This window comes from Mustela lutreola, chromosome X (genome assembly GCF_030435805.1).
Source record: "Mustela lutreola isolate mMusLut2 chromosome X, mMusLut2.pri, whole genome shotgun sequence".
Lineage (NCBI taxonomy): Eukaryota > Metazoa > Chordata > Mammalia > Carnivora > Mustelidae > Mustela > Mustela lutreola.
In genome coordinates, this window is record NC_081308.1 from 6,061,651 (window position 1) to 6,293,392 (window position 231,742).

Here is a 231,742-nt window from a genome sequence, read left to right on the forward strand (position 1 = left end):
GATATTTTATGTGGAAAACCCAAAAGACTCCACTCCAAATCTGCTAGAACTCATACAGGAATTCAGTAAAGTGTCAAGATATAAAATCAATGCACAGAAGTCAGTTGCATTTCTATACACCAACAGCAAGACAGAAGAAGGAGAAATTAAGGAGTCAATCTCATTTACAATTGCACCCCAAACCATAAGATACTTAGGAATAAACCTAGCCAAAAAGGCAAAGAATCTGTACTCAGAAAATTATAAAGTACTCATGCAAGAAATTGAGGAAGACACAAAGAAATGGAAAAATGTTCCATACTCATGGATTGGAAAAACAAATATTGTGAAAATGTCTATGCTACCTTAAGCAATCTACACATTTAATGCAATCCCTATCAAAATACCATCCTTTTTTTTTTTTTTTTTCAAATAAGTGGAACAAATAATTCTAAAATTTATATGGAACCAGAAAAGACCCAGAATAGCCAGAGGAACGTTGAAAAAGAAAGCCAAAGTTGGTAGCATCACAATTCCAGACTTTAAGCTCTATTACAAAGCTGTCGTCATCAAGACAGTATGGTACTGGCACAAAGACAGACACATAGATCATTGGAACAGAATAGAGAGCCCAGAAATAGACCCTCAACTCTACGGTCAGCTAACCTTCAACAAAGCAGGAAAGGATGTTCAATGGAAAAAAGACAGTCTCTTCAACAAATGATGTTGGGAAAATTGGACAGCCACATGCAGAAGAATGAAACTGGAATGTTCCCTTACACCACACACAAAAATAGACTCAAATGGAGACAGGAATCCATAAAAATCCTTGAGGAGAACACAGGCAGCAACCTCTTCAACCACAGCTGCAGCAACTTCTTCCTAGAAACATCACCAAATTTAGGGGAAGCAAGGGCAAAAATGACTTTATCAAGATCAAAAGCTTTTGCACAGCAAAGGAAACAGTCAACAAAACCAAAAGACAACTTAAAGAATTGGAGAAAATATTCACAAATGACATATCAGATAAAGGGCTAGTATCCAAAATATATAAAGAACTTATCAAACTTGATACTCAAAACCACAAATAACCCAATCAAAAAATGGGCAGAGGACATGCAGACATTTCTGCAAAGAAGACATCCAGATGGCCAACAGACACATGAAGAAATGCTGAACATTCCTCCACATCAGGGAAATACAAATCGAAACCACGATGAGAAACCACCTCACACCAGTCAGAATGGCTAAAATTAACCAATCAGGAAATGACAGATGTTGGCGCGGATGCAGAGAAAGGGGGACCCACCTACGCTGTTGGTGGGAATGCAAGCTGGTGCGGCCACTCTGGAAAACAACATGGAGGTTCCTCAAAAAGTTGAAAATAGAGCTACCCTACGACATAGCAGTCACACTACTGGGTATTTACCCTAAAGATACAAATGTAGAGATCTGAAGGGGCACGTGCACCCGAATGTTTATAGCAGCAATGTCCACCATAGCCAAACTATGGAAAGAACCTAGATGTCCATCAACACATGAATGGATAAAGAAGAGATGGTTCATATATACAATGGAATACTATGCAGCCAGCAAAAGAAATGGCATCTGGACATTTGCAACGATGTGGATGGAACTAGAGGGTATTACGCTGAGCGAAATAAATCAATCAGAGAAAGACAATTATCATATGATGTCCCTGATATGAGGAATTTGAGAGGCAGGGTGGGGCACTTGGGGGGTAGAGAAGATAAAAATGAAACAAGATGGGATCGGGAGGGAGACAAGCCATAAGAGACTCTCAATCTCACAAAACAAACGGAGGGTTGGTGGGGGGAGGGGGAGATGGGGTGGCTGGGTGATGGACATTGGGGAGGGTATGTGCTATGGTGAGTGCTGTGAAGTGTGTAAGCCTGATGATTCACAGACCTGTGCCCCTGGGGCAAGTAATACATTGTATGTTCATTTAAAAAATTAATAAACAATATTACTATCAAAATGCTCTGCTCCATCCCCCCAAACCTCACCCCATCCCACTCACCCACAAAGCAACAACTTTCCACTCTTACCTATTTCTTCTGTGACTTACCTGCATATTTCTAAAAAATAAGCATGTACTGTTATTTTTTCATTACTTCATTTTAGTCATTTTGTCCACTTCGATTATGGTGGCTGAGGATTTGGCTGGCTAATGCTCCAGTTAAACTCCTCCGTGTCCCTTCAATCTAGAGATTATGATTATTGTTTAGAGTCTTTACATTAGGGCTTCCTACATTCTCTGTAAGCAATAGCCACATTTCCTTTCTTGTACAACTCTGAACACGTTCTGGAATTAGTAACTGTCCTGTGCCATTGCTTGGTTTTGTAGGGTCATATGCCGATTGTTTCCACCTGTGTGCCAGCGTCTGCTGGAGCTTCTGCCAAGTGTTTGGGCTCACGGAGACACCTCACCCACCCCATCTCACCACCCAGAGCGCACCTGTGCCCACCCTGCCCCCTCCTCCTTCCGAAGACGCTGGTTTGATCTTGAAACGGTCACATAGCTATGATCCTGAAACGACCCTCCCACCCCATAACCTCTCTCCAGGCTGCATCTCATCTATCCCTGGTTTGCTGCTTTGCTTTTTGCAAGACATTTTCCTGGAGCTTCCCAGGAGAGCCATGCCAGGTACCTATTTTTCATCTCCACATGATTAGTAATTTGCTTATTCAGTCCTCTTTGTTCTACCTGAGTGAGAGCTGCCTGTCCCTCAGATTGCCCTTCCCTCTGCGCTTGCTCTCTGCTTCAGCCCTCTGAGGGAAACTTGGCTTGCCCTTGGTCTCTGGCTCTTGGGTGGTGACCTGTTCTCTGCAGAAACTTTCAGCTCAGCGCTGTCGACTACAAAGAGGACATGAGCCCCTGAGTTGGTTTTCCAAGAGCCAGTATTGGAAAGTAAAAAGCAGAATGAATTTTAAGAATGTGATTTATTTAGTCCAATATTTTAAAATGAAATCATTTCACCCTGTAATCGATATAAGAATGATCGATGAGCTGTTTCAGCTTGACCGCGTCTCTCTGAATTTTGGTGTGCATTTTACACTCCCAGCATGCCTTGTGATTCCATTCTCTGGGCTCTGCTCTCTGTCCTTCCAGAAGCCTTCTGGAGCCATGCTTCCGTACGCCATTGATGCTACACTGTTCTGCTAACAATGTAGATCCTACAGTCAGTCCCTTGGCTGCTTCACGTCACGGTTGTTCTGGAACCCTACATGCCTAGTCACTTGGGAACATTCAAGACCTTCGCACTCAAGCATTTGGGTGGAGAAGATAGTGTTTTTGGATACAGAGCTGGCCAAACTTTCTGGTGGGTGACCATCGCAAGGCCGGTCAGGTCAGTGCCTCGGGATTTCTCCTGCTCTATGGCCTGTGATCTCTAACGTGTTCTTGGAATCCTCGAGGACTCTGTAAAACGTTTTCAACCTTTCCTGGGAATGAACCAGCAGTTCTTGGAAGGAATGACTTCAGCCTTACTAGGTAATAGGAACCCAGGTGTACAGCCAGCAGAGGGCAAGACCCTGCCCACTGGGCTCTCGGGACCGGAAGAGAGGCAGGGAGGGACGAATACAGGACACTTCTCTTCTTTTTCCCGTGTGGTTGGGACATCTAGGACGCCAGGTGCCCCCTGCTCATGCCCACCCTCCCTCCCTCCCTCCTTCTAGCTTCTTCTCTCCCTGCCCTCTCCTCCTTTCCCTGCCTCTCCCCGGGTCCCCATGGCAGACAAGACCCAGAGGTCCCCACCATATGGAAGTAGAATATAATCCTTTTATGCTTGCTTAGGTGGCCAGATTCTTAACCTGTGTCTGTCATCCTAAAACAGATTGGAGCACGTCTCCTAATTTGTCAGACGTCCACATACCGCTTACTATCAGCATGCCACTGTCCTAAACCCTTCTACAGATATGACCTCATTTAATCCTAACAACCCCTGATGAAGGTACTGTTTCTATCTCCCTTTTACAGACTGAGGCCCAGGGAGGGTCAGTATGTACCACACAGTGTGTCCCCAGGCAGTGGCTCCAAACTCCATGCTCCCAGCCATGGGTGGTGGCTCCCTGTCTCCATGGGGTTCCTGCACAATTCAGTGGAGAATAGGAAATGTTTGGGTGTCTTGCCATGAAATGGTCTACTCTGCAGAGTGGGCTTACATCCAGAGCCAAGCCTGAGCTCAGAGCAAGTTCTCCGTTCTAAATGCTTCCTGAACTTCCATCCTTAAGCTGAGACCTCTGCCTATCATCCGCGTAGAGTTCCCTCACTCTGCCAGGACCCCAGTTGTTGGGAAAGCCAGCTGAAGACCAGTGGACCTAGCCAGCTGTCTACTAGTACCTTTGCATCAGGAAATCAGCTAAATTTTTGTCCATACTGATTTTCAACTGTGAACATGTGTTCTACTTTTTCCTCTCTACCTTATTCAACTTTCCTGCTTCCAGAGTTTTCAACGTGTTGGTGAATTTCAAATCCCTCATACGTGTCTCGCTAGGAACCAGCAAGCTCATAATTAGTAAGATCTAATGAATTTGGACAGCACTAATTTGCATTCCATGATGATTTGGACAGAAGCTGGGTGGGAGCGAACTTCAGTCCATGAGGAAAAGGCTGGCTAATCATTTTCATGGTGCAAACATTGCAGGGACCAGATAAATAAATTTTTCAGGTCGTGGAGCTATGACGACTATTTACACACATGTAAATAGCACGTGCCGTGTGCTGTGTGCTGTCTCACGCATGTAGTGATATCACATCTTTAGTGTTTAAGGCTGTCAGTTTTATTACATTATTGGGTAATACAAGTGCCCTCTTGTTTTATTTATTTATTGGTTTGCTCTTTAATTTTTCATTTTTTATTTATGTATTTGTTTTCCGCTTTGTTGTAACATTTGGGTTTGCTCTGTCTCCCGAGCCTCTTGGAGCCCACCTGGACCTGAGAATGGGCACGTACATTTCCATGTCCTAGGCATCTCGCATATCAGTTCTGGGATGCTGCATTCTTTACCTAATAACCAATCCTAGGTGGAGAGACAAGTGAAGGAGAGGAAAGGTTTTCTGAATCAAGTGCTGTGAATTTCCTCAAGAGATCCTAAACTTGAGGGGCACCTGGATGGCTCAGTCATTGGGCGTCTGCCTTCAGCTCTGGTCCTGGTCTAAGGGTCCTGGATCGAGCCCCGCCTTGGGCTCCCTTCTCAGCGAGGAGTCTCCGTCTCCTTACTCCCCCCTGCTTGTATGTCCTCTCTCACTGTGTCTCTTTCTGTCAAATAAATAAGTAAAATCTTTAAAAAAAAAGAAATATTCCAAAGTTGGAGACAGAGACATTGGAGATGAAGCCTGCTGGTTCTGGAGACAATGAAGGACCAGGGGTATATATTCTAGCCTGAGAAAAAGAACTGCACTTTGTGACTCTCTATGTGAACTCTGACAAGCAAGCGTGCATGCTGGCGACACTGAAATTACCTTCGAGTTCATTATCAGGAAGTGAATGAATACAGGAAGGTAGCTTTTGAGTTTTAATGTGATTTTTCAATAACGGTCTGGGAGTAATTAATTCAGGACAAGTGTTTTTAAAAGCCTATTAAAATATAGCCCTGGTAAATTAATTGGCACGGGTTCTTCTGAATTCCCCTTTTAACAAAACTAATAAATTATTTTCCATGCATTTAATAAATATTAGATAACTAGAAATTGAGTTTTCCCTATTGTAGTGCTGATATTTTTAGCGGGCATTGAAAAAAAAATGTGACATTGGCTCTTCCAGACATACTCCCGGATTTCTGACTTGGTAATTAACAACTAACTTCACTGGGTTCTTTTCCCCTCAAGCTCCCCAAAAGTGCCCCATGAATTATGAATTATTCTCATTTGTTCATTAAAGCAAGCCCTCAAAGGACATCTTTAAGATGACAATTTATTAACCTAATCCAGGTTATTCTGTGTTCTTGACTACAACAAAAGTGTAATTGTTTTAAAATATTTTAAATTCAGAACTTTCCTGTGAATTCATAGCCACCTCCCAAATAATCTGAGTCATTGCCATTTTACCCTGCCTTCCGAACTATCCTTTTTCAAAGGGCACAGACAAGCAGGAGCCTGATGGGTCCTCTCCCCTATCCTAAGGATACGACCCTTGGGGTTGGACCCATCTCCCTTGGCTCCGATCCTGGAGCAGCCCGGCATGCAGGACAGAAGCTCCTCCATCACCATTAGCGGCGTGACTGTGTGAGTAAATCCACTCACAGAAAGCACTTTGCTACTCGAGTTTCGTACTACCCGGGCAGGCAGCAAACGATCTCTTGTCGGTCTTCACAATTTAAAGGTCACCCGTTGGCTCTAGGATCCGAAATCTATTATTCAGGGATACAGCTAAATATCTCACAGTGCGAAGGGCGGCCCCCACCACCAAGATCCACCCAGCCCAGAAGGCCAGTAGGATTGAGACTAAGAAACCCTAACTCAACGCAAAAAGGGATCCAGAGAGACTTTTGAGCACTTCTCTGTGGGGGACACATTTTGGGGACAAGCTTGAGGAGCCTGCCCCCAAGCCATGTCCATAATTGTATAAATGAGCCCAGTGTGAGGAACCCTGTGTTTCCTGCCCAGATGGCCCCTGTTAATGCTGTTTTTTTGTTTTGCTTTGTTTTTTGTTTATTTAATTGTAGTAGCAAACAACGCGGCACAGATGGATCTTAAAGATGTAGGTAAAAGTTGTCAGAAAGTTCTGGAATTCGAGAGTCTCCTTGATTGGGCAGGGATGTTCGAGCAGAGAACTTATGGTTTTGAGCCAGCAGACTCCAGAATAAGGAGATGTTAGCCCCGGAGAAAAGCAAGTGCTCCAGAAAGGAACAGAGGACAGCTAGAGAGTGAATCTCTGTGCCAACTCTGAAAGTTGGCTGGTCAGAGTAGACCTTCAGTATAGGTGAACCCGCCACGAGAAGGGTGACTTACGGTTGACTCCGGGAAAGCTTGGCTTCTCAGGTGACATCTGCCGAAAGATAGGACCAGGCAAGTCAGAGGAAATGTTTGATCCGTTACATAATTTGCAGTTCCGAATTATTTTGTTTGTTTTGACTGCACGAACTGCTTCTCTAAATGGATGTTGGGTTTCTGTGGGCGGCTCGGTTGACCTCTCCCTGGTCTTCCTTGTGCGTTTAATATTTGCTTAGTTATTTTATGGATTGACTTCAGGTGGTTGGACGTAAGACACCAAATGTCAGCTGAGCATTCTTACACACCCAGCCTGCCTTCCGACACTGCCTTTTGGAAGTGATTTGCTTGGATTGCAAAATGTATTTTCCCACGAGACGAGTGTCCTAAAACAGTGGGCTGTCCCAGGCCAGACAAAGGAAGCCCCTCGTGGCCACACTCTACTGAAGTCATGGTGATCGTTTGGAGCTCGATCCCCCGTCTCAGGGCTTTCCTGGAGAAATGCTTATGGTGGGTGAGCCAGTGGGGAATTTCAGATCTACGTGTACCCCGATTCTGTATCGGTGAGACAGAGGGCCGGGGAGCGAGGAATCCCTTAATGAACAACAGAAGCTTCACTCTCCTGGTGGCCACCGGGTTCCAGATAAGGTGTGAGCCGTGGGAATGGGAAGGCAGCATTCAGAGGTCTGGAAACTGTGAACTGGGATGGGCACTTTACATGATGAGTTAGCTTGGGAGACAGGACCCCTGGGAGAAAGACAAGCTTGAGTGGAGGGACAGGATGAGTGTCGTGGGTAGAATGAAGACCCCCCGCAAAGACGTCCGCCTCGTAATCAGCAGAATCTGGAGCCTGTGACTTTTTATGTGGCAGAAACGGAGGGGTAAGTCTGGAGACTGCGGAGGTGATCCTGGATTATCTGGGGCAGCTTGATAGCATCATGAGGGTCTTTCTAAGAAGGAGACGGGACGGTCCGAGGAGGAGAAGGAGGTTTGGAGATGGAAGCCACAGTCAGAGTCACAAGGTCGTCTGCTGGCTGGGAGTATGGAAGGAGCCCAGGAACGCAGGTGTCCCTAGAAGCGGGAGGAGGCACAAAAATGAGTTCTCTTACAGAACCCCAAGGAGGGCCCAGCCCTATGGACCCATCACAGACCTCTGAGCTCCAGAGCTGTAAGGGAATAACACGGTGTTGTTTCAAGCCATGTGGATAATTATCTCCAGCAGCTGCAGGGACCAGCAGCGGATAGCGGGGAAGGTTGGGCAGGGAGTGGCAGGGGGAGGTCAAGGGCATTCTTCCCTCTCGTCCCCTCCCGTCCCTTTCTGTCCCCCTGCCCTCTGCGCTGCTGCAAAACCTCAAAGGACGCACACCCAAGAGAGGAGGCCTCTCTCTCTTCCCGCCAGCCTCCCCCGAGCACCGGGTCCCCTCCTGGTAGCTTTGACCACGGCCCTCGGAACCTGCCACTGATCTCACTGCACACTTTTTTTAATGTTTTTTATTTTGGTGAAATTTACACAACCTACAGTTAGCCACTTGGACTGTTTTTCAGCACAGTTTAGTGGCATCAAGGGCGTTCACACGGTTGTGCAAACATTGGCAATCTCCATCTCTAGAATGTCTGGGCCCGTGCGAACTGAAATTGCAAACCGGGCAGCTCTCAGTCCCCATCTCCTCCTCCCCCGGCTCCTGGTTACCTCGAATGGATCTTGGGTCCCGCAACGGGAGAGTCCGTCCAAGTGGGGTCGTGCCCCGCCTCTCCTCTTCCGACTGGCTAATCTCACTCGGCGTAGGACTTCCCCGGTCCAAGCATGTGGTAGCCACGTCGGTCCCCGTTTAGGGCAGATAACCGTCCGTCATGTGGATGGACCACGCTTGTGTATTGGTTCCGTGTCTGGTGACGGTCACTCGGGCTGCTTTGGGATCCCTTTGGCTCTTGCGAAAGACGTGGTAATAAACATTGGGGAACGACCAGCTCTCTGGGTTCCTGCTTTCAGCTCTTGGCGGTGTAGACCCAGAAGCTGAATTATCGGATCAAAGGAAGTCTGTTTTCTTTCTCGAGGAACCACCACGCCGTCTGCCTCGGGGGCTGCCCCGTGTCACACCCCATCGGCGATGTGGCGGCGTTTCTCTGTGTCTTCTGCCTAGACTTGTTGTTTCCTATTTGCTTGTTTGCGTGTCTGATTACATCCATCCTAGTGAGCAGCGGGCACAGCACTCACTCTTGATAGAAGAACACAGCGCTGGGGCGGCCGGAGGGCTGAGTTAAGCATCCAAGTCTTGGTTTCGGGTCAAGTCGTGATCTCACGGTCGTGAGATCGAGCTCCACGTCGGGCTCTGTGCTCCACAAGGAGTCTGCTGGCCATTCTGTCTCTCCCACTGCCCTTCCCTGCCATAAATGAATAAAATCTTGAAAGTTTAAAGAAAATTTTTTTCTCTTTTTTTTTTTTTTTAAGATTTTATTGTTATTTATTTGACAGACAGAGATCACAAGTAGGCAGAGAGGCAGGCAGAGGGAGAGAGAGGAGGAAGCAGGCTCCCCGCTGAGCAGAGAGCCCGATGTGGGACTCGATCTCAGGACCCTGAGATCATGACCCGAGCCGAAGGCAGCGGCTTAACCCACTGAGCCACCCAGGTGCCCCAAAGAAAATTTTTTTCTTAAAAAAGAAAATCACTGCTGGATGGGTAAACCAGGCCAGGGAGGAGCACGGGAACCAGTGAAGGGGAACACAGGTATCCAGCGGGGAGGTCTTCCCCGCTCGCAGAACGGGCAGGCGAGGGAAGGTAACACCGGCACAGGTGGCCCTTCCTCGGTAACAAACAAACCAGCCTCGTGCTGACGCCCACCGTCCCTCCTGCTAGAACACAGCAGCCTGGCTTACACCCGTCATCGACACCCTGTGTACGGACATTAGAAAAGGCATCCGTGCATCTCCTCTTTATGGAGACCTTCGCCGAGCAAGAGAACTCGGGGTTTTCCGTTCAGCTGGGGTCAACTGTGAACCCCAGTGTCCGAGCACCATCGTAGGCACCGCCCCACGGACTTGCGGTATTGTCCCCCCGAACTCGATGTGTTTGTGACTGGGGAGTTGTGACGTGCAGGTGCAGAATCAAGAGGCCGTCCCACAACCACCCAAGAGAGGTCCTGTCCCGGCAACACCATTTCTGAAGGAACATTCAAGAGGAAAAATGGGGGGGGGAGCTGGGCGCCGCTGCCTGTCAGACACGGCCACGCACGACGGGGGCCGCTGAGGACGGGCGCCCCGTGGTCTCTTTCCTTTGTGGCCATAACAGACGATTAAATGAAACACCATTTTATGTCTTTAAGAGATACAACTAGAGGAAAATCAACAGGACTTGGATGTTTTCACAGTTATCTTTATTTTCATTGCGGTAGAAGAAAAAGTTAAAAAAAAAAAAGCACATCCCATCAAACGGACCGTCTTACTCATTTTTAACTGTCTAGTTCCGTAAGGTGAGGGCTGTTCCCTTGGCTGTGAAACAGATCTCCAGGAGGTTTTTGTCTTGCAAAAGTAACTTTATACCAAGAAACAACTCCCTTTCACTCCTCCCCTGATCCCTGCTAACCACGGTTCTATTTCTTGGTTCTATACCTTCGGGTGTTTTATATACCTTCTAGACGTGGAGTCTTGTAGTATTTGCCTTTTTGTGAGCGGGTCATGCCCTAGAACTTAAGGTTAAACCACACTGTAGCATGTGACAGAATGTCCTTATCTTCTAAGGCTGAAATAATACTCCCCTGTGTGTACTAACCCCATTTCTTTCATCCGTGGAGAGGCATCTGGGTTGTTTCCCCGCCTTTTGGGCTATTATGAATAATTCTGCTATGAGCTTAGGTGTGTAAATATCTCTTCGAGACCCTGCTTTCAATTCTTTTGAATTGGGATTGCTAGATTGGCCCAGAATTCTCTCTTCGGACTACCGCGCAACAAAATGGATAGTACAAAGACCAACTGACAAATTGTATTTGTACAGCAGGGACAGCGCATTAGAGGAAAAATTTTCTAGCTCCCTGTGTGCCTCATTTACAGTTTTTATGAGAGCTATTTTTTTTTTTAACTTATTATGGAAGAACACATACAGGAAAGCACAAAAACCTTAAGTGTACCGCTCGATGAATTTTCTTAAACGGAAGGCACTTGTGCCACCCACGTTCGTGATGAGGAAAAAGACCTTCCCAGACCCAGGAAGGACTTTTAGCAACCTCCCCAAGGGGAAACGCTGTCCGGAGCTCTTAGCCTCAACGAGCCTTTTCAGTGCTCGAACATCCTAGAGGCAGAAAAGAATTAAAAAGGAAAAAAGAAAGAAAGAGGGCAAGAAGAGAGAGAGAGAAGACGGACAGAACAAAAGAGAAGAAAGAAAGGCAGGAAGAAGGTAGGAATAGGAAGAAAGGCAGGGACAGAAGGAGACAGAAGGCAGGCCAGCCCGCTGGCCTGGTTGTACAGATCGACCCTTCCCCTTAGCTCTGTCACGTTAGGCCACATTTAACAGCTGGGACTCAGCATTTGATGGCCACAGTGGACATTGCCCCACCCCAGTGCCCAACCACCCCTCAGCTCAGTGCTGCTGCGGAGGCCATAGCCTGATTGCCGGATTTTATCACAACTAAGAGGAAGGCATGTTAACCTGGGGGTGAGTGTCAGAGAGTTTCAGGGTCCGTCCCCTGTCTGTCACTCAGTCTCGTCTACTCTGCGAAGCTTCTCTGGGATTTTGCAGGGCCGAAAGGAAGGAGGAGAGCCAGGTCCTCGAGGGCCGGCTTCCTGCCCGGCAGAGAAAGCAGAGAGCGGGCGATTGAACGCGGTGTGAAAAGAGCGTCTCCCCGGCGCTAGCGAGTCTTTGTGGCACCAGGTGGGCCTTTAATTTTCACGTTTATATTTAGCACAACTTCTGAAAGTCTCGTTAAGGGAGGCGTGGAATCATTCCCCGACCAGAGGCGAGTGTGAAGCAGAGAGACGTTCTTGCGAAGCTCCGGAAATAGGAAGGGAGCGGGCCCACCTGCAGAGCCAGTAATCATCCCTCACGGGTCCAGGACACGCTGTGACTCTCCTGCCTGCTCACTTTCTCTCTTGCACACTGCCCAGAGCTCTAACAAAGCCTCCTGTTCCCCTCCAAAGGGAGAACAACTTCCCCGATGTGTGGCATTTTGTGGGAGATCACATTTCAGTCCACGATCATAGGGCTTACCAATAATCCCGATATTAACAGGAATTAACAGAACTAAAAATAATATTGCCTCCGGTAACCAAGTGAGTTTCGTTGGAAAAAAGAAAATCTCCTTTTCCTCATTTAAAGATAATCCAACTGAGGCTCCAAGTGGCTTGCTGACTTTTCTACCATCGCCCAGTTGGTAAGAAGCAGTGCGTGATCTTAAACCAATAGATCTTGGTGTCACTAACGTTAAAACGAGTAATTGCACCAAGAGTTGGTGAGGATGTGGAGGAACCGAACATTCTCTCCCTGCTGTTGGAATGTCAGCTGGTACCACCACTTTGTGATTTCTTTTGTTTTTTTTTTTTTTTTTAAACAAAGTTTGCTTCTTAAAAAGTTCAACATATACCTACCAGATGGGAGGCAGCTATTCTAGCTCTGGGTTTTAATCCAAGAGAAGTGAAAACATAAGCCCATACAAAAACTTGTAAATAATAAATACTCAGAGCATCTTTATTGGTAATAGGCCCAAACTGTGAACAACCCATCAATATTGGACTCAAATGTCCATCAACGAATGAATGGACAAAGAAGCCACAGTACATACACAGAGTAATACTACAAGGAAATAAAAGGAATGAAGTATTTTTTTCAAGCTTTATTTACTTAACTAATCTCTACCCCTCAGTACACTGAGCAGCATGGATGAATCTCAGATTTACTATGCTGACAGAAGGACAGAAGTCAGATAAAAAAGAATATACATTGCATACTCCATTTCTAGAGACTCTAAAAAACGGGACAGAAAGCCGTTCAGTCGTTCCCTGGGAGTAAAAGAATGCGGAGACGCCTGAGGAAGGACATACAAGGGACAGGGGGAAAGTCTTGAGGGTAACGGTTATTGTGATAAGCAAAATAATGCCCCTCTCACCAACAATGTCCCCGTCCCAAGTCCCAGAACCCGTGAGTATGTCAGTCTACATGGCCGATGGGAAATGTGGTTGCCCACGGAATTCTGGATGCTGGGATTATCTGATTTTAAGATAGGGAAATTTTTATCCTGATTATCTGAGTGGACCCAGTATCAAGACGACCGTCCTCAAAGGCAGAAGAGGGAAGTGGAAGAGCCCCGAGTCGGAGAAGGAGATGCCACTATGGAGATACAGCATCACAGGCTTTGAAGATGGCGCACGCGGCTGCAAGCCAAGGAATGGGGGCAGCCTCTGGCAGGTGGGAGAGGCACGGAAATGGATGCGCTCTGAAGCCCCAGAAAGGACCACAGCTTTGGTGGCACCTTGATTCTTAGCCCGGTGCAAATGACGTAACGTTTCTGACCTCCACAACTGTAAGATACTAAATCTGTGTTGTTTTAAGCCACTAGGTTGGTCGTGCTTTGAAATCGCAGCCAGAGAAAACACGTGCGGCCATGTTCATTATTTCGAGCATGGTGGTGACTTCGCGAGCTGTGGAAACACCAGATGTCGGTTTGCTCTGTTTATATGTCAGTGATACCTCAATAAAGCCGTTTCAAAGAAAGCTTCTTACAAAATGGATCTCGACTGTGGTTCTTCTTTCCATGCTGACACAGCCGCTGAGCACGCAGGAGAATCACCCACGTTGATGGAGTTTATTTTGAACATTGTGCACAGCTCCTTTCAGTCAAGAGCTCTGCTAATGCTCATACCTCTTAGGTATTATAAGCTTGTCCAACATTTCTGATCGCGGATTACTTATGAGAATTTCTCATTGTTCTAACTTGTGAATAACATCGGTACCCGACGGAAATTCTCTCTCCTTTGGTATTAAGATAACTAAGTTATCAGATTGCATCAGAAACCGAGCTGGGGATTGTCGTCAAGGTTCTAACCGAAACCAGGGATGATTACCGACCCTAAAACTCTAAGGACACGGCTAGGAGAAAGAGGAGGTCTCTACCGTCAAAGAATGATTTCTGTGTGTGCTCCTGCTCTGGTGGGCGTGCTTCGTTGCAGAAAAGTGGTGATGGGTTTATAATCGTGAGCTTGGACTACAAGCTTTGAATTAAGAGTCAAGATGGTACGCAGATTCTCACGTGCACTTGGGTGGGATTTGGTGCTGGTGTGTCAGCCCAAGCCCCTGCAGGAAACAGAGGGCATGCACAGAAGTGCCAATGGAAGAGTTAAATGAAGGGGGTCAAGGGAATCCAGAGGGAAGCTGGAGGGGGAGAGGGCTGGGGGGGGTGGGAAATTGCATTTTGCTTCTCAATTAACCATTTCTCCCAGCCCATGTCTTATGCTTCTGTAGGTGGATCGCACTCCCTGCCCTTTTGATCCTGGGCTTTATTAAATGACTTAGCTTTGGCCAATGGAATGTGAGCAGATGTGGCGTACACCATATCTAAACAGAAACTTTAGAGGCACTGGTGTGGTTGACACACACTTGGGCGTCTGCCCTTGGCCTTGAGGAGAACAGGCTCCAGATAGGATCTGGCTCCAGGTATGGCGAGACGTGTGGAGCTGAGCCAAGTCTAGCTCGGCAGAGCTCAGCAGGGCCAAAGCCGACGTGCACAGCTTGCGTGCGTTGTGAGCAAGGAAGGGTTGCTGAAGCAGCAACAGAGAAAGCTCACAAAATCTTCTTCCCTTGATTGCGTGTGTGAGCTGTGAATATGAGATGCAGTGCTGGGGACTAGGTAACTACTTAGTTGACTTTGAGTCAATCAAAAGGGAGATATCGTGGGTGGGCCTGGTCTAGTCAGGTGAACTTTATGAAAGGTGGGCCTGACCTAATCAGATGACCTTGATAAAAGTGGAGAGACTCTCCTGCTGGACTCAAAGACAAAGCAAACAGCTGCTTGTGAACTGCCTCTGAAAAAGACTATTCTGCAGTTGAGGGCCTCAGTCATCCTGATTACAGGCTGGTAAGACCCTGACCTGAGGATCCAATTATTGCCATGCCCAGACTCCTGTCCCAGGAAATTATGAGCTCACAAATATGTGTTGTTCGAAGCCTCTAAATTTGGGGTAATTCGTGACACAGCAGTGGCAAGACAATTCACCATAGACTATACATCCTTAGTACTGCACTATATTGTACATTTTTTTGAAGGTGCTGGGATGAACAGAACAAAGGCGTCCCATTACCTTTGTAGTGTACCCCTGCCACTTCAGTGAAGAGGAGAGAAATCAGGCACATTCCTTGCACAAGGTCTTTTATGATCCCTTTCCCACATAGCTGGGGGCTGTTTTTTTCTGACACGGACAACAGCCATCCTAAGCCCTTCACTTGCCTGGATTTAAACCCCAGGTTTCCAGCAGGTCCACTGTCTTCCCCAGGAAGGGAGGCTGGCCAGGACGCATTCCCAAACCTCTCTGCAGGCCCCCATTGGAGCACTCAGTGTAGTAGGAGGGTGGCTATGTCCTTCCCTGCGCTTCCCACTCTTCCAGGCAGGAATCACGTCTGCAGTCTTCAGGTGTTTCCAAGCATATCACCAAATGAGCCCTTGCGATCCCCCAAATGTTGGCTAAAGGCCTGAGCTGGTCATCCCATTCCAACACTGAGTTACCCCAGCACAGTGTTCCTGAAGCGTGTTCCTCGGAACAGAATCTGCACCTGCTGAAAACTTGTTCGAAATCGTTCTTGCGTCTGACCTGCTGAATGAGAAACTCAAGGGTGAGGGCCCAGCCATCTGGGGTTGACAAGTTGTCCCAGAGGTTCTTCTTGCTTCCAAGCTGGAGAAGCTCTGCCCTGGCCTGATGTTTTATATTTTCAGGGAATCGGCCCCTTCATCATTCCCAGGTCCCTGACCCCCCCTCCCCATGTTTCTGTAGCTGTTTTATTTTGGATTTGGCGCTCAAGTCCTCACAGTCAGGTCATTGATACTGTGTGTGCTCACATTCTTGCAGACTTTCGTGGAATCATCTTCCATTTGCTGAGCAGTTACTGGGAGTTAAACATGGTGCAGAATGCAGAGGCTATCTTCCTCTCAAACTGGCCCCAGGAAGAGAGGCAGCATCAACCCCATGTTTCAGAGGCAGAATCTGGAACACAGCCCTTACCAGGAGCTCGGGCACCACATCCCCACCAGTCGCCAGTGGGGCCGGTCTTGAAATTCAAAGTCAGGGTGTGTCGCTTTAAAATCAGCACTTATCATCCCAGGCTATCTAGTCTCAGAGCCCTTGACTCAGACTTTTAAAAAGCACCACCTGTTCCTTGCCTCCAGATACCTGGCCCCAGAAAGCAGCCTGCAGCAGTGCCGGTGGTGGAGGTCAGGAGGGCACCGTCTGCGACCAGCCCCTTCCCGAGACATCGTGGCATCGGTTAACATGCGACACGTTTGTCCTACAAATGAATGGGCCGAGCTTATTGTGTTTTTCCAGAGGGAACGAGCAGCTCTTTCCGGAACAGAGCCGACCATGCCAACGGCACACAAAGCTCTTCCTCGGAGCTGTGGACGTGGTGTGTGCGAAAGGCCCTCTGCCTCGCCCCCGGGCTCCGAGCTCCCTGCCTCCTCCAGCTATCCCTGCAAGCAGCTCACACTGCTGCCTTCACGCCATCGTGTTCCCCCCACTGGCCTCCCCCTTCCCCGGGGTTTCCACGGACCCTTCCCTTCTACTTCTGGCCGCCACAGCATGTGAGTACGCACCGTCCATCTCTCCATCTCTGACGCTGGATGTGGCACCATGATTACATTTCGGGGTTCTCTTTTTTTAAAGATTTGATTTGTTTGAGAGAGACAGAGACAGTGACAGAGATCGTGAAAGAGAGCGCCCAGGTGGGAAGGAGAAGCAGGCTCCCTCCTGAGCAGGAAGCCGGACGTGGGGCTCGAACCCAGGACCCTGGGACCATGACCCGAGCCAAAAGCAGGTGCTCAACGGACGGACCCACCCAGGTGCCCCATATTTTGGGGTTCTAAAGCAAAGCCCCAGACAACCACTGGCCATTTCCTTTCCTGCCTTCTGGTCCTCTTTGGCCTGTGCTAAGCACCACCACCTAGTACCTACGCAGAGTGAAAACTGGGGGGAAGTGGATTAAGTCACTGGCGCCCACCTTTCTTCCTCTTCTGAGGTTCTCACCTCAGTGATTGCTTCCTTTGGGGCCTTCCAACGTACCATGTTCAGGGCTCACCCGAGAAAAGAGAGTAAAGCCGTAAGTCATTGTCGTATTGGTCACATTTGTCATTGGCACAAGTGGGTGAAGCGTCTGCTTTCGGCTCAGGTCATGGTCCCAGGGTCCTGGGATCGAGTCCTGCCTCAGGCTCCCTGCTCAGCAAGGAGTCTGCGTCTCCTTCTGCCCCTTCCCCCTGCTTGTGAGCTCTCCCTCTCTCTCTCGAATAAATAAAATCGTCAAAAAACATTCATAACATAAAATGTGCTGTTTTAATCATTTTATTTTTATTTTTTTTAAAGCTTTTATTTATTTATTTGACAGAGAGAGATCACAAGCAGGCAGAGAGGCAGGCAGACAGAGAGGAGGAAGCAGGCTCCCTGCTGAGCAGAGAGCCCGATGCAGGACTTGATCCCAGGATCCTGAGATCATGACCTGAGCCGAAGGCAGTGGCTTTACCCATTGAGCCACCCAGGCACCCAGTTTTAATCATTTTAAAGAGCACACTTTCCTGGCATTAATTGTGTCTTCTGTCACTATCCCTTTCCAGAACTTTGTCATTATTCCCAAGAAAGTTTCTGTTCTCATTAAGTAATAAGTGTCCATCCCTCGACTTTCTGTTTCCATGAGTTTATTTTTTCTAGGTACCTCCTAGGAAGAGTCACGTGGTATTTGCTCTTTTCTGTCTGTATCATATTATTCATATTATTTTTTGAACCAGGAAGACAATGTTAGGTGTAGGAACAAAGAGTGGATTGTGGTAAATGGAATTGGTAAATGGCCAGGGACATTAAGTTCTTTTTTTTTTTTTTTTTAATTTTAATTTTTACGTATTTATTTATTTGAGACCCAGAGAGTGTGAGAGAGGAGAGGAACAGAGGGGAAGGGAGAGGGGCAAGCAGGCTTTGCACGGAGCGCGGAGACGGATGGGGCTCTAGCCCAGGACCTCGAGATCGTGACCTGAGCCGAAACCCAGAGGCAGACACCCAACTGCCCGAGCCACCCAGACACCCCTATAGAAATACAATAAAAGCTTAGTACTGCAGAGGTGTGAACAGCAAGCAGTGGGCATCTTGGGGGCCATCCTACTGTCTGTCCGACGGGGGCCATCCTACTGTCTGTCCGACAGGGTACAAGCAATGAGGGCATTTTGCTCCTCTTCTGTTGGCCTCAGTTGGACTGAATTCACTCACCAAACCTGAGACGCGGATAGTCAGACCTGTCACCCAACACCCTATGGTGTTTTCCGAGAGCTTGTGATTAAGACTATAATGGAACTAGGACGCCTGGCCGGCTCCCTCTGGAGAGCCTGGGACTCTTACACTTGGGGTCACGAGTTGGAGCCCCATGTTGGCTGTAGAGATTACATCAATAAATGGATACATATATATTTTTAGGGCGCCTGGGTGGCTCAGTGGGTTAAGCCTCTGCCTTTGGCTCAGGTCATGATCCCAGGGGCGTGGAATCGAGCCCTGCATCAGGCTCTCTGCTCGGCAGGGAGCCTGCTTCCTCCTCTCTCTCTCCTCCTGCGTCTCTGCCTGCTTGTGATGTCTCTCTCTGTTAAATAAATAAATAAAATCTTAAAAAAAAATTTATTTAAAAAAATAGATACATGTATTTTTTTAAAAGCCTGCAATGACACAAGATTGAGGAAAAGATTGGTTTCAAGTATTACTCAGTCATACTCCTCCACCTGCAAATTTCAGCCCCAAAATAACTCAGGGGAAAAAAAAAATTCTGGCTTATTTACATTTGCTCTCTATTTTTAATGGCCTTTCTGTTTAAGATATTTAATATCTTCTGAAGCCCTATTAGAGTTCATGGATATTGTATTTATTTTTGTAGCTATTTTGGTCCTCGCAGAGAACTTTTTGTTTTCATCCGAGCTTTTAGGGAAGGTGAAGCAGGTCAAGTTGTCTGCTGCTTTGACAACGGGCTGTACGGGGTTCTTAATAAAATCGTGCTAAATTCAGATCTCATCATGTGTCTCTTTTTATGTGGCTCAATTTTTCCATTACTTGAAGTTCCCAAACGCTAATAAACCCTAATGTACTATTTTTGGTGGGAGCGAATGCATTATGCTTTTCAGGGCTGATGTTTTTATATAACTAGAAAACGTTCCGGAAGAGAGGAAAAACCACCCTTGGAGGGCGCACATCAATTGTTTTTTTGTTGTTGTGGTTGTCATTTTTTTCCCCTGTTGATCTAGGGCTGTTGAAGCAGAGACGCAGAGAGAAAGGTATATGCAGGCGAGGGAAAAATACACCTACGGGTTCTGCCCGCTTCTACCGTTGGCCTTCTGGGCTACGGGTTCTTTTCAAACCTGCTCCTTTTACACTCCCTAAGCATCCGTTTTCAAAGGGGTCTCATGAGAAGGACGTGTCTGCAAGACAGCAGAGCGATTCCGTAAGCCTCGGTAAAGATGCTGCCACAGAGTCATCGGAAATCATAAGCCCTCATTAAAACCCCGAGTGCAGGTAAAACTAAGGTACGGCGAGGGGCACCTGGGTGGCTCAGTTGTGCCTTTGGCCCAGGTCATGATCTCAGGTTCCCGGGATCGAGCCCCACATTGGGCTCCCTGCTCAGCGGGAAGCCTGCTTCTCCCTCTCCCACTCCCTCTGCTTCTGTTCTTCTCTTGTTTTGTCTCTCTATGTCAAATAAATAAATAAAATCTTTAAAAATAAAAAACAAACACCAACTAAGGTATGGCGAGGAAAATCAAAAGCGCGAGCAAACTTCCGTGGGAGCATTGAGTTAGACGGAGAATGCGGGCCTTCTCTAGAAAAGTTCCTCGTCCTGATGCGGCAGGTGCACAAAGGGGAAAATACACTTGGTGTTACTGCGTCTTCAGGGTCCCTCCCCTCCCCTTCCTCGCCACGCCCCTGCCCTGCGCCCTCTTCCTCTTGTCCCCTACACCAGGTATTTCTGTGACATGTTACTTTATTCTTTTTCAAGCAGCCTCTGGCACCAAGATGTAGCGTTTTAAGAGCTGACTATCAGATTACTCATCTTTCCTTCTTGAATGTTTTCTACTTCTACCCTTCACTGTAGAGGAAAAAGAAGTACAAACTGTATCTCTTCTCCTTGGTCTCGTCCAGCAGGATCCTTGCCAACAGGGGACCTGTATTTCTGGGACCAGGACAACCAGGAGGCACTCGCAGCTTTCAGCGTGCTACAAATGACGCGAACGTCGCTGATCTTTCTTCTTTTTAGGGCAGCTGATTTTATTTACCATTCCTGTTAAGGAAAAAAAATAACAGTTCTGGAGCAGCGAGTACCGGGGTTTCACTCCGGGTGGCTCCGGGGACGGAGGTGGCAGATGTCCGCTGGGATCTGAGCACACCCACGCAAGGATGGGTATCTGTGCTGGGTCTCACGGCACACGTGATTCTCTTTGCAATCTCGCTACGGCCGAAATGAAAGGGGAGGCCAAACACCGAGGGGGAGGGCTTTCTGTGTTTCTTCTGCCGTTTAGTAGGGAAATCGCTTTGGCTTAATTTTTTCAATGTTAAATAAGTTTGATTTTGAAAAACAAAAAAAGAAAACGTTACATTTTAGTAACCCTAATGACACTTCTTCCTTACCTTTTTTTTTTTTTTTTTCTTTTTTTGGGTTAAGATGAAATTCACATAATTTTTCTTTGATTTGTCTCTGGCTTCTCTCGCTCGGCACGCTTCTGAGGCTCGTCCCCATTGCCGCGTGTCTCGGTAATTCACGACGTTTATTTTAAATGACAATAATTTAAGATAAAAAAAAATAACACTTTGAAACGCACGTCGGACACTTATTTATTGAGCACCCACTGTGTACGCTCGTGCACTGCACTGTGGTCAGCATGCTGTGCAAGTTCCTCTTCGCCCTGCAACACGCCAGCCCGGGTTGGGACAAAAGTAAATGAGTGTCTCCCCACCCACACCACAGGCTCTGACACAAAACGAGTACAGCTGTGTCCCCAAGGCAGCCCAATTCTTGTGACTCCCAGACGGTCATCTTTGGAGAATTTGTTCGCCCTCCCTTTCTTGAGAGCAATGTCCATTTTCCCTGAGACGACAGACATCATTTTATTTTATTTTTCTCAGACATCATTTTAAAACTGTCACTTGAAGTCATGATATGTCAGGAACAGAAGGGAGAGCCCTTGTGAGCGTCACGAAGCAGCGTCAGCCCTCGGGAACCCTCCACACTGGCCGGGGACAGAGGACACACGGGCAAAATGGAAACAGCAGCTCTGAGCGAAGGCGGGTAAGCTGGCCCCCGCCAGGGAGGGCGGCCTGTCGGGCTCGCGGCTGGGAAAAGTCCGAACCGTGGCCATCTGACCCAACACTAGCCTTGCAGGAACAGTCAGACTCCGCGGAAGGTGGGGCTCGGAGAATTCCGGATGATGACCTCGAAGCCGAAGGGAAGATCTGAGCCAAGACGTGGCTGCAACACAAGGCAGATGCCCTTTTGTTCAGAGTCAAATATTGGTTTGGAAATGAGCAACATTGGTGTGAAAACGGAGCAAAAGAAAAGCAATCCCTTCTCTTTATTTCCTGCAACCTCCCACAGCCACCGTCTGATTTCCAGCCTGCTCCGACTTGGGAGGCAGTGACCCCAGATGACAACTGAAAGGTCTTTCTGCATCCAAGGAAGCATGACCTGGCTTCTGCCATGGCTCCCAAGGAATTTCCCATCATGCCTCTCTGCCTATCCTGCAGAGCAGGCCGTTGTGGCTCTCCTAACAGGTCTCATGCTTGGATGCTTTGCTCCCAGAGGTTCCTTCTTTCCTCCACACGCCCCTGTGCCAAGCTCTTCTCCACTTTTCCAGACCCGTCCCTCCAAGTCACAGGTGGAGGAGGTCTCTCCTTTTATATTCCCATCAAGTGTATCTTACTGTTGGAACAGTGGTTCAGTCCAAGAAAACATAGCCACCCTGTCCAACGACGGGCGTCGCAGATGCTGCCCGAGCCTCGTGGACCTTCCAACTCAGCCGGAGGGCCCAAGACGTCAAGTGAAAACCTCAGTCGGTATCCAAGGCGGAGAACGGCAAGTTAGCGCCCGCTGGCAGAGCCCCTCAGAGTTCCAGGGAGTTGGAGGAGGTGGAAATCTGTCTGAAAAGCAGACAAGGAATGAAGGAGGCAGAGGAAGCAGGAGGTCATGACGGAGCAGTAGGAAAATGAAGACAGGCTACAATTAAAGCCCGAGGAGAGCATGGGCGCAGGCGATTAAGAGACACGTGCGAGAGTCCGGAGGTGGGTAATGAGGTCCGGGGGTGGGGGGCAGGGACTGAAAGGAGAGGCCAGCGGGTCGACTGGCCAGAAAGGCAGAAGGACGGAAGGCACCGCTGGACACGATTTGCTGGGGGTCGCGGGGAGAAGTGGCGGCAGATGGTTAGGATGCAGTCTGAGTGACTGGGAGATTGTGCTCTGACAGAAATTCCGAAATGGGGACAGCGTTTCCTCATTGGGTAAAGGGCATCATGAGGGCCAGATCTTTACTTGGAGCCGATGGCTACAGCCCCAAGTCCCTCAAGGCTGACTCACCCTCCTTGGGCGCTGGGGAAGATGACAGCAATGTGACACACGCAAGCTTTATGGCCTTTTGCTAGGCATGAAGCCTGACATCTGTCACATTTGTTTATGGAATGCTTAGTTCTTGGTGTCCCTGGAGACTAAAGCGTGTACATCACCACACACCCCAGATGTTACACGTTTCTGTGAACAGGTTAAATAATGCATTAGCCTCCACCAGACAGCTCCCAGCAGTCAAACCATGAGCTCCCTCCCACGAACTCTCGTTCCGGCAGCTCTGCACAGCGAGAACCCCATTGCTGGACCTGCTGGGCTTCTCACGAGGGTCCCCAGTGTCTCGGGATGTCCTCCTCCTGCAGCCACGACACAGGGTCAAAGGTGCGAGCGCTGAAATCCACGCCCTCCAACACCACAGCCAGAAAGGATTTCTTTGCTTTTTGTTCTTGGGGGAAAGGTGGGGCCTGGGTCCTTCCTGGTAGACAGTGAACAGAAACCAAGCCATCCCGGATGGAACCTTCCAGAACACCAGCCAACCGATTCAACCAGGCTGGAGGGAAAACAACGCAGAGAAAATTTTATGTTATACTACAGATTTGTGTCTATATTGATTTCTTTCTTTCTTTCTTTTTTAGGACAGCACTGTAATAGGGATTGTTTAATTGGCCAGCTTCAGTGTTTCGGTGCACATAATTTTCTCAATTATCCGAAATCCAGAATGTCATAAAGTCACACAGAAGATGAGCCTTTAAAGGAAGTCAGGAGGAAGACAAACCATGAGACTCTTAATCTCACAAAACAAACTGCGGGGTTGGGGTTGGGGTTAGGAAGAAGATGGTTGGGATATGGACATTGGGGAGGGTATGTGCTATGGTGAGTGCTGTGAAGTGTGTAAACCTGGCGATTCACAGACCTGTACCGCTGGGGCTAATAGTACATTCTATGTTAATAAAAATAATTAATAAAAAAATGTTCATAGGAAAAAGGGGGGGGGGGAGAAAAGCCTTTAAAAACTAGGTTTTTAAAAAATTTTATTTCAGTATTTGTGCATTTCACTGAATGGAATTATAAGTAGAGCAATTTCAAAAAGTAAGGAATACAGCATGTGAGCTCTTGGAACACCCACTAGGTAAACTCAGAAACTAGGACAATAGATGAATTCTTTTTTTTTTTTTTTTAGGAAAATAGATGAATTCTTACGGGATAATCACCCTTCCCTCACATATACAGTCACTCGTTTCTACCATTTGTTACAACTTTTAGTAGAGGTAAGTCTGTCTTCTACTAGAGGATAAGTTTCCAGAAGGGAGGGCTGTGCCGTACTGTTTTGTTTTGTTCTCCTGGGGTGCATAAAGTGAACTCAGTAAATGTCGGTCTGAACCGAATTAAATTTACTGAGTTTCTGTTTTCAGTTTTGTTTATTTTTGCCAGACGCATGCCCGCTGCTCAGAAGGTTACAACTGCATGAAGTGAAGTTAATGTCTTAAAGCATCCAGATCCAGCAAGGAAATGCCATTGGAAAGGAGAAGTTGGGCGTTCTTTTTCATCCAAGTTTCGGTTTTCAATGATTTTCGTATAAACATCCCTTGAGAAAAACTTTACCTGCCTTTTAAATGTATTTATCCCACTGGTGTTTGCAAAGTATTTTGTGGGGCAGATAAAAACATACACCTTCATGCCTGTCACTCCATTCCTGTGGTCTTGTAGATGCCACTTCTGGAGTCTGAGCCAGGGTTCCGGCAACGCTGTTGGCGTCACACCGACCAAAGGGACGGCTCAAAAAAATCTAAGGTGTTTAAATCTGAATGATTTCTAGAGGTTGTAGCAGAAAGATCCCCTGTCGAAGAAGGGGGAGGAGAAGGAGGAAAAGAGGAAGAAGGAGAAAAAAATCCTCATCTTGTCCACTTGCGTTGACTCTGACAAAATCTCATTTCGAGGGGAAGTACAAATCAGCACGTGTACATTTTTTTTTTTTTTTTTTAAGTAGGTTCCACACTTCCCTTAGGGCTGGAGCTCACGATGTCCACCCGGGTCCCGAGGCCAGGGCTCTGTCCACGGAACCAGCCAGGCGCCCCTGTCCAGGTGGGTCTGCGAGCGACACGAATGTTGCCTCTCGGGTCTCCCGCCGTGTTCCCAGTGGCCGGTTATCGTCGGGACTGTTGTTCGTGCTGTTAGTGTTATGTCCTCAAAGGGCACCCGGAGCTCGGAGCTCAGAGGGCACGGAGGGACTCGCTTGGCCCGCCCTGCTCTGCCAGGTGTCTGGACGGCGTTGGCTGTGGGCCTGTGTAAAACACCAAACCCGGATCCCGCACAGCCCAGGGATGCTCGACTGTGTGTGCCCAGCTCGAAGGAAGCACGGGGCCACCCGGCTCCACAGGAAGCCCTGGAAACTGTGCCCGGGCGATGGAATGTGACCTGGGCGGCTTAAGACCTCGCGTGGCTCCCGCAGCACGCCGGGCGGTGCTGAGGTCCGGGGCCTGCCCGGCCGCAGGAGTCCACGATCACGGATGACTCGGGCACACACACCGGGACCAGGGGTTCAAGGGCACCCAGCAGCCACTGCAGCCTGAACTGGCCTCGGGCGCTTCTCAGGGTGCCGCCTTGGAATTCCTTTGCCCTTTCTGTCCATGTGCAAATCTTCTCTTTCTCTCCTTCCCTGAATGGGGGAAGACAGACGGCATGGAACTGTGAGTTCACTCGCTTGGCTGTTGCAGCCTGTTTAGTGTCTGTTCCCATCGGTCGTTTCTCAGCTCCCGCTGTTGAGTCCGTAGCCTCTGGTCCCCCCAGGCTTGGTGTTTTTCCAGGGCTGAAAGGCAGGCGTGGGTTTGTAGGGCACTGGCTCCCTGTCCCCATCAGCCGAGCCTTCTTGCAGGACGCCTGTGGCGGCGGGGAGGGTTGGTGCCCTGTTTCTGCACGTGTCCTGTGCTCGGCCCAGGGACCACGCAGGGGAGAAAGGCTGAAGGAAACAGAAAGACGGCGACAGGGCGACAGCTCTGTGGGCCGTTTCTCAGGTCCCTGAAGATGCTACAGGGGCCAGTTCCCAGCAGTGGGGGGTGGGGGACAGGGGCCACTATCCAGCCAGTGGAGTGCCCCCGAGGCCGCTCCCCAAGCAGACAGTCCCTCCCCCGCCAGCAGCACTGCTCCCTGCTGGACACTATTTCTGGAGGCCCTACTGCCCGTCCCCCAGAGACCCGCCGTCCCCCAGCCCCTGCGTCCCGGCCATCCGGTTGTGCCCAGGTACCTGCACGGTCTGGCCCGTGGGAACTCCTGCGGCCAGTCCAGAGGGAGCACAGGGGCTGGCTCCAGGCCCTGCAATCCCGCGGTCCTGTGCGCCGTGGCGGTCAGCTGGGGACCGCCAGCTGACACACATTCCAGCTTGGGAAGGAAGTTCTAGGCTGCCCCGGATGGCTCTCAACTCCGTGTGCAGAAGTGCACACGTTTGATGCAGAGTAGTTGTTACAAGCCAGATAGAGAGGCCTTAGGGGCGACGTTCCTGAGGGAGAGGGAGACAAAGGAGGAGAGAGAGAGAGAGGAGCCGCCCAGTGGGACCCTGTCCGTGGCCCCTACCCCGCTCGGAGCTCACGTGTGCACCCTGCGGTTTCCCTCCGTCCGCCGAAGGAGAGAAGCTGTTGGCCTGTCTCCCGGAACGGCACACGCAGCCCGTTTCCTCCCTGTCAACCATTACCTCGGCTCGGACGACGGTCAGGCCCGGAACAGGTGACGTTGGCCCAAGCCTGCCTCGAGCTCCCGGAGTCTCACCACCTCACAGCACCGATGGGAGCCGGGGCCATCCAGGGCAGAGACCCGGGTCCCCTCGGGCAGCGAGGGCAACGCTTCACGCCTGAGAATGTGCCACTCTGCTAACGTGTAGCTGTGTCGGGACTGCTCGGGACACCGGCCATGGTGGAATCAACTGTTTCCTCACTCAGGGGCCCTTCTCCGGGGGGACAGGACGGGTGTGCCAGGAGGGCAGGCCCGGGGGACCATCCTCAGGAGCCTTGCTGGCGTCTGTCCTGCCCAGTACCGAAGGGTAGTGATGGGACAAATCCAAGCCTGTGCTGTGGACTGTGGCCTGCAAAGGGGACCTAGGGGCCGAGGCACTCAGGCGGCTGGACGGCCTGGCCGTGTGCTGAGCAGCGGCGGAGAGGAGGCCACTTCCCTGCACAGGCTCTCGGGGCCCACCCTCCACCCTGCAGGACTCCCTCCTGCCGTCCAGGGGAGAGTGCAGGCCACACAGCCCTTCACCCCCACGCCGGAGGCTGGGGAGTTGGAGGGAGCAGCCCCAGGACAGCCTCTGGGCTATGACCTTACCCGACTCGGGGGACGTGACTGGCTGCAGGCCACATGGCTCCCAGGAGCAGAGCAGGGACCTGGCCGTCAAGGGCCCACGGGGAAGCCAGGTCGTAAAGCCCACGTGAGGTCCGCTCTGAGGGAGGCAGAGGGGCTCGTGAGGGAAACTGGAAGTCCTTCTGAGGTCGTCTACGCTGCACACGAGGTGGCCTTGGAGGAGAGAGGGGGAGGCCCAGGGCACGGGGCTGTCCGTTCATCTCCCTGTGGGAACTGGGTCCCAGTCTCCACCATGTGTCGTGTCCCCTCCGAGAGGATCACAGCCTCCGCCAGGTTTCCGAGAGGTCGTCTGCTCTGTGGGACCCACCCTGTGGAAGGTGTCCCACGCCGGCCTGTTGGAGACTTCGTTCCAGGAGAGCGCGTCACCGGAGCCCAGTCTTATCACGGCGTTTGCTCCGCAGACGGCCTGCGGACAATTTGGGCACGCTGGGAGCCCACGAGCTCGAGATTTCTTGGTTGGTTTCATTTCCCAACAAGAGTGGAGCCACACATGACAGGTGAGATCAGATCCCGGAGCTTAACTACCCTTGCAAATGTGCCACAGGTCTGCGCGGGGCGATGTTAGGCCCCCGGCCACGGTGTTGACAGCCCTGCCAGCTTGCGGGTGTTTCCACGGGAGAGACCTGTGGGTCATTCCTGCCAAGACACGGTTGGACCAAAATGCACCACAGAAACAAGGCGTGCGCTCTGTTCCGCCTGCGCTCTCTTTTCCAGTCACACGGGGGTGGGCGCTGAGGACGCATGCGCGGCTTCATCGTCGTGAGGACAGGAAGCAACACGGGAGGTCCCACAACCACCACGGGTGGGGTAGAGGGCAGCGGTGCCCCTGGTGGCATCTAGCATCCGCTGTAGACAGCTCTGGTCATCGCAAGGGCTGGAGGGACACTACGGGTCCCCTACGATGCACGGAATGGATCCACACCCCAAAACACAAGCCTGCCCTAGCTGACGGTGGTGTGGGGGGCAAGAGGAGAACGGTGGTGTGGAGCACAGGGAGCTCCAGTCCAAGTCAGAGCTGTGCCTTCCTCATTTCTAAATGCCCTTTTGGGGGATGAGGGGCTCCCAATTAGGGCAATTTTGTCTGCCGCCGCTGGGGACACCGCTCCATGAATACAGACATTCTGCGGGAAGGGGACAGCACTGGTGTGTAGCGGCGAGGGGCTGGGGGAGCTGCTCAGCACCCTACAAGGCACAGGGGCACCCCATCAACAAAGAATGACCTCCAAACCACAGCAATGCCGACACAGAGGGACCCCACAACTCCACTATTCCAAGTGAGGTCAGTGGCCGGCAGCGTCAAGGATGTCTTGGAGCTGGAGAGAAACGAGACTTCGGGCCTAGCCCTAGCTGCGGCCGCTTGACAAGGTCTCCCCGACGGCTAGGGGTGTGTGGGGTCGGGACGTGACGCTCTGAGATACTGAAGGGAGGGTCTCACACACCTCACCTGTTGTGGGGTCCTGGGGTGGGGGGCAAGGCTTCCTCCCAAGACATGACAAGGCCACCTGCAGCACGAAAAGAAACTTTGAGGTTCCCTTCCGATCCTTCCTGCCTGATGCCTCGGTCACTCCCCACCTTGCCGAACATCTGCCTCTCACGTTTCTTTGTTTGTCAGCTTTGGGGGCTGGTGTTTAGCAGCCCTACTGATGTATAATTCACAGACCGTGAAATTCATCCTTTTAAAGTCGGCCGTCCGGCGGGTTTTGATACTTTGTCGGGCTGTGCCCCCCGTCACCCGGCCGCAGGACGTTTTTCTCATTTCCAAAGGACACCCGGTTCCCGGGGCAGTCAGTCCACGTCCCCTCCTGCCCCGGCCCCGGCCAGCACTAATCTGCTTTCTGTCTCTGCGGATCTGCCCGGATCTCTGGGGCATTCCGTCTCGACAGGCTGGATCGTGTTCCCCCGAGAGTCACCCATGGAAGGCCACCTTCTCAGCACCCCAGGATGGGACCGAGTGTGAACGCAGGCTCTTTAATGTGGAGATTAACGTGCGATGGGGTCCGTAGGGTGGGCTCCGATCCCACAGGGCTGGTGTCCTCGTGAGAACGCGGGATTAAGCCAGAGACAGAGACGAGCGCGGACAGACGACCCCGTGAGCGCACGGGGAGGAGGAGGAGGCGTCTCCTCGCCAAGGAGGGAGGCCTCCAGAGGAACCAGCCCTGCTGACCCCGTGAATTTGAATTCCAGCGTCCCCAGAATCCTCTCTGGTTGAGTCGCGGGGTCTGTGGGGCTTTGTTCCCAGAGCGTCGCAGACTAATCCGCGGTATAAATGGAATCCTGCAGCTTGTGGCTTCTCGGGTCCGCCTTCCCTCCCTTTCTGTCCAGCTCTACCCGTCCGCCATCACCTTTCTCCCCCGCCCCATCCTTCTCGCTCTTGGGGTCTCCGCACTCCCCATCTTTGGGAAAGCTCCAGCTCTTGGCCGCTGCTGCCAACCAGTCCTAACGGTCACTCACGTCAAAGCCGTAGGGAAAACCTCGACTACTGTGGAGGCAGAACCGAGACGCTAAGTAGATTTCTGAGATGTAAGATTACATCTGATCCGAGCCCAGGGTCTCAGGAATGTAAGTCATGGCCCTCGGGATCTCGTTGACTGACCACGTTCACGGGTTAGCGGTGAAGATTATTCCTTTCCAGTTCTTCTTATAAAAGATATATAAAATGGTATTTTCACCCACAATGTTTTGGATTATATTCAAGGCATATCATAAGCACGTTCATGCAATTTACTGTTGCAAGTAAAGAAGCACGTTCCTTGGTTCATAGCAGCTATAGGGCTTGCGATCCTGTGTGTCTGTAACTGGCAAATTTGAGGTAATTCTTGGATCTGGATACAGCAGTCTGGATTCACCCTGAGAAAAACTAACAGAGGATATGTGCCAAGAGCTTTATTCCAAGGAACTGGCTTGTGCCATGGTGGGGGCTGGGCGTGCCTGAAATTAGGAGGGGTGGGCTGGAATTCTCTCAGAAACTCACTGAAATTGCTGTGTCCCAGGAGAAATTTCTTCTTTATCAGGGAGACCTCAGCCCTGCTCTGAAGGCCTCTTACCTGATTGCATGAGGCCCACCCAGATTCCCCAGGATGATTGCCCCTGCTTTAAGTCAACTGATTAGGAACCTCAATCACATCCACAGCAACGTTTAGATTAGTGCTTCTAATGGGCCGAATGGTGTCCCCTTTAAAAAATCCTAACTAACTCCTGGTGCCTGTGAAAGCGACTATTTGGAAAGAGGGTCTTTGCCGATGGAGTCAAGTTAAGGCAAGGTGGCTCTAGGGCAAATCTTAAATCCAGTGACTGGTGTCCTTTTAGGAAAAAGAGACAGAGATTTGGACACACACACACACACACACACACAAGGAAGTAGAAGTCCATGTGAAGATAGAGGTATAATCTTAGAGATTATATAAGGTTGTTATAACCAGGGTTTGCTGGTCACCACCAGTAGCTATAAGAAGTAAAGAAGGATTCTTGGGGCACCTGGGTGACTCAGTTGCTTGAGTTTCCAACTCTTGATCTCGGCTCTGGTCTTGATCTCATGGTTGTGAGTTTGAGCCCCACCTTGGGCTTGATGCTGGGTGTGGAGCCTAATTTAAGAAAAAAAAGGAAGGAAGGATTCTGCCCAGAACCATCCATGGGAATGCCTTCCTCCTGACATCTCGATTTCAGACTTCTGGCCTCCAGAACTGTGAGAAAGTGAAGTTGTGTTGTTTGAAGTGCCATCCACCCCGCCCCCCAAGTTGGTGGTACTTTGTACTTTCTGGCAGCCCTAGAAACCAGACACAGTGTTAGAGTTATTTACTGGTCTCATCAAGAGACTATGGTGGGTGTCTTCCTGTCCCATCTCTCCATCCCAACCCTCTTCTCCTCCACTCATACTTGAGTTAGTAGAAAAGACCGTGCGAACAAATGAACAAAAGAACTCAAGCATGTTGGCCCAGGAAAGGCAGACATGGAGAGGGAAGGGGAGGGGCCTGTATCCCAACAGAAGCTTGAGAGCCCTGAGTGGTCAGGAGCAAGGAGGGAGAGAAACGGACCCTCAGGAAACACAGTCGGCGAAGGAGCCAGGAGCAAACAGGAGACAGGGCTGGGACAGCATGGGCCTGGGAGCTGAAGCCCCCTGTGTGAGGAGAGGCTCTCCCACTCTCCCAGGGACCCGCTTTCCTGGTTCCTGCCCAAGACCCACTCTCTGCTCTTGGCAACGCTTCTCGAGGGACGTCGTTTTCAGTTTCTTACACGTGGAATCGTGTGTATGTGTTGATCCAGAAACGTTTTACCTTGAGAGCGAATTCTCCCAAGTCAACTGAACGCTTTCTAACTTGTTTCAGCAAACATTTAGATTTTAGACTACTTTTAGAGTTTCAGACAGTTAGGGCTGAGAGTTCTGTTTACCCGCCGTCCAGTCTCCCCTACTGAGAACACCTCAAAGCCCCACGGGTACACGTGTCACAACTCACTGGTCAGCCATGCTCCAATGCTACCGATCAGACTCGAGACTCGAGCTGGATGTCCCCACTGTGTCCCCGAGTGTCCTTTATCTGTCCTAGGTCCCACCCAGGATACCACATTGCATTGACTCACCGAGACTTAGGCTCCTCTGGGCTGTGAGAGGCTGTCTCCCTTCCTTGTTTCCAATGACAGTTTTGAGGAATGTGGGTCAGCTATTTTTTTTAAAAGATTTTATTTATTTATTTGACAGAGACAGTGCGAGAGCATGAGCAGGGGGAGGGGAAGAAGGAGAGAGAGAGAAGCAGACTCTCTGCTGAGCAAGGAGCCCCATGCGGGACTCGGACCCAGGACCCTGGGACCATGACCTGAGCCGAAGGTAGATGCTTAACCCACTGAGCCACCCAGGTGCCCCAGGTTTTTGGACATTCTTAAGTTTTTATTTACATTTCAGCACACACATAATGTTCCGATAAACATTAGGATATCTTAAAACTAGAACCATACATGTTCTTGTGATAGCTGACACGCTTATCGTTGTCCTTCTTGTATGAAACTACAGAAGGCTAGGGGAGGGGCGGCCATCATTTCATATTCTTAGCTCGTATATGAAATCTTTCCATTTTAGACTTTTACCATTCTGGGTAGAACTTTAATATCTAAAAATTCAAACCACCTTGGGATTATCGACTCATTTCAAAAAGCTATTTTAGTCATCCAAGGGGAGCTGTGCAAAGTCAAACTACCCTTTGGGGAGCATACTTTTTGTTCCCCCATTCCAGAAAGCATCCCTTACTTCTGTGCTCTCAGCCACTGCTCAGACTTCCTGGGAAAACCTCTGTCTGGTCAAGTCAGGCCCCCACCTGGGCGACTGACGGCCACGTGCTGGGGTGGCCTTCCGTGAGTGGGGGGGGGGGGTGTATGGGGGATTATGGAAACGTGACTCATTCTCATTGTTATCTCAAAAGCACATTAAAATGATCTCTCCCTTCCTCACTCCCTTAGGGACATTTTAAGAATTTTACCTGACAGATTTCTGGTCTTACCAAGTGGCGGTGATGTGGTCAAAAGAACAACAAACAAAAAGACATCCTTTACGCAGGCAGGCACGGCAGAAAACAGCCCTGGGGTGTAATTTCTTCGAGTTATACAGTGTTTTCCTCCAACCTTCTAGGTTTCCTTCCTTCCTTCTTTCCTTTCTTTAATATTTTATTTATTCTCTTGAAATAGAGAAACAGAGAGAGAAAGAGAGCTCTAGGGCAGGGTGAGGAACAGAGGGAGAAGCAGACTCCATGCTGAGCAGAGAGCCAGATGTGGGACTTGACCCCACAACCCTGAGATCATGACCTGCGCCAAAGGCAGACGCCTAACTGACTGAGCCACCCAAGGTGACTGTCTGCCTGCCTTCCTTTCTTTTTTTTTTTTTTGTTTTTGAGGTTAATTTTATTGAGGCATAATTTACATACAATAAAGTCTACCCTTCCAAGTACAGTTGTATGAGTTTGGACCAACACTTACTGTGATGTAACCTGCACCGAAATCAAGACTTAGGACAACTTGGCTACCCGCTCCTGCCCCCTCTCCCCAGATTGCCCCCCTGGCCCTCTATAGTCAATGTCTCTCCTGATGTCCACCCCTGGAAACCATTTTCTCTGGAAAGCCATTCTAGAACGCCATATCCTGTAAATGGAATCATGGAGAAAGCTGGGCTTTGAGACACTGGTTCTTCCACTTAGCGATCGGCGTCGGCCACGCAGGGGCCTGAAGCTGGGTCCTCGTTAGGGCTCATTACCGCCTCGCCTAGGGAAACACCTAGTTCTCTTATCCCTTCCTCTGTCAAAGGACAGCTGGGTTGTTTCCAGGTTCTGGCAACTCTGAGAAAGCTATTTGCGTACCGATTTTTTGTCTGAACTCAAGTTTTCCTTTCTCTTGGGTTTATGATGAGGATGGGCTTTCCGGGGCCTATAGGCGTTTGACACACGTCTGATCTTATCAGGTGGCTGATCATTTTGTAAAAACAACATCAAAAAGGCTTTGTGACAAAGGGGGGGGGGAGCGGAATGCAGGGGGGTACGGGGGTGGGGGATGCGGGGAGGCAAACGTTCCTCCTCTGTGTGGCTTCACCTGTGCCTTTCTCGAAGCTGCTGGATTTTCTTTGTCAGTGTGGCCTCGTGCTTCGCTTTGTGGGAGACGAGCTTTGGGCGGCAACTATTTATAAAACCAGCCTCTTCTTCTGCTTGTTCTCTCCAGCCAGTTTTAAACACTCAAGGCACACGTGGAAACAAAGGGAGAGGAAGAAAAAGCACGTCACTTCTTATAAGGAAATATGCTTACCAAAGGATGAGAAGAGGAGGAGTGGCCTTTGGAGAATTATCATCTCCTGCTGTTTTGTAGCCGTGAGGGCTGGGTGTTATCTGGGCCGAACTGGAACTCTCGCCGGTGCTGGGCACTTGGAGTCCGTCTGGGCTGTGTGTTCTGTTCGTGTGTTCTGCGGGTTGCTGGGTGGGCGGGCTGTGAAATGATTCACTGACTGACAGGCAACAAGAATTTGCGTCCGAAAGACCATGCGTGGGGCGCCTGGGGGGCTCGGGTGGTGAAGCGACTGCCTTTGGCTCTGGTCATGATCCCAGGGTCCTGGGGATCCAGCCCCCTGCTGGGCTCGCGGCTCAATGGAGAGTCTGCTTCCCTTTCTCCCTGTGTTCCTGCTTGTGTTCCCTCTTGCGCTGTCTCTCTCTGTCAAATAAATAAATAAAATCTTGGGGGGCATATAAAAGGACCTTGCCAAGGAGAGATCATGATGGCTGATGGAAGTTGGCCCAATCTAATCCCTGGAAATTGGAACAGGAAGGCAAGAGAACAGCAGGTGGGAATTATGCGAAGTGTGTCCCATGCCAGGGAATGTGGGCTCTGGCCATTGAATGTCCCCAGGGCCTGCGGGAGAACCCCAGCCCTGCCAGCACCTTGATACTAGTTAGCCCTGTGGTTCCCACCTCCAGAAAGGTCAGATAATAACGTTGCTTTGCAGCCACTGGGCGTGTGTGGATTTGCTGCAGCAGCGATAGGAAACCCGTACACCTACTAACCTGAGACTCAACCTGCTACCTCTGTAAAATGGGTATCTTCATAATTGTATCTCCCCCCACCATTTCATAGGTTGTGAGGATGATGGGTGAGGTCATCTTGAAAATGTTTAGAAAACTGAGAAAACTCTGTGAGGTAGGGGAGAATGTAGATTTCCATAGTCTCGGTGCTCCCTTTGCGCACCATTGTGTGCGCCTATCAGGATGCGATTAATTTTGCTGAGTCTTTCTGATGATCTTTCCTCTCCCCAAGTACGTTGCTGTGCCCTAGCTGTACGCCTTTTTGCTCTTCCAGAATCCATCAACATCCACCAACAGGATGAGTCTGCTTCCTAAAGACAATCTGTGCTTTTTTTCTACTATCATTGTCTTCCTCCTTTTTCTTAAATATGAGAAAAAGTGCCTTTTTTTTTTGTGGACCCCAGCACAAGGCTTGAACCCATGACCCTGAGATCAAGACCTGAGCCAAAATCAAGAGTCAATGTTTAACCAACTGAGCCACCCAGATGCCCCCCCCAAGAAGGGGCTTCTTAATTTAACTTAATCTGAAAGACTTTTTGGGGAAAAAAAAAAAAAAAGCACCCTAATGAAGATAAAAAAATTTTGTAGGAAAAGTTAACAAGTTATGTGAAGAACGTTGAGTCACTCAGTCTCTCAGAAACAAGGGTCGGCAAACTTTCCGGAGCCTGCCAGAGAATACACGTTATATATGTTTTGTGGGCCATAAGGTATGATATGTATCAGCCACGGATTCTGCATTCATGCACCAGAAGCAGTAAAGGTATTTTCGTGGGTATTTTTGTGTTGCAATGGAACTTTACTGATGGGCACTGAAATTCAAATTTCAGATAATTTTCACATGTCACCAAGTATCAGTCTTCTATTGATTCTCAACCCCCCCCCCCCCCACCAGTCTTTTAAAAGTGTATCTATAGGGGCACCCGGGTGGCTCAGTGGGTTAAGTGACTGCCTTTGGCTCAGGTCATGATTCCAGCATCGTAGAATCGAGCCCAGCATGCCTCCGGCTTTCTGCTCAGCGGGGAGCTGGCTTCTCCCTCTCCCTCTGCCTGCTCTCCTCCCTACTTGTGCTGCATTTTTATTTGTCAAATAAATGAATAAAATCATACAAAAAAAGATTTTAAAAAATGTATCCTTAGCTTGTGGGTTGTACGGACACAGGTATAGGAGCCCTTGTCGGCGCGTTCCTGTCCTAGAAGAGATGCTCCATTAAGGTAGGGAGTTTAATCTGTGATCCCTCGTTCCCAGGGCTCGGCACCGTAGGCCTGCCAGGTTCAGATCCCCTCTCTGTCTTATCTTTTGATATTTTTGTTCATCAGGGAGGGTGCTGTGGTTTTTTGGTTTTGTTTGTTTTGCATTAATCGTGAGTTTTAGAATTGGCGTTATAATAGTAATCAACCTGAGTATGGTTTTGGTGTTCCCTTAAACTCACCTCACCTTAATGTCACAGTCCAGGTCCCATGGGAGGGGTCCGTGGTGGGGACGGCGGCATGAATGAGTCCTCGGGTGGCAGGGTCAGAGAGGAGCAAGGAATCCGGCTTCCCCTTCCTTCCCGGGCAGCAAGACTGCCCAGAGAGCTTTCAGGAGGTCTATGTACATACACGGGTAGAAACTCTGCCGCTTCAGGATCCCTAATCACTGACTGAAATTCAGCGTTTCAGACAACTCGGAATATCTATATTCCTCTCGGGTGAATGACGGGAACATTAACAGTATTTTTAATTTGTTGCCAATTTGTCAACGAGAAAAGTCTGGTCTATTTTTAGAGCAGGTTACAGTTGAAGCACATTTGGTTGATACGTATCGCTATTTTGAAATGACAGAAGTTATTAGAGCTACTTCTAGAGCTCGCTGTTGGAAGGATTGAGAAGGAGGCACTTGTATTACGATATGAGAATTCTAAAATATATTTGATAACTATATTCTGACATAATTGGGTTTCTTTGGAATCCTGTGTATTCTTTTATGTGTTTTTTGCGTTTAGAAAGAAGAGTCACTGAATTAAGGTCTAAGGCATAGAAATGGTTCTGATTCTGAAACCGCCCTGATTCTTCAGGGTCAGTCCTCTCCTCTTAATATTGGAGGTAAAAATCCCTGCCCTCCAATATTGCTGGGAGGGTCAGATCTGGTACCCTGCAGAAATACTCCATACCAAATGCAATTGTTCTCAGAACTCAAATGATGTGAACTGAATGTGACATTCCAAATGGAAAGAAAGAAAGCGAGCAAGAAAGCAACGACTCACATGCATTCGTCTGCTCTAGCCAGCATAAGAAAGCACCACGGCCTGGGTAGTTTAAATAGAATTTTATTTTCTCACAATCCTGGGATGCTGGAAGTTCAATACCAAGGTGTCGGCTGGGGTGATTTCTCCTGGGGTCTCTCTCCTCGACGTCCTCACATTGTCCTTCTTCTGTGCGTGTCTATGTCATAACAACTTTTCTTATAAGGACACCAGTCATGGTGGATAACAGCCTACCCTAATGACTGCATTTAATGAATTTACCACTTTGAAGGCTGTGTCTCCAAATATAGTCACATTCCAAGGGACTGGGGCCTACGGCTTCCTTTTATGATTTTGGGGGGAGGGTAGAGAGCACAATATCCTATCATCGTCATATTATCATATGATCAGTCACTTATCATCGCATTAACAAAAGCACTGGTGCCGATCCAGGTCGAGGAGAACCAAGGGGGCTGTCCTCACAACCACGGCACGTGAGGACCTCTTCGTCCTGTCGTGTTTAATTCTCCAAGTAACATCTCATGGGCAACCGCCAGCTACCTCCAGCTCCTTGCACAGTCTGTTTCCAGTCTCTCTAAGGAAGATTGGAGGCAAAGCCCCAGAGCAAAGAAAGGCTTGATGTCCACAGAGTGAAGTGGGAAGACACACAGGCCCCCTGCTCGGTTCATAAGGAAAGATCCCAGTGGGCACTCACCGAAAGCTGAGACGTGCTCTGGGAACGTCAAAGAAGGATCCTTGCCCACACCAGCCGGTCAGCCTGGAGAATCACAGGGCTCCCTGAGTGGGCCACTCATGGAAACAAATACCGGCCTTCGTGTTTGGAATCTCTGAAGGTCAGACGAGCCCAGGGGAAATTAGATAGTGGAGTCCATGAAAACCGGACAGTAAATCTCATGAGAAGTTTGATACCTCTTCCTACTCCTTTTTTTTACCCCAAAAGAATGGGCTTTTTTTTTTTTTTTTTTTTAAAAGAACAGTTTTAAATCTAGAAAACATTTTAGCATATAGTACAGAATTATCTGCCTTTCACAGATAATTTCCAGTTTCCAGTGCTAACATCTTTCCTAAGTGTGGTGCATGTGTTACAATTAATGAATCAATACCGATAAAATCCAGAGTTTAGGTTAGAGTTCACTGCTGTGCGTGCAGTTCCAAGTGTTTGGACAATGAAAAAAGTCTGCATCCGCTGTTACAGGACCATTTGGAATAATGTCATTGCCCTGAAAATGCCCTATGCTTCCTCTGTCCATCACTTGTCTCTCCTGTCCACAACTCGTGGCTTCCACCGAACTTTTTTTATTTTGGCCCTTTCTAGAGTATAACAGGGTTGGAAGCATGTAGCAGATAGGCTTTTCAGATTAGCTTTTTTCCCTTAGTGATATGCATTTAAAGTTCCTCCCTGTCTTTTCAGGGCTTGCTAGCTCATTTCTTTTCATGGCTCAATGATATTCTGTCGTATGGAAGGGCCACATTTTCTCCATTCACCTACTGAAGGGCACAACTTGGCGGCTTTCTGTGTTTGGCCATTTTGAGTAAAGCTACGATAAACATGACCGTATGGGTTTTGTGTAGACATGTTTTCAGCTTAGTTGGGTAAATACCTAGGAGCACAATTGCTGGGTTATATGGTAAGAGTAGGTCTAGCATTTGGAAAATGCTGTCTTCCTAAGTGGCCATACGATTTTGTATTCCATGGGCTAGGTATGAAAGTTCCTGTTGCTGGGGATCCTGGTAGCATTTGGTGGGGGGCTGAGGTGGGGGGGAGAGGGGCCATTTTAATAGGTGTGAGATGGTGTTTTGTTTTATTTATTTTTTAAAGGTTATTTATTTAAGTAATCTCCATGCCCAATGTGGGGGCTCAAACTCATAACCCTGAGATCAAGAGTCACACACTCCTCCCAGGGAGCCAGCCAGGTGCCCTGTGTATTTTGTTCTAATGTGCAATTTCCTAGTGATAGACGATGTTCAGCATATTTTCATATGCTTCTTTGCCGCTTGTATATCTCTTTGGTGAGCTATTTCTAGATCTTTTGCCCATTTTAAAATATGGTTGTTTTCTTATTGAGTTTTAAAAGTTCTTTGTATATTTTGGACACAATCCTTTATCAGATATGGATTTTGCAAATATTTTCTCCCAGTCTGTGGCTTCTTTTCATTCTCCTAATGGTGGCTTTTGCAGATCAGGTGTTTTTAATTTTGATGAAGTTCAACTTAACATTTTTTTTTTTTTTCTTTAATGGATCATGCTTTGGGTGTTCTATCTTAAAAACTCACTGCTAAACCTGAGGTCATTTAGATTTTCTCCTGTGTTCCTTCTAGAAGTTTTATAGTTTTGCCTTTTACCTTTAGACCTATGATTCATTTTGAGTCATTTTTTATGAAAAGCATAAGGTGTATAGCTAGATTCTTATTTTTTGCATATGGAGGTCCAGTTTTTCGAGAACCATTTGTTAAAAGGCATTAAAATGCCTTTGCTCCTTTCCTCAAATTAGTTGAGTATATTTGCATGGGTTCCTTCTGCCTTTTAATTAAAAATTTGGCTACTATTTAGGGGGAAATACTGATAGCACTCACTGCAAGCAGACTCTTGTCAAGTCCCTCCAGTCAGCAACCAAAAAATAATTGTTTGGCATATAGAGCTGGTGCCTTGGATAGGGGCGGAAATCATTGCTGCTCACTCTCCATATTAACCTTTACTCCTTTCACAGTGCTCCTTTCCTGCTCTGCTTTATTTCCTGTTTTCCCCCACCTTATAGGACACACGTTTGAGAAATCTGCAAAACACATGCGATGAAACCGTCTCATGTAACCCCCTCTCTACCAGCCACCTAGCATTTCCGAGAAAGAGGAATTTCAGCGACATCACGATAAACGTAGGCGGTCTATTTTGCTGTCTGGGGTCTTACAAAGTCCCTTAGGGTTCCTAGGATAAGCTCTGTTCCTGACTTGCAAGAAGACCTTCGGGATTGTAGGGACGTTACCAAAGAGACAGGATGGATTCTGAGCTCCCTTGCAATGTTCGTTACCGAAGGCCAGCTGTAAAAATTGGTCACAACCGTCCTAGTTTGGAGTGAGGATTTCCACCAGTTTCCTATACTTTAAATGACTGGCACCTGCCAAGTAATCAAAACATACAAAGAGGCCTTTCCCGCAAGTTCAGCTAGGCATTTCCAAGCAGCTAACGACAGGCAGGGCCGGCGAGGCAGAGGGCCAGTTCGGCTGCGCGGCTACTCGAGAGTGTGCGGTAGCCGAGGGCCGCGTCCCCGTAAAGCCGTGAGCTGTAATGATGTCAACTTGTTATTTACTTTCCAAATCTGAATGACTGAGCAAGGCGAAAGGAGAATCAATCAACCACAATGTGACCCTACAGGCGGAAAAAACGCAGCGCTCCCACCAGCAGGCGGTGGGGGAGGGGAAGCACGTGTAACCGGGGCAGGGTTGCATCATGAGCTCGCTCGGGCTCTCGATTGCACCCTCGGTTTTTCGATTGCATGTAATACCTCAGCATCAGTCCGCACAAGCCCAGGGAGCCGGGGAGCAACGAAGGGCAGGCTCAAGGGAAGGCCCCCCCACGTCCTTTTGGGGACCCTTGAATGGCAACTGATACATATTAAGACACAATCTATTCTGCTGATTCACAATTATGGAGACAGTGTAAGTGTGTATTTTTTATTGATGTGCTCTAATAATGGTGTAGCAACAGTCGTTTTTACATCAGTGACGTTTTACTGCAATATTTTTAGGTCCGCCTTTTTGAGGGAGGACCAGCCCCTTAAAAACTCACCTCGGGACCCCCCCCCAACAACCTGAACAACAAATGGTCTAGTGTCCCAGGAAGGAGCAAGTGAGGTTACAGTTTAAAATGCTGAGTGTACTGGACTCTGCGCGCAAAGCTCATTATACACCAAAGGGAGGGGCAAAGTTATCTTAAAATATTCAACAAAGCAGACGCTGAAGTGCTGGGTGGTGGGCGCGGTGTCTGTTTAATTGAATTAAGACCGCGAGTGGTGGGCCGGGGTCTCCAAACTCGGGAGGAGGACGAAGCTCCGGGGACTTTGGTGTGCCAGGGCCAAGCCAAATAAGCCATTGCAACATAAAACCCTTTGCAAAGCCTGTGGGTGGAGTGGGGGGTCGGGCGTGGAGAGGCCCGAGGGCCCAGGTACCCCTAACTCCAGAGGCCCAGACCCCTCCTCTAAGGAGCTCCTGGCCTCTACTTATGTGTGCCCGAGTTTTTCTCCCCAAGCGTTTCTGGTTCTTTCCGGGAGGTGTTTTGCAAAGGTCGAGGCTCCGCCTGAGTCCCCACTTTTTTGGGAGGGGGGGGGAAGAGGCCTTTGGGGTGTCCTCTGAGCAGCCCATTTTGAGACAGATGCACCCTCGGGCAGCTTGCAGGGGGTTGTTAGGGCCGCCGAGGAGCTTCTTTTTTGAGGTGGAGGAGGGTAACACTCTAGCTGTGGTTCGGGTTCACCTCCCCCCACTGGAAACCGCGGGGGTGGTGGCCCGGGTTCCTGTCCCCTCTTGGCAGTGGGGGGAAAGGCAGAGTTTGGGAATGGGACTGCGTGGGGGTAGGCCCGCGTTCACTGCATCCCCCTTGGAGGCCACGGGGAAAGGGAGAGGTCCGAGTTCCCCCCCACCCACGCTAGGGTGGGGGCCAGGGGAGAGCGCGGGGTGAAGGGCTGAGTAGGGTCGCAGATTCCCCCACCGTGGGGTAGGGTAGGGGCTGGATTGGGACTCCGGGCCTCCCCAGAAGCCGTGGGGGGTGCGGATTCTCACCCCTTCCTTCGCCATGGGGGGAGGGGCAGGCCTAGCGTCCCCTCCCCCGGCCGTGGGGGAGGGGCAGGATTAGGACGCGGGGCCCCCCCCCCAGGACGCAGGGGCGGGGCCAAGTGGACTCGGGTTCCCCTCCCCCGGCCGTGGGGGAGGGGACGGGTTGGGGGTTGGGGAGCGCTTCCCCCCCCCCACCCCGGCCGTTGGGGAGGGGCCGGCCCGGGCGGCGGCGGCGGCGGCCCCCCTGGAAGTCCTCCCGGCCGGGGTCGGCGCGCTGGCGGCCGCTCCCCCCCACCCCCCACCCGGAGGTCACTGCCCGTGCCGGTCCCTCCCGCCGTCCCGCCCTCTCCCGCCGCCGCCGCCGCCGCCGCTCCCGCCCCAGCCCCCCCCACTCTCCGCTCTCGGGAGCGAGGAGCCGCCAGCGCCCCCGCCCCGCCGCCGCCGCCGCAGCGCCCTCGGCCGCCATTCGGCACCCGAAACTTTCCAGCGCCCGCGCCTCTCGGGGACTCGCGGCGGCGGCGGGGCGGGGGCGGCCCGGGGGCGGCGCGCGGCTGCTCCGGGGCGCCGGGCCCTCCTCGGCCGCGGCACGGCCCGGGCTCGGCGACGGCCGGCGGCGGGGAGGCTCGGAGCGCGGCGGCGCCGCCACAAGTTGCGCTGCGGGCGGCGAGGTGAGTGCGCGGGGCTCCGGCGGCCGGGCGCGGGGCGGGGGGCGCAAACTTCTCCGGCGGGGTTGGGGGGCGGCGGGCGGGCGGCGCGGGGCGGCCGCCGCGGCTCTGGAGGGACGGGTCCCCAAGTGCGCCCGGGCTTCGGGCCGGGGTGCGGCGCGCTCCCTGCAGGCTGAACAATACCCCGCTGCGGCCGCTCCCCAAAGTGCCGGCGCGCCGGGGGCGGGGGCGGGGGGGCGGCGTGGGGAGGGGGCGGCGGCCGGTAAGTTTGGGGGAGCGCCCGGCCCGGCCCCCGGGGTCCCTTTGTCTGCCGGTTCTGGGGCCGGCGGGGCGGACCTGCGCCGCCGCGGGATCCCCCCCGTGGGGGAGGGGCGCCCATTCATCCCCGGGCGCCCGGGACCGGGTGGCAGCGCGGCCGCGCGCGGCGCAGTGAGGGGCGGGCGAGGCGGCGCGGCGCGGCCCGGCGGCTGCTCCGTTTCCGAGACGCGGAAACTGTCAAGGAAGTCCGGGGCTCCCGGCCGGAGCGAGGGCACCCGGCTGAGGGCGACATCCGCGCGCGCGGGCGCGTTTGTGTGTGTGTGTGTGTGTGTGTGTGTGCGCGCGCGCGCGCGTGGGGCGGGGGTGGGGGGCGCCCCTGGCGAGGCGGGGTCTGCCGAGCTTGGCCTGGACAGGGTGCAGACCTGTTGCTCCTAGGGCTCGGGGGACGGGTGCCCCCAGGTCGGTGTCGTGGGCTGTGCTCCCCAGGGGGCACCGTCCCTGCGTGGGGGGGGGGCGATGCCGGGACCGCCGTGGGGTGCGCCTTTGGGTGTGGGTGCCCGCCTGCTGTATGACAGTTTGGGGTCGCTAGAGACCCGCCCGCGCGGGGGTAGGGCCTGGGCTTCACGTGCGCCGCCCGAGCGCGCGGTCAGGCCTCGGCCCCGGCTCGCTGCACCGCCTGGCCTTCCCCGAGCCAAGTGCGCTGGAAATTCCACAAAGTTAGAGGCGGAGGCGGGTTTCTCGTACTCCCCCCTAGTCGGGGATGTCGTGGGGCAGAAGCCCTAAAGACCCAGAATCCCACCGTCTGCTGCTCCGGCAGCCGCTTCTGGTTGGCACGGTCCCATGGGGCTCGACCCGACTTCTGGCTGTTTTTCTCTCCCGACGCGCCGCCCCAGTCCCCGGTGTAACCTGGAAGGGGAGGGGCGGGACTCCGGATGGGAGGGGGAGGGGTCGGGGCGAGGGGAGCGCCCTGCGAAGGTCCCCGGCGGCGGCTTCCGGGTGGCAGTCGGCTCTCCCCGATTTTATAAAAAGTTTCCAACTTGTCATTCCTAGAGAAGAGGCGATGAGCGGGGCCGGAATGCTGAGTATGGCACAGGAAGACATTAAGATGACACTTTTATTTTAGAGGATCCTAGTGGTTCAGATGGGCTGCAGATTCTGCAGAAAACTACCCAGCCGGATGACTAATCCGGGGATAAAAGTTGAAGTTCGTTATTTGACCCACTTATTAAAACGGGTCTTAAGGGGATTCCAGTCCTTAAGTGAACACACACCTGGGGGACAAAACCCGAGATTTTTAGGTATTTTACTGGGCGGCATGCACTTGGGGACAAAGTAGTATTCGCTGGATCCTCTGGGGCTGGCTTTTCCTTTTGCTTGTGTGCAGGGCTTCATCAGTCCGCCAGTTACCCACACCCAGGTTTCCTCACCCTTCCTGAGTGTTTGAATGTTTTAATGGGCTGAGTAGGGATGGAGCGGCTCTCAGGTCCTGGTTGGTCTTAATCTGACCTTCACCCGGAGGAGGCATCAGGAGTTTCCAGGAACCCACTGTCGGGAGGGGGACCAGTGGTTCTGCAAAGAGGTGGACAGAGCCCTTGAATCCAACTTTGTCTTGACACTTACTGCTTGGCTGGAAACCCAACTTTTGTCCCCATTTGGCCTAAAACGGTGAAGGGCCTGCTGCTGACCTTGAAGGCCTGTAGCTTTTCTGAGCATCATTTCTGTGTATGTAAAACTAAAAAAAGGGAATTGAAATCGTGGTCCTCACTGTGTATGGTGCAGACAGAAAGAATGTGTAAGTTTTCCTAAAACGGTAAAGCGGCCTGTACATGTTAGTTTTGCTGTTCCACAAATCGAATAATTGTCTTTACGCTCTTTGAGTGCCGTGCACTTAATGCTGCGTGCGTAGCGATTATTATTTTTATTCTGCGGAGAGAACACTGACTTGTGAACGCAGGGCGGAGAGAGGATTGTCTGATTCCCGAAGCCCAGCTCTTACGCTGGCTGTTCCTGTTTTTATGTCTGCCTGGCATGAGTTTTCACGTTTGGACAGCTAAAGCTCTCCAGATGACATACACACATTCACAAACGGGGATCTGCGGTGAAATCCGTGAACAGCTACAGACATAGCTGCACGGAATCAAGAGGCTTTGACCACGGTGGAGAAATGGCTTTCATAACTTCGTTGTCCGGTAGGGTAACCACCGGCCACATGTGAACATGGAGATTCAAGTTAATTAAAACTCTGTAAAATTAACGGTATTTTCAGTTTCTGAAGCCGTAATTTACGTACTTAGTGGCCACAGTATTAATTAGCGCAGTCTACACGGAAAGTTAGGTGAGAGGGTGCAGCTTTGTAGTTACTGCAACGAAATCTTAATAATTACTGTACTTTTGTGGGGGGAGAGGAGAAGCTATACAAGTTTGAATTAATTCACAGGTAAACTTAGCAAAAACAAAAAGGACCCATTTCCGCAGGTGATTGACCCAGGAAAGTGATTTCAGCGAATGGGTTCCTTTTTTTTTTTTTTTTTTTTCCTTCCTCTTATGTAGGCTCCAATGTTCAGGCCCGGATGTGGGGCTTGAACTCACGACTCTGAGATCAAAAGTTGCGGGCTCTACTGACGGAGCCAGCCCGCCTCAAGTGAATGATTCTTAACTTGCAGTTGAGAGCTGTGGTTTTGGATTGGGGTGCTTTGGATCAGTTTTGAATTAGAAAACCAGGACTCCGGGCCAGAGCCCTTCCCTGAGCCAGTAGCCCTGGGGGAGTGGGGTTGGAATCTCTGTATTGGTTTCCCCTTTGGAAAAAAGACATAGTTGTTGGCTGGTCCCCAAGATGCCGACCTAAGGAGAGTGTGGTAAGCATCTCCTGGGCTTGGGGAGCCCACGCTGTTAGTCTTGGGGAGGCCCTGTGTGGGTGATGGCAGGCGAGGCCCTGCCGTATGTATTGTAACCTTCGCTTACCGTGGATGCCGCGGGGCTGTCAGCACCCCCGCCCCCGTGAAGTTTGAGTCTTGAGTCTTGAGGTCAGAATCTTCCAAATTAAAAAGGCTGATAGGAAATCTTTCCAACAAAGTGAGCTTCCACAATTCTCAAAGTATATATATATATATATTTTTAATGGCTGAGTGCTATAGCTGTTTCCTGGACTCCAGTTCCTGAGTCAGGGTGTTCTTTTTACTACTTAGTTGATGTGTCCTTTTCACAGTTCTTTGTATTTTTTACAGTAATGGGTTAGAAATTTTATTTGTAAATGAGGGTTGGGACCCAGTTTGGGGGGGGGACTCAATTTGGTGGGTATCCGAGTGGTGACTTCAGATGACCTTTCTGCCCTCTGTCCTCACTCACTGGTGCTTCCTCAGGGCTCTGCTGTGACGGTCAGCGTTGGGCTGCAAGTATTTATTAAATATCAAAGTTCTCCCCCATTATTTCCCAGAGAAGGGAGAGGGGCCTCTGCCAAGGGAGGCCGGGCCTGGAAAAGCCGCCCCGATTTCCCGGCCCTGCACCCGTGGCTCTGCCAGGTCTAGCTCCCAGCCAGCCTAGGTGACAGTCACAGAGTCTCTGTGTCCAACATGATGCTGTCTCAGCTGTGGTTTCCTGATACCTTGCATTTGTGCCCCCCGCAATAATGTGCTACATCCAATAAGATAATGTTTCACTCTTAAAAACATTGAAAAAATAGTTTCCATGAGGAAGCAAGACTAGAGTCATTTTGTAAACACTTCTTGTTTTTAAACTTGGAACGATAATCCCCTCCCCCGCAACTGTTTTTTGAGGATGAAGGCAGTAAAGGGCCTCCTGAGCAGAGACTGGGACGTGCGCTTCCCCCGGGGTCTGGCCCTCCATGGCCCTCCCCCTCCTTATCCTTTCCACGGGGCCTGACCACACCGACTGCGTTGGCCAGATTGGCACAGTGAGACCCAGCAAAGCCAGAATAAGAGCTGGATGTGGGAATGGCCTTGCCAAGTCAACATGTTTACTCGGTCGAGAGGGTCTGAGAAAACGCATTGCAGACCTCAAGGGAAAAAGCGCTGTCACTAAGGAATTCGCTCCCCGGGTGGCTTCTGGACCCGGGTGCAGGGAACTTGACTAAAGATGGTCCTGTGCCCTCTGGGCATGTTTGCTCCCGTGTGGCTCTGAAATCCTTGTGGACAACCTGCCACGTGATCGAAGACTGTAAACGTGAGCTGAAAGCCAGTGAAATTGGGCACATGGAAGGGGAAGACGCTGGAGGAGAGGTTTCAATCTTGCTGAGAAACTGGGTGCCGTGGCAGGGGGCACTGGAGCTGGAGATGGGGCTGGCGCTTGGCTTCCAAAGAAAGGGGACGTCTTCAGAGTCGAGGACAAGGGAGATGGTGGTTTATGGCCGTTGCGCTTGGAGTAGTAAACTCCAGAATCTGGCGGTCGGCTAAACGTTCTCAGTGGGGGCGTTTTTGCCCACTACCTTCAAGGAAATATCTAGAAACATTGTCCAGGGTCCCAGCATGGGGGAGGGGAACGGTGGTGCTCCTGGCATCCTGGGGGTCTGTGGATGCTGCCAGATAGCCTGCATTGCAAAGGACAGTCCCCACTGCAAAGAATGATCTGGAGCCAAATGCCAGGGCTGCCCGGGGCGGGGGTTGGGGGGGGGGAGGGAACCAACCCTGAATTCAACACTATGTATACGACCGGGTGTGGGACAGAGGCTGGGGGGAGGTGGGTGCCAAGCCAAAGCTCTGTGCCGAGTTCTGTGTTCTCCTGGGACACCCGTGCTTTTCGGGAGTCTGTTAGGACGCAAGTCACATCACATCGCTGGTGGAGATAGGACGCGTCTGATCCCGCAGGAAGGGCGGGAAAGAGAGCAGGCGTGAAGGGGCTTGGGGAAGGAATAGAACAAGGACAACAGGTGTTGGGGGGTCGGCTATTAGTTGCCTGACCTCCCCCTCAACCCAAGTAGTTCAGAGTCCGCAGATGCCAGTGCACCTGGAAAGCTGTTCTCCGACTTGCCCCTCTTTGTTGTATGGATGTGTCACATGCCGGCTCGGTCCTACTTTTGGTCATGTGAGGGGGTCCTTCTTGGGCTCCTGGTGGCCATGGGGCAGATGACGCAGCTGTGGGGGAAGGTGGTTTTGTGGGCAGCTTGCTGTGCCCTGATGCATCTTTGGGCAGATCAATGTCTTTCTCTGTCATTCATTTTCTCATTGAAAGAAAACAGAATTCCTTTCTGGGCCTCGGAAGGAGGGAGGGCTGTTAAGCTCGGAGCCCCGCATGCTGGTGCCTTCCTACACGCTGAGGTTGGGGATTTGGGTGTGCAAGTGCGGTGATGACGGTCAGGACGGTCTCCCGAACTTGCTGCCTTCCCTTCCTTACCTCCCCACCGCCCTCAAGTTCAGTTTCAGGGCCGGTTTGTAGACATGCATGCATGGGTATAATTTTCCGAATTAGTGTATGAGAAGATGCACTGTCATCTCTTCCAGTGTACAGTTTTATGAGTGTGCACACGCATAGATTTGTGTAACCAGCACCAAAATGGGGATACAGAACGAGTCCATCACCGCAAAGGCCTCCTCCATGGGCACCCCCTCTGCGCCGCCCCCCCCCCCCCCCCCCCCGTCAGCTCTGCCCTCCAGGTTCTCATAATTGCATTTCAGCTCAGCCTCACATGCCTTTAGGGGAACCCCTCCACCCTCCCAGAACCCTCCTCTGTGTTTCTCTCTGATGACATGTGAACTTGACCCTTGCACACTTGAGCTTGTGTGTTTGCCTCGGAACAGCAGGGTTTGCACGGTGGGTGTTGTCGGAAGGAAGGAGAAGAAAACCTTGCTCTTCTTAATAGACTTTGTAAGGAGCCGTAGAGAAAGGAGGTCAGGTGTCCTGTTGGGGCTGCGAAAGAGGGCTTTTTTACGCCAGGTGATTCTCGCTGCCGAATGAGTCGAAATGGGATGTTTTCTGATGCACTTGCAGAGAAATGTTTCCCGAATCTTACCGCGCTACTCCCTGAGAGACATTTACAACGTGAGATGTATCAGGTTGTGAAGTCCTGTCTTTGGTTTCAAAAACAGGACCCACACGTACGGGTATCACAGTCTTGCCGGTGGGGCGATACCACCAACGAAAGGTATGCACTTGTGTTTGCGTTACTTTGTTGGAGGGAAAAGTGAATTCCTGGGTCTGTGTTTCCATCTAATTGTTGGCCTGCATTTTACTTGGGACCATCATTTCACTTTTTGTGATCTCGTAGGAAATGGCATCTTTTCCAGAAGAATTGACTTGGTGTTTTGGCTTTTTGCTACCGTGGTGCTGCCCTGGGTGGGCCCCAGCTTGTGTGTGGTCCTTGAAAATCTGGGTGCGTCTGCCCGAGTCAGAGGGTAGGTGAGCGAATATCGAGGCTTTTCCGCTCTCTTACTTGAGGATTTTCATTTCCAAAGGGGTTGCTGCTTAATTGTAGGGTCGGCATTTTTGGCCAGTGAAAAATTTAGGGAAACTGGTGGTTATTTTTACCGCATGCGTGGACCGCCACTTGACCCACTGTTAGATAGGGCAATAATGCGATATGTGACTTGATCCGTTGATTCCTTGCATGTTGTGCTTAAACGCAAACACAAAACACTCACAGTCGAGCAATTCCGAAGGTATTTCCGGGTGTTCAGGGCCTCATGATCATTTCTATGAGTACCGGAGTTTCCCGGGCTCAAGAGAGCCTGCGTGGTAGGCGAACACGTCCCAGTGTTTACTCTTGGGACAGCATTTTCTGAATTCCTCGGACGTTCTGGTTTTTGTTTTTTTACTTCCCCTACCTGGGTGGATGTTGCCTGGAGGCTTAAAAGAAAAGGAGAGTTTTCTTCACTTGCTTCCCCAGAACCTAGAACCTGTGACCCTAACTAGCCAGCACAGAGCCCATGCACTTTCTGGAATGCTTGTCACCAGCCCCCAGCAGAATGCAGACCTTCCCACTTTCTAAGAAACCGAAAACTTTGAAGTCCACTGAGAACGAGGTCCCCGCCGTCACCCATGTTGGAGTGCACTGGGGAGGGCACTGTTCCCTTCTCAGAGCGTGATTCCTTCCTGGGATCAGCCTGCTTGCCCGTCCTCATCGGGCCTCAGGGCCCTGGCACGGGAGCCGATGTTGAGTTCGGAGATCCCAACAGGTGGAGGAGACGACCCAACGAAGCTTCCTGTCCGTGGTGCTGTTTTTGTTCTTAGGTCAGAAATAACGAATGCTTTAATACAGTGAGACCGTGTAAGTCATCCTGACTGGGAGAACGATTCAGACAAGGTCAGCTTCTGTGTTCTAGTTATCCTTGTGGTTCTGACATCTGTTTGAAGATGAGAAATGGGAGAGCAGAGCAGCGGTCTGTCACCGACCGCGTGTCAATCGGTTGCACCAGCAGACACACCTAATGCCTGCCATCTGTAAAGTTCTGTGTGGCTGCAAAATAATGATGATGATAATAATACTAATAAAAGTTCCAGGTGGTTGTGGAGTTGTAGGTTGTGTTTGATAAAAACAGCTGAGCTGAAATTTGAGGTCTCTACCATTTGGTTCATTTGGGGAACGGATTAAACGTGGGTCCCTGCCGGAGGTTCTCTTTCCAGCACAGCCCTTGTCAGTCACGTAGTGTCCCACCCCGCTTCAGTCCCAGCCCTGGGTTGGTAAAATTCAAGTATTCACAATTACCGACTTGCGAGCAGTGATTGCCACTTCCTGGCCCTGGCAGATCAGTCTGGGAGACATGGTTTGGTTTAACTTTTAACTCGGTTATGAAAAAGATATCGCATTAGATTTGTATTTCTAAGAATGCACGGGTGACCCTTTGCCGGTTTCAACCGTTTCCAGGGATGCTGAAATGCTTTAAAAAGCCTCACCAGAAGAAGCAATGTACTAGGTATACCCAGCTCAGAAGTGGGTGAAAATAAGAATTAATGATCTCAACGTGTCCAGGGCATGGCAGAAATTATTGTAGACCAGATGAGAACAAGGCAGGAGGCCCTTGGAAATTAGAGTTGCCTTATAAATTTCATGGGACTCTCGGATACATTTCATGGCCTTCTCAGTACATTTCCTTTAAACCGATAGACTCCGCATTTTGGGCTTGGGCAGGGGGAACCAGAGGTGCCCGGTGTCAGGTTTTAATTCCCAGACTGGTCTCCCAGGGCCATACCGTGTCCTCTTGCAGGAGCACAGCGAGGTTTGTTAGAGCGAGGGAAGAAAGGCAAACTGTCCGCCTACTCTGTGTCTCATTCTGTTTTTGTGGTTTGTGAAAAATGCCTGTAATGTTTGTCGAGGGTTGTGTTTAGTTAGTAAATAAATGACCTGGGTTGGGGGCACGGGCTCGAAACTTCTTCACTGATGAGGGTATGCAACGAAAAGACGTTCAGACGTCACCGAATGGGTCCCCGGAGGTAGCAGGAAGAGGGGGGCAGTTTTGAAATCTGTGAATGCACGTGGGACAGGGATGTGCTCCCCTTTCCCCTGGCTTCAGCTGCCAGCGCCTGCGTATGTCTGTGCGTGCTGATCTACTGGGTTTTGTGAGTTTGAAAAGCGGAAAAAGTACTGGCGGTGCAGAAGCTGAGGCCAGTCGCTGTGTTTCAGGTGCGTGATGAGGTTTTGGAACGCTGCTGTGCTTGTCACGCCTTTCGTGACACGGCAGTGTTTTCATAATCACTTAATTCTGTTCATAAATCAGCCACTTTCATTGATGGTTGCCCTCAGGGCTCCTGAGGAACAGACTGATGGAAGCGATTCAGAGTTCACAAGACAAGCAGTGGGAGAGGGTGCGCGAATGGGACGGGTGTGGACGTCTTTGCCTTACTTCAGTCTGGCTGTTCATTTGTTGGGTCTTTTTCCATAGACCTGTTTCAGTGGTCATGGATGCTTTTAAATACATTAAAAACAAAACAAAACGATTTCACAGTAGAGTTTTTCTGTTTTGTTTTCAGAGAGGATTACTCAGGACGTCTGGGGGGCTCGGTCAGTTAAGCCCCACTGTTGGTCTCAGTCTCCGGGTGGTGGGCTTAAAGGCCCCCGCTGGGTTCCACCCTGGATGGGGAACCCACTTAGAGCTAAATAAATAGAATAAAGAGAAAACTCAGTCTGTGCTCTATTTGTTACTGGTATTCCAGAGAGCAAATAAATAGAAAAATGAAATCCATGATTCAGACCACACTGTGGTCTGCGGAGGTGTGGATGGGTACTGACCTCCACAAATGGGAGGTCTTTTGTCTGAGCTCATCTGCTGAGAATGGCTCCAGGTTTGGTTTTCGTGAGACTCGGTGTCCGCTGCGGGTCTTTCCAGGATTTCCACGGCAGTCTGTTTGTTTGTTTAACTTGAAATGATTGATCAGTTAGCTTCGGTTTTTCTCTGTCATTTTTTCAGTGTTCACATCAATTTTTCCCTTTGTGAGTATTGAATTTGCAGTGTTAACTTTGTATGTAAAACAAAGCCCAGAGATTTGCAAGTGAATTCAGAGGCCTGTAGGTGAACAATCCTTGTTCCCTTCTGGTGCCCACAGGACACCTAGTGCCAAACGTCATTAACGCGTCTGGAGGTAAACAGACATTCATTTGTCTGTTGGTGAATGGAAATATTTATCTCCTACTTGAAAAGAAAAATTGGTTTCCTTCATGGCAATACAAGACAGCTACTGTAAAGAGGAGAAACAGGAAGAATATACTTTTTTTAATTGTCGTGTCATGAACCTTTGTCTCTCCTTTCCAGAGATCAATATGTGTGGGTTTCAGTAGTGGATGAGTTAGAATTTGCATTTCTGGGAATGCACTTGATCTGCCCCTCCCCTGCCCCTTTAAGAAGGAAGAGAAGTTACAGCAGGTCATGTCCTTTCAGCCAAATGCCTCTGGCTGGGTCCAGATCATGACCTCATATTGCAACTCGGTCAGGCAGACACCTGTGAATCACTTCAGTCCTGAACCGGGATCCTCTTCTATTTTTGCTTTTGGGTGAAACACTAATAATTATTCATTTGATTATTTGCCTGCCAAAATTACCCAGCGATGTGTCTCGGAAAATAGCCCTAAAAGGAGACACTTCTTAGAAGCCCGCACAAAAGTCGAATCTATTCCCTAAATGCGTCCCTTAGGGAGTAGTCAACGTGCAGATGTCTGTGTATAATTTCTGAGAATGGGAGGCGTACGTAGGTGTTTCAAGCAGGAGTGCCGTGAAACAAGGCCAGTGCTGGAAGCTATCTGAACGTGAAATTTTTGAGTATGCTAATCTTTGAAAGAGAATCTGGAAACAAATTACTTTATAGCTTTGTTGAAGTACCGTTTACATAATTTGTATCAGAGGAGGCAGTTCCTTTTCCTTAGGAAGATTGGGCTCTTAAAATTAGCTATCTTCATTTTTCCACAGAAATAAAAAAAAAATCAATTGTGGTTCAAATCATTGTATGTGAAGCTTTGTAATTAGAAATTTGATGTTAGCAAAATTCTATAACCTTGGTTAATTACATTCGTATACTCAAACTAAATGTAGAATAAGATTAGCTCATGGAAATATTTCATTTTTATCTCCGGCAGTACAGTGAACATTCGTGTAATAGTTCCTAGTTTCGTTTTGTAATTTTTTTTTTTTTTTAATTATCCTGGACATGTTTTCCGGAAAGTTACTTGAAATGCGGCTGTGTGTTTTTATTTCCCAGTTCTTGTTTGACCTTAAAATGGCACACAGAATAAGCTGTCCTTTGTGAATTTTGATTTTCTTCATGGCCTCTGTGTTCCGTGCCTGGCTCAATGCAGGGACAGGCGAGGGGTCCCATTTTTTTGGCCTGATGTTTGCCTTCGGGGAAGTTTGGGGGAGACTGGCTATCTCAGAGCCCATGTTCAGCCTCGCCTGTTTCCTGTCATGCTTGCTTTTCCAGTGAATGTTCTGTCTTTGGACAAGTGTGTTTTTTGGTGTGGGTTTCCGATGGCCCTGACGTCTGGTGGCGTGGAATTTCTCCGTTCACACCACTGGGTTGGGCAGTTGGCAGGGTTTCGCCTTATTTAGTTCGCGGGATTGAGTTGGACACATTGTAGACTCAGGTGGGTTGCCTCGAGCTATGGTTACTCTGTTTGGCTTGGGTCGCCTCCGGTGTTTGCTTTGCCTTTGAATTTGTCGCAGATGCCCGCTTGCGGTGGGGTTTAATTTAATACGGAACTCTAAATCTGACTTATCAAGTTGATTTTCTGAAACCACTTTATTGCGGTATAAATTACATACCATAAAAAGCACCTATTTTAAGTGTACGACTCAATGATTTTTAGTAAATTTACGGAGTCGTGCAGCTATCGTCATAATCGATTTTCATTCCTCAATACGGTCATTCGTGTCCATTTGCCGTCAATCCTGGCTCCTGCCTCCCAGCCCCCGGCAGCCAGTGAATCTCCTTTCTGTCTCTGCAGATTTCCCTTTTCTCAGAACAAGTACTTCTGTGCGAGGTGGAGGTCACCGGGTGGTGGGTGCTGAGGCTGGATTTAGTGGGCTTCCCTGCCCTTCCCCGGAGGAGGGAGAAGCGGAAGGGAGCGAGATCATAGGCGTCCTGCCTCCGTTCCCTCTTCCGCACGGTCAGGGTGCTCATGGAATTTTGGCAGCTTCTCAGGTACTGCCGTGTGGGACGTAATTGGCTCAGAAAGGGCCCGTGGGACGGGGGACCTCTCCGGTGATGGGCTGGGTCCCCGGTGAACCCAGCCCACGACCACAGGGCAGAACCCCATCATCTTCCTTCCCGCAGGACCCTCTTGTTGGTTTCATGGCATTGACTGTGAGGCTCTGGGAGAAGTGCGAGCTTGGCCCGGGACGTCCCTTAGCTCCGTCTTCCTCCACCAGGGACAGTTTGGCTTCTCGGGGACGCTGGGCAGTGTCCGGAGACCCTTCTGGTGGTTACCAGTGGGGACGAGGTGCCCCGGTGGGGCGAGGCCGGATGTGCTCTCATATGTCCTACAAGCCGGAGGTTGTCCCCCTGAACCGGTAAGAGTTCCCCAGCCCAAGAGCTGAGAGTGTGGAGGCCTAGAAAGCCTGCCTCCGTGGCTTTGACTCTGGGGGGATTTCAGACGTGTCCTCACTAAAGTCTTGGGGACTTTGAAGGAGTAAAGGTACCCGAGGCTTATGGAAGGAGCAGAGGCGTCTTTCGGTCTCCGTGCACTCCGGGGAAATGGGGAATTTCTTAAGGGAAAGGATGAACGAGAGTCTGGGAGTTAAGTTTCGAGGGAAATGACGTTCAGTCCCTTCAGAAGTGTTCACAAAGACGGACATCGCCGTGTGGACGGAGGAAGCTGGAGCCACCCTCTGGCTTGGATCTGGGACTCACACTCCACCTTTATGTTTCCCTAAGAACCGAGACAAGATCGAGACCCTGCCCAAGGGCTCTGAACATTCTCCCTGCGCAAAGGGAAGGGGCTGCTTCCGGCAGTCACCCTGTCATGGAAAGCATTTCTGGACTGCCTGTGGGCCTCGTGGTTTCTGCTGGTTTCTCGAGGACTTTCTGTCGCTCCCCTGACACGGACATGACTCTCGTCCCTCGCCCCGCGCCAGCGCCCTCCCCTTCTCGTTGCCTTCGGCCCATGTGCCCTGGAGTCCCCTGCCTGGGCGTCCATCCTGCACACCGGTGTCTTCTGGCTCGCACCTGGCTGCCACAGCTTCCCCTTCGCGCTGGTCTGTGCCCGGGGGAGCCTCTTCCTCCCCGCTGCCCCCAGCCCGCAGTCCTTGGCGCCTTGCAGGGTGCAGGATCTCCTCCTGACATCCCTTTTCTGGGTTTTTTGTTTGTTTGCCTGTTTTGAGCTCAGGCTCCCTGTGCCCCCAAACATGGTGCTATGCTGATTGCCAGGAATTCAGGCACCGCGGACTCCCGCTTCTGCCTCCTCGTCTCCCAGAGTGATCGGGAGGCACTGGTGAGAGTGGCAGGAAGAGCCGCCCCGAGCACGTGTGGCTGTCCACGCTCAAACGCGTAGTCTCGCGTTTCTGTGCAGGTGGTGACCTGTCGTCCTGGGCCGCCTCGGCCCCCTTTCATCTTACGGGTGGGTTCAAGGCAGCCGCAGTGCAGTCCACGAGGCCTGCGTACGCGGCACCTTTAATCTGGTTTCTTCGTTATCTCGCTGTGGTGCTGGTTTCACAGACCCACCGCTGGGTCATCTTCCCTGTGTGTCTCCTTACAGGTGTCGGAACAAATAAGTCTGTGGCTTTCCCCGTTTCTTAGCGTCTTTCTGGGATCTCTGCCTCCCAGGTGGCGCGTGGGTCAGCTTTCTGTGACTACATCTGGTTGTTTGCGTTTTCTAGAACTTCATGTCCGTGAAACCACATGGTACGAACCCGTGACTTTGCCTGACGTGTTCCACTCGGCCTAATGACTGGGAGGTTCTCCGGTGTTGTGGCCTGTATCACGAATTCATGCCTTCTGGTAGTCCGGTGGGAGTCTTCCGGGGGTGTGGACGCACCACCGTTCTCCTTATCCATTCGCCAGCTGCTGGGCATTTGGGGGTCTGACGTTTCTTTGGCCTGTGAGAATGAAGCTGCTGTAAATATTTTTGTCGCCCTACAAGGGGTTCTCAGACTTCGCCGGGTACGGATTGCCGGGTCCCACCCGCACACCCTGTGACGCGGTCAGTGGGGATGGGGCTCGAGACACTGCCTTTCTAGCAAGTTCCCAGCTGCTGGAGTTAGACCACGCACACCCTGCCAGCTGCTGCCTCAGGGGTCGTCCTCAGAAACTTTGGTTCTTCCTGGGTTGTTCTTTGTTCCAGATATTGGACTGTTCCTGTCCTGTAATAGCACTTGCGGTTTTAATCATCATGCTTTCCATTTCTGGGTGGTTGTTGGTATCCGTGTTTCCCTCTTGGCTCCTGGCTTTTACCTCCTTCTATCCAAGGTAACTAACAGGAAGAAAAACTCAGAGAGGCAGGCAGAGAGAGAGGAGGAAGCAGGCTCCCTGCTGAGCAGAGAGCCCGATGCGGGGCTCGATCCCAGGACCCTGGGATCATGACCTGCTGAGCCACCCAGGTGCCCCAATGTTTTTACATTTTTAAATGGCCACAAAAAACAATATTTTGTGACACGAGTGGGATGTAAAATGCGGATATCGGTCCCCAGAGTTTCTTGGAACACAGCCATGCGCATTCATGGATGGTTCCCTCCGTGCCTACAGACGGCCTCTGGCCCCGGCAGGCCTGGAGCCTGTGCTGTCTGGCCCTTGGCGGAGTGCGTGGAGCCCTGCTTGTCCCACCTCCCTGCTGTGCCCTGCGTTGTCCCCTCTCTCCAGACCCCTTCCTCGTGTGCGCCTGTTTCCATCTTACCTGCTTCCCGGAGCCCGGTTCTCCACAGTTAGAGACTCGCTTGTTGGGTGTGAACCTTCTCCCAGTTAGTGGTCCTAGTCCTGGGAGACGGCATCCCTACCTCACGCCACCGACTGATGCTTCGGCGCTGGAAAGGGCTGGCGCTGGCTCTGTCAGAACGAGCAGGGGTGATGGAGGAGACACGGCGCAGGGGGTGCCCCTGTGTGTGGCGGGAGAGGGGAGTCGGATCAGAACTGACCTCGTCTGTTGCCTGCGTTTTCACTCCGCGCCCCAGAAGTAGGGAGCGTTGGTGGGCCAAGTCCTCCGCCAGCTGCTCTGCGGGACGGCCAGCTTCCAGGACCCACCTCACCTGGAGGTGTGTTTGCTTCTTCCCTCGCTGCTCCGGGAGCAGGGTGATGGGTCGGTGCTGCGCCGGGCCCAGTGCCGTTGTTAGGCAGGTCCGCGGCTGGGAAGGGGCCGAGTCCGAGTTTGGCGGGGGCAGTCTTCCAGCCCCCGGGTGCGTGACCGCGTTCCGGTACATTCTCTGGTGCCGGCTTCCGTACAAGGGTGACAACTGCTCCTTGCCTGACCCTCCGCGGTTCTGCTCGGTTGCTTCTCCTAAGGCTTCGGCGCGGGTGACAGCTCGCGAGGGACGTGGCACTCGCTGTGTCACGCCCGACGTAGCTGGTCTCTGCCCTCGGGGGAAGCTCCACGTTGCCCCGCAGACGCCCCCACAGACACTGGAGACGCCCAGCCCCACGCTCTGCACTGGTCCCAGTGAGCCGTTCCACTCACCTGTTTTTTGTGGCCGATTGGCGTCTCACTCACGTTCGCGGGCTTGACGAGACCATTGTTGACCAGCTGGCGGCTTGACTGTGGTTTTCCATCCTTGTTCCTGGGAGAAAAGCGTTTCTGAGTGAGGAACTCTCGAAGGTTTGGACTCCGTCCCGTTCGTGATCGGGAGGCTGCTTGCATTTCCAGCTTTCGTCGTTGGACTTGCTTGTGACGCCCGTCGCAGGGAGGCAGAGGCTGTGACAGCTCCGGTACCTTCCGCAAGGGGCTGTCCTGCCGGGCGTGATCTTGGAGGCTCTTGCTTGGCCTCTCAGAGCCCGGTCGGCCTGTGCTCCTGGCGTCCGGCTGCCCTGGCTGGGGAGCGGCCGGCCGGCAGGGGTGGCGAGGGAAGAGATGAAACGTTAGCTAGAACCGAACACCAGCGGGACAGCCCAGGTAATTTTTCATACTAACCTACTTCACGTGATGCCAGACCGCGGCAGAATGGAAAATCTCTGGTCTGTCCTGCCCTTCTCTGGCGAGGTCTGAAAATAAACAGTGGGAGATGGGCCGTTTGATCTCCTGGGCCTGGGAGACGTCTGGCCGGAGCAGAGGCGGGAAGGCACTGGGTGTTCTTCCGCGAGCCTCCGGGCAGCTGGACTTGGCGGATGGGGCCGGTGACTAGAGCCGTCCCTCGCCAGCAGGCCGCCTCATCTGTCCCCGGTTTCCACTGCTTCAGCTTCTCCCAGCGCTGTCTTCCCGCACCCTCCGTCCCGCACGCCCAGGCCGGGATGTGTGCGCGGACGGTCCCGGCAGGACCGTGGGGCGCTCTGAGGCCGCAGGCAGCCCTGCTCGACTGGAGCCATTCCTGCGGGGCCTCCTGCTGCAGAGTAGGGAGCACACGCTCCGATCCCCGGAGGGTCTGCGGTGTAGATGGACAGCACACCTGCGGACCGCAAGGTCGTTTGCAGTGCAGCGTGTCCCATGCCCGGCCCTTCCGGAGCGGTGGCTGAGCTCGGAGGAGGGGGCCTGGTGCTGGTGGCCGGGAGGGGGCGCGTCCTCCCAAGGGAGGAGAGAGCCGAGAGACTGATTCCTCTGCAAAGCGGGGGGGTGGGGGTGGGGGGGGTGTTCCTGACTCAAAGTGGATGCCTGACACCAGCTCGGCTTTCCGACTGCACTTGGGAATGGACGGGCTGTGTTGGGGCAGGTGGTGGCCGTGGCCAGTTCTCTTGCCTCACGCCGACCCTGATCTCCGCCGCGGCTTCCAATTTGAGTGGCCTGCGCTTAACCCCTTTGGATGAGTTGGTGTCTGGAGGAGGTTGTTGGCTCTGTACCTGGGCTGCTGCTTAAACACCAGGGGACCAGGCGGACGCGGAGGCAGAGCAGGACCGCGTGAGGCTGGGTGACCCTCGCCGCTGTCCGGTCTAGCCGTCGTCCCCGACGGAAATGTCGCATCTCTGCACCTCCTGGACGGCCTACGCACCTGCCGGCCAGTCTCCCTTGGGAGCCTCGCGTGGCTGTGGACCATGTGGGCTTCTCATGGCTTATCCAGCGTGTGAGGACAGTCTGTCCGCAGACTCCAGGTCCAGGTGGGGAGGCTGAAGGGACCACGACCACGTGGGGACAGAGAACCGGTGTGGAGCAGAGACGAGCCAGTGCCTGTGGCCCTGCGAACCAGAGCGGGGCTCCCCGTGTTGCAGCCGCCCCGCTTCCTGCTGCTGGCTGGTTCTGCTGTGAAGCCCGGGCGGTCCGGGACAGGGGTTTCTCCTGACACTGCGGCGGGCACCCGGTCTGCACCTCGGGCGTCCGTGGGGACTTGCGCGGAGGCTGCGTCTGCCGGACAGCAGTGTGCGGGCCAGGGCGGCCTCCTCGGGTTCCGGGAGCAGTGGGGGGCTCCACGCGGGGACACGGTCTCCCCCACGTCCCCACGGCTCGGCCCCGTCTCCCGACCGGTGACTCTCATCACAACCAGTGTCGTGTCTGGTGATGTTCAGCCTCAAGGAGGGAAGAGATGATCTTGGAGTTTCTGCTGGGAGCGAGCGTGCCCGAACGCTCCGGAAACGTGGCTGTCATTGTGGGAGCTCAGCAGGGTTCCCACCATGCGGGAGAGATTAAATACCACCGCTTCCGCGAGGAAAGAGCCGTCCACCGAGGGCTGTACACGTGTCACTTGCCCATAGCACTGGAAACACAAACAGCTCAACGGAGGGAATCAACAAAGCTCTTTGCTCGGTCTCCTGCCCTGTTTCCTTTTCCCTGCGCATCAGCGGTCTCCGACGAGAGTCGCGTGCTCACTGCCTTGACGCTCTCACCCCTGCACGCTGGACCCCTTGCAGTCTGGCCTGGCCCCTCTTGGAAGACACCGTCCTTCCAGATGCCTGTGGCCCACCCAGCCCCGCCCTGCCTCCCCCACTCCCCTGCCTCCCTCTGGCTGCTGAGGGGACCTCCCCACACCTACTACGTGCCAGTGGCTGAGCACCCGGCGTGCGGACAGACACTGAACAGTTGGCACGAGGAAACGCCGCGTTCGGACTCCTCGTGCCCCACGCTTGGAACGGTCTGGCTTCCGTATTTGCCCCGTTCGCGTAGACCAGGATCCTGAACCTTCATTTTCACGCTTGGACCCGCCTGAGCTGTGCATTCGTGCTGCGGAGCCTAGTCAGAATCACACTTTTTAAAAAAAAGATTTTATTTATTTATTTGACAGACAGAGATCACAAGCAGGCAGAGAGGCAGGCAGAGAGAGAGAGAGAAGGAAGCAGGTTCCCCGCTGAGCAGAGAGCCCGATGTGGGACTCGATCCCAGGACCCTGAGATCATGATCTGAGCCGAAGGCAGAGGCTTAACCCACAGAGCCCCCGAGGTGCCCCAGAATCACATTTTCAAATGCCTTTCAAAAACTCGGCGTGCAGAGGAAGTAATTAAAAGCACAATCTTCACAATATTAAAACCAAAATTTGTTCGTTTAATAGGAGTATGTGCCCCCACTCCCCCGTTCCGTTTCTCATTGTGGTAAATTGTAAAGCAGGTAAAATGAGCGTCTTCACCGTTTTCCAGGGTCTGGTTCAGCAGCAGCAACTCCGTTGTCCATGTTGTCAACCTCCGCACGGCCCACGTCCACAGCTTCGCGTCCCACCGCCCCGGGCTCGTGACCGCGGCAAGATTCGAGAGGCTCCACGGACGGAAGCCCCCGCGCGCCCCGAGTCAAGTGCTTGGACAGGCCATGATGCTCTTTTCTGTCTTTACTTGCTTTTGTGCGGAGAAAACAAGTTTTCCTAGAAAGGTTTTGGGTTTAAACAAGGCTAACACCGAGTGAAGGACACGGTGTCGTAGATTTATTTTTTCTCGTTCGGCTGAGAGGATCGAACGCTTCAGCATTTGGTGATGCGCGCAGAGACGCTCCTGCCTGCCTTTTCCTCCTGGTCATGTTCCCGGTGTCAGGACAGGACCAACGGGTGCAGCCCCGGGCCGCAGTTCACAATGGTGGTGGCGTGTGTGTGTGTGTGTGAGAGACAGAGAGAGAGAGAGAGAGAGAGAGAGAGCGCGCGCATGCTGGTGAACACAGTCTCTTTATCAGACCTGGTGCCCCCCCCCCCCCCCCCCCCGGTCCAGAAGTCTGGTTCCGTGCGCTGGAGTGAACTTCCCTCCACTCATTTTGGGGCAGGAGGCAGACGGGAGCTCGAAACAAGCAAAACAGAAACAGCAGAGTCGGTGGCATTTCTTCTGGCGGAGATGAAACCTACATTTTTTTTCCCTCGTGGTTTTGAACCCGCCCACGCTGGAGGCCGACTTCCGAAGGGATCAGAGTGTGGAGCTGGGGGAGATCCTGCGGACGGTTGGGTCTGGTGTTTGCCTTTCGTTGATGTGCAAACTGCAGGAGGGAGCGGGGTGGGGGCGTGGGGGGTCGTCGTTGGCCGCAGAGCATGGCCACGATGGTGCTCCAGGGTTCGGAGCCCGGGGCGGGCTCGTCTACACCGGTGGGTAGCCCTCGCGTGCGGAGGGTCAGATGGGAGCTGCGGTAGCCTGTCCTGGTGGGGCCGTGTTCGGGGCCTCCCTTGAGCCCTGCCTTGTGCTAAGGCAGCCCTAGGTGCTCTGTCAACACGTGAGCGTGTGGCACCATCCCAGGAAAATTCCACTTCCGGCCCCTGGAATTTGAATTTACTGTAATTTTCTTGTGTCCTGAAAGGTTAGTCCTCTTGATTTGTTTTCTCACCAACCATTTCAAAAACTGTAAAAAACAGAACAACAACAAAAAGCCACCTTAGCCTGTGGGCTGTGTGGATTGGGTGATGGGCTGGATCTGCCCCATGAGCCGTGGTCTGCTGCCCGCCGGTCTGTGGCGTGTGGACTGTATAGATCTGGGTTCTTGAGAGGGCACGTGGCAGCGTCTGGGGGGCTCAGACTGTTAAGCGTCTTCCTTCAGCTCAGGTCATGATCCCAGAGTCCTGAGGTCGAGTCCCACATCCGGCTCTCTGTTCAGCGGGAGGCCTGCTTCCCCTTCACCCGCTCTTGTGTTCCCTGTCTCGCTGCGTCTCTCTGTCAAGTAGATAAAGAAAATCTTTGAAAATAATAACAAAAATAGTGCACGTGGCTCCTGGTTCTTTCTCACAGCGTTCTCTCTCTCTGTTTTCTAGACATGCGTCGCATTCCTGGACCTTGTCCAGAGATGGTGGGTTTCCCTCACTCGTGTTGTGGGAGCGCTCTGGCATTTCTGTTTGGTTCTGTGTCTCTCTTGGTCCTTGGATTAATTTGTTCAGTGACCGCTGCTTTGTAGCTAAATCCGTGCACACCCCCAGCTTGGTGGTGGTGAGTATCGGGGCCAATGAGAGTTGCTTCCTGTCTTTCTGCAGTTGGTAGACCAGTGGGCGGTAGGTACTGAAGGATGTTTGCAGATCAGTGATGTTTGCAGATCCTAACGTTTGCAGACCCAGGTGGTTTCCTGGCGTTGGGGGAGCTGCCTTGCTCTGGAGGTTACACGGGCCCTTCCAGAGGATGGAACCAGAGAGAGCCACGACCTGGAGATTGGGGGTTGCTTATCATGGGGCAGGAGCCGGAGAGCCTTCCGAGGCAGTCCCCGATTGAGAAGTGGGACAGGCACTCTTCCCTGCATGATCTCCATGGTTCGGGTGAAATCTTAGCCAAAGTTCAGGTTTTTGAAGAATGACCAGTTCAGACCCCCTCTGAAGAAGCGATCCCTTTTCTGAGATACCATCATTTATTTTTCTTTGGGGAGAGGAATTAGTTATCAAAAAGAAGCAGTTGGGGCGCCTGGGTGGCTCAGTGGGTTAAGCCGCTGCCTTCGGCTCAGGTCGTGATCTCAGGGTCCTGGGATCGAGTCCCGCATCGGGCTCTCTGCTCAGCAGGGAGCCTGCTTCCCTCTCTCTCTCTCTCTCTACCTGCCTCTCCATCTACTTGTGATTTCTCTGTTAAATAAATAAATAAAACCTTTAAAAAAAAAAAAAAAAAAAAAAGAAGCAGAGACACGTTAGCCCATATGTAGTCGCTGATTCTAACTCTGCATTAAACATTTTTTTTGGATATGTTGGTTCATCTTTGTCCGGGTCAGCAAAGTTGTATAAAGGGCCAGATGGTCCGTAGTTTGGTCTTCCAGGACCGTATGGGATGTGGACACCGTATAAGCAAAGCAGTCATTGATTACTTGTAAATACATTCATTGATTTCGTGTAAATATATTCATGGTCGAGCTGCCGATCACCCAGCCCTTCTGGTCTTCCCCGTGAGGCTGTGTATGCCTCGAACGACATCCTCCCCGTCCCTCCCTGCAGCCCCTGGCAGCCCCTGCAGGGAGGGAACCACACAGTGTTCGGCCTTCATGACTGGCCTCCTTTCCTCTTCCTCCTGTCGGCAAGGTTCCTCCATGTGGGAGCGGGTTTTGGGACTTCCTTGCTCCTGGACGGCTGAACCCTGCTCTGTGGCACGTGGAGATCTGTGGGGAAGTATTTGGAAAGTAAATTTTCTTGGGTTACTTGGAGTCCTCTCTAGCTCACGTAGTTGGCCAGGAGTTTTCCTTGTTGCAGGCAGTCCTGGGGGCACACAGGCTTTCCCTTAATGGCTTGTCCTGAGCCTGGACCTCATGAGATCATGAAATACAAACGGTCGGGCGTCCGCATCTTGGACGAAGCGGGGCGTCTGTCCCGGGCAAGGAGAGGGAGGGTAGAGAACACGGTGCAAGCTGCCCCTCCAGAATTCGGCAGTCCAGCCTTATAGCCTAGCTCTGGCCGGTGGGAAGCGACCCCCATCCTGAGTGGGTCCCTCAGAGCCGAGTCTTGGGAATGAGGAGAAGCTCACAGGAAGCGCGGGCCGAGGGCTGTTGGGGTCAGCACCTGTTGGGGCTGGGGGAGGCCAGACTGGGCGGGAGAAGCCGGGCTGCCCTGAAGGACCAGGGCCCAGGCGGTGGCCCAGCGGAGCTGTCCTGACTCTAGTCTCGGGGCCTTTCCCAGTGGGGGGACAGAGCTCTTGGCACTTGGGGGGTGGGAGAATGCTGGGAAGGGTGTGTGTGGGGGGGGGGGTCTTTGCAGGGCAGGACAGCACCGTCCAGATGAAGCGGGTTGCTGATTGCTCCGGAAAGAACGGAGTCCCTTTCCTGATGGTTTCCCGGTTTATGTCCGTGTACGAGTGCTTAGAACCAGGCACCAGGGCGGCGCCGGAACAACACTGGGTACCGCTCTGGGTCTGGACAAAGCTCTCCCGTGGCCCGTGTTTGAAAATCCCTTGTTAGGAAGCAGCCACATCCCGTTTCCTCCGCACCCGGCAGTCGGAGACGGTGCGCCCCACGGAGCGGAGCCGTTTATTCTCCGACCCGTCAGGCGCTCCTCTCTCTGGGGGCCGCATCGCAGTCTTCAGGCGTCCGGACGTCGGAGGCCTTGGGGACGGCCACGCTCAGCGTTTGCCTGCGGTGCTGGAGCTCGGGCTCCTGGAAGGAAGCGCCCGGATGGTGCGCAGGGAGAGCGTGGAGCCCGGGACGCTGCGCGGGATGCTCGCGGGACGCTGCGCGGGATGCTCGCGGGACGCGCGCAGATGGAGCCGGGACCCTGCAGAGTAGGGTCGCTGCGAGGGACGTTCTTAGGTGCCACCTGCGGAATGGGGGTCGCTGCGTGTGACGTCCGCGGGTGGTGCACGCAGATGGCGTCGCTGCGTCGGACGTCCTCAGGTGCCACCTGCGGAATGGGGTCGCTGCGTGTGACGTTTGCAGGTGGTGCGTGTGGAGGGACGTCCCTGCATATGACGTCCGCAGGTGGCACCCGCAGAATGCGGACACGATGTCCGCAGGCGATGCGCGCAGAGAGTCGTCATTGCGTGTGACGGTCTTCGGTGGCGCCGGTGGTGGTGCACACAGAGTGGTATCACTGCGTGTGACGTTGGCAGGTGGTGCCCACAGAGTGGGGACTCTGTGTCTGACATCTGCAGGGGGTGCCCGTGTGGCGGGGTCGCTGTGTGTGACGTCCGCAGGTGGCGCATGCAGAGTGGGGACACTGTGATGTTCGCAGGTGGTGTGCGGGGAGTGTATTTCGCTGCCTGTGATGTGTACAAGTGGCGCCATTGCGTGTGACGTCCTCAGATGGAGCCCGCGTAGTGGGGACGCTGCAAGTGGCATCACTGCGTGTAACGTCCTTAGGTGGTGCCGGTGGAGTGGGTCGCTGCGTGTGACGTCAGCGCGTGTTACGTGGCGTGCTTTGCTGCGTGGGACGTCTGCAGGTGGCGCATGCGGAGTGGGGATGCTACGAGTGACGTCTGCAGGTGGCGCATGCGGAGTGGGGATGCTACGAGTGACGTCTGCAGGTGGCGCATGTGGAGTGCGGATGCTGTGTGTGACGTTTTCAGGTGGCGCCCGCAGAGTGGGGACGCTGCCTCTGACGTCCGCAGGTGGTGCCCGTGTGGTGGGGTCGCTGTGTGTGACGTCTGCAGGTAGTACATGCGGATGGGGATGCTGCGTGTAACGTCCTCAGGTGGTGCCCACTGATTGGGGTCGCTCCGTGTGCCACCTTCAGCTGCGGCGCGTAGAACGGGGACGTTGCGTGTGACGTCTGTAGGTGGCGCACGCGCAGTGGGGGTCGCTGCGTGTGACGTCAGTAGGTGGCGCCCGCAGAGTTGGACCGCTGCGTGTTACGTTCGGAGTGGGGACGCTGCGTGTGACGTCCTCTGGTGGCACTCACGCAGATGGGGTCGCTGCGGGCGCCGTCCACAGGTCCTTCGCGTGGAGTGGGGTCGCTGCTTGTGACATGGACAGGAGGCGCCCGGCGAGTGGGGATGCTGTGTGATGTCCGCAGGTGGCGGGCGGGGAGTGGGGTCACTGCGTGTGACACTACGTGGGACGCTGGCGGGACGCCCTCGGGGGTGCGCGGCGTAGCGACCCTGTGCGGGAGGCCGGCAGCAGGCCCGCAGGTCGGGGGCGGGGTGCGGCCCGCGGTGCCCGCCGGGTGTCCGTGTGCCTCAGCCAGAGCCGCCCTGGTTGGCGGGGCTGCGCGCTGCCCCTGCCCTGCCCCGCCCCGCCCCGCCGTCTGGCCGCGCGCGACTAGCGGGAAGCGGGTCGAGGCTCGGAGGGGAGCCCGGCAGGGAATCTGCTGCCAGGTGCGCCCCTGTCCCACCCGGGGGACGGCTGCGGGTCAGCGACGCACCGCGTGAGGAGCGACGGAGGAGACCCCGCGGGTGTGGGGGCGGCTGGGACGTCCTCCTGGCGCAGCGAGAACCGCCGCGTGAAGAACCGCGGGCGCAAGCGTCGGGGCCGTGGGGACGCGTTCCTCGGCGATCGTGTGTTCCCGCGCCGGAGGCGGTTTTCCCGGAGCGCTGGCTCTGCTCGCCTTTCCCTGCCTCTTGTCGAGGGCAGCGGCCGCTGGGTCTGCGGGGCATCGTGCGGGACAGCAAAGCCCGGAAGACTTGCTGTCCTGACGGCTTTTCTTTTCTGTTGGAGTTCGCCTGCTTCTCAGATATTGGCCGGAATTGGGAGTTTCCTTACAGTTTGGCCGGCGCAGTTTAAAAGCAACTAAAGCAAACTCGGTTATTACATTCGACATTATTGTCTGGGTAAATTATAGCTTAAAATTTAATTTATACTGAATCCTGCACTTTAATGAACAGACCACATCACACATTCTTGTGTTCTTACATGGTCCACAGCCTGAATGCGTAAAAACTGGGTTCTTTTATGGAAACTACTGCGTGTTTCTTTTTAAATTTTTTTTCTGGCCTCTTCAAAATTATTTACATTTCTTCTTCAAAATGAGGTGAGAAAATGCTTTCGGCCTGTCAACGTGAAGGAATTGTATTTGTCTTTCTATTGTAAGTTGTCACTTGTCTGGATTGACTTGAACCTGTGCAATCTTAAAATGTAGCAAGAGGAAGACATTTTCAGTTTTTTTTCCCCAAAGTACATATGTTTGAATGACACGGTTTACCCTTTGCTGTAACTCCCCTCTTCCGTGACAACTTTGGAGGTGTTCGGTGAGAACGGGCTCTCTTTCTGGAGCAGAGGAGCCCACGTGAGGATCTGAAGGTCACTCCAGGTGAAAGCGTTTCCCCGAGGATGTTCGTCAGGCGGTACCAGGTCAGCGGCAGGTAATCCTAAAACAGCGATGGCTGTTGGTATAGGGACGTGTCCCCGTGTTAGGGCAGAGGACGTGAGGTACAGGAGAGCCAGGACAGGGGTCACCATCCTGCTGAGGCAGCCAGACATCCCTTTCCCCGGTCTTCCCCCATATCCGGACGCCAGGTCCATGGATCCGCACGTCTGAGCCGGCGCCGTGCCCTGAGTGCAGATATCGTGTGTCCTCTTCTCAGGATCTTCCACTCCTTGCAGGGCGTGCGGCCGTGTTCCCTGCTGTCCCCAAACATCTGTGGGGCATTCTGTAGGCCCAGCACACCCGATGGGTTCTCTGTTCCCTTCCCTTCTGTGTCCTGCTAGAACAGCGAAGCCTGTAGCCTGTGCCACTGATGTGGGCGTAGTAACAGCTTGGATTTTGCAAGCGTGCATGCGGATGGTCAGTATGCAAGGCTGTGGGCCTCAGTGGGGTTCTCGATCTTGACCGTGCTCTTCTGCCCCTGTAGGCCTCTCCATCAGCACGCCCACCTGTCGCCCCCCAGCAGTTAAAGAGCAGGACCTGACCGGCGTGGAACTCTGCTTTCTGTCTTTGCTGCAGGGAGCACACGGCTCTCTGCGGTCACTTCTCCACCAGGCTGCCAGCCGGAGTTTCTTAGGAGCTTTACAGAGCCATGGGTTCCCGATCCCTACTTCGATAGGGGCAGGTTAATTGGCTTAGGGGCACCCCCCTGCCACCAGTTTAAAAAATGATCGCGTTTACCGAACGCTTGCAGCGTAGGAGGGTTTTGTGGGGGAGCTGTGTGTTCACTCAGGGCATCCCACAGAGCATGTGCTGCAGGGTGCCCTTATGCACGTGGAAACAGACCCGCAGAGAGAAGAGGCGCCATGGCCAAACACGTTCATTTTTCTCATTTAACAGGGCACAGAGGCTCTGAGGGGAGGAGGCTGGATTGAGCAGGAGCCTCCTTGCCTTCTGCTTTTCTGGCTCAGGAACGGGAGAGAGGAGGATGCCCACATCCCATCCTGGGCCAGGCACCGAACGTGGCAGAGCGTGCGGTAGCCGGCTTGGGGTGCCGCGAGGGAGTGCCACAGCCTGCGGGGCCAAGCAGACCTTTATTTCTGGCGGCCATGGAGGCTGGGAGTCAGGGACCCAGGAGCTAGCAGGGATGGTGGTGGTGGTGGTGCTTTCTGCTGAAGCCAGTCTCCTTGGTGGTGTGTCCTCTCTCCGTTTGTGTGTCCTAGTCTCCTCTTAACGAAGACACCGGTCCTGCTGGGTTAGGACCTACGCCCCAGGACCTCCTTTTAGACGTAATTACTCTCTTGACGGCTCCGTTTCTAAGTACGCTTGCACTCTGAGGTCCTGGGGGTCAGGTATTCATGTCTGCAGTGGAGGGGACACGTAGAATACATGAGTGCGGGTCTCTGTTCTGCAGCCTTTGGGTTGGTCTTCCTTCTTCCCTGCTTCCATCATCCTGCCTTCTTTCCTCTCCCCACCGGCGTTTCGAAAACCTTTCCCTCTGGTCCTTCAGTGTGTACAAATCGAATTCTAGGGACGGAAACACTACAGCTCAGAGGTGTTCGTATATGAGGGAGATGCGCTAGGAGGACAGCTTTCGGGACCTTTCGTTTCCTTCTGAGTGAAAATCTTCAGAGAAATAACACACTTCTCCTTTTTCAGATGTTGAGAAAATGCTGCTTTCATGTTCTGACTGCAAGGCGAATCCTCCGATTGTCTAGGATCCTCTGTGGACCTTCTAACCAGTTATTCGGGGGAGAGGAGACCTTAAGGTCAGGGTGATTTTTTTTTTTTTTTTTAAATTTTTATTTAAATCACAAGTAGGCAGAGAGAGAGAGAGGAAGAAGCAGGCTCCCTGCTGAGCAGACAGCCTGATGTGGGGCTCGATCCCAGGACCCCGAGATCATGACCTGAGCCGAAGGAAGAGGCTTAACCCAGTGAGCCACCCAGGCACCCCATGGTCAGGGTGATTTTTAAGGCAAACACGGACAGTCTCACACACAGAAGACCCAAAGACCCAAACAAGGCAGTTTGGTTTTTACATGATAGTTTGGAGCCGTGAAGGTCAGGGATGCAGAGTTAGCAGGCCAGAAGGATCAAGGAGGCAGAGGTTCAGATCGGGACGCTGGCTCTGCCAGTGGGTGTCCTACTGGGCCTGATTTGACAGGAGAAGCACCCAGCGGGTCAGGTCGGGTGTTCTGAGTGCCGACGTGCCGATGCTGGGGACGTGGAGGGAGTGTGTGGCTGGGCCAGGGGACTGCGGTGGCTGCCGGCAGTGAGTCTCGGGGAGGTGAGAGGAGGAGCCGGGCGGGAGCCCGTTGGCCAGCGCCGGCGTTTCTCAGACTCTCCTTTCTGCTCAGCTGTCTCGTTGAGCTCAACACTGGCCTGGGAGACGCCGAGGCAGACATGGCGGGTGACAGTTCGTGTTTGTTGTGCTGACGGTAGGTATTCCGTAGCAGAACCAAAGTCTGTGAAGTCATTGTCCTCCTCAGGTCGTCGCACGCGCCTCGTGGGGTCATGCTTCTCTCGTGTAAAATCTATTACGTTTCTTGTTAATCAGAGTACAGTTACTTACTGGCCACGTGTTATCACACAGGTTCCTTACGTGCTTTGTGCAAAACGGTGTTGGTTTCAGTGCGGGGCACGCTGCAGCGTGAGTCACACACAGTGACATGCACTTACTCTTAGCTCTTCTGGGCTTTGAAAGAAGCACATCTTTGAGGTGGGGGTCGTGGACCGTGCAGTCCGTTCATCTAAAGTGCACGACTCAATGGTTTTTAACATCCTTATGTTTTTGTTTGTTTTGCTTTTTTTTCTTCTCTCCTTTGTCACTAACATCAATGCGGCGTCGTGATACCCGAAGTCCGTGTCGCACGTTGTCGCGCGTGACTCCAGCGGCCGTCCCTGAGTAGGGTCCCCGGTTCCTGCCTTCACAGCACTTCTTGGAGCATTTTAAGCTGCTTCATGCTCCGTGCTCGGCAGAGGGTCGGGTGCTTGCTTGCACGCTGTTGTTCCCTGTTTCTAGGACTCCCTTTTCCAGAGGTGGGGCACGAGTTGGTGTCCTTCCACACCTCAGTATTGATGCTGACATGCCTCCAGACAGCGTCGCCCTTGAATTCTTAGCCCTGCTCCCTGCTGCGGGACCTCTGGAACCCTTGTCGTCTCTGGCGCTGTAGGGCCACCGCTCGCGAAAGGGCTTTGCTTGGCGTGCCGTGCCTGTGTGAGCCGCGCTGGTTCTGTTAGTCTCCGGGAGACGGAGGAGCCTCCCAGTCCTCTGTGAGGAAGTGGGGTTGCCCCGCGCTGGTGGAGCTCTGTTCTGTTCTGAGAGCGCAGGGGGCAGGCGAAGGGTGTGCATGACCTGCCCTCCCGGGAACGGGCTCAGAGACGTGCACGTGTGCCTTCGGGCGTGTGGAAAGAAGTGTGCGTTCCCCACGGGTACAGGCAGCCTCAGGGCTGTTCCGCGCACCTGATCGCCGCGAGGTCTGTGGGTATTTAAGCCACCAGGGCCCTCCCACGGGAGTCCCACGGACGCGGCGAGACACGGCGTGCAGCTCTGAGAAATGGTTCCGGTTTTGGGAAAGTGACCGTGCATTGTTTGATTTTGCCCCAGTGGTGTGACTCGGTCTGACGTCTCGTGAGAATTAATAGTGCAGGACAGTGTTCTTTGTATGCGACGTGTGTGAGGCCGTGTTTGTGTCTGGTGTCACGCACTTCGTGAATTCTGTTGGGCTGCAAATAGCTCGCCTCTGCCGCTCTGTGTCCGGGAGCGCCTCTTTGCCGGTTACTGTGAGGGAACGTGTCCGGAGCGGTATCGCGGGCCGTGGAGGGTCATTGTGATGTAGTCCGAGGCCCCCTGGACACGGTGGTGGGAGCGTCTCCGCGACCGAGATCCGGGGAGTGAGGGGGGATGCGTGGGCGTTGAAGGCCACGCTGCGTGTCCCCCCGGCTCTCCTCTGAGCGTCGCTCTTGCCGTGCAGTGGCTAGAAAGGGATCGGCTGGACGTGGGCAGCGTGGGCGCTGCTGGCTCCCGTGTCCCGCCACTAACACACGGTCGCCTCTTGCCGTTACACACTGGTGACCGGGGCACACAGGTCGTAGGATTCTTCTGTCCTGTGAGGACGGAAGCCCACACCTTCTTGTTTTTCAGGCAGCTTGTCAGCAGGTGTTACAGCGCCGATGGTGAGGTGGCCTGTGAAGCTGTCGCACCGTGGGCATAGTTTTGTGTTTGGCTTGTGTTTGGCTGGGCATTGGCCCGGAGCAGCTGCGTCGGGCGGCAGTGCCCCGTGAAGCTACGTAAGTTGCACGTCGTATGTGCAGGTTGCGATCACGGGGAGCTTCCGTGAATGTGCCCGTACGTGGCGGCCGGCAGCTTCCTGAGCTCCGCCGTCCAATCCGAGCACCGTGAATCCTCGTAAGGTGAGGGCGCATCTGTCGTCGTGATGACTGGCCCGTCGCGGCGGAGTGTCCAACCTCCCCAGAAAGGGACCTGCGCTAACAGTGATGGGACGTGGAGGTCAGCGACTCCTGACTGAATTCTGGTGACAGAGACGGCATGTTCTCGCCGTTGGCTTGAAGCAGTGGCTTTAACTTTCTCTTCCGGTGGCCGGATGAGAGCCGTGTACATCCACAAATGGAAACTGATGTGCAGAGACTGTTCTGCAAAGATTTTGTGTTATTTTGAATATTTCCAGAACAGTTTCGAGACTGTAAGTTAACGGTTGTTTCTCTTTGGGTCTTGACACAATTACCGAGAGGTCAGTCCACTAATTCCTTTCAGAGTCACCAGCGACCTTTCACATGATCGTTCAGAACCTGGTTCCAGGAGCTGGCGTTTACCGAGCTCTTACATTGGGCAGTGCGCAGATGTTGGGGGTGGGGGTGCCCGAGGGATCTCGGTCGCTCCCCCGGAGGCAGCTGCTGTCTGGACAAGTCTGCATGTGCCCGCGACAGGAACGTCCTGGCACCGCTGCTGGCGTGTCCGGAAGAACTCGGCGTTACCAGTGCATTTGGTTCCCCCGGCCGGTGCCTCCCCGTGCTGTGTCGGCACAGAGCGGGCACCTGCTAGGTCGTTGAGTGCGTGCACGGGTGACATGGACGTGACTATGGTCCATGGCTGCATCATGAAACGCTGCGGCTCTGTCGAGGATCCTTCATCCCTGACGTTTTGTCAATGGGGGCGGCCCGTGACGAGTCCCCACATACCGAGGCGTTTGTGGAGTCTTTTCAGGAGTGGTCGTCTTCAGGGGTTTGGGCAGCTGAGACGACGAACCAGAAACTGGCAGAGGGCAGGGGAGGACTTGGGAGAAAGAGAACGTACTTTCTCCCATTTTTGGAGTCCGGACGCCCAGTGTCGTGGCCCAGGCAGATTTCGGGGTCCACTGATCCGGCTTCCTGGGTCACAGACCACCGTCTTCTGCTTGAGCCCTCATGCGGTGGCAGGGGCGAGGGAGCTCTCTGGGGAGCCTTTTGTACAGGCGCTGGTGCCGTTCTGAGGGCGCTGCCTCATTAACTGAGTTCCTCTCGGAGGCCCCATGCCTGGTGCCATTACACTGAGTGTCCGGTTTCAGCGTACGAAACTTGAGGGGACAGAAGCATCCAGTCCAGAGAGGTGACTCTGACGATGACTATTCAGGCATTCCTGAGACAGCCCTGGCAGGCATGAGAAATGAACCCGGTTCTTGCACTCGCCGGTCCCGCGTGGGCTTGTGCGAACCTGATTTGGTGGTGGTTAGCGGGGATCAGGGTGAGGACATGAGGACACCTCTGCAGTGTTGCTCCTGATGCGATCTTAAAAGACACGGGCCACTTCCTTAAGAAACGCTTGTCGAGAGTCTGGTGTATCAGGAAAAGGTAGCTCTGGGGCGATGCCACGCCACGCGACGGAAACTTGGGTCCGTGGGAGCACAGGACGGTCGCTTGAGCGGGACACGGAGATTTCTGGGAAGCTGGTGGTCAGGGAGGGAGGTCGCGTGTACACTTGGAGCCGGAGCGTGAGGGTCAGCAGCTTTCCCAGGTGACTCGTCGGCGTGAATGAGGCACGACAGAGCACACACTGGGCTGTTACGGGGCAGTGCTGAGACACGTTGGAAGGTGAACCGGGAGCTGGGACGCTCAGGGCCAGCCGAGGTCTCGAAGGGCTGCCCTTGGAGGACAGAACGTGCTCGGTGACGAGAGGGGAGACCACCGAGGTTTTTCTTGGATGGGGAGGAACACGTCAGAAATTACACCCGAGAAGGAACCATCGGAGAGGGACATGCACGTTAGAGTTCGCACATGATTAGACGGAGCTTGTGGCCTGTTCTCGTACGCTAAGAGCTAAGCGCGGTTTTTAGTCTTTGAAGAGTTGCAGCGGTCGGTGGCTGCGCACGGCGTGGACCGGTGTGATCGGCTGAGTCCGCGGTGTTTACAGTCCGTCCCTAACTGACGCAGCCTGCTGGCCCTCGGTGGATTATGAAGCAGAGGACAACCTGAAAACCCATTTTTTTCCCTTCGGTAAGAGGAAGCTGAGCCTGTTTGCAGAGCGAGGATGCTCGGGTTACAGGCGCGGAGAGGCGAGAGGGGGAGGACGGGCCGCCGGACGCAGAGCCCGGAGCGCGCGGGGGAGAGGACGGGACCGAGGAAGGGTGTCGGCGACATTGACTTCGGGAAGGGAACCACGCTCGTTCCCTCCTTCGAGCTGATGAGAAGGAAAACGGGCATCGGAAACGAGCCCGTCAGTAGAAGAGAGGAGAGACGGGTCCGGAGAGTTCGCGCTGGGTGTAGGGTCGCCCGTGAGCAGGGCAGAACATGCTGGAGCTGGGGCCGTCTAGGGCAGAATCCAGGGACACGCGGCGTTTTGACTCTGCGGGTGGGGTGTTGTGCGCCGTGCTGTGGTTCGTCGGCACCGTCCTGCGGATGTTCCGCTCCGAGGGTCTCGCTGGCAGCCGGTCCCGGCACGGGGACGAGTGGTGTTGAGGAATATTGCTGAGCGGACGTGTGAGTGCTGGATAGCTGCATCGGCCAGTTGGGCATGGGCACTGGACCTTTCAGTTGTGCCTCTCGGCCCCGTTCGTTAGCCGCGGGTAACTCCGTGAACTGCCGCCAGGCCAGCGCTGTCTGATGGGACTTTCTGTAGGGACCTTCTGTGCTACCCAGCATGGTGGGCCTCACGTGTGGCCGGTAAACACTTGAGATCGGTATGGCACGGGGGATAGAAGAACCGAGTTTTAGATTTTCTTCACCTTTTTTTTTTCATTGTTCTAAAATATATACAGGTAACAATTTATCTTTTCAACCCTTTTAAATCGTCAGAGTTCTGCGGCTTAGGTGCCTTCACAGTGCTGTGCAGCCCTCACCATCATCTGCCTCTAGAACTTTCTCCTCTTTCCACACTGAAACCTGTCCCTGCTCTGCCCTCCGCCAGCCCCGGTCATCTCTCCGTCTGTCCCTGACTGACGACTCGGGGTGGCTTCTGGGAGGGGAGCCGTGCACTGGTGCCCGGTTTGTCTCCGTGCTGTGTTGGAGCGGGTGTCGAAATTTCTTGCTCTTTGCGGATGCGTGATATTCTGTTGAGTGTATCTGCCGCGTGGTCTCCATTCATCCCTCGACGCACACTTGGATTCTTTGCAGCTTTCCGCCGCTGTGAGTAATGCTGCGGCGTGAACACGGGTGTACATATGCTTGGAGTTGACGTTGGTTTCCAGAGGCCGGTGGCAGTTCGTGAGGCCAATGGGAGACGTGGGTGGCATGGGGGGACGTTGAGCATTGGAGGCTTGGGAAGGAACGTGATTCTCTGTGACCATGGCCAAGCCCAAAAGATGCCGTTCGGAGGTGGTTAGTGTGTCTGAGTTCAGGGTCACAGGCGTTGGGGCCCATGGAGGGCACAGGATGCAGACTCGAGGACTTCATTAACTGTTCCCCACTGGGGATGTTTACGCTGTTTGATGTCCGGCCGTCCCATTAATGGTTGCAATGTAATGATTCATGGAGACTGGGGCTGAGACTTAATCTGTCTGGTTTCTTGTTGCTGGTTTTCCCTCCCTCAAAGGTCGGGCCGGCATTCGTGCTGCTCTCTCAGTTGTGATCATTTCAGCCTGGTTTTTGTAACTTTGCTTGCAGCAAAGTGTTGATGGGAGGGAGGCTCCAGTTCTGTGTCTCGTATCCGTTTCTGGGACGGTATTTGTGTTTGTGTTTTTCTGTTTGCGGGGTGTCTCTTGTGCAGAGCCCAGAGTGCCTTTATTTTCCGCCAGTGAGCTGGAGGTCTGCAGGACTGGCCCGCAGTAAAGATGGTGGGGCAAGGTCACACGACGTGGGGAGAAGCAGGGCCAGGACAGTGGCGCCGGTTCAGCCAGAGTCGCAGGGGAACACGGTGCTCAGGCACCAGGAGGCTCGAGGAGTGGCTGACTGGTGAGGGTCACAGGGCCGAGAGACCCGGAGAATGCAGTGACCTTTCTGACTTCTCTCCTGCGGTGTGTGTTCCAGTGGCTGCCAGGAGGAAAGCTCAGTTTTGTTTGGTGGTGAAAAGGAGCGTCTGGGCACCGTGTGCTTGTCTAACGCACGGACATGTCCTGCTGACCTTCCCGGCAGAGGTCATGGTAGCTCGTCATCCTCTTCACTGTGTCAGAGCAACGCTGGGCACGTGCTCGGTGCCAGGCAGGGCGTGGGGTCCACAGGGCCGGGGGTGTGGGGTGGACGAGCACGAGCGAGAGCCAGGCCCGAGTGCACCGTACAGGAGCTGCCCTGGGTGGCCCCGGGGTCATGGGAGTGAGGCGTGCCGGAGCCTGCCGGGTCCTGCCAGCCAGGCCCTGCCAGCCAGGCTTCCTGATGCCCTCGGGCCACGTTGGAATTTGTTCTCTGGGCAGGAGAGACGCCGTCCTCTGGGGGGTGGACGCGAGCCAGAGGGCAGGGGTGAGCCGGGGAGAACCAGCTGTGGCGCTGGCCTCTTCTCGCCTCGGAGGTGGAAATCTTCCTGCTGCTTTTGTCCTCGGAAGTGCAGCGAACCTTTCACGGTGGTCAGACTGCGACACTTGGGGCTCATTCAGAGACGCTTGGAGCCACGGAGGGAAGTGACACCGGAGGCGATTTCTGTTCCTTTCAAAGACGTGCTCTTCTAGAAACAGCAAACTGTTTCATATTAAAGCATCCAAGACCGAGTTAATCAGAGTCTCAGTTAATGGACTAAGCCGTGTTGTTTTTCCCACAGTTTTTTAATCAGGACGAAGTTGGGATGGATATGCTCCTGCGTTCACGGACACTTGGGTGTTCGTGGGAAATCCTGCGGCGTAGTGTCGAGCCCCAGGGAAAGTTGCTGTTCGTCGCCTCCTCTGTAGGCCTCTCTCATTGTGCTTTAAAGGACATCACGTGCTTTTTCTACCCGTTGAATTCATTGTGAGTGGGGCATTAGTCCTTTCCCAGTTTCTGATGTTGCTGCTTCTTTCTAGTCCCACTAAAGGCAGAATGGACTTGTTGCTGTAGGCGCCCGCGGCAAACAAAGGGCGGTCCCTTCACCCTCGTAAAGAAGAAGCTTGGGAAGCAGGCGACAGGAGAACAAAGCAAAACCAAACAAAAGCAAAAATGTGTTTGGTGGGATTTAGCGGTAATTAAGTGCATTAGCTCAATATTGTGGAAACAAACGATCAGAAGGCTGGGGTGGTGCAACCCCTTCATGCGTGGGTTCTTCAGTCATGAGATGTGGAGCACCTCATGTGGGAAAGTCGGGGCGTCCGGCTCGAGCTCCTGGGACTGGAGTTGGCGATTCAGTTCTTGTTCTCTGGTGAGAGAACCAGATTTCGGCCGCTTTGCTTGTTGGCGAGGAGCTCGCATGCGGCCCACGGATGGAGAGGCGCCCAGGGGTCCGTATTGTGCGGGACCCTTGCCTTAGGAGGAAGGGAGGACAAGTCCAGAAGGAGGTGCGGCATTTCTTCACGGGTGAGCGTTTGTTCTCTGCGTCTGCGCCTCCGTTTAGCTGTGCGTGCATTTATTTTTGTGGTAGTCCATGCTGTTTAGGTCGTAGAAAATTCTTGACAAGAGTAGCGAGGGTATGAGAAAGTGCGGCCCTCCTCTCTCTCCGCTGGCAGAGTGACCACGGTGGATGGTCGGCTGGGCATTTTTCCAGGTGTTTCATGGGCCGTTAGAGGCACGAGTGTGTGTGTGTGTGTGTGTGTGTGTGCGCACGTACATGTGCACATAGACATTGTGCACAGCTAGGTTACATGTGTGTGCACATAGACATTCCGCACAGCTAGGTTCTGAAACAGAAGACAAGCCGTAGGTACGGTTACGTGCATGTGCACACACACGTCTCGGACACTTTGATTTACCAGTAGACGCTCATCCCCGTGTAGATCAGGTGAGTGTCCGTTAGGGTTCTTGGTTTTTTTTTTTTTTTTTTTTTTTCCCCAATTCAGTTACTTATTTATAATTCTTTTTTTTTTTGGTACATCAGAATGTCTTTATTTTTGTAATTTTTACTTACTTCTGAGAGCAAGCGAGCGCCTGTGCCTGCATGTACGCTGGGGGAGGGGCAGAGGGAGAAGCAGGCTCCCCGCGGAGCAGAGAGTCCGATGCGGGGCTCCATCCCAGGACCCCGGGATCATGACTTGCACCGAGGGCAGTCGCTTAACCCACAGAGCCCCCCAGGCGCCCCAGGTTCTTGGTTGCAATCAGAAGCAGTTTCTGGCTGACTTGAGCTGACAGAGCTCGGTGGAACGGACGGAGGCTGGGGAGCTGCAGGAAGCAGGTCGCGCAGCAGCGGTCACTGTGGCAGGAAGAGCGTGGCCGGGATCCCATCACTGCGGTGTGATTGAGACCCCGAAGGAAATGCCAGAGACGTCTCTGCCCTGGTGTCCGTCCCCGCAGATTCAGAGTGGGCGCAGACGTGTGTGTGCGCGGGACGGGTGCGCGTGGCCGCTGGGCTGAACCGAACTCACGCGCCCACCTGTGCGCCGGAGCGGGGGCCAACGAGAGAGGAGTCTGGTCACTGTGGGGAGTGTCTTCCCCGTGGGAACGGCCTCACCGGCTGTGTGTTTGCTCACTGGGTGTCTGTTTGCAGGTTGAGGGAGCAGCTAGCTGTAACCTCTACAGTTAGCGGGTATCAGCCGGGTGCCTGGGCGGCCCCGTCGGTTGTGGGCTCGACCCCGTGTCGCGCTCCTTGCTCGGTGGGGAGTCTGCCTGGGGATTGGCTGCCTCTCTCTCTGTCCTTCCCGAGCTGCATGCTCACAGTCTCTCTCTCTCCCTCTGACATAAATTAATTTTTTAAAAAAGTAAGCATGTATCAGCACCAGCCTCACACTCTGGGAGAATAACATTTGTGAAGGAAAGAACTGCCCGGCATGCCCCCATGCTTTTTCCCTTTCCGTAAGCCGTTCTTCTTCGGTCACCCGTGTCTGTGACGGAGGTTTTGTGAGGTCATTTCCTGTGGAGGAAAGGGGTCATCCAGGGTTCCCCGTGGCCAGGCGTCCTCTTCTTGCCGTAGTTGGGGTGCTTTGCAACCTGTTACGGGGAATGGCATGTGGACTGTGGGCTTGTTACATTTTGGAGAACCCCTCGTATTTTATTTCACAAATGGTGAAAATTGACGAATGCTTTAGGAGCTGATAAAACTTCCAGGGAGGCTTTTCCATACCCTGGCTTCTGGCTCCCATCATTGCTCACCATCATTGTCCTTCGCCCTCACATGGCTCGTATCCCGGTGTGCCGTCTGGCACCGGCCATGGCGTCCTGACCTTGGGTGGTATGTCCTGGACAGGAGCGTTCCTGGAAGGTGTTCCTGGGCCCGCACAGCTCGTGATGACACAGCTGTACGGGGTGCTCGGGATCGCGTCGCTGAACCCCACGAAGCCAGAACAGAGTGCGTCGCGACAGCTCTATTTCCCTTTTGTCCCCTTCCGTGGGGCAGACAGTGGAGGAAGTGGACTTAACTGCGGACTGCTGTCATTTTCAATGGCTTTTGCAAATTTTTATAGTCAAGGGAACTTGTAAACACTTTGTTCCTAAGACCTTGGAAGAGGCGAGAGCAAGACGGGCTGGGACTTCCTTAGTGCAACGTCCGTTCCCCTCTGTTCTCAGGGGTGCCTGCCACATGGAGAAGGAAAGGCGCTCCCCCATAAAGGAATGGGGGTTCGAGTAGGAAGTGGGACAGACGAGGGGTGGTTAAAAGCTCATCAGTGTTCGCTGTGCCGGACTGTAGGGGATGTGCTGGAATCGGAATGGGGTTGCACGCGACTCTGTGTCTCGGTGTTTGGAGGAGTCCAGGGTCGCAGGGACGTCGTAAGTGGGATCTCCCCCCAGATCTCTGGTGTCCTCAGCAGCTGTCACTCACCCTGTGCCGTGACGGCTGCGCTGTGTAGTCCCAAAAGGAGTGCGGTGCCTGCCCTCGGCCTGTCTCCCAGGTCCTGGTCGCCCATCCGTGTTTGTGTTTTGCAGTTCTCACGGCTGCATCTCACCCGCTCTGCACGCGGCCTTGTGCGATGGGCGCGACAGGTTTTGTTTTCCTGCCATCTGAGGGGCAGGATAGGAGTGCGGTTGGGGAGTCATGACGTTAGCAGCCCTGGTGACACAGGGACCCGAGTCTGTATCTGACGGTTCTGGTCGAAGGTGCCCATGGGTCGCCCCCAGTGCCTCCCTGGGCTTGCCTTGCTGACGCTCCTGGGTGCTCGTGGGAGTGTGTGCGGCTGTCGTGGGGGTGGGGGAGGGGCAGGAAGTGAGCAGGCTGGCTGGAAGGGGGTTCTGGGATCCGGGCGCAGTGGCCCTCTGCCTTACCATCTCGGCCGCATGGAAGCCCCCCAGAGTGTCTCCCTTCTGCGGGCGGCAGCTGTGCTGGGTGCCTGTGGCTGCGTCTTCCTGGTTTGGAGTGAGAGCTCGGGCTTGGCTCCTCTGTCTTCCCACTCCTCCTGCTTTTCTCCGACCTACCTGCTTGCACCGTGGGTCTGGGTGGGCGAGTCAGACCTCTCTGTTGATGGAGAGCAAACCCCTGGAGGCCAGGAGGGAGGAGGGGGACCCGAGGTGTGCACACGTGCCGCCCGCCTCTGGGCCTTGCCTCTGCCATGTTGCTCCGGAGCCCTAGTGACTCTCCCGGGGTGTCCGTGCTTACGAAGGGCAAGTTTCTGTTTTGTTGTTTTACTTTTTTTTTTTTTCCCCTTAAATGTGAATTCAGTTAGGCAACACGTGGTTACCTTAGCCTCAGACCCAGTGCTCAGTGATCTGTCACTTGTATGTAACAGGCAGGGCTCCTCCCGTCACGTGCCCTCCTTCATGCCCGTCGGCCCTGTGACCCCACCCCCTCCTGCACCCTTCCGTTTCTCTCCTCCCGTTCAGGGTCCCTCGCGGTTTGTCTCCCTCTCTGAGGACTTGGCATTCAGTCTTCCCTCCCCTCCCCTGAGGTCCTCTGTGCGGTACGTTCCCGTATGAGTGCGACCATGTGGTAAGTTTCTCTCTCTGACTTCTTTGACTTAAGCATCGTATTCTCCAGCCCTTTCCGCGTTGATGTAAGTGGTAAATATTCATCCTTTCTGATGGCTGAGCGATACTCCGTTCTACATACGGACCACATCTTCTTTACCCGTTAACCTGCTGAAGGGCATCTCGGCTCCTTCCACAGTGCAGCTGTTGTCGACATTGCTGCTACGAACGCGGGTGCATATGGCCTTCTTTTCCCTGCTTCTGTATCCTTGGGGCAAATACCCAAGAGTGCAATCGCTGGGTCATAGGGTAGCTCTTGTTTTTAGCGTCTCGAGGAACCTCCATACTCTTTTCCAGAGTGGCTGCACCAGCTTGCATTCCCCACCAACAGCGGAGGAGGGTTCCCCTTTCTCCACATCCTCGCCTACATTTGTTGTTTCCTGACTTGTTAATGTTAGCCACTCTGACTGGTGTGAGGTGGTTTTGATCAAAACTGGTTTTGATTTGTACTTCCCTGATGCCGAGGGATGTGGAGCACTTTTTCATGTGTCTGTTGGCCATCTGGATGTCTTCTTTGGAGAAATGTCTGTTCATGTCCTCTGGCCATTTCTTGACTGGACTATTTGTATTTTGGCTGTTGAGTTTGGTAAGTTCTTCCTAGGTCCTGGATACCAGCTCTTTGTCTATACTGTCATTTGCAAATAATTTCTGTCATTCCATGTGTTGCCGTTTAGTTTTGTTGACGGTTTCCTTGGCTGTGCAGAAGCTTTTGATCTTGAAGTCTAAAGGGCGAATATTTCTGAATGACCTATTTGACGGAACTGACCTGAGGCTGAGGTCTTCCAGGTGCCAGGTGTAGTATGTAGCAGTGGGGAGACAGGAGTCCCACAGAGACGTAACATTCCAGTATTGCTCAGACTGATGGCCTCATGGTCTCCTCTGTTACAGCCGAGGAACGGCTTTTGATCTGCTAACATCAAGCTAAAAGGTCCTTGAAGTGCTCGCTCATTTAACCAAGTACTTGGGGGGTCATCCAGCCCCTTGAAGGCGAAGCCTGAGAAGGGAAATCTAGTTGAGCAAAACGTAGGGTTGCACGAACAGCACAAGTGCCCCATAAGGGTGAAGATGGCGGGAGGGAAGCCATGGGAGTGCACAGCCTCGGAATGAGCTCTCTCTACCCCCACGGGAGCTCTCGTGGAAACTTTGTGGTTCATGCAATGGGAAATGGCATTTTCAGTAAGCCCGAGGCTTGCAGGGTGCGGGGGTGGGTGAGTGGGCTGGGTAGCGTTCAGTCCAAAAGTCTTGTCTTCTGTCCGGGCTGTGGGTCTCGCACAACTCCGAGGTGTTAAGTGGGGTTTCCCTTGAGGAAGTGCTCTCCTCAGGAGGGAAATAGCAGGTAGTCACTCTTCACGTGGCCTCCAGGACATCCCAGGGTGAAGGCTTTGCTAAGGAGCAAGTCACTGACCTTGACTGCGCATAGCTAGAGACAGAAAGTTTCTCTGCAGACTTCACTGGGGTTTAAAAGGCATAATGAAAAGACCTCCGCAGACCTCATGTGACCAGTTGGCGTATGCTCGCGCGTGTGGGTGCAGAACAAGGACTGTTGTAAGGGAGCAACACTAATGTTGATTCATATCCGTACAGACTAACGAATAAAAAATAAGGCACAAAGCTTACGTGCAAGTGGTGTCGTTCCTGCGAAAACTGCCACACCTTTCTCATGCTTGAAGGTATCCGTTGTCCCCTGGCCTACGTTTCTTCGCTGAAGCAGCACAAAGACTGCGTTTCGGGTTCAGACAGATTCCTTTCCTCCCAGATGTCCAAGTGCGCATTTCCCTCACGTCCTCTGTGGCCTTGTGGCTGCCCGGGCGGCCTCCCGTCTTCTCTCCAGGCCCAGACCTGGGCCGGCAGGCTCGGCGGCCAGGAGGAGAGGGCCGCCTCTGCTCCCCCACGTCAGGGGTCTCCAGCAGCAGCCCGCCAGCCAGACCCTGCCTGCTGCCCGAGTTCATACACCCTTCACACTGAGAATGCATCGGGCATTTTTAAATGGTTGGGAGAGAAACATCAAAAAATGCATGTTTCCTGACACGGGGAAATACGAAGTCCTGTTCTTAAGGTGTCGGATGTTGTCCGAGAAAGCTGGGGAGGGAGTTTTTTCTCGTCACGTCATCTCTGCACACGGAACAGGTGTGATGCCTTTTGGCCTTGTGGCCTTGTGTCTAGCTTTTTCCGGAAATAGTCCGCCAGCGCCAGCTCCGTAGAATGAGACCTTCCAAACAGATGTCCGCCATCAGGCATCCCAAGCTCATATAAAAGACACTCAAATTCTTACATTGTGTGAGTCCGTATGAAGGGCGTTTTTTGCTCCCTCGTGTACTGCACAGGCTCCCCTGGACATAGCTCTCTTGTGCCTTGGGCTCGCTGTACAGAATTCTTGGGGTTCCTTCCGCTGCCTGTAGTCTGTGAGCATGTGTGCGGGGGTCCGGCAGGACTCGGGCACCTCACGGTCTAGACTTTGTAATGTGCAACAGCTACTTCGCTTTGGAATTTTGGAGAAAAAGAGCACTGCGTTGGCTCCCCTCTGCTCGGGTCCTAGGAGCAGCGTGAAAGACGCTTTCATTTTTCTCAGAGCTTCCAGGCGTGGGAGAACGCCCCGGAAGATGGCAGAAACCGATCCAGCAGAGCTCCGAGAAGGCAGGGCAAAGGGGACGGACGTGGCGCGTTCCGTCACTGTGCCCGGTCTAGGCTCGCGCTCTCAGGAATCACTCAGAGCCCCCTTCGCTTCTGGTCACAGTCGCTTTCACACGGGGCTGGGGTCCTAGCGACCGATGGTCCTCTCGGGTTCGGCCCCGGGGTGCCGTGCCCTCGTCCTCGGAGGGAGAAAGAGTCGGTTAGACGACAGCCTGAAAATCCTCTTTGGAGTCGCCGTGCAAAGGAGAAAATGAGAGCTTTGATGTCGACTCTGTTTCCAGCAATCCGTTTGATTCTTGGTCCACAAGCCGAAGGAAAATAAACAGTAATTTACAGGCAGTATTTATGTAAGCTAGAAAAATGTCGGTCCGCTGGGAAGATGGGATCTGGGTTAATGCAAGACCACCTCCCGAGCTTTTTCTCCCTGATTGCGGGCTGCGGTGTAAAGCTAATGAAAGGAAGCAATTTCGGGTTTTGTTAGGCTCTTCAGAAATCATCGTGGTAAAATACAGACATTGTTATTTTTTTGCGCGGAAAAACATTTTTTTCATAAGAGCTTGTAGTTGAGTCGTTTTAATGGAATGTAGGTCAGAAAAGTGTAATGCAGAATTTATTGCCTTTTTAAGACCTCTCAAAGAAGATAATTCTGGTTGTAATTCACAGTAATCTGGGCCAGCAGATTGTTCTCGTGTCAGGGACTGTGTATGCCTTAAATAGTGTCAGACCACACTCTGTCTGGGGACTTGGGGTAGCTCAGCGCTGCAGTCCTCAGCTGAGCCGTTGTGTTCTCCGGGGGACATCTGGCCGTGTCTGGAGACACTTTTGGTTGCCGCAGCTGGAGAGTGGGGGGAAATGTTCCTGGCATCTCATGGGGAGAGACCCGGGGATGTTGCTGGGGGTCCTGGAGTACACACGACAGCCCCCCCCACCCCAAAGAATGACCTGGCCCCAAACGCAAATAGTACCAAGGATTAAACACCCTGGACTGGAGGGTGTCTTTGAGCCTTATTTCCCAAGTTTTGAAATGTAAAATACGTATGTAGACCCACAGAAGCATACACACATGTGCGTGTGCACACCGTTCGCTCTGCACACGTGATGTGTGCCATGGGACGGCGTGTCCCCTGGTGCCCATCCTTACCCAGGGTGTTGTAATTTGGGGGCACTTCTGCGTATACCATGTTGATGATGTTGGTGACAGTGATATTGGGACCACAGGGCTTCTGTTCTGCCCAAGGGTCCAAAGTAGAGTGGATTTCATATTTTCAAAATGTAGTTGATAATGTTGTGATTTTTAGTTCTTTTTTTTTTTTTAAGGACTTAGCAGGAGCACGAGTGGGAGGAGGGGCAGAGGGAAAGCAGGCTCCCTGCTGAGCAGGGAGCCCGACGTGGGGCTTCATCGTGGGGTTGGATCCCAGGACTATGACCTGAGCCGAAGGCAAATGCTTAACCGACTGAGCCACCCAGGCGCCCTAGAATGGCGTATTTAAACACAACTTTATTCTGTGCATATAAATCAGTTATGTTTTAAGGTTTCCCTGTACAGCTTCCTGCTATGGAAGCAGTGATGGATAAAGAAATAGAGACTGCTCTGCAAACATAGAGCGCCCATTAGTGTGGGGGAAGAAACGTATCGGCACGTGGCAGTTTTGGGAGCACTTGTGTTTCCAGGGTGTGTGTGGAGAGGATCTCCCTGTGTTGAGCTTTGGGTAGGGCGGTCAAGAAAAAGAGGATACTGGGTTACTGGTGCAGCTGCTTCCCCAGCCCATGAGCCTGGCGCTCAGCAGCTGCCGGAGGGAGAGCATAGTCTCCCTCCCTTGAGAACCTCTGATCTGGTCAGAGGGACTGGCGAGTACCAGTGGCCCCCATTGCCGGGGCAGAGCTGCGAGGCAGGGGCGGTCGTCCCGGGGTGCCTGGTGAGGACCTGCTGGGCGTGTGGGTGCCAGGCCCTTAGAGGAGGCGGAGGAGGTGAGGCGGGCGGCATCCAGGAGGAGCTGCGGCCCTGCACGGGCGGGACCATGTCCTGCGTTGCATGGCCCCGCTTGCCCACGAGTTCTCCGGCGGGCCTCCGTGGGGCCCTAGATCTTGTGGCTGCATTTCTTCTGGCTTTGAGATCATACATTTCTAGTTTGGTGTTTCAGGGAGAAGTGGGTGGAGGTGTTTGCGGACTGAGTCAACGCTGTAGGCCTTGGAGAAGACGGCCTTTCTGGGCGGCAGAAGAGAGCGTGGTCTGGAATTCAGGTCCCAGCCTCCCGGCCATGCATCTCCATGCTCTTGGGGAAATCATCCGGCCTCAGGCCATTTATCTGTGATTTGGGGCAGTTGTGCATGTGGGGCCTCAGTTGAATAAGATGTCAGCGTTTGTGTGCCTTCTGAGGTCAAGCTCACCCAAGTGGAGCTGGCCAGACTGGCACCCGCCTCTGCTTCTTGGTATCAGGCCAACTGCATTTATTAAGTGTGCAAGGCAGAGCCCACATGTGCTCACCCCCCGGGACCACAGCTGTCTAGCAAAGAATGGCCGTGACCACTGGTCAGAGTCCTAAAAGCAGCACTCCCGTCTCCAGCCCCTGTTCTGGGTGCTCTGCCTTTTCTATTCTTTTCTTCTTTCTTTCTTTCTCTTTCTTTCTTTCAGATTTTATTTATTTATTTGACAGACAGAGATGACAAGTAGTCAGACAGGCAGGCGGGCGGGGGGGGATCATGCTCTCCGCTTAGCACAGAGCCCAATGTGGGACTCGATCTCAGGACCCTGAGATGACCTGAGCCGAAGGCAGAGGCTTTAACCCACTGAGACACCCAGGCGCCCCGCTCTTCCCATTTCTGAAGATGGCCGTGGAGACAGAGCACTGGTCCTTGAAAGGTAGTCCCCGTCCTAGTCCTGGAACCTGGGAGTATGTCTCCAGGGTCTTGAGACGGGACGACCATCCCGTGAGGCCATAGTCCTCCCACAGGTGCTTCTCAGACGGGAGCAGCGGGAATGTCAGAAGCAGAGAGAAGTGTGGCCCGCGAAGCCACGGGCTGCAGGATGGGCTTCCACGGGCTGCGGGATGCTGGCGCCCTCTAGAAGCTGGACACGGTGAGGATTTGGATTCTGCTGTGCGGCCTCCAGAAGGAACCCGCTAACCCGCTTTAGGCATCTTGCCTCCAGAACCCAGAGAACAAGTCTGTGTTGCTCCAAGCTACTAGGTTTGTGTGGGTTTGTTAACCAGAGCCGCACGAAGCTCGTACCCTGCTGAGTGTGCCGGGATTACAGGCTGGAGTAGAATTCACTGGGACCAGGGACCCAAGAAGGGGCAGCAGGTCGGGGTCTAGGACTTCCGCGGGCTCCTTGACGGCCGCTTCTTCCTCTTTAAGTGAGAAACGCAGCCTGGCCATGAGAGGGCTCGGCCGTGTATTGGCCTTCCCATTGGTCCTGTCGGTGGGCGTGCGCTGCCGGGACTGACCAGGGTGGAACAGGTTCTTTGGAAGAGCGTGTGGAGACAGTGGCTGTAAACAAGGCTGACGTTACCTTGCTCGTTCAGCCTGAAGTCGAAGAAACGGAAGGGGGTGAGTGACAGACGTCTTTGTGGCACCACTGGACTTCCATTGGCCTGGGAAGTTCTGCAGCGGTCTCGTGAGCTATTGGGCAGTTGTTAAAATACATCTTACTGTCATTCTTGAAGTTTTTGTCGTGTGTCACAACAGAAAGTTGAATTTCTTAATTTGCTTCCACTGAATTTAAGATTCACTTAAACTAGAGCTTCACGTGTTTGTGTTCTCGACTCCTAATAAGCAGCTATTGTAGTGAGTTTCATCTTCCGGATTCTGTTGAGACTATGACGAGAAGCGTTTTCTGTGTTGTGGTTTTCATCACAAAACAGGTGAAAATCACATTATGTCTAAAGGTGACTTGATTCAGTAAATTTTATTGTTCGGGTTTAATTTGAATTAGAAAGCCCTTCTATATGCCTCTTACCCAGGTAAATTATGCAATTATGTTTTTGACATTAGCGGAAATGCACTATTTAAAATCCTCAGTATGACAGCAAGTGCAGTTTCTATTTTTTTAGACACTGGAACTTGTCTCTAGTTTTTTGGTCATATTGTAGCAATACGTTTTATTTAGTATTAGTACTCACCTACAGAGGTAATCTTTGCTTCAAGGATCTCAGAGTTCTTTTACAGAAACAGTTTTACTGAGAAATAATTTACTACAAATTTATTACAAACTACAAAGTTCATGTGCTGTGTAGAATTCAGTGATTTTTAGTAAATTCAGAGTTGTGCAGATATTATCTCAGTGTAGTTTTAGAACATTTGCCAGCCCCAAAAGACACCCTGTGCCCAAGGACTGTGCTCCCCTCCTTGCCAGGCCCTAGAACCATTAATCTTTGTGTCTCCGCGAATTTGCCTATTCTGGACATTTCAAATAAATGGAATCGTGCAGTGCGGATCCGTGTCTGTTGTGTCTGATCTTTCATTTAGTTTAGCGCTTCCAGGGTTTATTCATGTTGTAGCATGAGTCCGTATTTCCCTCTTCTTTATTGTTGAACAATGCTCTTGTTGCAAGTAGACTGTATTTTGCGTATCCACTCATCATTTGATGGGCATGTGTGTTGCTTCCACTCTTTGGCCATTATGAATAAGCTGCCATGAAAGTTTGTTCACAGGTTTTTGGATGAACCTTTGTTTTCATTTGAGTGGAATTGCTTGACTATATGAATTCTGTGTTGAGCTTTTTTTGTTTCTAAAGATTCTATTTATTTATTTAACAGTCAGAGATCACAAGTAGGCAGAGAGGCAGGTGGAGAGAGAGAGAGAGAGGGAAGCAGGCTCCCTGCTGAGCAGAGAACCTGATGCGGGCCTCTATCCCAGGACCCTGAGATCATGACCTGAGCCAAAGGCAGAGGCTTTAACCCACTGAGCCACCCAGGTGCCCCTGTGTTTAACTTTCTGAGGAACTGCCAGACTGTTTTCCAGAAGGGCTGCTACAGTTTGCAATCCCAGCTCTGCTCTGCGAGCATTCCAGTTTCTCTGTATTCTCACCAAGGCTTACCATTTCTCAAAGAAAATTTTGAGCTGCTGTTAGAACGCTTATAGTGTCACCTGTTGGGTTATTAGGAAATTAGGGATTTTCATTACCTGCTTCACCACAGGCTTCTTAAAGGAAGGAACTGGGCCGGTCCTCTGCATCAGTGCTTTGTGGCGAGCCTCTCCTAAAGGTCGGTCTCGTGGCTGAGACAATAAAGTCATTAACGCATGGTTCCCCACAGAGAAAGGAATCCGTGGGGCACCACGTATCCAAGGGCCCTTGGGGCCAGGGCTTGGGCCCAGAAGATGAATGTGGACCGTTGAGTGCTAGTTCTGTGCTGTTTGTCCCACGAGATAAATTCCCAGCCCGAGGGAAGCACTTTTCGGGGCTATTAGCCTTCACTCTGTACTTCTGAATGTGCTCCTGGAAGACGTGCTTGCATTTTTCAGGGATGGGCTGAAGTTTCAAGCATTTGGAGTGAAAGCAGGTTTTGACACAGAACTTCTAATGGGGGGGGGGGTACAATGAGTGACACTGTGGTGAGCTCGACAGCCTCTGGTGGGAGGCGCCCCAGAGACCACACTTGGTTGTCATGTCAACACTGAGACCTAGAACTCTCTCTCTTTCTCTCTCTCTTTTTTTTTTTTTTTTTAAGATTTGATTTATTTGAGAGCAAGAGAGCATTTTATTGATTTATTTGAGAGCGGAGGGGCAGAGGGAGAGGGAGAAGCAGACTCCTTGCTGAGCCCGGAGCTGGATGAACTGCTCCATCCCAGGACCCCGAGATCATGACCTGAGCTGAGCCCCCAGGTGTCCCTAGAGCTATCTCTTGCAGTGATTACAAGGTATACAGTCGATTTTCTAATACAGAGTGCTAAATGGTGTGAGTATAGTACAGTGGGATCTCGGCGGCAGGAGGAAGGGTTGTATGAGTTTCCTATTGCTGCTGTAACAAGTGACAAACTTTGTGGCTTCAAACAACACAAATGTAGTTTCCTACGGTTCTGGAGGTCGCGAGTCCAAAATGGGTTTCACTGGACTGAAATGGAAGTGCCTGCAGGGCCACGTGGTTTTCTGGAGCTTCTAGGGGAAAGTTTTTGTTTTTTGTTCTTGTTTGTTTTTAATTGCCTTTTCTAGCTTCCAGAGGTCGCCTCCGGTCCTTGGCTCAGGACTCCTTCGTTCGTTTTCAGAGCCAACAACAGTGGAGGTTTTGTCACATTCCATCACTCTGATGGTTGTTTTGCAACCCTCTTCCCCATTTCTTTTTTTATTTTTTTTTTAAGATTTTATTTATTTATTTGACAGAGATCACAAGTAGGCAGAAGCAGGCAGAGGAAGGGGAAGCAGGCTCCCCGCTGAGCAGAGAGCCCGATGTGGGCCTTGATCCCAGGACCCTGAGATCATGACCTGAGCTGAAGGCAGAGGCTTAACCCACTGAGCCACCCACGTGCCCCCTCTTCCCCATATCAGGGAGTACCCTGACTGCATTGGGTGCAGTGCGCTTGTATAAAACAGGGTACAGTCTTTTTTTTTTTTTTTTTTTTTTAAGGTGAGACTGGCCACCTGAATTCATCAGCAACCTTGATTCCCAGATGTCATGTAATCTGACATGCTCACGGTTCTAGAGGTGAGGACATGCGCAGCCTGGGTGGCAGGGGCGTTACTCTGCTTACCGTAGGTGGGGTCTGCTTCCAGTGTGGTGACAACTGACCCTCCACCGTGCTGTTTGCCCTGGCCCCTGCTTTTGTAGCTATGGAGAAACCAGCCCTTTTGGCAGGCGGTATAAGGAGCTTGGGTTTCTTTTCTGAGTCAGTGTAGTCACCCGTGACGTCTTTTTGAGGAATGAGATACATCAGACCTCCTTTAGGAAGATTCATGGGGTTTTGTGGATTTGCAGGAGGAGAGGTCAGGAGGAGGGGAGTTGTGTGCAATCATTCAGGCTATCAAGTAGGAGCGCGCAGTGACCGTGGAGAGATGCCGTGTTAGAGACTCCACTGGGTCGGTTAGATGACTTGGCGTCTGATGGATGGGATTTGGGGAGGGGGATGGCAGAGAGAAAGGAGTGAGTCTGCGGTGGGAGCAGCAGAGTTTTGGGTCTGGGAGTGAAGGGCAACAGAGGGTGGGTTACAGACATAGTAGCCTGAGGCTGGGAAGAAAGTGACCATTGCATTGGAAATGGTGACCTTCAGATGCAAGACAGAGACCCAACAGGAGAGAGAATGTAGGCAGAAGAAATACTGCCTTGAAATAGAGCTTTAGGGACGCCTGGGTGGCTCAGTTGGTTAAGCAGCTGCCTTCAGCTCAGGTCATGATCCCAGCATCCTGGGATCGAGTTCCACATCGGGCTTCTTGCTTGGCAGGGAGCCTGCTTCTCCCTCTGCCTCTGCCCGTCACTCTGTCTGCCTGTGCTCGCTCTCGCTCCTCTCTCTTTGACAAATAAATAAAATCTTTAAAAAAGAAAAAAAAGAAATAGAGCTTTAGAACTACCTGCAAAAAGTCTTAAAAAAAAAAAAAAAAGTTGGTGGGGGACGCCTTGCTGGCTCAGTTGGTTAAGTGTTTGCCTTTATCTCAGGTCATGATCTCAGGGTCCTGGGGTCAAGTCCCACATTGGGCTCCCTGCTCTGCCCCGAGTATGCTTCTCTGTCTCCCCCTCCCTACCATTTGCACGTGTGCAGTCTATCTCTCTTAAATAAATAAAACCTTAAGAAAAAAAATAGAATTCCCTGCAGAGAGGGCTGCCATCTTGGATGGTATCACAAGGGAGCAAAGCTAGAAGAAAAAGATTCGAGAACAGAGCGCGGGGAAGTGCTTCTGTTGAGTGGATGAGATGATGAGGAACCAAAGGAGCAGTCTGGGAAAGAGTAGTCATGAAAGAGAAGGAGGTGGATTCCGTCAAACCCATTTATTGCGTGACTACAACTTGCAGGTCCCGAAGATCTAAAGACACGTGCAGTTCCTGCCCTCATAGAGGTCATGGTCTGTCTTGATTGCTCTGACCCCTCCCGCCTGGATGTGTGGCCATGACGTCAGCCAGTGAGGGAGGAGGCGCACTGCCGAACGTTCCTGGGGAGTGGGACAGAAGAAGTGTGGTCTTTATGTTGTGGACTTGGTCGATGTTGTTATTTCAAGATAGCGGAGGGAGGACGCTTCCTTTGGTCATTCGTGTGGTTCTGACCGAGGGCCCTTCCCGCCCTCTTGGCCATGTTAGAACCTCCAGATTTAATAAGTCTCTGTTTCTTTAGACAACTGGGACTTTGGCATTCCTGGTTTGTCGTTCTGGAGCCTCAGCCATCGTCAGTGCTGACTTGTCTCTGAGATCTAGGGTCGTCCCATAAGGTCCACATTGGGACGCTTGTGAGAGCGCAAGGCAGCACTGTTCGCAGTTAACCTTGAAACTACAGGGTCAACTGGCATCGTCTGGAGCACAAAGACAGGCGACTAAAGTCACTTTGCTGTCCTAAAGTAAGTCCCATTTAATTTCCTGAAATTGTCAACTTAAATTTGTGAGAACGTTTTAATGCCTGGTGCTTTGTACTTGTTTCCCGGGTCACGCGGAGGTGTGTTCGTATACGCTCGCTCCGGGCGTTCGTTAGGGCTGGGGTCGGTCGTGCCATGCGTGCTGCTGGCCTGCGGGTGCGTGGACCCCATGGCGAGGGCTGGAAGCACAGATCACCGGAAGGGCGTCGTGGAACTTACTGCCCTTACGTGGCCTTGCTGTGTGGTATCTCTTCCTTAAACGTGAGGGAATGAGAGTGCAGCTTTGTCTTTCTACGTGGGTGGCCCGCAGTTTCCTGACACTTAAGAAATGGTTCTCCGTATTTATGGAGGCACTGCTTAAAATAGCAAGGAGTTGAATGCAGTGGTGACAAAAGTTTATTTAGCCCTGAGAGTGAGTTACTAGGCAACTGTTAAAAAGGATATTATACAAATGGTATATTTATTGGCACCGAAGTGTGTTTACAAGATACTGCAGCGTGTTGCCGTGACCCCAGGAGACCCGCAGCCCGGCTGGGACTCTGAGCGCATCGGAGAGTTCTCCTTGGAGTCCCGCGGGCAGGGGGGAGATGTGCACACTGCCGCTGTGTTGTTTATCTGCGCATCGATTTGTTTATCCGCACATTCATTGGTTTACCTGTGCTGCGGGGTTGTGTGGTCACCTCATGTTAAGAATTCCTGTAAGAAGCGGCCCCATGAAATGTGTCCATTTACTGAGAATGGAGAGTTTCCCCTCTGGGGCCTGTGGGAGAAGTGGTGTATGTGTGTCCCCTCCACAAGCTGTGTTGTTAACGAGCTGCTTCACTCTCTGGATGTGAACATCTACCCCTGTTTGCTTCTCTAACTAGATGGCTAGGAAACTCAGCATCCCAAGTTCGGTTCCCTTGCAGCTAAACGTTGTGTCTGCTTCTGGGCTTTGCCTGTGGTCCTCAGTTCCCAGCTCATCACCTTCCGTTTGTGTCCCGCACTGTGGATCGTGTGTGTGTGTGTGTGTGTGTGTGTGTGTGTGTGTGTCTGGAATCCTCATCCAAGTCCCTTTTCCTGTATCCCGGTGGAGGACGGCAGCGTCTCTGAGTCCACGAGCGCATTGTGGTTTCTTGCAGGTTGTTGGCTCACAGCAGCTTTCGAATTCTCGTGTGTTCGCGGCATCTTATTTTAATCTGGCTGCTTCCTGCTGAAGTACATCAGGACAGAGTGTATTTCTAAATTTAGCATGGTTGGAGACTCAGGCAAAAGCAGCTGGTGCGCAGACCCTAGGTGAAGCTCTCTGGGTCTTTCTACCCTGAAAATTAAAGTTCTGTCGTATCAGTTTATGAAAGATAAAACAGTTAGCAACGCTCTGGACTCATTTGATTTTTCTGGGGGAAAATAAAAAGCCCACGCCGTTGTACAAAATACCTTCTTTGGCTTGCAGGTCCATCGAATGGAGCAGAAATTGTTGTTCTGTCTCGGGCAGTGTGGCGGAGCAGTTCCCCGAACGCTCTGTTGGAAGTGGGACCTTGGAGCCCTGCATAGGCTCCCAACTTGTTGAAAAGCAGGAAGCGAAAATGAGGTTACAGAAGTCAGAGTTCCTAAATGTCTCCCACTAAACACGTGTAAGGAATTAGTGCAGGGGGGGCGCCTGGGTGGCTCCATCGGTTAAGCTTCTGACCCTGATTTCTGCTCGGGTCTTGATCTCAGGGTCATGAGATCGAGTCCTGCCTGTGCATGCCCCCTCTCTCTCACAAAGAAATAAGTCTTAAAAAAAATTAGTGCAGAAAGAAGAGCTGTTTCCTGATTTACGGGGAGAGATTGGGCACGACGTCTTGGGATCACTTCCGAGCCTCAGCTGCTCTCCGTCACTAACCGCAGATACTGACGGCGTCTGGCAGCCGGGGCTGGGCTGGGTATTCCTTGTGAAGGCTCAGAGGTCAAGGTCCAGGAGCGCACAAGTCCCTAGTGACAAAGCTCTGAGGTGATCGCCTCACAGACGGACTGCAGGGACAAAAGCGGTTTTGGGCAACATTTACCCGGTGTCCACTGTGCCAGGGAGCGTTCTCTGCTCTGCCCACGAATGAATGGTGGCGTGTCCTCCTCGCGTCGTCGTGAGGCTTCTGTTAGTTACCCCACTGCCCGGAGGAGGACGCGGAGGCCCGAGCATCGTGGGCCCGGGTCACACACCTGGCTGGCAGGGGGCCGCCCTTCTCGCAGAGCCCTCTGGCCCCAGAGTCCGTGCAGTCGGTGCCGTGGCTCCGTGTTCACTGTGGAACCAAGCAGTGTGCTTGACGGAAGTGCTTCTGGTGGCCCAGCGTGGGATCCAAGGGGAGCTTGCGGAGAGGGGGCTGTGGGCGGGTGACACAGAGATGGTAACAACGGGTTTTGGACATGTGGGTCCTTTGAAAGGGTGCAAGGGAATGCGAACGGTTGTGCATAACCTGGGCAGAAGTTGGGGTGGGGTGTTGTTTGTTTGTTTTTTTTTAAAGATTTTGTTTACTTATTTGATAGAGATCAGAAGTAGGCAGAGAGGCAGGCAGCGAGAGAGAGAGAGAGAGAGAGAGAGAGAGAGAGAGAGAGAGAAGGAAGCAGGCTCCCTGCTGAGCAGAGAGTCCGATGCGGGGCTTGATCCCAGGACCCTGAGACTACGATCTGAGCCAATCCCAGACCCTGGGATCATGACCTGAGACGAAGGCAGAAGCTTTAACCCACTGAGCCACACAGGCGCCCCTGGGGTGTTCTTTTTGAGGTGCTTGTAGTAGGCGCTGACCTGGGCCTTGCAGGATGTGTAGCAGCACCCCTAGTCTCTCCTGCTGCATGGTAGCAACATGGCCTCATGCTCGTGACTTCAGACCCTTGTTGGGGTAGTGGAGATTACCTTTAAAAAAAAAAAAAAAAAAAAAGCAACCTTAAAAAATTTCATTTTTGGGAAAAGCCCAGGGTTTAAAAGTCATTTTGAAGGCGTCTGTTTCCAGATGGGTATGGATTTAGAAAGCTGGATGTTTGCGGGTTTGCCTTTACAGGAGTTCTTCAACTTCTTTCAATACAGGGGAGACTGCGCTGTTTGTGTAAGAGTGTTGGCTGTTTTTAGTCTTAGTTTTTCGTTTGAATTTTTATTTAGGACATCCTCCTGACGGCCTGAACGTGGAGGTGACCCTTGGGGTGTTGTGCTTGGTGAATGGGAAGAGGGGTGTGTGTGTGTGTGTGTTGCACGCGTGTGTGTCTTAATACTTAGTTCTTCATTGGCTCCTCACTGACATTGGTGTCCCAAGTTTTGAGGTGTTTATGTAAGCAAATAATTGAATTTAATTGTTTTACAAAAGGGATTTGTTTGCAGCACTGTTAACTGAAACCGAAGGCAGTATAATTGACCTTTCCAGGTGAGCGGGGGAGGCCATGTGTTTGGCCAAGGATAGAAACTGAAATGTGAGCCCCAGGACCATATGGTGTTCGGAAACTTTTATCATAATTCCCGTGAATAGACAGTGTGCTTGACAATTACATTTAAAATTATGCTTAATGCTCACGGCACAGGGTGGAGAGGGTGCTCTGGGAGACGAGGAAGAGATTAATTGGGATTCTGTTCCACCTCTCCGTGCACCATGTCATCTGTAAACGAACTGATTACGGTCCTGGGAGGCGTGTCTGCATGCCGTCCGCTGGTGTACCTGTGCGCAGAGACTCCAGGCACTGTTGGTGGACAGTTTGGTGAATAAGAAACACGTTGTCCTGATACTTAACGTGTCTTCTTTAAATGTGGTCATTTTTCTCACTAAAGATTATTTCCTGCCCTTAAATGAGATTTAATTTATCATTCGAATTTAAATAATAATAAATCTTAAAAACAAATATTGGGCAAAAGACAGCTTATTAAAATTCGCTGTGGGTTTGTCCCCCTCCCCCAATTGATGTTGGATCTGGAGGGATTATATACTTACAGATCCAGTTGGGTCATGTCATCACCTTATCCCACATCAGATTTTCACCTGACAAACCCTAGCTTGGTCTTTCTGTGTGGAGTCTGTTTGGTACATCATCGTGTGAGCCAGGGACCCGTTGTTCCTTCGTTGGGAGTGGCGTACGGTTGGCTCTAGTGGTGTGGGGTGGCGGGGAAGTGACGCCTGTGTCTGACCACACGCATTCAGATGCAGCCGCAGAAGCATTGGTTTTGCTGCTGATGGAAGCCTGGAAGTCTTGTTATTAGCATCATAATAGTTTCAAAAAGAAAGCATGTTGATACAAGGATCTTGTTTGGTGACCGTTTTGCTTTTTTGAGTAGTTCATACTTTCTGTCTGAATTTGTGAAATGTACATATATAATAAAATGTCATGTTTTGCAGCAACGAATGGATATTAATTAATTAAACGACTTAAATGAAGAATAGATGAAGAAAACGTGTTTCCCTGTTGATCCTTAAATAAAAAATGATTTCTCCCGAACATTTATTTCCCTATTCCCAAAGTGCTGCTATGTTTCTTTTCTGAGTCGAACAAAAACAAACTTCCTTTTGGTTTTGAGCCTGCCCTTAGTTTGTTTTCAGGGCACGCCTGTTACCTGCCTGCTGTAGGGTGGGCCCCGGGCTTTAAAGTACGTGGCTCCCAGGGATTGGGACGAAACTCTGGACTCATTGGCTTTGGCTTGGGCGCACAGGACTTTTGTAATTTTGTGTTTGTTTTTGCAGTTTTGGTTTTTGCGGTTCTGTTTTCTGTCATGGTCATTGTTCATAGAATGTCTGGATAACAGTTTGTTGTGCTCGTGATGTTTGTCGAATGAGATTTAAATGAGTGCATGGAGACCCAGAGACTGCCCTGGTGCGCCTCTGTAGTGTCCACCCCGTAGAGAACCCCCTGGGCAGGAGTAGAGGGTCTTCAAGTTCTTAGGAGGAAGGAAGCCATAAGGAGTGGAGTCCCAGAACTTCATACTGAAAATAGTAGTGGTGAGGGTTTAGAAATTACTTTCCATTTCTTCTTCTGAACATTTTTTCTCCAGAACATCTTAACATCTTCTCGTCTTGATATATCGTCCTAAGAGTGGTGCTCTAGGCACTTCCTCTCCTTGGCTGTTGCTTTTTTCCCGTTTGTTGTAGTCTTTAGATTTGCATTCATATGGTAACCACTGGCCACACGTGACTGTTTACACTTAAATTAATTAAAATTAAACAGAATTTAAAAGCCAGTTCCTCAGTTGCCCTAGCCAAACATTTCAAGTGCTTAGTAACCACAGTGCAGCTAATGGGTACCTTAGTGGTCAGTGAAGACGTAGTGCAAAGAGTTTTACTATATAGATGAGAGATGGCTATTCCGATTTTTTTCCTAATAGATATTCTGAGGAAGAAACGCTGGAAAAAAAATCTTAAATCTGAAGAAGAGAGGAATTTCCTACCAGGTGACTAGAACGAGATAAAAAGCGCCTGAAAATTATTACGTGAAAGCTTATCATGTCATTTTCGAATATTAGAGATAAAGGCAGTATCTAAGCAGTATCCTGGATTTAAAGGTCATATAAAGAATCTGAAATCAGAATGATACCGGATTTTGTAACGGCAGCATTGGAAGTTGGAAAAGAGACTGACTATAGAGTTCTATACAAATAATTTTTCCTCGGAATTTAAAGTCATTCTTCTACTAGTTGTTAACTAAGAGTAGAGTAAAGATGTTTGTATGTATTCAGGATATCAGTGAAATTTAGCTTTTATATATCAATTCTCAGAAATCTACTAGGGAATGTGTCCCACTGAAATGAGAGAGTTCACCAAGAAAGGGGGAGATTTGGGATCCTAGAAACAAAGAAAATGTACTAAAGATGTTGTGGTTTCAAGGTGGCACGAACTCTTTAACAGGCCTAAGGCTGTCCAGTACAGACCGGAACGGAGGCAAGAAATTTCGGAAGGCCTGGTGTGTGTGTATTTGGGAGATGTAGGAGGGAACGAGGGGGAAACCCATAGAGCTGACAGATTATCTGAGAATTTTGATCATGTGAAAAATTAAAGCAAAGCATTGTGGACACTGCTGGAAGAATTACCAAAGGATGTAAAGACAAAAAAGAGAATTAAGGAAATAAAAACAGATGCAATTAGTAACCCAAGGAAAACAAAAAGGTCGCATAAGAAAGGAATCCTCATCGTACTGTATTGCTTGCTCACCTGTGTCCACTCCACTGTTGGACTGATGTCCGTCAAGGATAGATTTGCTCCGAGACAGTTATATTGTTGGAAAAATGTGGTAGGTTAGCATAGGATTGAGGATGGAACTTAAAAAACCAAAACCCTCACCTCTGTGTGAGAAAATCAACTCAGTGATGCCCAAAGCTGATAGGGCCTGTCGTGAGGTTTTTCAGAAACATGGAAGCCATACTGGGGATCACCGCCAGTAAAACAGACAGTTCTGAGGTTTGAAAATGGTTGCTTGGAAAATAAGAAAAATCTAAAACAAAAAAAATATGGTGGCTTTGAGAAGTAGAATTGGGGATAGATGGTGTTATAAAAAGCTTGTAAGTAAAAAGAGGAGTCTTTTGCCTCGCCTCATTGTTTGACTTTTTAAAACAATGCACGTGTATTACTTTGATATTTTAGTGGTCGCCCTTGGCAGAACTGATGCTTGGGCCAGGTAATTTTTTGCCTGCGAAGCGCTCTGCTGTGGGCTGCGTCCCCGGCATTGCCAGATGCCAGCAGCATTCTTCCTCCAGTCCTGACAACTAAAAATGTCCCCAGACATCGCCCACTGTCCCCCGGGAGACAGCCGCATTTGAGAACCACTGATTTAACGGATTTAAAATCTGTTATTGAATGAATCCTTGCCATACATAAAAGTGCCGTTCGGTATTGGTGTGATGCAGGAAACAACGGCTTCATTACACAGAACTTGAAGCTCGCGGCGGATGAAGTGTTCAACATTCTCTGGTGCCTCTTGCCAGTATGTGGCTTAGCCCCTGGCTCTTGGCCCGGGTAATTCAGGGCTCACTAAAAAAAGAAAGGACTCGGGAGGAAATTGCAGCTTCTCTGTTATGCTCAGTGGCTTCTGAAAACATAGTTTGGATTTTTTGCGTTGTTTTCATGATGGTACAACTTGAGTTTCTCTGGGGTGCCAGTGTTAATCATTATGGCAACTTGGGGAAAATATTGCAGCCTTTGGATAGATTTCCGTGGTCGGTTGGCTGTGGGACAGATAGATGCACACACATTCCTGCCCCCCCCCCCCGCCCCCCGGCATCCTTGTGTAAGTTCTTGGTTCAGTTTTTTGCAAGTGTTTTCCCTTGGAATTGACAAAGGAAGTCGACAGGAAAATGGTTCCTCAGATTTTTTTGATGTGGATGAAACCTCATAAATAATTGAATACCCTCATTTCACAGCTGACGACTCTCTGGTCCGGAGAGAGTTTCTTATAATTAATTGGAAGCAAAGTGAGGCGTGTAAATCTGCCCTTCTTTTTTCCCCCCGTAACTTTTCTTTCTTCTCTTTTGATATAGTAGCGTTAAAAGTAATACTGCGTCATGGAGACGGAAGGGGGTCAGGCAGTGGGTCAGGCGTCTGGCAAGTTTGTCAGCGTTTTCACACAGTTCGGGACTCTGAGAATCGTGTGCCAGGGGCATGAGCCCGTGTAAGCTCGGAGAAGAAGAGAAAGATCGCGACGGCTCAGCTCAGGGGTCCCGGGCTCCTGCTTGGGAGGAACTCTGGGTTGTCTGGTGTTTTGGAGTCACCCCTGCCGGGACTGGGCTGTCTGCAGGGCCAACTCGCCTGGTGGCCTCCTCTTTCCTGTGCCGGATGGGGCCCTGGATGGGGCATCTGTGCTGTCCCCTGCCCAGCGTCCTGGCACTGTGCTGCACCCGTCCCCTCTGCTGACCACACTGAGAGTGTCGCCTGATGTTTTTAGAAACCTCAGTGCCCTCTTGCCTGCCTTTGTTGCCTCTGGAACCACTCAAGCTGCAGCTCCCCTTCTCTGCCTCGTCGCCCGACTTCATGGGCCAGCGGGAATGCTGGCGCCTCTGTGAAGCCTCTCTAGATTTCTTCCGTGTAGTGAGCATGGGCAGAGAAGACAGTATGGTTTCTTGTCATCTTTTTATCTGCTGTCCTCATCTTCTGTATCAGCGGCCGCTATTTGCTCGTCATTCTATGATCTTTGAGAGATGTCTATCCCTGGATGCCAAGGGTCCCAGAACCCCCTGGATTTCCTCCTCCCTCTCGGCACACCCATGTCTCATCGCCTCGCCTCCCTTCGGCGTTCTGTCCTCGGCTAGCCGTCTTTAGACCAGGCTTCTCCGCAGGGTGCTTGTGCCCTCCAGGGGTTGGCTGGTAACGTCTGGGGTCAGTTTGGGTGATCCAACGAAGGGAACGGATGTGTGGGTCGCTAGGAGCATCTAGTGGGGGGAGCGCACGGCTGCCGCTCCGTGCGCAGCGCAGCCCGCCTGCAGTGGAGTTACCAGATCCACGGCGATATCCGTGCCCGGGGTGAGAAAGCCGGCTTGGGGCCTTCCCGTTCAGGCGCGGAGCTTTTGAAGATCCTGGTTTGGGGAGGACTTCCAGACGTTAACTCTGCAGCCGTGCCCTCTCCCGATGGCTCAGACTGGGGTCCTTCGCGACCTCGTCAGGAGTCCACTGATAGCTAGGATGGGCGTTTCAGAGGGAACACGCGCAAGAGTCTTGCTTTTCTACTGTTCAGTCTGCCTACATCTCAGGAAGTCGCAGCACCTTCCAAACTGTTGCTCAAGGCCTGAAGCTAGAAGTCAGGCTGGGTTCTCCTCTCCCCTCCCCATCACACATGCTCCCCCCCCACAGCCCCTCACCCCCACCCCGTAAGTCCAGTAGGTCAGAATGTCCTAGAACCCTGTACACTGCATTTCATGCCAACACCATGTGAGTCAGGGGCGGATCCTTCCAGTTTTGTCGATTCCCTGATTCAGATATCTGCTGGCCCGTGGAATGGTTTTTGTTCTAAGCATGACAGGAGTCCCTGAAGGGTTTTTTAAAATAGCAGGACGATCACATTTTTTTTCTCATTAACTCTGGTGCTGGGTGAAGAATAAGGTGTAGTGGGGCCTGTGTAGGATCAACTCCTTTCCGTGGGCTGTGAGGTCCTCTGTGACCCGGGACCAGCTATTACTGACCTTTGGTGCCCAGCCCACTAGCCTTCCTCCCTCCTTCTTGCCAAGGTGAGTCTCACCACAGGACCCTTGCACTTGCTTTGTCTGCATTGTGGCCTCTCGCCCCCATTCTTGCTCCCTCCTCAGAATGCTGCCCCAGGCCCCAAAGGGAGTAAACTCCTCTCCCCGGTCACTCTCTCTTCTCCCACCAGCTGGAGTTGGCAGTAGTTCTGTCATCCAGCGTGACCTCGCTTTGCGTTTGCTTTCTAGTTTATAGTCCCTGCTTTTCCATCACCAGGTTCCCCTGCTTCTCCCTGCCGAGATGGGAACATTCCACAAGGCCAGGCACCGTATGTCCCTAATACCGGAACCGCAACAAGCATCGTTTGCATTTTCTGCAAGACTGAATGAGCCGTTGTCAGTAGAAACTTGCTGAGTTGGGTTGAATGTAGAAATACCTGTGTTTTCAATTAGCATTTTTTAGGAGGGGTAAGAGAAACTGTGTCTGGTGAGAGCGGACTAGACTTTTCAGTTCTCGACATTCCCTAGTAATAGGATCATAATTGCTTGCGCAATAATAAAACCGACCAGATTTGTGTGCCTTTGCTGGGGAATGAATCTGAGGAGTCCGTGGTGGTGGTTGTGTGACATCTGACATAGGGATCCTTCCGGTTTTGTCGATTCCCTGATTCAGATATCTGCTGGCCCGTGGAATGGTCAATGGTGTACTTCAAGATGTTTCCATGGATGCTTTTGCCTTACTTGGTTATTTTTCATTAACAGGTGACTGAAGACAGAAAACAGGCCTCGAAATAAACCCTCGAAGGAAGAAGGGATTTGCCTACACTTGGCTCTGAGTAAGTGAAATTGTAAAATGGATTTCTTATTATGTAATAAATATGCTGTCAACCTCTTTGTATTTTCTGTACTTAAAAATTCAGTGTTACTGTATTGACTCTAAGTCCTGGAAATGGTGATTTCTCAGGATTTCTTGTAACAGGTAATTTTGCAAGCCAGAAAACGCTGTGTGTCTGCCTGATGTGCTTCTTTCTGTCGAGCTTCTGGAAGTCCCAGAGTTTAGGAAAGAGAAGCGGAGATGGCCGGTACCATCTGTGTGCTTTGCAGAGAAGCGTCGTTTCTGCTCTTGTTTCCCAGATGCGTTTGAGGCCTTCTCTGTCTTTAGAAGGTGACTCGTTACCAGCAAGGGATTCTGACTCTTGGTCTGCCACGTGCCCCGCTCTTGTTTGTTCTTCTCAGTGCGTGTGCGCGGACTGGTGGGCACCACGTAGCTGCTCGTGGACCCGCCAGGCTCTTTCAGAACCACCTCGTCGGCACGGCCTGTGATGGCGGCCCCTACAACTGTGTTTTCCCTCGTTCTCAGCCCCTCCTGGGCTGTCCCTATTAGAGCAGAAACAGTCCAGAGTCCCGGAAAACAGACCTTCACGGGCCTGGAGCTCTCTCGTGGCTGCTGGGTCGCACCGGGTCTGCAAAGAGGCCGGGCGCCCTCGAATCAAGGACGTCCTTTTCAGAGTACTTGGTATGAAAGATCTTCAGTCTCTGGGATGACCGTTCATTAAGTCTGTTACCTCTGGAGCCTTGGGGCATATACAGAGATGTGGGAAATGTGTCTTGTTTTGGGAGGTGAGGCCTTATGTACTCATGAGGTGGGGGGTGCGGCAGACAGCTGTGGTGGGAATGGGTGTCCTGTGCATGGTGTCGACGGTCCGTGCCGTGCCGAGGGAATTCTGAGCAGCGTTCTTCTCAAAAGTTTTATTTATTTTATTTCTTTAAAGGTTTTATATATTACTTGCAAGAGCATGTCCGTGCAGGAGCAGGGGAAGGAGGGGAAGGAAGGAGAAGCAGAGGGAGAAGCAGCCCCCCTGCAGAGCAGGGGGCCCGAGTGGGCCTCCAGGGGGCTGGATCCTGGGATTCTGGGATAGTGACCTGAGCTGAAGTGGACACTTACGCAGTTGGGCCACCCGGACTCTCCTGAGTTCTGGGCAAGGTTCTAAACAGCACATGGCCGAGCCGCTGAGGAGGCTGGACGTTCCTCCTGGAGGCGAGACTCTGGATGGGTGTGCGGGTGGACGCAGTACGGGTACATACGGAGGAAGTACGTTCTAGGTGGGGGACGGACGTTTTGGGCAAAGGAAAGGAGCCAGGAACAGCAAAGCTTTTTTTTTTAAGATTTTATTTTATTTATCTGACGGAGAACTAGCAAATAGGAGGAGGGCAGCCGCAGGCAGAGGGAGAAGCAGACGCCAGGTGGAGCAGGGCGCCTGATGTGGGGCTCGATCTTGGAACCCTGGATCGTGACCTGAGCCCAAGGCAGCTGCTTCACTGACTGAGCCCCCCGGGCGCCCCACTCCTTTTTGTTTAATAGGGAACGTTGATAAAGCAGCCTGGGCATTAGGGGTGGGTGACGGGTGATGGGGGAGCAGAGAGCGCGCGGGAAGGGCGCGCGCTGTGACCGGACGGTGCCTACGCCGTGTTCGGAGGAGACTGACTCTTAGTGCTGGGGCTGCCGTGTCTCATCGACCTGGACGGCCCCGGGGACTGCGAGCCCGTCAGTATCGGAGGGACAGCCTGTAGACTGAAAGGGCACCTGATGGGCTCAGAACCAGCCCGCACGGGGCAGGAAGAACAGCAGTTGTGACAAGATGGTCCTAAAGTACGTGTGTGCCAGATGGCGGCGGCATTTGCTCACACCTTCCCGGAGACGGTTCACGGCGGGGATGCGTGCTGGGGTGTGCATGGCTGGGTTCGCGGACCGTGCCCCCACCCCCGCGGTGTGAGTCCTTCCGCCAGAGCCATCCGTGGACCGTCGTCATACTAGAGCTCCCCACCCCTGCCTCCCCCGTCTGCGACAAGCACCAGTCTACTTCCCGTGTCTGCGGGCTTGCTCATTCCTGGGCATTCTGTGGAGACTCTGGTGTCGTTCGCTCTGTGTTCTTTGGGGCTGGCTCCTGTTTCTCAGCGTAGTGTTGTCATGGTAGCAGGACACATCTGCGGGTCATTCCCTTTTCTTAAATACTGTCCCATTGTGTGAGTAGGGGACCTGTGAGTTTTGTGCATGTGTTCATCAGTCACACAGCCACTTTGAACGCTGCTGTTCTGAATTGATGTTAGACTCGCAGGACTGGCGGAGACAGAGCTGAGAGGTCCAGAACAGCCCCCCCCTTCCTGTAATGGGGTGTCACCATCCGAGACCCTGTGCTCTCACAGGGGTAGATGGACGCTGGCCCCGTGGACCAGATGCAGACCTTCTGTGCATCTCCGTAGCGTTCATGTGCACCGTGTGTGTCTGCGTGTGCTTACACGCTCGTGTATAGGTGTCTCACGTGCACGTTCATGCAGCCAGCGCCCTAATCTGACGCATGCTGTTAAGTGACCAGCGGAACACCTCATGATGCTGCTTTAGGTCACCCTCTCTGAGGCCTGGCCACCCTGGATCTCTGTCTCTGGAGTTCCATCATCTCGACAGTGTCACATGAATGGAATCGTTCAGAGACTGCCTTGATTCCCTCAGCCTAAAGCCCTTGAGGTCCGTCCAGGCGGTGGGTGTCCGCCGCCACCGAGCTGTACCGCGCCGTGTGGGTGTCCCAGAGCCCATGGATCCAGCCACTCGTCCCGGGGCGCTCGCGGTCTTTCCCGCTGGGGCTGTTACAGGTAGCGCTGCTGTGAACATCTGTGCACAGGTTTTGGGGTGGACAGATGTGTTTGAAGTCCCCAGTTTGTTCCTCGGGCCACCATGAGATTGGTGCCCGTGTTGGGGCCCGTGGACCAGACACAGAAACAATGGCACAGCGAGGCTGTGGGGCTCCCGGGGTCCCATGGGGGAGCGGGCGGTTGCAGCGGCCTCCAGCTGGCCGAAGCCCCTCTTGAGCCGCTGTGTTCAGAAGGGACGGCCGTGGGGCTGGGCCTCCCTGCCTTCAGAACCCTGTTGACAGGAGAGTGAGACCTCCTGGCCACCTAGAGGGAGCTAGGCAATTGTCCCTAGAGGCACAGTGGCCACACAAGGAGCAGAGCCCAGCCCGCCGGTGAGCTGCTACCCCGTTGGGGGGACTGCTGTGTATGGGGAAGCAGTGGCTCAAAGAGGCAACTTCTAGTTCCTTCAGCAGCGGGGCCAGCAGGAAGCTCGGGGGCTGTCTTAGCTGGCAGGCCATGGGGGTCAGGCTCTCAGGCTCTGCCCACTGCTGCGGAGAACCACCAGGCTGTGCTCTCTAGGACTAGCCATGCAGCCCCGCTGTCTCCAGGAGCTGCCTTCAGGGGGGCCGGGCCTGCTCTTTCCACAGCAGTGGGGGGTGGGGGGCGGGTGAGCGAATCGAAACGCTAAAAGGTACAGTACCCTTTGCCTCCGCGTGACTCTCGCTGTTCCTGGGAGATCAGAGGAAGGCAAGGCACGTGGGGCTGACCTCGAGTCCGCCAGCTCTGGTCTCCCCTCTTGTTTTCATCAGCCACGCCCTGTGGGACCTCCAGAAACTGGTTAGCGCCTTTGAGCCTCAGTTTTCTTCTCTGTGCCGTGGGAAGTTAATCCCTACTTTGCGGTCCTTTGGCATAAGACACGACGGAGCCCACATGTGTCCCCGCTTCTCCTGCTTCTTTTCTCCCGTCCCCACCCCACAGCCTGCAAGTGATTCGGAACGCTGAGATACTCAGTGTGTTCTTTTGGGCTGTGTGCTGTTTGCCCAGCGTGGAGGGGGTGTGTTTGTGTGTGTGTCTTATTCTAAACCTTTGCCGTCTGCTTTCTCATGTATCTCCCACTGCTGTCCTTGCCGTCGAAGTCATAGGATGGGCAACCACTTCTCCCCGGTTCCTCTTTATTCCTGCGGTCCACGAAGGGCACGAAAGACCCAAGTGCTTGTGATCAATGGGAGCCGCGGCTCAGGGCAGTGCTGCCGTGTAGCCTGGAGGGTTGGTTCGTGTTGGAGTTGGTTAGGACTGGGCACTGGGGGGTACTGGGGGCTCCGTCAGTTAAGCATCTGCCTTCGGCTCAGGTCATGGTCCCAGGTCCTGGGATGGAGCCCCGCATCATGCTCCTGCCCAGGGGAGAGCCTGCTTCTCTCTCTCCCATTCTACCTGCTTGTGTTCCCTCTCTCGCTGTGTCTGTCTCTGTCAAATAAATAAAGTCTTTAAAAAAGAAAAAAAGACTGTGCATCTTAAGAGGGACAAGACAGGGACTCTGGTAGGTCTCAGCTGGGCGGTGCGTCGTCTTGCAGACCAGCCCCGTTGAGGGGGTTTAATTCTAACTTCGTAGAGGTGGCGCCCCAGAGGGGTCTTCCAGCAGGCCCAGAGTGCACGGTGGGGGTGGAGTGGGGTGTCGCCGAGCTGGTCTTCTTGTCTTGTCAGAAGCAATAAAGCCTCGCAGGTGACTTGGAATCATCGCTTCTTCATTTAAAGGCCTCCGTTCCGTGTGGATAATCCGAGAGCACAATTGCTTTTTGTGGTCTCCGCCGAGGAAAGGTCCTTGAGAAGTGCTGTTCGAGAACACGACCCAGCTTCGTGCCCTCCCTGTCCGTGTGCTGCTCGCATGTACTTGGTGTCTTTTCTTTCTAACGCCGTGGGTCTTCACGCACCTTCGCAAAGGCGTGGACACGCACGTGGGGCCGCGCAGACGTGGCCTCCAGGTTATCAGGAGAGCGGCTCCTTATGGGAAGCTGGTCTTGCTCTTCTCCGGAGCCCAGGCAAGCCGGGAGGAGTGCGCGCTCTTCCCGCCCGGCCGACTGAGAGTCCGGTGACTTTGTTCACGGTGCAGTTTGACGCACACGGACATTAATGAAGTTCTTGATGAATGAAACTCAAGGATGAACTCTTGAAATTGGCTTTAGGTTCTGGTGGTGACACAGCCAGGAAGGGGCCTCAAAATGATGAAACAGTTCTTTGGTTTCTGACGTTTTTCAGTACTGTCTCTGGGAATAAATCAGTATGTTGTTTTCCCTAGTACTTGCTTGGTAAACGGGGGTGGTTCCCCGGTGTCTCTCAGGTCAGGACATGGTTGTCCGCGGGGGTGTTTTTTCCCCCAGGGGATACGTGGCAAAGTCTGCAGCCCTGGTTTTCAAGCCGTGGGCGGTGTGTGGGGACGGGATACTGACATCGAGGGGTGGAGGTGGGAGGCTGACAAGCACCCTCCAGGGCCCCCGACAGCCTCCCTCCCTCACGCCCTCCTACACCCGAGAGTCACCTGGCCCAAGTGCCAGTCGTGTTGAGGTCGGCTGGTTTGGCACGTGGCTCGCAACGTGTGTGCACACTCCAGCCCTCGGTCCCTGTCCTCGTCCTGACTGTCGGCCCTGGCTCGGGTCTGAAGCACCGCGGTGGCACGTTGCATGCGTTGGTCCTCCTACAGCGACTCCGGCGCTCAGTGTGACTCGAAGTTTGGAAAAGAAGAAGACTCTGGGCCTGGATTTCTATTCCTAATTTATGTTTTTCTTTGTATTAAACAATAGTTTTTTATTGTGAAATACCCGTATCATGTCATCTCCTACCTTCACCGCTGGAGACTGTCACCTCTGTGTCATTACGTCCACATTTTTGTGCAGCTTTTTGTCCTCTATCCCAAGTGGAAGCTCTGCCCCACGAAACGGGGATGCCCGTCCTCCAGCTCCCGGCGCCCACCATTCCACTTTCTGTCTCCGGATTGGCCTGTTCTAGGCTCCTCTGTAGGTGGCATCGTACAGTATTCATCTTTTCTTCTTTTTAAGATTTGAAGATTTATTTACTTAACTTGAGAGAGAGAGAGTAATAGAGACAGAGCAGGAGAGTGCAGTGGGAGACGGAGAAGCAGGGTCCTCGCTGAACAGGGAGCCCGGGATTCCAGGACCATGACCTGAGCTAGGCAGTCGCTCAACCAGCTGAGCCACCCAGGCACCCCCGTATTTGTCTTTATGCATCAGGTTTATTTCAGTTCGCATCCAAGTTCATGCACGTGCTAGCGTGTGTCGGAATGCCCTTCCTTTTTGGCGCTGAGTAATGCTCCGTTCTCTGTAGAGACCACGTTTGGTTTATCTGTTCGTCCATGGGTGGATGGTTGAGTGGTTTACAAAGAAACAATTGAAAGTGGGACGCCCTGTGACTGGCTCGTCACTGCTGTTTAGAGAGAGGTAGCCAAGGACTGTGGACTCGCGTGGCGAAATTGTTCTGTGCCCACACAGAAACTGCCCGACCGTTCCTGCGGAGCGCCCTCAAGTGCTCTTTACACAGCCTCTGCGGTCTTCGGAGCTACAGCTGGCCCTTGATGGACGGGTTTGGACCGTATAGGCCCACAGAGATGCAGGGGGTTTTGGGTAAAGATAGGGCAGTTCTGTGAATTTATTTTCTCTCTCTCTCTCTTTTTAAAGAGACGTGTTTATTTCAGAGAGGGGGAGAGCGTGCACAGGCCAATGTGAGCAGGTAGAGGCGGAGGGAAACCGGCTCAGGCAGCCTCCCTGCTGAGCGCCGAGCCCACGGCAGGGCTCCACCGCACAACCCTGGGGTCAGGACCCGAGCTGACATCCAGAGTCCCACGCTTCGCCCACGGAGCCACCCAAGCGCCCTTCCGTATGATCATCTTCTTCTTTCTCTTTTCCGGCCGACTTTATCCTGAGAACACAGAATGTGATACAGGTCACATGCTACACATGCGTGAACTGACTGTTCATGTTGTCCGTAAGGCTCCCGGTCATTTGGAGGCAGCTAGAAGTTGGACGCAGGTTTTCAGCTGTGTAGGGGGTGGGTGGTCCGTAGGCCCTGAATTGTTCAGGAATCCATTGTACTCTGCTGAGATGAGCTCTACACGTTTGTTCCTCCTGCTTAGCTTCCAAAGCAGGAGCAGTGGAAGTATTGAGAGCAGTCGCAGAAGCTTCCAGAAGGGTACCCCTGCCCTCCCGCTTCCCAGCATGCACTCTTGCAGTGGGATCTCCTTCCTGCCTCCTTGGTCTCTCGGACTGGACCATCCTGCACCCGTCCTTGCACGGGCTTTCTTCTTCCCACCTCCTGGGACCTCACTTGGGCTCTGCGTCTATGCTCTGTGGAGGCGTTTTTGCAGTCAGCGTGCCGAGATCTTCACATGGAAAGATGTTTGGTTATACTGAGATGCCGTGTCTGTCCCTGCACGGGGCTTAGCACTGGGCTCTGACTTGGTCCGGGCCGGCTGCCTACCCCAGTGCTCGCCCAGGCCTCATCCCGGTGCTCTCTCCTACGGGCGTGGCCTCGGAGCCGCCTGAGCGTCTGCGTAGTCACACGCGGCAGTCGGAACGCGGGCTTCGACAGGACTGATGAGGCTTTATGCGATCTGTGCAGACAAGGAGTGCTTTCCGAGCTGGGGGCTGGGGGTGGAGCGGGGCATCGGGCAGGCTGCGGCAGCGGAGATGGTGGCGGGAAAGGGGGAGGGCCAGCGCGGAGCTCGGGAAGCAGTTGAAAGCCTGTTGCAAGGAGCCAGAGCTGGTGGAGCAGTTTACCTTCCTTCACAAAGTGCTCTCGTGGCATTTTAAGTTCCTCAAAATGACGTCTGCTTTTTTATTTCAGACTAATGAAATAAGATACTCTCACCCACTTGTCGTTCTGTAAATCTGAAGAAAAGCTTTCTCTATAGGACAGGTCTTCCCAACAGGAGGATTTTTCCGGCTTAGACAGTGGGTTGCATTTAATCTCTGTTATATATTGCTGATTAATTTTAAGTACGATGTTAAATTTTAATGTATGGTTTCTTTTTAAAATTGATTACATTATTGGGTGCTTTCATTATTTCATTAAAAAAACCTCCCCGTCGTAGGCACCATATTTGGCCTTTAGTATCTTCTCTGTCTGCTTTAAAGACATTTTTCTGTGTGACCACATGCGATTGGGTTTGCAAAATATGGATTCCCCGAAGCCCCCAAGTTTCAGTTGCAGATGGCACGTTTGCCACTGAGTCCTTTTCCCAGTGTTTGCCTCCAAGAATATTGTCATTTCGTGCTCCGTAGCTGTTTGTCTTTGTCAGAGGATGCAGGGTAGGATATTAATCTTGTATGAAATTCAGATAAGCAGGGAGTGGATGGATTTATAGCTCTGGAAACCTCTAAACTCTGCAGCTGTGCTGAGTCGTTAACCTGTGAATAAGGAAATTCTGGACTGTGGCTCGCAAGGGCTGGCTTAACCCAATGGGCACAGAATCCATCACCTTGTCGGGGAGGGACGTGTGCTGCTGTGTCTTCTCGGGTTTGGGCTTACTGCTGTCCTGTCGCGCTCTGGGCTTCCTCCGGGCAAGGAAGGAGCGCCGAGTCGTGTACTCCACACTGGCCTCCCGAGCGGCAGGCAGAGCTGCCCGCATCCCGGGAGCTGTGGGGGCGTGCCAGGGGCCAAAACAAGTTCCTGGGTCTTTCGTCTCCAGAGGCTGGGGAGAGCACACCGCACCCCGTGTCGGGCAGGGACTGGTGCAGGAGAGGCCCAGCTCCAGCATTGAGGAGACCTTCCTGGGTGTCTTAGTAAACATTCAGCAAGACTTCATCAAGAGGACGAAAGCATGTGCAAGTCATAGTGGGGTGCACTGGGCCATGTGGGGATTTGGGGAATGGCAGTGACATCCTTCTGTGGGACCAGAGCTGATGGCTGGAGTGTAGCACAGAATGTGCCAGATGCTTAGACTCGAGGAGGTCTGGTCGGTGACTGCCTCCAGCACCTTGGCTAGGACTCACTTCGTGTAGGATTATGGAGGAAGGGCGCCAGGCGAGTGGCAGCATCTCGTTGCCCCCTATGTCTGCGAGTCTGCAGCAAGAAAAAGTGTCCTGTCTAGAGAGTGCAAAAGCAGGTTTTTTTTTTTTTTTTTTTTTTAAAGATTTTATTTATTTATATGAGAGAGAGAGCATGAGAAGGAGGAAGATCAGGAGAAGCAGACTCCCTGCTGGGCAGGGAGCCAGAGCAGGATTCGATCCCAGGCCTCCAGGAACGACCTTAGCCAAAGATAATCGTTTAACTAACTCAGCCACCCAGGCACCCCTTAAAAGTTTTGAAAGGTTACCCCTGTGTTGGTACAGTCAAGTCGGTGAGTACCCCCAGACCGCCATGACCCCGCCTTCACTTCATCGGAGTGGAAATGCCCCGTGCTTGACTGTGTGAACCGTCCTGGAGAAGGACTTGTGTGTTCTGGGCGCGCACATCATTCCCAGCCCGTGCTAGGTGGGCGAGAGCAGCTTTCACCAAAGGTATGTTTTGAGCAGCTTCATGGAGACATAATTCACCTACCATCCCATTCATTCATTTGGTCAGAGTATCTGATTCCATGGCGTTTGGTATATTCAGAGTTTTACAACCGTCCCCACGATCTTCATTTCAGTACACGGTACAGAAACGCCGCACTCCTTAACAGCGACTCCCCGGTCTTCCTCCCCGGGCCCTGGCGGCTACTAGTCTGCTCACCGTCCCTGTGGATTTCCCAGTTTGGGACATTTCGTTAAACGGAAGCAGAGAACATGTAGCCTTTCATGACTTGCTTCTCTCTCTGCATTGTGTCTTCGAGGCCCAACCATGTTGTAGCACGTGTCAAAGCTGTGTTCCTTTTCAGCCAGATGATGCCGCTCCGTTGTATGGAATGACCCCTGCTGTCTCCCCAGTCCTCAGCGGACAGAGCCTTGGGCAGTTCCCCCCTTTGGCCACGTGAATGATGGTCTACCGTGGACAAGCCGGTACCAGTGTTGATGGGGATGCCTGCCGATGAAGCTCTGGAGGACCCAATGAGCTGTTTCCTATCGGGATAATTTAGGAAGGTTTTTAGGATGCAAATGTGCTTTTTTTTTTTTAAGGCTTATTTATTTATTTGAGAAAGAGACGGGGAGAGGGAGAAGAGGCTTCCCGCTGAGCAGGGAGCCTGACATGGGGCTCAGTCCCAGGACCCCGGGATCGTGACCCGAGCCAAAGGCTGACGCCTAACGACTGAGCCAGCCAGGTGTCCCTCAAGTGTACATTTTTAAAAGTTGTATTTACGGGGGTACTGGGGTGGCCCAGTCAGTTATGAGCCTGGGCCATAAACCAACCCTTGGTTTCTGCTCCGGTCATGATCTCAGGGTTGTGAGATCGAGTCCTGCATTAGGCTCTGCACTCAGCACGGAGTCTACTGAGGATTCCTCCTCCCTCTGTCCCTCTCCCCTGCTCTCTCTCTTTCTAAAAGAAACAAACCTTTAAAAAAAAAAAGTGATTTATTATTTTTATTTTTTATTATTATAGGTTCTCAGTGAGATAAGTGTACTTTTAAATGCATTTGGGTCTTTTTGTGTCCCCCACCCCCCACCCCCCAAGCCCATCGGTTAGTAACTGCTCAGATACTCATGCACAAGTGTGCTCTCTCTGGGAGTCAGGCTGGTCTGGGTCTCCATATTCGGGCGACAGCATGAGTCCCTGGTGAGGTGTCATGGCTCCGTGGTAGAAGAGGCTGGCCGTCCAGCCGGCTCCACAGATCTTGCTAGGATCAGTAACTAAAGTGGCTGTCAGCCATTTTCCTTTTACCCAAATTTGAAAGTTTAGGCCTTCCAGGCTCATAGTTTTTTCATTTGTTACATGTAGATTTAGAGTAAATGTCTTCTTGCTTGAGTAGGCGTACACCTGAAGCGGATGTAACATCCTCTGTTCATTAGAATTAAACAAAACAAAACAAAACATCCAACATTAACTCCTGAGTAAAATTATAAGTTTCAGGTCAGGCGGTCAGTTTGTAGAAATTCCAGGTTTTCTTTTTGTTTGTTTGTTTTAACTCTTTGAATAGCATGGCACTAAAAAGGGAGTTTTTCCTATTTTCCTGAGCGTAGAATCTCAGATGTTCTGGTGTTAGTTTGAACGTGCCCACCAGTAGTTACTCTTCTGCTGCGGTCTTCAAGAAGCATGCGGGGGTGTTAGCCCCAGCGAAGACCTTGGATAACCTAGAGTCCCTTCCAGTAGAACTTTCTGTGTGGAGAGGGAGCTGCTCATATCTGTGTTACCGGTGGGGGAGCCACGACCCCAAGGGTCTCTTCATCACTTGAAATGAGCCTCGTTGGCCTGAGGAGCTCATTTATAGGTTTCATTTAATTTTAATTCATTAAAGATTACATAGCTGGAGATCTGGAAACCACTGTCGGACCTAACGCATTAGAATAGGGCTTCTCTGCGTGGTGATTCTGCAGTTGCCACTCCTCCCCCTCCCCGGACATCTAGCACTGTCTGGAGGCCTTTGTGATTGTCCTGACTTGAGGACCGTGCCCGTGGCATCCAGGGAGCAGAGAGCCGGGGTGCCGCTCAGCAGCCTGCGGTGCCGGGGATGGTGACCAACAGGGTGGTTTGGACCTCAGCATTTAGTCGTGAAATGAGGGGCAGGCAGAGCTCTCTGCCTCTGCACTGTTTCCTCAGATCCAGTTTAGGGAACCCTGAGTCTCAGCTCTGCACAGCTCTGCTCCCCAGCATCATGAGAGGGGACTGCGGTGCCCAAAGACGCCCTTTTCGCTTCTGGGTTCGCATCCTTCCCTCTCCAAGAGACCCAGAAAGCATTTGGAAAGGTCCTCTTTTACAAACCAGTCTTGGCACTGCTGGGCAAAGGCCGAAACCATTCATTGGATGATCGCAGGGCAACTCTAACTTCCCGTTCGGTGGGTGATGAAATTAGTGGGAGTGCTCCCCAGTAAAGCTGTCCCCAGCGTGCACACCTTTGGAGGTGGTCCCCCACTTCCCCGGCTCCCCGAGGCCCCAGCCCCCAAACCCAAGGGCTGTGGCTAGAGGTGGCCCCACTGTGGAGACTCAGCATTGCAATTAGTGACACATGTGTTCAAGCGTTGCAGTGGAAAGTCAGCCGCTGCCGGGCTGGGGCAGGCAGGGGGGAAGCCCCAGAGATGGAGCGCTCAAATGGGGCTCTGTTAGCGGGGCAACGTGGGCCGAGATGCTGCCGTTCACACAAGAGCCGTCCTGTGTCCGAGTACAAATGGGTCGCCTGTGATGGGAAACAGGGGCGGCCTTGGCAGCGAGACCACGCCGGGCATAATGGGACTTGAATTGGCCGTTTCTTTTTGGGATCCTGCAAATGCTTGCGGCATCTATCGTCCTGAGGAAGCTTGGACGGCTTGCCAAGCAGATAATATTGATGGTTAAAAAATAAAAAAGTGAACCCATGATACTTCTCTTCCCTGAAAATGATTTTTATCCTGTTTGCAAAAACCAGAGATGGAAGTAGGACAGATGTGTCAGCAGCTTCCGAAGCCCGTTATCCAAGGAGTTAAATGGCAGTCATTCAGAGCAGTGAGCTCTCTGGCACTCCCAAAGAAGCCCCAGGGGGATTTTGGATCTTATTTAATGTAAAATTCCTTGAAGCAAAGACTGCAGGCATTTTGTTATGGTTCCAGGCAGTTTATTGTGTTTCTTCCCCCCACTAAATATTTGTGAATGTGTGAATGAGTCTGTGTGCTAACCACGGAAGTAAATCCACAGGCAGGGGAGGGACTGTCGGCTCAATTCCTTTTCAGTCGAGAGTGGAAGCATCTTGGTAGAGCAGGATCCTTCTTGACAATGTGATGCAAGAGGCTGTAACAGATCTAAAATGGGCCTGCCGCGTCCCCGCCCAGGGCTCTAGCAAACTGCTCAAGGCGTGCTCACCAGCCCTGACCTTCAGTTTGGGTATGGTGGGAACTTTCTGCCCCTGACTTGGGGAGGGGGGTTAAGCACATGCACTGCTTCCAGGGTGTTGGTTGTAGCTGTGTGACTGAGCGGCCTTCCCATTTCTTGCACGGGTGCTTCCTGATGGAACTGGCATTCGCACCGGGGTAGTTGGATCGGCTCTCTGCCGGCACGTGTGAGCCGAGGCGGCATTCCGAAGCATGCCCTCCTGCCGGGCTCCGGGAAGAAGGGACAGGGAAGCAGACCGCTGGAGACGGTTATCCCGTGACACAGCCGCGATGCCTCGGCCTGTGGGGATTCTGGATGTGGGGGTTGGATGTGGGGATCCCCAAGTGGCTGCTCTTGGGGAAAATCTTTGTTCCCAGTTAGCCCCGTGGGAGACAGACGTGCACACTGGCACGGATGAGAAGCGGATGGTTTGGGAATGGAGGCCCCGGTACAGCTCTGTGTTCTCCCCCCACGCCCGCCTGGTCGCTGCAGTGTGGTACCCCCGCTCTGGTCTTTCCCCGGGAGGAGAGCGGAGCAGGAGCACGGAGCCTGGCTCTCAGCGGGATCAGGAGCGTCTTCAAGGATGTCAGGTGCGGAACACGGACGGACGGACATGGCTGTGGGCATCTTACCTGGGTTCAAGAAGCCAGAGCGGCCCCGGGCTGGGAACTGGCTCTGATGGGCGGAAACATCCCGTCTGTCCTCAGACCACTGCCGGTCCTCGGGCTGTTAGGGTTCTCCTTAGTGCTGGGGAAATGAGGGCGCCATCCGACTGCAGTGCCTAGAAATTGCAACAGTTAAGTTAAAATTTCAAAGCTCTCTTTCCTGTGAGGCCTGACATGGTCACTATTCAAAAGAATTTTCATTTTATTTTTTTAACCTTCTGGAAGGCCATCTGAGTAAGTCTGATTCAGCATGCCTATCCACAGTTCTTTTTTCTTGGTCTCTTTGGTAATGAGGCTTGGTTCTACCATTTCTTTTCCCCCCAGGCTAACTCAGGAGGGGCAGAGTTCCTGCTTTGCCCCAGAACGTTTCAGGGATTCAGCTTCCCAGTGAGGAGCTTTCCAGGACCCCGGATTTTCACGGAAGGGGAGTTTTTCCGTTCTGCTCTAGCATTAGGCAGTGTCAAAAGATACTTTTGGTTGTCCAAATTGGGGAGGTGCTGCTGCCATCTCGTGGGTGGAGGCCAGGGAGGCTGCTCAGCACCCTGCCGTGTCCAGGACACCCCACGGCAGGGCGGGACCCCATCCCGCCTGACAGTGGTGCCCCAAGGAGAAACCCTGCTCTGCGGTGCTTCTCATTTGCTCGGAACTGTGGGACGTGTTTCCGCCCACAGCTTGTCTCGTTGGAGAGGGCCAAGTCCCTGTCCCGTCCAGATGTGCAGGTCTCCGAATTCTGAAAGGAAATTGGATATGTGAGGGTCACATCCAAGGAAACCTACTGTCCGCAGAACAGAGGAGAGGGCCGGAGAGCCGGCGGAGGCGGGCCTCCTGGCGCAGCTGAGTCCTGTCTCTCCTTCCCTTGTTCGTTTAGATTCTGCGGGGGTTTCTCCTGAAGGCTGTGGACTCAAGGCTGCCCCTCTGATTTCATTTCTTCCCAGTGCAATTTAGGTGAAGCTGGAGCACACTGTTCCCTGAGGAGGGATTAGGGGAATCAGGCCTGGCCTTTGCTAAATAGATGTATCAGGAAACTCGAGCATCTTTACGAGAACACGGCTGGCCATTTCCCACAGCACGGTCAGGGTGGTAGGCCCGGCAGCAGACGGCCGCAGCTTCCCTGGGACAGATGGAGTTTTGCAAAGGTCCCCGCCCTCCCAGACACATCCTTAATGAAGCTGCTTCAGAACTACGAGCCTGTGTTTAAAGAGGGTGCTTCTGGTAGCTGTAAGTGGGATCGCCCGGTGTTACAGTCCTCTCGTTGGCCTTGGCCTACATTACATTAATGAGGCCTGTGAGCTGCTTTGCACGCAGCCTGCTGATGCGTCCCACCGGGAGTCGCATTCCTGAAGTGGCCACCGTAGCAGAGGGTGATACTTTCATCGTGTGGATTCCCTGCTTTCTGTTCAAGTGTTGTCGGCGGACCGCATGCAAGAGTCCCTTATTTTCGTACAGATGTGGTGTACGTCCTTCACCCTGGTGATGGTCTTCATCTGAACGAGCACAGAGGGAGGGGATTTTTGCTTGGTGGAAAGGTCGCTTGTTGGGGTGGTCGCTTGTTGGGGTGGTCGCTTGGTGGGAAAGTCGCTTGGCGGGATGGCTGGACGGTAGTGCGCGCTGGCAGCCTCCGTGAAGGGGGACCCTGTGCTTTTGTTGTTTCTCTTTCAGATAGGGTAGTGAATAAAATCGGATATTAAAGCTGATTGTATTGGTTAAAGATTGGGACAGCGGTTGCATAGGCAGTTTATTTACACGCTTCCCTGCTAGTTCCCAACGGATACACTCTTAGCTTGTTAATGTGAAAATCGTCAAACATACTTGAAGTGTACAGAATATTTCCTGTATTTCCCCATGTATCTGTCGCGTGGTTTCAGCCACTGTCAACATCTGTCCTTCCCTCTTTTGTTATTTTCTGTAGGGAAATTTAAAGCAAATCTCAGACACCACGTCGCGTCACCCGTTAGTGTATCCGCATGTGCTTGTGCTACAGAGGGTTGTATTCATACACACACACAGCCCCCCGCCCCCCATGGTACCGTTCTTACCCTGGGTGAGTTTCTTCTGGTCACCATAATGGATAACCACGAACTGAATGGCTTAAACTAGTGGAAATATTCCCTCATAGCCCAGGAGGTCAGAAGTCCACAATCAAGTGTTGGAAAGTTGGTTCTTTCTGGAGGCTCTGAGGAGGAATCTCTCCCGTGCCCTTCTCCCCACTTTTGGTGGCTTCGCGTGTTCTTGGCAGATGGCCACATCGTCCAGGCTCTGCTTCTCCTCTCCTGCTGCGGCCTCCTTCCCCGTGGCTGTCTCCAGAGTCCTTCTTTCTTTTCAGAGACGCTGTCACTGGACTCAGGGCCCGCCCTAATGCAGGACGACCTCCGCTTACTTTTAGTTCCATCTGCGGAAGACTCGATTGCCATCTGTGATCACATTTGCAGTCCTGGGGGTTAAAACCTCAACCTAAGTTTTCAGGGAACACGGTTCAGCCCGCTGCGGTGATGACGTGTTTGCTCCCCTGACCCGCTGGCACCGACGTGTTCCTTGTAGACGTCAGCTCCCAGAAATCTCCGCAGGAGTGTGGTAGGTCCATCCCCAAATGGTTCCCTCCAAGAGGTGCTTACTACTACCCCATGCCTGGAGGGAAGCGAGTGTATTTTCTCCAGATCATACTCTTGTGAACCACGAGGCCTGGCTGGCTGCAAGTCCAAGGACACTGGTGATGGTTTGCATTGCAGCTTCATGAGAAATGTTTGCTTGAGTTTTTAGAACGTAAACTACATACTGGCGATTGTGCCTTTTGGTAAGGCCTTATAGCCAACTTAAGGAAGTTGTTGCCGCTTAAAAAATACAGAAGCCTCCCGCCCCCCAATCTGTGATTTTGCCTTCCACAGTTGAGTTTACCCATGGTCGACTGTGCTTTAAAAGCAGATGGACTAGAGGTCTGGGTGGCTCAGTCAGGCGTCTGCCTTCGGCTCAGCTCATGATCCCAGGGTCCCAGGATCAAGCCCCGCATCAGGCTTCCTGCTCAGCGGGGAGCCTGCCTCTCCCCCCCCCCCCCCCCCCGCTTGTGTTCCCTCTCTCACTGTGTCTCTCTCTGTCAAATAAATAAATACAATCTTTTAAAAACTTAAAAAAATAAAAGCAGATAGTCTGATAGTAGATCGGAAGGTCGGTAGTCTCCTGACACTGTGTCCTCCATCTGAGCTCATGTCACCCTGGGCATTTTGTCACCTCCCATCATCACGGGAGGGATGAGTAGAATACAGTGAAGCATTTTGAGAGAGATACCACGTTCCCAGAAGTTTTACCGCAGTATCTTCTCATCATTTTTTTAAAGATTTTATTTATTTATTTGATAGAGACACAGCGAGAGAGGCAACACAAGCAGCGGGGTGGGAGAGGGAGAAGCAGGCTTCCCGCTGAGCAGGAGCCTGATGAGGGGCTGGATCCCAGGATACTGGGATCGTGACCTGAGGGAAGTCAGACGCCTAAAGACTGAGTCACCCAAGCACTTGTCATTGTTCTTTTTAAACGACTGTCCTGAGCCTCTTCCTCTGCCTGATCTGTATGCATAGCACAAACCATGTTGTGTACAGGGCTCGGTGCTCTGCGCTTCCGGGCTCCTGCTGGGGCTCTGGGAACGTATTCCTTGCAGATAAGGGGGAACGACTGTACTAATTTTAACTGAGGGTTTTACCTATATTTTAACACTTCACCTAAGTATGTCTTTAGTGCTTTTCTTTGTTTTTTAAATATGCTATCCTCAGCCATTCTTCTCTTCTGTACACCGTCCACTGAGAACCTCTGACGGGGCTTTCGCTGGCTTGGTACTCACTTTTCTCCCATTGTGATCGCAAACTGATGCTTGCAGGTAAATGAATCTGCTGGGTTAGCGTGGCTAGGTCTTAGTGATGGGTTGGGAATGTGTTTTTTCATAACTTCAGGTCCTTTGGATTTTTAAATTTTTCATTACAGCTTTTTGTTTTTTAATTAATAACACACTTTCTTTTTAAGAAGCAGTTTTAGGTTTACAGAAATCTTTTTTTTTTTTTAATGGATGTGTTTATTGGCTGTGAACTTAGCTATCAGTTTAGTTATATTTACAGTATCATTTTGAAATAGAACTTTTGCTACAGTCAGGATAAAAATTATCCTGAATTAAGCCATGGTGAGGCTCATCGTTCGGATCACTGGCAAGGAGACGGAGCCCTTCCACTTGGGATGAGTCGTTGGGGTTTTCTTTCTGCCTGGTGAGCTGCCTGCACTCCTGCTTGCACACACATCCCTGCACATTTAGCAGTGTTCTCTGTGCTCTTGGCTCACTCCTCATCTGTGACAGAGCTTGAGAGTTCTTTTTAAAAATTGCTTTTAAAACTATTTCTTGGGAGTTTCTCCTTCAGAAAAGGATAGGAATGAGAGAGCCCTTTGAACTATACGTGGTGAGCCGTATGTTAATTTTCGTGTTCCAAACATTGAAGAATCGTTAGCTAAGCTTCGTATGGGCTTAAAGTAGCTCTCCCCAGGTACTTACCAGGTACTCAAGGGACAGGGCAGTGATTGATTAATGGGGAAGAAATCAGCAGCTGGCACTGCGGGGGCCATGTTCTCCAAGAGCAAGGCGCGGGACACCGTGTTGCCCAGAGAAGGACACGGCATCCGTGCTGTGGTCTTCCTGCCCAAAATGCACCTGACCAAGAGAGGAACTGGACACCCAGGCTGAGGTGCATTCCACAAGACAGCTTCTTGCACTTGTGCCCCGTGTGTGGTCGTGACTGGCAAAGGAAGGACAACAGAGCATCTCAGGAACTAGATGTCATTGGCTTCATTGTGTCCTGTGTGTGTTGATTCTCTCTTTGGATCATTGCTGTGTTCATATCAGATACGAACACGATGGGAAGCCGGGGGAGAGTATACTGGAACGTTGTATGATATTTGCAACCTTTTGTGTATCTAAACCTCTTTCAGAGTAAAGAGTTTTTGTTGTAAAGAACCATTTTAGATATGTCTTTATATGACTCACGTTTTAGTGAGCATCACCATAACTGTGTGTCGTTCTGGTTCTTCCAAAGAGCGTACATCGGTGCTACCTTCCTGTGACGGTAGCAGCTGAGACCATCCTTAGTTTGAACAAATGTGTGTCTGTAGGACTAGGTTCGCATTGCAATTCTGAACACTGACTGGTTTTTAAAGAAAATTTGCTGAATCGTGTTTCTCTCCTTAGAAGAAAGGCCACTCATGTTCAAAACATAGGATCTTCTAAAAACATTTGCATTTTAGAAGATTTTTCTTTCTTTTCCTCTCTCTCTCTTTTTCTTTTTTATAAGAAGGGCCATTTGGGGGTATTCTGAATCTAGGCTTTAAATCACTGCCCTCGTACTGTTCTGATCTGTAGTGTTGTCTTCAACCTCACTGAAGGGGCCCCTCTTTGCCATTCTTAGAAATCTGAAAGAAACCAGTGAGAAGATGGAGCTTTTGAATGTTGGTTGGCATAACCTGCAGGGCAGGAGGGGCTGTGCCCCCCTCAGAGACTAGGCGGCTGCCCCCTAGTTATGATGGTGTGTGTTGGGGGTTGTGAGGAAGGACGTGGTGGAAAAGCTGAGTTGGGGCCCACAGTGACCCAGCACGGAAGACCCGGGACAGATGGCAGAGGCTGGAGTGGGTCCAGCCTGGGGTCTGCCATCCCTGCTAGGACTCTGCTGCTGGGGACTCCTGCTCACTCCCTGTGCCCTTGACCAGAAGCTCCATCCAAGTTTTAAGCCTCGTTTTTGTGCTCTGTCGAAGAAGAATCTTTCCCCTGATACATCGGCATTAAATGGAGTTCTCTGTGGAAAGCAGTCAGCATAGGACCTACCCCTGGTGCTACGGATGCTGGGCCCATCCGATGATGCTCTGTTCTGTCATCCTGTTACAGTGCGGAAGATGTTGTTGACTTGCCCCGTCTGCTGTCTGTCTGTCTTTCCTCAGATGCCGTGCCCCGTGCCCTAATTGACTGCTTTCCCTTGTCTCAGCTCATTGAAGCTGTCTCTTCGTGTTGACATATTTAATATTTTTAAAATCTTTGTTATTCTGGAAAGTTTTCATTCAAGGAGGACTTACTCCTTGCTTTGTGCTGGTTGCAGTTACGTAGTGGAGGGGGGCAGTGAAGTGGTGGGGGCGTGCACAGAGCAGCTGATCATCAAACATCTTCTGGAGGGCAGCGTGCCCGGATGGGAAGCAAAGCTGCGCCTTCCGCGTGCGGGGCGGACCGTGGCGGGGCGGACCGTGGCGGGGCGGACCGTGGCGGGGCATCCTCCTGCTCCGTGGTGGTGTATCTGTGAGGCTGCGCCTGCCTGCCGGAGGGTAGTGAGGGGACAGCAGAGTGAGGCCAGGGGTGACCAGCACGATGTTGCTGGAATCCCGACGAAGGCCTCTTTCAGGAAGAGGACAGACAGCGTGTCCTCCTAGGGCTTGTCTGGGAAGTGGGTCCTTTGGTGCAGGTGGGACTCGGGGAAATGCCGCGGGGCCAGGGGCTGGGAATCTGCCTGCTCATTTATTGAGGAGTAAAGCAAAGCCACTTGCTCACCAGAAGAACAGCTTTGGTTTGATCTTGGAATTCTAAACTCTCTTGTATAGGAATATAAAATTTTCCATGAAACGAGTGTGTTTTTTAACTGTTCATTCCCTTAAATATCTTTAGAGTTCCCGTCCGTTGGTGCAGACGCTTGCTCTTCCCGCGGCCCCATCCCTCCTCCTTCCTTCCTTTATCTCCTTGTGTCCACTCTTTCCTGCCGGACCTGTTGGCCTTCTTTGTCCCGCGCTTACTAAATGGCATTTAAAGAAGCAGCGTGACGTCACAGCTCCCCGTGGTTTAACGGGGACTTTCTGTAGCCGAGGCTTCTCTCCCCCTTTGGTTGCTGATAGAGAAATCTTAAACCATGGGCCATTTATCCTATAGCAGATCAAGCAGCTACTAAATCATTATAAAAATGTTCATGTCTGGTCACACAGTCTATATGCGGTAAAATGTATATGATGTCATCTTCTTTTGTCTATGTATTTAAACAATTTATTAGAGAGCAAGACAGAGAGAGAACACAAGTTGGGTGAAGGGCAGAGGGAAAAGCAGACTCCTTCTGGAGCAGGGAGCCCCATGTGGGACTCAGTCCTGGCACTCCAGGATCATGACCAGAGCCGGAGGGCCAGAGGCAGACGCTTTACCTGCTGAGCCAGGCAGGCGCCTGTAATGTCATTTTAACTATCCGTAAGTGTGTAGTTGAGTGGCATTCACGTCAACTCGCTTTCTTGTGCAGTCCGCCATCTTGACCTAGAAGCGTTGGGTCCCCAGGACACTGCACTCACTGTGCAGCAGCTCACCCTTCCAGTGTCTCCCTCCCCACAGCCCGTGTAACCTCTGTCTTCTGTCTCCATGAACTTTGCCTATTCGAGGTCCTTCATCAAAGTGAAATCCTGCAGTATTTGCCCTTCTGTGGCTTGTGTGTCTCCCAGAGCGTAACGTTTTTAAGGTCTGTCCGCGTTAGAGCTCACGTCAACATTTCAGTCCTTAATATGGCGAAGATGCCGCCATATGGGCACCTGCATTTAGAAGAACGGTTGGCACGCTGCCCACATTAGGGCCTGGGGTGTGGGGGCGCGGGCGCAGTGCTCACGGGTCTGTCCGATGTACGTCTTGTCTCATGCTTCGCGGGAAAGACGTTTCCCAAGTTTCCGTGTCGGGGGCTTGTTTCCACGCCCCACCTCTGAACAGATCGATGGGGGAATGTGGTCCATCATCTCTTTGAAATTCTGGTAACGGGGGCGCGCCTGGGTGGGTTAGTCGGTTGACCGTCTGAGTCTTGATTCTGACTCAGGTCATGATCTCGGGTCCTGGGATCGAGCCCCATGTCCTCAGGCACTGTGCTCAGTGTGGAGTCTGCTTCAGATTCTCTCTCTCTCTCCCTCTCTCTCTCCCTCTGACCACACCCCTCCCCCCTGCCCCAACGTACACACACAGGCACCCACTCTGAAATAAATGTGGGAAGTTCTGGTGATGGAATTGCGCTTGTCTGGCTAAGTCAGACCAACTGGAGACCATTCATTCACTCATTCATTCATCCATGCATTCCTGCAGCCACCGTTCGCTGAACTTGTACTGCAGGCTGGGTGTTGTGGCGGCTGGGTGCTGGCTGGCTGACTGAGCGTCCTGGAACCGCCTCCTGCTGGGAGTCTGTGGGCGTCAGCTCGTGCCGGGCTCGGCTCCGACCCTTCCCTCCATCCGTCATTACCTTTTCTTCTCAAGGAATTCGTACTTTGTAACTTCAGGGAAAGGGGTTCATACTGTCTCCGTATGTCTGATCCAATGCCTTTTAAACCCGTTTCTCTTTTGCATGAGAACTCCCTTGCCATGAAAAAGGATGAATATAAGAGTGAGTCTCTGTGACCGTTTGTAACTGGTTTCCAAGGATGGTGTTTCTGGTTCTCTGGAAGTTGTCATGCAGCAGCCCGAATTTCCTGGCCTTGAGGGGAAAAGAAGTGCATGAGCCCGCGGTGAGAAGTGGATGGGCACCCTCTGGGATAAGGGGTCAGTAGCCGCCTCAGTTGGTGTTCACGTTTCACTAGGAAACCAGGGCATGTGGGCGTGAAGGTGGGGGGAAGAGGAGGCTGTGATTTTTCTGTGCTCTGTGTCGTGGAGAAATGGGGCACATCGTCACACTTGAAATGGTGACGAAATAGGGCGCACGGCGACAAGTGAAGGTTTGGGACGGACCGGAGGAGGGCCAGACCTTCTTCCCGTCTTGAGCCCGTCCTCGGTCCTGCTCATTGACCGACACCCAAGCCACAAACCTCTGTGAAGCCCAGGGATGTCTCCGTGGGCTGGGCAGTGTGCACTCCGGGCTTACCATGGCCGCCTCCCCCAGAGGCTTTGAAAACCCTCTCGAGCACCACGTATTGTTTGCACACGAGCTCTACTGATACAAGGTCTAGTCCATCGGAAGAAGGGACAGAGGGGTGGTGGGTACTCATGCTCACCTTTTGGAACTGAAGACCACCCCAAGTAGCCCCGACCTTGACCTGTCCCTGAGATCGTGAGATCTGGTGGGAAGAGATCTAAGACCCCGTGGGGGACCATGGGAAAAGCTTACCCTCATCTGTTCTAGGGGTGAGTCCTGGGTATCCAGGCTCAGAGGTGTGGCTTACTCCCACCCCCACCCCTGCCACCTGTCTCCCCTGCTGGCACCCATTTCCCACCTCACACCCCCCTTGCACCCTTCCTGCATCCCGTGCCTGCATCTCCCTACCGCAGCCAGCCCCTTCCCCAAGCCCACCCTCTGCCCAGGCCCATCTTCTGCCCTGCGCCCATCTCCTTCCCCTTCTTCGTGTCCCGGCCACCTCCCCGCATCATTGCTTCCCCCCCCGCCCATGCCCACACCCCGCCTGGAGCTCATACCCAGAGCACCCCTCTGTCCCCCATGCACATTGCCCTTCCACCCCCCGAGGAGGACACAGCTGTGGCGTGAAGCCCGTCCATCACCTTGGCTTCCTCCCAGGACTTTCCCACCAAGCCCTGGGCTGTCCTCACCACCTGCAGCAGAACGTGCTCCCAATTTGGGATGTTATGGGGATGGAATCAGCAGGGAAGTGGTTTGGAAAACAGGATGCACGTATTGCATGGAGCACTGAGTGTGGGGCATCAACAGTGAGTTCTGGAATACCGAAAACAAATGAGAAAAATAAATAAAAATTTTTAAAAAGGTGCAGAAGAGTTCTGGGGACAGGGTGTGTGTGCCTGCTATGAGCTTAGTCGGTTGAGCGTCCCAGTCTTGGTTTCAGCCCGGGTCATGATCTCAGGGCCATGAGAACGTGCCCTACGGTGGGCTCCGTGTTGAGCACTGAGTCTGTCGGGAATTCTCTCTCTCCTTCTGCCCCCTTGGCCCCCTGCTTGCATGCGAGCACGCTCTCCCTCCAAAACAAACACAAAAAACCCCCAAACCAACCCAAGAATGGGATCCAGGGGGCCATCGGTGTGCGCTTACTCCAGGCAGTGTATTTCTTAGGGTGTGGCTTTCCAAAAGGCGCCCTTCACTGTGCGTCACAGATTCGGGGCCTGCAAGCGGCAGAGTGAGTTAGACGACAGTTCGCGAAACAGGGCACGCTCCCAGCACGAACCTGTCTGAGATTCCAAGAAACACCTTCCAATAACCAGCTCTAGGGATCTTTATTTTAAAAGGAACAGAGTGGCAAATGTGGACACGTTTTTAGGCACAGAGTGGTGCGTTGTAGTTTTCATTTCTAGGAGGGTAAAAAGGCAGTGATTTGATGGTGGTGTACTCACGGTACGTGGTCTCAGGGAAGTTTCTCTATGAACGTGTTTCTTATGGACGCTGCTCTGCCTGTTCTGATCGACTCTGGGATTTACAGGAATTTATCCGTCCCAGTCTCTGTGGCGGGTGTGGCGGGTGTGGAGATAGGAGCGGATCGTTTTGGAAGCTAATGTCTTAAGAATCCATGAGAAATAGATTTCCGCCTCCAGGGGTCCTTGCATTGGTCTTCTGTGAGCAAAGAGCCTCCAGCAGCACGCACGTTTTGGAGCCAAGTATGTCAAGGAAGTTAGAACGCTGGTATATCATACTCTCGTTTAAGCATTTCTGTCAGCCCACATCCTGATTTAGGACAGAAAAGATCTTTCCTCAGAATCACTAAGCTGTGCTTGCTGGGGTGATTTTATTTTCCCGCTTCCAATTATTAGCATCTCCTGGCCTCCTTCCAGGCTTTCTTCTGTCCCTCCAAATGCCCTGATTGGCTTGTAGTCCATCCGAGGGCTCACCCTTTAAGTAGTAATCCAAGAGGTTTCAAAACTTCGACTTTTTTCTGACCACAGTGTTGGCTACCAGAATGGCAGGGTCCTGGCTTCAAAGGTTTCCAGAGCAAAGCTACCACCCCATCAAATCCGTTTGGCGACTGTAAGGTGTAGACACCTCAACCAGACAGAACCGGGCGCCAAGGGGAATTCCCGCACTTTGATCCGTCTCTCACCTCTGAGTTGTTTACCTCTCTCTTCTCTCCTTGGTATTTGCAGAGCTGTGCTCTTCTGTGAAGGAGGCTATAGAAATTCTGCTTTGGAGCAAGAATCAGAATCACTCTGAGAGCCCCCTGAATGGCGAGGGGGCCTTGTGCATATGCTGTCGGCAAGGTCTCCTGGCTGTGAGCTGGGTTCTCCCCTCCGGCCTGTGACCGGCCTGTGACATCCGCACCAATTCTCATCCCGGCCTGACTCGCTCCCACAGGCGGCTCGCCCAAGGCCGCCTTGGCCTGGCAGACGATCCAGTGACTCCCCTGGTGACTGTTAGCTCTTGGTAATAAGGTGAAGCCACCGAATTACGTGGTGATTCCTTTTGGTGACAGCAGGGTGCCTAACAGCTGTGCTGATAAGAGGGAACTCATTATTTAGTGTTTGCAATGTAAATACCTTTTTGCCCAAATGTTAATCTTGTTTCAGTTTTTCAATTTAGAGGGTTCATATAATAAATAATTCCCTTAATAGAGTTCCTGATTGCATCGCTCCTCACCATGACGAGTGAGGTGTCCTTCTGTTCAGGTCCTGCTGGCTTTTAGGAAGAGGGAGTTGCAAATGAAAGAAAATTCTTAATCATGACTCGAATCCCTAGGGCATTTTAAGAATTGAAAGCCCTCGGTGCAAACGAGCACAGCTTATAAACTAAGGTTACTTTTCTTTGTACGTGCAGCAGCCCCCGGGTGGGTTGGCTATCCGCGCGTGTTTGCGGGGGCGCCAGATTTTCACAGCTGAGGTTCGGCCACAGTGGCCTGTGCGTGCCGATGGCCACCTCACAGCTGAGGACGTGTGACGCCGTGTTTGAAAGAATGCGCCAAGAAATCATGCAGTACGTGTGCTAGATGTGGTGCCTGGAGTTCTAGGTAGTTTTGTTTTAGTTTTGAAACTGTTTGCATCGGGGCGCCTGGGGGGCTCAGTTAAGCATCTGCCTTCGGCTCGGGTTGTGACTCCAGGGTCCTGCGATCGAGCCCTGCATTGGGCTCCTTGCTCTGCGTCTCCCTCTCCCACTGTCCCTGCTTGTATTCCCTCTCCTGGTGTCTCTCTCTGTCGAATAAATAAATAAGATCTTAAAAAAAAAACAAAAAACTGTTTACATAAAGCCATTCTCTTAACCTTGAGAGCTAAAAATCAAATTCTGCAGAAACCGTGCACCTGTGGGGTTTTTCCCCTCTGTAGACTTGGTGACATTTTACCATTCATCTGCGCTAAGTGAAATAAATTATTTTGTAAACAAAATCACAAGGGGACACTGTAGCCTATGGAAGGGAACAAACTGTTGGATTCGTCAGTGTGGGGAGCACTGCAGGCAAGTGTGTGCCTTCATTATTGAACAACAGGTGTGAAGTTTTGAAAAAACAACAACAACTTTAAAACAAGTAGAGGTGGTGTCACTGTTTCCTTCTCTCCAGTTGTTTGTGATGAGTAGAGAAGACAAGAAATTTGTATAATTAATTATGCGACAAGCGGACCCTCTGAGTCTGAGTATCCATAGAAAACAGGGGGTCATGGGGCACCCGGGCGGCTCAGTTGGGCATTGGGCTCTTGATTTCGGCTCTGGTCGTGATCTTGGGGTAGTGAGATCGAGCCCCAGGTCAGGCTCTGTGCTGAGTGTGCAGTCTGCTTCTCTTCCTCCCTTTTTTCTGCCCCCCCCCCCCCCACACCCTCTCAAATCAATAAATCTTTGAAAACAAACAGGAGGTCCAGGAAGTTAGCCATTTGCCTAGACCAAGTTCTCAGCAGGGTGGATTGAGCCCCCTTGGGCTGAGGGGTGGTCTCTGGAGAGACTTTGGTTGTTAAGGGGACCAGGGAGGATGCTTCTGACCTCCGCCGGGTGGAGGCGGGAACACTGCTCAGCCCTCCAGTGGAAAGGACCGCCTCAGCACAGATGGTAATTCCTCCAGTGTGTGCCGGGGGCACTGATCCCCTCTGCTTGGGACAACCCAGAATGTTGGCAGACCTTGCCGAACGTCCTTCGACCCCATAGTCACCCTGGTTGGGAACCATCGCCCTAAACTCTGAGGCTGTGAGGTCGTCCCCTGTTGAATGCTCTGCCCTCCCTTCTTGGTCTCTGGAGTTCAGGGGCGTGTAGATGGCTCCTAGGGATGGCAGGGCCGAGGGCAGAAGTCGAACCCTGAGGTTCTCCATCCTCGCTCACCCAGAGTGCTACCCACGCACACAGCCCTGGACGTCAGTCGTCGTCTGTGGAGACGCACACACTTGGAGCGACGAGTCCGGCGAGGGTGTAGATTTCATATTGTTTTAGGTGTCACTTTCACGTCGCTCATGGAGGCTGGTGGTCATGTGAGTCACGAGTACATGAGACGTGCAGAAGAACGAAAAGTCATCAGAAAACTCGTAGCACAGAACTCGCCGGATGTAACTCCAGGTGCAGACGGTTCTCCGAGGCATGTGTCGTAATCCGTGCCGTGCCCCAAGTGGTCCCGCCGCCCTGTTTGCTCGCACTTAAAGCTACACGTGGTGCAGACGTCCATGCGAGCAGACAGAGCTGATGTAATGCTCGCCTGTCTTCGTGCAGTCCCCACCCACCACCACCTTCGGGGAAGATTTAGGTTTGCTGTGGGACTGTGAGGCCTCGTGGCCTGTGGTTTCCTGTGACCATAATCAGGGCCACGGTACCTCGTTATAAGCTGGGTGGAGGCTATAAATTTTTAACACTGGTTCTCAAATATTCATAAGGAAAAAGTCATACGAGACTAATTGTTACGGAGGAGAGCGGAGATCTGAGTGGACGGGAGATTCAAGGAAAAACAAGGTAGAAAGACAGACCCAGTGTCTGTAGGGAAGGAAGACCCATCTTTTCCAAGACGTGGACTCTAGGCATTATTTTAGAATGTGAGTTTTACTATCTTTTCAGAGGATCAAGGGCCTCTACCACTGATGTTCTTAAGACCCTATGGAGTTCTTCACTTTTAATGTCTTCATGAAGCCGTGCGCACATTCTCCCTCCCAAAGATATTAATTAGGAACAGCGGCAAGTGCCCACTGTCTCACAGTCCTCCAGCCCACACGCGTTCTGAGCTGCCCACAGACCCCACCATATATTCCAAATGCCAGAAGCCACAGACACTGACAGAATGCGTTTTTTAAAAGAAAGAAATGCATGACGTGCCCAACGTTTATGGAGAATGTTTCAGCCGAGCAGTCCTCGAGTTACAAGTGTCCCTGAGGAGTTGTGTGGTGGGATAGCCCTTGGCATAGCCTGGATCCCAGAGATGTAGGCCCAGAGGTTTTCCTGAAGAGCAAGCCAGGGAAGGAATTACAAGGCAGCCCTAATCCTGTCTGTCAACAGTGGTCTCCTGTGTGAATGCTGTTAATTATCGCCACTAATAGGGCTCTAGAAATCAAATAGTTTGTGTCACTGCTCATTGTGGACGGAACTGTATCACCCCCCCCCCCCCCATGAAAATACACTGGAGTCCCAACTGCCAGCACCTCAGAATGTCTCCTTTTTGGAGAGAGGGTCTTACAGGAGGAATCAAGTTAGTGAGGCCGTTGGGGCGGGCCCTGATCCGGTACAACTGGGCCTCATGAAAGGAGGACATTTGGGCTCCGGTGCATGTGAGCACGGAGTTAGCCGTCCGCGCGTGACGAAGGCCTGCAGCGGGTCCTCCCTCCCTGCCCACAGGTTGATCTTGGACTCCCAAGCTCCAGGAGCCAAGACGGGAGGCCTGCGGCAGATTCTCGCAAGCTGGATCTACAACTTCCGGACTCCAGAATGCGACGGGAGACATTTCTGTTCAGCGTCCCAGGTTGTGTCCCTTTGGTCTGGTCGCCCTGCGAAACTAGGACACTGGTTCTAGCCTTTCCGTGTCTTCTAGTCCATGAAGGGTACCCAGGATTTGTGTGGCAGCCCTTTAGTCTATGGCAGTGGAGAGCAACAGGAATATTGTTCTTCTGTTCGCTTGATGCCTTCTGCAGAGACCCCATGTCCAGATCAGGGGACGTTGTGACATCCCGGGGGTTCGGTTTTCAGCGTCTCTTTTCAGGAGAACATAGTTCAGCCTGTAGCATTGTGCATCAGACGGTTCTGTTTTCTTCTTGTGCGCCGCGCTGCCGGGTTCTGCGCAACGGCCTGGCTGGGATGGCTGGAGGAGGGGTTTTCGGAGCGCGGTGGGGTCAGTGCAGGGCACGGGCACAAGGGGGTCTCCGAGGCACGAGAGCAGGTGTATTCCCTTGTCAGAGGTAGTGAGCCCTGGGTCTTCAGGTGTTTATGGACAGGTCCCTTGCTCTTCAGAAGCGTTCTCTCAGAAGTCTCCTCTCTTGTCTGCCTTCTCTCCCCGTTCCCGTGTATGGCTCTGATCCTGTTCCACTCGCTGTGTCGCTGATTCCGTGCCTTGTTTGTAACTCACAGTCGAGTTTTGGTTGTAAGTCCCCCCAAATTGAAAAAAGAAAAACCAGAAACCAAGCTACCCCTGAAGACACAGATCTTGCTCACAGGTAAGAGGGGCGCCCATCTGTGATAGAGGGGCGCCTGGGTGGCTCAGTCAGTTTAGTGTCTGACTCTTGGTTTTGGCTCAGGTCATGATCTCAGAGATATGAGATCGAGCGTCGAGGTGGAGTCTGCTTGAGACCTCCTTCCCTCCCCCCCAACCCCAAATAAATAAAAAATTTTAAGACAAGAATATGTGATTGACAAATGATATCTTGATTAGAAAAGAAAACACATCAGGGGTGCCTGGGTGGCTCAGTGGGTTAAAGCCTCTGCCTTCGGCTCAGGTCGTGATCTCAGGGTCCTGGGATCCAGTCCCACATTGGGCTCTCTGCTCAGCAGGGAGCCTGCTTCCCTCTCTCTCTCTCTCTCTCTGCCTGCCTCTGCCTACTTGTGATCTCTGTCTGTCAAATAAATAAATAAAATCTTAAAAAAAGAAAGAAAGAAAGAAAAGAAAACACGTCAGATACTGGAACGTGAGGCAGTGAGGTTCTTTGTTTCTCTTCATCTTCATCATTTGAGACTTAGCAGCAACATCGCGCTGGTATTTGGTGACCTGGCTTTCGGAGCAGATTCCGGATGCAGCGGAACCTGGCAGTGCCAGTGCAGAGTGGATCACGCTGGGAGGGAAAAGGTCGTTGTCTGTCATAAGCCGGGTGCTCGGCGGGCACTCCCCGACATTTTAGGTGGAAGACAGACAGACGCTGTGGGCAGATAACCTGGGGTTTTATGGGACCAGAGCAGGGTGTGAGTCTCCAGGAGGAGTGCAGTTGATGGTCAGTGGTCTTCCTGTAGACAACGCGCAGGAGTCTTGGCACGGACCTTGTTCCTCTTTCCTTTTCCCATTGGAGCGGCCTCAGCCCTCTTGGGTTCCCAGGAAAGCAGTAGTTGTTGCTAGAAAATCAAGCGTGTGTTTGGCAACCGTCCTCGAGCTGCTCAGAGCCGGTTTTGCCCGAATGCGGCTGAAGAACTAGCATGCGAGGACCACCTGCTCTCCTGAACTTGCTCCGTGGAGCCCCACGCAGGCTGGAGTGTGGGAGCAGCTGCCGGGAGCGCTTTCCTTTCAGGAAAGGTCACGGGTGCTGGCCTTCTCCGGGCATGGCTGACGCTTCCTTTGTGGAGGAATCCCTAAAAGGGAGCGGCACTCCTCTCTGGCACTGGTGATCACGTACGCACCCCAGAGAAGCGCGGCGGAGAAGAGAGACCCCAGGGCGCTCTGTGACTCTCCGCTGTCGGTGGACGCATGAAACCCCGCCCATGATGGGAAGTCAAGGGCAGGCTGTGCTCTGTCTCTTTCAGTTCCATCAAGCAAGCTTCATTAGGATTTCATCTGCTTTTCACTACCTATGGTGGAGGTTGAGCAGGACATTGGAAGAAATAACTACAGACAGTGGTATCCTCCTTTGTAACAAGGAGACTCTCCTCACCACGTAGGTAATGTCGACGATCCTTTCTGACCCCAGATGGAAATGCTTGTTGACACGTACTTAACTGAGTCCTTAAACCCAAGAGGCCCACGAGCCTAGCTGTGTTGGACTTAGATCTGTGGAGAGCCATGCTTCTTCCTGAGGTGGTAATGAGGTAATGACGTCGGATTTTGATTCTGTGTAGCCAACACTTGCTGAGGCTCTCGTGTGTATCATGCACGGACGGTCACACCAATAAAGGGAACTTACTTTTTATGGGATTGGATTGGCTAGGACAGGCCTGAACACGGGCAGACCCCTGACTGTTGTGGGAGCAGAGCGGAGGTCTGAGTCTGCTCTAGAGGGTGACGAGCTTTAGGAACGGACTGGTGTTCCCGCTGGACCTTTCCAGAATGGAATTTTCTCCAGAGGAGAAAGCAAAGGTTCTTCTTGGTGGAGGAACAGACCAGTCAGGACTTGTGGACTCGACTACTTGTGCGTGGGCGATCGTTGGATGTTTTGCTCAGTAGAGGATGGTGTCCGAAATCCGTGTTTCGGGGCGTTACTTCTGGCGGTATGAGTCCGAGTCTCTGGGAGAGCACATTAGCGATGACCTTCGCACAAATGTGGGGGGTGGTGTTCAGGGCCCGGAGGGCGATACCCATGCACTCAGCATTTGCGTTCAGCGAACCTCCGTGCTCACAGTTGGGCCAGTGTGGACATCGGGGTCAAATAGGGCCAGGATTCGCGGCCACGTGCGGTCTCTGTGGAGCTGTTCAGGCAGGGGGCGTGTGGTGGGCAGGGGTTGTCAGGAATATCCTGCCCAGGCAGGGTGCACATGAGAGTTTTGTTTTTCTCTTCATTCCATGAATAGCAAAGGTGCGGTGAGAGCTGTCCTGCTTTGGGCAGCCTCTGTCAGGACCGAGCTTATTTCCGGAGGCAAGTGGTCAAGGCTGACCTAGCCACAGCTCCCAGAAGTGTAGCTCGGGGATGAAATTGCAGTGCACAAAGCACTGGGGTTGCAGCCCAGCCTCCACGTTTGTGCCTGTGTTAGACAGAAATACGGAGTATGTGTGCAGGGGGTCAAAGGCATGATGAGCAGGTGATTTTCTTCTTTTCCTTTTATTATTTCACACGTGTTACCTTTCTGAGGGAGCACAGTAGTATTTGGTGCTCTGTGTGGTTCCCATATATAGAACTTTCTAGAATGCCCCATACTGGCGCTGAAGCTACGTTAGGTGACTTCAGGACTGTGAAGCAGGGTATTCATAGCCATGAAATACAAATTCCGGATACATCTTCAAGTTCCTTTTGTGTTACTGTATTTGGGTAACCTCTTGCTGCTAGTACTCTGAGCACGCAGAGCGATTTCCAGCAACGTGTTGTCTATCTCTCAAGCCCTTCTTGATCTGAGAATTCCCGGCTCACGAAGCTTTCTGGTGAAATCGAATCGTGAGCAGTGACTGGTCCTGGACACGGGGCTCCTCTGCTTTGAACATATCGTTCTGAAGTTGGACGTCAGTGACAGCAGACGAACTAGATCGTCAGAAGGTGATTTCTTTCACACTAAGTGGATGCCAAGTACTGGGTAGAGTTGATGACCGTTATATACAAACTCACTGAATTTCAGTTTTTATAAGGTACCTGCCATTTAATGCTAATAGACCATATTTTTTCCTTTTGTAGACGTGAAGATTGTAGGTGATTTAAGGCTTTTTTTCCCCCTTTCTTTTTTTTTTTTAAGCTTTCATTTTTAAGTAACATCTGCACCTACAACGTGAGGCTCGAACTCACAACCCCGATACCAAGAGTCATGCTCCACCCACGGAACAGGCCTGGCGTCCCTTGTCTCTTACGGTTCCTAATAACCGGTTGCAGTTGTCTGCGAGAGGAACCGTAGATTCTGAGGTTCTGAAGGCAAACTCAGTTCTTGATCAGGTCCTGGAACGTTTGTCGCGCACATGCCAGCAGTCGCTGTCAGCGAGCAGGCTCGCTGTGTGAGTTGTGCAATGACACACCGAGAGACCTCGCAGTAAACGAAGCTTCCTCTCTTTTCAGCCGTCCTCCGCGGCGAGAGCGAGAGCAGGTGGAAACGCGTGCCCACAGACTCGCGCTGCTTACTGTTCTCCCAGACAAACCGATCTTTCTCCTTTAAGGGAAGCCATTTCGGAATTTCTAATTAATTCTTCAAGCGGACTCATTACTGGGACTGGAGAAAGAGCTCATTATGGTAATGGTTTCTCATCCGTTCTGTGGTTTGCTGTCACAGACCCTGGGGGCCAGCCCAAGCTGTAGTTCCAGTGTCTCTTATTGGTCTGGAACCCACAGCACCACCTTTGTTTTCAGAATAATTATCTAGTGATTTTTATAAATACGGTAAAAATCACACTGTTTTATAAAAGCGGAAGCTGTATATGTAGACACATATATGGAAACCAGTCATGTAAAACATGCCTGTGTGTGTGTATTTGTGGACATTTGGAAGCCCTAGCCTATGAAGTCTGTTGTTTGACATCTGGTATGTCCTCTCTCTGAGGCCCACCTGAACCCGAGGTGTGTCCCCGCACAGGAAGGGAAAGGTGGAGGCCCACGTCCGTGCTGTTGAGCTGGGGCGTCTGTCCGAGTAGGGACAGCCGAGGTCCCACGGAGGACCAAAGCCAGAGGCGCCTTTGCCTCCCAGCAGTTTGCCGAGAGAGTAAGAGCCACGCCCTCGGTTCATGGTTGCGTCTGTCCCCCAGGACCGCTGTAACAGCGTGCCACATGCTGCGTGGCCCAAAACAGCAGAGACTTACTGTCTCTCGGATCTGGAGCATCGAAGTCTGACGTCAGGGTGTCACCGAGGCCACCCACCCTCGCAGTGAAGGAGGCCCCGGGGGAGAGGATCCTTCCATTTCTCTCTCCGCTGGCTTCCCGTGGCCGCCAGGAGCCCTGGGTGCTCCCTCCTCTGCCTTCTCTGTGTGTCTGTCTTCGCAGCAGCCGTGTGGGTCGGGGCACACCCCACTCCCGTCTGACTTCAGCTTGATGAATTCCATCTTGCAATGACCGCATTTCCAAATACGATTTCATTCTGCAGTGCAGGGGGGTTGGGACTGCAACCTCTGGTTTGGGGAAGACACAGTTCAACCCACAGGAGTGCTCGCCCCCCACACCTCATCCCGCCATGCCTTCCTCTCCCGGACCCCCTCCCCAGCCCCCACTCCCAGCTGGCCACCCAGCCACACCTGATGCATGCCCGCGGCCACTGGACGTTTTTACAAGGCAAGCGAAGAGGTCCAGTTAAAAATTCTTTGTCTTTAATAAAATCAGCATGTAAATACGACAGCGCTCCAAGTGCAGTGTTCCGTGAAGGGTCAGGGCCGCTCAGTCTTTGTACCCAGGAGCATAGTCAAGCGATGAGGTCAGAAGCCAGGCAGAGGCTAGAATCGACTTGGGGGACTTTTTATTTCGTGTTTTTTCGTGTTTCTCTGCCAGGGGTCTGCAGATTCCAGCAGTCTGTCCCTCAGGAGGGGAGGTTGGGATGGTCAACATTCCCAGAGGCGCAAGGTGGCGTTTCTGGTGTGTGCGTTTCCCGGTTGTGTGCACTGACTCGGACCTTCAGCCTGGGAACCTGCTCAGTCACGCCGCATGACAAATCTTCTTCAGACAACCGAGCAGGAGGAATGAGCCCGGGTCCTGGTGACAGTGTCCTCTGTGGGCCCACTTGCCTTGTCCCTTGGAACACTGCATGATCCAGCCACACAGCAAGGACTCTTCAAGGCCCCTGGCCGCCGGGGCGGGTGGGGGGGCAGAATCTGGGAGTTCTGAGCGCAGCCCCCTCCTTGTTCTAGCCAGAGGGGGGCAGGAAGAGGGACAGTTGTGCCCAGGGGGTCTTGGGGCCTGGAATCCGGAGGTGTGTCCGTGGTGTCTTGGCCAGTTTCCTCTGAAAGAAATGACACCATGGGTGAGTCTTTGATGCGGAGTTAGACATCTTTCAAGGCTCTCTGGCTCTCCTGAGGGAAGCGTGTTGAATAACACGTCTGCTCAAGAATGCTCTGTGTTTGCAGGTTTCAGAGCGTGGAAGGTGAAACCTGGACCTGGGAATTTCCCTCTCTCTGCAGCGTTGGTGTCTTCAGGTAGTAAACAGGAGGTGACCCGGATGTTCTGTCCCCGAATTCAGCCCTGGGAAACGGACAGGGGCCCTGGAGGATCGGCTTCCAGTAGCAGTTTTCTCAACAGGAAGTTTGATTCCGCATCATAATTACGCTCCCCAGACAAGATCCCGCTTCATAATTAGAGTCCCAGTGTATACATCTGTCAGTTCTGTCCATTCCAGCCGTTAGTGTCAGACTCATGAAAAAGGCAGCCAAACAAACTAGAATTCTGCTTTGGAGGTAAAAAGTCTAAATTCTGTTACACGAGGTAACATAAGTAGCTTAAAGCCACGAAGGGACTCTTTCGGTTAAAGGTGCTGTTCTGCGCTGCTGCAAAATGCAGTCCATCTCCTTGAGTCTTCGCGTCAGGCATCTGCTCAACTAAATCAGCCAAGTTTAGGATTTACCTCGTAGGAAACCAAGAACTTGCAGCAGGAACTTGTCCTCTGATCTGATGAAAACTACTGCCTGTACCGTTTGGACATGGAGATGCTGAGCTGAGGGGAGCAAGGTATTCGCTGGGGACTTAGGGGGAGGAAACAGCCATCTGGTTTCTAAGGCTGCATGCATCTGGGAGGGAAGTGACTTGCCCAATAGGCGCAGATTTTACTCCTAAAAGAGAGCTGTGGGAGGGGTGCCTGAGTGGCTCAATGGCTTAAGCGTCCGGTCTTGATCTTGGCTTAGGTCATGAGAAAGATCCCCATCTTAGGTGCCGCACTGGGTGTGGAGCCTGCTTGAGATTCTCTTTCTCCCTTTCCTTCTGTATCGCACGGCATCCCTCCTCCCACCCCCCACTCCCTGCTTTCATGGCGGCAAGATAGATCCATTTAGTTTGGGTCTTTGTATGCTTTCCTGAAGGCAAACAAAGCGAATTAAATAGTAATTATTAGCTCGGAGGGGGTGGATAGGGAGTGGATTGATGGGGTTAGTTTCTAGGCTGTGTTCGTTCATTTCTCCTAGTATAGACTCGGGTTTCAGCCCTTGCACTCATTATCAGTTGCTGTGTAACAACTGATCGAGGTCCACAGCTGAAAGTTACCAACGCTTAGTATCTCTTACTGGTTCTTAGAGTCAGGGATCCAAGTACAGATGAGCCTGATGGTCTGGTCCAGGGTGTCTCCTGAGTTGTAGTCCCATTGTCGGCTCTGGCTGTGATCTGTGAAACTTCTCCCAGCTGGAGGATCCACTCCAAGCTCATTCGTGGATGTGCAAGTTGGCAGGAAGCTTCCGTTCCTCCGTAGGGCTGCTCATTTCCTGGCTTCCGCCCAGAGTGAGTGATCCGTGTGAGAAAAATGGACATAGAGGGGAAGAGGGATTGGTGAGAAAGAGATAAAGTGCTGAAAACCATAGTCCTTTCATACCTAATTGCAGAAGCCATATACCATCAGTTCCGCCGTGATCTGTCGGTCACACGGACCCACCTTGCTGGACGTGGGTTGGGAGAGGCCAGGATTTGAATACCAGGAGGTGGTCTCGTTGGGTGCCGTCTACGAGGCTGCCTACCACAGCACTCTGCCTTTTATACCATAAATTGGTGTCTTGGTTAGAGAGGACTCCTTTGAGTACATGACAGATTATCAGAAAATTCTGGAGGGGTACCTGGGTGCCTCAGTTGGTAAAGTGTCACACTTGATTTTAGCTCTGTCCCCATCTCAGGGTTGTGGAGTCCCCCGCTGGGCTCTGCGCTCAGTGGGGAGTCTGCGTGAGATTCTCTTTCTCTCTCCCTCACCACTCCCCCCCCCCCCCCCCGAATAAAGAAATAAGTCTTGTTTTTAAAAAGGCTGGGAAATTCTCTTTAATTTAGCCATGCACATGGCGTGAGCTTTGGAACCATTAGAACCTTATAAAGACTCACTTTACTACGTAGTAGTCAGTTAAAGAACAAGGACTCTGCTTATTTTGTGCTCTTAATTGTATTCTTGGAGAGACCAATCTTTTTCCTTCCAGTCGAATGGAAACATTTGTTGAGTGAGCCCTGTCAGTGCCCGTCTTCACTGTGTATCCCTGTTAGTCTGCCAGTTACTGTCAGGATGGCTGCCCGTCCACATGCTCTTGCTGCCCCAAGACATTTAGGAAATGTTGATCTTTCCCTTTCAAGACACTGAAATTGAATTACCTTCCTGCCTGTCTTCTGTGCAGAGTTAACGAAAGAAAAGTTCATGACATTTCTTTTGTCCCCCAAACGTGCCCAAAGTTTATGCAATTTTCTCTCTTTCGAAAATTCTTTAAAATTTCTATTGCTGATTCAAGTGTGGTTGACCTATATTAGTTTCGGGTGCACACCATAGCGATCCCACAGTTCCGCACGTTAGGAACTACTGTGGTCAGCATAGGTACGGTCTGTCCGCGGGCAAAGCTGTTGCAGTGTCACTGACCGTACTCCCTGTGCTGTAGGGATCATCCCTGTACTTTGGAAGCTGGTGCCTCTTAATCCCCTTTACCTCTCGTCTGTACCCCCACCCCCTGCCCTCTGGCTGATGATGACTGGTTGGTTCTCTGTATTTGTGAGTCTCCTCTTGGTTTATTGCTGTTTTTTGTTTGTTCGTTCATTTTGTTTTTTAGATTCCACATGGAAACGAAATCGTGTGGTATTTGTCTTTCTCTGACTGGCTGATTTCACGTCACCTAGTACACTCTTAGTTGAGTCACGTTGTCACAGATGTCAAGATTTCACTCTTTGCTGCCTAAGTAGTATTTCAAGGTGTGCGTATACCACATCTTCACTACCTGTGGGTGGACACCTGGGCTGCTTCCTATCTTGGTTATTGTAAATAATGCTGCAATAAACATAGGGGTGCTTCTATCTTTTCCAAATTAGTGTTCTTGGATTCTTCAGTAAATACCCAGAGTAGGATTACTGGACCACATGGTACTTCTGTTTCTGGTTTCTCGAGGACCGCCGTACCGTTCTCCACAGCGGTCACACCACTTTGCATTCCCGCCACAGTGCGCGAGGGTTCCTTTTTCTCCACTTCCTCGCCAGCACTTGCTGTTTCTTGTCTTTTTCATTCTAGCCATTCCAGCTTGTGTGACGCGATGGTGTCTCGTTGTGGTTTTGATTGGAGTTTTCTTGATCGGAGAGGAAGAAGAGCATCTTTCCATGTGTCTGTTGACCGTCTGGATGTCCGCTGAGGAGAGATGTCTGTTCATGTCGTCTGCCCATTTTTAATTGGATTATTTGTCCTTTTGGTGTTGTGTGAGTTATTTACGTATTTTCGATAACATCACTTGGAAATATTTTCTCCCTTTCAGTAGGTTTTGTTTTGCCTTTTCATTTTGTTGATGGTTTTCTTTGACGTATAAAAGCCTTTTAGTATGATGTGGTCTCAATTGTTTATTTTTACTTTCATCTCCCTTGCCTGGGGAGACTTATTCAGAAAAATATTGCTAAGGCCAGTGTGCAGGAGATTACTGCCTCTGTTTTATTGGAAGAGCTTTATGGTTTCAGGTCTCACATCTAGGTCTTTAATCCAGTTAGAGTTTGTTGTGGTGTATGGTGAGAAAGCGGTCCAGTTTCATGCTTTGGCACGTAGCGGTTCCGTTTTCCCAACAACATTTCTTGAAGAAACTGTCTTTTTCCCACTGCATGTTCTTGCCTCCTTTGTTACAGATGATTTGACTAGAATCATGGGCTCTTTTCTGGACTTTCCATTCTGTTCCATTGATCTGTGTATCTGTTTTTGTGTCAGTACCATTCTTATCTGTTTTTGTGTCAGTACCATTCTGTACGAAATCTTCTCTCTTACTCGTGATTCGAAGGTGATAGCATGTCTGTTGCTCTTTGCTCACGGAGCGTTAGAATCATTCATCCGTTCATTCCTTCAGGAGATAGTGATTGAGAACTGTGCACCAGGCATTGGGCAACACCCTGGAGATGTGTAGAGGACAGAATAGAGTAATAAAGGCAGTTTTGAACAGTAATTTAAGTCACATCAGATGTAGAGAAATGAACCTGGTGATAAGTAGGAGTTCCGTTTTACAAATTAGGACACTCAGAATGAGTCAATGAACACTTCATAGGATCCTAATTTTCGAGTTGAGAAGGGATCTTAAGATTCTCGTCTGGCTCCTGTGTTTTCTGGACAAGGCAGCTGCAGGGCAGAGAGGGGAGTGCCTTTCCTGAGTGGACAGCTCCAGACCCAGTGCTCTGAGCCCATGGACATCATAGGCAGGAGGCAGGTCCCATGGTGTCTGTCAGCATCGGGAAGGTCAGAAACTTGCAGGTGAAGTATTCACCTGCACCTTTGAGTTCTGGTGCCAGATGGGAAGTCCTTACCTTGCCCTAAATGTGGACATTGCTTTGGCCCGAAGCTTGGGGGTGCCAGACTTTACTGTTTGTGGTCCTGACCCTAGGCCCGGCTCTTGGAAGGGCATTTCCTCCTTTTTGCTCTACGCTTTATTCTTGAAGGATTTCCATCCCTGCTATTCCAGTCTGGCTAAAGGGAATAATCCAGAGGGTTAAGGTGGGGGCTAGGGAAGTTGGAAATAAAAACAGAATCCTAAAGAGAAGGGCGTTTTGAATGGTAGAAATGGGAGACCTGGATAAGACTTGTAACGTGGTAAGAGTGAGTGGGTAGGTGTGTCCTCCAGGAAAGGCTAGCGATCTTTGACGTGTTGAGGATTTGCGGTGACCCTGACTCATCACTAGGAACGAGTTCTTGTGATGAGGGCCCTCGGGAACAATCTGTTGACCCAGATTGGGCTGGTTGGCTGATTTAGGTGTGCAGGTTCTCTCCCTGGTGAAGTCAGGCACGTCGTGGCTCACAGGCACCACTGCCCCTGCAACGGTCTCTTGCGGGCACGCACGGGCCATCTCACCTGCGGGCTGGACACCCAGAGCTGGTCGGTATAAGAGCACAGGGTAAACCCGGGGATCACAAGGAATGCTACTCCTCCTGTACATTATTATAAAACCTTTTTATCGGGACTACGGGAGAAGATGGTGGTCCCCCCCCCCCAGGAGATAATGTTCCTTGTAATTTTCGCTTGTTGGAAGAACTCGGAGAAGCACAAAAAGGAGTAGGCGATGGTATGGTTAGCGGGGCCGTGGAGATGATGAAGATATGAGAATGGGGAACGAAATACCCAGAAACAACTCCATCACGTAGATTTGTAACCAGAATGAATATGAATGGAATTAATAGTTCCAGTGGAATGGTGGATGCCCAGAGCATAACGGTCTTAGCAACGTGGCACAATTCATAAAGCTCTAAAGTTGCACTTCAAGAGCCAAGACGGCTGATGATGTCCAAAGAAAATATGAAGCTTCCACAGCCACCAGAAGGACAAACATACGGCAGTTGATTTTAGTGGATCTCAAGCTTGTCTTACATCAGCCACCTTCTACTCATGTTAATGTCTTGATTAAATATCACAATGCAAAAATACCCACACATTAAGTGAAAGAATCCCATGAATTCATGGAAAACCTGGACATTCGTAAGAACGTATTTAATATGTGTACACCATTATGTTTTCAGGTTACAGGAGGAAAAATGCAGCACAATTCTTTTTCCTCTGTAAAAGCACTGTCACTTAAGCATAAACCTGGAGTACTCAAAATGGAATTCAGGTTTACAAGATGAAAGCATGGAGAGATGAGTCAGATGCTGTGGAAGCACGTGTGTTTCTGAAAAGTAGAAACACAGCTCGAGGAGGAAAAACAGAAGTGGCATGCTTTGTCTGTCTTGCCTAATGAAAGAGCTTCAGCTGAAATTGAAGTAGCAGGTACAATAAATATTGTCACAAATTCTGCTAATGTTTGAAGCAGTGTAGGTGCTGACTCCTAGTAATAGCAAAAAAATGTTCAGGATTGTTTGATACCTGTATTTATAATAAAAAATCTTGCCGGGGGTGGAGTGGAGAGGTCGATAAATTCTGTTAAAAGGCGTTCCAGTATGTTACATGTAACAGACATGGTAAATATTTGTTTACAATCTCTGCTTGAGAAATCAACAGAAAGGAAGTAGGTGTACGGATATGTGATTTTGAGATTAAAGTTACTCTTAAAATGTAAATAAAATGTGGAATGTGGTCTCAGACTTTTCTTTTTAGGTCTCATCTGTTTTTTCATTCGTGTCCTGTTTCTGGGCCAGTATCCCACCCCGACAGCATATGGAGTTCGTTGTGCTTTCTCCTTGCGTTCTCAGGTTCTCTGGGCCGGGACAGGTTCTCACACTTTGTTTTTTGTTTGTTTTGGTTTTTGTTTTGTTTTGTTTTTTAAATGACCCTGATCATTTTGAGGAATGCTGGTCATGCATCTTGTAGAACATTCTTCAGTTTGGGTTTGGCTGATGTTTTTCACTGGATCAGATTCGGGTAATGAATTTTGGGGACAGAGACCCACAGAGGTTAAGTGCCCTCCGCTCACGTGCTGTCGGGGGTGTGTGGCGTCCACATGCCGTCCGTCTGATGCGCCGCCCCGGTCGCTTGCTAGTGGTGGGTGCCGACTCTGCAGTTGCCGACTCTGCCGTTCTTCCCAAGCCCACGCTCAGGGCACGCGTGTTAAGCTTTACTGGGAATTGCTTGTGCCTTAGGTTAAAGTACACCAAGTGCGAGCTCCTTCACCAGCCTCTCGACAGAAGGGGATAAAGCTTTTTCCTAATTGCAGATCCGGGTCAACTCTTGTCATAAACTGAACATGTGGTTTGTCCTCTGCCATCTCCAGTGTCGGCTTCTTTAAGGTGGAAGTGTGAACTGGGAGAGATTTCTGGAAGCATTTCTGTGCAGAATCCACCCACGAATCTGTGGCCTCTTCCCACACCTGTTCCCCCTCGTCTGACCTACAGCTGTCTTGTCGGCACATTTGTGTCTTGACGTCTGTCTTGGGTTGGCCTCACTGCAACACAGCATCTGATGTAGTTCTGGGAGAAGAGTTTTGCGCGCCCAGTTTGTAGGTTGACGAAATACTGAATTACTTTTCACGGATGTACTTACCCGGTCCGGCTGGCACGAGCAGGTTTGGGCCCTGTGGAAACGGGGTCTTCATGGGACGTGCAGGTTCAGGCTCTGGCAGGGAGGCCCTGGGCCCGCCGGGAGGAAGGGGACCCCAGCGTGGCGAGTTCCAGGCCTGTGGGCAGCTGTCAGCACGTCTGCAGGGTGCACGGTGCCAGTTTAATTCAGCGAGAAAATCAAATGGGAGGCCTTGTTAAGAGACCTTCGCTTCTGTGTATTTTTAGAAGCAGCGAATATCAATCATAAATATTTAATGTAGTGTTTATAGACTGTAGCATCATAAAACTCCAAAAAGGTGACTCAGAGGAGGTCGGTGCATGTATTCCTAGGGAAGAAAAGAATTGCCCCAACACATCACGTGCTAGAAGGAGAAGCATCATTGAAGTTCTTAGGGAAGGAAGAAATAGGTGAATAGCTATCTTATGTGTCTTGTTAATACCAGATGTGGAACCTCGTAATTATTCTTTGTACGCCAGCGTTTTCATAACTCTTTCCTGATTTTAAAAAATAATGTGAGCAATTTGAAAAAATAAAATAGCATGGAAAGAAACTAGACTCCTCTAAACCCACCTGTGGAAGTTCCCCTTCAGTGTTCTGGTGTATTTTCTCCCAAGTGTCGGTACATGTGCGTGTGTAGCAGTCTGTGTGTTCCCCTGTCTCATGCTCATCTCCACGTAAGCTTCCAGAGGAAGCATTGGTCATCTGCCAGCATTTCACAAACATATTTGTATGCCTCTCTCCTGTCATTCGTGTGCTGTAGTTGACGGAGTACACGTAGTTGGAGATAGAGATCGCTTCCAGTTTGTGCCTTAGGGTAACTTGCTTGAAGTAGAATTGTAGGGCTCTTGAGACTGATTACCAAATTGCTTTCCTGAAAGGTTGTTCCAGTTGTATAGTACTGGGGGCGGGCGGGGGGGGGGGGGGGACAGCCCTCTCAGGGAGCTCCCAGGATGGTGGTCAGCTGAGCTGGGAATGCGTGGCATCTTTTTATATATATATATATATATATATATATGTATGTATGTATGTATTTGCATTTCCTTGATTACAATGAGGTGGACTATTTTCTCTTGTTAGTCATCCATTTGCATTTTTTTTTTCCCCTGTGTTTTGGACAAAGGCCCTTTTAAAAGGCTTACCTTAGGTTCATTCTTTGAACTTGACGCTTTCTGGATTTTCCTTGAAGGCCAGTTGAGTTAAGGATTTGTAGTGTCAGTGTGAGCTAAATGGGTCATTTCTGATGTTTGCTGGCACAGTAGTCCTCTGAGTTGAGCCAAACTGATTTTACATATTAGGGCCGCATTTTTAAACAGGATGTATGTCCCAAAGCAGGACGTTAGCGATTAATTTACTAAGGTTATACTTAGGCATGTGTTTCTCATGTCATTGGTGCAACCCCTCCTTCAGGGAGTCTGTGTGCACAGAGGTAAGACCGGCAGTTGGCATGTAAGTTGACATGTTCAGAAGTCACAGAGACACGTGCATCCCCCCCCCCGACCTCTTTCCTAGTATGCGTATCAGAAGTCAGTATTTTTATAGAATGACAGCTGTAGGAAAAGCACAGATTCTTATGTTAGCCAATAAAAGATCTTTAAAATATAATTCTAAATTGGCAAACTTGTCAGTTTGTTTCCACTCGTCATTAGCCAAAGTTCAGTGTTTCCAAAGGATGTGTACATGCGCGTGAGTGTGTGTATGTGGGTGACATGTGTCTTCTCGTACAAATGAATTAATTGAGTATCGACTTGGCGACAGGTTCTGTGTGGCCTGTGAAGCACGGAACCGTTTTATCAGACGGTTGGGCACGGAATTTTCTAAAGCTCTCTGAAGCCCTTATTCAGAGAAACGCTGTGATAATCTGGCGGCGGGATTCCTGTCCTTTCATGGCCTGGCGGGTGGAGCGCCTTCGTGGTGTCGGGCGTTTGTGCTCAGAAGTACATTGACTAGGGACGCCTGGGTGGCTCAGTAGGTTAAAGCCTCTGCCTTCGGCTCAGGTCATGATCCCAGGGTCCTGGGATCGAGCCCCGCATCGGGCTCTCTGCTCAGCGGGGAGCCTGCTTCCCTTCCTCTCTCTGCCTGCCTCTCTGCCTACTATGGTCTCTGTCTGTCAAATAAATAAATAAAATCTTAAAAAAAAAAAAAAAAAAAGTACATTGATTAGGGAAGAGGCTATCCAGGGCTTGAATGAGTCATTGCCTGCTGAGGGTCAGTAGGCGAATTAATCCACGGGGAAATAAATGGCCATTTTCTCCAATATCGGGCATTTCCTGACGACTCAAGATTCCATTTCCTGTCTGTTTTCGTACCCCAGACTCAGAGTTTTCTTTGTTCTGCGGTGTGCAGTAGTCCCAGAAGCCGAGAACGGGGAGCAGCCTTCTCTCATGTGCCTCTCCGGAATGTGGGTCAAGGTCCGATGACTTTGAATTTGAACTCCGTTTCACAGGGCGTGCAGGTGCACACGCACAGCGCCCGCATCCGCCCGAGTGGATTCCTTCTCCCTCCTGCTCCGTCACCGGGGCCGTGCGTTCGTGGTTCCACGTGAACCGAAGGCTGCGGTGATACCCCCCACCCGTTGCTAAAACAAAGACCGTTGAGTCCCTTTGTGTGGTCCCTGAGGACGAGCCTGCGGTGGGCCCCCCTCGCCCCCAGCCTCCAGCCCTGGAGGGGGCTTCTCTCTTGTGTGTAATGGGCGGGGCTTCAGTCATTAGAATCATGAAGTGATCCCTGAAAGTTAGGGGCAGACAATGTCAGACCTGAAAGAAGACTTAAATGTAACGCTAATACCAAGAGTGACGAATGGTTCCTGCCGAAGGTGTTTTGTTCTTACTTAGTGGCCCAGTGGGACCTGAGCTCCGCGGTTTTTGTCTCCTGCACAAAGCCAGTTACTTAGCATCGTTGCCTTTGTGTTCCTGTGGCCACGTGTGAGGACGTGGGACACCGATGTCGTGACGTGTCCCCCATTGTGGAGAGGAGGGAGCTTCAGCTAACCTGGGTCTTTACCTGGAAATGAGACCTGTGCCACCTGCTGAGCCTGGAAGGTCCAAACTCAGAATGTATAATGAGCCCAGAGGTGAGCCTGGGGCTGTTTGCTCACTGCAGGGGTGACCAGCCGATGACCTTGGCATTCTGAGACTCGGGATTTTACCTGCACCTTGCTCAGGTGTCTGATGGACCTTCTAGTGAGTCACAGTATTACAAAGTAAACTTCAAACACAAAATTGCTTTTTTTCCCAAGAGAAAGCTAGTTTTCAGCTGGAATGGTTTGTGATGATTAATGTGTTTCAGATTGGTCAAGGAATGAAGAAGACGTTACGGCATAAGATTAAAAATTGGCAGTGGTCACAATTAAAGCCAGAATCCTGTGACCAAAACAGACTGTCTGCTTTCATCTGGTGACCAGCATCAGCATGTCGGAGCCTGCAGGCACCTAGAAGCGATCTCCGTGGTGCTGTGCAATAGAACTAGAATGGGGGCCCCCGAATGTAATTTTCTTGTGGCCACGATACGCAGTAAAAAGAAACCAGTGAAATTAATATTGCAACATCTTAATGTACATCAGGTTAATACTGCAGAGCATAATTTAATATGTAATGATACAATAATACATTCGGTTCCACTCTCATTCCATTTCAACAAGTGATCCCTGTGAAAAATTACCGAAAAGATATTTTATGTCTTTTTTTCTACCATCTCATCTGTGAAATTCAGTGTGTCATTTGCGTTTACAGCATAGGTCGATCCCGTCGGAGACTCTGAGGTCCCTTATCTAGAGCTATGAAAACTAGCTCAAGATAATGAAAAGTAATTTTGAAGAAGAAACTTAATACTGTTTTTAGGAGGAGATAGTTTTAAACTTTGATAATTTATTAATACGTGGTGTTGGTTAAGACAAAAAGTGTGGTGGGCATGTACTTTAAAAATCTGCACGAAGGACCAGTTCCGGAGGAACCATCTGGCCTGGGACATCCCCATATCCCTCCGTCCTGCAGACCACAGTCAAAGGGTTTTTCTTAGTAGCGTCGTGACCTACTGTGTCCAGTCAGGTAGCCACTATGTGGAGCTGTGGATCCTGAAATGTGGCTAGTGTCACTGAGGGGTGGACTTCAAAATTGCATTTCCTTTTAATTGATTTAACTTTAAACGTCAGTACTTGGCTTAGTTATTGGGAAACATTTAAGTATGTTGGGAGTTAGGTAGATAATGTGATCTGCGATTTCACGTCTACATTTTCTGAACTATAATAGCAGTTATGTATTTCCAGTGAAAATTTAATTTCCTAATTGAGATGTGTCATAGTGAAAAGTACACATTGAAGATTTTGGAGATTGAGTTAGAAAAAGGAACCTAAAAGATCTCAATTAATTTTCGATATGGGGTACATGTTGAAATGATGCTATTTTGCGTGTATATTAAATTTCAATGTATTATGAAAAATAACTTTACAGGTAGCAATATGTTTGAAATTTAAAGCTCTACAGAAACTGACCTGTTTCTTTTGGACGGTGCAGGTCTTCCTCTGAGTTCTCCTGTAACAAACGAAGAAGTAATGCTTAGAGTTACAGGCTCCTGGTTAATGATCACTTCCCAGACCATGCTTTCACCTCCCCTTTGAAAAGCATTCTGTACATTCCACTGAATCATCTTGATGGTTTGTCCAGCTCCGTGTTGGGCCATTTTCAAGCATGGCCACCTCAGCCTACCCCCGCCAAGCTCCCCCGGTATCGGGAGTTGGCCCCGAGAAGGCGGGGCTCGTCTCCCTGGAAAGGGAGCAGACCCTCTGTCTGCACTGTCTCTCTTATCCCTACAGCATCCCTGTGAGATAAAAAAGGCGAATCCCATTGTCCACGCAAGATGAAGGGCATCCAACAGGTCGCATCACTGACCCTGACAAAGGAAACTTGCAGGTTCAGAGTTCGGGATGGAGCCCAGGGATGCTTCCTCTGACAAAGGCGGGTTTTTTTCAAGCTTTGTTTAGGCGGCGCCGCATCCCAGGGCTCTAAAGACATAAAATTTGGTGCCACATACGGAAGAAGGAAGTTCCCAAACGGAGGAGCTGGTGATACTTGCTGACGGCGGCACTGTGATGTGAAGAGCGTGCTCAGGAAGCTGCGAGTTTGGCTTCTCCTCCTAGTCATCGGCCAGGACTGGGTCGCATGGAAAACGGGTCCTGTGGGGAGAGTGTGGCCGTGTGCCCACATGAAGTCCAGCTGTCCTGTTCTCCAAGGATGGAGGGGGACACGGGTGAGGGGAGACTGGCCAACTGGGCTCGAGGCCCTGTTCTGCCTCGTGAGCTTCTGCCCCGTGCCCAGAGACCTCTCTCTCTGTCCGCGAGGATCTCCCCTGTGTTCTAAGGGCTAAATGGAGTAGCCAAGACGAAAGGGAGGCTTTTTCTTTCTTATCCTAAGTCAGACGAGACCAAACGCAGTGTTGGGAGTTTCCATTGACATGAGTGCGTGGTGTGTATGTCGTGGCCACCCGGCATAGGAAAGGACCTGATCTTTCGTCTTTGTGGTCTTCCCCCTGGTACCACCTCCATCCGCACAGCTCGTTGCAGAATATTTGCACCCAGTAAGCTCTCCGTGCATCCTTCTGCTCTTCAGTCATTTGCGTTCACTTCCTCTCTCAGCGTCAAACATTTGGTCTGCCAGCCTGCATTTATTGAGCATCTACTGTGTGGACATCCGGAACTATGTTAGATGCGGGGAATATAGCAGTGAACAAAGCAGACAAAAATCTTCCGTTCTAGTGGGCTGAGAAGTAAGTGCTCTGTGTGACACATTAGATGTGGTGCTACAAACGAGAGCCGGGGAAGTCACTCTGCTGTCGGTTATATTGCATTTTATGGATTTCAGGGACCGGCGGTGTTTATCAAAGGCAGATACAGTCACACGCACCCTCCAGCACTGCGGCCGAAGCAGAATGCAGTAGGAGTGTTGAAGTACTGATTGCTTTTCAGTGTTACTCTAGTATATTTGAGTTCTTTTCTTTGATTTTCAGCCATGGAATTAAAAACTCAAGTTTTAAAAATCTTTGTATTTCATAAGATAGGTGAAACACCATTTTCCGTTATATAACAGCACTTGCTCAAGGGAAAAAAAACCCCGCACACTTTTTAATGTACCTTTGCCAATTAGAAAAATTGTAAAGTGAAATTGATTTCTCTTGGGGTTTGTGCAGAAATTAGCAAACTTACTGCTTTTCTCTGAGCAGGATCTTGCTTCACCTACAGAGAGGCTTGTGATCATGGCCGGTGGAGTGAGGCGAGCTGACAAGTGAAAAGCCGCGGTTTTGTTTCAGTAGCATCTTCTGACCCAGTAAGGAGAATCCAGGGTGCATTTTCTTACAGTGGCAAAGCCGTTAAGACGTATGCAAACGCAGCACTTTTTAGTGATACGAAGCCTTCGGTAAAGTATTTTGCTTTCTGAGACGCTTCGTGAATCCTCGTCACGTTTCCCCAGTAAACTGGTTCTCGGTGCCCCACTGGCCTGCTGCACTGAATTTCCATTCGGTGAGAGCGGTCTCGTTAAATGGAGGTTTACGGCCCCTAGACTTTAGAAGAGATTAATGCAGTTAGACCAAGCCGTTGGAGGGTCCGGTGTGTGTGGATTGCTTCCTCACATTTATGGTGACTTGGCCACCCCGATGTGCACGTGGCAGCGGACGGAGTGGCAACAAGGCTTACATGTGGGCTTCATCCATGCGGCAGTGTTCTGCGTAATCGAGCCACTAATATCCAGTAGGAGCAGTGTAACAGGGGAGTCGGGAGGTACAGCGCCTGCGTTTTTAATTTGATTTTAAATCGACCTGTTGTTTTGGCCTCATTGGCTAATTTCTTGATGTCGTCGGCAGGTACTGCCTTGTGAGGTAGGCGTGATGGTGGGCTGGTGTTTATAATGATTCTTCTGCATTTTAATAGATGCCCTGGACATCCTGAGCCTGTTTGTACCTGATCATTTCGCTCTTGTTTCCCTCACTTCCCTGTCCGTCTCTGCGCTGAGGGCGGACTCCGTTGGGTCGTAGCAGAAGGCTATGGGCTAGCGTACAGAGTGCCTTCTAGGTAGAATGGAAGTTGAGGTTCATTGAGATTCTGTGACTCAGACCATCCTTGGGGATTTTTTTCTTTTGTGTGTGTGTGTGTGTGTGTGTGTGTGTGTGTGTGTTTCCTCATCTTGATGAGGAAGATGCCCTAAATACAAACACGCCGTGGTAATTACCGTACATCGCTAGTGGTGTCACCTGACCTGCTAATTAATAAAGCTGAATGCCATATGGTAAATGTTTTATTCTGTTAAATTTCCGCAGAATATATTTGGAACAAATATATATATATATATATATATATATATATATATACTGTCCTTATTTTTTAAGGACAGTAGCTTTAGAAGATAGAAACATTGAGACTTGGTGGACCGCCGGCCTCCCTCCAGTGATGCCCAGAACCTATGTGAACAGTCCTCGAACACTAGAAAGATAAAGCGAGATTGAATTCCGACCAAAAGAGTGAAGGTGTCTTGCAGACAACTTAGGAGCAAGGAGAGAAGTTAAACTTGTATAGAACATGAACTCCGGCTGCAGGAAAACCACATAGCTTCCCGTAAGGGGACAGAAGCGGTTTCTGAGCCTGGGCGTTATTCACGTATGGGGCTGGACAGTTCTCGGTGGTGGGGCTGTCCTCTGCATTGTGGGGTGTTGAGCTGCAGCCCTGGGACCCACCCACCGGGTACCAGGAACTCTCCCCGCAACAGTTAGAACAACCCAAACTGTGTCCAGAGAGAGCCCAGTGTCCCCGAGGGGGACATCATCACCCCGCCGATGAGAAGCTCTGGAGTGGATACGTACGTGCAGACAGGTGTAGGGGTCTTAGGTCTGGCATCTGGAGGAGGCGTGAGACATACAAGGAAGCCATCTCTGCGATTGCAGTTGGTCCTTCCATGCGCTGCACATTGGGTCCCTGGGAGCCCAAGGTGGCCGTAAGCAAACCATTCCTCTTGGGGTCAGGAAGGCTCTACCTCACCGACGTTTGGAAGAAATGAGTTTTAAGCATCCTTTGAAGGTGGAGGTGAAGACGTTGAGGGACTAGATCAAAGATCAGCATTTTGTCTTCTATTTAAACTTCATCCCATTTCCTAAGCACACATTTCCCTTCGCAGGTAGCTGCATTTAGGACAAAATGTTCATAAAATGAGTTTTTATAAGCTTACCTTTCACAACGCGGAAAACATTTCAGTTTGAATTAACTTATTCCAGTTTTAGTGAAAATAATGGTATTATGTTACATAGTAGGCACTTGGACACATTTTGTAAAGGAACTTCAGAGGATTTGGGGGGTGGTATCTGGAATATTGTAGTGATTTTACTGCATAATTTCACATTGTGAAGCTCTAGCCATAGAAGCTTGGGCTTTCTCTGGACTCCAGAAAGTACGCAGTCACTGCTAGCTATGTAGCATTTCATGGTGGAAGCACAAATGACTTCTTGATATATGCCCATGATAAATGTATGTTCATCACCCAAGAGATTATAGGGAGTTTTGTGTGAAAAGACGGAAGTCAGCTGTTATCCCCTCCCCCAGATCTGGCCTGAGCATTGCCGTGTTCATTGAAAAAGTCAGTAAAAGCTGGGGATCCTCAAAAAGGAGGCGTACACATCTTCTGCTTTCTGTTGTTAAGGCACGTGAATGCCCAGTCATCGGTGAGTACTCCTGAGGGCCAGCTTCCCCTTTGCTCTGAGGAGTCCCAGCCAGAACTCCCCCAAGGGACTCCACCCAGAGTGCCCAGCATCTTTTGCAGGGTCAGGGTTTCTGTCTTCTGGTCCTCCCACATGAAAGCAGCACAGAAGTCTCTTGTCTGCATCTCACCAGACTTCCCCCGTATCCCCAGCCTGCTGGGTTGTCTTGCCTGCACCGAATCCGTCTAAAGGGCCTTCAGGTTCATTTCTGGGAAGAGCTAGTAAAGGGTTCTGTGCGCACTCGTACTTCCTGCGTTTGGGTGATGTCTCCGTAGTTTGCAGTTAACAGGAGCGAGGCCAGCCGAATGCAGCTGAGTAGCCCCGGATGGATTTGGGGACACTGCGTGTCTGAAGGATATCCCGGCCGCTGGGAGTAGCGGAATCCTTCACAAGAACTGGCTGCGACTTATCTTATGATTGTTAGACCGTACAGTAAAGGGTGCAGTCTAGTCGCGACGTATGTGTTGGACTAGCTTGGTGGTAAGGTTTATGTGATAATGATACCAAACTCTCACATGTAAGTAACAACGGGGAGGCACCGCCGTCTGCTCATAAGGGTATAAATTTGGACGGCTGTGATCTCACCCAGCTTCTGCTTCTACTCTTACTATATGATTATCATCGACGCTTACTATAGAGCCCTGCAGGACCCGAAAATGGTGCATTAGTCCTCAAGAAGGAAGATGCAGTGTTCAGTGGAGTTCGGTGTTAAGTACATCTTACTGTACTTAACAGTAAGGTGTCGGAAGGTGTTGTGTTTGTTGTTGTTGTTGTTTGTTTTTTTGTGTGTCTTTTTTGGTGCTTATCTGTTAAGTTTCGTTCTTGTTTGAAGCACAAAGCTAAGCTTTGTGGATTTGCAGGTGCTGAGCTGGATGCCCTGTGAGCTCAGGGGTGCAGGTGCTGATGCCCTGACCTGCTGCAGCCAGACAGGCAGGAAGCAGAAAAAGAGACAAGGTGCTCGGGTAACCACACGGGCTGCGAAGGTCAGGAGCAGGGTCATGTGTCCAAGTGATTTGGGTGGAAGGGGTTCCATGGTAGAGGCAAGAAGGCTTATTAATGAGGAGATGGTTGAGTTGAAGTCTTAGGGATGCACCTGGGGAGAGCCAGAAGACAGTTCGGGAACAGCACGCGCAAAGACCAGGCAGAAGGACCGAGCTTCAGGAGCATGAGAGGTGAAAAGCCAGACCGGGCAGGTGTGATGTGATGTGAGTGAGCGTCTGACAAGGGGAGGGGATCCGAGCTGTGTGCGGGGAACAGCCATCAGTAGTAATAATGGTGGGGCGTCCGGACTTGAAATCCTCCAGTGCCTTCCCACGGCACCAGCAGGTGGTGGCTCCTGTGTCGGGGAGGGCTTGCAGTGGGTGTAGGCCGCTCCCAGGCAGAAGACAGTCTCGTTTTCCACGAGCGGAGCTCCATGGGGCCAGGAAGGAAAGCCCAGATTGGGGATGCTTGAGCAGAGATCACCGCAGATGTCCCGGGTCCAGGAGGCCAGGAGGGAGGTGTCGTCCGCTGGGACAGCAGGTGGGAGGAGACTCGTGTTCGTGTTGGTGTGGGAGGTGGGTGCAGGGCCCCGTCGTGGACAGGCAGTGTTTGGGTTGCTGGTTGGACCTCCACGAGGACATGTCATGTGGGACCAGTGTGCAGCTGGGAGGGCCAGGACCAGAAATGCATCTGGGGGCTCAAGCCCGGGACAGGGTGAGTTCTCTGGGGGGGCACGTAAAGGGCGGTTCAGGCCTAGCTCGAGGCTCCACGGCACAGTCAGTGGGAGGGGCCCAGAGGTCAGAAACGATGCCTTTCAGAAGCTTCACTAACGTGCCACAGTCATTTGGTGACCCCGTGTATTTTCGTAAAGATTGACACAGGCTTGTAGAAGATCAGGGTTGAGTGAACCACCACCATGGTGGTTAGTGAACCGCCATCTGGAAACCTGACAGGAATTTGTTAATGTCCTCCTCTTCCTCACTCCTTCCTTGTTTCAGAGTAAGGGGAACAGCTTCCACTAAGAATTATGCCGAAATTTTCATTTTTCCCCTGAAGCTTTCATCCGAGGTAGGGAGAGATTATTTGGCTGAGATTAATTGAATCTGAATCCCTCTTGTTTTTCTCAGGCTTCTAGAGCTTTAGCCAGTAACCACAAGGCCGGTGTTGAACATCATTTAACAGCACAGGGTGTTCACCTTTTTTTTGAATGGCTTTTATGATCTTGATTGAACAAGAACTTGCGTCCCATTTCCCAGCTGCAAAGATTAATACGAATTCAATTAACCAAAATGTGTCATTCTGCTACCATGTAGCTAAATTCCCCAAGGACAGAAACTGGCCTAAGAATTTCCAGGTTTGGCTAATGTGCACATATTTCAGAAAGTACCAAGATTCGGAGATTGTTTCTAGAGAACGGCTCTGTTCCAGCAGGAAGTGTGTCAGAGCCAAGAAGGAATCTGGAGAGAACGGAGTCCATTTGGTGTTTCCTGCTTTAAGGGTTTGAGACTGGCTCAGGAGGAGAAAGTGGTCAGGTTTTCTTGACACTCACTTCAAAATAAGATGGCTGATGTGTGATTTAAGTCTCATCACCGTTTTGATCTAAGTTTCTTTTCAACCAACAAGTCGGGTCTTTGGAAGAAATGCATTTGCACTGAAGGTTGATTTTCTTTGAGATTTTCTTTTACCGTGGTATAAATACACAAAATACAGAATTTCCCATTTGGGGGCACCTGGGTGGCTCAGCCGGTTGAACGTCTGTTCGATTCTTGATTTTAGTTCAGGTCATGATCTCAGGGCGGACCGGGGCGGGGGCGGTGCTGGGATCAAGCCTTGCGTCCGACACAGTGCTGAGTGCTGAGTCAGCTGGGGATTTCTCGCTCGCTTTCTCTGTGCACCTCTGCCAGCCCTGCTCACTCTCACGTAAATAAATCTTTAAAAAAATTAAAAAGAAAACGTGGTTAAAAATGGTAAATTTTAAGTATACAATTTAGTGGCATTATGTAGATTTCACGGTCAATCCCCAGAACTGTTCTTCCCACGTTCAAATTCCTGTAGCTGTTAGGGCGGGGACTCCTTTTCCTCCCACCCACCTGCCCACTCCCCGCAACCCCCCGCCCTGCCTTCTGTCTCTGTAAGGTCACCAGCTGCCGCACATGGGTGGGGTCACACACTCTTGCCCTTTGGTGGCTCATTTTCCTTAATGTCACATCATTGTCGTTCACCCGTAGTGTGCCGCGTATCAGAATTTTGTTCTTTTCAGAGGCTGACTAGTACTCCGTCGTGTGTATGTGTGTGTGTGTTTATAATTTATACAAGCTTGGTGGCTCCGTTCGTCCATCCGTGGCGTGTGGGTTTTCCTCTTTTCGCTGTTGGGAATATGTTGCTGCTCTACCAACACCAGGGGCCAAATATCTCGTCAGCTGCTCCTTTCAGTTCTTTCGGTTCTGTACCTAAAAGAAGTATCGCTGGGTCATGTGCTGATTCTATAGTTAATGTTTGGGGAACCATCACACTGTTCTCCTGAGGGTTCATTTCCAAGTAATCTTGGGGAGACGCGATGGAAACGGCATCCGACCGTGACTCATGGGATCCAGCTCAGAGCTCGCGAACGCCCACAGGCCAGAATTAGCCCAGTGCCTCCTTTCCTACCGCCAACAAGCTCAGGGTGGTTTTTACATTTTTAAATATCAAAAGAATAATGTCTTGATACGTGAACGTTCTGTGAAATTCAGATTTTATTGTACATCATTAAAGTTTCGTTGGAACGCAGCTACCCCCGTTGGTTTGCGCGTTGTGCGCGACGGAGGTCGAGGATTGTGACAGAGAAGTCCTGTGGGCTGCGAAGCGGAAACTCATTACCCTCATATGCTTAAAGGACAAGTTTGCTAGCCTCTGGGCGAACAGGTTAGGGTCGTGCGAAGTCAGACAAGCATATTTACATCTATTGACCACCGCGCCTACGGAGCACGGGCTTTTCCCAGGGTAAGGATTAGGATAAGGGTAGGTGCATCACGTGTCCACCTCATTCGTCACCCGGTTCCAGCCCTCACTTCCTTCCCCTTTGCCCGTGGAAGCCTCCAGTGCGCATTGCCAAGGCCCCACAGAGGTGTAGAGTTTAAAACCCCAGCCGCGTTGTTTTGTTTTGTTGTATTTTTCTCCCTAAGGTTTTATTTTTCAGTAATTTCTACACCCAGTGTGGGGCTCAGACTCACATAGCGATCAGGAGTGCTGCGGGCTCTACTGAGCGAGCCGGCTGGGCGCCCACACTAACCCCAGCCGAGCTTCAAGACTTGCGCATTTCAGATGCGCGTCGTTTTCCATTCCCGCTCCCAAAGTCTGCTTCTCTGTCCCGTCTTTTAAGGAATTCGCTCTTCCTGGCGAGTAAGAGAGAAATCTCTGACTAATGAAGGAACCAGATTTGAGGATGGTTTCTCAAAATTCACGCCCCCCCCGCCTCCCCCCACCCCCGCTTTTTTGGATAAGGTCTGTGCCCTACTAAAAGGCAGTCTTCTATTTTTAATCTGTGATATTTCAATAAAACCATGTAAATGTCATACTTGGAACTGTAGGGTGTTTTCAACGATTTTTTTTTTTTTTTTTTTTTTTTTTTTTTGCAAAGAGCTTTTCTCCGCAGCAAGGGCTGTGTACGGGTTGTGAGAAGTTCGATTCACACAACCGGAAATCTGAAATAGCATCCGTTTCCACCCTTGAACGTCTTCCTTCATTTTAGTGAGATCTTCAGAATATCATTTTAGGGTAACACTTTGCTTAGAGTTTAATTTGTGGTGAGACACATCGCCGCCAGAGCTTCCTAATGGACCCAGACAGCTGTACCACAGGCACGGATACACTTAGACGGTGACCGTGTTTACCCCCGTGTCCTGTGTCTGCCGCCCCCACCCTGGGGAAGAAGCCGTCCGTTTGTTTTCGTACCCGTGAAATCATAGTGTTTGTCTTCCTCTGACTTCCCTTAGCATGATGCCCTGTAGGTGCATCCCCAGAGGATTTTCTGTCCCTCACGAACATCATCTTAGGACCTCCCAGAAATTGGAACAGGCTCAAAGGAAAACCGGCTAAGCTTAATCGAGAAAGTACCCTGAAGTTTTACTTTCCCTGTATTTCCTTTTTAAAGGAAACGGAGCATTGGCATTTTCTTGTTTTGGCGATTGTGTTTGCACGAAGACGAGTGTTCCCCGCGCGGCTGGTGAGGTCACTCGGCGAAAGCGGGGAGGCAGGCAGGTGAAATCGTTCGGTGAGCCGAGCGGGACCCGGAGTGCGAGTACCCGCGGCCGGTCCAATCTGCTGTTGGTCTGAGCCGGTTTGTTTTCTCATCCGACTGTGCTCACTTTCTTTCTCAAACACGCTTGCTCATTTAAAAATTCAGTTGTTTGAGAATCAAGTAGTATGTTTCCATATAAGGAAACCACAGATAAACGGGATTATGTCCCAGTAGAGAGGATAACTAGATTCCCTCACACTGGTGTGACAGTTTTAGCCCCTTTAAAGAAACCTCCTGAAACGTGTTCCTTTGGAGTAATGAGTGGCGTACACGTTTTTAGGCTCATCTTGGCTTTTTAATTTTTATTTCTTTAAAACATTTCTCATGGAGGTAAAATACAAACAAGGTTCATCTGGTTTTGTATTTTCAGGGTCACGGATTTCCCCCCACCTTTAAAAACACGAGAGAAAGATTAGTAGAAGAGAAGGAGCGGGGCATTCTAGTGGCCAGGGCTTCACGGCTGTGGCCATGCTACAGTCATAATCATAACTTCGTTGTTACCCACCTGCATGCCTGGCTTTATGTATATTTGGATACGCGCATCTGTGCGGTGTAAGTGTCCAGCGCCGTTCTGTGTGGCACAGAGACGTTACACTGTTCGTCAGGAGACACAGAGGTCCCGTAGGGGATTCTGGGGTTTCGCCATGGCCAGCCTCACTCCGGGGCCGTGATGCTTCCGCGGGAGTCTGCCAGATTGCCTTGTAAAGGAGACATGACCCTTTCCCGGCACGGAGTGTAGTTTCTGGGAAACCGACCACGCTGGAATCCAGGGAGGAGGAAGCCAGCTAAGACTGGGTAAAAGCACAGCGTGACGGAGAGGGCAGGCAGAATGGAGGCCAGAATTTGACCTTCATGGAGACCACTAGAACGACACAGCGGGGCTTCCTGTCTTCTATGGCTAAGCGTTGCTTAAAAACGCACCCTGAAGACAGACATTGTTCAGGAGGGCAATAGGGTTTAGGGCCAGCTGGCCTAGGATTGCCTCCAGGTTCACAGCTTCCTCACACACACTTGCAAAGTCGCTGGGCTGCTGCCGGGGTTGGGGTGGGCGGTGACAGTGTAGGGGACAGCGGTGCCCTGAACTTCCGTTCCTGCAACCTCGAAGCTTCGCATAGATGCTGGCTGTTTCTCTTTGCACCACACATGGACATGTTGGCCGGCGTATTCCTGATGGGGCAAGACAAGATGCCTCTCTGCTTTATGATACATCAGCATCCCAGCCCAAACTCCAGAGCCAGTGGGACCGTCAGAAGCCCTTGGGAACCTGGGGATTCTGATGACCCATACGTGCTGAGCTGTTTGACTCACAGAAAGTTCAGAAGGCTTTAAATCATGTGTTCTTTTCTCTGTCACAAGAGTCCCTTGCCCTTGTATTTTTTGGTATTTATTTTTATGCTTTTAAGGTTTTATTCTTAAGTAATCTCTACACCCAGCGTGGGGCTCAAACCCAGGACCCCGAGATCAAGGGCTGTGTGCTCTCCTGATTGAACCAGCCAGGCGTCCCTCAGTCACCTTTTTTAAATTGTAGGGAAACAAGAGTTGTCATTGTCATCATCTTCTGGTTTTTTGGTTGGTGCTGTGTCGTTGTTTTTAAGTAATCTCTGTGCTCAGTGTGGGCCGCAAACTCCTGACCCCAGGATCAAGAGTTGCATGCTCGACTAGCTGACCTGCCAGCCAGGCGCCCCGGAAACCCCGACTTTCTGGCAGGTGTCCTGCTAGGCCCTGCTCTGGGCACGAGGTGTGTTTCCTTTCAGCGTCCTGTGTCCTTCATTTGCAGCGGACAGCTAGTGCCTGCCTGCCTCCCATGATTTACGGTAGAGTGCGTTTTAGTGAAATCATCAAGTTCTTGGTCCTGCAAGCCAACTGCCTCAACTATTTGTTTCCGCAAAGGATTGCACACTGCACACTGCCCTTTGCAGCCATCGCACAGGGGAGTAAACCGGTGTCCCCGCGATGCAGTCCCGTTACATCCAGGAAGAAGAAGATGTGACTGTTTGGTCCTCGGGACCAAGAGAGCCAAATTGTGTGGCCTTGCGAATTCCAGTCTTCCCCGGGCCGACTGAGCGGCATCCACCCCAGCAGTGGGTTCAAGGGAGCAACGTCAGAGCGTGAGAAAGGAAAGTGGATCGACAGGTCGCCATTCTTACAAAGGTAGCCACAGTCGTCTTATGAATGGGGAGGTGCTCCTACTCGGTAGCTACAGACACGTGACATTAGGCCTGGCGTGAATGCATATTTTTGGGGTACGTCGTGTGTATTGCACTTGATTTTACAATCCTTGCTTCTAATAATCCGTGCTGCTTGTGTCCTCGCAACTGTCCAGGACCAGTGAATGAATAGGGAGGCGTGGCGTCTTAAAGACAGATGGAACAGCAGAGCGAAAGTGTTTGCAGGAATGGCAGCGTGTAGAAGAGGCATGGTGCCCACTGTTAAAGATTGGAATTCCGTGGGTCAGAAAGCAGTCTTGTCTTCCGCAGTCCAACTTCCTCAACGGACCGCACATCCTGATACTTGCTTGGTGAGCTGATGACCTCATCCGCGAATGAATGATCTCTGTAAATAAGATACTCGATGTTGGTCGAAGACGTGAGTCAGTCTAGATTTTGGCTAACAAGACAGAGTGAGCAAAATGCAGAGCCCAGGATAGCTCCCTCTCCTTCCAGCTGCCGGGGTCTAGACGCCTGACCGAATGTCAGAGCTTCCCTGGCTGGCAGGAGCCTGATGTGAATTGGTCAAGAAAAATAAAAGCGCAGAGAAAATCCAAAAACGAGTTGAACCCAGTTGCTCGATGGTAGAGGGTAAATGGCTGAATCCATTTCAGATCAGCTGAGAGCGTTAGTGGAGCCGAGTGAAGGACACTGAGCGCGTTGCCTCTCTGAAATCGAGTTCCCAGAGCGTTTGGGACACTTCCCTTCAGTCAGTTCCGTTAGCAGCTGCCAGTTCCTGTTTGATTCCATCGTGCAGAATGAATTCTTCCCTCCCCCCTGTCCAGATGACTAGAAGGTGTGAACTGGTATGATGTGAAGCGATGCGAGCACAGACCAAAGCCATAACTTTGGGGTTCAAATCCTACCGCTTAGAAGCTGCGGAACTAGTCTAGACCATGCCCTGAAACTCTGAAGAACTCAGCCTTTTTACCTACAAAATGGGCATCACGAAGAGAGCCGCTGTGTTCCAGGATGGACATGAAGGGGCTTTAACAGAAGATACACTTCCTCCGCACGTGGGGGCGGGGCGGGGCGTGATCGTATCCAGGTGAGGGCATAGCCTTGCTGCTCAGGGGCTTTCATGGTGGAGACAGCTGATGGGTGCCTCCCGTTACTGAATGCAGTATTTTGAGGTTCATGGTTCCCCTCCCAATCTTTAAAAACACAAGAGAAAGACTAGTAGGACAAAAGGGGGAGTGAAGAGTCTATGCTTCCTAGACTGTATCTCTTTTAGAATCAGCAGCTTACTGTAGAGGCCTTCCACACCGAGAGCCAGCAACCCAGAGTGACTTGGAAGACTTGGGACATTTTACCTTCATACCAGGATTGCCCGGCTTCAGCTCTGTGGACGTTGGCCACCAGATAATCCTTTCTTGGAGGGGAGATGTCTTCTGTGCTGTAGGACGTTGAGCAGTTTCCATGGCCTCTACCCATTAGATGCTCGTGGCATCTCCCTCCAACCTTGTGACAAACAGAAAGTCTCTCCAGACATTGCCCTTGGGGCAGATGACCTTCAGGGGTCATAACTACCTGCACTTGGGAACCACTGAAAAGCTCTCCCATGAACATGTGTTACTCACCTCATTTCAATGATATTTACTTTTAAAAAAAAAAAAAAAAAAATTTATTTATTTATTTATTTTTAAGATATTTTCTGATTTCCCTTGGCTAATGGGTTTTTTTTTTTTTTAAAGATTTTATTTATTTATTTGAGAGAGAGACAGTGAGAGAGAACATGAGTAAGGAGAAGGTCAGAGGGAGAAGCAGACTCCCCATGGAGCTGGGAGCCCGATGTGGGACTCCATCCCGGGACTCCAGGATCATGACCCGAGCTGAATGTAGTCGTCCAACCAACTGAGCCACCCAGGCGCCCTTTTTTTTAAGATTTTGTTTATTTAACAGAGAGAGATCACAAGTAGGCGAGAGAGGGAAGCAGGCTCCCCGCTGAGCAGAGAGCCCGACACAGGACTCGATCCCAGGACCCTGAGACCATGACCTGAGCCGAAGGCAGTGGCCCAACCCACTGAGCCACCCAGGCGCCCTTTTTTTAATTTTTAAAGATTTTATTTATTTGGCAGAGAGTGAGCGCGAGCACAAGCACCCAGGCAGGGACAGTGGCGGGCAGAGAGAGAGGGAGAAGCTGGCTTCCTGTTGAGAAATGAGCCTGATGCAGGACTTGATCCCAGAACTCTGGGATCCTGACTTCAGCTGAAGGCGGGCATTTTACCGACTGGGCCACCCAGGTGCCCATTTAATGGCATTTAGAAACAGGAAATTTATGCAGTGGAGTTAAAAACGTATCCATACAGAAGCCTGCACACAGATGTTGATAGCAGCTTTATTCATCATTGCCAAAACCTGGAAGCAACCAAGATGAGATGACATCCAGGAAGTGAACGGATAAGTAAACTGTGGTCCGCCGTCCAAACGACAGAATATTTATTATTCAGCACTAAAGAGAAATGGGCTTGAATCAGGCCATGAAAAGTATGGAAGAACCTTAAATGCCCGGTACTAAGTGAAAAGAAGTTAGTCTGAATGACTCTGAATGACCCTGTGACTCCAGCACTGGGCCGTTCTGGAAAAGGAAAAACCAGACACAGTGTGAAAAGATCAGTGGTTGCCAAGGGTTGGGGCAGGAAGAGCTGTTGAGACAACATAGGACTTTTTAGGGATTTTACCGTAGGGAAGGGTGCGTGTGCATTCGTTTCAGTCCACGGAGTGAGCAGCAGCCAGAGTGAACCCTTGAAGAAAACTGTGGGCTTTGGGTGACGGTGACGTGTCCGTGTAGGCTCGTGAACGTGAACTCATGGCCTCTCTGGTGGGGGATGTGGAGAGTGAGGGAGGCTGTTCGGGATCGTGTGGGAAATCTCTGGACCTTCTGCTCGCTTTTGCTGTGAACCTAACACTGTTCTAAAAACTGAAGTCTGTTTAAATGTAAGTTTTTAAAAAGATTTTACTTACTCTTTTGAGAGATAGATAGAGTGAGAGAGAGGGGGAGCCCGCATGCAGAAGCAGGGGGAGGAGCAGACTCCCCGCTGAGCGTGGAGCTCAATGCGGGGCTCCATCCCAGGACCCTGAGAACATGACCTGAGCCAAAGGCAGAGGCTTCACCGACTGAGCCACCCAGGCGCCCCTTAAATATAATAATTTTTAAAGGCAAAATAAACGAAGGATGTCGTTTCCAGACTGATTGAGTTGTTCTGTTTAATTTCACCCTTCTGTGACCCGTGAAAGAACTGAGAAGCTCTAATGAAACTTTCTGCACTTGGGTCCTGAAAGCGTGTTAACTTGATGTGACATTTGCACGACTGTCCGGACGACTCCTGGGGGCAGCTGCGTGAAGGTCCCCAGGACCAGAAGCCTGTCCTGCCATTTACCCTTCGCTGTGCTCATTCTCCGTAACAAAGCGCACACCTGCTTTACTTCTGGAACAAAGCGCTGCTTTCTTTGCACGTTGACTATCGCAAGTCACCCGGATGCAATTTTAGGTTGTCTGTTTAAATTTAGTAATGAGTTGTGGGTGCACAGCTTAATACATCCAACAGCGGTGGGCACACTACCGCCCCGAGGCCACCCCAGCCCACTGTCTGTTCTTGGAGCTCAGGTTTGAGGGACGTAGCCCCACACCCATCTGTTTGCGTATTGTCAGGTCCTGCATTTCAGCTTCCGGCCGGAGGAGACTAGTTGTAATAGGGTACGGCTGCAGAGTCCCAGACACTTACTCTTTGGCCCTGGAAAGAAAAAGCATGCTCAGCCCTGCTCATGGCCCTGGTATTTGCCCTCCGTTGCCGTGTCCAGGTAGGTCTCCCAACCCGTAAGCTCAACTTCCGCAAAGGCAAGAGGAGTGAAGAGAGGAGCCTGATCGACACAAGTGGTAGAGAGCACCGAGAGCGTTTCATCTGAGTACTTCGGGGAGCTCGTGGGAGTTCCTCTACGTGTCAGAGCCCCATAATGGTCCCCAGTGTGTATTTATTAAAACGCCTGGCTCGTACGCTCTTTCCCCAGATACAAAACAGCACGTTCTGTGATTTTGAAAAGACGTGTTAGTGGCGTTCGTGAGGGAGGTGCTGGACAGCTCAGGCCCGTGTCGCGTGCCACACTGTGCCGGCTGCTCATGCGGCCGGGGCGCGGAGGCCGTTTCTCCGGAAGCAGGAGGTTCGCTGGGGTTCCACGCCAACACCTGCTGGACAGTGGCGAGCAGAGCTAGTTGGGCGTGAAGCAGCCGTGCCTTCTGGAAAGCCACTTCTGCCCCAGGCCTCCGAGTCTAACACCCCGGTCAAGGTGGTCTTTAGCTTGAACTTGTCTTCAAAAGCAGAGATGTGACCTCTCACCGTTACGTTCCTTAATCCATTACCGCGAGGCTTGTGTCCTGGGTGAGCCACGGCCAGTGTCTGTGTGCTCCCACTCAGACTTCTTTTTTAAAATTTTATTTACTTATTTGACAGAGAGAGGAAGAGAGGGAGCAGGCACATAAGCGGGGACAGAGAGAGAGGGGGAAGCAGGCTCCCCACGGAGCAAGGAGCCCAATGCGGGGCTCGATCCCAGGACCCCGGGATCACGACCTGAGCCGAAGGCAGAGGCTTAACCCGCTGAGCCACCCAGCCCCCCCCCCCCCCCCCCCAGAGTTCTTAAGGAGCCGGTGGTCGGGCTCTGTGCGGTCTGCAGCAGACCAGGGCCTCCGTGTCGCAGGAGCATCACCGGGGAGCCGCGCAGAAGGCAGATTGCTGTCGGTGTCCAGGAGTCAATCTTTGTCTCCTTTTCCTCTGTGTTTTCTTCGCCTCCAATGCGCCTTCCCCAGACTAATGAGGCAGGTGAGAAATGGAAGAAATCGCGAAGGAGAATGCTAAACGGAGCAGAGTACATACTGTCAGAGACCCTACGGGTCAGTGACATACGGCCAGTGGCGTGTGAGGGGTACGCACACGTACAGCCGCATTCAGAGACGGAGTACATGCTTGTCCGGAGCGGCTTGGTCATTGACTGCGGATTGATCTTGCCTTTTATACAGTCCCACGGTCCGCCTTTGAATCAGAGGGGTAGCCATTGGCTACTGGTCATTTGTTTCTATTTGTACCTTTCTGTGTGTTCTCCTTGTTCCTGCGCATGTTTGCGGGACTTAAACGCATCGTTCTTTCTGATTGTACTTTACTGTTAATTTATTACCTATACTTCTTTGTTTTAATTTCCAGTGCTTTTTTTTTTTTTTTTTTTTTTTTTTTTTTTGTAAGATTTTGTGTATTTACTGGAGAGAGCAGGCCACAAGCTGGGGGTGGGGAGGGGCAGAGAGAAAGGGAGAGAAGCAGACTGCCCGCTGAGCAGGGAGCCCAACCCAGGGCTCCATCCCAGGAGTCTGCGATCATGACCGGGGTTGAAATCAAGAGTTGGACGCTCCGCCGACTGAGCCACCCAGGAGCCCCAGGTTTTAGCGTTTCTCTCCTGTTTGCGGTCACGGTCTTTAACTTGTCAGAGTCTGTACTGGTCTCTCTTACCAGGTCCTGCGTAAGGACCTAACAAGGGTGTGCGTCTGTTCTTCCGTTCCTACTTCTTCGCACTACTGTTGTCACACCGTTTACTTTCATATGTTTAAGAAACCACAGTACAGTTACTAATTCTGCATGAAGCAGTTAATTACATATAAAGGAAATTTTAAAGTGAGAAGAAAATGTTTTCATGTTTATCCCGTGTTTACCCTTAATGCCGCTCATCATTCCTTTGCAGAAATCCAGCGGTCCACCGGAGCTCATTATTCTTCCCCTTAAAGAACTTCTTTCTTGTAGGACAGGTGTATTGGCATTGAATTCTCTCTGCATTTGTTTGTCTTAAAGAGTCTTTATTTTGTCTTCATTTCTGAAAGCTATTCTTTCTGAGAGTAGAATTTTAAATTGACACATTCTTTGAGTTCTCTGAAGATTTCATTCCATTGTCTTCTGGCTTACATTGTTTTTGACAAGAAGTTTGTGAGTTTTGTTAACTTCCCCTCTGGGTGTAATTTGTGTTTTTTTTCTCTGGCTGCTTTTAACAGTTTCTTTTTACTGCCGATTTTCAGGAAATTGATTGTGTCTTGTTCGCGTTTTCTCTGGTGTTTATCCTGCTTGGGGTTTTTGTTCAGCTTTATGGATCTGCTTTTGGATCTGTTTTACCTTTTTTAACTTAGAAGTTCCCAACCTTACTTGATCTTGGAAGCTTTGCTTTAAGTAATACACGTTATCATATCTGAAGACCGGTGTTTTATGAACAGACACTAACATGAACCCTTGCCCATGTTTGGGCACGATGAAAATCCGTGTTTACTAGTTCTGCATGCTTTGTAACTCCGTACTATGTACTTGGACCATAGAGAATGGGATGATACAGAAAGCTCTTGGACACATCCTTGGTCGTGTGCAGAATGTACAAACAGGGCTTGCAAAAGGGGTGTCAGCCGTAACTGTGTGTGACTGCCAGCCGTGCGGGCACACTTCACGAGTAGCCATTTTTCAAGCTTTCTCATGTCTGGACAGTAATGATCCATTGCCTAGTTCCTGTTCCCTAAAGGAAAATATGGCACACCCAGGATTACTGCCTGCGGCTACCAGTTGTAAAATGTTAGTTCCAAAAACATCAGTCTAAATGTTTTCTGTAGGCATTGGACAACATATATTGTCATTTGACCATGCAGACTTTTTTTAAAAGATTTTTAAAAATTCATTTGAGAGAGAGAGAGAGAGAAAGAACGGGAATCAGTGGGGGGAGGGGCACAGGAGGAGGGAAACGCAGACTCCCTGCTGAGCATGGAGCCTGCCGCGGGACTTGATCCGAGGACCCTGGGATCCTGACCTGAGCCAAAGGCAGATGCTTACCCGACTGAGCCACCCAGGCACCCTGACTCTGCAGACTGTGTTTAAAAGAAAAATGTTTTAAGATGTTCCTTGTTTTTAACTTATGTGCTTATGGCATATAAGCTTATTTTTGAAGAACATCAAAGGTTAGGGCCTTGGAATTTGTGTACCAAATTAGCATCTTTTACCACTAACAATACAAAAGCATTTTTCCTGGGTCATAGTAGAACTTCAAAGGGAAGGGGTCTCTTTGGTGTTAACATATAACTAGACAAAGGCATACATCTACTACAGTGGCAAGAATTAATCCACCTAAATTAAGGGTCTTCCAAAAGTAAGTTTGTTTTATTTTTAAAGCTGAGATAAGATATGAGGAAGTAATTCAGGCATTGTGACTTTTCACTTCGTGGTCCCCATTTTCCTAGTTCAGTGAGTAAAGAGAGAAATGAGGATGATGGCCTGATTAATTCCCAGTGGATAAAGGCTTATCTAGAACTGCCCTATTTCTTGATACTATTATAGTATTAAAAGTTACGTTTATTTTTATAAGTCATTACCATCTTGGCACTGGTGTTTATTTTAGTCAGGTACCGTCATCTTTAGATTTCAAGCTTCCAAAGTCTAAAGAAGTGTGTTTTCAGTTTTCTCTTGGAGAACACCGTCTTCCAATAGCACAACCTCAATTAATTGGAATGTCTTGGGAGTGATGTGTTCAGTCAATCAGAAAATTGTCTTTTGAATTTCAACACAGTGTTGGAAAGCCATTCCGAGAGGACTTGGGCAGTGTCCGGCAAACCACGGCGTAGTGACCGTGAGGCGTCCTCACCCATGGGACGCCAGGGTCCTTGGAGGACCCGCTAGAAGTGCAGCTCGATGAAGAAGGTGTCTCGCAGAATTCCTGCTGCCCGTGGCTCCCAGCGGTGAGCAGGCCCTGACACCAGAATTGCGACGTACTGTGTGTGATCGCCTGGCGTGACATGGTTGTTGGTAGGGCCTGGGGTGCAGCAGTGAGAATGTGGCATGAGGTCCGGGGAGGCAGGCTTCTTTCGTTATTTCAGAAAGGATGGCTTGCGTTTAAAGCATGTCGAACACGCTTGGGCAGACAATAGGTACAGTTTCGTGTTAACCACTATTGTTTTGCCTGTTCTTACTATTGTTGGCTTTTTATTTTATGATTTTATTTATTTATCTGACAGAGATCACAAGTAGGCAGAGAGGCAGGCAGAGAGAGAGGAGGAAGCAGGCTCCTCGCTGAGCAGAGAGCCCGATGTGGGGCTCGATCCCAGGACCCTGGGATCATGACCTGAGCTGAAGGCAGAGGCTTAACCCACTGAGCCACCCAGGCACCCCTATTGTTGCGTTTTAATAGCTTCACAAAACCCAGTGTTGCCAGTCCTCTGGGACTGTGGAACCGTTCTTCAGGTAGTGCCGACTGAACGCATGCCAACCACCTAGACAGCCTTGTTCTGAGGAACTCGCTTTGGCAGACTCTTGCTTACTTATCTTAAACCTCGGGCCGCTTGGCTTCCCAGCTCATCTGGTTCTTGGTGTTCCTGGCAGCAGCTGTGCCCGTCATCATCTCCAGTCTGTGGATATAGTGGAAGCGCTTGCTGGAGTGAGGGCTCTGCCCCCACGTATCTTTCCCAGCGGCCCTTCCCCGTGTATTGGATTCAGAGGGGAGGAATGCTGGCGCGACTCGGCAGGATGGTTCTGGCCGGGGCCTCTCTGCAAGGGCAGCCAGGAGCTCAGCCGGGGCTGCAGTCATCGGACGGTTCGACCGCGGCCGGCTGGCCTGCTGCATGGCTGGCCTCCTCACGTGGCTGGGGGGTGGCGCCGGCTGGCCGTAGGAGGCCCCCCCGTCCTGCGCCATGCTGGCTTCTCCATAGGCAGAGAAAAAAAGACTTCAGGGTGCATATTGGATTGTAGTCCTCCAAGAAATAGAATTAATATTTATATGCTATGCATTTATGACCAGGAAAAAGGTATGTTTGTCCCTTTGACCTAGAGATCCACATGGGTTATTTGTGTTGAAAAATTGGGCAGTGATGGAGGAAGCTTTATGGCAGTCGGCAGAAGCCCCCCCAGATGCTGTCGTCGGAATCTAAGATGTGCGTGACAGCGTTATTTCACCCTCTGATATTTCACAGCAAAAATCAGAAGTCATGAAGAGAAGACCTTAGTCTCAAACCCGTTCTAGTAAAGTGCCTCAGCCGTAGCAATATTGCCATTTTTGGGCGAATCAGTGACTGTCCTGTGAGGTGGAGGACATCCCGTGGCCTCCCTGGTCTCTCTCCACCCGTGGCCGTTGGCCCCCTTCTCCAGGTGTGACAGCCGACAGCGTCTCCGGAGCGCGCCTGCTGTATCCTGGGGTGGAGGCACCGGGGGCCCTGGTGGGCACGGCTGTGTTCGGATGTGGGTGCGCCGTGATAATCGCAGGCTTTTACGGGGTGTCATGTGCATGGAGCGCTATCCGATTTCAGTATCGCATTTGAGAAGGTCCCCTCGACGGCCATTGTCAAACTCAGGTGTCGCGGATGAATCTGAGTGGAAACGTGAGCAGCCGTGACCTCAGACTTGGTGCTAAACTGGGGAGGTGGGAAAGGGGGGCAAGGGCAAAGCAAAGCCGATCCAGTTTCTCTGGTTGCCTGCTGCGCTTGAGGAGCGCCTGCGGGGAAGGTCGTTTGCTTTGCTGCAAGCAGAGAGCACGTTCTTCATCTTGGTGCTTGCCGTGCACAGCGCTAGCCGGCCACCCTTAGCCATCCGCTGTTAGCTGGCCGCCGTTTGGCGGCGGGAGTGTGGAGGCCCCGAGCTTCCCTAGGGCTTGCGCGGCCCTCTGTGGCCGTCCGGTTTGCATCGGTCAGTCCTGGAGAGCTGGAGGCTTCCACAAAGGAGGAGCAAGGCAAACTGATAAGGCAGTTCCCCTCCAAGGGTGTATGCCCCACGGGATGGAAAACCCGGGCTCAAGCACATGCCTGTGCCCGAAATTTCATGGCAGCAGTAACCACGATAGCCGGAAAGTGAACTCCTGCCGGAATGCCCGGCATCTGATGGGCGGGTGGCAGAGCCAAGTGTAGTCCACCCCCGCGGTAGAGTAGTGGTTGGCCGCGACAAGGAGCGGAGTGCCGACACACGCCTCCTCACGGCTGACCCTCGGGAGCCTTTTGCTCAGAGAAAGGAGCCAGACACAGAAGGTATTGTGTGTTTCCACTGATGTGACACGTTGAGAATAGGCCGGTCCAAAGAGACAGAGTCGACTGGGCTGGGAGAGGGAATGAGCAGGGACTGCCTAATTGGGTACACGGTTTCCTTTTGGAGTGATAGAAATGTTTTGGGGCCTGAGGAGGGGATGTTTGCACAACACTGCAGTGTTCTAAGGGATCTGTGCCTCCCACGGCGGAAGGACTGCCTGGGTAGGTCTGCACCGTGCCTTGCCTGGAGCCGAGGAGCAACCATGCAGTCCCTTACATGTGTGTGACCGCCTTTGAGAATGTAGGATATATTGTGTTTGTTAAAGTAGTTGGCCCTTCACACCAACACTTTGCAGTACGTGAACCTTTTTGCCTGTACTGCGCCTTGGTGGTGGTTCTGTCTGGGCCCTGATCACGGGAGAATCAGTGACAATTTAGGTATTAGAAGAACATATTTATCATTTTTAATTTATTGTTTCTATCAGTAAACTAATTAATTTTGACATGTTGCATAAGCAGAAGAGCATTGCTAACCAGTCCTATTTTCCCGTTTTTGTGTGTTTATAACACGCAGATGATGTTAATTACACTTACGGAGTTTAACAACATATATAAAAGATAATCTTCCATTCCAAGACTCTCATTTGTGAGTTACCATCTGTTTTGGACCAAAGAATAAGAATTTGATTCTAAAGGTTTTGCTGAACAGCTTGTAATAAGAGCTGTTTATATATTAATTACTTATTGAATTATTATGGATTTTAGTGTTTTAATTTCCAAGCAATTTGGGGCTTATTGTGGTGACATCTGCTCATATTTTGATACTTTATGGTATTTAGTGATTTCATTATAAGGCTATCCACCCCCCACCCCCGTGGTAATTTACAACTCAATCCTGAAAACAGTAATTTGCTTTCTTCTTCAGGTCCTATAAGGAGTGTTGTCTTATTTTATCTCTACCACAGAAATTTTTTCATTACGAAATGTATTTTTATTTTATGAGCAAATTCAGTATTCCTTTATGCCTGCTTCACTCTGGTGAGTAATATCTACCGAAAGACTTGTAGGGAAGTTTTTTTTTGGGGGGGGGGGTTGTTTTAAAGATTTTATTTATTTATTTGAGGGAGAATGGGTGAGAGCATGAGAGAGAAGAGGGTCAGAGGGAGAAGCAGACTCCCCAAGGAGCTGGGAGCCCGATGCACGACTCAATCCTGGAAGTCTGGGATCATGACCTGAGCGGAAGGCAGTCGCTCAACTGACTGAGCCACCCAGGTGCCCTGTAGGGAAGTTTTGTTTGATTGAATCTTACTATTTTTCTTCAATGTTAGATTTTTACAAGTTGCCCTGTTTATTACTTTTATCTTACATATCCTTATGGTGTTTTTAGGAAAATGTACTATAATGAAACTTAAGGGCCTGTGAACCCATCTGTAAAATTTTTTTAGCTGCCTTTCTTTGCACAGCGTAGCTATAAAAATGACTCATTGGGAATAATTTACTTGAATTTCCTTAAAACATTTCATGATGTTCTGTGTTTAATAATAAGAAACACCTTTATTCATAAGCTTCACTGATGAATTTGAATTCTATTAACCCTTGTTCCTTTTTATCACTTAGATTGAACCAGAATTTAAGAGAAGATGGCAAACAGTTAATTTCCTTAGAGTTTGAGCCTATAGATAATTTAAATGTAGGAGGCTGGATTCATTCATAACCAAGGGAATTTTATGAGGAAGAAGGTAAACACTGTTAAGTCAATGCTGGTTTGATTGCTCAGAGTTCATATTGTCCGAAAGGTAGAAACATGTTTTCGATACAAAGGTTAACTTGGGAGCTTACAAACCTGGCTTGTTCAGAAGTGCAAATGGTGGAACGCTTGTGAAATTGCAATGTATGATAACAGTAATGGATAGGTTGAGCCAGAGTGAGTCAGTGCCTTTCTTTGGCTTTATTTTAGGGAATCCAAAAGGGGGAAAAAAAGATTCTAATGTTGTGTCTGTGTGTTTGTAAGGGCGTAGCTATACACATGGACTTGCATGCAAGGCTCTTGTAAACGTTCGTCTAAGTGATGTCTGTAAAGCTTCCTTAAAACACGTTTTCTTCTCTCCGAGGTGTGTATAGTCTAGTTTCTTGGTTGCGTAAGATACAGTCCCCAAGACAAGAGCATGTCAGGCAGGCATTGATTATCATTAAAGGACAGCAGCAGCAATATCTGAACTAAAATTAATTTTATTTGCTTTGAGACTCTTGGGATTTCTGCACGTGCGGTAATACGGACCGGCCGCTTCCGTTTCTCGTCTTTCGGTTTGCATATCCGTGTGCAAGTGTAAGACAGAGAATGTGACATAGAAGTTTGTGTTGAGATGGAAAAGGGAACCAGTGCCATGCTTGGAAAAAGGAAAAACCACAAATGGGAGAGGCCAAAGGTGAATCCTCCGCAAAGAATTTCAAGTTTTTTCTTCATTTCTCCTTGGTTCTCACCAGGCAGCTCCTGGCAGACACTTTGCAGTTTATACGAGCGGATGCTGGGGAGCTCACTGGTCCAGAAGTCTACACATGAAGTCACCATAAAGGTAAGCAACCCACTTGCTGTTGCATACTTGTCCTTGAGCTGAAATCCTTTGGAGAAGTGGAAGTGCATTTTGCCCAGACTGAACATCTTCTGTTTAAAGGGACTTTTTTCAAGTTGCAGGTCTTGCTGAAGCTGCAGGTAGTAGATAGAACACCCGGAAATCATTGTGGGCTTATATGTAGTTAACTCGATTACTTTTTTAAAGTAATCTCTTTTTGCAACATGGGGCTCGAACTTAACAGCCCTGATAGCAAGAGTTGCATGCTCTGTTGGCCAAGCCAGCCAGGTGCCCCCGGACTTCATGAGTTTCTTAACACAGTTTGTGTGTATCTGCAAACTGATTTGTAGTTAACCTTGAAACTTACTAGAACAACATGTAGATCAGTACTTACAGATCTAGGAGATGATAAGGTTTCCAGAAGAACAAATCAGACAGGTTCCAAGAGTTGAAGCCCATATGCCAAGCTGAAAGTGACGGCCAATTCTGTAACAGTTCCTGTCTTTTGGTAGATGGGATTATACGGTTTGATTTTATTGTTTACTTTTTGTATTTGCTGTACTGTTTACTGTTTGTATTTGCATCTTCTTTATCAATTTGACTGCCTTCTTTTCTTAAGTTTTTTTTTTTTTTAAAATTTTAATTCGGTTAATTAGCATATGAAGTATTACTGGTTTCAGAGGTGTAGGTTGGTGATTCATTAGTCTTACATAACACCCCTGCTCGTCACATCACATGCCCTCCTTAATGTCCAGTTACCCCGCCTCCACTCCAGCACCCTCAGTTTGTTTCCTATTTTTGTCTTTAATTTTTAAAAAAAAAAAAAAAAAAGCCCACAGAAACATTCATAATTTTAAAAACATAAAGCTGGAAATCTGGGGAAGAATTTTGCCTATTGCTTTAAAAAATTCCATCAGAACTAAAGTGATGGTCCTAAATCTAACTACAGCAAGAATCTTATTGAGGTATTTTTGTTTAGAACCAAGTATGTAAAGGGGAACCTGGATGGCTCAGTCAGTCAAGCATTGGACTCTTGCTTTTGGCTGAGGTCATGATCTCAGGGTTGTGAGATTGAGCCCTGCACTGGGTGTAGAGCCTAACTGAAGATTCTGTCTGCCCCCCTCCCAAGGCCCAAGTATGTAAAAATAACAAAGTAGATGTATAAGAATCTTGATATTTTACTTAATTTTTTGAAGAATAAGGGCATCTGGGTGGCTCAGTCAGTCGGGCGTCTGTACTGGGCTCAGGGCGTGATTTTGGGGTCCTGGGATTAAGCCTTGAGTTGGGCTCTGTACTTAGGGGGAAGTCTGCTGCTCCCCCTTCTTGTGCTCTTTCCCTGTGTCTCTCTCTCTGTCAAGTAAATAAGTGAAATCTTTAAAATAAATATTTGAAAAATGTAGTTTGCTAAAAAAGTAAAAAATAAAAAAAAATTGTAAAATATTAATTGTGTTGAATTTGTGACTACCTTTAATGATATATGTTCAGGATTCATCCTTCTGGCACCGTGAATCTTTTTCATGGCCTAATAATATTTCATTGTGTGGTTCCACCACGTTTTGTCGGTCTCTGCATTAGCCAATGGGCATTTGAGTTGTAGTTCCTTGCAGTTATTAGGAATCATCATTATTTGTATTCCTGCTGTACTGAACATCTGTGCAAGTTTTTGTGCAGACACGGGTCTCCGTTTCTCTTGGGTGCATGTCACAGAGTAGAATTAATAGGTTGTATGGTGACCGCGTTTAACATTTCGATGAACTGCCAGACTTCCATCAGTCGGTGGTTTTGGAACTGTTGTCGAACCGTCTTCCGAACGTCAGGGGAGATGGCAGAGGTCTGTGGTTACTGGTGTTTTGACTGGGAGCAAACTGCATGCTTAGGGAACGCACTTGGGGTTCCATTGAATGGAGTGTACGTTGAATTCCTCCCGTGCGTGAGGCACTGGTGTTGAGTGTGTGTGAGTCATCCCTAAAAGGATGACTTTGGATTTTTGGGTTTTTGGGAACCAGAGCAGACCATGGCGGTGGTGGTCCCGGCTCTCACTGCTAACGCGGCTGGTTTGTTCCTGAGGAGCATCTGTTTTGGGGGGCATCCCCCGCGGGTCTGCAGGCGGCCACTTTCAAGCCCGGAATGGACAAAGCAGGCACTTGTCTTCCAGTGTAGACAACAGTGTGGGCAGGAACCTTTTTGGTAGAGCTGAAAAGCCAGATCAAGGGTGGCCTTTTCTGCCAAGGGCCAGAGGGGAAGTCGTTGAGGCCTCGTGGGCCAGCCGGGCGCTGCTCAGGGCTGCTGGGCTCCGCAGCTCTGGTGTAGGAACAGCCGTTGAGCGCCTGTGAATGCATAGCCTGGGTGAGTGTCAGTACCGCCTCGTGATGTACAGACGCTGGAATTTCAACGTCAGCTCAATTCCATGAGTCACAACACAGAGCTCTTTTCATTTTTTTGTTCAACCGTTTAGAAATGTAACAACTAGTCCTAGCTCACGGGCCTGACAAGGGGGAGCAACAAGTGGGATTCAGCCCCAGGCCCCAGTCTGCTGACTCCTACCTCCAGGAGCACAGCCGGTTTGTGTCTGCCTCTTCTAATGTCTGCTTTGGGGCTTGGAGGGCATCTGGAGGTACAGCCCTGGGAGGCCCATGCTGCGGTGAAGATGGAATCCGTCCCGCGGTCATAGCAAAGGTCCTGCGGATCTTCAGGGACCTGCAACGTCTAGGCATTTGGGGGCTGCTGGGCTCTGTCATGAGGTGTGTCCTGGACCCACGTATCGGCCCTGAGAGTTCTCAGAGCACGGCCTCACCCCTGCTCAGGGGACATTCGGCCCTGTCTGAAGATGGTTTTCAAGGGACGGTGCTGCTGACTGTGGCGGGCAGAGGCCAGGGATGCTGCTTAGCCCCCTACAGCGCATAAGATGCCCCACCACTGGGATTCAGATGTCCCCAGTGTCAGCAGTGCCAAGACTGGCAAAGCCTACTCCCTGCTGCTCTCAGGATTGTACTCGGTATATTTAATCTGACCAGTCTGGGGACACCTAGGTGGCTCATTCGGTGACGCGCCTGCCTTCGGTTTGGGTCATGATCCCAGGGTCCTGGGATCCAGTCCCACATCAGGCTCTCTGCTCAGTGGGGAGCCTGCTTCTCCCTCTTCCTCTGCTGGTGCTTGCTCTCTCGCTCTGTCAGATCAATGAAATCTTTTAAAAAACCCGACTTCCTACATTTGCTGACATAAACAGGACGATCATTGGACTCTCATCTAATACTTAAATTCATAATATTTAAGCTTTTTTTTTTTTAAGATTTTATTTGAGAGAGAGTGAGCAAGAGAGCGAACACACATGAACAGGGCAGAGGGAGAAGCAGACTCCTGGCTGAGCAAGAAGCCTGATGCAGGACTCGATCCCAGGACCCTGAGATGGTGACCTGAGCCGAAGGCAGGTGTTTAACTGAAACAGCCACCTGGCACCCATTTAAGTGTTTTTTTAAAAACATATTTTCATTATTCTTATAAGTAGAAGCACCAAAAAATGTTCTGTGAAGACTCAAAGAGTCCATGGCAGACTTTGTGAGGCATCACTTGCTTTTCTATCTTCTAGAGAAAGCCATAGGGTTTATTTTTTGAAACTCTAGAGGCCGCGATCTGTGAGCACATGACATGACCTCACTCACGACTCCTGACGCAGGCGAGCGAACCGTCGAGGCCAGAGTCCTGCATATGTGGATGAGAATCACAGTGTCTCAGAGGCTCCATAGCCGGGCTGCCTGTCTTCCTAAAATTCATGGGAGGGCCTCTTGCACGTTGTAGAGAAGCCGCTTCCGATTTTTCAGTCTGAAGATAGTTCATTCTGTATGCTGATTTACACCCTCATCGGGAGTATTGGCTTAAAGCAACATCATGGGAAAAGCAGGACTCTTACGTGGAGGCTGTCTCTGGCGGCATCTCCACAGCAGCTTGCCGTGAAGTCCCGGGTGCCTGAGTTTGCGTCACCGTGTGTACAGAGGAGAGGACGAGGGAAGAACAGCCGAGCTGCCCGTCATGTGTCCGTCGTCTGGCTCCTGGGACGCAGGCTGAGAGGTGGTGGTTTGCTGTTACTAGGTTGAGCACTTCTAGGAAGGCTTCCTTCTGGGTCTTCCCCTGGACAGGCAGAGACATGTCAGTAAATAGGGTGGCGAGTTTGCAGAGTTGGAGAGTGCACTCTGCGGCCACTTGGGAGGCATGCAGATGGCTCTGGAAGTAACCCCAGGGACTGGACGCTTTTCCTGCCCCGTCAGCATCCGCTGTTGATGTGTGCACGGGCTTTGCACGCAGGCCCCAGCCAGCCACGGATTAACCCAGAAGGGCGGCCAAGCGCAGAAAGGACCTTTTCTGAATGCCTCCCCCTCGGGGGTGTTTTTTCTTCCTTGAAGAGCGGCATTATTTTCCTAACACAGGAGCCCCTCCTCTGCCCTCCCAGCCCTGTAGCCTCGTTTCCTACTTAGAAGCGCTGAGTTGTTGTCATGCAGATTATTTCTGGAGACACTGCCAGGTTTTAATTACATTTTAATGAATGTGAAAACAGTTCCCGCTCATAGGAGAAGATTTGGAAAACAGAAAATCACACACAGAGAAAATTCCACCCCCAGAAGGAGATGCTAGACTTTTTGGGAGGGTTATCTTCCATCTCTGTGTGTGTGCGCACACACGCGTGCATGCGAAACAAAATTTGGCATCATGCACGTTCCGTCTTGAAACCTACTTTTCTCCTACATAACGTCGTATCGCGGACCTTTCCCCTGGTCATGAAATATTCTTTTAAGGACTTCACCTTACTCTCTTGGCTGATTTCCATATTGTAAGTGGCAGTACTGTTGCTAGGACTCCAGTAATAAAGTTAATAGTTAGACACTTAGTAATAAAACGATAGTTTGATTATATTTATAATTTTGGGCTATCTAACTGCAAGTAAATAAAGAACTGTAAGCTTAGTGGGAAATGTTACCTTTGTGGGGCATCTTTTCTTACTGTAAAATAAAAGATGTCTACTCACTGCTAAATGAAGAGAAATCCGAGAAAGTAAGCAAGCAGCATGTATATTTCCCCCGCTGTATTCCATGTGTGTATTTTCCTGTAACTGGGGTCAAACTGTAAATGCCACAATTTGTGGAATCGTCTTGTCATAGAAGAGCAAAGTGTTTGAATAGCTACATGTTGTCTTAATGACAGTTATGTAGCAGAAAGAGATGATGCAAAGCAGTAAAGCAAACCTCTTTCTCCTCCAGTGTAAGCTGGTCTCCAAGCAGATTTTAGGAAAGGATGCTGTATAAATGTTGTTACCTGCATTAAAAATATCTTCAACTGACTGCTTATTGTGTAATGAAAATAACCCTAGCTCCCACCGAAAGAGAGAAACACATTGTGAGGGAAGCGCATAGGGGAGGGTGGGACCCGCGACACTCCGTCAGAATGTCCACGGAGAAACGCAGAAAGTGCCTTTTGTAGGATGAGGTCATTTCAAGCAGATTTTCCAGCTGCTCTGGCTCTCGGTTCTCAGGCTTGCGTGGAGACAGGTCCCAGAGAGCGGAGCCTTTTCCAGAAGATTACTTGAAGCCATGGAGTCTTCAGCATCCACGCCAGCAGGCCGGAGGGACAAGAGAGGAGACAAACTTTCTTCCGTGTCTGGAGGGAAGGGCGGTTTTAAAAGAGTTCAGGGGAGGATTTCACAATGGGGCCGACTGTCAGAAGAGAAGCCTTCCCCTCTGGGGATACCGGATTACACTCTTCCCTCCCTCAGTCCACGTGCACTTGGGCTCACTGCTCTGAGAGCCCCCTCCTGCTGGCAAGGCGCTGGCCCTTCCTGCCGTCCAGTTCAGCGCCAACTCCCAAGTAGGTCTCCTGGGGTTATGATGTTGAAGATAATTCCATGGCCCCGCAGACCATGTTGTTTTGGGGTGATCGCCTCCCTTCCTAGACAATGCTAGCCTTGAAAACCGTTGATGTACGTGCTAACTAAAATGGAACTCCTCAGTGACATTTCTCTTGCACCTGAACTTTGCACTACTTTGCAAAGGATGATTAACAGCCGTTTCTGCCGCCTTGAGATGCAGTCACAAACAGCAACACTATAAGTAACTCCCCATCCATTTCTCCGTGGCTTCAGCCCCAGGTGACCGAGTGTGGCAGCACACTTGTATTCGCTGGGGCTGCTGTGCACACGTCCTCGCCCTCGGCCCCGGCGCGCTGCCCTCTGGTCTTCAGACAGTTCCAGGAGGGGACAGCCTGGCTTTCCCTCGCGGGCCGAGGCGCTTCTCCCCTTCCTGTGCACTGAAGACCTTGGATCAGCCGGATGGGAGGGGTCTCAGATCACCACTGGGCCAGGCAAGGAAATGCACTCATTAAGATAGCAAACCCGTTTGGTGTTTATTTTTGTTTTTGTCTTTTTGTTGTTTCCCTTCTGTTTGAGGCCAAGGAGGGTGTTCCCAATGCCACCAGAGCTCTCTTTTATCCTGGAACTGGAGAGGCAGGAAAGCACCTGTTGGATTTCTCAGCGTTCTTCCTGTCCTGAGTCCAGGGGAGCGTGTGGTACATCATGCAAGGTCCAGAATGTTCTTCCATGGCAGCCTTCCCCCTCCCGCCGCACACAGACCGCTGGAGTGTTCCCTTATTTGTGTAGAGGAAGAGAGGTGTGTGTGTGTGTGTGCGTGTGTGAGTAGTGTGTGCACTTGAATGTGTTTAATTCCTAGAATTGCCAAAACACTGTGCCTTGAATACGGGAGTTGGGCAGAAACTTCTGTCATCTCCTCAGACCTCATTCTCCTTCAGCACAGAGAAGGCCGAACCCGTGTGCCTGTTATTTGCGGTAGGTCTTCCGTACATGCGCGCTAGGATCCGATGAGGCTTACGTGACGGAGGGAGCTGCTGCTTTTCAGCGGGAAAGCTTCTCCTCCTCTTCACACGGCTCTTTCCGGAGAGGAGTTGGTTGGAAATGACTCGCGGCGCTGACGACTTCCATCGCATACCTGCCGGCGTGAGGGCTGCGATGGGCTTGACGACCTTCCAGCGCCGCTGAACAGCCATAGCTCGGCCTCCTCGGGCTCCGTGTGTCTTACCTGTGTTCTCATCTCGAATACCTGAGTCTTTGGTCGGGGGAAAGCAGGGCGAGGTGGTCAGGGGGCTTGCTCATTGGTGGGGTGGTGGTTTTGGCTGAGGTGTGGAGTTGTGAGAAGGGCCTTGGAGACGGGGACGAGCAAAGCAGGGGCCGCGGTGACCAGCCCGACGAGTGTGAGGGCCAGGGCCTCCTCGGAGAGGGGCGGTGCTGAGCGGTTCTGCGGCTCAGGGATGCTTCCTTCTGTAAAGGGGACATGATGGGGTCGTGAGGACCCAATGTCCTGTGGCCCTGTTATACTGCTGCTTCCCCTTCAGATCGAACTGTTGGTTGTTTCAGATTGTTCCATTTTCGTGACATGAAGCATATAAATTAAAAATCACACGTTCAAGTTCCCTGGAGGAATCCCAGTTCATATAGACGAAAAGTAGAAGAGTGGGTGCTGGGGGGCGGTGAGTGAGGGGGCAGCAGGGAGTTAGTGTTCAGTGGGGTTTCAGTGTGGGAAGGTGAGAAGGTTCTGGAGATGAACGGTGGGGCTAGTTTCACAACGCTGCGGGCGTCCATCGTGAGTGATCCACCAGAGGTGGCGGTAGTCAATGAGGCGTTCCGTTCCCACTCCCCCCGGAAAGGGACGGAGTGTTAGTTTGACTTGCTTATCTGCTGTGCAGAACGCTGTCCTGCTCCTGAGGAGAGCGCGGACCAACGGAGGGCCGTCCGCACTCAGGGACGCACAGGATTGCCCAACTTTTCTCATCCGGCAAGAAGCGCGATTTCATCTTCAAGCCAGGGCAGGCGTGGGGGCCCGAGACGCGGGCACACTGCCATCAGGGCTCCTCCTGTCCACGTGCTGCCTCCGCCCGTTCCTGTGACGAGGGTGACGGGGGCGCCTTCTTCGGTCTGTGCTCGGGGACAGCCTCAGAAGGCAGCAGATGACCGGGGAGGCGGAGTGTCCTCGACGAGGCTCACACCACACGCTCCATATGGGCTCCCACGCCCCCCACCCCCTACTGTGTGCCTCTGCTGTGGTCGAGCCTCTTCGTGCAGCGAGCAGCAGCGTGTGTCCTCACGTGTCGCTGCCCGCGGAGCCCTGGGCAGAAAGCCGCGCCGCGCCCCGTGGGATTCTCGTCTGGGCCTGCAGCAGGAAAGGGAGCGTCACTTCCACGCTCGCAAGTAGACTTTGGTGAGGTCGGTCTGAAGTGAAGCCATGTCACTCGTTGGCGTCAAAAACGCAGAGCGCACGTGCCAGCACCACCGCCACCTCCGAGCAGCTGCTGACACGCAGCGCAGCCGAACGCCCTGGTGACTACTGCTGTCCCTGCAGGGCGGCATGGACAGCCCCGTGGCGGCAGGGCGCTGGGGACCCGGTCGGCAAAGCGGCTGCCTTCTGCTCAGGTCATGCTCCTGGGGCCCTGGGATCGAGCCCCGCATCGGGCCCCCTGCTCGGTGAGGGGCCTGCTTCTCCCCTGCCCCCCACCCCTGCTCATGCTCTTTCTCTCTCAGATAAATACGTACAGTCTTAAACCAGCCAACCCAAGGAGTTAAAGTGGACGAATTAGTGCTGTAAGATTGACAGTCCGTTCAAAGACTGTTCTCATGTCTGTATTGAAACAGCCTGAAAATCTGTATGTATGTTGTACTTCCCTAGTGTTCAGTTTTTGTTTTTGTTTTTGCAGCTAAGTTTTATTATTTTTTTACTTACTTATTTTTTAAAGATTTTATTTATTTGAGACAGCAAGAGAGAGCACAAGCAGGAGCAGAGGGAGAGAAGTGGACTTACTCCCCGCTGAGCAGGGAGCCCGATGCGGGCTCCATCCAAAGATCCTGGGATCATGACCTGCGGGAGGCAGGTGCTTTAACCAACTGAGCCACCCAGGCGTCACTTTATTATTTTTCTAAAAGATTTATTTATATTTTTAGAGGGAGCACTTGCGCATGTGTGCGTGAGGAGGGACCAGGGAGAGAAAGGGAGAGGCTGAAACAGACTCTCTGAGGAGCACGAGCCGCACGTGGGGCTCGATCTCACGACCCTGAGGTCAAGACTGGAGCGAAATCAAGAGTCGGACGCTCCACAGACTGAGCCGGCCAAACTCCCCTGGAATTAGGTTGTAAAAGAAGAGGCCGCGTAAAGACTGGTGAAGACGTTACTCAGCTGTGGGGGAGGTGCGATCCACTTACCGCGTCTTCAGAAATTGAACCGCACAGCTGAGGGACAAGAGTCGGGACAGCAGGACAAGGCTTGTTGTCCGGACGACACTTCACATGGCTCTCTTGCAGGCTGGGGCTGGTTTCTGTGTTCTTCTCTCTGATGCTTACACATCAAAAAGCCTTTAAAAAGGTAACACTGTGGGGTGCCTCGGTGGCTCAGTGGGTTGGAGCCTCTGCCTTTGGCTTGGATCATGATCCCAGGGTCCTGGGATCGAGCCCCGTATCAGGCTCTCTGCTCGGCGGGGAGCCTGCTTCCTCCTCTCTCTGCCTGCCTCTCTGCCTACTTGTGATCTCTGTCAAATAAATTTAAAAAAAAAAAAAAAAAAGGTAACACTGCGCTGGCAAAAGCTTATGCTGACTTATAAATTTAGAGAGAAATTCAGTCCACGATCAGAAAGCGGGAGAGCCAGATCTGATGTAGTAGTTTTCCTGCTTGGGATAAAAGAGGGTGTGTAAGGAAAGGAGGAGCATCAGCCTAACCAAACTGGCCCACAGCCCCTGCCTGGTGTCTCGAGGATGTGGTCATCTCCTGCTCCAGAGTCCTTCGTGAACATGCGTGCACACACCTGTTCGTGACACATTCTTGTGGGTGGCGAGTAAGAACCAGGCTCTTGGGGTGCTGGGACGGTGTCTTCTCAGAAAACAAAACAGAGGGCCCCAGGGTTCAGGAACTACCTTCGGCTCAGGTCATGATCCTGGGATCGAGTCCCACTTTGGGCTCCTAGCTCCGCGGGCAGTCTGCTGCTCTCTCTGCCCTTTTCCCCTCTCATGCTCTTGCTCTCTCTCTGTCCCAAATTAATGAATAAAATCTTTTAAAACAAACAAAAGAAACCAAAATCAAAAGAAAAAAAAATGTGGAGGCTGAGAGAAGAAATCCGGACTTTATTTTCTAATGAAACTCCTGACAGCTTTGTGGAAAGAAGTTTCCATAGGCTCTGTGAAAAAGCCCACCTCCCGTGGTGCGTTTTCAGCGACGGCTTGCGTGGCTGTGTCATTAAGCATCACCTGCCAGACGACCCCACCTTAACCCACATCTCTGTAAATGCGGTTCCTGTCAGAGACAGAAGGCTGATTTTTCTCTTCTCTAGAGAAAAACCAGCAGCAGTTTTACAATTCGGAACACTTGGCGACATCTGGAGACGTTTTTGATCGTCACAACTCCAGGGGGTGCGCGAGGTGGTGCTGGCCTCTGCTGAGGGGAGGCCAGGGAGACTGTGGCAGGGAGGCTGCCCAGCGTCCTCCAGGGCCCGGGCAGCCCCAGAACAGAGGGTCATCTGGCCCCCAGGGTCAGAAGTGCCGACACGAAGAGACTGTTAGATTTTCCTTCTCCCCAAGCACCCCACATGAGCGAATACGGAGAGCAGAGCGAGGGGTGGTGTCTGAGGCATTTCAGGCTGCTGTGACAGCACAGCACGGACCGGGCATATTCACCAATAGACGTGTCCTTCTTGCAACTCTGGAGGCTGCAAGTCTGAGATCAAGGCGCTGGCCAGTGTGGTGTCTGGTGAGGATCTGCTTCCCATTTCCTAGATGGGCGTCTGCACATTGTACCCTCACTCGGCCGAGACCAAGGGCTCTACACAGTGCTTGTAGGACTGACGTGCAGAGAGCTCCCTGCAGCCCCAGACCTGTGGGCAGTTCACACGATGACAGCCTTCATCTTCGAAGCCCGCAGCAGAGTGTCTCTCTCCAGGACACTAAGAAAGAGTCTTACATGCTATAACAAGAGTTAGGAGAATGACATGTGGTCACCTTTGCCGTAGGACATAACCTAAGGAGTAGAGTGACATCCCTGTCCTTTGATGTGTTCCGCGGGGGTAGAAGTGAGTCCCAGGTATGGCCCACACGTGGAAAGGGGCTCTTAGCAGGGTGGGGCTCCTGCGTGTGTCCCTTACAGCAGCCTTTAGGGTGCATCCTTGAAGGTCTTCCTTGCCCTTTCATCTTTATTCTCAATAAGCACAAAGTTAGTTCTCATTTAATGTTAAACGTTTTGGCACCAGTAAAATGTGTGATGTGGAAATGCATGAAATTTCATACACTGCAAGTGTACGGTGTGGCCCGTGAAGACCGTTCCCCAACAGCCAGGGACGTTCGGGCTTGGTGACCTCCCTGAAAGGGGTCCTGGCCTTTCTTGGCTTTGGCTCGTCTTGGTGTGAGTGATCTGAGAAGAGCTCTGCCGCGTGGTCGGCGTCTCTCCTCTCCGGGCTCGCTTGCTCACACGCTACCGGGATCGTTGGGGAGAAAACCAGCTTCTCTCTTCGGTTGCTCCTTGTCCGTGCTCCATCTCTCTGAGACCTGGCTTCTTTATGGAAATGATGTCAAGGTGACGTGTACTCTTCTCCCTCGTGGGTTTTCCTCCTCAGTGCTGCCTGCAGCCTATAGGTACAGTGACCATCAGGTGTATCGTTGAAACTTCATGAGTGAGAGGTAGGAAAATTCATCATCTTCCCAAACAGCACGTGCGGTCTGGTCCATGTAATCACCTGCCCTAGCGGTGTCGACGTGACCTCTGGTCTACTCCTGAATCTTCTCCTTCTGGGCAAGTGCTTCGTGTCGTACCCTCCCGAGCCCGTCAGTGCACCTCGGGGTTCGTTCGTGCTCGTTACCAAGTATGTGGTCATCCAGTGCCTCTGTGATTTTTGTTGAATAGAAGGTTGGGTTTTCGTTTTCTGTTCCTGAATTTGTCATTTGTGTGGCTTATCCTGGACCCTGTCTCAGTCTTGGAAAATACACCAGTGCCTTTTCCTCTTTTTATTGATTTATTTTTATTTATTTATTTATTTATTTTTAAAAAGATTTTATTTATTTATTTGACAGAGAGAGATCACAAGCAGGCAGAGAGTCAGGCAGAGAGGGAAGGGGAAGCAGGCTCCCTGCTGAGCAGAGAGCCCGACGCGGGCTCGATCCCAGGATCCCGAGATCATGACCCGAGCCAAAGGCAGCGGCTTAACCCACTCAGCCACCCAGGCGCCCCACCTCTTTTTATTTTTTTGAAATTTTCTCCTGGATCTATTTTTATATACATGAAAAAATGCATATATATGTACGTATTAACAAAATTATGATTACTTTCATGGTTACGATTTTTTTCAGTCGTTCTCAGAAAAAAAAAAAAATGCAGAATACAGGCAGTGTTTCAAAACTGTCTTCCCACTTTTTCTTGTCGTCTCACAGAGGGTGGCTCCCACATCCGACATTCCTCATCGCCGCGAGGTGAGGCTAAGATGAGCATAACCAGTGACGAGGTGAACTTCCTGGTGTATCGCTATCTCCAGGAGTCAGGTAAGAGGCTTGGGTTTCGGTTAGTAGCAAACGCACCTGTGGTGCGTGCGGAAGCAGCCGCCATGGATCGAAAAGCCAGGCTAGAGAAGAAGAGCACACGGCATTCTCACTAAGAAAGCTGGAGGGGAGAAGGTTCTGGGGCTGCCCTGCTCCTGGGGTGGGACGGGGCGTGTGTTCTTTCTTCCCTTGATCTCTCTCTGCCCAGATGAGGTCAGATGGCAGTTAAGGTCAAGAGCAGTTGGGAAAAACATGGAAAGGGCGTTAACGGAGGGGCTGGTGTGTCTTCGTGGTGTCGTGTTTATGCGAGCCTCTCGGACTGAAGATCACGGATTTTTTGAGCTCCTAAACCACACCCCACCATGGGCCCATGGCCATTTCCTGAAATATAGCAGTAGTTCTGGTCTCCTCCAACACTTCTGATTATGACCAAGATGTCACTTTATAGTAAGCAAGGTACAGGCCAGACCTGTGCTCTCCGCCAACGTTATGGACCTTGTGAGTAGCCACTGGCACCCTCAGGGGCCGGGGGAGGGGGCTGACAAGAGCCTGGGGTGCAGGGTCTGGCCGGGCTTTGTCACAGGACAGCAGCAGCCCTCTGAGGAGTCCTTGGACGCCTGTGAGCCCGGATTTGTGCGTTAGACCGTGTCACAGCTGCCCCCCACGGCGTGGCCTCCACAAAGTTGAATGGACTGCGTGTGGGTGCTTTCTTAAATTCGCAAGACTCTGAGTTCTTTTCGAATGAACGTTGTTAGATTTTTAATTAATTTCTAAAGTGAATATTGTCTTTAAACTTGGAAAGCTTTAAAATTTTTCTTCTGAGACGCACAAAATGACATTGATGAGAAACATGGTTGTCACCACCTTCCCGCACACACTGAGAACTACCCCACTTCCAGGGCCCGCGGGACGCCCATGTTCGACTCTGCGGTGCCGTCGCCTCTTTCCAGTGCTGACCGCCTGCCCGGGTTTGGCGCTTGTTGTCCCCACATACTTATGCGCACACGGTGTCTTCCTGAGCCGGGCAGGCCCTGGCATGTTAGTTCCCCGCGGCACTGTAACAAAGTAGGCAGACCGGGCAGCCCAGATGGAGATGGCTTGTCCCACCGTGCGGGAGGACGGATGCCCAGATTCCGGGTGTGGGCCGTGTGAGTGGCTTCTGAGGCCAAGAAGGGGTCTGTCCCATGCCTGTCTCCCGGCTTCGGGTATGTCGCCCATCGTCTCTGCTGTTCTTGGCGGCGGCATCACGCCTGTGTCAGTCCTCATTGCACGCGGCCTCCTTCCCGGGTGCGTCTGCTTCTCCCTCTGTCCCAGCGTGTCCCGTTTCTCCTCCTGGATTAAGCCTCACCAGACTCTGGTATAACCTGGTCTTAACGCATTAGATCTGCACTGAGACCTCGTTTCCAAATGAAGCCACTTTCTGAGCTGTGCCGGGGGCCTAGGACTTAGGGATTTGGTGCAGGACACAGATCAACCCACAGCCAGTGGCCTTGTGCGTTATTTAAACTTCCTATGCTTGGTATCCTATTGTTTATGTTCTGCAACTTGATTTTTCAAGAAGGGAACCAGTTCCTGGGCCTTTCTACCTTCCAGAGGCACACGGACAAGACTGAGGGGAAACCAGCTTGTGAGTCCCTGAGTCTGGGCTCTTCCAGAGTCAGCCTGGAAGGCTGAGCAGGGCAGGTGTTCCGTCCAGACCTCGCAGCTCAGACTCAGACCCTTGAACAAGTTCTGGACCCCACTGGAGCCTCTCCTTCCCTGCAAATGAAAAAATACAGTGGTTATCCTGGGCAAAAATCATGAGCACTGGACATGTGGTGTGTTACAGACAAACACATCTCCCTGTCGGATCCTGGTTCTCTGTCCCTGGGGACCCCAGGCAGCATTTTTCATAGGAAGTGTGCATTCTTCCTCCGTATATATTAGGTCACTCGGATCAGCTGTTGCCCGACATAATATGAGAGAAATTGATAAAATGTATATGACCCCAGCCCTGTGGATCTGGGGAGTCACGGGCACCTGTCACTCACCCTGAGGAGTCAGGGGAACTGCCCGCCGTCCTGTGGACTTTGAGCATTGAATTCGAGAGCCCTTTCTGTGTACACCCTTCAGTACGGAGATAGGATGGAGGCAAAAACATGGTCAGAATGCGGTCGGAACTCACAAGCTGAACATCAGGATAAATAAGTGATGTGAAAACTGTGTGCCTGGCCTGGGGGGAGGGTGTGGGGCGGGGGGCGGTCCCTGGGGCTTGAGGCCCAGGGCAAGGGCACTGCTGTCCTCTTTGAATAAATACGGAGACCATCCCTCCCCCAGAAAGGCCACGCTTCCTTTTGTCCTGTTTGTTTATGCTTGGCTCCTCTGTCACCAGGCCGCTGAGGAGGGGAGTCTGGGGACAGGAGGATAGGATTTCACCAGTGTGGGTTTTCTGTGTGTGAACTCCGGTCCCGTCGGTCCAAGTCCTTTCATACACGTGTGGCGTGCATCTTCCCGAAAACCAGGCCTCCCCTTTCCTCTGAGGAGCGCGTGAGTCCTAGAGTGGACTGGAGGCCCCCACGAGGACGTGTTCCAGAGCAGGCGGAGAAATACCAAGAGGTCTTTTTGGGGTCATTGTCTGTGTTTTTCTCAAACCTTTAGTTTGGCACATCTCTCTTGAGCGCCCGCCCAGTGCCAAGAGCATCTTCTCAGCCTGTCAGTGTCTCCTTTCTAGCTCCGGGGGTTAGGGGGCTGTGGGGAAGACACACATTCCTCCAGCGGGCCTCCCCTTCAGGCATCTCTGCTCTCCCCCGCATACGTACAGCCGCTCATCGGAAATAAGCCCAGTGTTCCCGTAGGTGACTCATTCTTCAGCGCCTCCCCATCTGGGTTTCTCTGCCAGAAGGCAGCAGGAGGTTCTCTGTTGGCAAGGCCTGTGCAGCAGGCCCCATCCGTATGCCCTGTGTGGTGCGGAGGAGGGAAGCAGGGACGGATGGAGGGGCGGTGGGCTGGGGATGGCCTCAGCTCCTTCTCTGGTCCATGTGCTCTTTGCTTTGGCGGTCGGGGACAGCCCCAGAAAGTTCCCGCCCACCTGCTCGTGGGCAGTGAGGAGCAAGTTCCCTAGAACCCCGGGTGTTCCTGGTCTGGCCACCTGAGCTAGAGGCAAGAGCCTGCCTTCTCCGTGCTGGGCCGCAGATGCCATCCCTGGCCGTCCTGTCTCCAGCCCCTTCCATCGTCGTCCCGTTCCCATATCCGCTGGCGGTGCGGATGCAGATGCCGGGAGTCCCCACAGGAACCTTTCTCTCCTCGAGAGTGGGAAGCCGTGTGTCGAAGAGGACACCTTCCCGGGTGGGAGAATCCAGGTCACCCATCTACAGACTGGGGAAACGAGCCTCAAAAGCGGGTTTGCTCCCTTACTCTGCCCCCGAGTGGCAGCTTCGATGTCACTGTAGGTTCTTCTCTGGCCCTCCCTCCTCTGGAAGCGCGGCCGGAGATAGTCCACCCAGACGTGAGCCCCGCAGCCTGCAAGGCAGGCGTTTCTGTTGGGACCGCCGTTAGTTGTGTGGGGCCGGCCGGGGCCTTGCCCTACACGCGCTCGCCGACTGCCATGGACTGTGAGCCCGCGCGGTCCTGGCGTCACGGCGTTCTGGAAGAAGACACTGCCGGTTGGTGAGCGAGGCTTGGCAGTGAGGCGGAAGGAGTGTGGAAGTGCCGGCTCCGGCACCAGAGCGGCCGAGCCGGCCTGCTTCGGAGCTGTGGCAGTCCAGCCTCGAGGGCTAAGGCTTGGCTGGCTTCTTCCTTATGGGGCGCACCCCTTCCCCCTCCGGCCCACCGCGCCATCGCAGGGAGCAAGGCGGAGGACCGGGCTGCAGCCTGCACGGGCTGGTGTGAGCAGCTCCTGCAAAGACTGGGGGAGTGGCCGGTTGCTTGTCCTGCTTTTCTCTGAACGTAGCGGGGGGCGGACACCCCCTCCAGCTCCGCGTGAAGAAGGGAGAGCATCCGTGAGTCTCTGTGAGTCCGAGTGTTTCCTCCGGGCCTTCGTCCCCAGAGCCAGACTGCAAGGGAGAGTTCTCCCAGACCCAGCTGGCGAGGGAGTCCGTGGGCACGGGGCGCTGCTGGAAGGCGGCCCTGCCACCAGCGGGGAGGGCGGCCGCCTGGGGTTGCCCAGACTCTGCCGGTGAAGGAGCCCAAATGCTCGGCTTTGGCGGGTTTCTCAGGGAGGGGAGTGTCTGTGCCTCGTCGCGTCAGCCAGGCCAGTCCGTGTCTGCTGGGGGGAAAGAGGGTCCGTGCGGCTGGGTCGTGGTCACAGTCGCGACTGGAGACGAGAGACGGGCCGGGGGGTTGGAGCCGGATTTTCCACAGTGGTTACGCGGTGACCGGACTGTTTCTCCACGGGCTCTCGTTCGGCGCCGTGAGCTGGAGAGGCCTTCACGCTGTCCGAGGCGCCCGCAGCCGGTTCTCCGTCGCCGTGTCCTGTTCCCTTTCAGGAGTGCGTAGCCGTGGACGTGTCGGTTCTCCTGTTGAAGAACGTCGGGGTTGTTTCCGGGTTTTGACGATCACGGCTACGGCTGTCGCGGACATCGGCGAACAGTGTTTCCATGGGAGCGTAGGCTTCCGTTGCTCCTGGGGAAGCATCTGGGCGTGGGGTTGCTGGCCGGCGTGGTCAGCATGGGCTCCTCTCAGAAGCCACCGCAGGCTTCGCCGTGCCTCCAGGCCGCGAGGCCCGTGAGAGAGGGCAGGGGGTTTGTTGGGACTGCGGGAGCAGCGCTGACTGTGACCATGTCACGGGGCTGCGTTGGGAAGGGGCTGGAAGAACGGCAGCTGGCAGGCAGGTCAGCAGGATACTGGTGACGCTTTCCGCTTCCTCTTCGGGTTTAAAATTAGCCTTCGCGACCTGTCCGGGGTCACGGCTTCCTCCGCGGACTTCCGTCCGGAGCTGCCGAGTGATGGAGCGGCCACAGACGCAGCCTGTCTCCTCGCTCCGCAGCCTGGGGACACGACGGGGCACCAGGACTGGCCGCACGTCCCTCTGCGTGGGCTTCCGGGCCGAGAACCGGTTCCCGCAGCCCGGCCCCCCTCCGCAGGGCGTCTGCGGAGAGATTGCCCGCTGCCCTGCTCACGCACTGCGGGACTCGGGCCTCGCCCCACCTCGGGTTTTGGGACTGAGCGCCACAGCCCCTGAAGAGGAGGCAGAGGCTTCACGGAACCCTGGGACGATAGTTGCTGTTTCTGCTGGCGACAAAGAAAACACCTGTGAGGAATGTTTTGTCGGGTGGTGGGTGTGTTACCAGGCTGTGTGGCCTGAGGGCTGTCATTTCAAAGATTTCAGGTAGTAAAAGGAGTTGATCATGACGGGCGATGGGAAAACCTGATTTATCCTATCTCAGAAATCGCCAGGCTGATGAACTTCATTCTTCGTTGGGAAGGGTTCCAGGTGTGATTGAGAACTCCTTGAACAGAGAGCTGCTTCTCTGATCTGTCATGATTTGTCGTCAAGAGACCAATTTATTAAACCCGTTTATCATTCCCGTTAATGTCACCATGCGTTCATTATTCACGGAGAAGCGCTGGCTGTTCTCTAAAGTGAAAATCTGCTTGTTAGACGGGGTCTGTTTTCTGAAAGAGCCATGTCTACACACGTGTTGACTCACTACGTAGAATTGGGCATGTTTCCTTGGATTTACATAATGCACGCATAGTTCCGTATTACATGTTGTCCTTGGATTGTTCTAGATTACGTGTTATCCAAGGAGGACAGTGAAATACCAGTGCTTGCAGTTTCCAGCTCCACAGCAGCACTTAGTTGCCATTTCTCCTTCGTTTTGTGGGGCTTCTAGGCCAAGACAGAGGTAAAGATTTCCTTGCCGGCTGCCAAGCACCTTTTCATGCCCTGATGTCCCAGGACGCACGAGGTCAGCGTGGTTAGGACCTAAGAGGAGAGCGAGTGAGGCTTAGGCGGCATTTTGTCTCCACAGCAAGCCCCAGGACAACTAAAGGTCATTCCGTTCTAAACACACAGAGAGCTTTTACTTTCTGGAAAGATTACGGAGCCGTTTCAAAATCAGGCCTGTGTGCACAGCGGCTTCCTGGGGCCAGGTTGAGGAAGGAGCCTGTTGGGTTAAGCGAGAGAGCCGGGCTGTGCTGGGGGAACCAGCCAAGGCCCCTGAAGGGTGGAGCGGGGCTGAGGGAGCGGGTCTCCTCTTTCCTGGGGGAGAAGGGGCACCCTCAGCAGATGCCCGGCTCTTTCCTCAAACAGTTTGAGGGTACAGAGCTCTCCTCAGGTACACCACCAGGTGATGTAGGGCCTTTGCAACGGTACTTTTTAATCTAATTGAGTTTTTTGAAAGATTTTATTTACTTGGGCAAGTGAGCGAGAGTGAGGGAGAGCATGAGCGGGACAGGAGCAGCGGGCTCCCCCTGAGCACGAGTGCCATGTGGGACCCCATCCCGGGAGCTCGAGAAAGCACAGAGGTTACTGGGGGCTCGGCGGGTGGGACGGAGGCTTAGTGTTGGGTGGGGACAGAGTTTCTCTTTGGGCAGATGACAGAGTTCTGGAGAGACATAGCGGGCGTTTGCACCCCTGACCTGTGTGCTCAGAAAGGGTCTCTGGAGAATTGTGTCAGCTCCCACAGGCCGGTGTCAGAACGCCGCATCCTGGACGGTCCCTCCTGCTGAACTTACAGTGATAAGACCGGAGGCAGGGCCGCTGGGGTTGGGTGGCTCTAAGTGCAGAGGGCTTGTTTGGGGGAGTTCTTCCGTGCCGATGGAAGAGCTCTGTGTCTGGACCGTGGCGATGATCATGGCGTGCGGATGCATAGGATGAAATTATACACGTGTGGGTTAGACGCACGCACGCAGGTCAGAGGGTTGGCAGTCCTAACCTGTCAGTGACGAATCCGTAATAATTCCCTAATTACAAAATAGAAACCCCAAACACTATTTTGCACTTCCATTACTGCAGTTTTGTGTGTGGGTCAGTAACACAAAGACCGTCCAGACGTCTTAAGTGAATTTTGCAGGTCATTCGGCATCCTGTGGGCCCGGGATTTGACGGGGACGTTCTTTTGTGTCATGGATTTGAGTAACCGGCGTGCCCCTTGGAAAACGTTTGGTCACGCAGACCTTCTGAGCTGCCTGGAAACAGGAGAAGAGTGAGGAACGGCAGGGAGGTGAGCAGCACGTGTCGCCTCGAGAGCTGGGCGCGTAGCCTCCCCGCGAAGGTGGGCAAGCGCAGGTGGACATTGTGTGCTGCTGCCGCCGCCGCCGCCGCCTTGGGGATTCCCGGGAGAAAGAAGGCTGCGTGTGCCTGGGGCCACAGACCCCCAGGCTGCGTGCAGGCCAGGAGGGGTGGAATAAGGGGTAAACGTGTGGTCTGTGCAGGGCTCCTTCCCCCTTCTTTTTAAGCGAGTCTTAAAGGGTTTTTGAAATACTTCCTTGGGGGGGTGTCTGGCTGGTTCAGTCGGTGGAGCACGGGACTCTAGATCTTGGGGTTGTGAGTTTGAGCCCCATGGCGGCTGTAGAGATTATGTCCAAATAAAATCCTTGAGATAATATAGAATGGGGGGAGGAGCACGGGAAAAACCCCACTCTCTTAGGAACTTGAGCTCAAAGGATTTTGTAATGCATCTGTGGTCCGCCTAAGAGAGGTGGGCAGATCTGAGGGTCTTGACCTCCTCAGGTACTCTGACCACACGTCACACATTACCCAGAGGCTTTCAGCCCCTTCACGGCGGTCCACACTCTTGGCACGTGGGGCCAGCTCTGTCTCTGTCCAGTGTTAGAGGGTCTTGAGCAGCTCCCTGGCCTCTGTCCACTGAATGCCAGTAACATCCCCCCACCCCGTGTTGTCCCCACCAGGGATGTCCTGGGCCTTGCCAGATGGACCCTTGAACGTGCACTCGCCCCCGGTGGACGACCACGGATGCACGGCCTTTAGTTCCGGGATGCTTTCATTCCAGCTGGTTTTTATTAGTAAATGGGGTTTTAATAGGTATCTCTTTCTTCACACTTTCTCTTCCTGGGCTCTATTTTGATTCCTTTTGCTGCAGAACTCAAATAGACTTTAATGATGAGCAAAATGCAGTCCTCGTTTTTATTAAAATTTTCTAGGGTATTTTTTTTTTCCCCCTCGAGGAAGGCAGATGTCTGCCAAAGCATTCTCCAGCAGATAATAAAATAGGGTTTTTTTGTTTTTTGGTTTTTTTGGTTCCCGGTTAGGAGGTTGGATAACCAGGAGAAGGGCACTTCTCTTAATATTCGTGAATAGTTGTGTCTACAAAAATGATGACGCAGCTTTGCCCACTGTAATCCCAGCAGCAGACAAATCACCCAGTCAGCTGCGCTGTGTTTCCCGGGACCGTGGAATGCCTTCTTATGCAAGACACGTTTCCACAGATTCGGGAAATCGTTTTAAAACGGCTCAGCTATCTTCATTTAAACCGAAGTTCAGGGCTTACTGTTCAGCTGAGTCTCTAAAAATATGTTTTGACTGCACTGGCTCTTCTCCATAGCTAATGTGTGTCTCTGTTTAAAGAGAGAGGCATTTCTTGGAGATCGTGGTCGCCTTTGCTTTAGAAGTAATAAAGGAAAGCATTCGTTCCGTCACGTAACACGTAAGGAAGACGCGGCCAACGCGCCCATGTTCCTGTCTGCTGGAAGGATCGCTGCAGTCCTGCAGGGCCCTCCTGTCTCCGCGGGTAGGAGCCACGCGCTCCTGATGGGGCGTCCGCACTCCCCCACACCAGGGGGAGTCACAGGGCTTAGGAGAGGTTATTCTCAGTCAATTACAGCAGAAAGATCTAGATTATAAAGGACAGCACAATGACTTTATTTTTTTGTAAAGATTTCATTTATTTGAGAGTGAGGAACCATGGACGGGGGAGGGGGCGGACGGCGAGGGAGAAACAGACTCCCCACTGAGTAGGGAGTCCCATACGGGGGTCGATCCCAGGACCCTGAGATGATGACCCAAGCTGAAGGCAGAGGCTTCACCGACGGAGCCACCCAGGCCTCCCCACATTGACTTTACGGTTTCCAGTCCTGTGCGGTCTGTTTGAAAGTTGCTAAGAGAGTGAATTGTCGGTGTTCTTGGCCGCATCAGATAAATGTGATGTGGCACAACCCAGAACTCTGGGAGGTGATGGAGGTCTTAACTAACATGATCGTGGTGATTGTTTCATGTTGTGTGTGGCTGTCACATCTTCACGTTCTGCAGCTGGAACGGATGTGATGTTGGAGGGGGTGCCTGTCTGCGTAAAGCCAAGGGGAGGGAGAAAACGGAGCATCCCTGCAGTAGGCTGCATGAGGCCCGGTCCGGGTGGAACTACGCACACGCGGACAGGTGTACCGTTGCCGCAGACCCACGACGGCCCTTCATTCCCCTAAGCAGCACGGACAGTGCTCTAACCACCCGAGTGTGGGTGTCCGTCCTGTAGGGCGTGCAGTGTCCGCTGAGCGGGGACCGACAGGGAACTTGGGGGAGCTCTGTGATTGCCCCTGCCGCAGTCCCCGAGTTTAAATCTGGGCTGTGGTTGTATATCTGTCATCTGCACATTTGTGTGTGTGTTGTACTTCAACTGAAAAAATACCCGAGAATGTAGGGTGGAGTAAGTAGCTGGAGGGTGTGCACGATGCCGCTTCCTTTCCTCTGGAGAAAAATAAACCGTCCCTCGCTCCCTCTGTGGCATCACTGGTTCACACTCCTCCAGCAGAGAAGCACACCCATGTTCCCTTTGCGCAGTGCGGTCCGTGGGGTGCCGTCGCCAGCCGACATGCCCCGCGCGTGCATTGTTCCCTTACAGACCCTCTTGAAGTGGCGCTAGTTGCAAACGAGCTCCTCTTCATTCAGAGCCAGTCTGCTTTTGTCCTGAACCGCTGTTCTGGTTTGGTGATAAAGCCCCGTCGAGTGGCCGCGTGGAGTGCTGACACTGCTGTTTCTCGTGTCCCCCATGTTCAGAGCCACCACGACCACCCGGGTTCCCAGGCGACTTCGTACCGGCTTCTCGGAGTTGACTGTTGCAACGTGTCTGTGTGTAAATGCTGAGAGTCACGATTTGCCGCTCACGTGTTTATCAGTCCGTTAGAGGGGGAAAAGCAATTAGAACGAACGTGCCTCTATGGTTGGTCAGTTACAGTCATCTAAATGTGGCCTTGCTCCGCGCAGCCCAACAGTTCGCACTGGTGTTAACATCGAAACAGCCGGAGACCCCGTGGAAGGTGCCGGGAGGTGTATGTTCTCACTTCCCACTTGAGTGCCTTGGACGGCATGAGGAGGTCTAGGGCGGTTCCGGTTTCCTCTCTCAGCTGAGGCGGAGCAGCATCTTGCCCTGGTGTCTGTCTGCAGAGTTCACGCACGGTGACACGAAGGCCTTCCTGCTCTACAGCTCTACAGCTCAGATGTCACCTTCGTGTCCTGCGCTCCTGTATTTTATTTCCTGCCAGCTTCCTCCCTTTCCCATTTTTCCTTCCAGACGGACAAGTAAGTCATCTGGACCATGGGACCCAGCCCTGTCCCTTCTCTCCCGTGTCCCAGAGTCTACCCCAGCCTCTCCAGCGACCTTCCCCAGCCTGGGGGTCCACGCCAGCCTTTCCATTGACTCCCTGCTGCCCAGCCTGGGAGTCCACCTACCTCTCCACTGACCCCTGCCCAGCCTGGGAGTCCACCTACCTCTCCACTGACCCCTGCCCAGCCTGGGGATCCACCTACCTCTCCACTGACCCCTGCCAAGCCTGGGGGTCCACCTACCTCTCCACTGACCCCTGCCCAGCCTGGGAGTCCACCTACCTCTCCACTGACCCCTGCCCAGCCTGGGGATCCACCCCAGCCCCCACTTTGTCTTTCAGACTGCGCTCTTGGGTGAACAGCTCCTGGCTTTCCTCAGTACGATCGCACGTACTGCTGCTGGCGTGTCCTGACCGCTGACCAGCCCCGCCCTCTGAGGATCACCTTCTCCTGTTCCATCATCTTCCACAGTGTCCTTCCTGCTGCCCCCACTTTCCCGTTCTCACCCACTCCTCTAGCAGCAGGCATCTCTCCTGTCCTGCCAGGGTCGCCTCTGTTCCTGTTGTCATGGCCTTGTTGTAGTCGCAGAGCTAGCATTCCTTGTACTGTGTGCCACGCATGATTCCAAGTCCTTGGCAAGTCAGGCCATCACCCCCTCCGAAGCAGATGCGGCTGTGTTTCATGTCCGGGTGGGAAAGCCCGGGCGCCGAGCCAGCGGCGACGTGCCCACGTCTCCTCTCCGGAAGTGCTGCAACTAGGGTCCAGAGCGGGCCGTTGGGCTCCAGAATCTTCCTCTTTTAAACAGTCTTTCTCGATCCTGTCGATGTGGTGCAGTCATCGAGTCGCTCTCTGACGTTAAACCCTACATTCTGGGAGCGGACTCCGCTCGGTCTGGACGTTTCTTCCTTTTTTATACATTACCCAGTGTGGTCGGTTAATACCGTGGGTGATGTATTCGCATTTACCTAACTGGGAGAAACTGGGGTGTCCCGCTTCTTTTTGAATGTCTTTGTCAGGTGTGGGTATTGGGCTCTGTTGGCCTCAGAAAACAAGTGGAGGGATCCAAAAAATGCTTTTCTGGGAACCTGTTGGCCCCGCCGCCTAATCCAGGCCTCTCCTGGAGAGCGGGGCACAGAGAACTTACCGTCACGTTTAGACACCAGAGTGTCTGCCCCAGCCCTCCGTGTCCTCTTTGAAGCACGGAAGCAGCCATGACCCAGGATCTAGTTTGCAGGCCTCGTGCGAGACGTGTAACAAAATGTGGGCATTCCTTCCTCCCTTACCCACAACCCATGTGTTGCGTATTTCCTATTCCCTTGGCAGACCTCTGTGGCCCTCCCGTGTCACAATAGCCTCAGCTCTTAGTGGCCCATCTGCAGCGTATTATTAATTTATTAATATTTATTAATATTATTTATATTAATATATAATTAATATATATAATATATAATAATATATATTAATAATATATATTAATATTATTTATAACAGGTATTTATTAATACCTGTTAATATCTTCCTTCGCTCGAAGCCGTTCTGAGATGTGCTGGTCTGCTCGCTGCGTTTGCCATGGTGCACACTAAAATAAACAACGGAAGTTTTTTTTTTGTTTTTTTTTTTTTTTTAACAACGGAAGTTTTAAGATGTTTGCTCCTGCGCGACGCAAACCTATATGGGGTGCTGTGACAGGTTTGGGTGCCAATAAACACCTCAGTGTCCCAGAACACACCAGCCGTCACCATCGTCACCTCAACAGGAGGGCGTGTCCTTTGCATGGTGGCATGGCCCTAGGTAGTGGGGTGCACAGGGCAGTGGAGAGGGGGGAGTCTTACTTCTTCCCACCTAGGGAGGAGCACAGACATCCAGGGTCACCTGTCAGAGGCCGATGAATGTATTACCTTGGACGGGTGTGCAGAGGGAGCCCAGCGCCCCCGACAGGGCACGGGGAGAAGGGGGCGTCTGAGCTGGAATTTCGCAAGCAAGGCCATGTCAAGCAAAATCAAGGAGCTGGCTTGAGGAAGGCCTTGAGGCTTGGCAAAGGCAGCAGAGGGTTCAGGGAGAAGGAGCCAGTTTGCTGGGGGCGGGGGGCGGGGGGCGGGGGGGGGGGAGATATGGGGGTCGGAGGACATGGAATGAGAGGAACAAGGAGAAAGTACCGGGAAGCTGGGCTGTCTGCAGGTCGCCGGCACGGGGACACGCTCGGCGTGTGCGTTTGGAAGCCGCGATTCCTTCTGAAACTACATCTGGGGGTAGCAGGAGGACAGGATGAACAGGACAGTCCGCCGGAATGCTGGCTGTCGAGACCCTTAGCAAGCCGCGGACCTGCCTGTATTGTGTCCGCGCGAGAAGCAGGGGTGCAGAATTGTGTGATCGTACGGATTCGTGCAGACACTCATCGGCACAGAGGAAGGGGCCGGAAGACATCCCCCCGTGTGCACGGCAGTTGAATCACGTGTAGCAGTGTGTGAGTTATTTCCTTTCTTCCAGATTGCTCGCTCTGTTTTTCCCAGGCTCAGAAGTTCATTTGTATATCTCTTGAGTTGTTAAGAGTGCCGCCCTCGGGGATGAACCTGCCGCGTGGCCTCGGGGCTCATGTTTACCTATCCCCGAACCTCGAGTCCGCAAGAGCTCAGGCTGGCGGCGTGGTCCAGTGCCAGCAGGTGGCGCGTGTGGGCGCCGCGGGGTCCGCGAACCGGGCAGAGACAGCGGCCTCCCTCGCCAGGCTTCCTCGCCCGGGGCCAGTTGTTGGCTCGGGAGGAAGTCGCAACCTTGGCTTATAACCTGACTAATGCTTTCCCCTCCTGGATGTTTCCCATGTTGAGAGGATATTAAAATCTTGGCAGGGTGCACGGTCTGCTACAGTCTGAGGCCCGCGTTGTACTCAGCCGCCACCCTTGGGGTCCAGGCCAGCTGTTCTAAGTGAAACCGTATTTTAACGAGGTCCTTCTGGTATTTCTTTTGGGTGCCGTCCAAGGCAGTTCCATTTTACACCAGATTCCGTGTTACGGCGGGTCATCTAGAACAGGTCTGCAGCCCATAAAAACGTTCTCGCCGCACTCCGCGTTTTGTGGCCACAGGTCAGAGAATTAGGTGGGAAAGCGATGGCTGGGTCTTGAGGACTTTTTTTCCCTCTAAGATAAAGAATCGTAAAGCTGATACGCACGTGTGCAGTGGCTGAGAGCGCAGTATCCGAAAGCATTCTCCACATAGTTTATGCTTTTCACCGCGGGTAGACGTCGAATTTCCGTAGGCCAAGAATTGCTTCTTGGGCAGAAAATGTAATCCTCTGGTGAGACAAATCCGTCCATTCCAAAAAGGAGACGTGAACCCACAGCAGACTAGCTGCCGGGAACGAGGGTAGTATGCGTTCCATGTGGACAGCTTGCAGCTCTGTGTGTGTGTGTGTGTGTGTGTGTGTGTGTGTGTTTTGCTCTGATTTATCTGACCCCGCTCCCACGCTCTTGCCTTGGCTTCCCTCCAGTCTTTATTTGGACCGACCCCTGTCCCGGCCCCACCACCCTGAATCCCCGCTGTCCCCGCGGAGAGGTAGGCGGGCCGCTGGCCAGGCAGCTGCAGCCCGGGTGCGGAGACCTTGCCGAGCCAGGAAACACGGACTCTGTCACGAAGCGCGACGTTACAGGAACGTCGATGTTCAAAGAAACAAAAGGAAGTGCTGCATCATAAATGAGCAGTCCACGGGGCCTGGGAGATCGGAGCAGGGCGTCCACCAGAGCACTGGGAGCCCAGGAACCCCAGGGCCGTACCGACGATGGCCAGGGCTGTGCAGCTCTCTCCCTCACGAGGATGGCTGCTGCCGGAGCGCCAGAACTAGATTACAGACCTCCAGCGACAGACCCTAAAGTGTGTATTTCCACTTCTGTCCACTAAGGGACATCCCCACCTAGCTACTGCCCCTCCGTGTCCTCCTCAAAGCCACGCCCAGTTCCGTCCTCCGTCTCTGCGTCTGGCCCTGCGTGCGGCGCCACGGCCCTGTCTCTGGGAATCGTTAAGTCATCTGTTCTTTCGATGGTGTGCACCCCTGCCTCTGTGTGGCCCCTCAGGCACCTCTCCAAATTAAACTCCTCTCGGTTTGAGGGCACACAGAGGTCATTTTTAACCGTGGCATGGAATTTTAGGATTGAAAGGGACCTTGGAAATTGTTTAATTCCTCCTACAGTTGTTGTCAGAAAAGGGAGCGAGGAAGCCGATGGGGACAAACCCGGGCCTTGGAGTGCTGAGTGACGGCTGGTGTCTTTGTCAGCAGAGAGAAACCTGAATCCTCCATCGCCGCTTCTGGTTCTCTTCGATCGCGGTCTCTACTCCGAACGCTGCCGTCTTTAGGGGAGTGTCATTGGAAGATAGGATTTATCTTCATTTGCTCTGTGTAACACGGAAAGCATTCAGCCTCGTTTTTGCAATGCAGACCTTGTTTGCAGCTTGCTTAGCCAAAAAGTGTAATGGAAACGGTGTCACTGGCAAGATGATCGTCTCCCTCTTTTTAAAAAAGGCTCCATTTTGAATCCTTTAGAGGTCTCTAAACACATTGCTGGAGTCTGCTGTGTGTGGATTAAGAGCTTGGACTCGGGAAGTCAGACGGCCACTTCTGAGCTGTGTGCCCTTAGGGGGATCCCTTAACTGCTCTCTGACTCAGTTTCCCCATCGGTAACGTGCAGTTCTTACGACTCTGAGCTAATTCAGGAAAAGGGCTAATGCACGTATTCACTGACTATCGTTACTTTTGTTCTTATTCTCAAATACCAAAATTGTCCTAAAATGAAGGTATACGTATGGCCAACAGTCATCGAACTATGAACTCGTATGGCAGTCGGACTTGTTTAAAGCCGGTTTTCCTTCTCGCCTGCTGTTGGGCCTAAATCCTTCATTCCTGTCCTCTGCCGTCACGTCTCTGATTCTGAGAACCGCGAGGAGTCGGTGTCGTTCCGCTGCTTACCGCCCTGTTCTCCCGCCAGCCGCGCGGTTCCTCTCGGCCTTCCTCGAGTTGCCTTTCTGCAGCCCCAGCTGCCCCGCGGTGGGCGCTCTGTCAAGAAGGGAATGCAGATGGGCTTCCTCCCTTCAAGAAGCTTCTGTCTTCTCGGGAGCGGGGAGGTGCAGAAAGAAGGATGGCGAGTGCCGGGCCCTGCGGGAGCTCAGGACAGACAGCCATCTTTCCCGCCCGCGAGGACAAGAGGAGCCTTCGCGGAGGAAGGCCACCTGGCCGCCACCATGACGACGGAGCAGGTGTCCACGGTGGTGACAGACGGCCATTCGGGAGCCGACGTTCGAGACCTCTGACTGGAAACGCGGTCCCGCCCCCTCTTTGTTATGGGGCACTACTCTCTGCACTGTAGGACGCTGAGTGTCCCTGGTCTGTCCCTATTAGATGCCCGTAGAATCCCCTCCCCCACGAGCACATGCCTGTGACAACCAAAAATGTCTGCAGACATTGCATCTGCCCCAAGGGGACAGACTCGCCCTCCCTTGACAACCAGGAACCCCTGTTCTAGATCAGGAGACCGGCATAAGCAGAGTCCCTCTAGGGAAGCAGGAAGCAGGTGAGCGGAGGCGCCCGGGGAGCCCCTGGGAGGTGCCCTGGCTCACGGTCGGGTACGGGGGGCTTCCAGGCTCAGGTGAGGGGTCTTGCCCGGGCCTGCAGGCTCCTGATGGCTCTTGAGAAGGAGAACCCCGGACCCTACGTGCTGAATCAGGGAAGATAGCGTGCCGGTTTGGTGCGTCTTCCGCAGGATGTGTAAATACGGCGCGCTGCAGCATGACATAATGGAGGCTCTCACTAAACGTCCCTCCCGTTGTCATCCTCACGCCGTCAGGCAGAGTAGAAGAGCGTCTTGTGCCTTTGTGCTCCTGTCGCAAAATCCCCCAGACGGAGGGGCCCAGAGACAGTAGACGTTTCCTGCTCACAGTTCCGATAAAACTTTATTTGCACATACAAGCAGTGGGCCACACTTGGTCTGTGGGCCTCCCTTCGCCTTCCCCTGATCTAGACAGTTAGAATTAAACGTGTGCATTGGCTTCGGGCGGCTGTCTGCACTCAGGCGGGCAGGTTCGTGAAATCTGTAGTCAAGATTCTGCGGAAGATGCCCCAGGTGGTGCCCTCACGGCTGCCCTGAGTATTACACGTCTGCTTTCCTCTGCCAGATAAGCAGGATTTTGAAGGGCCACGGAGCGATAATTTATTTAGCAGGTTTTGCTGATGAATCAGGCCGGCATTAACTGGGCAGAACGGTTCAGCCATACACCTGGTGGACGTGGTCCGTGCAGGCCGTGGTGGAAGAGGTGTGGTCCAGCGGTGGGGTCCTCACAAGAAACTGCGAACACGTACTTGGTTTGTTTCAAATCTGTTTTTATTGCCTCGTTGTGTGAGACAAATGCGTGTACAGGCTCTTTTCCTCTCTCCTGAGGAAAACAAAGGATTTCCCTCTGGAAGGTCTCACCACGTTTTCTATAAAATGTCATGTTTGTTTTAAGCCTTTCCCAGTGGGTCGTGATCACACACTTCTCCTTGGAAGTATTCCTACCTTCTCGGGTGGTTTCCCGTGACCGTGTGTTACCCGAAGTCTGTGGCCAAGTGCACGTAGAGGCTGGCTTGCCTTCAGGGGCAAGTACCTCCCTCCCGCATTGTGTTTGTAAGTCCAGCAGAAGTGTGAGGATTCTGCGTGTCCTTCAGGGGTCTCGTTTGGCCTCCCAGCAGTCAGCCATGGCGGGATTGAGTAGGCAGCATCTGGACCACTCGGGGTGGTCACGACTAGTGCTGGTGACACAGGCACCCCTCCGGGAGAAGCCAGAGGTATGGTCACGACTAGTGGTGGTGACAACGGGCATCCCTCCGGGAGAACCCAGAGGTGCTGCTTGGCGTTCTGTGACACACAGGACCGTGCTCCTGGCAGCAGAGAAGGATCCGGCCCGGCGCAGGTCATGCCGCAGCTCAGAAATCCTGCTGTCGGCAGCTGGCGCGGGGGTACCTCTTCCTGAGTAGGTGGCCGGCCTGCTGCTTCGGTGATGGCTCCGGGCTGGCCGGGGTCAGACCCGGGGACGCCCGCGTGGAGCCCTGACACAGGTCTTCCATCGCGGTGCCCCCAGGCCTTTACTCCCCTCCTTTTTCACGGCTTCACACCTGCCGCTGGGCCAGTCCCGCCTGTCTCGGTCTTTGTCAGGCACATGGTGACATGATGTGCTTTGTTCCCACTGCTGTCCCCTTGGACGGAAGAGAAGCGTTGAAGGCGGAAGGGGTGCGAGGCCCGGGAGCCCCACCGCTCCAGCAGACTGCTGGTGCATAGGCCTCCTAGCTCCGGAGTCCCGTGGGGCCTGCCCCGGGGGAGAAGCCTCCAGCCCGAGGGGCCAGTTTTCCAGGATGGCGTCTCACACGCCTCACTGGGCGCACAGCAGAGCCCCGGTGACCAGGGCCTGAGAGAAAGTGCTCAAGCGGGCCTTGCCCACGTGGTCTGTGGACAGCCCCCGTTCCACGATGAGCGAGCGTCAGGATGGCAAAGTGTCTGAGGGGCAGTTTCCCCCAGTGTCCTCCCTGTACAGATGAGGAAAGTGGAGAAGGAATGTTTCCCCCAGTTCCTGGTCTTGCCCGGATTCAAGGACGTATGCCCGCCTGCTGCTCTCACGCCGGTTCTCCCGTCCACTCCTTGATACGCCGTATCCCCACAGGGTAGAACAGGACAGAGAGGCCCGGCCAGATGGCCTGAGCCAGGCGCTCGGTGGGAAGTCAGGGCGGACCCCAGCGCTCCGGACCAGTCTGACATTCTCTGCACCTGGCCCTCCCGCTTGCCCCGATGAAGGCGGGGTGGTCAGAAGTCGGGAAGAAAGCCTTCAAAACAGGTGGATGAGAAAACCGTTGGTGTGAGGCCGAGTGTAAATGGCCCAGCGAAACTGCTCAGTGAGTTCTAAGCGTGTAGGAGGACCCGTTTCGGAGGTGACATGGAACATTCCCGCGTGTTTCTGAATACACCTGGTTTCCAGTCATGATTTTTTGTTCCCCCCAGTAGGGGACCCAGTAGATGACCCCCAGTAAGGGACATCGCAGATGTTCACGCTTGAGGCGTCACCGTGTACCCTGACCTGCTCGGTCGTCATCTTGCTTCGGTGGGGGATGCTCGTTCTGGCCATTCCTCTCTCGCCCTCGGTTCATCTGCCCAGCTCCGTCCCCCGCGTGCGGCTGGCCTCCCTGAGTGTAGTCCCCGCCGTGCTCGGAGCGGGGTATGTCGCAGAGCACGGTCACGCACAGGGATCCCAAACGGAGGCACCCAGACCTTACACGGGGCCTTGAGACCCCGGATGCAGAAGGAAACCGAGGACGTGGCGGGAGAAGTGGGCTTGTGGCTTGTCCTTCACAAGTTGCCTGCACCACGTCCGAAACTGTGGCCGACAGAGCCGGCATGGTCCAGCTGGGCGACGCAGTTGGCCTCCATGCGGGGAACTGAAGGCTTCCGGTTCCTGTGCCTGTGCGTGTCAGGGTCCGAGGAAGCCTACAGCTAGAGTTGAAATTCTGCTTTTGCCTCTCATCACACACGTGGGCATTGGACCCGTTCCCTAACTCCTCCAGTCTTTACTGTCCATGTGTGGAAGCCTGTAACAGCACCGACGGAACAGCCACCTTGAAGGTCGTGGACTCCGAGGGCCCAGATTTGCTTCACGGCAGCAGCAGGGTCAGAATCTGCTATTCCGTGTGCGTGCGAACCAAGTCTGCGGCCGGTGTTGGAGAGGCTGAAGCAGGAAGGGGAGGGGAAGGAAGTGTTCCAGGAGACTGCGTCCTGAGTCTCCCCCAGGCTCTTCTGTTGGGATCCTAGTACTCGGGGGCGGGGCCTTTGCAAGGTGATGCGTGTGTGAGGACAGAATTTCGTGAACGGGACCCGTGTCCTTCTGCCGTCCGTGCGCTGGCCGTCGGCCCTCCCCAAACCACCAGATGTTGCACCTTGATCGTGCACTTCTGGCCTCCAGAACTGCGAGAAATAAGTGTGAGTCCCCCGGTCCGCAGAGTTTACGTACACCTGCCCACAGGCCGCGCGAAGACATCAAGAGTGGAGGCTTGAGCTCTCCTCCCCACGGGCGCCATTAGTCACCGAGAGGGACGCCAGGCCCCGTGGGCGGCTTTAGCAGACGTTTCTTGGTGGGCTTGCCTGATGGGCCGAGAGTGGCATCGCACTGCCCGGCTTTGGAGGTCAGCTGCAGCCCTTCAGCCGAGTGCGACGGGTCTGCTGGGGACCCCGCAGGAGCTCGAGATCTGCCCCGTAGAAGGGGGTGCTGCACTTGGGGTGGCAAAGGCACAGGGTGACCAGGAGGCTTAAGGAAAGTCGTTGTGAGGGCTTGGGGCTGTGCCTGGCCTGGAGCAGGCCCCGGTAAGGGCGGCCTCTTACTGTTCTGAGGCCCGTGTGGGTGTGGCCCCGCCGTAGACTCTTGAGAGATGCCAGGAGAAGAGCAAGCAGCTGTGGAAGTCCACAGTTCTGCCCTGTTCGCCAGGGGACAGATGGAGAGGAGCCAGGGGCCCTGGGAGTGGGGTCAGCAGCCAGAATGAATTCGCAGTTCCTAATAGGAGAACATCGCTGTGGCCCTGAGCAGTGGTGACAATTCCAGGCAACGGGGAGTCAGGCCAGTGTCTAAGGGTTCCTGCTCCCCCCGACCTGAGGTTTTCCGTGTCTGCACCGCGCTGGAAACCTGACCGGGGAAACCTTGGTGATGAGACTTCTGGCACGGAGTGGGCCCCGGGAGGAGTCACTAGTCAGCACGGGCTGCTGGTTCCATCTTGCCCTGAGGGGTGGGGAAAGGTAGGAGCCAGAGGGCAAGGTCGAAGGCAGGGGGAGGCGGGAGTATAGGGCCTTGGCTTCTGGCCCCGGAGGGCGGGCCTGCACCCGTCGTTGGCACGTGTGGTCTGGCGAGGGAGTCTGTGGCCGCCGTGCAGCCAAGCCTGCCGGTCACCATGGCTGGCCCAGGACTCGAGGAAAGAGAGAGAGGACGTGTTTTCTGTAGTCCTTAGAACCAGGCACTGGGGGATGGATGGGCAGGCCGCGGACGAGCAGGAAGTCGACGGAGGAAAGGAGAGGAGAATGCAAGCCCAGAAAGCTCCTTTCACGGAGGAACATTCCCATCTGCTGAGCATGGTGTTTATTGCACCGGCTGGCTGTGTTTTGCTAGGGGAGGGCAGAGAGCCCATGTGGAATCAGCTGGAAGGCGGGGCCCACGTGATGCCCCTTCGGTCTGGCTTCTGAAGGTGGGGTGCTAGCTGCGTGGCGGTGCGAGGCTGTGCACGAGGCGTTGGAGGCTGGCAGCGGGGACACCCTGGGGAGCCCCCTGCAGCCCACCAGCATGTAAGATGAGCCAGTTGTGATGGCGAGGTGCTTGCGGAGGAGACCCCCGGAGAGCGGGATCCGAGGGACCCCCTGCCCAAGAGAAGGGGAGTGCCTTTTGCCTCACTCCACCTCTAGCCAGGAGCCAAGCATAGGGGTCCCAGTTACTCACAAGGCCAGTACTCCACAAGGCTTCCCAGCTCCCTGGCTCCTAGGCTGCCCCAGACGGACCAAGGGGATGGTACCCCAGCAGACTGGACTGCCACCTTGCAGGGCACGCCTGCAGCAGCCAGGAGCTCCAGCTGTAGGATGCCCCCCCCCCCAGCCCCGCTTGAGGAGGTGGCGGCCACTGCCGGTTCCTGATCACCCTTGAACCCCACATGGGTCCCCAGCACCTCCTCTGCCCTGCCCCGTGTGCCACCTTCCTTTCTTGAAGTAGGCATTGTTTTGCATGAGTGCAGAGGGAGGAGGAGGAAGAGCCAGCGCCCCGGAGCCCAGGGAAAGTTACCGATTCTTAGATAAAACAACTCAAGCCACCCCAGTCGGTCCAAAATGGTCTCTTTTTCTTTGGGTGTTAGGTCTTGTGTTGCTTTGGCTCCTGCCTGCCGTGACCGCTATGAGCCCGGCTACAGCATGGTGCCCAGAAAGGTGTGCACTCCAGCTGGGCAGCGGGACACTTGGGAGACCGAAGCAGGGAGCTCTGCAAGGAGTAATGGCAACAGTGGGAGAAAGCCCAGAGTTGAGTTTTTGCAACAGAAACATTTTTCCAGGGCACTTGGGTGGCGCAGTTGGTAAAGCGCCTGCCCTGAGCTCAGGTCCTGACCCCAGGGTCCTGAGACCGAGCCCCGTGTCTGGTTCCCTGCTTAGCGGGGAGGCTGCTTCTCCCTCTGACGTTACCCCTACTCTTGTGCTCTCTTTCTCTTTCTGTCAAGTAAATAAAATACTCAGAAAACAAAAAAGCAAAAAGTAAAAAAACATTTCTGTAGGGCAAACTGTGCTGCATTTTGCTGTTCATAACACCAAAACGGTTCAGCCTCCAAAGCTGTGTCTTTGTCCCCTGCATACGGGCCTTGGGCCTCTGTGTCTCTTTCCCAGCCCCCTGCCCGTTATCTTCGCTTCACCCCATACCTGGAGCTGGGCATCCTGCGGCCCCCAACCCTTACCCTCCTCCCCCAGCTAATCAGGAGCATCTGAGATCAGTGGAGCCCCCTTTGGATCTCCATGGCTGCGCCTCCCGCAACCCTTCATTTTAGGCCTCACGAAACCCTTGGCTCCTTGCTCTCTCTCGCTGCAGGTTTTTCCCACTCGGCATTCACGTTCGGTATCGAGAGCCACATCAGCCAGTCCAACATCAACGGGACGCTGGTGCCGCCGGCTGCCCTCATCTCCATCCTGCAGAAGGGACTGCAGTATGTGGAGGCCGAGATCAGCATCAATGAGGTACGTGCGCTCCCGGGCGGTGGCCTGGCCCCAGCCCCAGCCTTCAGAGCCTGGGGACCGTGGGACAGCCTGGAAACCAGCCACGGCCACACCACCTGTGGCCGGTCCGCTGGATCCCTTTCCCGCTCCCTCTCCTTGAATGGACTTCCTCTTTACAAGCCTGTCTTACTCTGCCTTCTCTTTAGCTTTTCACAAGAACAAAGCAATCCGTCCTGTGCCCCGTCACCTGTGTTCATCCATCCATTTCCAGAAACCCTCATCTTTGGAAATCCCCAAACTTCTGCCTGTCCTGCGCACATTCTTCCCTGACCCTGGCCGTCTCCTCCTTCCTCCGCAGAATGGGTGTCCAGAGGTGGTGTTCCACTGGCCCCTTGAGGCCCCGACTGGTCTCTTTTTCCCACAAAAAGAAGTTCTTTGGGGGGCTAGGAGCGTGTGACCCCAGAGACCCCCAGGGAGCTCTCAGATCACACGAGGCCGCAACTAGATGCGTTTGCTCACCGGTTTCCATGTCTTCAGTGTGTCGGGAAGCCCTGCTGGCTTCTCTTCCTGCGCTCCACATTCCGGCGTGCCGGGAGGAGAATAAAAAGGCGTCTCGTTGGTGACGTGGGCTTGCAGTCGCTGAACCGTGGGGCATTCTGCTTTCAGAGTTTAAATTACCAGGTGTTGTCTTTACCCTGGGTAGTTACTACTGTTTACCAAGTCTTTGTGCATGTGAGGTGTGACTCTGAAGAAGGTGACACGGAAGCATGCTGACCGCTGGGTCAATGTTGGCCACACTGTGACCGGAACTGAAGTATGAGGGTGGCTGATGGGGTGACCGGCTCCTTGTTTAGACGTTTTCTAGGCTTTCCTGGTTTTCTTGTTTTCAAGTGTAATACTGTTTTCAGACGTAACATCGTACGATTGTATGGTGGCCAGACGTCAGCTGGGGCCAAGTGTCCTTTGGATCGCGTCTAGCGGAGACTCAGGTGGTTCACTTTTTCCTAATTTCCGAGGTCATTCGAGTTCAGAATATGCTAAAATGTATTTGCACTTTCAGCAACCACAACCCAGAAGCACTGACTTCTTGTCCGGTTCTAATATTTGGAGCAATTTCACAGACGAAAATTGCCTCCTGGGTTTTTAAGTGGGTATGGGAATTTTTTCTTGCAGATAGAAGCCCAAAAATCAAAACAGGTTGAAAAAACATGCGTGGGAACTAGACAGTGCTGTCGCCCGAGTACCGCAGCTATCTTTAGTCAACACTCTGAGCCCGGTGACAGCAGATAAATATTTCATAAGTCAGATGGACAGGTGTACTAGGGATCCAACCCGAACGGTGCCGAAATCTCTGATTCGGCCTTGAGGCTCCCAGAGAGCTGCATCTCCCTCAGAAGAGCGTGGCTCTTCACAGACTCCTGTACTCACCATGGTGTCCGGCCACAGCTTCTCCACTTGTGGGGGCCAGATGATTCCTCGCAGCCGGGCGGCCTGGGCCCTGTACGAGGTCGTGCCGTGTCCCCGATCACCCCCTTCCCCGTGCACCTCACCCGCCCGGACTCCCTGGGCACCGCTCTGGGTCCCACCATGCTGGGCCGGAGCGCGAGGGGCTGATGGCTGCCCTCTCTGTCTCACTCCCCAGGATGGCACGGTGTTCGACGGCCGGCCCATAGAGTCCCTGTCCCTGATCGACGCTGTGATGCCGGACGTGGTGCAGACGCGGCAGCAGGCTTTCCGGGAGAAGCTCGCCCAGCAGCAGCAGGCCAGTGCGGCGGCGGCAGCAGCAGCGGCGGCGACGGCAGCGGCCACGGCAGCCCCGGCGGCGGTGGCGCAGCAGCACCCACCAAAGAACGGAGAGGCCACCGTGAACGGCGAGGAGAACGGAGCACATGCAATAAGTACGTGTGGGGCTCTGGGCAGGCGTGAGCTTCTGGCAGTTTCTCTCCCAGCTCTGCTCCTGCGGCTCTCAGGCCTGGTGTTGGCATCGTGTGGGCTCGGAAGAGCTGCACAGGTTCTGTTCTCATGGAAATCCTTAGACGTAACGGTCTTGGTGCACATATCCTCGATTCTAGAAGGTCATGCAGCTCGGAGAACTTGTTCTGTGTGACAGCGAGAAGCGCCGTGTGATTACTGTTTGACATCGGATGGTTTCGTTTGTGGAGGCCCCGGTCCTCTGTCCAGCCTTCCGTGTTGAACGTGTCGGGCCAGCACTTGCTGTGCTAGTCAAGCTCATGGTTCTAGAGAGGGCAGCGGGCCCCAGACAGCAGATGTGGCCCTGTGCGGTCCTCTCAAAATGCCAGGCACTTGTCTCTGTTGGGTAGTTGCCCTAAAGGACATGGCCGATCGGAGCGCCTGAGTCTACTCTGTCACGTGGCTTATAAACTCAAAGAGCGCTTCGGGGTCTGAGTTCAGAGCATGCCCATGTGTTGTGTGTGTGTGTGTGTGTGTGTGTGTGTGTGTGTGTGTGCAATATGTGTGTGTCACGCAGCTGTGTGTGCGTGTGCAATATGTGTGTGTCACGCAGCTGTGTGTCCATGTAGTACGTGTGTGTCCTGCAGCTGTGTGTATATGCATGTGCATGTTCTGTGTGTGCAGGTGTGGCATGCACACCTGTGCCTCGCTGGCCCCTGTCTCAGAGGAAGCTGCTGCTTGCAGTCAAGCCCTGTGGCAGGTTCCCGTCCACGGTCACCGGGTGACGGATTTCCGTGAGCTACAGAATTACACCAGGCATCAGGAGAGCCCAGAGCGGCTGTAGCGCAGATGGGAACAAGCGGGACGACTTAGGGCCACGAGTCTAGCGGAGAAGTGGAAGGACTTCCCACCTGCAGCCCCCGTCCTCACTGGGACGCACGTCCCAAACTGCAGGGCAGGGCAGGAAGAAGACAGCACACGGTTCGTGCCACAGGTCATTTAGTGCCTGGCCCCTCGGGGACGCAGCCTTCAGGGTTTCAGGAACGAAGCTGGAGGAAACTAGGGGTTATTGTTTTGTTAGTCTTCCGTCACTGAAACGAGTTTCTAATTGGTGAGCTTCAAGGTGTCTGTATGTTTGCCCAGATAGAAATTTTGCAAGCTTTTAAATTGTATGGATTTCTTTTAAATCTTGAGAAAAATCTAGTGGGACAGTGCGTTGGGGGCGGATCTTAATGCTTGGGGCACCTGGGTGCCTCCGTTGTTGAGCCATCTGACTTGTGGTCCCGGACTGTGAATTCACGTCCTGCGCTGGGCTCCACGCTGGGCAAGGAGCCTCCTTAAAAAAAGAAAAGAGAGTTTCACAGGACGTAGCTGCACAGAGGCAGATAACACCTTAGAGCTCGCTGGCCACTCACACAGCCTCCATTACACGGGTGCTGGTGGCCGGCCTGTCAGTCTCCAGGGGGCACACCTGAGGCCCCGCTGGCCCTCCCTCCGGGCACATCGTCCTCGCTTTCCCTTTGTTCCCTGAAGCCAGGGCCACCTACCGTTTGCCGTCATCTGGCTGCAAGTCCGGCTGAGGCCAGACTATGGTGTTGTAAGGGACCGTTCATCCTGACCTTCAGAAATCTTCTGTGTCCTGCCACATGGGAGAAAAACAGCCGCCTTCCAGGACAGTACTTTTGAGGGGGGCGTTTAGCATGCTTGTCTCCAGAGTCACTGGGCCTGCCTGGGCATTCAGAACCCAGAACCCAGGAGTCCTGTAGGCCGGGCTTGTCCGGATAGAAGGCGTGGCAGCTCTGGTCTGATACAGAGATGGCTCCAACCAGGAAAAAGCCCCAGCACTTCAGTCCCAAGAACCCGAGGTTGTCTGCAGACAGGCGGTGCAGGACGGTGGGCGCTCTGGAAAGGCGACAGTCTTTCCCCGTGGGAGCATCACAGATGAAGAGGTGATCCCTCAGACAGGTGCTCTCGGATAAAATGTCTCATCCTTTCTGGAGAACGGCAGCCTTCGGGCTTGACCCATCTCTCTGGTCATCCCTCCCCATCTCGTGGTGGTGTTCGTCAGACCTTAGCGTGGCCCTGCTTATGCAGAGTAAATAACTTTGTTTTTGTCTGTCGGGTTTGGAGAATGTTGAAATAAACGTAATACATTTACTGAATTGCACAGAAATCGTGATACCGTTACGGTCTGTCAGAGGTCGTGTTACCTAGCACATAGAAAGAAGGTGTGTCCCTCGGCGCAGGACAATGACCCAGTCTCACTCACGTGGACTGTAAGAAACCGTGCAGAGGATCATGGGGGAGGGAGGGAACACTGAATGGGAAGTCGCTGGTGAGGGAGAAAACCCGTGAGAGACCCTTAACTCTCAGAGACAAACAGGGTTCTGGAAAGGGAGCTGGAGGGCTGGGCATTAAGGAGGGCACGCAATGAGAGGGCACTGGGCGGTACACGCCACTGACGATTTATTGAGCACACCTGAGACTGGTAACGTACTCTCCGTTGAGTAAGCGAATTTCAATAAAGTAAAATAAAATCATAAAAAGAAGGTGTCTCTAACACTCAGGTGCCCCAAGAATGCTGGGAAGTTTCTTTTCTGTAGCCGTTAGCCACATGCCTTTTCTTGTTTCCTGTGACAGATAATCATTCGAAACCAATGGAAATAGACGGGGACGTTGAGATCCCGCCCAACAAAGCCACAGTCCTCCGGGGCCACGAGTCGGAGGTGTTCATCTGTGCCTGGAACCCTGTCAGCGATCTCCTCGCTTCAGGGTAAGGGACGGGGGTGCCCCGGAGTCGGGCTGTTCTCTCCTTTCTCCCTCTCTCACGGGCGGCGACCGCAGCCTCGGGCCCTGGGTGCTGCGCTCCTTCCCAGGTCGTGAGGAAGTCCTTGCTGCGTGCTGTGTCCCCCACGGGGCGGGGAGCAACGCGAAGATGTTTGAAATTGCGGAGGGGTGCCCGGCTGACTCCGTCAGTAGCACTGACGACGCTTGATCCCAGGGGTGTGAGTTCGAAGCCATGCTGGGTGTGGAGCCTACTGGAAAAAAAGCAAAATAACAAAGAGGAACAAAAATGATGAGGCAAAAAAGCCAGCCAGTGAGCGGGATTAAGAAGACATGGAGCCACATGCCAGAGATACCGGACTCAGGCCGGACTCAGGCAGCCCAGTCTGGCAGGCGTTGTCCGGGCCTGAACCAGAAGCTGAATGCTGTGCGTTCTCCTCCTACAGATCCGGAGACTCGACGGCGAGAATATGGAACCTTAATGAGAACAGCAACGGGGGCTCCACGCAGCTTGTGCTGCGGCACTGCATACGAGAAGGAGGACACGACGTCCCGAGCAACAAAGATGTGACCTCGCTGGACTGGAACGTAAGCACCTGCTGCTGCCTGGACGCGTCCACAGCTTTGACCCGGCCCATGTCTCAGTGGGGCCCCGCAGGGCGTGAACACGGGCCGCGGCCATGCTGCCTGCGAGCCCCCCACCCCGGGGCTGCTCTCACGTTGCCGAGGGCGGCTAGCAAGGCTGCACTGGACAGGAGCGAGCGGGGTGCTCAGCGGGCCTCCCTGGGCGCGGTGAGCCTGCTGGTTCCCCAGGGGAGCCCGCTCTGCTGGCGAGAGGTGCCGTGCAGCCCGGGAAGGGGGACCGTCTGGCCCGCTGCTCCTGCCCTGGGCATCACACGCATCTACATGCGGGAAGCCCACAGCTCTCTGGAGCTTCTGTGCGTTCTCCCTGCATCCCAAACCCCTGTGTGTGCACACGCGTTTCCAACAGCTTTCTCCAGTCTCGCCACGTCTCCCTGGGCCTCTCAGTGTGGTGCGTGGAGGGATGTCACTGGGTGGACGCGGTGCGTTTTCCTCACTCCCCCGTCTGCCATTAGGATACTGCGCGGTGTCCGGCCAGAGCCGTGCGGGCTGAGGTCGTCCCAGGGGGCCGCTCGTCGTCACCGGCAGCCAGTGACGGGTGCGAGACGGTTCTAGCCCTGGGGCAGGGGGAGAGGCCGGCTTTGCGTGTACTGAGCTGTGCGGCATGTGTGTTTCTGGCCTGCAGAGCGACGGGACGCTGTTGGCCACGGGTTCCTACGACGGCTTTGCGAGAATATGGACCGAAGACGGTAAGCCGAGCCTCGTGGCGCACTGGGAGAAGACGGGCGTGCGGGAATTGGACGCGAGCAGGCCCGGACCGTGAACTCTACCTGTTTGTTGTTCCTTTGCCTCACAGGCAACCTGGCCAGCACCTTAGGGCAACATAAAGGCCCCATCTTCGCTTTGAAGTGGAACAGGAAAGGGAATTACATTCTGAGTGCTGGTGTAGACAAAGTGAGTATTCGCTCAAGATAGGGCTAAAAAAGGCTCTCTGATCCGGAGCTGCTGATGTGTTCTTAATCTCTGAATAACATCCTGGGGTTTTTTGTTTTTGTGTTTAATTCTCAGGCCTTCTGCTTCTCCTTAGTAAGGCAGAAGAGCTGCTTTCAGGTTGGTTTGTGTGGTTTGGGTTAGGGTCAGGGTACTCGGCGCGTATCATGCTGTTCCACAGACCTCTGTGCGCAGCCCCTCCCCCCTTGCTTTGAGGTACGTCCTCCAGTGACGGAAAGGGGACATCCCCCAGTTGGCTGTATCCAGTGCTTGAGAAGGAAAGTGGTGTGGACGCCCGGGACAGAAACCTTTCCCTCACTGAGCAGTGTTGAAAACACCGTTTTCTCTCGCCTGGCTTCTTTTTCCCTGATTCAATGAGTTGTGACTTCCCGTCGTGGGCTGCAGGCTTCTCTGAGAGCTGGAAGAAAGCGGGCCCGCCCACAACAGGGCACGCTCGGGACAGACACAGGGCTTGGGCAGGGCTCCCGGGTGGATGTGACAGGATCAGGTCCGAGTGGCTGTGAGCAGCCAGGGGCCTCCAGAAGCCACGGGCGGGCGAGGAGTCAGCAGGTGTCAGTGTCGTCTGGCTCTGAGTGCGGGCCGCGCTCTCTGGGCCTGCTTCTCAGTTGCCAGGAATCAGGACTCCCCAAGACCGGGGACGAAATGGGTGCGTCATTCCCAGGACTCCGCGGGGACTGGAGGTTCTCTTTTTGGAAAAGTATTCACAAGAAACAAAGCCAAAGGGGAACAGAAGTGTTCCTACAGCTGTCGACCAGGTCTGAGGACTGGACTGGCGTGTGGCTTCCAGAGCACTTCACGTTTTCCTGCTGACGTCGGGGTCGTTTGGAAACCGGGTGACACTGCTGGGTGTGCCTCCGGGTGCTGCCGTGAACGGACAGTAGTAGCCGCCACCTGTCCACACGGGCTGGGCTGCAGTCTGTCCTCCCCGGCCAGTGACAGACGGCGTGTGCCGACCCCAGACCGGGGGTAGCCGTCTAGGTCCGCGAAGAGCACCATCGTGCTCTCGCTCGCTCTCGAAGCCAGGAAACTTTCTGTTCACACCTGGTCGCCTTATGGCTAATGTTGAAACAAGCTGAGGGTCGTGCTTGAAACACACACTGTCCTAGAACTCCCATCCGATCGTCTGTGAGCTGGGCTAGTTCGGGTGCCCCCCCCCCCCCACTCACGGTTGTCGGGTCTGTGGCTGGTCCCCCTGCTGACCGTGTTGTTGAAGTGATCGTGCAAACGATCGCTGGCCCTTCCCAGCATGTCACTGTACACGGTGGCCCCCTCGGAGCTCCCGAGAGCGGCAGCGGCGGCCCTCATGCTGGTAGCCCCGCTTCACAGACACCTGCGCTCACTCATTTGCCCATGGACACTCGGGTTCAGGGTGTGGGCCCTGGACAGCGGTTACTTCTGCCTCTTGACCTCCACACCCTCGTAAACAATTCTTGGCAGCCTCCCGCTGGTGCTAGGACTCTTTTTTTATATTCTGTATCTGATTTTCCACCTTGCTCTCAGTTGTGACTCTACGAGGCGGTGAGCTGGGCGGCCAGTGAAAATGCACATTTGGGAACGTACTTAGTCTGTGGGCCCTGCACTCTTTGCGCTTGTGCATCGCCCACAGCGGGAATAGTAAGAATGTTCTCGAAAGGAAGACCTAGGGAGGAAGGGCCATGGACAGAGATGCTGGCATCAGCCGTCACTCCGTGGTTAACCTGGGAGTGGTGGCGGGAGGCCACATCCCACCCTTAAAAGGCTTCGTGTGCTTGATGTTGTATATTGAATAGAAACACTAGTCAGGAGATGGGGTTAGTGCTACGGTGCGTGACATGGTCTCAGAGAGAAGTACCGAGCGAATTGATGGATTCTCTCCATTGCCACATTTGTGAGCAGCTACAGGAAGAAGAGTGGGACATTCCACCATACAACAGACAAAGTTTATTGGTCTGTGGGCGCCGGGCTGGCTCAGCCGATGGGGTGTGAGACTCTTGATCTCGAGGTTGTGAGTTCGAGCCCCACATTGGGTGTAGAGTTGACTTAAAAATAAAATCTTTAGGGGCGCCTGGGTGGCTCAGTGGGTTAAAGCCTCTGCCTTCGGCTCAGGTGCTGATCCCAGGGTCCAGGGATCGAGCCCCGCATCGGGCTCTCTGCTCCGCAGGAAGCCTGTTTCCTCCTCTCTCTCTGCCTGCCTCTCTGCCTACTTGTGACCTCTGTCTGTCAAATAAATACATAAAATGCTTAAAAAATAAATAAATAAATAAATGAAATCTTTAAAAAAAAAAAAAAGAAGTTGATTGGTTTAAAGCTGACCCCGAGACTTAGAGAACTGGTTTTCAATGATGGTTGGTGCTGTGAGGATTTCATCTGCGGGTGATAGAAAACATAAGCAGTTCTTCTTACAGCACAATTTTAAGTGCTGTGGACAGGGAGGGGGACGATTTCCAGCTGATGAAGACGTCATTCCTGCGGGGCGCTTGGGTAGCTCGGTCGTTAAGCATCTGCCTTCAGCTCAGGTCCTGGGATCGAGCCCCATACCGGGCTCCTTGCTCAGTGGCGAGTCCGCTTCTCCCTCTGTCTCATGCTCTCTCTCAAAATCCTGAAGAAGAAAAAAAAAGGACCTAATTCCGGTGGCGGTCACTGAGCGGTGTCTCGTTGCTTCCCTTTCTGCCATCAGTGAGTTCCTAAGGCTTCAGGATTTACTTCGCTTTGCAAGGGTGGAGGTCGCTTTTTCTCCATCTCTGTATATAGAGTGGTGCGTCGCTGGCCGAGCCCAGTGTGACACACTGCTCTGGTGTATGTCGTGTTCACTTTGCAGGGCTGATGGTCAGGGCCGGTGTCCCAGTGGACGTTTTCTCTAGGCCCGCGTTTCAAAGTGCTAGAAAGCTGTCTTGAGGTGCTTTGTTGCAGGTTTTTCAGCAGGACTCCGTCTTGTGGGGGAGGGAGAACCCCACCAGTTGGGCAGTTTTCCAAAACTAGTCACCAGCACACACGGCTGTTGGGTTCGTAAAATGTAACCATCCAGACTGTGTAGCATAAACCGCACACTGGATCCCAAAAATCTAGACCAGAGACAGGACGCCAGATAACTCACTAATGTTCACGTACCGATTCCGTGTTGGAATGGTATTTTGGCCACATTGAACTAAACTATATTGTTAAAATCAATTTTAATGATTTCTTTATCCATTTAAGACTTACTTATTTGGGGTGCCTGGGTGGCTCAGTGGGTTAAACGTCTGCCTTCGGCTCATGTCATGATCCCAGGGTCCTGGGATCGAGCCCCGCATCGGGCTCTCTGCTCAGCGGGAAGCCTGCTTCCCCCCTGTCTCTGCCTGCCTCTCTGCCTACTTGTGATCTCTCTCTTTCTCTGTCAAATAAATAAAATCTTTAAAAAAAGGAAAGATTTATTTATTGGGGGGGGGGGGGGCAAGAGCATATATAGATGAGGGAAGGGGCAGAGGGAGAGAGAGAATCTTCAAACAGGTTTCCTACTGAGTGCAGAGCCCAAGATCCTGACCTGAGCCGACACTCAGAATCAGACGCTTAAGCAACTGAGCCGCCCAGCCGCCCCTTTTTCTATTTTTCATTAATGTAATTTTGAGAAAATTAAAAATGACTTTTGTGGCTCACATTGTCTCTCTTGGTCAGTGCTGATTTAGAAGGAAGGGGGCGGGGGGCTGTTCACAGTCTGTTCTTGTATGTTAGATCTTTCTAGAGAAATCTTTCTGTGAAGAATAGTTCCTGACTTCTGTCTTTTTGTTTGCGGAGCACAGACAACCATCATTTGGGATGCCCACACAGGAGAAGCCAAACAACAGTTTCCTTTTCATTCCGGTGAGTTTCTGTGGGTTTCTTTCTTCCTTTCTTTCTACAATTCAGCAGTAGTAGGTTGGCTCCAGACACAGGCAGCCTGGAAGCCTTGTGGGGGCGGAGGGCACGTGGACCCCGGAGGGCTTTGCTTTGCTTCCTGTCACTTACCCGTGCTGAACGGCGAGATCATTCCGGGAGCCCCAGGGGTCCTGGTGGCAGGGGCCCACTCACAGGGGGACCAGCCACCAGTACAGAGGGTCCCCTCTCCGGACGGCAAGGGTTAACGGGTGCTCATCTTTACGAGCACGTGCTGGACACTCCCAGAACTGCCCCCCCGTTGGTCCCGTTCCCACGGGCGTGGGTTGCCATGCCCTGAATGCAGAGGGCGGCCCAGGAACTCGGGAGGCGCGGGGGCGCTGTGGGCAGGAGCCACCGCGGCCCCAGCTCTCTGTCCGGCTCGGGGCCTCATCCCTCGGACCACGCGGGATCGCTTCCTTCCTTCCGCTGTGCCCGCCCAGGGAGTGTGCCGGGAACCCTGGGCTGCCTTAATGGGTTGCAGGAGATGTTTAAAAATCAGGAACTCTTGAACATAGGGTCGGAAAGGTTTTTGATCTCATTGTCCCCTCTTCCCGTCTACGACAAATCCCATCAGCCCACCACAGGGATATTTCTGGAAGCAGCAAGGTCTAAGGGCAGGCAGTGCACAACATTCTCCTGAACCCTCTCTCCCCGTGTTGGGGGGTCCAGAGACTCTGGAGGCCACAGGGCATGGCAGTTGTCGAGGTGTCTCCCAGAGCCACCTGCCTGATGTCCCAGACGTGCACGGAGAGGTCTTCGCGCTCTGGGCACGTTGCCGTATCGTGTTAACAGCCGAGGCTTCTTGACTCCGCTGCTGGTGGTTTTCAGTCAGCTGAGCTGTGCGCACCCGTGGTCAACGCAGGTGTCCCCCTGTCCCCTGCCCCGCAGCGCCCGCCCTGGACGTGGACTGGCAGAACAACACGACCTTCGCCTCCTGCAGCACCGACATGTGCATTCACGTCTGCAGACTCGGCTGCGACCGGCCCGTCAAAACCTTCCAAGGACACACGGTGAGTGTCACTTCTGGCCACGGGCCCCCGCTTCCCGAGAGGCTGCCTTGCGGCACTGCAGGGGGCTGGATTCATCCCGCTGTGGGGAGGCAGCAGCCCCAGGACCGACCCTGAGATGAGGCAGGGGCTCGACTCTGCCGAGAGGACTTTTTAAAGTGGCTGCAGTGAAGACCGTGCCTGCAGTGGGCGAGCGGCTGGGGAGCACTGGCAGAGAAGGGAAACCTGTCTTCTTAACAGACAGCCCAGTGGGCATGCGAGAACTGAGGAGTAGCGGGTCTGAAAGGGACATCTTGGGGAGGGGCTCCGCAGCAGGTGGGAGACGGCGGGGACCACAGCCATGAGCTGATGGACAGAACGGCTGGAAGCCCGGGCAGACTCTCAGAAAGGCTTCGTGACCGGTGGGCCGTACGAAGCGGATCCGTGCAGTGCAGAGAGGGAGAACACAAACATCGTATGAAGCGTTCATGGCCACTTTTCCTAAATGTGGGAAGTACCCGCCCCGGATCCAGGAAGCTCCGAGGCTCATCGGATGCCTCGGTGTAGGGGCACAGCCGGATCCCGGTCGCTTTACCAGACCGGATCCCTGGAGCCTCGGAACCACCCCCACCCCCACCCCCACCCTCCTGGGAGACCTGCCCGACAAACACCGCCGTCCTCAGCACCAGCTCATTTCCGCGACCCCCCTCTTCCAGCAGCTGCCCCCTAGGCCCCTGCTTCCGGAGCACAGGCCTCAGCAGGCCCGTTACCATCTCGGGTCTCTAAACCGATGCCCCTTCTTCATGTTTTCTGTCTCTTCCTCTCTCCCCTGACGCTACCCTCTCTCCAAACTTTGAGTAGACGTCTTCGCGGCTTCCAGGTGTCCCTGGGAGGACTCACCCCCATAACATGTTTAAATGGGGCTTCTCGCCGCTCACCATCTTGCACGAGACACAGCTAATGTAGTTTCTCCTCCCGAGACCACGTGGTACATCCCTGGGTGTGAGCCATCCCTGGGCGTCTCCTGGGAATCGTGGCTTGGGTTGCGGAAGTGCACAGAAAACGCCACTGCGAGAGGAGCTGGTGCCCCCCTCGATGGGTCTAGCTGGGGACAGTCTGTGGGCCGGGCTCTGCACTTCTGGGCACGGAGATGAATCCAGAGGGTGTCCTCAGTGGCTGTGGCCAGAGCCCCCGAGGCTGCCTGTGCTGGCTGAGCCCATCCCCAGGGCAGGGCCTTCCTTGGGCCCCGGGTTCCGGTGGGGTCCGGCATGTACGTTCTCGTGCATACGTGTGAGCACACATGCACCCGCACGCACACCCGTCTCTGGTCCAACGGCTCCGCTGTCTGTTAGCCCAGCTGGTAGGCTGCTCCTGGGCCTCCGGGCGTGCGTCCTCCGTTTTTCCCAGGCCGTCCACGGTCCGTACTACGTGGAACAGACATGGCCTGTCCCTGCTCCACATCATGCCGTTCCGAGCTTAGTGTCCTTAACAAGTAATATGACCAGAAAATCTATCCAAATCAGAGTACTTCAGAGTGGGAAATTAGTAATCGTGGGTCTGAAATCAGGCACTTGCCAGGCTGGGATGACAGACGTGAGCAGGACCCTACATGGGCTGTAGTGATGCTGCTGGAAAGCCGCGAGACCCACGGCCTTGCTCCCACCAGTGCTCGCCATGGTGCCCACTCCAGGCCCGGCGCCTCACCGCCACCTCCATACTGAGGCCCAGCGGTTCCTTTAGAAACACCCGTGCCTCAGGGGGCCTGGGCTGGCATCCTGCAGGATTCCACCTCGTGGTCATCCGGTCCCCAGTACGGGAAGGCTGTTTGCAGCCTCTTTCCTTTCTGTCCCCGACAGCACATGGCAGCTGCTTGCTGACACTTACTACCCGTGCTGGGTGTGGCATCTGGCTTACTTGCTGTTTGCTCGGGATTTCTAGCCCCCTCCCTCAGGGATTTTGTTTGCAGGTGTATTCCTAACAGTTACCCCGGTGCATTTCGATCCTGCCTTCACCCTGGATTCAACCCTCCCGTGGGTCTGAGATCTTCAACCTTTCCCTTCACCGCCCGCGGCCCCAGCACAGAGAGGGGTCTTGTAATGGATTCAGACAGGAGGTAGCCGCGGTATTCAACGGGTGCAGGGGGTGTGCCTGGGTGGTTCAGGGAGTTAAGCCTCTGCCTTCGGCTCAGGTCATCTCAGGGTCCTGGGATCTGAAACCCGTGTTGGGCTCCCTGCTCAGGGAGGAGCTTGCTTCCCTCTCTGTGTGCCTGCTGCTCTGCCTACTTGTGATCTCTCTCTCTGTGTCAAATAAAATCTTTTTTTTTTTTTTAAGATTTATTTATCTGACACACAGAGAGAGATCACAAGTAGGCAGAGAGGCAGGCAGAGAGAGAGGGGGAAGCAGGCTCCCCGCAGAGCAGAGAGCCCGATGCGGGGCTCGATCCCAGGACCCTGTGATCATGACCTGAGCTGAAGGCAGAGGCCTTTAACCCACTGAGCCACCCAGGCGCCCCCAAAATAAATAAAATCTTGAAAAAAAAATGAAAGCATGTAGGAAAGCGATTTTCCAAGTTCCGTTTAGAATAACCACAGTCTTACTCGTTTTCTGCGCTGCCATGGATTGAATGTGGATTCATCGACTCCCTGGGAGTGACTTTCTTGTCTTAGAGAAATGTAGGTGAGGTGCCTTTGGCTGTGCTCGTATGTAAACGTGGAAGGCAGAGTGAGAGAATGGAAGCTAAGGGGAAAAGCAGCAAGTGCGGGGTTTCCAGTGGCGTCCTTTGAGACCTGGCCTAGATGCAGGCTCCTTGTAGCACCGACGAGACGCTGCTGCCCCCTGCTGGAAGGCCGTGGAACCGGCTCACACGCCTTTCTCAAACCCTTGGCTCTTTCAGAACGAGGTCAATGCCATCAAGTGGGACCCTTCCGGAATGCTGCTGGCGTCCTGCTCCGACGATATGACGTTAAAGGTAACGCGGTCCGAGAGGGCGGGTGTCTGATCCGCAGCAGCCACACACACTCAATGCGGAGCTCGTGTTCCCTGCTTTTCCGCAGATGACTGTGTTCCCGGCCCTCTCTCTGCCTCTGTGCTCTGTCCCTATTTCTAACTGGACATCACTGGCCTGCGGCTAACTCCTGTTGATGAGTTGAGGGTCGTGCTGACACGCCTTCCCTTCCACGGCCGTGTCGCAGGAGCCCGCGGCGTGAGTGATGGCCAGTGGCCCCTGGCCGGAGAGTCGGCGTTTGCTCACACGGTCCCTCCCCCATTTCCTAGATCTGGAGTATGAAGCAGGACACGTGCGTCCATGACCTCCAGGCTCACAGCAAAGAGATCTACACCATCAAGTGGAGTCCCACCGGGCCCGCCACCAGCAACCCAAATTCCAACATCATGCTAGCAAGGTAAAGGACCGCCGGCCCCCAGCCCCCGGTGCCATTCCTAAACGCAGCCTTGCTCACGGGGCGGAGCCAGCCACGGGGCCAGTGAGAGCCAGTCGTATGCAGAGAGAACGGGAGATTTCGCTGAGGTGTACGGCCAATTTGTGCATGCCCTTCCAAGCTAAGGGACATGGTTTGCTCGCTTTGAAAGTGTCCAGAACAGAGGTGACACTTAACTTGAGGTAGGAATCGTCTGAACCATGAGGCTGGCAGGAGGCGCGGATATCACTGGGCTTTGGTGAAGGTGCTTGTTAAGACAGAGCAAGGAAACGGAGCTCGGTGTGGACACCAGGCGCACTTACTTGGTTCTCCTTCCAGCAGCAGGAGGCAAGCACTGGGAGTGAGGACACAGGGCTCCCCAGCTCCGGCCAGACCGGACCAGCCCCATAGAGTGAAGGCCTAGGGCCGCAGCACCAGGAGGAGTGGCATGGCCAGTCAGGCCAGAACTGGGGCTCGCTGGAGAGGCGGGAGAGAACGTTGACCTCTAGGTGCTGTGTTTTCCAAGGAGCATTTAGAAGGCGAACTGAAGAGATTCTGAGACTTAATGCCAGGGTCACGGGGCGTGTGGAGAACACAGTCGGAAGCCGTGTGTGAGAGAGGAGACTTGGTGGGGATGTTCCAGGACCTGCAGGGCTTGCTCGGGCAGTGGTGGGGCGGGGAGCTGTGGGCACAGGCAACGGGTGGCAGTCAGGGAGAAGGTACACATCTGTGACGTAGCAGTGGGGTGTGCAGCCGCGCCAAGCAGTGAAGACTCTCATTTGCTGCAACTGCTTGACCCAGGACCATTGCTTAGAAAGTCCTGGAAGGGAGTCCTACATCCGCGGAGATCCTAGGACCACAAGAACACGACAGCCATAATTCCTTCATTTCTGGTCAGTGTCCTAAATTCGTGTGCGAAAGAACACACCGCCATCGGTTTGGATGGTCTGGAAGGTACTTCCATGTTACATGGTACCTGTGACCAGCATAAAGGATCCTTTTCGTGAACAGGTAGGCGGGAACGTACCTGCGGAGAGACAGAATGCCAGGGAACAGCCGTGGCCTGTGTTGTTCTTTCGCGGTGGAAAATGCCCAGATCTACAGCCCGTGGCCGTGGGATCCCATATTTGAATGTGACAGTTCCTTCATTCCTGGCGGATTGAGTTCTATGCCATTTGCCCTTTTTCCAAACGATGGGTGTCATTTTAATTGCTGACAATAGATGTTATGTTTCAAATTACAAGAGCATTTTAGAAAGTGCGGTAATTGTGCTGTGGAGCTATTTATCAGTCGTATCGGTAGGAAATGCAGTGCGAAATTCATGTGGGGGTTAGCGTGTGTCCCCAGGAACAGCCCGGGACGGAAGGGAGGGAGGGAAGAGAGGTGTGTTTGAGAACCGTGGCCTTGTTTCCGACACGTCCGACTCACGTTTTGGAGGAATCGTGCCCATTTGTTGTCTCCAGACCATAAGAACTTGAAAGGGGAGCTTGTGCTCCCTGTCGGACGTCTCAGGGAGGCGGAAAGCCCGCCAGGTGTCCCCGCGGTGACGTGCTGTCTCCCGCCTGCAGTGCTTCGTTCGACTCCACGGTGCGGCTGTGGGACGTGGAGCGGGGGGTGTGCACCCACACGCTGACCAAGCACCAGGAGCCCGTCTACAGTGTGGCCTTCAGCCCCGACGGCAAGTACCTGGCCAGTGGCTCCTTTGACAAGTGCGTGCACATCTGGAATACTCAGGTAACCCCCCTGATTCCTGGAACCAGTGCTTGCCGAAGGGAGGGCCCCAACAGCGTTTCCGAGGACCCAGGCTGGGACCCGGAAGGAGGTGCTTAGTAAGGATGTGTGGAGGCAACCTTCCCTCTGCGGGCAGAGCCCTGGCTCCAGGCCACCTGTCCTGTGCTCCGTGGGGGCTGTGGGTCTTCTCCCCAAGGGTTCCCCCATCTTCTACGTGTGCAGCTTCCCGGCATGAAACACTGCCCACCTCATCCTTGTCTCGGGCGCAGGCAGATGCAGAGATGCGGCCCTGCGGGTGCGGAGGTTGGGGGGTAAAGGGGCGCCCCCCCCCGAGGTCCCAGGAGCCAGCCACTGGGCCGAGGCCAGCCCTGACCTCCCCTGCACCGCACCACGTCCCGTGGCTCCCGGAGCAAATGAAGGACGCCAGTGAGCGGTGCTCCTGCCGTTACGTTTGGGCAGCAGAGCCTAGGCCAGTAATGGGCTGTCCTGTTCTCAGAATGGAAAGGAGACGGGATTTGATTAAATGTAGCCACTATAGGTTTCTCTGGCCATACCTGAGGACAGCAGAGACCTGAACATGGAGACTAGAAGGGACAGGAACTAGCTGAGTACAGAGTACTGTCTTGGGCAGTCAGCTCTTGGTTCTCCTAACGGAGGGGGAGAGACGGTGGTATGGTGGGAGTCCTTGAAAAGAGCCTGCGATCCATTTTGTCGGAATTCGGGATGGATCAGATGGCTTCCTTGCTCCCCTTTTTGTGTGACCTACCCTCTTGCTTCCCTTGTGCTCGGCTGACATTCAGGTGTCTCAAGTCCCTGTCCCTCCCCCTTGGGGCAGGAGGAGGTGCTGGTGGTTGGGCCAAGGTAACGAGTATAAGGGTGCAGGGGTCCACTGAGACCCCAGGCTTCCCAGGGACTGCCTTATGTAAGCCGCACCCTCTTGCAGAAAGAGAGGCGACAGTGGGCCCTTTGTGGACCCAGCCTGACGCCAAGCCAAGCCTCACAGCCCTGGATAGGCCTCCTGGAGGACACGTCCCAGGGACAGCACGCCAGAGCCCCTTCATGAAACAGTTCCTGGAAGTCCTGCTGGACGGATCTGTAAAGGGACATCGGTTGTAAGGTGCTGTCTGCTGTCAGAAACTCGTCAGATCCGACCCTCCCCTTTGTATAAATCACAACACTCCTGGAGACATTTCATTTTTGTAAAGATTTTATTAGTCTAATAGATTTTTTTTTTTTTTTTTTGAGAGAGAGAGAGAACGAGAGGAAAAGAGAGTGAGCAAGAGAGCCGAAGTGGTGGGGGAAGACAGACGGAGAGGGAGAAGCAGACTCCCCACTGGGTGGACCCTGAGATCATGACCTGAGCCGGAGGCAGAGGCTGAACAGACTTGAAGCACCCAGGCGCCTCCATTTATTGTTTTTTTTTTTTTTTTTCCATTTATTGTTTTAATTAAATTCTCCACCCAATGTAGAGCTTGAACTTCCGACCCCATGGTCAGCGGTCATATTGTCTACCGGCTGAGCCAGGCAGGCAGCCCCGCTCAGAGTTCTGTTTCAGAGAAAGAGAGGGGGAGAGAGAGAGAGTAGTGGGGGGAGGGGCAGAGGGAGAAGCAGGCTCCCAACTGAGTGGGGAGCCCAGTGCGGGGTGCCATCCCAGGACCCTGGGATCCCGACCTGAGCCACCCAGGCGCCCACTTTGAGACATTTTAAAGCTCATTTTAATTCTCCATGAGATGGGTCCCCTCTAAACAGAACAAACCGGGAACACTGTTGACGTGTCCGTTGCTGGTTCCCGTCTCCCAGGAACAGCGGCCTCCATCTATGCGGCACCGTTGGTCACGGGCGTGGAGGGGTGCCAGGGTCACACAGCCTTCCGTGGCTAGGCCAGGGCCCCCATACATCATGTAGACTCCAGAGGTAGGAAGTCTGAGAGGCGGGATCTGCAGCCACCAGAAAGTTCCCTGAAAAGCGTCGGAACTTGTGTGTGTCTGAAAACTCGAGGGACCGGCTGTGCGTGATGACCCAGCGTCCCGGGGGCCCGCGCGGAGCAGTGGCTCGTGCTGGCGCATCCGTGCACCGCGCACACGTATCTGCTAGTAACGGCGGCTTTGCTTTGCAGAGTGGGAGTCTCGTGCACAGCTACCGAGGCACCGGCGGCATCTTCGAGGTGTGCTGGAACGCTCGCGGGGACAAAGTGGGCGCCAGCGCGTCCGACGGCTCTGTAAGCGGCCCCCGCGGCTTGGGGGCGGGGCGGGGCGAGCGTGGGAAAAGGAAAGGCTGGGTGGTGGACAGCTGCCCGCAGAGTCCGGGGGCTGTGATCGGGGGGCCTGGCCCACGGCGGCTGTGGAAAGAATGTGTCTGCGGGGAAGGAAGCTTCTGGGCTGGACCCCACAGGGCGGGCCCCGTGTGACCACGACAGACTCCTCCTCCCTCCCGGGGGGTCACGCTGGTTCACATTCTCGGGGAAATTGGAGGTTCTCCAATGCTGCGAAGCCTCCTATGGTGCCAGGACGGCCCTCCGTGGCACGGGTGCTGAAGCTGAGAAACTTGCTCCTGCCTCAGTTCCATACTGGTGCCCCCGCCCTGGGCCCTGGGCCGGTACAGGCATGGCCTTTCCTTCCCCGGGTCTCCCGGCTCCCAGTGGTCCTATTCTGATCCTGTGAGATGGCTCGCTTTTTGAGTCATTCCTGCACCTCCTCTCCGAGGCAGGGGGGCAGCAGGGGACAGGCTTTCCGAGTGTCAGCGTGGGCCCCCACTGCTCCCAGCACGCGTGTGCTCAGGCTTCTCATCTACCCCGTTACATAAGTGTCTACCGTCATTTGTTCTCAGCCCAGCCCTTGACCTGGCGTTTCCGTGCAGTGCTGTTTGCTGGGGATTGGTCGGTCACGTGCGCAGACATTGGCCTCCTACTCCAGGTTCTCTGAGTCTTCGTGACTGTGTGCCGATAAAACTTTATTCATAAAACACAGGTGACGGGCCACATTTGGTCCAAGAGCTCAAAAGGCATCCCAGTGTTGTCTGTGAAAATAACAGGCACTTCCTGGTTCCTTTCTAGGTGTGTGTTTTAGATCTTCGGAAGTAAACACAAACTATTTCAGAAAAGAAATCTCACGGACCAGCAGTGAACGTGTGAGGTCGCAGCCGCTCGCCAGACACAGTCTACCCGCTCCGAAGCTGGACGGACTTGACTCGCATTAGGGTGTCTTTGGAAATCAGCTCATCCCTGCCCACGGGAGTCTCTACTACTTTGTAACCTTCATCAAGAAGTTTAAGACAGAAACATACACAGTCCTATCGAAGGGGGGACGGACGGTTTCCACCCACAACACTCAGCCTGGGAAGCACGAAGCCACCAGCTCAACGGCGCGTGGTTTGGTTTCCATCCAGAACAGGCTCTGATGGCCGAGAGGAGAGAAGGAGGGGGAAGAAAGGAAAGGAAAAAAAAAAGCTGTGCCAAAAAAAGGAAAAACGAGAAAAATGCTGTGATAAACCCAAAGGGGGGTAGGGGACTCTCCCCCACGTGGCGGGTTTTTCCCTGACGATTTGGACACTACAGTTCTCACGCAGGATGTTCAAAGACCAGTTTGTACCGATGAAATGCGCGACTTTGTAATCCCAACACTTTCTATTTTCTAGAATCTTCTTTGTCCGGTGGTTTTTCTATTGGCTGGAATCCTGTCGTCTGAGGGCCTTCGGTCTGAGATGGAAACTGTTTCTGGTTTGTTGCTTCTTTCCCGTGGTCCGCCCCCACCCCCGCACCCCTCGCCCGGCTCCGTGTGCTCTGGGTGCGCCGTCCACCCTCGCACGGGCCGCCTGGTGGACGCCGCGCCGGAATCCTGGACGGGCGGCTGTCCCGCACCCCCCCCCCCCGCCCCTCGCTCACTCTCTCTCTGACCCCCGGAATCCTGGACGGGCGGCTGTCCCGCACCCCCCCCCCCCCCGCCCCTCGCTCACTCTCTCTCACAGTTGCTTCGGATCTTCGGTCTCAAGGGCACTTTCGGCGCGTACTAAGTGCTTTATGTAAGCAGGCGGGGCAGGGGGACTTTTTACAGGAGAAAAAAATACTTATACGAGAGAGAGCCCGGAGTATTTTTGGAAAAAAAAATATTTTTATGTTAAAACAATTTTAAAATCCTAAAAATGGCCAGCAGACATAGAGAGCTTTGTGTGATTCATATTTTAAACAAATTCTAGGAAGACACAGGCAGGGTCTGAGGTCGCTTTTTCCTTTCCCTTCAGCTTTGAACGGTGGTGAGGAGTGTGGGTGGGAAAGGTCGGTCCTGGGCGCGGGCCGCGATCTCGCCCTGCCGCCCGAGAGAGCGCGAGCCCAGCGCCTTCTGGTTCGGAGACGAGCCCTGCACCTCACCGGGCACGGGGCCCCCGAAGCCGGCGGGAGTGCGGGACGGCAGCGCGTTCTGACCCCCAAGAAGCATTCCCCAAACCACGTGGCATCGAAGACGCCACCACAGCTTGCAGCTGGGCTCAGTGTCCCCTTGGCAGCTCGTGGGCGGCGCCACAGACACCGAGAGCAGGGTGGCCCGTCATGGCCACGGGGACATAAAAGGCTCCAGGATCTCCCCTGGTCTCCCAGTGACAGAAACGAACAGGGAAGGCAGATGTTCGGTCCCGGAGGTGAATTACATAGGTAGAAACGTCACTAATAATTTCTGCTGTCTTCATAATTTCTTTCTCTCGCAGGAGAATAGGAGAAAGATTTTTTTTTTTAAATGAATCTTTTTACTGTTTAAAAAAAATTAAACATGGCTTTGTGTTCCTAGAGGAGTTTCCTTTCATTGGATCAGGTGACCTTTGTGCTCTTGTCATAACCGGACACAGACCTAGTTTTTAAGTGAGCAGCGGGGAAGGCGTGCAACAGAAGGCCCTTCGCCACCTGCTCCCTGGCGGGCACAGGAAGGGAGGAAGTTGGCCAGGCCTGGGGGCAGGGGTCCAGTCGTGGGCAGGCGTCCGCTGGGGCGCGTGTCCCAGCAGCGACACGGGATGTCCATCAGACGGTGGCACCCACCCACGCAGTTGAACCCCACGGGCAGGGCGGGCCGGGGCTCCCTGCGCAACTTAGAATGCGCCGGGCCGAGCTACAAAGACCGCAAGACCTAGAAAGTGCTCTGTGGACGATGGGATTTCATGCAGGCTCTGGTGCCACAGTGCTTAGCCCAGGGGTCCGAGTCCCGTGTGGTCCTCACTCCCCTCCTCAGAGAGGGCAGACAAGGACTTGCTGGCCCCAAGGTGTCCCTGGGTTTGGGACGCGATTCGCTGGGGGTCCAGGCCAACACCGTCTTGACTCCCTGTGCAAGTTCCAGTGTCACCTGCACAGAGAGTAAGTGGTTAAGGGGAGCCCCGTGGTCAGGACATCCTGGAAGAAGGGGTTCACTAGGCAATCTTCACAGAGAGGTCGGGAGCCTGGGCATAAGCCTCCCGAGGACACTCAGCCACTGGGGAACCAGGATGTAAGAGCCAAGGGCTACAAGACCTCGCACGACACCGGCTTGACCCCTGTGTGCAGGAAGGAATGAAGCGGGAGAGGATGGAGGCCAACCGCCCGCTTCCCCGGCTGCCCTGAGCCGCCACGGCACAGGCGCTCCCCATGGGTCTGAACAGGGACCGACCGTGAGTGCATGGCCCCTGCCGTCCAGCCCCGCCCTCGGCGCGACGACCGCCATCCGTGGAGCCTCCCACACTTGCCCTGTGGCCCAAAAGCCAGTGGAGCCCCTCCGTCCTCGCGGGATGGCCCGTGGGAGAACGCACTCTGGGTCCTTGGTGACGGCGCTGACCGCGGGGAAATGCTTCCGTGCCTGGGACCAGAGGGGACCTTGACTCTGCGATCACGGTGACACGGCGGTGCGGCCCAGGATCCGCGGTTGGGTTTCAAGTGACCAAGAGCGCGTTCCGCAGGCCCATCCAGCGAGGGGATGCTGCCCTGCGGCGGGGGCCGGGAGGGCCAGCCGGGACCGGGCATCCAGTCGCCGACCCCACACAGCACCGGGGACGTGACGCTTGTCTTGTCTTTCTGAACCGAGATCACGGAGCCACGTGAAGTGCACTTTGTCAGATGTAAGGGTCTGCTTTGTGGTTATTTTTAACCTTCTGCCTCCACCTTTTTCTTTTCCTTTTTTAAATCGTGTTTCTTGTCAAATGCAGAAATGTTCCTTCCGCCGCTCACTGAGGTTTTGAATTCTGGCTTCTGCGGTTTTTATTGTCTGTGTCAGACGTACAGCCAGACGCGGTCCCCTGTCTGCGTGTTCTCTCGACCCTGTCCCATCGCCTCCGCCCCGTCCTGTCCTCCGGCCCACTCACCCTCACGCGCTGAGAAGAGTCACCTTGTGCGTCGTAGCTCCTTTGTTTCCAGAGAGAATCAACCGATCATACTCAGTGTCTTGAATAAATTGCTCTATTTTGATATTAGAGAACGTGGTGGGTGTGCTTTCTTGCTCTCGCGGGGTGGACCTGCAGGCCCAGGTTGACACACACAGACATACCGAGACCAGATTCTGCGTTTTCCCAGGGAAACAAGTCACGTGCGTCCCTCCAGGGTCGCTCTAATGGACGGGGCCATGGGAACGAGCGCCCAGTGCGGGGGGGGGGGGGGGTGCCGCAGCCCAGCCACGGCTGAGGGCTCTGCAGCGGGGGCACGTTTGCACGCATTCCTGCTTTGCGGTCACCCCGGGCCGGCGGCTGGAAACCGTCCGAGCAGAGGGGTCTTGGCAGGTGAGTCTGGTAGGGTCTGAGCTCCAGGGCGAGCTTTGAGCGACCCGGAGCACCCCGAGTCACAGCACACGGGGGACTGCACGGTGCCCACGAACCTTCGGCACAGGCTGACGATCTGGTCTGTGACACGCGCCGACAGCTGTAGACGTCCCTTCAGTCGGCCGGCGGGTGCTCCAGAATTACGGGGTATCGCTGTCCCCACGATTAGAAAGGAGTTGGGTGGGGAGGGGCGGCACGGTGCTGTTCAAGACCTTCCCTGACAGACCAGACTCTGAGGTCACGGTGCCATTCCCGCCAACTACAGCGACACCCTGTACTGGAATGCAGCAGACGGCTGGGGCCCCGGTGCTGTGGGGGACACCGCCAGCTACTGCTGCTGCGTTTTGACGACTCCAAAGTAGACGAAGCACATCCCCCCCCCGTTCGGGAACTGAAGGTCCCGGGAACAACCTAGGGGCAAGCATGGCCGTGGGCAGAGCACAGGGCATGTCGGGGTCCCGGGGGACGGAGGCGTCTTAACGCGTGGCTTTGGAGGAAGCCACAGCCTTAGACGGGGCACTTCACACCAGACGGGACACGCCGTCATTGTGTGTCGGGGAACTCCAGGTCGTGCAAGTGAACTTCCACGTGCGTCACTCGCTGATGCGGCTGCCGACGGCTCCTGCCGCGCTCTTTGTGCAGGCGGGAAGGCGTCCGGGCAGCCGGGGCTGCAGTGCCGCTGACGGACAGCGGGCCTGGGAACCCGCAGAAAGGTCGGGCCGTGGCCGGATGTTGGTTTTTCCCAGTCTGGCTCCCTTTGCTCTGAAACGTCTCCTCCACGACAAGGTAAGCCCCGCCAGGGGATAGGGACAGGGCGTGGGAAACGGCCGCGGAGAGGGCGGGACGGCGCTCTGCACAGTGTCCCCCACCACGGACACTCGGACGCTCCGGAGAAGGACTCAGACGAGGAACCCCCAGTTGTCGTCCAGCGAAAGCGACTGGGAGACCGCAGGGAAGCGGCCAGGGGTGGGGGCAGTCTACGCAGATGAGACGCCGCCGGAGACCAAGGAGAGGGGGTGAGAGCAGAGTCCTTGAAAGGGACTTGGAAGGGCGACCAGCCGGAGGCCGCCTGGCAGAGAGCTCGAGTCCCACGGAGGAGCCGCCCCACGTTCCCACCCAAACCGGGGCCCCAGCCACGGGCGCCACCGTGTGTCCAGCCCAGCCAGGCTCGGGGTTCCCAGGCGTCGCGCCTTTCCGAAAACCTCCCTCTGCGTGCCGTCCCCGCTTTCCCGGCCCGGGATCTCTGCCCCCCCGTACCCCCGAGGTCCCTAGCACCGCCGGGCGGGGAAGTGCTTCAAACCGGGCTGCAGCTGCGAACTCATGTCCAGTCCCCGTCTGCGGCGCTTCTCGTCATAGGGGCCGGTCGGGCTCCGCACGTGTCCCCAGTGCATCCACGGCTCGCTCGGTGCCCGCCACGGGGCCGTGAGGAGGGAGGCACCTTCGGGGCCCCCCGTCCCACCGCCCCCAGCTGTGAAGCAGACCCCGCGGCACGGTCTTAGGACCTGCAAGCTTCTGAGCCCAAGTCCGCCTTGCGGCCGGCCGAAGAGACTGAAGCAGGACACGGGCCCTCCGAGAGCTGTCGGAGAAGCAGACCTGGCGGCCACACACAGACAAGAACGGGCTATGGGCCGGGTCGCATGCGGGGAGCTATGGACGGCTCACAGTGGCCCGTGGCCGGCCTCCCAGACAGGCTGCTGTCGCCCCGTCCCCACCCCGGTTCTGTCCTGGCCTGCGGCGGGGGCATGGCGGCCGGGTCCCCTGTCCTGCTGCAGGCCTGGGGAGCGAGGACTGGGCATCTCGGCGTCCAGGGTGGGCATGGGCTGGCCTCGGGCTGGCCTCAGGCCGGCGGGGGCGGGGAAGCCTCTTTCCAACGGCCGCGGAGTCAGGTTGTGACACAGAGTAAGAAGGCAGCCACACGTGCACACGTGAAACTCCGGGACGCTTCGGGTCACAGTGGGTTCACCCCTAGGGGCGCACAGCCCTGGGCACCTGACCACAGTCCAGCTGTGCCCGGAGGCCCCTCTGCCAGCAAACAAGTCTCCCAACAGTACAACTCTAGAAGCTTCTAGAAGCTTTTCTAAAGCAACCGGGAGTCGGCTGCCCAGAGAGGGGTCACGTTGGCGAGCTGCCTGCGGTGTCCGGAGGCATTGGCGTCTGCCTTTGGGTCCACACGGACCCACGGGGCCAGCCGCTCCGGGGCACGCCAGACACTTTCACCCAGAAATAAAACACACGCTTAAAGCTT

General features: G+C 52.5%; 1 protein-coding gene and 1 pseudogene across 2 annotated transcripts; both read left to right on the forward strand.

The window, feature by feature from the left end:
- The first annotated feature begins 40,343 nt into the window (after nucleotides 1-40,343).
- On the forward strand, nucleotides 40,344-229,160 carry TBL1X (transducin beta like 1 X-linked). Of its 2 annotated transcripts, none has more exons than XM_059158248.1 (17): nucleotides 40,344-40,466; nucleotides 101,487-101,560; nucleotides 171,606-171,694; nucleotides 184,143-184,250; nucleotides 206,323-206,468; nucleotides 208,090-208,345; nucleotides 210,999-211,131; nucleotides 211,589-211,730; nucleotides 212,410-212,473; nucleotides 212,581-212,678; nucleotides 216,491-216,551; nucleotides 217,494-217,615; nucleotides 220,485-220,559; nucleotides 220,865-220,992; nucleotides 222,576-222,741; nucleotides 224,855-224,956; nucleotides 225,791-229,160. In XM_059158248.1, exons 4-17 carry the CDS (start codon nucleotides 184,193-184,195, stop codon nucleotides 225,815-225,817), a joined length of 1,578 nt encoding a protein of 525 aa, XP_059014231.1. In that variant the 5' UTR covers nucleotides 40,344-40,466; nucleotides 101,487-101,560; nucleotides 171,606-171,694; nucleotides 184,143-184,192; the 3' UTR covers nucleotides 225,818-229,160. The 2 variants fall into 2 exon arrangements, with proteins under 2 accessions (XP_059014231.1, XP_059014229.1); XM_059158246.1 differs by lacking the exon at nucleotides 40,344-40,466 and adding an exon at nucleotides 42,024-42,244.
- LOC131822115 (ubiquitin-conjugating enzyme E2 variant 2-like) lies at nucleotides 140,879-143,797 on the forward strand (annotated as a pseudogene).
- Nucleotides 229,161-231,742: the final 2,582 nt, after the last annotated feature.

Excerpts from the sequence above, each read along its gene's own strand:
- TBL1X (XM_059158248.1), top strand. The coding sequence starts at position 184,193 with ATGAGCATAACCAGTGACGAGGTGAACTTCCTGGTGTATCGCTATCTC. Across the intron at positions 211,132-211,588 it reads AGCGATCTCCTCGCTTCAGG|ATCCGGAGACTCGACGGCGA; the intron begins GTAAGGGACGGG and ends CTCCTCCTACAG. Across the intron at positions 220,993-222,575 it reads TCCAACATCATGCTAGCAAG|TGCTTCGTTCGACTCCACGG; the intron begins GTAAAGGACCGC and ends TCCCGCCTGCAG.